Source organism: Pezoporus occidentalis, unplaced genomic scaffold (genome assembly GCF_034315485.1).
Source record: "Pezoporus occidentalis ecotype Australia unplaced genomic scaffold, CSIRO_AGI_Poc_V1 ctg81, whole genome shotgun sequence".
Lineage (NCBI taxonomy): Eukaryota > Metazoa > Chordata > Aves > Psittaciformes > Psittacidae > Pezoporus > Pezoporus occidentalis.
In genome coordinates, this window is record NW_026916170.1 from 942,288 (window position 1) to 1,230,645 (window position 288,358).

General features: G+C 36.8%; 1 protein-coding gene across 6 annotated transcripts; it reads right to left on the reverse strand.

Moving 5' to 3' along the window:
• Positions 1 to 59,317: 59,317 nt before the first annotated feature.
• NLGN4X (neuroligin 4 X-linked) lies at positions 59,318 to 241,296 on the reverse strand. 6 transcript variants are annotated; one of them, XM_062603761.1, is made up of 8 exons: positions 240,689 to 241,296; positions 206,959 to 207,042; positions 183,289 to 184,134; positions 142,800 to 142,859; positions 139,385 to 139,537; positions 70,794 to 70,979; positions 68,594 to 69,383; positions 59,318 to 60,237 (listed from the first exon to the last, which is right to left on the reverse strand). In XM_062603761.1, the coding sequence occupies exons 3-8, from the start codon at positions 183,758 to 183,760 to the stop codon at positions 59,388 to 59,390; spliced, it is 2,511 nt and encodes an 836-aa protein (XP_062459745.1). In that variant the 5' UTR covers positions 183,761 to 184,134; positions 206,959 to 207,042; positions 240,689 to 241,296; the 3' UTR covers positions 59,318 to 59,387. The 6 variants fall into 6 exon arrangements, with proteins under 6 accessions (XP_062459745.1, XP_062459747.1, XP_062459746.1 ...); XM_062603763.1 differs by lacking the exon at positions 240,689 to 241,296 and adding an exon at positions 222,049 to 222,067; XM_062603762.1 differs by lacking the exon at positions 240,689 to 241,296 and adding an exon at positions 211,094 to 211,218.
• Positions 241,297 to 288,358: the final 47,062 nt, after the last annotated feature.

A 288,358-nucleotide genomic window follows, 5' to 3' on the forward strand; every position in this document is an offset into this window, starting at 1 on the left:
ACTGCCCCAGTGTTCAGGTGCTGGACTTTTTTCGCTTAGCTGTTTTGAACGTCATGAGGGTCTCACAGGCCCACTCCTCCAGCCTGTTAAGGTCCTTCTGGAAGGCATCCCTTCCTTCTAGCATATGAGCTGCACCAGTCAGCTTGCTGTTATTTGCAAACTAGCTGAGGGTGCACTCAATGACACTATGTCACTGATTAATATATTGAACATTTTTGGTCCCTGTATAGACCCAGAGGGGCATCACTGATTCCTCTTTTCCTCTTGGATATTGAGCTGTTGACAGTAACTGTTTAGATGCATCCATGAAGCCAATTCCTTATCTAACAGTCCACCCATGAAACCCATACCTCTCCAGTTTGGAGGCAAAAATATTTTGGGAATCCATATCAAAGGTCTTACAGGAGTCCAGGTAGATGACATCAGTTGCTCTTCCCTTGTTCACTGATGCAATCACTGATATAGAGGGCTATTTTATTAGTCAGGCACGACTTGCCTGTGGTGAAGTTGTATTGACATTTCCTCCTTGTCTTTCATTTGTTTTGAGATGTCTTCAAGGAGGACCTGTTCCATGATCTTACTGGGCACAGAGGTGAGGCTGACTGGTCAAGAGTTCCCAGGGTTCTCCTTATTAGGCTTTTTAAAAATTGATGTAATATTCCCTTTTCTTCAATCACTGGGGATTTCCCCTGACTGCCATGACTTATTAAACATCATGAAAAGTGGTTTAGTGACTACATCTGCCAGTTCCCCAGGACCATAGGATGTATCTTATTGAGTCCCATGGACTCTTGTATGTTCATAGAATCATAGAATGGTTAGGGTTGGAAGGAAGCATAAAGATCATCTGGTTCCACCCCCACTGTCATGGGCAGAGACACCTCCCACTAGTCCGGGTTGCTCAAAGCCGTATGCAACCTGGCTTTTAAGACTCTCAGAGATAGGACATTCAAATCACCTCTGGGCAACCTCTTCCAGTGTCTCACCACCCTCACAGTAAAGTTCCTCACGTGGTCTCAGATCTGATCTACTACAATGGGAGGGTCTTTGTTGCCCCAGTCGCTGCCTTTAGGTTCAGGTACTTGAGAGATGAGTGATTGCCAATGAAAATTTAGGCAAAGAAATTATTGAGTATCTCAGCCTTCTCCATGATAGTTTTCAGTAGTTCACCTGTCTTATTTATCAAGGGGAACATCTTCTTTTTCTGAGCAACATACCTGTAGAAACCCATCTTATCATTCTTAACATTCCCTGCCAAATTCAGCTCCAGCTGTGCCTAAACTTTCCTGGTGTCACTGCTACAAACCTGCACAGTGTCCCTGTACTCTTCCTAGAATACGTATCACTGGTTCTACTGCCTGTGCGTTTCCTTCTTACACTTTAGTTAGAACAGAAGGAACTCTGGTCAAACTTAAATTGACCCAGCTCTCTTCTGCTCCTTTATCCTAAGGGCAGCTTTTCAGGGTGTCCCAGCCACTAAAACATTAGAAAACCTGAAAGTTTTTTTTCTTAAAATTCAACATCCTGAATGTACTCTTCATCTGCCCCAGACTGTGAATTCCACCAGGAGATGATCACTACAGCCCAGGTTGCCACCAGTCTTGACATTTTTTATGAGTTCATCTGTGCTGGTAAGCAACAGGTAAGGCCTGGTAGTGATTCTATTCTAGTTGGGCAGTCTATTCGCACGATTAAGAAATTATCCTCTGCTCACTCCAAGAGTCTCATGGACTACTTACAGCTTTCTGTGCTGCAATATTCATGCCATTCTTAGCGTTTTCATTGAAACTCCCTTACACAGCAAGGCATTGTTAGAATTCACTTTTTTTTTAACTTAGTGGAAATAAAACATATATGAATAGCAAACTCTTTCAAATTGAATTTATGAGGGTAAAATGTCAAAAGGTGGGACATTTTTCTCCATAATTAAACAGATGCAGAACATTACCATCAATTTTTCACCTCTTTAAATATTTCTGCTTCACAGAAGAAGATAACAAGGATAACAAGACACAGATGCATGACATTACAGATGCTATCACTATGTTTTTCAGATAAATACATGAACCTAAAGTTCCAGAAAATATTTTCAGCTTTTACACTTCTTGATATGATTTAACTGTAGAGCATTTGTTGCTCTACAGAGAGAAAAGTGTTCATCAAAAATACATAGTTGATAACATCCTGGCAAATAAAACTTGTTCACCTTGAGATATGCCAGATACAACAGCCTGACAATAGAAAAAAAGGATATACCAAATAAAAACGTCTACTTCTTTATATTTATGTGCATATATATATATTTACACATATGTATTTAGACACATACGCCCAAACAGTATAATTAAACCCAATATTATATTTCATACAAGTAAATATTGTTAGAGTGGTCACATCTTAATTTAGCTGGAATGTGTTTAAGAATCTTAATGTTGTATTTTAATATCTTGGTGAAGAAGAGGTAGCCAGCTGCCCATGCAGAACAAAAGCTAGGACATACTGATTAGATCAGCAGTGAGTGAAATTCCGTGTATGTAGGTCTGTAAATATTTGTTGATGAATAAGTGAACATGACCTTTAAAATGCGGACATTGCCTCTTCACTAATTACTTCCAACTCTGCAGGTCATCTTTGATATAATTTTTAATACCAACCCCTTTTGATCATGCTGTTAGTACTGTTATCATTAAAAATGTTCTAACAGATTCTGACTTTGAATTCATGTGAGTGCGTACCATGGATCATGGGATACATGGAGATCATTTGAAGGCCTCAAGACATACTTTATCTAGGTGAATCTTTAAATCATGTTTGAAGAGCACTGGCCTGTACAAGCACTTTACCTTCACTGTATTTAATCAGTATACAGCTAGCACACAATAGGGATCTAACAGTGTTTATGTCTGTTTTAAACTATTTAAGGCTCTCAGGTAAAAGACTGTGGAACTCTTTATATCAGACCAATGGATATCTCTTATAACAGACTTTCTTGCAGGTTTTTCATTGTTGGAATTTTTTGCTTAATCCTAATATATTCAAAGATCAAATAATACCTTTTCCAAGTTTATCAGACACAAATCTTAATCTGTTCCACTCTGATGGCAGTGCTGTAAGGAAAGGAATTATTTCTTTCTTTTTGGCATTTCTAACGTACCATGATGCAGCATTCAGGTACAAAATTAAGAGAGAAATTGAATGGCTTTTCTTCATTTTCTAATCTTCAATGTGATCACAGTGTTGTTTGGTTTTTGGTGGTTTGGTTGTTTTTTCTTTTTACTTCTTATGCTTGCCCTTTTATTTATAGCATATTCAATACATCCTGCTTTTTATTACTGAAGTGAACATTTGCTTCAAAGTACAGTTGGACGGAGGAAGGGCAAGATTTTTCTTTTATTAAACAATGCAATAGATCAGTATAGTATTATTACTATTTCAGCAGCTGAACTGCCTTTGATGCCAAATTCAAACTCTAAAAGACTTGCTTAAAGTCTAAGAATTTCCAAGGGCACCCAAGTATAAGAGAAGATCTTCCAGGACTGCAAAGTAGATATTCAGTTCACTCACAAATTAAAGTGAAACAGATCCCACAGGGGAGTGGAAAATTCTTCTTTAAAGGGTTAAAATCAAGGACTTGAGTTTCCCAGGAATTTCCTCTTTCAAAAGGGAGTGTTCTAGCCATTGATCAGACAGTGAGCAGTGGAGCTATATCATTTAATATTTGCAGTTAAAGCTGTACTAGTTTGTATTACATACTCAAGTGCTCACTGGTCAAGAATGGAAAAAAGCAAGAAACTGGTTCTCTGACTAATGTCCAGTGGTGGTTGTGGGACAGCAAATATAACACTCCAGAATACTTAAGTATTGTATTTGTAAATTTAGCTAACTGATGGAAAAAAAAAAAAGAGCCACTAAATAACAGTTTAAGAACACTGAAATGATGTCAACCAAGAATAAAGACGCAACCATAAAGAGAAGAAGAACTCTGAGCATTGGTGTGTGTGTGAACATAAAAAGAGAACAAGGACTGAACAAGCGTTAGTAACGACTGCAGACAGCTTAGGTCATCATGCATCACGTGCCTAACATTCTCTAGGTATGTTATCAGTATATTTTTATTAATTCTGTTCAAAGAAATGAACTGTTTTTCAATCTGTGACTATCCTTTCTAATCTCTAAGGTCTTCATCAGAGTAAAGTATTTTTAAGATAAAAGAAAATGTAAAAAAATAAATGTTGAAGTACTTATCTGTATAGCTTAGGTTAAGGAAATGTTTTTACTACTTTTGAAATGTTTCTAATAATGAAAAAATTATGAAGTGTCCTTTGAAATTTCTTCTTTGCAGATGTCAGTTTTCTTTGCAAAAAATAAATATTAGAATAATAATAAATATTAAAAAATATCTTTTGAATGATCACTGCACTCATTTCTTCCTAACATGTGAAATTAAATCCCTATTGTGGTAGTTTTTATTGGTTCTGCAATTAAAAAGACCCCGTGAAACAGCAAAAGAACATAGCTTTTGTATTTCTCAATGCAGCAAAAGTAAGGATTTCAAGTCTATGTCTAACGGAATTTTTTTTTCTTATAACTAACATCAAACTTTTCTCTTCCATGTTATTTTTACTTAAGTATAAGGTGATTTATTTATGGTTTATTGTATATTAATACAATATACTAGTTTTCATATATCTGAAAATCCAACCTCTTCTGGGATCTGGTAGCTAGTTTCATTATCTATTAATCTATAATAAAAACCTGTAATACACTCAGCCGGTTCATTTTCCAGCCTGCGTTTATACTGGGGATTTCCCCCAATCCAGGTGAAGGACCTTATACTTGGACATGTTGAACTTCATGATGTTCACATGGGTCTTCTGCTCAGGGGAGAGCACAATACACAGATCATACAAGGACCATTTCTCTGGCTACTTTTGAATGTGCATATATTCCAAACAACAATGCTGAACATTGTATGTTTTGTATTTGGAAGTACTTTGCAAACTACACAGAAAAGACTCAGAAAAATATTCAGTGTTTTCCCTATGTTTTGTTAAGTTTAAATTTTGGGGGAAAGGGCAAGATTTTTATTAAACAATACAATAGATTGGTATAGTATTATTACTATTTCAGCTACAAGAACTACTATTTATAATCTGGCAAAGGAATTTGTATCAAAAAGATAGAAGAATTTTTAGCTGAATATGTTTGAAGTGCTCCTCCAAGATGTATTTGACCTTTTTCTGTTTACTCATGTATAATAGATGAAGGCTTCCATTGTAATTAGAATGGATTTCAGCACATATGTTATCCCAAATATCAGCTGCCCATGATATATCCTTTTGGTTCCTGAATTTATAGCCGGTGTCACCATATTTTCTTTAATCATGGAATCATTGAATCATAGAATGGCTAGGGTTGGAAAGGACTTTATGTTCATATATTTCCAACCCCCCTGCCATGGGGAGGGACACCTCCCAGTAGAGCATGTTGCCCAAGGCTCTGTCCAACCTGGTCTTGAACAGCCAGGGATGGAGCATTTACCACTTCTTTGAGCAACCTGTTCCAATGTCTCACCACCCTCACAGTAAAGAACTTCTTCCTTATATCTAACCTGATCTTCCCCTGTTTTACTTTGAACCTATTACACCTTGTCCTACCATTACAGTCCTTGATAAGAGTCCCTCTCCATCATCCTTGTAGGCCCCTCTTCAGATACTGGAAGACTGCTATGAGGTCTAATTTTGTCAATGGACGTACAGCTACCCAGATACAATTTTTGAGCCATGTACTTAACTGTTCAAATTGTATTTCAGATTACATCAGCCAGCTTAACTTGAGTGGTTGAAGTTGGCTCAACAGGGCATTTGACTAATCAGTTGTAATTTTCTATGAAATAACGTGAAAATAATTATACTCTAAGATACATTTAAATCACAAATGGGAGGAGGAAATATATGAGTAGACCTTTCCTATATTTCAGATAGCACACAGTATTTTACACCCAGGGTTTCTATGAATAAATATTCATGCATACATGCATGTTTGGGTCTATCTATAAGACCATATAAGAAATCCATAAAAAAGAGATCAGTTTTATTTTTAAATATGCCTAAATACAAATCATACAACTTTAGATATATGTATGCATGCACATGTACATGTGTATATACAGATGCACTTAGATGTACACATAAGCATATATCCTACATACACACCCATTTGATATATGCACTTTATATTCATATGTACCATTATAGAAAAGTGAATTAGCTCCTTTAGAAACTCATTTTTCTCTCTGAGCAGTGTTATTTTGTTAGAATTCCCTTAAGATTTTCCTTGTATGAAGTAAAAGATAAAAAGATATTCAAGAGAAAATCTAAGCCATTTCAAGGAAAGAAAAACTAAAGCTCCAAGCAATTGAAAAGAAAACTGAATCTAAATAAGATATAGATGAAATATATCAGTTGGGATCTTCTAAAATACCAAAAATTGCTCAGGAAAGAGTGAAAAGCTTAATCTTTTTTTTCTGGCATGATGAAGATCAGATTGGGAAATTCTACTTGAATGCTACTCTTAGCAATAGAACCTCACCACTCATTTGCTTTGCTACACAAAAATGCTCAGAAAAAGAAGAGAGGGAAGAATAAATGCACATCCTTGCCTATACAGTGAAAGCATGAAACACAACAGCATAACCAACAGAATTACTTAGTTCAGATAACTAGAAGATATTTTTACAAGGTTGACCCCAAGTATGAGTGATAAGTAAATATAAAATTTTACCTGAGTTACACACCCTGAAAGAAATGGTGATTTCTTCAGCCTAAGCTGACTAAAGAGGAGAGCTCTGAAATGGGAAAAAAAGAAAATACTGCATATCCTGTCATTTCCTAATTTGTCTTTGGTCAAAAGGCAGCTACAAATGAGCTTAACAAAGAGAAAGCACAGGCAGCTGGATGCAATATTATCAAGGGATAAAGAAAGCAAGCACAAAAGCAACTGCAGGAATGAAGCAAGTCTTTTCTGAATGTCTTGAATTGCTACTCAATGTAGTCACTTTAGGTCTTGCAAATACTTTATAGTCCTAAGTACAAAAATTTTATATTTTACCTTTCACTCAGTAGTCCAGCATTGTTGTTCATCTATAGTAGAAAAATATTTACTATTTCATATTTATAAAAATATCCAACACCTTTTAATGTAATTACAAGGAAGAAGCAATAATAATAATAATAAAAAATATAAACTCATATCACAAAGCTATGCCTTCAGCAGTACTCATACTTCACTCTTCAAGCCAATTACTTTTTCATGCTGTGGAGCAGACTTACTAGTACATTATAGTGAAATAATTATTCTATGACTATCAGATTTTAGCCTAGAGAGTAACTGTACATTTCACAAATAATAACACCAGAAGGTTATTCTCCCCTCATTACTCAGTCAATGATTTTTTTAAATAATTGCTAATACAAAGTTTAAGAATAAATAAGAGGTAAGATGAAAGGTGAATGAAAGATAAAAATTAAAAGGATAAGAGAAAGCATATTCCCTCTCCTAAATAACTATTAACATATAAAGAGAGGGCTGAGGAAATGGCAGATTTGCAGCAGATGTAGAACAGAATATGTCTGTTAATAACCCCTAGAAATCTTTCTTCAAAGATGAGTGTGCATTATTAATTTTATACAAAAATTTAATCATAATGTTGAAATAATCTCCAAATCAAGCACTACTAAATCAGGAAAGACTGCAAAATATGGTTCAGTTTATGTCCAACTATGATCAGAATGACCAGGGTTAATTTTCTCAGTCTTATCTCCTTGCTCTAATGACATGTCATACGTATATATATACTCATATATATGAAGTGTTGAACATCAAAATTTTAAATGTTGCTTAATTTGTAAAATATGTGTGGAATTTTTACTTTTTCCCCCTCTCTTTTCAATATGGTAATAATCTTACACTAAAATTTTTGTTAGCAACTACAGAAAGGTAGTGCATAATACACATACTACATGCTAAGTACTGCATACTGCGCACTGCATACTAGATACCGCATACTACATACTACATACTACACACTACACACTGCATACTACATACTACAAAGAGGTAGTACATAATAATTTAAAAAAAAAAAAAAGGTCCTGTCTTGATATGCTTCCCCTCTTAGCAAACAACAGGCAAAGAAGAGTGCCCTGGCTTCTCAGGATCTCTTTGGAATAGTCACCAAGTACCCAGTGAAAACAGATAGCCCTAATGGAAACCTACTCTACCAGTGGTGAAATGTTCTTTTGCAGCTTATTAGTGGAAATATAAAGCAGAACAAACTGTAGATTTTTGCTTTTTTTTTTCTTTTGACTTTAATATTTTCATAAACAGCAGGTGTATGGCCTCAATCTGCCACATGTGAAATCAGAGGGAATTGTCTAATATAAAGGGAATTCCCTGATGAAAATTTTCATCTCATTTCCTATCCCTCTGTACTTCAGAGAAATACATGAGAATCTTATCTAATTAGTGAACCTGATCCTGACTGGATCAGCCAAGCATTGGGCTGATTCATGTATATTCTATAATATAAGTTTTCCCTAAGGAGAAAGCCCACAGGTTAATGTCAGGTTATACTGTGATTCATTCTCTGATGTTAGAGATTAAATCAGCTTTCCAATATTTTTAAAATATTTTTGCATTCCTTTGGTAAGGAACGATATCTACTTCATGCTAATTACTTCAGACCCGAGCTTCAAAAGATGGTGGTATAGCAGTGTTTCTGTCACTCTCTGTATGAATTATATGAAGACAAGCTGAACCGTCACTGGATTTCAGGACTTAGAGGAAGAATTTTGTAAAACAGGAGTCAGAAAAAAAATCAGACATCTGAAAGAAAGCTGTAGAAAAATGTGAAAAACATGAGAACAACTTTAGAATACAATGATGGCAAGTGGAGTATTAAATATGTCAAACTTCTTTTTCTTCCTACATTTTCTTCCTGTATTTTCAGAGCTGTATAAAAATCATATATTCATACATTTTTCTCAGAAATACCTAGACTGCTATTTTGTTTAGTGTTTTCATAGTTTAATCATTTTAACTCCACCATTCAAAACTAAGCCTAATTTCCTGTGAAGAATTACTATAAAAACTTGTATCTTAAATTTGTGCAAATCCCTTTGTACAATTCATCTGCACTGAAAAAGAAAAATGTTATCAGAATATTTGCAACAGTGATCAGTGATTTCTATGAAATTGCTTTATAATTCATCTTTTCTAAGATAATAACAAGAGAGGAACTAATGTGGAATTCTGAGTAATTTTCATTTCATTATGTATATTATAGTATTATAAATGTGCAAAGTACTAATGATTTCTGCATATGCATTACTTGAAAGTAAGATATTCTGCCCAGGGCAGACTGGTCAAGAACTTATTTAATAATACTGAATTGTATTTATGAAGGATATATCTTTGTTCAGACATTAATTTAGCCAATGTTGCATTGCAAAGCAGGCTTGTTTTCTTCATGAACTTAATTATTTAACAGGCAAACAAAATCTTAGGCATAATAATGTTGTCTTCTTGAGCAACTAGCTGTTACTCTCTTAACAGAGTGAATGGTGGCACCATACAAGGCAAGAAGTTCATTACATTCCTGCAGTCATTGCAGGGGGAAGCACAGAGTTTAACATCAAACACTGAAAGCACTTTTAGTAGAGTGGTTCTGCTTGAGAGGCATGAAAAGCAGTTTTGTGCAATGGAAGAACAGAAGTTGGACTTGAGTCCCCATCAGATCCATGGGAGTGCAGTGCTCTCAATGCAACTGAGTGCTTCTTACCAAATCACTCAGCAGTATTTGGCTTGGGTCAATTAAAGAAATCCAGCAGCAGTATGACATATTGACAGGTTGTGCCTTCTAGAAAGTGCATGTTAAAAATATGTAGAGAAAACACATTTCAAAATAAAAACAGTCTCAGAAGAATGCTTCAATGGACTGCTTATATGTTGCAATGTATGGGTAAGACTGTTGTTGAACCTTTACAAATGTATCCATAAGCAATAGCTGAATATAGCTCAGTTTCTGAAGAAGAAAAAAACTTGTCACTACTGTAATATGGACTGGCCACACAGAATAAAATAGCTAGTACTCATTTCTATTTTATATAAGCAAAATCAATCCCTTCACCTGTTCTTGTATTTAGACTCCATATTCTTATTAATATTCTTATACATATCACAGAAGTTAAACAAAGGAAAAGGATTTTCTTTTACATTATCAGACTTTGCAGCAAGCTGAAGACCTTTACAAAGCCCTAACATTTTTGCAGGGTCTTTATGAAGTGGGTTAGATCACCCCTTGATATTTCTAGCTTTCTCAGCATTGTTAAACAGGAATTAAGCAGAGCAATAGAGATAAGGGAACACACAGTCCTGATTATGTAAGGTTAAATGCTTTCTAAATATAAAAATGATTTGAACATCTTCTATAAGAAGCTTTGAATGTTCTAAGAGGAACTTAGATTCTTGACAGACAAAAACTGAAACAAAATTTAAACAGTTGGGTGATGTTTTATCTGTTCTCATGACCGTATAACATAAAGGATAAAAAAGCTTACCCTTTTTGGAATTGGGTGATCATAAGTTTGGGTTTTTTTTCTGCCAAGGGATTGACAAAAGAAAATATTGTATTTGTTTCCCTGGAGGAAGTCTGTATTTATGCACAGAAGTAATAAGGAGACAGGCTTTATATTAAGCCTTCAAATATGGACTATGTGAGATGTCAATGGGGGTCAGTACTTAAACTGGCTTTCTGCATTAGTAGGAATTCCTGCTTTCTTAAATAGAATTGAAGACCAACCTGAGTATAAATCCTAATGTGAAGAGCCAGAGAATTTCTTCTAGACAAGCTTGGGATTTATATGTATTTTGTTTGTGACCTATATTATATAGCATATGCTGTGCCTCTAAGAGATACTGACTGATTAATACATTTTCTTCAGGGAATCTTTCCCCTCATCTTCTTCAAAGACATATCCATCCATGCAGAATGGTAAATCCCCTTGGTGAAATGAAATTTTGAATTGTATGCTTTGGCATAAAATGACAAAAAATACCAGTTCTAATTACCCACTCACCTTCTGAAAAGATAGTGTCCTTAATTGGCAGGATAAATTAAACCATTTCTCATAAAAGATGGGCAAAAACCTGTTTTTTCTTAGATCATGTAAAAGGCACAAGAAAACCAACAAAGAAACAATCCACAGCTGGATTTACTATGATGGAACCCTGGATAATGTAGGATTAACTTCAGTCTGGTTTTAACAGGTGACATGGCCACATTGTTCAATCTTTTCTTTTTTTCTTTTTTATTTTCTTTCTTTTTCCCCACATTCATCAAAAGAGCTTATTTCTAAGTTCTTGCTGTAGCCAGTAAATTGGAAATTTCCAGTAAAAATATTTTTGCTTAAGGAATAATAATTAAAGATCTATCCATGCTGGCAATCAGTGCCTAGGGTTGTTTTTATGGAGAGTTTTATTTTGACAGAATGGTTCTAATTAGTTCTCATATATATATATCAAAATTGTTTATGAAGATGTTTAAGGAAAACAGACACATATGTTTCCCTTGTGAGCAGATATTCTACATAGCTTTCTTCTAGTTGTTTGTTTGGGGCTGGCTTTTTTTTTTTCAGAGAATAGCTTTTTCTTTTTTGTTTTGGGTTTGTGGTTTGGTGTTTTTTGTGGGTTTTTTTGTTTTTCTATTTTTTTTAATTAGTGGTGAATCCACAATTTCTAAAGATGCTTAAAGCAAAAGTAAAAAAAAAAAAAGAACCAGACGGTTGAGTAATGTTTGCTGCTTTACTCCTATGATTCTTCTTCCCCTTTACAAGGAATCTCTGAATCTAAGAGCCACAAGAACATTACTGCATAGCTTTGTGGTCCTGTCCATCTCCCACTTTGGAGCACAGAAAGACACAGAGTTTGGAAAACAGTGCACAGTATGATTCCAACAGCATAAGTGAATGTTATTATAAAGCAAACACAAGCAATTAATGACAACCCCATTCATTTTAAAAAGAAAGGATGTGACTTTAGAACTGATTAGGCTAGTGATCATTTTGTTTTGATCCTGGGAAAACATGATCCAGCCTGGACATCCAGACTAAGCAAATGATGTCAAGAACTGATATTCCAGCCAGAAAAATGTCTCCTAAAATGCTTCTAAAAGCAATCCTACAGCAAAGGGATGAACTGTAGCACACTGTATTCCCTTGAGGTGAGTCGGCTGGCCTCTCCAGATGACTAGTCTGACCAAAGAAAACCGGTTTAGCTGTATGGAGAAAGGTATTAGCACCATGCTGTCAGTCCTTTGCAAACCACTCTAGCATCTCAGCCTTTTGCCTTCTTAGGAAACCTAAGGTTTCTTAAGCTTTCCTTGTGACAAAACATTTTTATTTTTTTTTAAATATCATCTAGAAGGATCATATTGTCCTCAATAAGACATAATCAGATGAGCTTTACTGGAGCAGTTTTAGGAATAAATTAAGTTCTCAAAATGAGATGTTCACAATGACATGTTCTTGCAACAGAAATGGACATAAGACCTGAGAGGAGAAGTCAAAATGCCCTCTCTGAAATAAGACTAGGTAGTTACTTGATGCTCTACTATGCAAGCATCCTAACCTCTCACATAAAAAAAACACCTTGAAATTAAGCTTTCACACATAAGCAATTAAATAACTAAATAATCAACTACAACAAACAAACAGACAAACAAAAAAATCGAAATCTGCAGCTTTGGTAACTTTCTATCCAGTAGAGGCAAACCCACTCTCTTAGTTGCAATCTACTGAAAAATGTTTAGAACTCAGATGCAGCATATCTTTTGATACTTACAATTTTATTTAGAATGAATCCTGCAAACCTGAAACACACTTAATGGGCACCTCCAATGCTGAGTGAGACTTTTGACTGGTGAAAATGGTTGAAAATAACTACAAAATCTAGCAAATTGTGTAGGAACAGAGAGCAATTAGAAAACATGTCAATAACCATCTATTCTGCAGGTGCTAAATGCCACTTAGATGAAAACAAATGAAAATAAATTAAACACAACAGTGTTTTCATGATTATAGGAGAGGCATTTCCCTCATAACTGTACAGTGGAAACATAAAACATAAAAAGGAAAAGAAAAAAATATATCAATGTTCTCTATGGCATCTGTTAAGTGATAGAAAAGCATGTCTTGTGCTCTTTATAAGCCATGTTTTAACATTTTACCTGGCTGCATCATAAGCAACGTGACCAGCAGGTCGAAGGATGTGATCCTGCGCCTATGCTCTCAAGAGACCTCACTAGGAGTATTATGTTCAGCTCTGGTGTCTTCAATACAGGAAGGACATGGAGCTGTTTGAGCAGGTCCAGACGAGAGCCATGAGGATGGTCAGGGGGCTGGAGCCCCCCTCCTGTATGAAGATCGGCTGAGAAAGTTGGGGCTGTTCAGCCTGGAGAAGAGAAGGCTGCGTGGAGACCTCATAGCAGCCTTCCAGTATCCGAACGGGGCTCACAAGAATGCTGGAGAGGTACTCTTCATTGGGGACTGCTGTGATAGGAAAAGGGTAATGGTTTTGAACTTAAACAGGGGAAGTTTAGATTAGATATAAGGAAGAAGTTCTTTACTGTGAGGATGGTGGGCCACTGGAAAAGGTTGCCCAAGGAAATGATAAATGTTCCGTTCCTGGCAGTTTTCAAAGCCAGGTTGGACAGAGCCTTGGGTGACATGGTCTATTAGGAGGTGCAGGCACACATGAACACAGACACAAACACACACACATGTGTGCATGCTCTGTGGTCATAAGCACATGTAGTCTTAGATGCTCCAAGTACTGGTATGGTCAGGTTCTATGTCTTTGCATGTTTTTCCACCTCCCTTTCTTTATCATCCCAGTTTGACAAGGTTAAATAATCTTACTGAATAAAATAAACATTTCCATATTACCCATATCCTTATCAATTACTGTGTCTAGTCAAGTTTGCTCTCGTCACTATCTCTCTTACCATCTACTGGTCAGGTTTGTGTTTCTGTATGGTACTGCCCATAGCTTTCACCATTTCTTACCATGTCTTTTTGCATTGAAATGGCCTTTGTCCATTAAGAAAGCCTTTGACGAGATGCAGTTAAAGGAACAGGCAGTCTTCTTCCACATACTCTTAGAGCATTCATCAGTAACTGCACATACAAAATTTTTAAGTGTGAATTTACATCTAAATACCTGGCTGCACATCCTTTACTGTACTGTAGAAATTATATACCTTATCTATTCATTCAGAGATCCAGTGTATAGAAGGCACTATTAATTCATACCCTATTGTATAACTCCTAGTTTTAAGAAATGTAGTCACTTTCATTACATTATTCTTAGGCAGAATGATATTAAACAAGGACTACTGTTATTTCAACATGTGAAAAAATCATACACGGAAGAACACCTAAGGTGTTACAAATTAGATAATCTGGAGTTCATTTTTGGATTCATCATCAAGCTGAAAGACTTAATAAAGCCTGCCTTAAGGAAACAAATCTACTAGATGACACATTTCATGAAGCTGAAGAAATATGCTTCCTTTAGGAAAGATCAGGAGTAGAAAAATATTCAATAAATCGGTTTAAGTTCTTGCAAAAAAACCCAACAATTTCAAGTGCTCTTTTTCTTATGCAAATGAATTTATATTCAAGAAAAACATGAACCAAGTTTTGTTAGCAGTTTGATTGATCTTTAATTTAAGGGGAGGGGAACGACTTTATCAAGCCTTTGCCTGGTTTTATTCTAGCTGACATGGTAAGAGGAATTTATAATGAGGCTTCTTAGTTGGATCAATTTATTAATATACATTTCTTACAAAATAATATAAATAGAAAATACATTGATCACCATTTTGTCTGTGTAGCTATGCTGACAGGAATCCAGGCAAGATGTGTGCTTGTCATCATTGCCCTTTATATACATTCATACATTCCTTTTTTCCTACTGAATATCAGACCCAGATATTATTTTCTTTTCAACCATTCAGTGCTACAAATGTTATATGAACCACTAGTGAAATCAAACAAAGGATTATTATGTTAACATCAGATAAAGGGTTTTGACACAGTTGATCCTGCAGTTCTATTAGCCTTACTTGAATGTTATACTATCACATTTACTTTCCATCCTTTCTTCTGCAAATCATATAACCTGAGTCTTTCCATTGCTTTACTGAATAAAGTCTTTGCCCCATCCTCTTCACCAGTGAAAATTAGATTTATTATATAAATTTTGTCTAGTTCTGAAATATCACTTTAAAATGATACAGCATTTAATATATGGATTAATTACTGCCATAATAATGAAACTCTAACATTTTCCATATTAGTGTATTATATTTGTCTCTTTCTTAACAGTAATAACATCCTGCTTTCAACCAGTCTTGTTCACTGAATAGGGTTTTTCAATGGACTATTGTGGCACCTCCATTTTCTCTAGGAAGGATACAATCCTACCATTATGTCTGAAGGATTTAACCTGTTAGTGCCAATGTGTATAGACTTCTGGTTCATGTTATTGTAAGTGACCTCTTTCAGTATGGAGCAATGTAGAGCATATTTCATTGAATCTTAGAATTCTTTCTTTATGAGGAATTATTTATGAATTTACTGTACTTTTTAAAGTAATTTGCTATCTTTAAAAGCTCTTTGATTAAAACTATGGTTGTTGAAAGAATGTGTTGTACTTTTTACTCTACAATAGAAAGCTACTGTGCCTAGTAGCTTTAAGTCTTTCCTTTTCTTAACTACAACAGCATGTGGAATGTAAACAAAAGTTTCCTTTGCAAGGCTTCCTTACATTCTTTTACTGAAAAAAAATAAAAAAAATATTGTCCTAAGCCAGCCTCCACAAATTTTCTTGGAGAATCAGAAACAGATCCCCAAGTCCATGTTGTTTTCCTTTTTCTCTTTAAATTAGTAAAAATATAAGTCCAAATTTCCAAGCAATGATATCTTTTCCTGACCAATCCAGATGTCTCAGAATCCTTGTCAAATAGACTTTAGAGTTTTTCTTCATTTTCTGTTCTCTTAAAAAAATAGTCATAACACATGCCCTTGAATGTCATCAATATCTGGCCATTGTCGATAGAGAATCTACTAAAATACCTGCAGGAAAATTCAAACTTCTTCCAGCTGATTAGTCACGCCTCAGCCACCTTATGTCACACCAAGATGCTAGCAATTCCCACTAATTCAAACTGCTTTTGTTGCAACTTTTTAAGATAAATTATCCCAGTTTTTACATAATTCCCAAACTCTATGCTTAGTTTGTTTTAGTTCCAGTACAGCCTTCAGTCTTCAGCACCATCTGTGCTGTGAATTACTGGTCTGGTTTGTACTTTTAGCCTGTCAGTCTAAAAGAAGGAGAGAGATAGAACTGGCTAAGGTCTTATTTTAACTTGTTGAATATCAAAGCCTGAACAGTGATGAAGGCTGTGCTTGCACATTTAATTTTATTTCAAGCTAGATATGCCTTCTTCAAAGAAATATTGACAATTACAGAGAATCTTGATGAACATCTGCTGCTCTCTGTGAGAATTTAGGTCAGAAAAGCACAGTGATAAAGTAGCAGAAGTATACAGATTTCTGTGCTATGCTGTCAATCCAGGTTAACAAGACTTGACATATTTGCCATTACGGCAAGTCTGGAACAGGACTGCTATTTTTTTTAATGTCACTAGGAATGGTTTTCTCATACATGCTAAAGTAAGTTATTTTACCTCAAAATGACCTTGTGTGAATTGGATCTCTTAAGTAACTGTTGGAAAATGTCCATATTTAATAGTAATAATATTAAGTGGTACTATGGATGAGCAAAGATCATGTGGAAATTATTACGTAGATAATGAATCTAGAGTTATTTAAAGCACATAAATATCAAGGGATGAAAGGATTTATGTTTTTCTTCTAAAAGAACATTATTAGAAATAAATGTAGATGGCAAAATGGACAGATTAAATATGCCAGGCGTTGAACTTGTTTCTGAAGGTATTGATAAGATACAAAGTTATCTGAGATTTTTAAAAGTATAGCAGGCTGATGATGGTCTCAAGTCAGGTAGGAAACAATTTGGCATTTGGCAGAGAGACAAGCTAAAAGTGTTAACAGATCAATTTTATTTCTTAGTGTTAAACGATAATAATATTCTCCAAGATCCTGACAAAGTTATAGCTTTCAAAAATTCATTCAAAATAAGAAAATAAGGAAAGAGAAACACCAACTTCAGGTGCGATACATGGAAATTGTAGAACCAAATGCAATCATACCCATTGTCAGTGTTTTCCTTGAGATGCCCACTTAGATGTAATAAAGTTGCTTTTGGAGAGAATCCCAAAATTATCTGCCATAATATGAACATCTAAGATATGAGAAACTGCATGTAAAATGTCTTCCTTCAGACAGTCTAAAACACCGGCATAGTTTCACTGCAGGAGTCTAAATTTAAATTTGAGATTAAATCCTCCAAATATGGCTATAAAAGTTTTGTGAGAAATTTATATGTAAAAAATAGTTATAAACCAGTTAATAGTCATTGATAAATGTTGCATCTTCCATTATGTTTTCTACAAGTACATCTACTGAGGTGTTGCTTTAAGGATTGCTGGATTTAGTCTGATCCACACTAGGGTGAAAGAAGAGGTTGAATTAGATTTGTCCTTGTCATCACATTACCAAGTCAGGTTCCATTTGTTCTAGTATTCCAAAAAGACAAGTGGAGAAGAGGTCTCATCTTGCTTCCTGCCTGGTGGTTAGAGATTGAGGAGTAGAAATATTTTGCTGAAATAATCTTGATAGCTGAGAATTATGGACAACCCAGGTATTTTTTCCATGAGTTCTACAATTAATAGATTTTATCCAAAGGTCTGCTCTTCTTCTTTTAGGCATATACTTTCAGAACAGGAAGGAAGGAAGGCAGGAATTCTTTGACTTCAGAAGGAAGACAGGAATTCTTCAGAAGGAAGACAGGAATTCTTCCTTCTTCAGAAGGAAGACAGGAATTCTTTGACTGATTTTCTATAAGATTATATTGGCTATTTTTTTATTGTGTCTGTCCTGGGTTCAGCAGTAGCAGTCATTTTTCCCCTTCTTGGTAGCTGGTGCAGTGCAGTGTTTTGACTTTCAGCTCGGGAACAGAGCTGATAACAAGGATGTTTTGGTTTGGCCAAGGACTTTGTGAGCCTCATGCTCTGCCAGGGAGGAGGGGGAGCCAGGAGGAAGCAGAGAGAGGACACCTGACCCAAGTTAGCCAAAGAGGTATTCCATACGACAGCACGTCATGCCCAGGAGGTGACTGGAAGTGAGCCGGAAGGGCTGGGAGACTGCGGGGTTGGAGGAGGTATCGGTCAGAGCTTGGTCGGGCTGGGGGGGCGAGTTATCGGTCGGCTGGTGGTGAGATGATGTATTCTCTTCCCTTGTTATTTCCTGTATCATTATTATCATTGGTGGAGCAGTAGTGATCTGTGTTATACCTTAGTTACTAAACTGTTCTTATCTCAACCTGTGGGAGTTGCATTCTTTCCGATTTTCCTCTCCGTCCCTCCGAGAGCAGGGGGAGGGCAAGAAAAGGGGGGGAAGTGAGCGAACGAATTACCTGACTGGGTTTAAACCACGACAGTGTCTCATTCAATGTGCATAACCTGTCAATTCCCCACAAGACTCAAAAACAGCCCCAGAAGACAGATGCTTTCTCTACACAAAAATAGATGTTTCCTTGTTTGAGCTATCTGTAGCTCTCTCCAGAAGGAATGACCTGTTGAAGAGATAGGAAGCCTCTATATTCATTTTACGATCTCTGCCTTGCTGGAATCAGGTATTTAGATTTCAGTACTGAAACATCAACATGCAGTGGAATAAATGTAGTCACACATTTATTTCCTTTTTACTAACCAGCCTTATTACACTAAAAAACTAAACAGTAAAATGAAAATATTTTCATTTTCTTCACTAAAGTTGTGTGAAAAAAAGCTTCAGATAATACAGATATGCAAGTATTTATCCCATTTTTACACAGTTGGTTTCCAAAATCTCCAAAAGAATACCAACTTGGTTGTCAGCTTCTGGCTATGAATGAAGAAAAGAAAAAAAATGGTGTTTTTCCAGTATTTTTCATCATTTGCATTCTTGACACATCTTACCATGCAATGAAAATTAAAGATAAATCCCATGATCCCCCCTCATTTGAAGTAGAATGTAGTTCTAATTCAAGATTTGACCCTGTACTTTTGGAAAGCTTATCTTATCTAAATCTGAAGAGTCTTGACTGTGAAGACTGAAGAATTCATCTATTTCATGGACCATTGAAAACCAATTAGTTGATTATTCAAATTCTTTTGGAATACTTTGCACTTCTCCCATTATATTTTTTCTAATAACTCAATAATAAGATGTAAATACTTAGCTATCATCATGAAATAAGTCTGTGGAATTGTTTAATCATTTGGAGGGGAAACCTTAAGAAAATGTTTCTATAAAGATTCCTTTCACTTCTTTTCTGAGATTTTATATATTTTTAGAGGTGCAAAAGTATAAAACATTATGCGTGATAGAGTTGTTTGGTAAGAATGAACACGTAGAATAAAATCATATTGGAGAACATGCCAAGATAAACAATGTCATTAGCAGATTGTTTTTTCCCTGAATATCACCATCAATGCAATCTGTTGGGTTTTTTTTAGAAAAAGCATGTACAGATGGAAAAAGTCACATGGAACAGTTATTGTCTAATAGCCCACCCCCCCAAAAAAAAACAAGGCTGCACCAGGAAAAAAGTCACTGCAATTTCAAAATACTAGTGAAGATGAAAAAAATTAAATAATGAGGAAAAGAAATCTGCATGAAAATCCTAGGATATAAAACTATTCCTGTCCTGGGTTCAGCAGTAGCAGTCATGTTTTTTTTTCCTTTGTGGTAGCTGGTGCAGTGCTGTGTTTTGACTTCCAGCCTGAGAACAGTGTTGGTGAAGTCGATGTTTTCAGTTGTTGTTAAGTGATGTTTACCCTGACCAAGGACTTTGTGAGGCTCGTGCTCTGCCAGGGAGGAGGGGAAGCCGTGAGGAAGCAGAGACGGGGTGCCTGACCCGGGCTAGCCAGGGAGGTATTCCATACCACAGCACGTCATGGCCGGGGTGGGGGGTGACTGGGAGTTACCCGGAAGGACAGGGGCTTCCGGGTGGAACTCGTTTTCTTGGCCGGTGGTATCGTATTCTCTTCCCTTGTTATTTTCCCTTATCATTGTTGTCGTTGGTGGTAGCGGTGGTGATTTGCGTTGTACATTGGTTGCTGGACTGTTCTTGTCTCAACCTGTGGGAGTTGCACTTTTTTTTTGATCCTCCTCCCCGTTCCTCCGGGAGTGGGGAAGGGGAGAACCCCGGTGGGGGGGGGACACGGACCTCGACTGTTGTCAGCTCGGCACCACTCACTGGGAGTGAGTGAACAAGTTACCTGACTGGGTTTAAACCACGACAATTCCCAAGATAATCTTACCATATTCTCTGCATTTTACGTTAAGCACTACTGCCCCCCCCCCTCACAACTGCTCACTGACCTGCTTAGCAGGGAAACATCCCACGGGGCCCCACACACCATGAAAGGGTCCCCACATGTTGTCCTGTATGAGCGGCCCCTGGCTGGCCTCAGGTGACCCACAGCAGGGTTCTCCTTTCTCCTTCCAAGCTTGACTTCCCACAGTGTCAGACTGTTTGGCTGCTGCTCTCTTCCCACTGTGATGTCTGACATCCTGTTATTCAAGCTTTTTAATTTATTTTTTTTTTTTTGCAAGTGGATTCTTGTATTTCACACATCTTTCTGTATTCCTGTTCAATAAAAATTTTATCTCTCTAACACTATCAATTTGAGGCAAACATACTCTCAGATATTTTTGGGTATTTCATTCACACACTGGTTGCACACACATTCCTGTTGTTATCCAGGCCATTTTTCAAAGGCTGGGCTATGTTAACACAAGAGAAATCAGATTCTGAATTAGGAATAGCATCTGAAAAGTAGTATAAAAAAGTTCAGTGAGACATCTTATGGAAAGAAAAGGGGGGTTTTACATTTTCATGCTTTCACACCCACATACAGAAAGCATTGAGAGATGTGCATGAAACTGGTCTGGCTAGGATCAAAATGGATGATGTGAAGCTCAGGAATTTTGCATTAAATGTAGGAAGAGGGAAACAAAATAATGATGCAAATGATCCCAAGCAGCATCTAATCAAACGAGTTTGAACAGAGAGTTGAAAATCAGTTTGTTGTCACCAATGAAGGACTCCAGAGACTTAGTAAGGTCTTAACAGGTAGCTTGCCTTATTCCATTTTGCATATATCCAAGAGACTGCATGAAGCATTTGGAAAATAGGAAGTAAAGGGTTTAGACTGAAAGACTAAAAGGTTAGTAAATCATGTTGCTACGTGGAATTCTTAATTAATATGTTCTACCCTATTTATTAATATACGCTGCTTCTTAACAAAACCTGGTAGTTTTCTCTATCACACAACAATTTGATTAAAACTACTGGTTAGAATTAAAATAATTTGCTTTTCAAATTTACTTACATTTTTAGTCAAAAATGTAGCTAAGTATTATAATAAATCATAAAGGATTTGCTGACTTCTCTGTCACTGGACTAATCATTACTGAATATTAAATACATGTTTATTTGGATTTTTTTCAGACATATGCCTTAGTTCAAGCAAAGCTCTTCAGTATGGAGCTTGAGGTACTATAGGTACATACGGAAGTAATTGTGTGAGAAATGTCTCCAGGCTCAGGCAGGACCCATAGGGAAAACACTATACAAGCCCACATCTGTTAGAAACTGTTGCAAAGGCTCAGGTCAGACACAACAGTGAAGCAGCTATTTATTTAATGTTTTGTCAAAAATAGGTGTCCTAGCAAGTAGACACACACTGTAAAAACAGAACTTTGTCTTACACTTCCTATCACATCTGCAAGTTCCCCCCCTTGTTTCCCCATTGGTTAGGTACTCCAAGTTTTAGTCTATTCAATGCATCTAATTTACATGTTAACTGTTCCTCCCCTGTTTACATGTCCCCTTACTCTATTTAGTAAGCCCCTTCCTCTTATTTAGTTGTGTCCTTTTATGGTTTGATTTCATAAATCTCTGGTAGACATGTGGTACCCCAACTTCCTGTTTAACTACAAAACCAGTTTGCACCAGATTAGCTTCATGGGTTGCATAAAGATAACATTAACAACAAAAATACCATGTTTGAGTCATGGTATTTTAAGCCCTTTTTATCATTTCCTTAGTAGGTTAGCCTAAACCTCAATATTGTGAAAATAACATGTTTTTCTCATAATTTCACATTCTGATAATAAAATCCAAGGGGTGAAAACAGGTAGTATCATTTACATGATACAGCTCCATGTCTCAGAAGCAAAAAAGAAGTGAGACTGATAACTTTAAAGGATAGCCCACCCCTGGAAGTATTCAAGGCCAGGTTGGACGAAGCTTTGAGCAACCTGTTCTAGTGGGAGGTGTCCCTGCCCATGGCAGGCATGCTGGGACTAGATGATCTTTAAGGTATCTTCCAATCCTAACCAGTTGAAGAGTTGATGATTCTATGAATCAGCTCCCCTCATTTCTTTTTCATGCCAGACCCTCCTCTCTAATACTAACCCAATTCAATTTCTTGTTTTGTTTAATTTTTACAATATCCTTTTTTACATGTTATGGTAGCTGAGATGCTTTACTTGCTCCTTCTCTGCCACCTGTGCCTTATCTTAGACAGGAATCAGGAGCCCTTGCTTTAAAAGAAAGCAAAGGTATATTTGTCTTTTCTTCTTATGGAAACATTCCCAATTCTGAAGTTCCAGTGGAATTTCATTAAAACCATTGCATTTCTATGAAATCTGTCAACTCAACCGGTATGAACTATCTATCAAAGCAAAAATGGTCTCTAGAAGAGAACTTCTTAATAGAAGATAACAGTTAGCAAGCTAAGGCTAGGTTTTATTTCTTACAGAACTCAGTAAGAAACTACATCTCCTCTTACACGCTACAATGTTCAGGATGTATGGTGCTATCTCGCTACAGATCTTGATTTATAGGATCAGCAGTAGCACAGTCAAGGGACATAATGTTATGAAATTTTTCCATTCTCTCAATATAGTGGCATGAAATTCAGCAAAGATGTATGGAAGGTCTGATGCAAACGAAAACATAGAAATCTGGCTAGGTGGTATACTTCCAAAAATGTCTCAGACGAGACTCACTGAACTGCAAAAATGCCCGCAGTGAAGAAAATGTGTTCTAGGACTACAAGAACCATTTTTTTTTTTTTTAATAATCGTTAAGAGACAGAGGGTGTCTGCAGGAGTCAGGGCACTAATATGAAAACTAAGACAAGGAGTGAGAGACAAAAAGGGGCACATGTATTTAATTTAGAAGAACAGAGTCAGAAAAGGAGGTCAGATTTCGTAAAGGTAATAGGACTGAAAAGCCACAGAAAAGAAGTGGAGGATGAGGTCATGGAGACACTGTAGGGAAATGAGAGGTAGCTTTATGGCTGGATATCCTCTGTACCAATGTTGGAGGAATTATTTTTCTCAAAAAAAAAAAAATTGTTTGAAAAATCTGAAAAAAAACCCAGCACTAATGTTCTTTTGCACTGTTTTTCTTTGTTTCTTTGTTGCTTTTTTTTTCTTTTAAGAATAGCAGTACATTTTTGTTAGATGTTATCAAATTATATTCTTTTTCCACTATGTCTGCACAAAGTGGACGTTATGTCAAGCTTCATAAATTCTAACATTTTCAGCCTTGTGAATTGTTTACATTTTTTACTTCTTGATTTTTTACTTTTGTGGCATTTATACTGCCTCATGATTAAGTTTAATGAATTTGATCATTATTGAGATCCTAAATAATTTCATTAAGAACTTGTCTCTCAAATTCATCTTAAACAGAGCTAACATTCTTCCTTGAAATCCATTTTTAGCTAAGATGTATAACTTGTTATAATTAAGCTTTTATCCACAGCTATCCTAAAGTTTTATTACAAGAGCTGCTAAACACTGATTAGTAATATCTTTCATCAGGCTGAGCTAGAAACTAACATTTAATTTAACTGTGCAAATACCAGTCTTAAACATACTTTCACTTTCGACATTTCTTTTTTTTTTTTTCTTTTAGGTCATTTTTGACCTAAAAAAAACAATGTCTTGCTTCAAACCTGCTTGAATTTTCTGTTTTTTTCCATCATAGCTACACATGGCAAAACTGTCACTTAGAGAAAACGGCAAAACAAGAACTCTAGTGCTCAGTTACCTAATAAAAACCCCTAAGGCTGAACACCACCAAAAAAACCCCTACAACTGCACTCTTTCCAGGCTATGATTATTCATTCTGCACTGAGAAACTCTGTTTCCCTGTTTACTAGAGTAAGTGGTGGGTTTTAAGTATTCTGGTTTTGAGAGTATTGACACCACAAAGATTTTTCTGTTCATTAATGTTGTTAGATAGGTAGGGTACAAAAGCTTTACCTGCTTTACATGTAGTATAAAATGTTCACAAAACTGGTGACTTCTTGTGTTTCTAGGTAGCTGTTTCTGTGAGAGGTATTTGGTCTTCCTCTAGGTTTCTAAAGGGTTATAATTCTGAAAAATACATCTGGTTTTGGGGAGTTCTTTTTGTTTGGGTTTTCTTATTAGTAATTATCATAGTCTTTTCTTGAATAATTTTATATCCTTTTGCCATAAAGCGGTATGTCCATATCAAAAGTTTCCTTGGATAAAAAGAAGCACATGCTTCTTGAAATTGATTTTACATTTTTTAGCACCTGAAATGCCTTTTGATGAATGGGACAGTTACACTGGAGGAGAAATAAGCTTAGATCATAAAGTTAAAATCTGAATATGTATCAGGGAATTATGCAATACTAGGGAGACATCCAAATATTAACTTTCCAAATATCATTATAATAACAGAGGAGACCAAAATAAAAGCAAACATCAATAAAATAAACAAGTAGTGTCCCAGTTGTGCCAGTATTACCCTTTGGTACTGAAAACCTGTGAGACTGTGGGAACAGTGTGAATAAAAATGACACTACTAATAGAATGCCTAGCAAATTATGATATCTTGTTTCTGTTACATGATGAATAATACATCAGTAAGATGCCAGTAATTAGCTTTAGCAGGTATACTCTACTTAAAAGGACCATGGCCAGCAGGTCAAGGAACTTGATTCTGCCCCTCTACTCTGCTCCTGTGAGATTGCACCTGCAGAGTACTGCATCCAGCTCTGGGGCCCACAACATAAGAAGTGGACCTGTTGTGGTGAGTCCAGAGGAGGGCCACAAAGATGATCAGGGTGCTGGAGTACCACACCTGTGGAGACAGGCTGACAGATGTGGGGCTGTTCAGCCTGGAGAAGAGAAGGCTCCAGGGAGACCTTAGAGCAGCTTCCAGTACCTAAAGGGGGCCTACAAGAAATCTGAAGCATCACTTTTTATGAGGGCATGTAATGATAGGAGAAGGGGGGAATGGCTTTAAGATGAAAGAGTAGATTTAGATTAGATACCAGGAAAAAATTCTTTACTATGAGGGTGGTGAAACACTGGAACATGTTTCCCAGTTCAAGGCCAGGTTGGATGTGGCTCTGAGCAACCTCATGTAGAGGAAGGTGACCTTGCCCATGGCAGGGCAGTTGGAACTAAATGATTTTTAAGGTCCCTTTCAACCCAAACCATTCTATGATTTTATGATTCTATGATAAGGATACATCTTGTCAGAAAAGTGGAATTTAAAATATAACTATATTAGTGTTAAAGATATCATATACTTCATTAACAGAATTATAAAGCCAAATTTGTATTAATAGAAGTGAAGCTGTAAAAGAACACAAAGTATTATAATATGGGCTTTTTTTGACAGGAAGTTAAAATTTTGTGACAATGACTATATGTTTAGAACTTTTCTCTGAACCAGAAACAAAGAAAGCTGCAAAACAATTAAGCTATGAACACAAAGATTAAAAGGCACTTAAGCAGTTCTACTTAGACTGTCTTAAATAAAGAATACCAATTATATTTCAGAAGGGACCACACTATAAAATGATGAAAGGACTCACTTTTTGTCTTTTCAAAAAAACAGTTTGTAAAACTCTGCTCACTCTTAGATGTTATTCAGGAAGTAACTTGGCATAAATCAAAACGGAATCAAACCTCCATCATCTTTCTAGACATGATGGCTCAGATAGCCATCAGCTTTCTAGAAATAGGAAGGAAGTTTTTCTCTCAGGAGAAGAAAATTGGGAAGGGGTTGTTTTGTTTCCTTTTTTGCATATGTGTCTTTGAAGGTTGGTCCAGGTTGTGTTTTTTTTTTTTTTCCCCAGTAAAAACACCTAACCTTTATAATTTGGACACTTAAGAAATGCTTATACCTTACTTTGGAGCAGTATGCAAGAACAGACAAGATAGATATATCATAAACTCTTGCAACCATATGTATTTTACCCCAGCATAATTCTCAGCTGGGATTCCAAAAGATGCATAGGCTGAGCTCAAAATCTTGCTTATGGGCAAAACTCACACCCAGTATCTATGTAAATCCAAGAAATTATAGTCTAATTCAAGAATCATTATTAGTCTATCTATTTGTTATACACATAAAAAAAAGAACAATGAAGGTGAAATTGTTATACACATGCTTAGTTTTTACCTCTTTTCTTCGTGTTATGTTTTAGTTTTTTGTGTTCTTCTTGGTCTTAAGGCTGGTCATTTCATTCTGCTGATGGTGGGGACTGTTTCAGTGAAAGTACTCCTAAAATACAAGGCAAGATGGAAAAGGATACAGAACTACAGGCTGCTGAGCCTCCTGTACAGTGCAATGGGTGTGGTGGGGAAATCTTACTAAACTCAGAACATATCATGTAATAGTGAAAAGGAGGTAAAAATGTAACTGCGACTGCCAGGATTTCATCTGTTAATACCATTCTGTGCACAACTTCAAGCAGTCTTAAGAGGAAAATAAACCTCAAAATTGAATAAGCACAAAAAAGAATTAGTGTAACAAATGACAAATTAAGAAGCTTTCATAGGAGAAATCATATCTTATGAACTCAAATTTCAGGCAGGCTAATAGAGGTTTCTATGGTAGAATACTTCATTTTGCCACAGGACTGGAATAAAACTCCCATGTTTAAGATAATGGTATTAGGGAACTACTAACTATATGAGTATTTATGTTTGCTCTGGTTTTGGTTTGGTGGGTTTGGGGTTTTTGTTTCTGTCCCAGTTAAAGTCATGCCCCTTGGTGCCATGAGGCAAATAACACTCTGCCTTTGAAACAAAACGATAGGTCTTGGCAGTCTGTTGATCATAAGAAAATGATGCCATGCCTTTGAGAGTTATGAAAGGGATTTCCAACTAGGTACTGCATACCAGAATTATTATAGGATCTTTGTGATTTCTAGCTGCACGGTCCCCTCAAAGTCTCATTAACATAACTAAAACTACAATATATTCAGTTCTTCTCAAGTTGTTTCAAAGGGGCTTATTTTGTGCTTTTCCCCTTGAAGCACTAATTCATCCATTCAGCTCCTCAGAGCTGCAACGCTGAGAGGGAGAACAATTAAATGCCACCACAAATTGCTTAAGTACTTTTAGAAACGAGGATGCCCTTTCAATCTGTATAAAATTACATGGATTTATTAGTGTCCCAGGTAAGTTCTTCAATATTTATTACAATTTTTGTTCTATTATATTACTAAAATGTAAATAATGAGTTTATTAAGAGATACTGTGGTTTACTTGCAGGCAAATGGATAATAATCAGCTAAAGTGCCTTGCTCTACTGATGTTCATTTTTTGGTTTCCAGATGCAGAAAGTTGAAGCAGCATATTTTGCACTGACAATTAAACAGCCTTATGCTAACTGCTTCCGTTAGATAATAGCTTTCTTCTTAGGAGAGTGCTATCTCACCATTAAGGACTCTGTTGCCCTTTTGACAAATACATGTCACTTTCCTTAATATCAGAATCTATTTTATCCATAGCAATCAATTTGTTCACCTATATGAACGACTGTGCTTTACTTAGGTGCTGAAAGCGCTTCCCTAGGTACCCCTCAAGTAATGCCTATTCCTTTAATCAGCAACGCAGTAGGAACATGTGTGCTGCTAAATAGTTGAGGATCAAACTTAAACCTTGGGTCCCAAGCTGACCATGCTGTTCAATTGTTAGGGCATTCCTCAGCTTTGCTGTAAAACATAGTTTCCTCAAAACAAGTCACATGTTTGAAGCATAAGTTCAGGGCAGTGTCAGCATGAATTTGCTTGTGCCTGTTGGCCTCAGTGGTGGGCATCCCTTATCCCTTTTTTTTAGCTACATGAATATATACTGTGGGGCATGTATACATACTTTAGTCCCAATACACAGACTAAACATTTTCTGTTTTGTTGATGAAGGAGTTGCACTTTTTTTTGTCTATGAACAACATGATTAGCTTATTTACATGTGCCGTAAATCCTGTCCATATTACTAAGTTTCAGGATAATTTTTCCCCTCTTAGCACACATAATTCACTGAAATATTAGTAATCAATACTAAGTACTTAAGGGAGGGAGGGAGGGAGGGAGGGAGGGAGGGAGGGAGGGAGGAAAGCAGGAAGGAAGGAAGGAAGGAAGGAAGGAAGGAAGGAAGGAAAGGGAGGAAGGAAGGAAAAGAAGAAAGAACAGACAAGTTTTTGTGTGATTCCACTTGGAGCAAAGAAAGTGATGTGAAAAACCATACATGAAATGTTGATTTGTCTACCCCTTTTGATAAAAAGAGTGGTGTTTCTTTATGCCAGTTGGCTAGCAATTAGCCATCATTGTTCCACTGTAAATAATTCAAATAAGAGACATTACATGAACCTATGGACTGCCTGAAAAAGCAGTTTTAAATGATTTATTTCTGATTTCTCCATGTTTCTTAACACAGATGGGGTTCAGATCAAGAAAATATACTCTATATCTCTTTCTTCCAAGCTCAGACGAAAGACTGTTTTGCTACAATGCTTTTCTTAGACTTTAATTTTCCTTCAACATATTTATTCCCATCTTTGTTTAGTAACAAATGTATTACACTGTTTATGGATTTTATGTCCATAGTGCTTGGCCTTTTTATGATGGAGGCTCATGAAATTACCACCTGGTTTCTGCGTATGCATGGAATGTCTGAATCCAACCAGAAAGATTACAAAGTGCCTGCCAATAAAAACCTGAATCTTGGAAATCAGTACAAGTACTCTAGGACATACCATTGCAAGTTTTCAATTTAGATCAGTTCATGCGTGCCCTTTAAAGAAATTTTTGGTTGAATTTGATAGCTGGAGACCATCATCTAATATTCTGCTTCTCAAAAGCAGAAAAGTTCATAAAATTGTTATGAAAATAGCTTTCTTCTGCATACTATTTAATGATCAGAACTATACAAAGCTCTCAAGCTAAACTCTTATCTCTGAAATGCATTTGAACTTTTGCTAATGAAAGCACTAGAATTCTCTGTCAGTAGTCCTTCCTACTTCATGGCCACTTTTTATTCATAAACTGTAATTTGGATATAATACCTTTATTTTGTTTTTTAAATAGACATTTCATTGGAAAACCAGGCAACTAGTATTTATAGCAAGTATAGTGTATGTACTTGTTTTCTAGACATAAAGATGTCTTAAAAAAAGAAACAAAACCAAAACCAAACCAAAACAAAACTGGTCAGTCAAGTAATATTTGTGTTTTGTACAATTAATTGTAGCCCAGAAACAGACTTCAGTAGTCTTCGGTACAGCTGGAAATTAAAAGCCTAATGCTAATCATTTCTTTTGTTTGTTTGTTTGTTTTTTGTTGTTGTTTCTTTTCTCAGATGAGTTGGTTAATATCTACCTGAGTAAGCCTGACTGACATCACTAAAGTTACACTGGACTAAAATGGACAAGCAATGCAATTGTTTGGAATAAATAATGAACACTTTACACATTGTACAGTTGCAAGCAAATAATTCAGGTGCTGACATAACTCACCTTATAGTTCGAGATTTGTTTTTAATTGTTATCAGGAAATCTTCATGGAAGAACAGCAGAAAACATTTGGAGTTCTGGCAAGACAATGCCTACAACCCCACTCCATTTGTACAAAGTCACCTATTACTATGGTGCCAAGAAATACTAAAGAAATCACGCTGGCTGTGGATGCTTTCCATTATTTCTTCTTTCTATCAGATATCTTCTATTAGATTTAATAGAATCTTCTCCAACAACCAATTTACCAATCAGAAAACAGTGTTGCAATTCATTAAGTGTTGCTTTTCCTCAGTTAACTCATTTTGAAACTTTGTACATTATTTTAAAGGCTTTAATCACACTTGCACAAAGCCTAGAAGAGTGGATAAGGGAAAAAGAATTTTTTCCTTTATTCCTATCATCTTCATTGAAGCCAAACTGCTAGCAAGCTTGAGATCTGTGAAAAAAGGAAACAGCCATTTAATACTGGTGTGTTTTTTTTTTTTTGTTCAGTAACAGATTAATGTTGCACTGTTTTCTCCAGCTGGCTTCTACACAAACATGCAGGATCTCTAATTTTGGCACTACACCAGATGTCAAACTGTCCACATGCAAAGAATCACCCACTCTGCCACAGGGGTTGAAGATGGAATAGGGCTGACTATTTCAGGGTGTGCATATGGCTCTTGTTTCTCTCAGTCTCTCTAGTGGGATCCAGGATGTCAGGAACATCTTTAAAACTACTTTTCTACATGTCTCTTACTCAAAAAGATGTTTTCAAATAGCAGGGGGAAATGAATGTAAATAAGCACTGACAAAGTTTATTTACCTACCCCAAGGGAGGGTTGTCATGCAAGTGACTTGAGCTGTCTCACTGGCGTCAGACATGGTGATCTTCCCCTCAGCCCCTTGGGGGTTTCAGTGGGTGAGAGAAGAGGATGGTAAAGAATCAAATGCTGTCTTTGCCAATTTGCAAACCAGTATTCATTTAATCCTACTTCCCTTATTCTGTGAAGGCAGAGCAGAAGACTGGCACTAAGGTCTTGATAGCACCACCCTCTTGTCTTCCTGTAAAATGCTGATCATGTGTTCCAGTATGTCCACTTATCTAAAGTATAAAATTGGACTGAATATGAAGGAAAAAAAGGAATTTCCTCCACCTCTTTATTTTCTTGTAATTTATTTTTTTGTCTGTAATTGCATTAAAGGGATTAACAAAGTATTTGGTTACAGGAGCTTGTGATCTGGAGGTTTTATAGAGCTGGAAGGGATAAATGATTAGCTTTGAAAAACAGGTAATTCTAAATGCAAAATCAAGATGCCCATGTAAGTTCATCATTATCTGTCACTCGTGAGTTTTGGCAAAAAACTTGCTAACTTGCCAGCAGGCTTAAGCTCTCCCTGTTGTAATTCATAAATGTGAAGAGACAAGAGAATAGATCTGGACCAGAAATAATTTCAGGAAGTTCCATTATATACATTGTCTTCTGCACCCTGGTGGTCTGCCCAAAGAATCTGTGGACCAGTTAATCCAGCTCAGAGTTGGATTAATTCTAAACACTGAACAAAATACTCCTCTGCCACTAAAAGGCTCATTTTTCAACCAACAGTGTCAAGAAAAATGTTCCATGGCAATGGGGATGCTCATTATAGGGAAGTGTTCCCCATTTTGGTTTGCTGAAGTGCAGTACGTGGAAACTGAACCATATATAAACAGGCCATATTCTTGTTAAATTATTCCTTTTTATTATTCAATTTGATATATTTTTCTTTCTGCTTTTTTATTGATAAATACATCTACAATAGCACTATATTCAACACTATAATTTCTACTCTCAAGATTTTCGTTTTCAGAGGTCCTCTACATATTCTATCTGCACACAGAGAGGATGAATATCTCTTGAAGTAGATAAGCAGCTATGATGAAATTTCACTTGTTTTCAGTAATACTTTGAAAAGGACTGTAATAATCCCTGTCAGTATACTTAGGGTCTGTAAAATACTGTCATAAATTTCAAACCTAATACACTGATAGTTGATATTTTTTATGTGTGTTTTATTTACCAAGAATTATTAAATGTTATCTCTAAACTAGTGGGGAAACAATGAAGTCATCATATGAATATGTATATCAAAGCTTATATATATATATATATACATACACAGAGAGAGAGAATGAGAAATATTTTCTTTAGTTGGTAAAGTTGCTAATAAAAATAAATCAGAACTCCCACTTTTTTTTTTTCAGTTTTTTAAAACATACTCTGGGAAATCAGAATATAGCAGCATTTGGGGGATGTTTGGAACTGAGGCGTCAAGAAACATTAAGTAGTGCTTTTCGTTTCAGCAAAGGGCAAGGACTAATTTGCATTCTTCTATGGCTCTTCCTAAGAGCAGATCAACAAAGCAGTGTTGGCTTCAGTCCTGACAATTCTGGCTGATATCCCTACTTCCCTGGCTGCATGATGTGTGACTCATGCATTTACAAAGTATATGAGGGATAAAGGGATTCATCCTACACCCATTGACTTCAGTGGGACAGTATTAAACACAAAGACTCATTGAAACTCAGTGGGGCCTAGAATCCTAAGCAGAGCTGTACAAGAAACTGATTCTTTATTAGTGGCACTGAATTTTTAATTAGGTTTAAAAGAAAAAAAAAGTGGGATGACTAGGAACGTATCTGTGTTAATTTTTGCAGAACTATCAAAGGTCAAACAAAGCATTTCATTTGCCCTAGATAAAATTGTCCTTGTGTAGAGACAAAGTAAAACAGTAAAGATTTTTTTTATTATTATTATTTAAAATAGTTTCAATATGGAAAAAAGACGTTTTAAAAAATCAAATATAAATATATCACTTTGAAAATGTTGATAGGAAACCTTCAATTAAAACATTTTTTTCTCACTAAATCTGTTCACAAACAGTTTCAGTTTTGCTGGTTTTCATATATTTGAATAAATATTTACAGAAGAGTATATTACTAAAAATCTTCATACCAGATTAATTTATAAAGTTGGCATGTACAGATTTGTTTCCTTAGTGGAGATGACTTACTTTGAGGAAGGGGCTTGTCTGTCTTCCAGTGTAGTCCCTTCCCTCAGAGATTCCTGTCTTTACCACACAACTGACTTCTGAGGGCTTCACTGGATCATGCTTCTTTTTAAAAAGAAATGTGTACAAATTTTGTGTAAATTAATACATCTGGCTGCAAACTTTGCTCATTCAGGATTTGTCTCAGAGAAAACCTAACAGGCTATACAGCAAACAAGAGGTGGAAGAACCCAGGAGAAGAGAGGATGAATTGAGACACAGTGACTTGTGCTAGATTTTGAATGTTTGTGGTTTTTTTTGTGAGTCAGAGCTATTGGACAGGCATTTGAAAGATATTTAATGAACTATTCCCATTGATAACAGTGGCATGTATGTACATCCATCTGCAGCCTGGTCTTCAGACAGCACAAGTCTAAGTAGACTTGTAATTTAAAATACCTTAAACATTTTGTACAACTAAGTATTTTGTTCTAGCTCAGAACCATCTCCCTCTTCTTGTCCCTCTCCAAGTTGCTTGTGTAGGAAAAATCATGGTTTGCAACTCTTCACCAGAATGGGTAGGTTAATTTATAAGAGTAAAGAATTTTTTATGACTGAAAGTAATCTCTGACACTTTTTGTTTGATAGCAGCTCTCATACATTACTCCTTTGAAAGATGAAAGAACAGAGAGCTTGTATCTGAATGTCCAGGACCTTATTGCAATCTCCTTGTAAAATTAAAAGCAGTCAACTACTAAGTAAAAGCTTTAAAAGAAGACACTATCTGTAATTTGTCATACAGATTTAAGTTAGACATTTGACAAGGCTTTTCCCAGGGGATATAAAAAAGATATTGCCGAGTTTATAAGTTGACTTAGAATATTTTTATAGAGACTCTTTCTTATCAAGCTAAGTCTCATAGATACCTATGATTTCAGAGTATCTTAGATAAAGAGACAAAGTGTTAAGGGACCTGTGGTGTATTCTTAGTTTTACACAAAACTTTGATAAAATCAAGTTCTAAGACACATTATTTAACTCCTTATAACTAATTTCAAAACAGCGTAAGAACAATTAGTAAAAAAAAAAAAAAAAAAAAATAATTCTTTCACACTGCAGTCTTCATATAAAATTTTAAAAGGTTGAAGTACTTACTATGTATGAAGTCCTACATAATGGCAAATTGACTACTTACATAATTAGGCAATATGCTCAAAGTTCTCACTCTGATTTTGAAGTGCTAATAAGACTAAATTGCTCAAATCCAGGAAAGAAATTAAGAGATGTGAAATGTTAATTAGCTGAAGAAACAGAACTAAAAGGATAAGCAATGTGAAATAAGGATTAAACAGAAATCAGTAAATATTTCAGTTGGGAATAAAAAAAATAGATAAATAGTGATAAAATGACAATATATAAATTGATTACTACCGTGATCCAGTAGCATATAAATTCCCATTTTAAGGTATTTTGCTGAGATAGTACTATGTCTTTCTATTTATTATAAATGTTAGAAATACTTGGGATGCTCTGAGCTGCTAGGAGTGTGGCTCCACTTCATCATGAACACCAAGGATGAGACTTGGAGCCAGGTTGTTGGAACCTGAATTTGCAGGTGAGAGGGCTCTCTGTAAAGTGTCATTACAATCTAAAAGACTAGGCAACTGTCACATAAGGCTAAAAAGCTCCTCATCTGACCAGTAAACTTCTACTTCAGGATGAATACACTAGTTCTGTAAATTCAGTTGATTATGGACTAGACTACATATAATCTAAAGTGTACTGTAGACGCCAATATTATATTTAAGCATCTTAATCTGAAAGAGAATTTCTCTCTTATTTACCACTTGTTCTCAATAGACATCTGCAGAAGAACACATAATACGGTACTACAGATGTAGCAGACCTCAGAAATACATGACTGGATTCTATTTTCTGAATATTCCTGCTTAATGCCTTTTGATATTCAATATATCTCTGTGTCCCTGGGGCTGGTGTATGAAGACAACATGTACTGGACACCTTCACACATCCAGAATGAAGGACAGCCCACATGGCTGGAAAATACACTTGCTTTTCGCTGAAGCCCGTTTTAGTGGGAGAAAAACACACAGGACTGTTTACTGTCTCCAGAGAAGCACATAACTCAGCTTTCTAGAGCGCTTTACTGGGATCTGGAAGGAAAATGCCTTGCTGTGGTTTGGCCATGAATTTCCCCATGTTTGTCTCCTAGCTGTCCCTTCCATGTTTAACGAGTCCAGCTAATGCTGTTTCTATTTTTTCCTCTAAACTATGCTAGAATGCATTTCTCTTTCGTCATACGGGCTTTTTGTTTTGCATTTTGTCCTTATTCCACCTGTAGGTTCATGACCTGTAATAGTCACAAAGCAATATGTAAGCTTAGACTGGTTTCTGTGGGGAAAAATCTTAATCTATAATTTAGAGAGTAACCTGTTTGGGAAGAGAAAGATGGAGAAGAAATCAGTGTAAGAAAAGCACAGGAAAAATTTTACCAGGAAAAAATCTGTTTTCAAATACTTTCAGTTTGGAAAAAATGCACTCAGAAAGTCACAGCTTCATCCCAGGGCTCCATTCCCTGAATTCATAAAAAGAAGAGCTTTAAAACATCCAAATATTCATCTCATCCATACAAAACAACTTCTTGCATGTTGGTCAGAAGCTATATTAAAAACACAAGTTTTCACTGTGCTTTCCTCTCAAGGTCAATCGTCATGTTGCTATTGACTCTCAGGTGATGACTTCATCTTACTACTTGTCTGCTGGGGGATAAAGAATGTTGCACAGAAATTAATGTTTCTGCAAGCATGACTAGCCAAATGTAGTAGGAAGGGTTTGCTGGAGTGGAAACAGGTGGGAAAGATTGGCAGTGCTTTCCCTGTATCCAGTGCCTGATCAGCTTTACATCATGAAAAAATAGCAAGCATGAATTATATCAATATAAGAAACCCATTTTTGGACGTATTTTGGGGATATGTGACAGACTGATCCATAACATACATAAAAGTATAAAGTAAAAAAGTATAAAGTAAAAAAGATAAAAAAAGAATACATATCAGGTAAATACAATCTGAGTAGCATTTAATTGAGAAGTTGCATTTTTTCAACAAGCAACTGATATCCTAGCCATATATTTCTTACACAAATATTAGTATACAAGAATGATACAAAAGCTATTAAACAAAAACCAAGCTGCCGCTCAGTAAATTTGCTATGAAAGTGTATATTTAATAGGAGTACCTCTCTTCCTCCCCCCCCACCCAAAAAAAAAGGGAAAGCAACTAAGAAAATACAAAGTTGGGGTGTTGTATGAGGATCCTATGTAACAGTAAAATCAATGTTGTACGAAAGGTTAACATTTTTTGGTTCTTCTGATAATACAAGATGTACTAAAATAATTCTGTTTTACCCAGGAACAGCAGTAAGGCCCTAGTGGATGCTCTTTCTGCTGCAGAAATACTGTGAGTTACAAGATAGTCTTTTATTTGGAAGATTTTTTTTTTTTAATCAGAAAAACATTATGTTAACAATTGCTACATGTTGATTTCAAAATAGGAAACAAACAAACAAACAAAAAATCCAGTACTTTGAAACTGTTGTTTTCCTATTTCTTATCTTTCCATCCAAACACTTGGGAAAAAATATCAGTCTGGGAGAAGATGATGGTGAAGGTGTTCATCCATTTCATTCAGAACACTGTTAAAAATTTTAATCATTACAGACTCAATCCCAAAGATAACTTTTCACAGAAAACAGTAGGTTGAGTTTACCCAGTAGAAGGTATCTACCTTATTTGTTTCAGTAAAGTTTCTTCTAATTTGTTTATCTCAAGTAACAGTAGTAAAAGCTTATATAATGCTAGTAGCTTGCAATGTAAAGTGGCACAATTCAGCAGCAGAAATGCAACACATTTGGATTGCTTTTCAGAAACATACTAAATATTTAACATAGACATCTACAGAGAGGTATTCATCACTGAATAAGGACAAATTATGAAACTGCTGTGACAAGAAAAAATGATGAAATGCAATGATACGTAAAGGAAATTACAAAGAAAGACATCCTACTGACAAGCTCTGCTATTGATGTTTGAATTCCCAAAGGAAGTGACTAAGTCTCATTGTTCAAGCCATATGATGTTGAATTTGACAATATACTAGTAAATAGTCTAAGAGAAATAATGCAGGATGGATTCCTTAGAGGATCAAATAAGAATATTTTGGGATTTATTTTCTCTTCAATACTTTGATGTTTTGCATAGGGGATGCACATTATAAATTATTTGGCTATCAGAATAATGGGAGGACATTATCTCCTTACACTCTATGAAGGTTCCTCTCCTTTTAGAATGTTTTTTTCCTCATGCAAATGGCAGAAACAGAAACAACAAGTTTGACAATATCACTAAGAATTTTCTTTACCTTAGTGTTGCTTTTGCCTATCAAATCTTTAAAACAAATAAAATCAGAGGGAGAAACAACCAGAATATTTTGACTTTCTGCAAAAACAAAATAATTTGATTACTTGCTACTTTTCTTCTGATTTGAAGAGTACAATAACCAGAAAGAGAGAAAAATTCTATTTTTGTTTACACACTATTTCTTAATAGTAACTTATATGGCTATATAGTTGAAGGATATTCTGTGAAAGCATATGAGAAGTCTGGGGCCATAGCTAGTTCCACAGAAGTAAGGTTTGTGACTAGTCTTAAATTGAAAAATTTAATTCAGATTATATGAAATATCTTGTATAACTGTAAAAAAAAGATACAGCTTGCAAATCATAAAATCATAAAAGCTATTTATTTTAACTTCTGACATTATCCTAGAGAACAGTATCAAGACAAAAAAAATAAAGATTTCTTGGAAAAATGCATAGATGAGTTTATAATACCTGTAAAACTCATCAAATGTTTCAGCTACAACATCAATTGAGTTGTAACATCAATATAGTTCAAAAAACAATACTTGCTTTTTAAATATATTGGCTTTTCAGCAATACTGACCAGTGATAGATTACTTCAGAGATCTGGTTGAGACTATTCAGGTATTATTTTCATCAATGTAAACTAACATCAACAGTAGACATGGAAGTCTGATATGAAAAGGTTGAATTTAAATCTTCTTTAGAGAAAGATAAGATGCTGAGGGACATAGTGATGGGGAAGAAAAAGAAAATAAGCAGTAAACTGACTGCTTTTTATCTGTGGGTAAATGATGCTATTACAGTAGTGAAGATTTTTTTTGTCCTGTTTAAATATGAGGAATCATGAGTCACAGGATTAATAGCATTAGTCAGCTGAAGACAGGAAGATGTTGTTGCTCTTCTTATTGTTACCATCACAAGGGATCTGCCAAGCCGATGTTGTCAGGGCATTACATCAATTTAGAAAATTTCATTAATGTAACAGGGCATGTGAGGCCAGAAGTATGTAGACGATAATAATGCTAAGTTGAATTATTTGAAGGAAAAACATATTAAAGGAATACAACAGATAGCATAATCCTTTTATTTGCTTCTTTCTCAATTATCATAACTTTATTTCTGTCTTTTTATAAGGACAACTAACAATGTTTTTTTTTTGGGGGGGGGATTACAAAATTATACAGTTTAATATCATGATGTTCAGGTTAGATTGCATGGCTTTGCTTGTCTTGTCTTCAGTTACAAGTTTCGATATCCTGCTAGGAATTAGAGCTAATAGAGCCCTGTTTCATACCAGGCTCTAGTAGTAACACAAAAAGGAGCTGCTGCCAATTCCAAAGGAAAAAGCACAGGGCAAAATTTGAGGACTATGAATTAAGGCATAAGTTTCCCAGATTCTATCTGCCAATGAACCTGTGTTTAGTAAAAATTAGAAACAGTGTAACACACTACAGACTTTATTTGTACAGGTTCTTGAAAAGCTCTTTGAGAGAAAGATCAGTTTCAGAGACTACAAAACAAGCTCTGGAGAGGAAAGAGATAGATCTTTTATAAATAATGGACTAAATCATGAAATATTCTGTAGTACATGACTGGGAAAGATGATTTGGCTATGATATTTCCTTTTATTTTTCTTTGCTCAGCTACAGACAAGTGTCTGTGTCAAAGCACAGAAATGCAATTATTTAACATTAGGAAGCAAAGTAGTTTGGTCTCTTCTGAGTAAAATGCAGCAAAAGTCTGGATGAAGAAAACTGAGAGAGATTTCAGTAGAAACAATTTTTTCTACCTGTTGTTCATTCATACGCTTTCTCTGTATTCTCCTACAAAGCATAAAGACCCCAAAAGCAAGCCAGTCAGTCTTCTTTGTCCTTTCAAAAGCATCAAGAAATCCAGGAGAGATGACATTTTCAAAACACCTTGTAGGTCCCATATGTGAATTTATTAGGCTGTCTCTAAAGAAAAACTTCTCAGCAGAGATGAGACAGGAGAAGCATTCTTGTGAAGCTTTGGCTTTTATAAAAAAACTGATGGTGTCAGTTAACCAGGTTGAGTTAACCTCAACCACTCTATGATCCTGGGACTCTGTAAAGTCCACAGCAATAGTCTGTAGCTTAGAGTATACACTTCCTTAAAATGTGAGGTATGAGTATTTTATTTGGGAGCAGTTTTCTGCTTTGAGGGTTGTCATTAAGAGTAAATTCAAGACCTGAAACATACATGTGAAGGACTGGAGAACAAGCAGAGTTATTACTTTCCTTCAGATAGAAATATTTCATCTTCTCCCACTCTCAAACCAGGTTGCTTGGAGAATGGATAAGTATTCTGCAGTGTTTCTCACTTGTAGCTTGATGTAAGAGTCATGTTCATTTATTTGTTTCCTGTTGTGATTTTACATTTTGCTGGCAAGTTAATTTGAAGACAAACACCAAATCAATTGAGACAAAAACAGTCCAGCAACAAATCACCACCGCTACTATCAGCTACAACAATGATAAGGGAAAATAACAAGGGAAGAGAATACGATACCACCGGCCAAGAGAAACGAGCTCCACCCGGAAGCCCCTGTCCTTCCGGGTATTTTGGAAGTCAAAACACAGCACTGTACCAGTTAACACAAAGGAAAAACATGACTGCTACTGCGGAACCCAGGACACAAGTTAATTTGAAGACAAACACCAAATCAATTGAGGGGCTCAGGGAAGAGATTATGTATTTTACTCCTGACAAAAGCTGACTTTAAAGAGTGAAAATGCACTAAAAAACTTGCTAAAATAACATGATGGAAATGGCTCCCTTAAGAGAGAAAAAAAAAAAGAAAAAGGAAACCAAAAAACCCGAACAACAACCAACCAACCAAAACTCCACAGAACAATACTATATCATGTGTGGTATCAATTACAGTGATGTGGAATAGCCATGTAACTGTGAAAAAGTAAATAAGAAGAAAAGATACAAAATATCAGCACTGCTGCTAAATACGAGAGAAAAATACGTCCAAACATGGCCTTTATATGTCTGGTCAGGCTCTTTTCAAAAATTATCTTTAAATTAAGGTAAATAGGGTGGCAGTGGTGACACAGAGGCAAAACCTGATCTGAGAATTGCAGTACAATGGGAACTAGTATTTTCAATCGTTTGTTAAGTACTCTACTTTTTCAAAGCACAGAATACAAGCAATTCTATTATCTTCATTAACAGTAAGCAGATAACAACAACAAAAAAAGGTATCTGTAATAAAAATATACAAGGAAGACTTTCTGTGACAAATCTTCAGTTGCCATAAATAGAGCTCTATGCGAGTCAGTGGAGTGATATATTCTATTTCATCAGAAAAGGTACTGTACTCTTGTTTGCACAAACTAGTTTTACTTTGTTCCTTTTGATCTGCTTCTATATTAAATGCTATTGCAACTTAAACGTCCATATAAAATCAAACCCACCTTTCAACCTTTTCTGTGAAGCAAGAAGCATAAAGTGAAAATTTACTCAAATGAGGACAATTATTTTTCTAGACATGTCATTGGTGTCACAGGAAACACTCAAATTCTTGTTCCATTGACAATTATTTGTCTATTGTAGATTTAAATAACAAAAAAATCACCTTGCTTACTTTGAATCAAACATACAAATCAGATCCCTATATTATATCTCATTTTTTTTTCCTCTCATCCATTTTTAGGCTTAAATGGATTTATTTTTCATATACAATTTGATAAGCTACACTAACTACAGCATGTATTTTTTTTTCCTTTATTCTTTTGTGATTTTAATTGAAGCTTTTAAGAATGCATTAGTATGTAAGTCATGGTACAATGCAGGGGTTTTAATATCATGTTGAGCATGATTGTGTTTCTTTGGTGCAATATTTTAATCTTTTATTTATATTTCTTAATTCTTTGGGGCAAATGAGCATGATTTACTAATCTGCAGGGTAAAATGAATAATTTTCTAGTTCATTTATCTTAGCCTTTTTTATGCCTTATGTGGTTTTAAAAACAGAAAGCTGATTATAAAATATTAAAAAAAAAATCAGTCACTCTGGTTTCATATTTTTCAAAGATAACCAAGATTTATTTTTCTATTTCTGGAAAAAATATACTGAAAATTTCAATATTAATACAATTCAGTTAAAAAAAATTCTAGTGTAATAAAAATTCAATCATTTTATCACTCCCCCTTCCCTCATAAAAAAAAAAAGGCAAGAAATTCTTGCAGACAATTAGATAATATTTATATGTGAATTGAATCTAAATGGTAAAATTTGCACATTGTGAGAAGCAGTCAGATCGTAAAATTTAAAGTGAAATTGAATCTGTATTTTGTATAATCTTGTGATTTTTGTAATTTCCCTCATGTGTCAGTTACCCCATTTTACTATGAATTCGAAGTGAGAACTATGGATATGTATCCAACAAACAGATTTCCTGTATAATTAGGAAAGACTTTCCTGTGTAAATAGGAAGTCTTCCTAATTTAGATATTATACAGAACTTTGATGACTTAAAAAAAAGCAAAAAACAAAACCAAAACCCAACCAGTTTTGCTGACTCTGGAATAAATTATTCTTTGATTTCAGTAAAGCAATCTGAACATCTCTTTGAGAAATATGTTTTTCCTTAGGCTTCATTCTCATTTCTGAATGTATATTTCTATAGTACTTCATCTAGCACAGTGCTTGTAAAACTGGGTGTTGTTTTGTAATAATTGACATTGTTCCTTATCTTCAGTGACAAATTATGACCATTATATGACTTAAGACTGGAGACTTAGTATGTAAGTATCACTTCTAGTGATATTTATTAATAAAAAACTTTACTACCAAACGTTTTTAGACAGCTGTAACTAAATCCTGCAAACACATGATAAATACTGTCTTAACTGTAAATATCTTGCTATGGATAAGTTAAGTTCAAATGTATTAATAGAATATGGCACCAGCAATTTTTTTCTTCTCAGCTTCTAACAGAGAGGAAAAACACAGAAAAGACCTGTTCGCAAATGACAAAGTAACTGTGATGCATTTGTCTTATTTTAAAAAGAGCATGAGTATTGTTCTTGGTTCAGCAGTATTGAATTCAGTGGAAATGTTGCTATTGAGTTTTAGAGAGAAGAGATTTTGACCAATATGCACATCTGTGATTAAAGAATTAGCAGAATTAAAGCTTTGTAGGAGAACACATAGTGCTTTCCAAAGTCACTAATGGGAATGTAGCTCTTGCAGGATTTATGTCCAAATATTACAAATATTATTTCATCATTTGACCCTGTATGAGATGAACCTGTTATGATAGCTAACTAAATAATGGGAAACACTTTCTCACAACATTTAGCTGTCTTCAAGAGTCAATTTTGATGTGAATGTTTGCAGTCTTTTCATGTTAATTAACTCAAATTCTGAAGTACAAATTTAAATGTAGTATAAAAAAGGGGGGGGGGGTGAAGGTATTTTCAAAGTAGTCCAATTTAAGGAATTACAGCTTTCATCCTCTTAGGGAGCTAGGGGGGAATTTTCTCAGTGGTACACTGTGATCAAGAGAGCCCTTGAGAGACCACCACAGGGTTAATGGTAAGTCTCCATAGCATAATGTGCCTCTTCATAATTGAAGTTCTTACACTTCATTTAATCTTTTCTCTCTGGTATAATGTTTCACTATTCCACCTTCTGTTAGAGCTTCTACTGCTTGAGAATTCTTGTCCAGGTAACTGAAATGAGAGCTGTTATTGCAACATGAGTCAATTATTTCATCCCCAAGAAACTGTCAAGAAAAGAAAAGGTTGATTTTGCTCCTCACTGGGCGAAGAACACCTGAGGACCCATCTAACGGGCCCCTTGGAGTAGCAGTGGGAAGACAACGAGCAAGACAAGACAAGACAAGTCACATACACTATGCTCAAACTGCCTCAGGATGTATTCCTAAGTCTACATTTGTGCTCTATCTGGTTCCCCCAAGGCTCAGGCTAAAATGTATACCGCCATGCGAAGAAGGACAGGACAGTTAAGTACAAGCTACATAGCAGAGCCTAGAGGGTGAAGCATGTTGCAAGATAAAAATCTTGCATCTTAGGACTTTTTTTTTGTTCTTAGAAGAGTGACGAAATACAGTACAGGAAGCAGGAACTGGCTATTTCTCATCCACCTTTTAGGTGGAATTCCAAATTAAATACTAGAAAGGAAAAAAAAAGATTGAAAAGGGAATGCTGTTTATTCACCAAGTGTTTCCTGGAATAGCTGGCTTTCTGTAGTGGATAGTGTAGAAAATATTATAATCTACAGTTTCAGAAAAGAATGGACTGTGATAGTGAAGATGAATTAATTCTGTATGTTTAGAAGAAAAACTCTGAGCAGAACAAAATACCTCATTTTCTAGAATGTATGAAAAATACTTTTTCATCTTCAGATTGCAGTCACTCACCTTTTATATAGAAAACACAGACTGAACAGTTTTGGACTCACCAGCCTTTCCAATATGCCACTACAGCCCACATGTTACCAGAAAAGATAACAAAAGAGAATCAGAACAGTTTATGTTCTAGAAAATGCCAGAACTGTCAGGACTATACCATTTAGAATCACAGAATCAAATACTTTGGAAGAGACCTTTAAGATCATCAAGTCTAACTCTTACCCAAGAACGGCTGAGTCCACCACTACCATGTCACTAAGGGCCTCATCCATATGTCTTTTGAATGCTTCCAGGGATGGTGATTCTACCACTTCCTTGGGCAACTTGTTCCAATACCTGATCACCCTTTTGGTGAAGAAATTTTTCATAATATCCAGTCTAAACCTCCCATGCTGTCGGTTGAGGCTATTACCTCTTGTCCTATCACTCATTACCTGGGAGAAGAGACCGATCCCTACATCACCACAACTACCTTTCAGGTAGTTGTAGAGAGTGATAAGGTCCCCCCTGAGCCTTCTCTTCTGCAGACTAAACATCCCCAGTACCCTCAGCCCTTCCTCATCAGACTTGTGCTTCAGACCCTTCACCAGCTTTGTTGCCTTTCTCTGGACCCACTCCAGCACCTCAATGTCTCTCTTGTAGTGGGATGCCCAAAACTGAACACAGTATTCAAGGTGTGGCCTCACCAGTGCTGAGTGCAGGCGATGATCACTGCCCTGGCCCTGCTGGCCACACTATTTCTGATGAAGGCCAGCATGCCGTTGGCTGCCTGGGCACACTGCTGGCTCATGTTCGGTGGCCATCAATCAGCACCCCAAAGTGGGAATGCGTGCAATTTGCACAATATTATTGCATTTACACCTTCCCACAATTTCACCAGCCTTTGCTACCTTATCCAGATTCATAACACTGAAATTACATGTCTGTATAGTATTTCTACATTTCTACCTAAATGTAAGAGAAAGAATGCAAGAACTTTTTTCAGCCCCATTATTTATCCCTTGTTATTTTACTTCATCTAGTCTTCTGTCCTTGTCTTGTTTTATATATTTCCTAGCAGTTACCTCACTTACGATCTCTCTCACAAACTATATCTCATTCTTCTGCTTTGTTATGCGTGGCTAGTATCAAACCTCTGTAAATATAAACCCTGCTTTCACCTATTCAGAGTTTTTATGTCATAGATCTTTTGTATCTTTACCCCCTTGTCCCAAGAGCACTTTCTTTTTCATTGTGAAATCTCAGCACAAATACTAAGGTCACAGAATGCTGCTTCAGAGCTACTTGAAATTAAATAGAGTTGCTTGATGCAGGCAGTCCATGACTGTAACTTACATTTTCAATTCCTCTCACCAAAGTTCTTTATTTCAACTACTTCTGGTGGAACGGGCCACTAGAAAACTGATTCACTGAGTATGACTGGTCTGCTAAATGGAGTCTGTGCATTGCTGGATCACTCTTTTTGCTTGGTGCTGGGTAAAACTACTGCAGCTGCCATGCTAGCAAACTATCCAGATGGTGCAGTCCTTATCCCAGTCTACATATACATATACATATGTCTTAAAGTCTGCAGGCTTTTATGATTCCTTCCATCATTTCAGCTGTGGAAAAACCGTTCCAGGAGTTCAAACAATTGAGAGACTATCTATCCGATCTATCCAGCTCCCCACATGTACCAACCCATGTCTCAGCTATTAACAAAAGGTGTCCTACTGCTCAAGAGAGAAGATATAGGAGGTACACACCACCGGCCACCCTATGGTTTTACCTGCAGGATCACAGAGAAGACATGAGAAAGTGGGATGGAAAACCTACCTCAGCTCTGGAGAAACGGGTGCATGAATTGAAGAGGAGAACAAAGGTCAAGGATGGCCATCCCATGAAAGCTGTGGCTTCAGTCTCTGGTGAGCAGGGTCCCAGATGGAATGGAAGAGTTGATTTTGTTCCAGCTCACTGTTCCAATCAGAGCTGGGCATAAATATATATACATATTTTTAGTCTTCTGTAAGCACATCAATTTTTGTGCTTACGGTAGTCTGCAAAAAATATTTGACATCTACATTTTCCATTCAATTTTTATTACTCAAAATTAATTCTTTACCTAAACACCAACCCAATCTTGCCCTCTCAATTTCTCCATCAGTTTTAGCTCTTACTCTACAAATTCCACAGTCCTTTGTCTTTCCTGCTCTAGCATCTGTTTCTCCAAGCACAGAGCCATATCTGTTCAGTTCCTACCTCTTCTACCTAATTCCCCCTGGGATTTACTCTCCTTTTACATCTTCCCATTCTTTCTTTTCTTCCTGATAGCTGAATGACTGCAGAGTGACTGAACTGCAGTGTCACTCTCCATTCTTTATTCCATTGCTCATTATTCTTAGGAGACATGTTAGTAGTGTACACAGAACAGAAATCAGAAAACAATTTCTTCATTTACAGGTGTGGACAGCTTGAAGGATGTTTGCAATTGAACCAGGATGCAGCAGTCCTGAGCTGCTGAATGCTTTCTATTTTTCCTCTGCCTGAGCTGCTAAACAGGAAGAACTCCACTTGCTGCATGCAATAATCTTGCTCCTTTACAAACAAGGAAGCAGTCAGTAAGAGGCAATTTCCTAAACCACTAAGACTGTCATATTAATACCTATATTTCCTAAATCTCCACATCACTGTGCTCTGAAGTGTTTAAGTATCATCTATTTGAGTGTGCAGATCATCAGATTTGTTGATACTAAATGCCATGGAAAAAGCTGTTAATGAAGAGAGAGTATTAAAGAATATCTGTGTTTTCCAAATGCTTCAACAACAATAAAAGCATTTTCTTCATAGAAACATACATTTCTGAACATCTCTTGAGAATGATTTTTAATTTAATGTTTGCAAACTCCACTTTCAGTTTAGAAGGACTGTTTTCACTGTCTCCTTTAATACAATGTTATTATTTGCTTCCCTTTCATAAAGATTAAAAGGAGCTTTAATAATTTCAAATTATTTTATTGTGATAGGGTGTTGGGTTATGAAAAGCAGACCTAATAATTATGTTGATACCCAGATACAGAAGTTCTGATTTTCTTGAATGTCTTATAATAATTAAATATGTTTGCTTGTCTTATAATTAACTAAATATTACTTTCTTGTTAGAGGGGAGGGATTTATACATATATGTGCAATGTAAATATTATTGTTTCTCATTCTATGGCTAATGTGTTTGCAGGGGCTTCAGATATTCCAAAAATATTTCAAGAACTTCACAAAATACCTCCATAACAGAAACTTTGTCATTTGAGTCAAAACTTCTTTGTGAATATACAACAATTTTAATGTCTTCACCTTTTATGTGAGCCATTATGACACTTAACACTTTTCCCATATACCCTAAATTAAAACCATCAATTATTTCTTACTTTTGCTGACCACCTTGCTCAGTTCTTATATTTTTTATTTTATAAAACAATCTACCTATTTTATTTAATATACCTCAAAATCAGTTTTGAGATAATTAGTCTGATTAATACATTGCAATAAACAATTTTATTCCTGCATGGGAGATTCAGATATTCAGAACTAAATAATGATCAAGTTGTCATGATTCAACTGTTCAGTAAAGAAAATTACATATTTCACTCAAGTTTGAGGATATTCTTGTTTAATTGTGTTGCTTGGTTTGAAATTATTTTACATAAATTACACTTTTAGCCTCGCAAATCCTAAACTTTTGCATGGAGAAATCAATATGCTAAAATGAAACATAAGACATTTTGCTTAATCAAGATAATTTGGTGTTCTGTCTCCCGCATTCACAAATGCATCAGAAACTCAATGCAGCTGTATCACTTTAGGTTAAAATGCCTTTTCCTAACAAATATAAGTGGATTTTTTTTTAATTAATGTAACTTCACCAAGAGTATACAACATAGTAATTCTATGTAAACAGCTGGTTTACTTTGATTGTTTGAACTAATAGGTGGATTTATATGAATTCTTTCTTCTAAAAATTTCACACATATAGAAAAGGTCTTTAGAAATTAGCTCTGAAAGTTTAAGCTAATGAGTATTCAGTAGATAAAAAAGAGAAAAAGAGAACTTAAAGATTTAAAGTGCCATCTTAAAAAAAAAAATCAAAATCTCTGGTTTACTTAACACAGAAAAAATAATTTTTAAAATAGTTCTGTTAATTTGTACTTCTGAAGACTGCAAAGATCTGTCTTTAGACTAGTAGTTACGACATACAATGTGGGTCAGATTCAGTATTAGGTTCAAGTTTTTTTTTTTCTCTGAGAGTAAAAATCCTTCCATAGTTTTGTGTCCTTCATAAATATGCAAATATTTGGGTTGGGGGGTTTGGTTTTGTTTGTTTGGCTTTTTCTTTCCTACATACCTTTAAATAGAGAAAAATCTCAAAGTTTAGGCTTTGCAGTAATTTATGAAAAATCTCAGAAGTTCTCTCATTTGATCTGATACCAGAATTGTCATAGAAGTATGGAAAGCATGTGTTGTTCTGTGTCCTTTTCTTAGTTAACAGAGGGGCTTGTAACAGGTGTATCCAAGACTAAGACAATAAAAAGCCCAACTTTGACATGAAGATCCTCACTATATCTGGTACAGAAAAGAAACCAGAAGAGGGACAAAGCTGTTGTCCATGGATGTAATATTTACTCAGAGGTTGTAAACAGGGAAGGATCATGCAATCTAACACTGAAATTCATAGTTCATTCCCCCTACACCTTGTCATGAAAATAATTACCAAACTGAGTAAAACAGTGGTTATAAAAAATACGCTAGGAAGTGCCTAGATTTGATAATGAAAAAGGATTAAAATAAAATGAGGCATTAAGAAAACAAAAATCTTTAAAACTGTGAAATTGTGTTTTTCTTAGAAAAAATTCTGGCACATGGCCACACCCAACATCCGCAGGTGGCCAGCATTTTAGTCAGTGTTAGGAACACATAGCGTAATATAAAGGGTGCATATTTTCACACTAAAATATTTAACAAAAGATTTCAGGTTCTGAAATGGACAACAAGTAAACTTCAGTGCACTGCTGGATCCTTAAACTACCAGGAACAGAATTAGATTTGGTATTAAACATGTGTTTGCTTTATTTAAATGAAAAGAAAAAAGAAATACCCTTTTGTCAGTATAATCTGTACACAGTCAATGGTGGGACCCACACTTTCCCTTTTTCATAGTGTTGAGAAGAATATAAAAATGAGTGTTTTGCAAATGGTTCTAGGACGTGGCAGTTTAGGTTGCATTTTGGGGCTGAAGTCAAAGGCACTGTGCTATGAACTGAACTTAGAATGATGAATTAGCCTTGATGCGGTGGGAAGATTTTATCATTTTATACCTTCAGGCCATACTGTTAAATTGCTAGCCCGTTAAATACAACAGGGACAAGGACTGGTGCCAGGGATGTGGGGAAGTGTCAGAGAATGGTCTGCATTCACAAACTTCAGTGGTTTGCTTGAAGGCATGAGGTGCTCTCCTGGATAGTATCTTTCAGTATATATCTGAAAAAGGAATCCATCTCGTCCACTCCAAGATTGCTAGTAACGCACACCAAAGTTTACTTTGTGAGGAAAGTTTGATAAATGGGGATTGGGAAATTTCCTTTAACAGCATATTGCCAATCCCCCCAAAATACACCTTGGGAGTCCAGCGTTACTTCTTTGTCCTGTGCATTATTTTCTGAACTTTTATTTTTCAATATTATGTGCTTTCTGGTTCTTTTCTCTTCCTGGTTTCTGGTTTATGCTTCTTCATCTGAACTCTGAGTTCAGTCGACCTAGGCTCAGCTAATTTCCCAACTCCTCTTCATGTGTCCTTAGTTAGCAACTACATTTCTTCTGTAGCTTCTGCCGTCCTCGGCTTTGTCCATTATGCACCACTCTATTTACCCTCATTTCTGTAACCTGATTCTTCACAGATGAAAGGGATTTATCCTTTTTTCTTTGAGGAACAAGTGAGGACTACATTCTGTAACAGAACTATTGCAGTTGAGCCATTATTTTTACCAAGTAAGTGAAAATAGACAAGATAAGTTAGCTTCTCACCTTTGCCTTGGTTATGTTTGTGTGTGTGCATCTGCTGAACAAAAGTTTGTGTATACCTCTGGAAAAAAAAATGTGTTTAAAAGGACCAGTTCTAAAATATCTTTGAAATGCATAAATGCATTGGTATTTTTTATATTTTATGACTTGTAACTAATTGAAAATAGCTTTTATATTTTGAAACTGAAAAGTTTCATGGAGGAAGGAGATAATAACTATAACCAAACTACAACATCTATAAGTAAACTATATATATATATAAAATAATTCTATCTGCACATATAGATATGTGTGGAAATACATCCCAGATATCTAAAAATGTAGATTCCTAGGTCCAAAAACCCTCAGCTAGCAAGAGCTCCTACAAAGGTTCTCTATTTGCACATAAATCATATCATTGCCTATTAAAATAATTGAAATGGTGCATCTACCAAAACCCTTCTTTATCCAAATTAATATCCTATAACATTATATTGTTTTCATATTTCCACAAAGCCTGCAATGCAGAAACTGCTCTGAAACCAATTGCTAAAGTTATGGAGGCATATAATAACCCCAGAACTAAAAGCAATACAATTTGGTTTGTTTTTTTCATAAATTTAAATTTTCTACTTTAGATAAAAAGAGAAGATAAATGTTCTTGTTTACCTTTTTGAATCAGTTTGCATTTGTTTTGCAAGTCTGCAAATTCTTCCTGAGGAAAAAAATACAGTCTTAAGTGTCAAGTTGGATGACACTCCACCCCATTAGGAAAGAAAAAAATGCTATTCTACCTTTACTTTGTTTTCTTAACAGCTGGAAAAGAAAATAGTAGAGAAAGTAATAATCAGTCATCTGTTTTAGACCTAAAGCAACTATTCCTGTGAAATTAAAAGGGACAGTTCCAGCTTACATACTTATAAAGGTAGCATTTAGCAAATGTGAAATAATTAACTCAGTGATAAAGATCAGTAAGAATTGGGCAGTTCCAAAACCCTGTATGCTCAAACGTGTTGTTTCTCAAACAACTTTACTGTCTCCTTCAGGCAATAATTAAGAGGACTAAAATATATTAATTTTCCTATTTTTAATTATTCTGTTTCTAAGGAAAGCAGAGATGACAGCAAAACCCTATAAATTCAGAATGCGTTTACTCCCCCACCCTGCAAAACCCAAATTTTTCAGGTGAAAAATAAAGCCAAGATCAGATCTTGAGATCAAAATGTAGAATGACAGTCAGTTTGGTACAAATACACACATCTGTGCTTTTTAGTGTTTACCTGCTCCTCCAGGATTACCTGCAGACTCCAGATTATAAAGCGTGATATGCCAGATTCATAAGGATCTTTTGAAATTGCTGAAGTATTTACGAACAGCAGTGATCTTAGGACAAAAATTAATTTCCATTTTGTGGTTGGTATCCTCTCTCACATGGTACTTACTGAATAGATCTTGCAATTTCCTAGTAGTCATCTGTTAGTAAACTGCTGAGTGCCAAGGAAGCCTGTAAACCTGCGCTGCAGAGGTCAGTGCACTCACTGAGATATCACCACTCTGTGGAATAATTTGTCAATCCATGTCCCAAGCTACATGGTAGCCTTCTGGAGGAAGAAACTGGTCTCCACAGGAAAATTCATTACACGTAATGTCTGGACGGTAGCAGGAAGTGGAGAAGATCACATTCCTAATATAGGGTCTGAGCTCTCCAAAGTTCCAGCAAATAATATAATTTTTCTTTAGCTGTGTGCTGTAGGTCTGAGAGCTCCTGGCAGTTGGTCCATGTGTCCTTGGCATATACTGCACCCCATCCCACAGCCTCAGCAAGAAAAGGTAACTTTATTGAAGCAGCAATGTATAGAAAATGTTGCAAATTAAACACCACATCCTAGCTATGTGCATTTACACCTGATGATTTATACTAGTGCCTCCATCAAAACTCTTACTGTAAGCATCTGATCTGGACACATTTGCAGCCAGATCACAAGATTCAAGCCACACCAAGTATGACTTCTGCAAGTGCTGGAGCTTTAGTTTCTGATATTGAAAAATTTTATTTGATTAATTTTTAATCACAGTCTTTCTGCTAAATTAAAGGTGCTGAATCTCCAGTCTGAGCAGTAGCATAGAAATATTTTAATAAACCCATCATAATGGGGGAGAGAGAGGCATTCAAACCCCAAAAGTCAACTCAGTGACTAGTGTCCCACCTTTATCAACTCCCCCACTGCTCCTTCAGTGCCTCCTCTCATGTACCTGTCAGCCCAACTGAAAACTGGGTAAGAACTTGGCTGACTCTCTCACAGTACTGGAGAACGTTGGCAGCACACTGATCTTCCCTTACTTCTTGACTGTCCTACACTGAGAAGAGAAAAAAATGCTAGTATTAAATGAACAGCTCCAATTGTTTCTTGGTCCCAGCTCCACCTTAAGAGGGACCTAAAAGTACACCATTTGTCAGTGATTTTTGAGGGCTCAAGGGCCAGTGGTCACTGGAATACAGCACATTCCAGGTACCTTCCCTCTCCATGCCGCACCACTAGGTTAAGTGAGGAAAAAAAAAGCAGATTTGGGGCATAATCCTGTTGGTAAAAACCGCGACATGGAAGATGGGTTCTCCAGGTAGGACCTGTGCCTGGCTTGTACTGTCATTATTCCCTATTTACCAAGTCTGGCACTTTGCCTTTCTTGGAATAAAGTGAGTTAATGTTTCTTTCATCATTCCCTGACACAAGTGCACATTTCACTTTATTGCATTATCTACCATGGCAGCACTGTTGCTAAAGTAGGGCATCTTGGGATCTAATTTTGTACTTTTCAGTACCCAGATGAGCACTGGAGATTATACTCAACATCTCTAAATCCATATGGCAAAGCATTATGACACAACATCTCTGTTCAAAGTCCCATTATAATCTCATTATCTGCAGTGATTTCATTTGACTAGTCCCTATAAAATGCATCCTTTAAGATACCTGTCCTTCTTTTATGTTGACCCTTCACACGGAAGATATCTATTACATTATTATACGGTCATATCATATCACATAGTATCATATTTCTTCATGTCAAATTAATTTAGAAACAATTTGCATTTGATTCCTATTTAACACATTCTTCTTGCAGCTTCTTTGCTGCTGCTGCTGCTGCTTGCAGGCATTCTTGAAAGCATAAACTCTATGAAATATACCTCTGCAATATCATATTCATTTCCTGAAATCCACAAATTCCACTCTAGTTTCTGAAGTGAGATATTCAGTGACTGAAGCATCCTAAGTACTAATATAGATGCTCTCTATTGACCTGCAAATTGTTGCCTGTACAAAATAACCACCAGTGCAGGATATTAGAGTGTGATCTTCAGTATCGGCAATTTCTATGAATTTTACCTTAGGTCTTCCTTATCTTTGACATGATATAATGAAATTTTGATGCATGAAAATGGTAATTTTATTATTTCCCCAGATACATGAAGCAAGTGCCCAGGAAGTGGAAGGCAGCACACCATGAATTCTTGTCATGTAAGGCTAACTGTGCCAGCACTGATGGGAAAATCAGGCAATATGAATGGGTTAGAAAGTTTTTTATGTTTTGATGGTGTGGCATAATTAGGTGTATCTGACCAAGAATTAAGAACACTGGGTTTGAGAAATCTTGTTGTGGAATAGAACAACAGAGCAATTTAATTTATCCTTGATTAAAGATCAATACAGGAAACAAATAAATGCTAACATTGAGTAATAACAGTAATAGAAACTGCAGAGTAACAGGAGAGCCTGTCTCCAAGCTGACATTTCCCACTAAAACATACACTATGTCAAACCAAAGCTGTTGGGCTGGCACAAAGTGCAGACAGCCACAGAGATTGATGCATTTCAAGGATAATGAATACCGTCATGTACACATTCCTTCAGCTGAAGTTTTATAATACTAAAACCAGCAAGAAAAATGTCAAATGAAACACAGAATGTAACAAATCTGGGGCCAAACTTAACTGCATGACAGAAAAAAAACCCTACATATCTGTACCTTTTGGGGAAGTAGCTGGTGAAATAATAATAAAAGAGATTACATGAAATGAGTGATGGCTGTGTATTAGGTATGGTGAAAAGTATGACATCAGATATTAAAAACTGAAAAAAAAGAGAAAGTGCTCCCTAGAAATGCAATAATTTTTAAATAAAACATAGATAAAGTTCAATGTATTTTTGTGCCATATCTCTGGCTGTTGGAGATGATAAACATAACTCTGCTCTGCTCTGTAGTTTAAGTCAAAGTCAACATATGCCAGCTCTGTGTCTGTTTTTTCCCTTGTATTTAAAACTGGACTCCTGTGAATGGGACTACTCTGAAGCATCTGCATAACCTATAATCCCTGAAAAAAGGCAGTAGAGGAAGAACTTTTTATGCTTTCAGTACTTGAGGGTCTTCATGGAGGAGGGAAAACAAAAAGATGTCATCTATTTCATTTTTCATTTACATTAAGTGGGTATTCTAGAAGTGACCGCAACTGACTGAAAATGTTTTGCTATTCTGTTGGGGAAAGGGTGGAAAACATAGGTATTGAAAGAATTTCTCAACTTTCCATTAAAAAAAGTGAAATGAACCTAATTGATAACATGCTTTTTCTGCATTTGAATTGATGGAATATTAATGCATATTCACCTTAATTAACACTGTGTCTGCAGTTTACTCGGTTTACGACAAAAATCTTTCTCTGGTCTGGACATAGTGGCTGGACTGCCTCTATGTCATCTCTGAGTGATCTGGGGTTCCTTACAGCACTAAAATTTGGATAAAGTAGTCCAGGTGGCCTATAAACGACTGAGAAGGTAGACACAGTCAGGATCTTGGTGGCCACAGTGGAACACCAAACAAAATGGTTTGAATCAAAACACCATCCCAATGTGAAATATTATTTATTATGCTACAGCTCAAGCAAGATGTTTAGACATTTCCAAACCCCTACCTTATTTCTCATTTGCATGGATGAAAACTTAGTGTCTTGTTTTCAGGATGTGAGGTGTTGAGAAGCATTTTAACATATTATGATATTAAATACATAATATCATAATTTCTAGTCAGATGCAAAACCCAGGTTTTACCAGCTACTAACAGCCTCTGGAGAGACTCAGGCTGATGAGGTTTGTTATGTCAAACAGCTGTAGATGAAAAATACTAAAAACACTTGAAAATAATCAAATAATACAAATGTAAAACTACAAATCTGAGACAAGCACATATTTTTATGCTATTATTTCCATATGATTTTTATGTGATATTAAATACCATTAAATTGTCACACTCTTAGCAAAGTCAAATAGGAAGATACTAATCTGCAGATTTATATTTCAGACTGTAAAGAAATAAAAGAACCACAGTAGATAGTTAACATGAACAAAGTTGCGAAGGTTTTCTTTTTTTTAATGTGAAACTGATTAACTGAAAAGAAAGTAATTTATCAAGATCACCCATCAATTTAAGGTGAACAGTTCACATAAATGACAATAACTGTAACCCCTTTTCTTGCGTATGAATTATCTCAGAGCAGGCTGTGGAATTTTGAGGTGTACCTGTAATTAAATATATATGCTCATCAATTCTAAATCTGTAGTTTATTTGCAAGAGCTTTATATACAAATTCAATATTCAAAATTCAAGCTGCTTGATTAGGTCAGTAGGCACATAATATGTTTCTACCTTGAAGCTTGATTCTTCATACCAGAAATCTGCTATGAATCATTCAAAATTTGCTTTTTGCAAATACTCTTCAATAATACGCTCAAAATTAATCAAACATTATTGTTAGTACCTCTAGTCAGCAGAATAGTTACAGAAAGCACCGTTCAAAGTACTGTCTATGTACCTTTCCAGTGAAAGGAAACATTGTTGCTAACTTGAATTTAACAGCATAAAAGAACAAACTATATTTTTTTGCTCAATTTTTGAAAGAAGAATGATATTAACATACCTGTAATATATGTAATTCTCTTAAATAAATATATCGGTAATTTATATTGCTACTCCCACTTTTTTTTTTTTCTAACAAAAACCCATTCTTCATCCAAATTTTAAATACAAAATAAAAGTATATTTACTTGTGGAGGTTGGATGTATAATATTTATCTGAATTAGTCTGATCCCTAATTTGGAAGATACATTTTTCAGCTGCTAAGCTATACATTAACATGGGAAGCTGCTCACCTAAGCTTTTTTTTTTTCAGTGCTACAGAAAATACTAACAAAACAATTAAACGACTGCTTCAATGAGAGCTGCACTGCATGCAGATAATAAATATGTTTTCTTATATCATTTTCTGAGTTTCTTTCCTTTTACTGGCAGGTTTACAGAACTGCAAAAGCCATGAAAACTCAACGCTAACTTAAAAGTGCAACCTCTGTTACTTTAACATCTTTGTACTGTGTATCAAGGCATCTTTTGCATTAGATAATGAAATGGAGATGGGGCAGAAAACACACCTCTGAAAGACTTTCTACACAAAAGGATGAACACATAGTTCTTTGCACAAAGCATTAGAAAATACTGTGATATTTTATTATTAAAAATGCTGCTGAAAAGTTTATACATATGTGTCCAGCCATATATATCTTCTATCATTACTTAAGGCAAAAAAAAAAAGAAAATTGCAAAATAATAACAGAAGAAACCATTAAACCCTGTGTGCCTCTTAAGGTCAAGAGTATAAGCCTGGGAAAGTACTTTTGTTTTTCTTTTACAGTTTGCAAAGTATATTCTGATATCATTATTATAGAATTCTATGAAGACTGTATAAAGCTGTTCCATCTACAAATCATACATCATTCCAGATGTATCAAATTATTAAATCAACTCAATTGTAATTGCTTTTCAAAGCTAAAATCATTCACTTACAGGAACCTTTTTTTTTTTACCCAAATGTCACAAGCCTGATGCAGTACTGTACATATTCCTAGCAGAAAACAATTTGAAGTACTAAACAAATACTGTAATTCACATTACAAACATACCCGACTGATTATGATGCCAAGCCTCATTACTTTTTTTTCCCTTTTATTTTTTTTTTCCCTTTTTTTTAAGACATGAACTGGTGCATCTCAGCTGAGGCATTACATAGATGGTGAAAATGGGCTACTATGGAGTCAGGATTAATCAATATTATGTGATGGATCAGTGGAAAAATAAACAAACGAAACAGTTTTCCATTTGCTACAGTTGTACTTTGGGGTTGTTGCTTCATCACATTCCAACCTGAGCATCCAGGTCAGGTTTATAGCACATTTATGACAGATAAAGGATTATATCAGCCACATGTTGCATTTTTATCATGTAATTAACTTTTTATTTCTTCCCTTCACAATCTGTTTTACTGCCTGCTACAACAAGGAGTTGTGCAGATGAACAGACCTCAGTGAATTGGTGATTACCTTGTCTTTGATTTTATTTGTAGGGGTGACTATTCCAAGACATTGTATTAGAAAACAAAAAGCATAGAAAACAAGAAGAGGTACAAGGCATCTTGTGTTAGATACTTATGGGACATATGATATTGATGCAGCTTAGTTGTTCATTAATAATAGAAAATACATCTGGGATAATCATATTCAAGTGGAGACCAATTCGTTCAAGTATCTTTGGTTACTATCTCTCAATGATGGAGTAACTTTCAAAGACAATATATAAAGCAATCTTCATCTGTGAGAACTTATTTCTAGCTTTTCATATTTGAATCAGTTGTTTTAATCAAAGTGCTAAGTTCCTTATTTTTATACCTCTGCTTTCCTGCCTCTGCAAAGGAAGGACAGAAGGGAATAATCAGCTATGAATTTTGCCCTTCCTGAGTGATGCTTGCTGGGATTTTCATTTTTGTTCAGATGAAGAACAGCTGATGATGTCTCTGCTTCTCTCTCAATGTTCACTGACTATGGGACTGCTGTGTGTGATAAATCAGAAGAAAAAGTATTTTCTGACAGGTACACTTTCAAGCACAAAACAGGATACTGGACAGAGAAGTTCTTTGCACACTAATCACTTCTGAATGCTTTAAAAACCAGCCAGCCAAACAACTCACCATTTCCCCAAATTGTGGTTTTGTTTCACTTAGCAAAGCTAAGAAGGTGCTTTCTCAGCTGAGATTTTGCTGCAACTGCTGGTGAATATAGAGCTAGCTTTCCTCGGAAAAGGCTGACCAAAACACAGGCTTTCTTTGCTTTTGTCAGGGCACAAAACTCTTCCTAATGTATCACAATAACCAAGAACTACAAACTGGACTCTGAATATGTATTATTGGATGTTTCTTGGTTCAGTCCAACAAGCTTAAAATAGTAATTATTTTCTCTTGTAGGTTTTTTTTTCTCCATTTTCCAATCCATTGCTGTGTTGCAATTTAACAAAGGCTAACACAAAATTAAATTATAGGAAAAAAAAGTTTCAGAAAAGAACAACAATCTCCTATGAATACTTTAACATGCACTAGTGTAACCTGTAAGAGAAAATACACAGGTCACACAGACAACTGTATCCTCTGCATGACACCATGGCCTCATATAAATGAAACATGTTAGAACAAACTCATGGTTTTTCTTTACCACTAGTAATTAAGAAGAAATTCCTCCTTTGGGCTTGGAGGAAACAGAGGTGATATGACTAATGTATATACACATAGGTCACAACCAAATGCACAATCTTTCTAAAAGCTCTTTTCAAACTGAAAACATCAATAAAAGCTGTTTTTGTTTTTTTTTTGTTTTTAAACTCACAGCTATGTACAATTTTACAAAGTTTCTTTAAATATAGTTCATGCTGGCAAGTCATCTCTTTGCACAGAACTATACGTATTTTACTGCATAGTCAGTCCTCCTCTTTTTTTTTTGTTTTTGTTTTTAATAATAAAATTCTATTTCCCCAATCTGGATTACAGGTTCATATGCTGGGTAAAAGCCCATGGTGATGTCTTTGTTTTAGCAAGGGCCATTCATGGTATGGCACATAATTTATTATTTTATTAAAAAAAAAAAAAAATCAAAACACCTGTACAGTCACTGGCTCTGCATTCCAGAAGACTCTGCTTTGCTTGTTACACTCAGAACACCATTTTAAGTGACTTCTTCTGGCCTCAACTTTCAATCAAATTGGCTGAGATCTTAAAGCAGTATCATAACAGCAATGTACACTTTTCACATTTCACAGGGTTTGTAGTTGATCTTTAACATCAGTGAGTTTCTGTGGGAAGGATCAGTAAGAAAATAATGACTGTCCTTCTCTTTAACTTGTTTTTACTTTAGATTTTGACAAGGTGTTCAAAGGATGGTATTATAACTTTTTCCTCTTCTTTCTTTGTTTTTTCTTTCTTCCAAGTGGCTTGTAAGGGTAGAGGGGGAAGGGCTGAGCTATACCCTAGTGGTTGAATGTCCATGGGGCAAATTTGTACTGTTTTGTCCTCCACTAAAGGTGTTGAAAGTATGCAAAGGCTGCATCCCTGTTAGTGTGTTTGGAATCATGGTTATGGTATTGGGTGTCATTAACGGGATATCATCTGGGGACCTTCTCAAAGTAAGCGTGTAGTCAGGTGGACAGGTTAGTCTCAGTGTGTCATGGGCCTGCAACGATTCACATTCATGGTCATGTTCTAGCTGTTTCATTTGCAATGACATAATCTCTTCATTTTGTATGTGTGCTATATCGTTAGTTGTGTTCCTCTGGGGGCTAGGGCGCCTGTGAGTCTCATGACGTCTCTTGTCCTTCTTGTAATATAATGCAGCAAAAGCTAAAATATTGAGGAAAAGCAAGGATGCCCCCACAGCAATGGTGACACTCAGCTCTGTGGAGTAATCTCTCTTGTTTTCTATGAGAACTGTCGTATCCTCTGGAGCTGTTTTATGGGTGTCTTTTGAATGCTTGGGATTGTTGGCAGGTGTCATTGCTGGGCGTTTGGTGGCTGGCCACAATTTACCAGGAGAACGTCGTGTCACATAAGGAAATGATGTCATGTCAGGAGGGGGGACTTTAGTTGTTGTGGAAACATACTGAAATATTTCATTCAGGTTGTGAAGGTGTGGTACGAGCTCCAACCAGAATGCAACTTTTGTTGCTCGGTAGTGGTCACGAACTCGGGGTTTCAGACCGATATGCAGGTAAAGCTGATCTTTAGGATTGTATTTCGACCAGGCCACTTCTTCAAAGCGGTTGGGTTTTGTGTGGATGAACTTTGTGTCCTGTGGAACAGGCTGGTTTGGATCTCTACAGAAATAAAAACAGGCAATATTATACTCTTTAAAAAAACTAAACCAAAAGCAAACCCCCCCAAACCCTCCATCTTTCAGTTATTGTTTTACTTGATAATTAACGCAACCTAAAACCAGAATCTAAAAGGCCTCACTAACGTAAAAAGTTAATAAACAAACAAAAGAAAAATTACTTACTGTACAGTGCATACCAGACACTATAATACTTTTTTATACTAAAATGGAGAAAGGGCTGTGTGTCAGCTCACAAAAGCTCATCTGAAGTTCTATGTTTCAGTATCAATCTCTGAAGATGTCTTAGAGAGGTACTACCTTTATCCATAGCAAAGGTGTGGGTTCAGCTCTTCTCAAGGTTTGACATTAATTTTTCTCACTTAAGGTACCACTACTTCCACTGCTGTAAGTAGTAAATATGGGCATCTAATCCCTATGGCAATGTTGGAAGTCCATGTGACTGTAAGTATTTACACTAGATGCGTATATTACTTAAAAAAATTCAAACCATGAAGTAGCAGGGCTAATACATAACTGGGAACTATTTATCTTTGTGTTCCTTTACTGAATTATTAGTCCCCATTTTTGTTCCAATACCTACTTCAGGGAAAAGCCTTTGAAGAATTTTCATGTCACAAATCTTTCTATTATTTGCATTAGTAGATTACTATTTGAAAGTTCTGTGTGCTCACTGATTCTGAAAGACTATGTTTAATGGGTGTAGGACAGTGAGCCTTAATTCTGTCCCAGTTTGTAGAGATGAGAAATATATTACCTGTGATCAAAAAGTTTTACAGTAGTTAAGGAGCAGTACAGATAAGAGTAGTACATGACTCAGAGATTATTTCAAAACTGGTAACCCAAATATTTAATTGAAATTATGCTTTTTCCATCTTTTGCTTTTCTTCTAATAGGTTCAGAATAAAGACAAACAAAAGGCACAAAAACATTTAAATGTGGTTAATGTCTATATATCCTTATAATTTTGATAAACTTTATGTCAATATTACTTCCTCTTGGCATGTAAAAAATACAGAAATTTAAGATTACTAATAATAATTTTAATATTCTGTTGTGCACGACTTTGAATCTCCTGCAGCAAAGAGTATGTTATAGAATCATAGAATCATAGACTAGTTAGGGTTGGAAAGGACCTTAAGATCACCTAGTTCCAGCCCCCTTGCTGTGGGCAGGGACACCTTACGCTAAATCATATCACCCAAGCCCTCGTCCAACCTGGCCTTGAACACTGCCAGGGATGGAGCATTCACAACCTCCCTGGGCAACCTATTCCAGTGCCTCACCACTTTTCCTTCTTTCCTTCTTTTCCTAACAGGAAAGAATTTCTTTCTTATACCCAACCTAAACTTCCCCTGTTTAAGTTTTAACCCGTTACCCCTTGTCCGGTCACTACAGCCTCTAATGAAGAGCCCCTCTCCAGCATCCCTATAGGCCCCCTTCAGATACTGGAAGGCTGCTATGAGGTCTCCACTCAGCCTTCTCTTCTCCAGGCTAAACAGCCCCAGCTTCCTCAGCCTGTCTTCATACGGGAGGTGCTCCAGTCCCCTGATCATCCTCATGGCCCTTCTCTTGACTTGTTCCAACAGTTCCATGTCCTTTTTATGTTAAGGACACCAGAACTGCACACAATACTCCAAGTGAGGTCTCAGAAGAGCAGAGTAGAGGGGAAGGATCACCTCCTTTGACCTGCTGGTCACGCTTCTTTTGATGCAGCCCAGGACACGGTTGGCTTTCTGGGCTGCAAGCACACACTGCCAGCTCATGCACTTTGCGGTACATTATACTGAGTACATGATTCATTTTTCTCTGAATTACTTTGAGAACTTTCCATTCTTCTTTCTATTCCCACATGCATTAGTTTATTTTCTGTGAAAATGATTCTAGTGTTTGCCTTTTCTTCCAGTATACTCTTATGCATGTCACAGGAATACCAAGACCCACCACTACAGATTTGAAAGCATTTGGTTTCTTCTTTCCCCATTTTCAAAAGCTCATGAACATGACTGCCTACTTTAGCATTCCTTTGCTGTTCATGAATAGCTATTCCTTGGTTCTTCAACCAGACTGGTAATTTGACTTTAATAATCATATGACTCCTGTATTCATCTGTTTACCTGACAGAATTTGTCTTAAATTTTTTGAGTGAAAGTATGAGGATTTTTTCTATACAATTTTGGTACTTTGGTTACTTATACCTGTGGGTTTAGGAGTTCGTTTTTTTGGGGGGGCGTCTTGCTATTTTTATTTTTATTTTACTGGATCAAAGCTATCTATCTCTCACTATATGTAATAAGTTAGCCAAATTGTGTTAATTCTGAATGAAAATTGCACAGTAATTGCTCATTCTAGTCAAAGCTCAAGGAGTAATGTCCACTTCCAAGAAGTACAGCAGCAGCTGTATGCTGCTACTTTGAGGGATTATAACATGCATTCAAGAAGGAAATAAAAGTATGTCTTTTGTTTTTAAAGAATGGACTGATAGAACTGGCAAATCCAGAGGAGAAGATACTGGACCCATTCAAATGTATCTATTACTGTATTACTTTGGCATTCAACACATAAATTCTAAAACTAAAAATCAGCAAGACTATAAAAATGCAAAGCATTTTTTTCTTTACAGAAACTCAAAATCCATCTTATGTTCTCCCCATTCGTTATCCTGGTTCACAGCACAAAAGACTCTGGGAAGCGTCCTACACAAAACATGCAAATTAAACTAGCTCATGTGAACATGACTGTTCACATGTATTAGTTGCACTTCATACAGAGTACAGGAGATGAAGAAGCTGAGCACTCATTTCAGTGAGCCAGGCTGGACATGCACTTTTTTTTTTTTTTTTAATGGCCCCATAAAAATGATAGCAGATGATAACTTTAGCAATTAATCTTTTAAATTAGCATTCCCTTCCCTACAAACAGCCTACAAAACAAGTAAACATCAACCTCCCTTTCCTTTCCCTCTCTTTCATTCTCTACCTCCATTTCTCCTTTTTAACTATAACTGTCAGGAACAGCCAATTATGCTGCCACCTCCTCCAAACACGAGAGAGAAAACTACATTACATGAGCGTAGTCTTGTATTTCAAGATTTGTTTACATGCCTGTGTGCGGGCATGAAACTGTCTGTCGAACAGAAAAAAAATCAGCAGGCCCCACAGCAAGTAATTTTTTTCTGAGGGTTTTTGTTCTGAGGGTTTCAGAATTCTACCACTGGCATGAGTTCTAGGGTTGATCACTTAATAACTGAATACATGGTCTGAATATTCTCTCTGAAATTGGAGGATAGGTATAGAAACGATTTTTTCTTCTTACAAGAAGAAAACTAGCAACTGTAATAACTAAGTCCGGTGTTAAATAAAGGATCTAATGATCCATGGATCAGTTTTACAGAGTAATGATAATTCACCGGAAATATTCAGTAGATATAAATAAGTGGAACTTTTATTTTCCTTGGCCCTCCTCCTATGTACGCTGGACATAATTCATAAAATCATCACGTTACAACTTATCACAGGTTAAGTCTTTTCTTTAGGTAGCTGGGCAGTTTATTCTATTATGAAGACCTTTCCAGTATTATAGATAGGCATAAATTACAGATGTACATACAGCCATTTCTCCTACTGAATCAGCTGTTTGGCAAAACTTTTGATCTGTTACTTTAACGTCAAATTTGCTTTTTTTAGCCTGTCACATCACCTTAGTGTTTGTGGATATATCTGACGCTCAAGTGTGCAACTGCAGAAAAAAAAGGCTGCTAGGAAACCTCCCTTTCAAAACCTGTTGCAATCATGCTAATCCAGTAATGAATCTGATAGGAATTGGATTACTTACTTGTTAGCAGGGGCCCTTTTTTTTCCTTCATCCTATTGCTACAATAAAACTGATGATTATTGTTGCTCATTTTGCTCTCGGATTATTTATTTTTACCACATTTAGAATTCGATTTAAACAGTTGCTCCATCAAAAAAATGCCCCATCATGCAATGATTGAACTTGTCATCCATATGACAGAAGACCAGGACAAGAAGTCTTTCTTGTATTATCTAGCGTATTTTTTAATTAATGTGTAGAATCATTTGACTTCACTAACCACTTTTTTCCCTGCTTTCAGCCTGCACTAATTTTGCTCAATTTAACATGTTGCTATTTATTGATGTTTAATTCATAACTCAACTACAAACATTATATATTCAAAGCTTTAACAGCTATAAATGTTATGTATTCAAAGAATTGACTTTTTCTCACAAGATATAAAGTACATGTGTCTTCAATGGATGATGACTGAAGAGCAAAACACATTCCTGATCACAAGGTGAATTAGTAACTGACCTGAAGGGCAATTGAGGGAACTGAGTATTTCATAGCTGGTGATACTGGCACAGGAAGAATGATGGAAGAAGTTCACGCGTATCCTGGATTCCATATAACTTGTTAAAATACCATTGTAACTACTTCTGCAACAGTGTTAACTATCACACAGGACAATGGAACTATCACACTAAAGTATTTTAACTGTTTTATTCTTTTCATCATTTTCTAACTGCATTGGAGAGCAAAATGTCATAACAGTTACATATTGAGTCTGTCTCCAAGACACTGAAAGACCCCTTTGACCATTTATTTTCTTTCAGCAGTCCTCTCTTTCTCCATATGGGGTGAGAAGAAAAAGAAGAGAAAAAGAAAAAAAAAAAAGAGAAAAACTCTGTGGCATTTCTTCTTGCTTCTACTGATTTTTCATGTTGTCATAATATTTATAATGGTACAGCCATTTCTGCCTGAAGCACTGGTACACAAGCGTATTTTCCCTTACCTCCTTTCTTCACTTATCACCAGGTCCCACTCTTGCCATGCTCCCAGTCAGCTATTATAACTACTAAGGAAAGTAAACCATAAGTACAAGTAGTTTTTTTGGCTAACACAGATTGGCCATTGGAGACAGTTATTTCTTCAGACAAAACAGTCAAAAAGAGATACAACAGCCTCATAAAGGGCTTCACAGAAAATTGACTTGAAAATTATTGTGAGTTTAATTGTGCCTTCCATTGGAAAGGCAAACAATATAAACCAGACATTCTTAATAGCTCAGATAGGTTTCTACTTCAGAATCAATGGTAGTAAAATAATTCCTGAGTATTTATCTGAATTACAAGGAAAACAAAGATATATCCTTTAGGTCTTTACCTTTCCCATCACCAAACAATGTAGACCTGGATGATTGGGAGCAAAACCAAGAGTACTGTAACTCTTTTAAAAGAAGGTAATTTTTAGAAACCCAACATATGCCTCTAATGAGAGCATGGCTTCTTATCTACTCTATGAAACTTCAAATCCTTCTTCACAAGAGTGTGTCTGGCAATGTATCTGTGAAGGACTGGCACACATCCCCTCATGTTGTTCACTCTCCCCCTGCTGATGTATCTGCGAAGGATCTAACGTAGCCCTAACTAACAGAACATTTGAGCATTTAAATTTAGCCTTACATCGAGGATAGTACTACTGGCAGTAGACTGAAGTTTAAAGTGCACCTGTTAATGAAGCTCTCATATATAATTTTGCACATAGTGAAATCAAAAGTTGTATTTTCATGTCATTTTTGTATCCCAGATGTAGTTTCTCCCACCTAATCTGTAACAAATTGCTTTCCTATTTCTAAGGCATGTTAGAAATATAGTTTTGAAAGGGCCAAAACACTGTGAGGAAAAAAAAAAAATCATAAAAAGGTAGAAAATGGAGGATTAGCAAAATGCAGCTTCCAGGTATTCATTTCAAGCACAAGCCACTTGCCATTAAACGCTCTTAATTGTAACCTCCTGTTTGTTAGCTTCAGTAACTGACTTAAAGTAAAACGCAACAAAAGCACTGTGCCTTGTGCTATTTCTTTGACACCTAGTGATTTTACAAGCTTAACCTGCCCTCCAAACATAGCCTTGGCAGTAGGCCCATTAAACAATGTGTGTTTTTTAGCAGCAGGTGGCATATCAGTTAAAAGCCCAGCACAGTTCATCAGAACAATGCACCACCTGAGCTGTAATTATACAGTAAGTACCTGGTTGCAACCTCTGTGGGAGAGTCATCAAGACTGGAAAATTCTCAGAAACATTAAATGAAATAAATAAAACTGCAGTATTAATGTTCAAGGCTCATCAACAGGAAAAAATGGAGTAAGAAAATCTTTCAGTTAACAGATTTTTCATATGTGTTGCTATGGGTACAAACACAGAGCAAGTCGAGCTCTATGAGAATAAGGATGGGAAATGCTCAATTAAAGAAGGGGTGGGGAAAACAAACAAAACAAAGCCCCCAGCAATGCAGTCCTGAACTGTATCAATCTTTTTGAGAGTTGGAGGACCCGAGTGGGCACATGGATTCCAGATTACATGTGGGAGGATAGAGAAGAGAATGGTTATCCCAATATGTTCCCTGTTCCCTTAGGCTTGAAATGCTACAACCTTCCTTTTGCATTGGAGGCATCACAGATGCACAGCAAATGTAATTTGCACTACACAGAACAATTAATCATTGTTCTTATAAACAAACAAACAAAAATGGCAAGATATCCATTTCATGTTGCTCCTTTCCTTGTGTAAACTGAAATTTTACAGCTAATTTTTTTAATGACACATCTTTCATACCATGTATAAAGAAGCAAGTTTGTAATAGAAGATACACTCCCCGTTCCTGTTATCAGCAACAGCAAAGTTTCAGAAATGGCTAATGGCTCTCCCAAAGCACCTGTTGTGCCTTTAGGTATAATATGGCAATGGGTTCACAACCAGAGAATTGGGTGATGACATGTACAGCCTGCTGAAATTAACTTTCAAGTAGCAACAGCTGGAAAGTGCTTGCAGTCATGAGTGATGGTGGCAGCTGGGACTGTGAGAAGCTCCTGACAGTCTCAAAATAATTGCTTAAGTATGACTTCTTATGCTACAGGGAATAGTCATAGAGTAATTGTAAGCAACAGATTGTGGTGATCTTGCATCTTGATAATAATTCCAGTTTTACATATTTGTAAGGATCTGAAGTCCTCTATGTATATGTGTCACTGCATCTATAAAAATAAAGACAGACTGATGGGATAATCATCTTTCTGAGTGTATGGTACAGACAGCATGTGGCATTCTCTGTCCATAAACCTCGCTTTCATCCTGAAGTTTGCCCTGATGACTTCCTGTTGCCAAATGCATTTAAATATTCCACAGTTCATTCATTATTGTTGCAGTACTGTGGGATTTCTCCATGCAAAAGTACCTGTTTGTCTAAAATGCAACAAAAGCTTTATTTTTTGCCTTTTAAATTGACCTGAAGCATTTGACTGTTTTCTACTGAATTAATGTCTGAGGTTTTTGTTAAGACTGCAAAATCTCTCTCCCTTGAATGTCATTTGGATTCATCAAAGGCTGCAAGAGTTGCTAAAGCCTCTGACTGTTTCACGCTAGGCATCTCTGATTTTCTCTTATATAGCTGCACACCATTCACTGCAGTGCAGTAAAGCTGCAGTTTCCAGAGTCCAATCCTGCCATTCAACATTCATTGGAAAGATTTACAGCCCCTTTGTGTCACAAGTATCTTTGTTTTAATTCAGTAGCCAAGACTCAAGGTTAAAAAAAAAGAGGCCTTGCTGCTCAAGTAAAACACTGCAATACTCTTCAAAGGAATGTCACAGGAAGAGTACAGAAATTATTAAAAGCACTTGCAGATTAAGCTGCCTTGAGAGTTCTTTCCTTGATATTTACAACACTATTTTAGCAAAATATTGATGTCTTATTTTGTTTCATAACCAGAATTAATTTAAAAATTTTAACCTTATCAAAGCAAAATTTATATCTGTCTTTTCTTCATTCCAGTCAAGCACTTATTATTGTCATTACAGCCCTCAGAGGGAAAATTCTTTCCAGTGTCTGCCTTTGTGTTCGAATTCCTCCCTGAGTCCTCATCCCTGTGAAGGTCGCTAAAAACACCTTCCTTTCTTTTGTAGCTGATAAGTGCTATCTGCCTGACAGCTCCTTCAAGTAGCAGACATGTTGCCTCTGATTTTTCAGTATCTTACTGAACCCTCTTCTTTCTGAGACATGCTTTGTCTTAATAATTGCCCTATTTTTTGAATAAAAAATACAGTGCATTATTATTCTCACTGAGCTACTGAAAGAAAATAGTTTGAGGGAACACACTAATTAAAAATCTATTAAATATGAATAAGCCCCAGTTACCTTCTGTCTTATGCAAGTACTGCTACAAAACTACTGCAAGATTAGGGTTCAAAGCCACCACACTCGGATGCTGACTATTTTAGAGCCATGCTATCAACCAAAAGGAATGCTGGGGGTCAAACTTACCCAGTTTTGGCGAAGTTTGTCCAGTATGTCATAACCACTGCACTGAGCATGACATCATTCTTGGAAAAGTTGCAGTTGAACAGTTCTGTGGGGCCAATCATAGGAATCCCAAACACATAAGGGACTTCATCACCATGAGCTGAATCAGCCCAGCTGGGTTTCATTTCACTTTGGCAATGGTGGTAAAACGCATAGAAATATGTTGGAGACCCATACTGGGCATGCAGGTCAGCAGTAGCAACAGCTGGAGCAACCCACTGGTGGTCTGTAAAAAGAGCAACCAGGGTCTTCCGTCTTGTTTCGGGGTTTTCTTTGTCTGCCCAGTCAGTGTACATGAATTTAATGGTCTCTCGCAGTGTATCTTTCCCTTCTGGATAACCATATAGATTGTCCACAAAATTGGAGACAGAAAAGTCAAAGTCATTGGGGGAAACACCATCTTCATTGTCTACAATACCATCCACAAATTTTAGACCTTCCCCTTGGTTCACGCCCAACATTATATCATAGTTCAGGAATTCCCCTTGCTCCATGAGAATCTGAGGGTCATCTGGAATCACGTCTCCATCTATCACAGGCCCAAAGGCAATGTGGTATGTGGCTGGAGTGATGGTCTGTTGAATGAGTTCTTTGTAATTCTTATTCCGAAGACATTCAACCAAATCAGTGGTATCCAGCATGTCACAGCCCACTTTATCTGCCAATATCCGAGTGTACTTGGCAGGCTGATAGTTCACTGCCCAGCTGGACAAGGCTGTGCCGCTCTGTATGATTGCCTTTTGGAATAAGCCTGTGGGTGCAAATTGTTTAAATGCAAATCCAATTATATATATATATAATATATTTAATTATATATATATAATTAAAAGCAGCTTTCACAAAGCAAAGAAAGTTTTGTTTGAACAATCACTAAAGGATGCATATACCTAAATTTCAATTAAATTTCCATATATTCTACTCACTGCTACCTTTTTATAGTATCTCTAAGAGCCTACTAAGTAAAGTATCTCTTGTTCTTGATGCTCACACACAAAAAGCATGATGGTTTCAGGTTACTGTTTCAAGAACAAAATCATGCTTGTTCTGCAGTTTTCTTGCATCTTTAATGGAAGTCCCCTGGCTTTAGCACAGTGGTAGTCCTGTAAAAAATTCTTTAAAGGAGTGGCAGCTACAAGCAATCATATCCTTTTTGCCATGTAAATGACTCTCATAAATGCTCTCTTCAGTAAAGGTCAAATGAAAATTACACACTCTCATTTCCTTCATAGAAGCCACGTATCACATAATTTGAAAAAAAATCTGCTCTGCTACAATCAATTTAATAGGCTTGAGTCTTCTATTCTGACGTATTTTTTTCTTTATTATTTCAGTTTGTGTGTGTGTGTCAGCATTGCCTATATGCTGAATTAAAATGTATTTACTTTTTTTTGGAAGTGTGTAGGATGAGATTCAATAGTTCTTTTTTTTTATATATGTACTAATATAAGGAGAGACAAAAGACTGAGTCTGAAGAGCTTTGTGTCAGAGCACTGAAAAGCTTACTGATGAATCTGCTTCATCTATTTTTTCATGGTCAGATCACTAATATGGCCTATTTTATACTTAAGTTGAAATGCCCGGGCCTCTTCTGCACATGGTTTATACTGTCCAGTTTTGTCTTTTTTTGAGGGAGGGGGAAAGGAGTGGGCGAGTAGAAGGGTAAGGTATTGAGGATAGAAATCACACACCTCACTTATGAAAGCCTTAAGAACTCTGTATGCGATCACACAGTCCTTGTGGGAAGTTAAATACATTTTTAATCAGGTTATGTTATTATTAAGGAAGAAAAGCATGTAAATACATGTTATAAATGCAGACAAGAGTGTGTAAAAAATGAAAAAGGTCACTTCCCTTTTCTATTTTAATTAAGGCAAATTCTTTGATAGAAGAGCCATTGGAGTCTGCTGATAAAGCTAAAAAAAGAATACTGCCCATAGCATTTATTGCATGAAATTTCTGCTATAATAGCATCTAATTTTTCACATAATAATATTTATGTTGACTAATACAAATCCAGAATATTAGCTAGCAGGTATTCTACAAAAAATACAGACCTCATATGATTCTAATTCAGCCTACCTGTTATGGCTGTTTTTGTTATACTGTAATGTAAAGGAAAAAAAATAAAGGATAAAAAGTACTTTGCTTGGAGAATTGTTACCTTCTGAATAGTGAGAGAGTGTCAGGAGACTGACACATGAAGCTCCTGCCCCAGATCCAAAAATAGTAACTCTTTTCGGGTCTCCTCCGAAAGATCCAATATTTTCTTCAATCCAACGTAAAGCTTGGATTTGGTCAAGCAATCCATAATTGCCTTTTGCAGCTTGGTCCCCAGTACTTAAAAACCCTATAAGGCAAAAAACAACAACAAAAAAAAAAAAGGATAATTTTAGCTCACCAGATACAGAGTCAGGTACAGGGTATCCACATATTCACAACACTTCTTCCCATCTTTTCATTTTGTGGGCTTTTTCTTCTTTTTTTTTAAAGGTCACAGTCTTTAGTTAAATGTCTCCAGTGAAGGCATGAAGGCAATGGAGCTCATTCTGTATGCTGTTTGTCTTTAGTTTGTTTTTCCTTACTGCAGAGGCCACATTTGGGAAAAATAATTATTTCCAGTTGGAAATAATTCTGTATCAATACAACAGGACAGACTGAAGATTTTATACATTTGATAACTGTATGTAAGGTGAAAAAAACTTAGGAGATAATTTCTTTGCAAAGAAGCATTATCTCCAGTTTTTTATTGAAGAACAAGGCTCCATAACACATTAATTTAAATGCTTCTTACTATGGACCAAAATGGTTCTGAACTACATAGCTCTTTAAATTATTGTACTTGTGAAATGGATACACACACTCGCAAACAGAAAAAGAAGCATAAAGAAAATTGTAAATGGAGAAGGAAAAACCCTAGAAAAAATACACTCCAATTTCACAGAGGATATTTATTAGGAAGATACCAGGTAAATCCTTGGCAATTCAGCCTTTAGTAGGGAGATTTTATCTGAACAAATCAGATTTTCTCTCTTTCCTTGGAAATTGCAGGGAGAGCTGCACTGCTGATTTTTATTCCTGTAATGCGGTTATCAGGTTTTAGAAATAAAGCATGACACATTTGCTGCTTATCTTACAACTGAGAAGAAAATGACCAAAAAGGTAGGACTAGGATTCATTTTGTTTTTCTGAAACCACACAAGGTGAAACACTGCAGTTATCCACGCTGCCTATCATTCACAGTTAAGATCTTGAACTATGCCCAAATTAACACATTAAGCCAGCGACTCACTTTTTAACTCCTACAGACCTTACCCTGTCAGACAACTAGAAGTCAGAAGTCTATTAGAATTTACCTTAAAACATACAAAGTTTTCAAATGGACATTAGTGATTTAGGCACTGCTGACAGCTGCTTACCAAGACAAAACTTGCCTGGTGTTTCCAAGCTAATTATCAGTTCAGACAAATTTGCCAGAAGAGGGCCCCAGGACTCTCAAGGTCTGCAGTCCTGGAGCAGTTAGAGTCTGCAATCTTGAGCCACCTTAGGCTGCTGTGACAAAACCTTCATATGTTTAGGGAAGCCTACAGTGGAAGCCTGAGGTCCTTAGAGAAAAAAAAAATGCCTTGCAGTACATTTCACCTGCTTTGGCAGAGGGGAATCTCTCTTTGCATTGGCTGCAAGTATTTTTTCAGTGATAGGAAGAATGAAAATTCACTAGGTGGAAGGGATTCACAATATAGAGGAAGTGGAAGAAGAGGAAAGGCATGGGAAAAGAAGAAGAAATTAGATGTCGCACATTTCCACCTGTCGGACTTTTACCATAATGTTTTCTGTAGTGAAATTCCTACAATAAGACACAAAATCCAGCCACAAAGTTTAAAAGCAAGATCATATAAGCCCTAAGTTCTAAATATGGAATGCTATATGGCCTGCATTATGGTGGCATAAATTTCCGCATGCAAGGTCAAGCCTGATTGAATGTAATCCATTATCCTGCACCCAAAAAAACCTTTTTCATATTTAATTAGTACTTATCGGTATTTAATGTCAGCAAGTATCATATCTGATGAGTCCTTGCATTTTTTACAAAATGGTTGCTACAACTGCAGTAATAACAATCATATCCTTATTGTTAAATAGCATTTAATATGGATTTCTCATTAAAAATGTCTCTAATAATGGCAAGCACGCTGGTTAGAATAGCAGTAACATCTTTTTTTCTCTTCCATTCTATTGGAGAAAAACACAAACAAACTATTAATCCATAACTGCCTTATTTTTTTGACAAATGTACTTTTCTCTTTTTCACATGCCTTTATTATCCTTTTAGGATTGTCAATGAAAGAATTTCACTTGCTGAATTTGTTGCTGCGTCTCACTGCAATATTTCATAATATTCTATAATTAAGCCTTTATTCAATCAGAACTATGACCTCCCTGGGAGAAAGTGACTGTTGTAACCTTTAAAGCAGCATGGTAATCAGTATTCAAAGCCTAAACACATTTTAGCTCTTCTAGCAGCATCAGGCTAAAGCTGGTTGATCTTTGTGATTTTGAATTCTTTTCAAATGTACTAAAAGGTGACCGAGTAAAACTCCAGTCAATGAATATCTGATGTTAGACAAATGAAGATTTTTTGTTTCCAAGTTCTCTGATGATTCTCATTAATTGCAAGAACAATTTTTCTTGATTTAAAAAGTAATCATCATGGCAAAGTGTCAGCCCCACATGACGCAAACTGAATTAATAAATCTGTCTCTTCTTGATGAGGATACATTTTCTTTCATGTTCTGAATACCAGATCAAAATATTTCTTCAAAGCTATCTCAAGAAATTCAGGCAAAGAAAAAAATCTGTCCAGAAATACACAAGACTTAAGATTTACCTTTTTTTTTTCTGTGACCACTGTGAATATTTTGAAACAGGATCTTCATGTGTGACTCTAAAATCCTGAACAAAGAATGCAGCTTTTTTTCTGAGATGGGGATTTACACTCTGTGCCTTTTATGTATTTTTTTTTTAACTGCAGTTAATATGTTTCCTGTTGTACGATTTGGTGTGATTTGAAGGGCATTCTGTGATCTGAAAATTAGATTAGGGTTTTGCTAGAACCTGAAAGTTCTTCTCACTAGCCTAATGCAACAAAGAATGGCAATATCATAACATGGAAAACAAACGAGATCTGTTTTGTTTTGTTTTTCCACATAATGACACAGAAAGGTACTAACAGTAACATTCAGTTCTTGACTTCAGAAGCCTGTCTTCCCTTACACAGTGAAATGGAAGGGTCATCACGTGGTTCTTCCACTGGAAAATTACTTGGACAGCAACAACTGAAAAAGATGAATGTGAGGGCATCCTACATATGTTGAGTGAAATACACCAAATTGCCTTACCTGATGAGCTTACCTGATGCTGGAGCAGCCATGCCACAAGAGGGTCATGCTTTTATACCCTTATCAAAACAACTGGCTTTATGCCAGATCTCTAATTGTTTACTCCTGGGACTGTGCAGTTTCTCATGATCTCACTGTTGTCTGCTCTGAGAGCATTGGCCAGGTGCCCCCAGTGCAGCCAAGTATGACGTTCACAGAACAGCTGCACACCTATGTTTTCCTGTCTTTTTCTGACAGATAGTCACAACTAACATAAACGTATTTACTCTACTGAATATGCTATGACAAACATACTTTGTTATGTCTCTCAGTCATAACAGGCAATCAGCTCTCAGCTAGGTTCCCAACCATTACAGTCTGTGGTTAGAACTTCTTACAGTTAGTTATAGAAGGGTGTTGAGAAACTTGCAACTCTTTACTAATCTTCCTTAAGTGTCAAGGATTGTAGTTTATCTTTTATAATGCTGATATTCACTGGCTGCTGGTTAGTTATGTGTCATTAATAAATGAATAATCTGATTTGATTTAAACCACATGAATTGAGCAGCTTTTCCCTTATGACAGTTTATTCTTGAAAAATAAATTAACAATGCATTATTTTAGAAGAGGAGGCACAAAGAATTATTTTTTGCTGTGTTACTTGTAATAATCTTGTATCTAATATTTTCTACATTCTTTCATGTAGAGAAGAGAAATGCTTTTTTAAATTGAGGTTTCTGAAGTAACAGTTCTATGCATATTTCTCTGATTCTATTAAGGGACACAGTCTAGATTAATGCTTTAGTTTGAATCTACTAGGTTAGCTACAGTCAAGGAGGAAGAAGACTATACATGGAAATAATGGGGAATTTTCCTTTCCCACAGCCTTTAAAAATGGACTCATAAACTACATGCTCTCGCTTGCACTGTTTTAATAATGCAGTGAAGACACAAAACTACACGCAGAACTCTTTTAAATCCCACTTAAACAAGAGGAAATCCCTAGGTCTATCTTCAATGTTGGTTTTGCTACTACACTGCAAAAATCTTACCAAGAGAATAAACACCAAGAAACCAGTGGTGATATATCCCCCTTAATTACTAAAAAGTTATGTGAGAACCCACAGCGACAAATAGCAGATGCTAATATCTATGAAATCCACCCAGTTTACTTCTGCCTATATACAGCCTTCCCCCGAGGCCAGAGGCCATCCATTCGTTAGCACGCCATGCAGACCTACAAGTGTTGAGTCTAGAGTCTCGAACAGAATAGCTGGACTTCGTGTCTACACTGTACACTTTTTATGTACTGTTTTTACTATGGACCGACTCTTGTCTGGTCCCAGGGGATGAATGAATGACCACTGGTGGATATAGAGAGTAAAGGGTCACCTGGAAGGGTCCAGGCTGTACTTTACAGAACGTTTCAGCAATGTGAAGCAATGTGAATAATGTTCAAGGAGGTGATAAGAATAATGGGGGTTTCTGTGGAAACCCTTTACTGGAATTAAAAATGCTAGTGTGGACATGCTCAGGATCAAAATCATATTCTTCCAACCGTGGAATTTCAATTTGCAAAGAGGAGGCTCAGATGCAGCTGCATCTCAGCTGTGGACATATTCCAGACATCCAAATAACTCAGTAGGCTGCTTAACAACTATAATGCATTAAACTTGTAATAAATACGATATTGGATTATAATCTATCCTAATACTTAAGACAAAAGTATTTTCAACTGAAAGCTATATGATGATTTATGTGCATTGAATAGTTAGTTTGAGGAGAATAGCATGAGTATGTCAAGAAACAACATCAATCACAACTAACATATTTGAGCTCCAGATCAGAGGAGACATGTAAGGATGTACGGATCACAACTTTAGACACCTAAAAAACCTGTGTCTAATCTATTACCTTTGTACTAACTTGACAGCTACTGTGGAGAGATAAAAAAATCCCTCTAAAAGTAGCTTCAGCTTTTTAGACCTCTAGTTTTGGATTGGTCCAATTCCTATCAAAGTAATTTTATTTCTCTGTAGAAAATATACAAGTGTAGATGACCAGCTTAAAACTGACACCTACATTTCAGGCAAATTTAGATGAAGTCAGTCCCTACCTAGAGAATAAATTAATATCTAGTACTTATAATAAAATGTTTTAATTTCTGAGACATAGACCTTACATAAAAATTAATACCAAACTTAGTAAGACACAGTGAGTAGTCAAGATAGCACAAGAAGAAATTAATTGTCAGGAAATCTGTATGAGATCAACAAGCTAGTGCATTTTGATCTGTCTCCTCCTTTTTAAGCCACTGCTATAGTCTGGCTTCACATTTCTTTTGACTTTATGCCTCTTCACAACGGCTGCTCAGACCTGCTGCAATTTGTTTGTCAGGCAAAGTTATCACAAATAAGATCGATTTGTAAATCTGATCAGAAATATGACATAAGTGATATAAAAGTAAGATACAAGAGACTGTGCTTCAAAGCATAATCATGTCTTTTTTGTTCTCCTTTACTGAAGTGCCATGGTAGGGCCATGTTTAAAGAAAAGAGCAAATTACAAGCATAGAACACAATCTTTATATTTTCTATTAGCTTTTGCCTGTATATATCACATTTACCACTGTAAAAGTGTATCCATCTGTTAAACTCAAATGTTAATGTATACAAATATGAAGTGAAATCCATTGGGGATTACAGAGTACATAGAGACTACATTTGGTTCAGGAAGTCCCTGAGACATAAATATTTGGAGCATAGAGGAATATTAGAAGGAATTATGCTTACCCTTTATTAACTGTCCCCAAACAACCTCAACTGTCTTTGGTGACAGGAAGCATGTCTAGATGATATTTGATTTGGAATCAATGTAACTACATATTCCTTTTTGTTTCAACTGTAACTTTAACAGTACCATTTAAACTTTACTGAAAAGATGGTGGAATGAAAGATGGAGTGATCATGTCCTTGGCACACAGTTAGTAGGAAGAAAAACATTGCTGAATTTTTCCTGCAGCACTAATGGCTCATACAAAGCTGAGTAAGCATCACTGCTGCACAGACTCACTCTGTGCAGAATCTGAGGCAACTATCTAGTAAGACAAATGTGAGTACTGTGGACTGGCCATGTATGGATCTGTGCAGAAATAGTTACACAGACAGTTCTTCATCCTGAAAACAAAATAAAAATGTTTTTCCTTCAGCTACAAAATGGTTTGCTGTTTGCAGATGTTACTGTCAAGGCAAATTTTGTAATGTTCAGCAACTCAAGCAGTAGTATGGCCTGCTAAAGTAGCAGTCACCAAAATAAATTTCTGCCTGCTATGGCTAATTACCCTAAGCAGCTCCAAACAACCTAGACGTATTATATATATCTATATATTAACATAATATAGATTATGTTAAAATATAAAGGATAGTGATGTATTTAATCCAATTTTCTAATTCAGGCTTACATAACAATAAAGTCTGCTATGATTTTACCTTGATGAATTCTTTCAAATTACTTCTGTTGTGAGGACAAAACCCAAATCTGCTTGTTTAGTAAGAATGTCTCATTACCACATGCAGTACAAAAGAATAGGTCAGAGACAGGGTGAAGACAGAATATGATTTTTTTTTTTCTATATTGCTTAGGTACTGAAATCTAAGTGTCTTCTTTACGATGCAGGCAAATACATAGTCTTAAATACATAAAAGCCTTTTGAAAAAGCCCTGGATAACATATAAGAACAGTTGGGAGGGGAGAGGTAAATAACAGACAATAGAATGCATTTTAACAAGATTTAAAACCTATTTTTATACACATTTCTAAGCAGTGAAAAGTTTCTTAGCATGAATTTATCAGAGCACTACAGAGGTCAACAAGTTTCCTTCATTTAAGTCATTATGATATTTCTACAATGAAATACTTTTAATGAATCCAATTAAAATTTACACATGACACTAACTGCTTTTAAATTTGCTTGGTTCATTGTAAAATGCTCTGAAACCACTGTGTAATGAGGTTAGGCCAGTGGATGTCATCTGAAGCACTAGAGATTGAACATATGAGTAGCACATAACTCTATGTGAAATGTCATTAAAGAAGCTTTTGCCAAATGTTCTGAATATATATATATTTTTTAAAGTAAATAAAGATGACAGCAACAAATTTTGCAGAACACATTAACTGATCTATTTTCTTCTTACTATTTATCCAAATATTCACAAGTAAAGCCTGCTATTACACAAAATACAACCAATAAAACAGCAGGTCCAATAAAAAGATTGTTGCTGAACGCACTATAAACAGCCTGATTAAAATATAAAAACCCCAAGCTAAAATAAATCAATTGTTCTACGAACATCACTGCCAGGAAAAAAAAATTAAAAAAAATGTGTGTGTTGCAGAAGACACTGACAAATACCTGGTGTATTCAGTCAGCCTATGATTCCTCTAATCACTGATCTAGAAGGTCAAATCCAAAGGTATTTAACAAGAGAAATGCACCATGATTACAGTAAAACAATTGAATGAGTCACTGCTTTTCTGTGATGTGTTGACCCTGGCCAGCAGCCAAGCATCCACAAAGCTGCAATGCAGTCACCCTCTGCCCCTAGAAATACAGAAGAAAGGAAGAGGAGAAAATGCAAAGAACAAACACAGCAAAACTTGTGGGTGGAGATAAAAACAATGTAATAGGAGAAAGAAAGAAAAAAAAAAAACAAAACAAAACAAATCCCAAACCAAACTGAAACAACAACAAAGCAAGCAAACAAACAAACAAAAAAAGCCACATGAAAGAAAGGACATCCTCCCACAGGCAGACTGATGCCTAGCCAGTCCCTGAACAACAGCTACTTGGAAGCCAAACCCACCCCACTTCCTCCTCTAATGTTATGTCCTCTGTAATGTTACATGGCATAGGATATCCCTTTGGTTAATTTGGGTCAACTGTCCTGACTGTTGCTTACCCTCCCAGCCTCTTGACCACCTCCAGCTCACCAGCTCTGGAACACACTGAGAAAAATAAAATAAAAAAAGGCTCTGTGCAAGCACTGTTCAGGCACAGCCAATACATGGGTGTGTTATCAACACTTTTAGCCATAAAATCAAAACACTGTGCTATGTGCAGTCAGACGCAGTATGCAATTCCACAGTTGCGGCACAATCTCCCCTTCTAAAGATTCTGGTGAATCTTTAGATTCTAATAGCTCTAATAGTTATTTTTCTCCTTCTCAGTAGCTGGTGCACTGCTGTGTTTCGGCTTTAGTCTGACAGCAATGCTGATAACTGATTTGGAGAAAACTCCAGGAACAAACTTGCAGACAAAGTTTTCAAGCTGACAAGCAGGTATTCTTTATTGCGGCGCCAGGATAGTTCCTCCTAAAACATGTCCCTGTATTGCTATACGAGCCGTCTTTATATAGTCCCTGGGCATACATGCATATTCATGAGGCTACATATGGATTACATCATTTTCCAGAAAGTTCCCCGCCTGCGTACAGAATTGTGGTGGTGGTCTCTGAGGGTCGTTTACTTCCTCCAACAATCTTCATCACTTCTGGCAGCCTTTGAAGCACGCACAGTAGATGCTTATACCAGCTTAATTGGTTCGTTAACACCACAGGCATAACAATCATCCTGTCCTTCTACTTATCAGTTAGTTTAACCACACCCCATCCTGGACACCTGCCATTCATAGATACTCCTTATCCTTATGTCCTGTTCTTCTTGCCTGTTTTTCTTACACTCATTTTGTACTAAGGTTATAAGGGCCTAAAACTACCTCAACTACAATGGTAAACCATTGTACAAGAATTCATGTACAAGAATTCTCAGTATGTTCTCTACCTGTACTCTATTTTTCTTCCTGTATATCAGGCACATCAGTAATTTTCCATAGCTACTGTTACAAAGCCATCAAACTTAACATTACTTAAAACTGATTCTAAAGGTTTATATGTTTCATTTTGTGATTTTGTGCCACCCTTGTCTCGTAAAGCACCAATGTTTTAGTTGTTGCTACGCAGCGCACACCCTGACCAAGGACCTTTCAGTTTCTCATGCTCTTCCAGTGAGGAGGGGCACAGGAAGCCGGGAGGAAGCAAAGACGGGACACCTGACCCAAACTAGCCAAAGGGGTATTCCATATCACAGCACATCATGCCCAGTAGATAAACTGGGGGGAGTCACTCAGAAGGCTCATATCACTGCTTGGGTTGGACTGGGTATCAGTCGGCAGCACTACATCAAACCTACATGAAATTAAGACTAAACTAATATACTTCAATTTTTTTCAATTTAATCAATATTATTATGAAGACCTGATATCTTTAGCTAGTCATCCATATTAGAGAAAACCTAACAGGATACAGAAAAAAAAAGTTATGCATTTTAAAGACTAGCAAAGACATTACATTTGCACCTACAAATGACAGGTTAAACTGTGTGACATAAATGGCAACCAGTTGTAAAAACAGCAAGGGGATTTTTATCTTTAATTATCAGCAACAAAAGATTGGTGTCTTTCAATAAAAGGGTTTAGACATAATTTTTTCTTGATAGGCAAAAATACCCAAAAGTAACCAAGCAGACACTATTATTGCACTAATATACCGGTGTCAAAAAAGCAAGTGCTAACAAGACACCGTGAAAATTAAAAATAAGGGCTCACAACATTAGAACTTCATTGAGTTACTTTATGTTTAGCACTTAAAGTTAACCAACAGTTTGTTGCTTTTATATAATGCTACTATTAAGAGAAATAAAATTGAACTTCAAAGAAATTCACTGAAACACCCATTTCTCTATTGGTCAATAAGTTGTCAGTGTAATAGTACCATTACCTCTGAAAAAAGGCAGGCAGGTTTAGTATTCAACGAAATTAAAAGTCACCCCAAGTGGCCCTGCAACGAATTCTGTTGGCAGTTTACAAAGTAGTCACCAGCACTGACATGTATCTTCTGACTTCCAGTTTTATTTTCCTATGATGGCATAAACTACCTCTTCTTCAGGAAGAATACTGCTCTTTGCTGTCTTACGTAAGAACTGCACTGCAACTGGCAGCACCTATAGTAATCACTTTGTCTTGAGTGAATGAAATTATTAGAAAATGAGGTTTTGGAAGGAATTAGCATTTTGTACACATTTGATAAGGGCCACTAACATGCCAATCAGTGTGCATTGTTCTAATTGCCTACAAACGTTTTCACTCAACTTGTTTGACCTGAATTAGATACATGCCCACTACTGCCAATGGAAAGACACTTGGAAATGAATGTTTCTGTAAATAAATAAATTACTAACTAAATAAAATAGCACTACTGTTATCTAATAAATATAGCATAGCAACCTTGATTCTGTGAATTCAGTGAAGTTGAGGCAGATTCATAGTGATACTACAGGGACACAACAGGTAAAATCCAGCTCTCAGAGCATCTTGCAGGAAGATGAGCTGAGTTTAATAATTCAATGGATGGCAAATACATGTAAGCAGGATAATGCTCTCTGCACTGGCCCTATAGCAGGAAAAGAGTAACGCAAAACAAAAAAAGCATGGCAAGGTTCACTCCAGTTTGGGATTAGTTATGGCCTCTTGCATCTGTGTCTGGCAGAAACTGTGACTTCCTGTGAGCCACCCTCTGATAAGAGTGGCTCACTCTGTGATAGGACAGTGGCTCCACAATAAACAGGAAAACAAAGGTTAGTTATGATCTCCTCCCCAAGCCACAATGCATGGCCCTCAAAGGAAGCTGTATATTTGTGCTTCTGTTCACATTTTTCTTGTGTGTTTCATTTTGAGCTTAAGACTACATCCACAGCTGGAAGAATGAATGCAGCAAAATATCACAAAGCAGAGAAGTAGCACATATTGGACAACTAATACAACATGTAAGACAGATCATTTAAAAAGGGGGATGAAGAAAAATAAAAGGAAGATATAAATTTGTTCAAATGGACTACATGAAGAGGTAAGAACTTTTAAATGCAAAATGTAGCAAAATGCAAGGAAGACAGCACAGCCTCTAACAAAAAATATTTTCCTACTAGATGGCATAACATCGTGAACCTATTATAAAAAGCTATGTGATTTCAAAGATTTCAAATGGCGGACTTCTTATGAGGACTGACCATTTCTAAGAGAGTGATGTTTAACAAGTGATTACTGGCAATGGTCTCATTCATCTGCTCCATAGACATCTGTCTTACCCTTTTAGGCACCATTTCAGTTGCAAGAAGCAGTCATAATAACTTAAACTCATTGGGTTGTGTTGCTTCCTGTTCTCGGGTATAATCTTCATTCCCCTGAATCAGCGAACAGTGGGTAACATTTACACAGCTTAGAAAAAAACTGAACACAAACTGTACTTTTTAAATTTTTTTGTTTTAGCTAGAAAAATTAAAACACAGAAGAATATCATACATCTGGAATACAGAATACTACCTGAGGAATTCAAAACCTATTCAAATTAAAGCTGCTGCTTCTTGCTGTCTTTTTCTGGCAGATGAACATGCTTACAAGCACAGAACTGAAATACAACTGTACCTGGCCTAATGCACCAGCTATTATTCACTCAGCAGCATTTGAAAGCCAGAAGCTACTGCATCAGTGCCAGTTAATTTATGATGAAAAAAGAGATTTTGTGTTGGTAATATATGGCTGGCTTGAAGCCTGGACACACATCAGCGCCCTGTGCAGGAGTCATCCATTGGTTATAGATCGATTCTAGACATTGCCTTCAAAAACATACTTTGAACACTGAAGCAAAATGCTTGTTGTTCATAAGCACAGAAAACAAGCACATATGGTACTGAGAGAACAGCTAAATTGACTCCCCACAAATAAAGCAGCGCTTGCACTATTTCTCTACCTTCCGTTGTGATTTTAATTTCCCAAAAAAATCTACTAGTATGTGAAACAAAATTCACAAACCTTTATTTTGCATCACAAATAATGCTATGCTTAGGCTCACTTAAGAGCTGAACTTTTCATTATGTGGAGTGTGGTAGACTTTTAAACCAGACTCTGAGTACGTATTTTTCAGTTAATAGTGAATTGTTAAAAATAAGCAGGTATGTGGTATTATTTTAATCTTAAGAAACGGTTATTATAAGAAGCCAATTACATTCTGATTTCTTTATTAAAAAAACCTGATAATACCCTTGCCTTATCTATTTGTGGTGCATACCATTATGCGTTATAGTGTATTATAAATTAAGTAGTATGCTGTTCTGGAAGCACGTGTCATTTAGTAGAATTTTCTGAGAAATTAGACATCAGCTCTGTTGATATTTGACTAGAATTTATAGTCTCTTTAATAACCTGAAAAATGCTCAGCTCTTTTAACAAAGCACTTAGGAAAGGGACTGGGGAGAAATGAACTTTACCACTTGCTAGTCTGACAGTGACTAATCACTGACAAAACCATTAATAACATTCCTGGGAGCCAAAAATAACATAGAGTTATTAATAAAGTTATTAAAAAGTCTCTTAATACTACATATTCTGTATGTATCTTCTAAAAATGGTTCATAATTATACTATATAGACGCCTTTGAGAAAGGCAGAGCACAAACAGTTTTCATACAGAGTAAATAATTCATAATTCTTTATCTTGAACCACTAGGTTTTTTGTACTAAATAATCACATAAAATGAAATTTCCCGTCCAAAATCTAAAATGCTTGCTTGTCCTGGCAGATACTGGCATATGCAAATACCAAAGTTCCCCTGGCATCAGGTTTTAACAATGGTTTGAAGAAAAATAAAATATGATGTTCTATGTTTTGTTCTTTCTTAACATGCTCAGTAAATTGTTAAACTTTGTGTTTAATCAAGGCTAACTGGTAAACAAGTTTGCAAAGCTTATGAGTTTGCTGAATTTAAAATGGCATTGTTCAGGACGATCACACATGGGTGTATTTACATTTCACTGAAAGTCTGGTTAGTATGCAAGGATTTCCCAGGTGTACCGCAAAGTTAGATCCTACAACTGTGTAGATACAGGTTTGCTAACTAGGCTGTGATAAAGCTTAAACTTTCACTGATTTACAGGGCTCTGGAGAGCCACCCCAGTGCCAAAAGCCACAGATGAGAGTAACATTGTCACTACATCTCCTAACCTTTACATCTCGTACGCATTGCCTTTGCTGAGTGGTCTACTCAGCAGCTTCAGATATGGCTAATGAAATTTTTAAAAGATAAAAGTGTTCACATACTTCTATCTCCATCTACTATTCAAAACAGAGCTTCAAAAGACTGGAACAAGACAAGGTAACGTTTCAGGAATTAGATTAAGAGATTTCTAGAACTCCTAGTAATATACTAATTTTTTTTCTGTTTTTGGGGGGTGACTTCCTCTGATAGGGAAAAGTCCTATATGCAAATTATTTTTTAAAGAAGTTTTCCACAAAACTATCTTTTCTAAGTCTTTTTGACACTAAAGTTCTCAGAATATATTAAAATAGACAGCCTCAGATTGATTTTGGATATCATGAATCCCTTGTGAGAAATAAATGGATTTAAATAATGTGCCTCAGCATTCACAGTTCTAAGAAAGTGAACCAATGCAATTCTACTGCACATTCAAACACATGGAATATTCTCAACAAGTATTTCTAAAGAGGAGTTTACCACAACACCAGAACTATCACAACTGTTATTCTTAAAAGGAAAAAAGCTAGCGTAAACCCCTTCTTAACACTTCCATAGCCTCAGTAATCCAATCATTTACACAAAGCAATGCTAAGTATTTTTAAGCATACTTTAACAGTTTTAAGTTAGAGCATTCCTAGAGAAACATCAAGCTAAAAACCTATCCCTATAATGTTTGCCAAACAAGTTTCTTAAAGTGGAATCATAAAATAGGTGGGCTTTTTGGTAATCTGAGGCATTTCGTCAACTTTAAAAGAGATTTTAAGATAATAACATGTTATGCTCAAATCAATGAAACCATGGGTCTGTTTCTTTGTTTCATCACACTATTTCGTAGGTTTTCGATAATGCTCTGAATAAATTTGGAAGGTCTTGATCAGTCTTGCCCTGCCACATTATCTTAGCAGGTGAAATATTTTTGCTGTTACCAGTCTTGAACAATACCTGATGATTTAGAAAATAAATATATATACTCCTTATTCAACCATGCAGTTCCTAATTTTAAATTAAATATCACTTCGAGGATCCTACATGGCATTCAGTTAGACTTGATCTCAATCATGCTCTATATAAGCCTAAATAACAAATATTCGATTATAGAAATATAATAGGTAAGTAACAATATAACCATAAAAATAAATTAGAGGGGAGAAGTGACTTGTTAAGTCTACTATTCCATAACATGTGGTCCTGATGGGAGGTTGTCTTATTCATTGTTCACTTTTTACTTATCTGGGAGCATTTTTGTCTTTGTATCTAGTTATTCATGTCTTTCATGCTTTTCTTTAGACATTTTAATATAAAAATCACCTGTTGCTAGTTGAGTTCATGCTACAATAGCCATCATTTCATAGGAACGGCATAAACTTCCTTCTCTCAAGTGGTATATAATGGCTTCCTAATAGAATTACTCTGGGCCTTAGGGAGAAGTTAGATTTTCAATTATTACATTCGTAATTTAGAAAAGGAAATGACAATTAGATTTGTTTAATTTAACCTTCCAGATAATGTGGGATTTTCCCCACTAGTATATTTGTACTTGTGTTTGTGTTTTGAGCATTTTTTCTGTGCTTACTTCCCTAAGTAATAATGTCTATTTTATAGCATTAAAAAAGGCTAACAATAATAAATTATTATTCTCTACTTTTAGAAATCTGGTTTTAAGAATCTTAGGCTAAACTTCATTATCTGATGATGGTTTTAATTATTACATTGTTTATATTCATGTATCCATGTAGTGATTTTAATAATGTGTGAGAAAGCTGGAAATACTGGAATAAAAAAATTGAACTAGAATTAGCTTTAGAACACATTCTGGGGTTTCTAAGTATCTCCAAAATACGCTCTAGCTCTTAATTTTCAATTCAGGATGGTTTCTGTTTTGCTGATTTCTGAGAGACTACTGGAAATTGTTCAGTGACAATCCCCTTCTCCTAGAGTCGATTTTGGGGGATACCCTCTCCCTCCTTTCCCCAATACACACTACCATTGTACACAAACCAATACATTTCAGAAACAAAATAACACAAATCCTTGATCAGTTTCTAGAAAATATTCATAACAACAGCAAGAATTTGACTTCTCAGACAGAGATACAAATGGTAGGAGGATCCTATTCACAGGGGCAAGTTCTTGCAAATGAAGATTAATCTTCATAAAATCTTTTATAGATATTGGGGTTAGAAAGAGAAAAAAAGAAACCTTTTTTAGAGGGTAAATTGAAACACTGAATCACTCTCCTGCTCTGAACTGCCACCGAAGTAGTCATCTTCACACTGACAAGAGGAGTTTCACAGGACTAATCTCTTAAGAGCACAGCAAGCACAACTCCTGATATGTGCAAGGGAGGGAGTACCCCTCATACCAGGGGCAAGGAAGGGAAGCACCCACAGAAGTGTATCACACGGGATAATTCAATCAAGAAAAGTGGTGCTGAAAGAGCAGGGAAGGAGCTGTTCATTTAATGCTCCCTGAGGAAATCAGAAGGAACACAGAAATTACAGAGATCCCTCTTGGGAAGCAGCACAGGTTGGAGGGATAGTTGGAAAGACTGCTTCCCCTCCCCTTAGAGCCAGGCAAGGTTGTGACAGCAGTTAACATGCTTCTCAAATCCACAGTATTTCACCTCCTAGTTTGTACTACAACTTCTTTTACAAAAAATGAAACATGCTATCGAAATCTCCCACATGAATCTTATTCCTGCAAAACCGATCCAGATCTTCTTCTGGCATTAAATGGCATGCATTGAAACAGCAAACACTCTTGATACACCCACACTCAATGTATTACTAGTAAAAGATGAGAGTCCTTACAAACTTGTATTCAAAATGATCCTCAATGTGTTCAAGTTGACTTAGATCTAAGGGGTTGTAGGGCTCAATATCTAGCAAAATAGTTGCGAGCATTTGACAACTAACAGCAAACAGTACCGGCGTAAAAATTGAAGAAAGAAATCTATCTGCTGGGAAAAAAAAAAGACAAAAAAACCAAACGGAAGTATTTTATAAAATGTAGCATGACCATTTCCACACTTTAGATTGATTATTCAGGTGAGATAAAGTCAGATCTTCTGAAATGCTTCTTCATAGCAGAAAATGTATATGAGAAGCCTGAAAAACCTTGATTAAATTTGGTTATAAACCCAAAGATATATATTACCTGGAACCATTCTGATGCCTTCAGAGTCTAGAAAACAGTAAAAGATTAAGGCAGCAGGTCCTGAAAGATACGTTACATATACAGAAAAGCTGAAGTTGCTTCTGGATTTGCACACATACATCTTATTTTATGAAATGTAAATGCTGAGTACATGGACTTTTTTCCCATGTTTTCATCCTGTTTTCACAGTATCACAGTATGCTAGAGATTGGAAGGGACCTCAAAAGATCATCTAGTCCAATCCCCCTGACGGAGCAGGAACACCTAGATAATGTTACACAGGAATGTGTCCAGGCGGGTTTTGAATGTCTCCAGGGAAGGAGACTCCACAACCTCCCTGGGCAGGCAGTGTTCCGTCACCCTCACCGAGAAGAAGTTTCTTCTCAAGTTTAAGTGGAACCTCTTGTGTTCCAGTTTGTACCCATTACCCCTTGTCCTATCATTGCTTGCCACTGAGTAGAGCCTGGCTCCATCCTCGTGACACTCCCCCTTTATATATTTATAGATACTAATAAGGTCACCCCTCAGTCTCCTCTTCTCCAAACTATAGAGACCCAGCTCCATCAGTCTTTCCTCATAAGGGAGATGCTCCACTCCCTTAATCATCTTAGTTGCCCTGCACTGGACTCTCTCCAGCAGCTCCCTGTCCTTCTTGAGCTGAGGATCCCAGAACTGGACACAATATTCCAGATGGGGTCTCACCAGGGCAGAGTAGAGGGGAAGGAGGACCTCTCTCGACCTACTAACCACCGTCCTTCTAATACACCCCAGGATGCCATTGGCCTTCTTAGCCGCAAGGGCACAGTGTTGGCTCATGGTCATCCTGTCGTCCACTAGGACCCCCAGGTCCCTCTCCCCTACACTGCTCTCTAACAGGTCGTTTCCCAACCTATACTGGAACCTGGGATTGTTCCTGCCCAGATGCAGGACTCTACACTTTCCCTTGTTATATTTCATCCAGTTATTCCCTGCCCAACTCTCCAGCCTGTCCAGGTCTCGCTGGATGGCAGCACAGTCTTCTGGCGTGTCAGCCACTCCTCCCAGCTTAGTGTCATCAGCAAACTTGCTGATAGTACACTCAATTCCCTCATCTAAATCATTGATGAATATATTAAATAATACCGGTCCCAGTACTGACCCTTGAGGCACTCCGCTAGTTACAGGCCTCCAACTAGACTCCGCCCCATAGACTACAACTCTCTGGCTTCTCTCCATCAGCCAGTTCACAGTCCACCTCACTACCTGATCATCCAGTCCACACTTCCTCAATTTAGCCGTGAGGATGCTGTGGGAGACTGTGTCAAATGCTTTGCTGAAGTCAAGGTAGACCACATCCACCGCTCTGCCATCATCCATCCACCGTGTTATTTCCTCATAAAAGGCTAAGAGATTGGTCAAACATGATTTCCCCCTGGTGAAGCCATGTTGACTGCCCCTCATAACCCTCTTATCCTTGATATGCCTTAAGATGGCACCAAGGACAAGGTGTTCCATCACTTTCCCAGGGATGGAGGTGAGGCTGACCGGTCTATAGTTACCCGGGTCCTCCTTCTTGCCCTTTTTGAAGACTGGAGTGACATTCGCCTTCCTCCAGTCCTCAGGCACCTCTCCCGTTTCCCAAAACTTGGTAAAGATGATGGAGAGTGGTCTAGCAATGACTTCCGCCAGTTCCCTCAGCACCCGCGGGTGCATCCCATCTGGACCCATGGATTTATGGATGTCCAGATTGCTCAACTAAATGAAACCAGAAGTTTTATTCTGGTTATTTTGGAGAAGAAAAAAAAAAAAAAAGGTTAGAAACTGTTCAATATTCACAGTTTAAAAGTTCCAAATAATATTATATAGGTAATTTTCTGTTTGTTATTTTCAACCAAAGACTGTAACAGAAATAATTGGGTTTCTTTTAGAAACCAGTTCTGAAGACCAGGAGTTCACATTCTGCAGTTTTGGCTAAGCTTCTTGTGCTGGTTTCTACAGAAAGCCATGATGATTGGTTGCTCCTATCTAATTCCAGGAATTCATAAGCTTGAAGAGAGGAAAAGTTCTTGCCAAAATCAAATCATCTTCACACTTAATATTTCTCCCAACTATCATGTCTTCAAGAACATAATCCTAAACCATTAACAACACTAAAAGCACTCTCACTGCATGTTATATACCACTATTGTTCAGCAGAATAAAGAATATCTAGGAATGACTAGACAGCACTTTTTCATTTTTACCTCCACTCTGTCCTGCTTGTAAAGAATAGTAACAATAAAGTGTTAAGTATCAAATAATCTGGGGAAAAAAAGCTGTGAATTTGTTTTCATATTTGGATCCCCAGAAGTAGCTATTTCTGACCTGCTTATGTACATCATTGATAGGAATGAAATTATTCTTCCTAATGAAGAGAAACAAAATTGAGGGTAACTTTGTACAAAAGCCTCTTCATGTTATGGTATTAGAGACAAAATTAAGGCTATGTTAATATTTATGGTTCTACTTTGTTGAAAAATTTTTAGAAATTCTGATAATTGCTGACCTTTTTTTCAAAAATTTTTTTTTTCTCTTTACACTTAACAGATGGGTAAACCAGTCCTTTATTTCATTTGCAGTATGTGCCTATTAAAAATATTTACTCTTATACTTCACTATTAAAATGGAACAATTTTATGTTGCCTAGATACAGAAGGCTACTTTATATACCTAATAAACATGAATAAACAAAGCAATCAATCACATGAAAATTATTCTATTTTCTTTAAACTTCTCTACCTTTTTTTTGTTAACGCTGCTTCATATATTGTGAAAATAAAATAATTTTTACTGAATTCTTACAACGCTAGCAGGATTTTATGGTCTTTCATTTCTATTCAAAGCATCTCACCAGCCATTTTTTTTAAATAGATTATTGCACCCATTCACTAGATTGCTGGCACAAAGAGGAGGATAAGCTATTCCTAGTTTTACTTACTCCTTTAGTTTTGTTTGGATGAAAATACAATGTGAAGTGTCTTTCTTGAAAAATCCACAATGTTATGTAAAGTTGTATTTTCCAACTTATATCATGAGACAATTTTAAAGAAATACTCTTTCTCTAAGTCTATTCTCTCTTATGATCATCTTAAAATGAAAAATAATAGAATAATACATTATTTCAAACGTGTTTGAAGAACTGTGTAACTTCTGTTATTATGCAGAAATTGTAATTCACATTCTTGTTTTTAATTTGAACTGTACTTTTAGGCCCTGTGTTTTTTGGTCTCTAGTGCAATTTTTATATACATATATTTGTGTGTGTAGTGTTTATTAAGTAGCAATTAAAAAAACCTGCCTTTTCTCAAACACTTCAACCCATTAGGTGGTGTTTATTGCTAGAAAAGGAAATGTAAGAAAAAAAAGTTGCTAAACTGGGAGAAGGTTGCAGAACTGATTCTCTGGACTGTGGTTGCTTTGTTTTGTTCTTGTTTGTTGTTTTTTTTTTTTACCAAGGGAATTTAAACACTAATACAAATGAAATACATATATAAAAATTACTCTGATACCACTTTTTTCCCTTCTCTAAATGTTTCCATCATTCATGCATGCAGCTTGTTTTGACTCTTCATGTTATGGCCCCACAATTTTTCTGGCTTGTCTGAATAGTTACCCAGGTTATCAGAAAGTTTACAGTCTATCATCACTTGGAATATCACCTTTGGGGCTGAGCAAGTCAGTAAAATAAGCTTCCCACATCTTGGGTAAATACCAGGGTAAGATAAGAAATAGTTGTTTCTATACACTGCCTGCTCCTGAATGCAAATCTGACTTCCTAAGGGAAAGGTTCCCAGTGGTATCTCCTTTCTGTAGGATGGTCGCTTTGTCTTAACTTAGGAGAAACCTGCAATAGAAAAAGCCATTCTTTTCTACGATCTTCAGAGCTACCTGTCTTTCTCCAGTGACTGCACTACTAACTGACTTAAACACTATATTTTTGTAGAACAGACCTAACTGTGGAGTCAGGCATTTGCAAGCTCCATGGAGAGATGCTCTAAGTTAAGCATATAGTCAAGAACCAGTAACTAAAAGAAAGGTCTGACAACTAAACATCTCAACAAACATATAAAATAATCTCTCCAGAAATAATTTACAGCACTTATTTCTATGGAATGTTAAAAAAAAAAACCCAAACAACAAAAAACAAGCAAAAAAACCAAACAACAACTTGCCAAGTACTTCTAGAAAGCTCTCTGTTTTAGATCCTCATGTTCATAAGATGTAGAGGGCTTTGTTTTTTCGTTACAAATGTATGCAGAATATATGAGTAGTGGTAAAAGAGCTAGTGATAATTGGTATTTGCCTAACAATTAGTGGAACTTTTGAAGCAGCCTGGATATTGTGAATGTTCTTTTATGTGAACTGGTGAGTTGTTTGTCATCATTTGCTGAATTTGTTGCATTATATAAAGAGACAATTTTGCCTGCATGCTACTTTGGGATCAAAGCAATGACTCACAAGCACTATTTGTCTGTTTGCAACAACAAGTCTTTGTACCAATATTCTTACTGAAGATATGTGAGCTCCCAACAGGATGCAGAATTTTGATGGTGCTTTTTTCATTCTCTAACTATTTCATGGCAGGTCACCAAATATTTTTGTAAGTGGGTCATTGAGCCCATTCACAGTGTTTCTTTCTTTCCCCTATTTTTATCCAAGATTTCTCATCACATAAAGAGCCTTCTGAGAAAGAGATGCAGAGGCGCATCAGCAGTGCATGGGTATATTTATCCGCGTTGTTTAATACCAGAGAACGGTGTCTGAGAATGAAAATTAGAATAAGAAAATGCCCAACTGCCTGGACAAAAGCTCAGTGTATTTTTAATGAGCTTGCCTCATCTGAAGTACTTGAACACACACACCAAAAATACCTTTTTTGGTGAGAAGATAGAGGGATACAGGTATTTTAATTTTCATAGGCTGATTTGGGAAGTTTTAGTTCCTCGTTAGTACACCATACCTATTATTTCCAGGGTCTTAAATATTAGGTCATATCCATGTCATTTGGCAGAAATTTTCAGCTACTAAAATCTGAAAGAGAAAGGTTCCAAGTTGCCTTCTACTTCCAGGTTCCTAACTCCCTCACTCCATAATCTGGATTTTTAAAACTTCCTGTTTACACAGAATTTTGAAGAAGCTAAAACCTTTCAAATTAAATGAAATAAATGGTGTGAATTTAGGATAAAAAAGCCCAGGTCTTTTTTGACAGTTTAATACCAAAAGACTTCCTATGAAATTATTGCAAGTCTGTACTGGTGTTTCTTCTGCTATCCCCCAGACATTTAAGATTGGAATAAGTACAGTAAGTGCATAAATACCTACTGCTTTGCTATTCTGGAAAAGGGACTGATGGAAAAGGTGGCTATGGAAGAGACATACAAGTGTGTATAGATACTCTCTAGCCACTCCATAACTACCATGTGCTGAAGTATAGGCCTACATAACAATTTATGTGGTAAGATTACTTTTGTCTCACTCCCTCCTCTTCAGATCTTCTCCTTTTCAACCTTTTGTTGTTTTGTTTTAGGTTTGATTTGGTCTGTTGTGTTTTTTTTTAAACATTGTAGAGTTAGAAAGTAGAATTATCCTTATCTTACAAATGAAGAAACTGGATCAGAGAAACGGAAAAACCAAGACACAGAGAAAACATTTTTTAGAATTAATGATAAAGAAGTACAGGGCTCCCAGCCCTAAGCTCAGCACACTGCAAAGTGAGTGTTTTCATCAATGATCTGAAAGCAAATAGAAAATTACCAATAATAAATCTTACAGATGACTGATCCAATGAGGATAAAACACCCAGGCAGCACAATACAAATCCACTTAGTATTCTGTTCTTTTTTCTTCAAACAAAATTCTATATCCCAAGCAAAGCACAGATTTATACATGAACGGTAATCAAAGCTATAGCTACAGAATGTATGTGAATGTGAGGAGAGCAATGGGACAGCACACTACAAATCAATGACTAAAAAAGCCCTGGGGGTTTGAGGTTTTTCTTATAGCAAGAGAAGATTCTAGCATGATAGACTGATGCTATCTTTGGGTATATAAGAAGGAAGCAGTTTGCAAGAAAAGGGGGATAACATTGTCCCTACTAAGAACATTGCCACCAATTCTGAGGCTTTTATTTTAAAAGATTATCAGTGTGAGTAAAGGATAAGCGAAAAAAAAAACAAAAACAAACCATAGCAACTCAGGAAAATGACAGAGGAGAAAGAGTAAGAATCATCTCTCCTATTTTCAAATGCTGCCAGTGTAGACAGCTAAGTTATACCTCTAGGTCTCCCTTTACTGTGAATGCTAATATCTACTGCATTTTAGGCATACACATTTAATAAAAGTAATCTTATTCTTTAGACTTTGGAGCCCAAGCCTCCTGACATTTTGCAAAAGGAAGACTGAGACATGACTTAAAAGAAATATACTCTTCTGATCACAAGAACTCATTTAGCAAGGAAAAGTCCTAAAACCAAAATAAAGGCAGTTATAAGCTAGAGTGAGACACATTCAAATTAGATGTAAATCATGATTTTGCTCCTTTTTTTAAAAAAGTAATGATGATACTTTAACCTAATGATGATACTTTAACCTAATGTATAGTGCATGACGTTGATATAACCCCACTAAGAAGTAGATTTAGCGGCTTAAAATTTAAGTGAGGAATTATTTTATTTCATGAAACATACCCTTACCTAACGAAGGGCAACTTTGAAGATGCTATATTATTACAACTTCAGTGGGCACAGGTTATCTTTTAGCCTGCCAATAAAGTGAACTGAAGTCTATGTTCTAGTCTAGGACCAAAAGATGCCTCATTTTAAATTTTCTCATGCATTAATAATTATATATAAGTTGCTATGCATAACTAGAGAATGGTATAGCTAACTGTCCTGGGTTCAGCAGTAGCAGTCATTTTTCCCCTTCTTGGTAGCTGGTGCAGTGCAATGTTTTGACTTTCAGCTCGGGAACAGAGCTGATAACAAGCGATGTTTTGGTTTGGCCAAGGACTTTGTGAGCCTCATGCTCTGCCAGGGAGGAGGGGAAGCCGGGAGGAAGCAGAGACAGGACACCTGACCCAAACTGACCAAAGAAGTATTCCATACCACAGCACGTCATGCCCAGGATGCAACTGGGAGTTAGCCGGAAGGGCTGGGAGTCTGCAGGGTTGGAGGAGGTATCGGTCGGAGCTTGGTTGGGCCTGGGGGGCGAGTTATCGGTCGGCTGGTGGTGAGATGATGTATTCTCTTCCCTTGTTATTTCCTTTATCATTATTATCATTGGTGGTAGCAGTAGTGATTTGTGTTATACCTTAGTTACTAAACTGTTCTTATCTCAACCCGTGGGAGTTGCATTCTTTGCGATTCTCCTCTCCGTCCCTCCGGGAGCAGGGGGAGGGCAAGAAAGGGGGGGAAGTGAGCGAACGAATTACCTGACTGGGTTTAAACCACGACACTAACTGAAACCACTGGTATCAGTTACTGGCGAATATACACCCTTATAGAGCAAGAGCTAAACTGGCAGCACGAAACAAAGTACTAGCATAGGAGACCACTCATAGTATTTGGCCCTTTAGAATTTCAGTTTCTTAGATTGGTGGAAGCCCCTTTTCTGACAAGGAAGGAATAATTCTTATTTTCATGCAAATTTTTCTATTACTATGAATTAACTTCATTTTGTAGCTATGTTTTTCCTGACCAGTTTTTTCCGTCCCTCATATATTAAAGTCCAGGCACTGGGATGTATTCAGTTCAGCTTCCTGCATTTCACGTCCTAAACAGAGGCAGATGATCAAATGTTGTGAATATGTACTGCTGTTACTCACTTTTTAAAAGTGATTATAAAGTGCTAACTTCTGATCACCTGTACAACAATCAAAAAAATTTGTCCCTTCATCTTGTCCTGCACAATTTGTTTAGGATGGCAGTTCAGCTGCTTTCCACTGCGGCATTACATCGGAGTTCTGCATGAAATAGTACTTCTCTCAGAATCTCTGTGAGATATTGCCTTTTCATTACAGTAACACAAACCACTAAATCCATTTAAATGAGATGTGTTAAATTGCATTACAAAGTGGATATTATCTTTGCCTACTATTTCCTCTTAATGCATGCTAAAACTAACCCAGTTTTCCTAGTGTCTTTCATAGGTATTCTGTGTTACTTATTGCAACTATCTGAGGATTATTTTATTCTGCTGGTGAGTACATTTTTTTACATAAAATTAGTCAAAGTTCTTGGAAATAAACAGAAAAATTAATAGACTAAATTTCTAACATATTTCAAGAGGACTCGGGGCGGGGGGGGGGGGGAGGGGAATTCAGGGTTTAAATTGAAGCCTGGCAAAGAAGCCCATATGCCTTTAAAAGTAGTATTTTTTAGCAACAGAAACAATGTAAGACAATCTACTGTTATGACTATGTAAAGAATATAAGACAAAATAATTACACTGTTGCTATTCCATGAATATTCACATTTACATGTTCTTCCTGTCACTGAAGTTGGAAAAGATAAAAAGGATTTACACAGGATCTAGCCATTTCCTATAAGATGATTTGAGAAAGAGAACGGGAAAAAACCCCCAAACCCATTATATTTAAATATAAGACACAATTATAAAGACAGTAACTGGTTAGACCACAACTGTAAATGATGGAAAAAAATATAGTTCAAATCTGCATCGTAAATTGGATTTTTAACTAATTTGTTACAAGGAACCAATGAATGTAGAGAAATATCATGGAATGAACAACAGAGAATACAGAATGAATTTGTTAAGCATTTTCAGTATCTAGTTACTTGATTTTAAGACAACAGTACAGACAAATTCATTGTATCTTTCAAGCTGTGCAGTTCAGTTCACAGTGGAACTTACATGCATTTGCCTATTATTAAATGTCTCACAATGTCTGTAAAAAGGACACTGCCATGGGAATACAAAAAAATTTAACTAAAAGAGAGCTCAAAACAAACAACAGGTTCACTGGCAACTTAATAGGCCTCTTGTGTGGAACAAAATGCTGAAATGAAGAATTACTCTAACCTTTAAAGCCTAACACAGTTATGATAACATGGTGATGACTTCTCGTTATTGTTTGGTTTTTTTGTTACTGTTGTTTTGGTTTTTATTTGTTTGTTGTTGTTCTGTTTTGCTTGGTTGGTTTGGGGATTTTATTTATGTTTGCATCAAGGAAGGAAAACTGTTTAAATCCCAGTCTTATAAATACTTGTGGACAAGGATAGCTTTGCACAAATGATTAGGTCTTCTGAAATCAATGGACCAACTAACATTCCTAACTGTTTGCAAAATCAGACTGCATATTCTGTAGGAACCATTTCCCAAACGTAAAATCCAGTAGCTGTAATTTTAATGTTTACCATCGGCCTGCAAACTGGGCTTTATCTAAAAATACCAGGCTATTATGCACTTTTCACTAGAGAAGAGGTTTTTCTATTATTCCTCTGATTAGTCTAAAGCTAGATGATGTGAAACTGTCTTCTCCAGTTGCAACCACATCTATATTACAGGAGCGTCCTGGGTTCAGCAGTAGCAGTCATTTTTCTCCTTCGTGGTAGCTGGACCAGTGCTGTGTTTTGACTTCCAGCCTGGGAACAGTGCTGGTGACACCAATGTTTTTGGTTGTTGCTAAGTGATGTTTACCCTGACCAAGGACTTTGTGAGGCTCATGCTCTGCCAGGGAGGAGGGGAAGCCGGGAGGAAGCAGAGACTGGACGCCTGACCCAGGCTAGCCAAAGAGGTATTCCATACCACAGCACGTCATGCCCCAGGAGGGGGGGTAACTGGAAGTTACCCAGAAGGGCAGGGGCTTCTGAGTCGGACTCGTTTCTTGGCCGGTGGTATTGTATTCTCTTCCCTTGTCATTTTCTCTTATCATTGTTGTCGTTGGTGGTAGTGGTGGTGATTTGTGTTGTACATTGGTTGCTGGACTGTTGTCTCAATCCGTGGGAGTTGCACTCTTTCGATCCTCCTCCCCATTCCTCTGGGAGCGGGGAAGGAGAGAGCCCCGGGCGGGGGGGCTTCAATTGCTCTCAGCCCGGCACCACCCACTGGGAGTGAGTGAACAAGCTGTCTGGCTAGGGTTTAAACCACGAGAGTTTTTTTTTTTGTGCCCAACGTGGGGCTCAAGGGGTTGAGATAACGACAGATCTGACCAGATTAATAGTCACTCGTCACAATGCTGATTTATTGGCTCTCAAGGTTGATCTCACGGTTTCAGTATATCGTACCTTACTTCCATCTGGTATTTGCTGTATTAGTGTTTTTCAAGTGTGGGGCTTGGGCTAAGGTTTTTGTCTCATTGTACTTTATGGTAATGACTTGTAATACAATAGAATCATTGATCATGAAACTGATCTGGCTTATGTTCCCAGTGTGGTCACCACCTTTATACTTTGGGAGGTATATAATAGAAGTGCTTAGCAACTACATATCTTTTTTCTCCTTCTCAGGTGCTCAACCTGTGAAGGAGACATCCTTTTACCTTCCCAGTCCTCCCCCCAGACCATTTACATTTGAGAGTCTTGAAGTTTTTGAATGGCCTTTTAATGCTGTTGAGACCTGTTTGCTGATCGTAATGGGGATCACCATGCTGGCAGGCATACAGAGTGTGTTTTGCCCACGACTGATTTCAAGAGTTAAGCAGAGTCAGGTTTGGGTCTTGTCTGGGGTCAAACGACGATGTAGGAGGACCAAGAGATTTTCCCTGAGGCTGGACAGCCATGAGTGGCAGGGTGTGTGGGATAGTACGGGCAAGTATCTAGGTCAGTGGGCCCCTCCAGTACTTTGGAATTTCACTACCGAACAACTGCAAAATCCAGAAGAATTAGTAAAGCACTTAAATGAGGTGTGTGGTCATTCTGGCCATTCCAGAGACGGACAAATCATGGCAACATGCTGGGGCTTGGCCTACGCTTACCTTGCTCAACACTATCCAGCACATTCAAAAGGAAAAGAATGTTGGTGGATCTGAGGGCAAAGCAACAGTCAGCGCAGCTACTCCAGCTCCAAGCACAGCAGCTTCACCACCCACAGCGACAAGTACAGTTGCTACTCAAACTTTGGCTGCAATGAACAGCGCAGCTACCCCAGAGGGAAGTACAGCAGCTGCTCAAACGTCGACTGCAACAGACAGCGTGGTTACCCCAGCTCCAAGCACAGCAGCTGCACCACCCCCAGCAACAAGTACAGATGCTACTCAAACCACAGTGATAATCACTGCAGCCAAACCAGAGGACCAATTCGTACCAATATCAGTTGCCCCTGTACGCAAGCGAACAAGCAAAAAGGAGGCAAGAAGAGTGAAGCAAAATGAAGAAACAATGAATTCACCACCCGGTCCAGAATCTGATCAGGAGTCATCATCACATGACGAAGAAGAAGAAGAAGAGGTAACTTCTCGACCTCGGACCTCAACCGAGCTACGGAATATGCGAAAAGATTTTACCCGTCAACCAGGGGAGCACATCATCACCTGGTTACTCCGATGCTGGGACAATGGGGCTGACGGTCACGAGCTAGAAGGTACAGAAGCCAAGCAGCTGGGATTACTTGCTAGAGAAGGGGGAATTGACAAAGCAATTGCAAGAGAGAAAAACTCCCTCAGCCTTTGGAGGCGGCTCTTGGCAGCTGTGAAAGAAAGGTTTCCACACAAGGACGATGTTACAAGTCGTTCGGCCAAGTGGACTACTATAGACAAAGGCATCCAGTCTCTGAGGGAATCGGCCATCGTAGAGATGATCTATCACATCAAGCCGAATAACAGGGATACACCTATAGATCCAGATGAAGTTGAATGCACATGACCCATATGGCGAAAACTTACACGGAATGCACCGTCATCATATGCCCATTCATTAGCAACAGTAACCTGGAATGACATAGTACCACTAACAGTGGATGAAATGGTTCATAAACTCCGAGAGTTCAAAGACAATCTCACCCCCTCCATCATCTCAGCTGTGGAAAAACTGTCCCAGGACTTCAAACAATTGAGGGACAATCTATCTGATTTATCCAGCTCCTCATGTGTACCAACACACGTCTCAGCTATTAACAAAAGGCGTCCTATTGTTCGAGAGAGGAGATACAGGAAGTATACGCTATGGGGTACCCTATGGTTTTACCTGCGGGTTCACTGAGAAGACATGACAAAGTGGGATGGAAAACCTACTTCAGCTTTGGAGGAATGGGTGATTGAACTGAAGAGGGGAGCAAGGGCCAAGACTGATCGTCCCATGAGAGCTACGGCTTCAGTCTCTGGTGATCAGTTTCCCAGATGGAGTGGAAGATCTGATCTTACTCCAGCTCCTGTGATAACGAAGAATAATCCCTTTCACCACAACTTAAGTGTCCAACACTGTGATGACCATTAGAGGGGCCCTGTCTCCAGCCAGGTGGAAGTAGGGGACAATCGGATTTACTGGACTGTGTGGATCAGAGGGCCTGGCACATCAGTCCCACAGAAGTATAAGGCTCTAGTAGATACCGGTGCACAGTGTACCCTGATGCCATCAAGCTGTCAAGGGGTGGAACCCATCTATATTTCTGGAGTGACAGGAGGATCCCAAGAGTTGACTGTGCTGGAGGCTGAAATCAGCCTGACTGGGAGGGAATGGCAAAAGCACCCTATTGTGACTGGTCCAGAGGCTCCATGCATCCTCGGCATAGACTACCTCAAGAGAGGGTACTTCAAAGACCCAAAAGGGTACCGGTGGGCTTTTGGCATTGCTGCTTTGGAGACTGAGGAAATTGAGCAGCTGTCCACCTTGCCTGGTCTCTCAGAAGATCCCTCTGCTGTGGGGTTGCTGAAAGTTGAAGAACAACAAGTGCCAATTGCGACCACAACAGTGCACCGGCGGCAATATCGCACCAACCGAGACTCCCTGATTCCCATCCATCAGCTGATCCGTAGACTGGAGAGTCAGGGAGTGATCAGTAGGACCCGCTTGCCCTTTTATAGCCCCATATGGCCAGTGCAAAAGTCTAATGGAGAATGGAGACTAACAGTAGACTATCGTGGCCTGAATGAAGTCACACCACCATTGAGTGCTGCCGTACCGGACATGCTAGAACTTCAGTATGAACTAGAGTCAAAGGCAGCCAAGTGGTATGCCACAATTGATATTGCCAATGCATTTTTCTCAATTCCTTTGGCAGCAGAGTGCAGGCCACAGTTTGCTTTTACTTGGAGGGGTGTCCAGTTCACTTGGAACCGACTGCCCCAGGGGTGGAAACACAGCCCTACCATTTGCCATGGACTGATCCAGACTGCACTGGAACAGGGGCAAGCTCCAGAACACCTGCAATACATTGATGACATTATTGTGTGGGGCGATACAGCAGAAGAAGTCTTTGAGAAAGGGAGGAAAATAATCCAAATCCTGCTGAAAGACGGTTTTGCCATAAAACGGAGTAAGGTCAAGGGACCTGCACAGGAGATTCAATTTTTGGGAATAAAATGGCAAGATGGACGTAGACAGATCCCCACAGATGTGATCAACAAGATAACAGCAATGTCTCCACCAACTAATAAGAAAGAAAGGCAAGCTTTCTTGGTGCTGTGGGGCTGTGGAGAATGCACATCCCAAATTACAGTTCGATTGTAAGCCCTCTCTATCATGTGACCTGGAAGAAGAATGATTTTAAATGGGGCCATGAGCAACAACAAGCCTTTGAGCAAATTAAACGCGAGATAGTTCATGCAGTAGCCCTTGGACCAGTCCGGACCGGGCCAGATGTAAAAAATGTACCGTACACTGCAGCTGAGGAGAACGGTCCTACCTGGAGCCTCTGGCAGAAAGCTCCAGGGGAGACTCGAGGTCGACCCCTCGGCTTTTGGAGTCAGGGATACAAAGGATCTGAGGCCAGCTATACCCCAACTGAGAAAGAGATACTGGCAGCCTATGAAGGGGTTCGAGCTGCTTCGGAAGTGATTGGCACTGAAGCACAGCTCTTCCTGGCACTCCGGTTGCCCGTGCTGGGCTGGATGTTCAAAGGCAGGGTCTCCTCTACACATCATGCAACTGATGCTACATGGAGTAAACGGGCTGCACTAATTACACAACGAACTCGAATAGGAAATCTCAGTCGTCCAGGCATTCTAGAAGTCATCATGGACTGGCCAGAGGGCAAAGATTTCAGAATGTCACCAGAGGAGGAGGCGGTGCGTGCTGAAGAGGCCCCACCATATAATAAACTGTCAGAAAGTGAAAAGCAGTATGCCTTGTTTACTGATGGGTCCTGCCGTATTGTGGGAAAGCATCGGAGATGGAAGGCAGCTGTATGGAGTCCTGGATGACAAGTTGCAGAAACTGCTGAAGTGAATCAAGTCAGTTTGCAGAGGTGAAAGCCATCCAGCTGGCCCTGGACATTGCTTAACGAGAAAAGTGGCCAGTACTTTACCTCTATACTGACTCATGGATGGTGGCAAATGCCCTGTGGGGGTGGTTGAAGCAATGGAAGCAGAGCAACTGGCAACGCAGAGGTAAACCCATCTGGGCTGCTGCACTGTGGAAAGATATTGCTGCCCGGGTGCAGAACCTGGTGGTGAAGGTACGTCATGTAGATGCCCATGTACCCAAAAGTCGGGCCACTGAGGAACACCAGAACAACCAACAAGTGGATAAAGCGGCGAAGATTGAAGTGGCTCAGATGGACTTAGATTGGCAACATAAAGATGAATTATTTTTGGCCCGGTGGGCCCATGACACTTCAGGCCATCAGGGCAGAGATGCAACATATAGATGGGCCTGTGATCGAGGGGTGGACTTAACAATGGACACTATTGCCCAGGTTATTCATGAGTGTGAAACATGTGCTGCAATTAAACAAGCCAAGCGGTTAAAGCCTCTTTGGTATGGAGGATGATGGTTGAAGTATAAATATGGGAAGGCCTGGCAGATTGATTATATTACACTGCCACCAACCCGCCAAGGCAAGCGCCATGTGCTTACCATAGTGGAAGCAACCACCGGGTGGCTGGCAACATACTCCGTGCCCCATGCCACTGCCCGGAACACTATCCTGGGCCTCGAGAAACAGATTTTGTGGCGACACAGCACCCCAGAGAGAACTGAGTCAGACAATGGGACTCATTTCCGGAATAACCTTATAGATATTTGGGCCAAAGAGCATGGCATTGAGTGGGTATATCACATCCCCTACCATGCACCAGCCTCTGGGAAAATCGAACGGTACAATGGGCTGTTAAAAACTACACTGAGAGCAATGGGTGGGGGAACTTTCAAGCATTGGGATACACACTTACCAAAGGCCACCTGGTTGGTCAACACCAGAGGATCTGCCAACAGGGCTGGCCCAGCCCAGTCAGAACTTTTACATATTGTAGAAGGGGACAAAGTTCCCGTGGTGCATATGAAGAATTTGCTGGGGAAGACAGTCTGGGTTATTCCTGCTTCAGGTAAAGGCAAACCCACTCGCGGGATTGCTTTTGCTCAGGGACCTGGATATACTTGGTGGGTAATGCGGGAAGATGGGGAAGTCCGATGTATACCTCAAGGGGATTTGATTTTAGGGGAAAACAGCCAGTGAATTCAATTGTATGCTGTTTCCTGCTGTGTAATACTTTTATAGCCCATCAACTAGATGTCTTCAGGTCACCAGCGACTGGCCCTGACTTCCCTCCAACCATCATCCTAACAGAGAATGAACTTTGATAGAATCGGATGAGCTCTGCAGTAAAGGAACGACTGGCACCAGCAGGCAACGATCCAATACTGCACAAAGCCTTTCCTGCGCTGAAAGATTGTTACAAGAGATGGAACCTGACATCAGGGACCGAATGGACTCAGCAGCATTATAGGGATTGGTCCATGCACCATGAAAATGATCTTTTTCTCTTGGTCTGTATGTATATGGATGTATATATGTGGGAGAGCGATGGTGTATTGAAAATGTGGGATCTGAGCACGACGTGAATGGTATGGAATAAGGGGTGGATAATGTCCTAGGTTCAGCAGCAGCAGTCATTTTTCTCCTTCTTGGTAGCTGGTGCAGTGCTGTGATTTGACTTCCAGCCCGGGAACAGTGCTGGTGAAACCGATGTTTTTGGTTGTTGCTAAGTGATGTTTACCCTGACCAAGGACTTTGTGAGGCTCATGCTCTGCCAGGGAGGAGGGGAAGCCAGGAGGAAGCAGAGACGGGGCGCCTGACCCAGACTAGCCAAGGAGGTATTCCATACCACAGCATGTCATGCCCGGGGTGGGGGTTAACTGGGAGTTACCTGGAAGGACACGGGCTTCTGGGTCTGACTCGTTTCTTGGCCGGTGGTATTGTATTCTCTTCCCTTGTCATTTTCTCTTACCGGTGGTAGCGGTGGTGATTTGTGTTGTACGTTGGTTGCTGGACTGTTCGTGTCTCAACCCGTGGGAGTTGCACTCTTTCGATCCTCCTCCCCATCCCTCTGGGAGCGGGAAGGGGAGACTCCCGGGGGGGAAGGGGGGCCTCGATTGCTCTCAGCCCGGCACCACTCACTGGGAGTGAGTGAACAAGCTGTCTGGCTAGGGTTTAAACCACGACGAGGAGGAACAACTCCCCCAGATGGCAGCCTGTTTATCAAACTGAAAGGCAGAGTTAGGAAGCATGTCCTCCTGCAGTAACCAAACCTATCAGACAACAGGATAAGCACCATAGCACAGCATCCCTTTCACAGTAAACTTTTCCAGTATAAAAAGTTTCACAGATAAGTAAATGAGATCACAGGAGTTAAGAATGAGAAACACTTCTAAGAAAATGACCCAAACTTGAAACTTTATAAAATAGAGTACATTCGTATTAAATGAAAATTCCAAAGAAATATTTGAATTGTGATATAAAGACACAGATATAGTAAGATATGTATTATTATCTCTTATATAAAATGTATTTTACATTTGATATTAAAATATTTGTTATATTACTAGGTTACAGTAGAATAAAGGAAGCAGCCATGCTCAGCCCTAGATAGAAGAAGGTCAGTGAGAGGTACCATACAATTAGCACAACAGTAATCTTTTAAAATATTAAATTAGAGCTTTAAGAGGCTTTGTTCTGTGACCTGATGTAGAGCATTAATTATGTTAAATTTCTGTTCAGCCATTGACAGAAGACACAGGAGTGAAAAAAGATAAACTTTCTACATTAAAATATCAATGTCGCCTTGAAGCTGTATTAGCAGTGGAAAAGTAAGTTTTTGTCTTGAATACTGAAAAACATGAGCAAGTTCAAACTTTCAATACATTTTTACTGGGTTCTCAGTCAGTTTAAGAAGCTTTTTTACTTCAAACATTTTCTAACATAACAAGTGAAAATCCAACTGGAAATGTTTTCTCATAGGGTGTTCTCTTCCTGTCAGGTTTCTACCATCCTGCTCTGCTTATGAGACTTTTCTTATGCATACCATCTGAACACATGAACAGCAGAGAGTAAAAAGTTTAAAGAAGCGAATTCTCTACCTTGGCCTCAAAATATTCCCTTTGGTAGTGATGAAAATGACATGTCCACATAAGCTCAAATGAAGGTATTAAGGTATTAAAACAGCTTAACCAAACTTAGAGACTTCAGAGAAGCTTTTAAGGGTAGGATACTTCTTCATCTATCTTTACCAAGGTTAAGGAACTTGCTGAATCTTATCATCTAGGTTCATCTTTCAGTCAGTCAACAAAAACTGCCTAACAGCAACTCTGCACATTTTTTATGCAGGCTGAGTTATGAGCCTTTATTACTGTGATGCAGTTAATATAAGAGGTTACTATCAGATTCTCAGAATTTATGAAATGAATGGTTAAGTAAAATATAGTTACTTATTTTATGCTAAATTATAAAGCAGCTACATACATGTGAATATTGGATGAGCATCTACACAGTCAAAAATGCAGAATTTGCAAGACATATTTCATACAGGATCTTCAGAACTCTCACACAATCCTGGACTGGACAGTACAGCCAAAGGACTGGCATTTGTAACTAATATCAGTATGTTTTGAATGATGTACCCTTTCATATTCTTATTTCCCAAGCAAACTCAGTGGTAAAGTGGCATGCAGTATAATCAGTGTTATAAAAAGGTATAATTATCTTAATACCATGACTGTATACGCAAGAATTCAATGTCTGGAAAAAGGAAAAAAAAATAACAAGCACAAGGAAACAAAAATAATCTTGAGGACGACTGAGTTTCTTTCTATCATCAAAATAGCTAAGAAGCAAGAAGCCAAGTATCCCTGCATAAAGTTATCTGGATGCTAGTTTTGAAGTACTCTTTCTTGCGTCTTCCAAAAGAGCTCCCTCTGCAGACACATTTACACTGACATAGGAGTGGGGCTATTTCCCGTTGTTTTTTTCTTTCACTTTAGATTTACACTTCTCAAATCATAGAATCAGAATACTTAGGGTTGGAAATGACCTTAAGACATCTAGTTCCAACCAACCCTGCCATGGGCAGGGACACCTCACACTAAACCATCTCACCCAAGGCTCTGTCCAACCTGGCCTTGAACACTGCCAGGGATGGAGCATTCACAATTTCCCTGGGCAACCAATTCCAGTGCCTCGCCACCCTCACAGTAAAGAACTTCTTCCTTATATCCCATCTAAACTTCCATTGTTTAAGTTTTAACCTGTTATCCCTTGTTCTATCACTACAGTCCCTAATGAAGAGTCCCTCTCCAGCATCCCTATAGGCCCCCTTCAGATACTGGAAGGCTGCTATGAGGTCTTCACGCAGCCTTCTTTTCTCCAGGCTAAACAGCCCCAGCTTTCTCAGCCTGTCTTCACACAGGATGTGCTCCAGCCTCTTGATCATCCTCGCGGCCCTCCTCGGGACTTGTTCCAACAGTTCCATGTCCTTTTTATGGTGAGGACACCAGAACTGCAACAATACTCCAGGTGAGGTCTCACAAGAGCAGAGGAGAGGGGCAGGATCGCCTCCTTCGACCAGCTGGTCACGCTCCTTTTGATGCAGCCCAGGATACGGTTGGCTTTCTGGCCTGCAAGCGCACACTGCCAGATCATGTTCATTTTCTCATCAACCAGCACCCCCAAGTCCTTCTCCGCAGGGCTGCACTGAATCTCTGCCCAACCTGTAGCTCTGCCTGGGATTGCTCCCACCCAGGTGTAGGACCTTGCACTTGGCATAGTTACACATCATAAGCCTGACATCAGCCCACCTCTCAAGCATGTCGAGGTCCCTCTGGATGGCATTCCTTCCCTCCAGCATATCAACCAAACCACATAGCTTGGTGTCATCAGCAAACTTGCTGGTCACTGACAAAGATGTTGAACAAGACCGGTCCCAACACCGATACCTGAGGGACACCACTCGTTACTGGTCTCCAGCTGGACATTGAACCATTGACCACAACTCTTTGCTTGCGGCCATCCAGCCAGTTCTTTATCCACCAAGTGGTCCATCCATCAAATTGATGTCTCTCCAATTTAGAGACAAGGATGTTGTGTGGGACAGTGTCGAACGCTTTGCACAAGTCCAGGTAGATGACATCAACTGCTCTACCCCTCTCCATCAGTTCCGTAGCCCCATCATAGAAGGCCACCAAATTGGTCAGGCAGGATTTCCCCTTAGTGAAGCCATGATGATTGTCACCAGCTACCTTGTTGTTTTTCATGTGCCTTAGCAGCATACCTTCCACGAGAATTTGCTCCAAGATTTTGCCAGGCACAGAGGTGAGACTGACTGGTCTGTAATTCCCCGGGTCATCCATTTTCCCCTTCTTGAAAATGGGGGTTATATTTCCCTGTTTCCAGTCATCAGGAACTTCACCTGACTGCCACGATTTTTCAAATATGATGAACAGCGGCTTCGCAACTTCATTTGCCAGCTCCTTCAGGACCTGCGGTCGGATTTCATCAGGTCCAACAGACTTGTGTATTTTCAGGTTCTTAAGATGGTCTTGGACCAGATCTTCTCCTACAGTAGGCACAAGGTCTTCATTCTCACAGTCCCTGCATCTGCCTTCCAAGACTTAGGTGGTGTGGTCAGAGCATTTGCCAGTGAAGACCGAGGCAATGAAGTCATTAAGTACCTCAGCCTTCTATAAATCAAGGGTATCCAATTCTCCTGACAGCTTCCAGAGAGGGCCCACATTGTCCCTATTCTGTCTATTTCCTATGTACCTATAGAATCCGTTCCTGTTATCCTTAACATCTCACTTCCTGAGGATCTCAAATTCGACCATCTCATCTTCGCTGCACAAGATGTCTCATTTATGTGGATGAGAATATAAACTTGACAAAAAAGAAATCATCCATGCCTTTTAAACCTGAAAGTAAGTTTTACTGCAAGAAAAAAACAATTTACTGAGATTTCCAATAAATCTGCTGTGCTCAAGCCTATATAAATATTTATACTATGTACACAGATCACTACCAGCCACATTTCTTGTTCAAGTCTAAACTGACACTACAGAATAATAATATATATGCTTAACAACAATGTTGTATCTGGATGTCTACTGTATTTCAACTATTAGTGGTCTTTAAGATCAGAAGTATTTTTGTTCTTGTTCACCTTACTTTCTTTGGTAAAAATGCTTATTTCAATTACCATTTTATTTGCTACTTAATCTCTCATAAAGACACATAGTCACTTCATATTTCACTTCCTATTTCAGAAAAAAAAGAAAGCAATACCAATGGCCTCTAATTCGTTTTAGTAATGGGGCTCTCACAGTGAAGCTGTTACACAAACCTAGATTATTTCAATGATTAAATAAATATAAAATGGGCATAATTTTTAAAAAACATGTAGTGGAAGAGATATTGTTCTATTCTTACAGTATCTTTCTAAAATATTCTTTCCACAGGAGACTCTTAAAAGCTTCCTATAAACTATAGGCTTTGTCTCCTTTTGTTCAATAACTCTCCCAGCTTCCCAGAAACATCACCAAAATCTGGTTTGGTAAATCAGTCCTTCTGACAGTTAAGCATTATCAGTGAAGGATACAGTGGCTGGATACTCAAACACTGAAGGAAAATGCTAACTTACAATAAAATATTCATTGCAGATTGCAAATGAAAACATCATTTCCATTTTTATTATTTCCATAAAATGAAACATTACTGTAAATTTTTCAACAGTGATAAGAACAGCAAGAGATCAGATCAGTTCTCGCAATACTGTGCTCTGAGGGGAAAGGATAAATTAAAAGATCCCTACCAAATCAAGGATAAAATTCAGTATGCTCTTTGATAGCATATGAAAGGGTGCAACTGACAGAATAAGATCACTATGAGACGAAGAGACTAGACAGAGTAGTATGTGATCAGTTCAATGTAACTTATTTGTATTCTTGGCTAGGACCCACCCTTTGTACAGGTAACAACTGAATTATAATTGAATAAGAAAACAATACCATCAGACTTGCTAGTGAGCAAATCAGTTCTTCAGATCCAACTGTTACATATTTCATTGACTAAAATTAACTGTATTTGCTTTACACCTTTCCTTCCAGTTTTAGTTCTGTAGAATACAGAATTTATGAATGTTTATCTGAATGCATGTATGCAAATAAGAGAAATAGCAAAATCTTTTACCCTCTTTTACTGTGGACTTAACCTTTATAAAAACTGAATTACTTGTAACTCTACAAGGAAATGAAGAGTGTATTTTCAACAAAGAAGAAAATTTACAAAATAAAAAAAACCCTCATACATTAAAAAAAAAAGTACTGCTTACTGTTATACAGATAAACAAATGGTATCTTTCCCTTTGTTTTCTTTGTTACCTATCATCTGATTTATCTTTCTTTACCCCTTGTTTTTTTGTCTTTTTGTGGTTTTTTTTGTAGTGTGTTTTCAAAACAGTATCTATCTATCTCCTTGGGTTACTTTTTCACGTACTGTTATGTGAAAGCAGCATGGTGTCAGTTTTACTGGAAGCAGTGGTTTGGAAACAAATAAATAGCAAAGATTTATTATAACACTGAAAAGAAATTGATAAAACATTTGAATCAAAACAGAAAATCACTTTGTTTTGGTTTCTTGCAGCAGCTGGCTTACCTGTATATGTAAGTTATTCCATTAAATTCCTATGCTATTTAGGAATTCTAAACTTGAGTAGAAAAACAAATAAGGCAAAGCAGACACAGAAGAAGACGGCAGACAAGAATTCGTTGGAACTAGCAAAAGCACAAGCAACCAAAACAAAAGCTGCACTGCCTATAGACTTTCCTCCCATTTGACATTCTTTGATACAAGCTTCTAGATTAAGAAACTCCCAGATGTAAAAATATCAAGTGACACACTTTTTCTCAGTCCTATGCTTGGTACATGACAGCAGAGAAAATGGAAAACAACAAAGAAATTAGACTAATAGAAAACAAATTTGGGCACGAATTTACATGCTGCTTTTGAATGAGATTTCTTTGCCTATGTTTTTCTAAATCTCCTAACCCAATTTTCATTTTTCTTAGCTGTTCTTTCATTAGCATATTCACCTCAGTTTATCATCCTTCTCTGTTTCCTATTTCTTTCCACTAGATTGTCCTAAGAATACCTTCTCTTCAAATAAATTATAATCCATTACTTCTCTCACTACCATATTCTTTACGTGCCTTTCTATCCTTCTTTCAGTATCCTGTGACTGCCAGTCTAAAATAAGATTTTAGAAGAAAGACTGCTTATTGCTCTGTGTCTGGTCACTCTTCAACAGGGACAGGTATCATTCCTCTAGTCCTAAAGGAAAAAAACGTAATTAATCCTAAGGGCAAGCGCTGCCTAAAGAGAGAACAAATATCTTCCCTGAGTCCACAAAGGTTAGCCATATTTCATATCATATATTCAGCCTGCATATAAGTATTGAAAAAAACAAAACCAACCCAAAACAAACACACAACAAAAAGCCAGCAAACCAAAAACCAAACCCCAAGAACGATCCATTCTCATTCAAATTGAACTGAAAAAAATCAGTCTCTTTTTTTCGAAGATTTCCAAATCACTTTTGCAGTGGCTATGAAACATGACATTGGCAGTCATCCCTGAGAAATTTGTGGGTCAAAAGCTTATATAGAAGGTACAAACACAAAGCAGAACAAGAAAATAATGTTTTCAGTCTTTGGAAAATAGACCACAGAAATGATAAATCTCTTACAAAATTATTAAGGAAATAAACACTCAAAAAAGTTTGTCATTATCAAATTCATAAGCAAACACAAACGACAGAATTGCATTTGCAAATTTTATGAAAAAATATGTAAATGCAGAATTTATAGCAAGGGAGTTTAGCGTCTGTGAGAAATAGCAATATGTATTCCTGCCTATAGCTAGAATGTACCATGCGTGAATCTTGCATCTGTAAGAAGCCTGGCTCAGTTTTCAGAGATTATCAATGGAAATCTGTGTTTCTAGCACCAAAATACTGCATGGCAAATAATACTAATAGCATTAGTAAAAGTAGCAATAGGAATAGTGAACTTCAATAGATTTTAAGTAGGCTTTATTTAATTCATAAGCAAACACAAACGACAGAATTGCATTTGCAAATTTTATGAAAAAATATGTAAATGCAGAATTTATAGCAAGGGAGTTTAGCGTCTGTGAGAAATAGCAATATGTATTCCTGCCTATAGCTAGAATGTACCATGCGTGAATCTTGCATCTGTAAGAAGCCTGGCTCAGTTTTCAGAGATTATCAATGGAAATCTGTGTTTCTAGCACCAAAATACTGCATGGCAAATAATACTAATAGCATTAGTAAAAGTAGCAATAGGAATAGTGAACTTCAATAGATTTTAAGTAGGCTTTATTTAATTCAGGAAAACATTTTGTAACTATTTTCTGTTAGGTCAGGATTTTACCCACAATGACATTCAGAAATTTTTAAAAGATAAGGAAGGTATTTCATGCACTAGGACACTCAAATGAAGATCTGTTTGTGTGAAATCTTCCAGAAGTGAAACAAAACCCCACAGACAAAAAAGCAGTATCAGTTTTAGATGTTACTCTAATCCTGCAATTCTTTCATGTCACAGCACAGAAAGTCCTGTAGATTGAAAGGGCTAGTTTTCAGTTTCTAAATGAATTATTTGATCACCTTAATACATTGTGTCACTTCTTCTCTTCAATTAATCACAATAATAGTCATAAATATAAAAAATGTTATAAACAGTAAAAACTGTTGTGAATAAGTACACTGTCCAAAGCTGAGCACAATAATAAGTACTTGAGTCAAATTCCAAAGCCACACTTGAAAGTTCAACAATTTTCTGCAATAAAAATGAAATACAAATATGAAGATGAGGTGTAAATTCAACATTTCTTCTTCATAGTGCCTTATGTCTTTAAGGAAGGAGGAGAAACATTTTTTCTATAACTCAATATACATTCACTTTAAGTGACATTTAAAGTTTAATTGCTGACTTATTTCAATGGGTGTATTTCATATGAATTTTATATAAGAAAAATGGTGGTAGTCTTTTTAATAAAATAGAAATCCTTAGGAATTGATCATGTGTTCATAAAGAATTTATAGAAGGTGTAAAGACTCTATTGATGTGCTGTTTTGTCTCTGAGGGGGAGAAGCATACAGAATTGCCTTTTATGTGAATGATGGTGGCAACAGAATAGGTGACTGTACATAATGATAAACAGTTGCAATAAGAAATCTGGTGGGGACATCCCTCCATTAGGAAAAAATCATTTTGCTGAATATCGCCAGCAGGTATTCTTCATGGATTCAAGGGATCAGACCAACACTCTGTGTAGACAAATTTTTGACTAATAATATAATTATTAAATATATTATGGTTTTAGTTCAGCATTCTGATAAAGCAAAAGAGCCAATAACCCTGCATTCCTTAATAAATCTTCTGAGACAAATGGCTAAAAATCTGGCAAAATTGTCTGCTAATGTATATGGCAATACTTCATCCACACCAGTGAAGGTGTTTTGTTTTATGTTGGCAATGTTTTGTGATATCATAAGGTGAAATCCAAAGACAAATGCAGCATACCAGTTGCAACATAATGCAGTGCTAATGAAGAAAATAAGCTACGGTGTAGTGGTCAACTGGGGTAGAGCCTGGTGGCAACAGCTGAGTCAGAGATCTATTCAAAACAATATAGATAATACTTGGATTGTGAAATGACATAATGGGACCCCTATATTAACAGAAAGTAGAGTTAAAAATAATCTTATGCAAAAAAAAAAACAATCAAAATGACACAAGCCATCCCCACCTTAAAAAACAAACAAACAAAAAACAAAAAAAACAACAAAAAACAAAACCCCAAACCAAACAAGAAAACAAAACAAAACAAAACAAAACACCAACTAAACCCCCACCAAAAAAAACACCAAAACAAAAAAACAACAGGCAAAAAAAACCAAACAAAACCCAGGGAGACAAAGAGGGACCTCTCTAGCATACAAAGAGAATGTACTATAAGGACTGAATTTCTGCATTTTCCTGAGATTTCATGGAAAATACCATGCATTTAGCAAGATTGCCTTTCTGGAACAAGCAGCGCAAAATATAAGGGCCACAGTATTTCTATCAGATAGATTGAATTCCATGCTTCTAATCCATCCACTGTAAACCACTGGGTCAACCTCTTTAGCCATCTTTAGGGCATCAGTGGAAGCTGAGATGGATGTCAGAAAATTAAAACAATACCTCTCAGATTCTTGGTTCTGCTCAGCCATGGAGGAACTGAAATCACATTTCCTACACTCCAGAAGAGTGTTTCAAACATTAGTCCAGACAGTATTCTAAGCAAAATCCTGCTTATAGTATTTGTTTTCCTACTGACACCTAGCTGCACAAATAGGAATTCAAGAGGCATCAGGACATTCACCAGAGCCAGATAAGGTAACAAACAGATGTTCTAAGGAGCTCAGGTTTTCAATCCATTGTTTTATATTTGTAACTAGGAATTAAAGTACTTAAAATCCACTGATTAAAATTTTTAGCTGTGAAACAGATCTGTTCACAGCATTTGGTTAGTACATTCTCCCATAAATAAGCTTTGGATTCTAAATAGAGCAATCAGCAAAACCCTAAAAGTTATTCCTATAAAATAACCACATAGGATAAAAAAGAAAATAAAAACATTACCCTCTCTGCTAAAAGCAGAGGCCACTTTTAAGAATTTTTGAAGCTATTGTTACATGATTTTGAAATAAAATATTATTTAAGATCCTGCCAATATATAATATTTATGATGGCTACCTGAATCTTTATTGTAGCTGAATTCTTTTGCTGTCTAAACTCCCATCTCTGCATTTTGGCTGGAAAACTATGATCTGGTCAGAGCGTAATAAAAAGGCTTAGAACTGAATTTATTTACCACACAAAAATCCTCTTTCCATTTATTTTACTCTGTCAGAGAGTATTTACACGTTCTGCACTTTATTAATTTCATATAAAGAAATCCAATATCAGATTCTTCAGGTTCAAGGTTAACATTCAAGACAGGTGTCTGCACCCCCATTGTAAGCAACAGAGCTCTAAGCTATGCAGCCAGTGGAACTGAGTGTATCAGTCGGCTGGCCAAATGTAGGCATCCACTTAAGTGACAGCTGAATGGCTTCCTTGACTTCATTGTCTGGACCTAACTCACATTCAAAAACTCACAATGAAGACATCTAAATTACACTATTTGAACCTAGCCTTAAGCTCTCACTTCTCCCGGTCAGATTGGCTGTCTGCTACAATGATATTTTAGCTTTTCCCTAATTAAAGACTATTCACTATTTTATTTCTTTATATGCATTTTTTCATATAAAGTGTGAAATATTAATTGATTCAAAAGTGGTAAAATAATTCAGCTTAAGAAGTTATGCAAATAATTTCCTAAAGCAAAAGCTCAGCCAGGAAATAAAGAAGCTATATCATATTTTTGTTCTCTTTTCTTTCAAGGTCCTTTTTTTTTTCTAAATTTAATATAAATTTTAAATGGAAAGTTGAAACATTAGGCAAATGCCACTTATAATACATAATAGAAAAGGCACAGAACACAGTTCATGACTATTTATATCAACAGACTAAGTTGCATGTATCAGAAATACATATAGACACACACTGCCCCTTCCCTACTATATTACTACGTATTTTCATACAACCCGAAAGATAAACGACACCTTCCATCTCACAACCTTTTGCTTTTAAACAGATGAAAGTTTCAAAGACAGCCTAGCTAAACTACTTTGAATACATATATTACACTGTATTACATTCTGTACACTCCACCTATACTGTGAAGGTACTGTCATCATACAACAGTTGTATACAAAAACATAGCTTTAAACCACATGTATTTCTTTGAGCATTATGCTCTATAAATAGTGGCTAGGTATATAGAGACAATTTAACCCATAGCCAAAATTCTCAAAGCATCTTAAAATGGCTTGTCCCTGCAATTAAAGGGTCACTCATTCAATTTTTTTCCAGTCATCAATCTCTGACCCTCCTGGATTCCTGCAGGACTAGTGCTCAGAGGAATGTATATGTAGCCATATATACTATATGCCAGGCTTGACCCCAGAGCAGGACTATCTCCTCACCTTGTCAATCCTGTGTTAAAGCCAGCTGCACATGCCAACTGAATGCAGGCAAAGCAAGGGGATAAGGAGATTGCATAGAGAGATAAGGGTATAAATAGTTGCAAACATTCCTTTCCAAACTATTACCAATATAGGGCATTTCTTGCACAAGCATTGAGTAAAAACCTTTAATCAGGACAGGAAGAAGGCTTACTGGTATTTTGGTGTGAAAACACAGGAGGTAAGTGAGGTGCATTGTCAGAATATTACTACAAATTGTGCAGGCCACATACATGATCCCATGGAAGACATAAAGAAACAGAAAAATGATGCAAAGTAGAGCTTCAATTCAGTCTTTAAAAGCATGCTTGAAGTGCTATAAAGCATCACATCCAGCATGATCATATCCTTTATAAGCAGTTATTGAGATCCGGTAAATCATGTTGTCTGCTTAAAATGCTGATAAAAGTTACTTCTGCAGACAAGGACCGATGGTGCAGATGGTTGTCTCTCTTGTATGTCCTGTACTTACAGACAAAGATGAGGATGTCTTCTAAATCAGGAAAATTAAAAATATCATTAATATGCCCTTTACACAAGTAGCTGATGTGCATGCTGACGAGTTTTCCCATTTCTTTCCCATTTGTTGACAGTCTCAAGAGGATCTTAGTGTATAAAATACTTTGCATAGGAATACTGTTTCTAGTTTGAGCAAATTAAGTGGCAGTGAAGCTGTAAATCTAATCATTCTAGAAATGCAGAACATCATCCATTTTCTCCAAATCTCATGCACTAACACAGCTTTCCTCCAGGAATCTTACGTGTGAAAAATAACTGTCTTGCAATTCTGTATACATTTCAATAAATCTAAGTGATTCTCCATCCTTACAGAAAAACAGAGAGAGGTTAACAAGTAAAATGAAATTTTGCTTGATATATTTCAGTCAATATTTTTTTTTTTAAGCAGGCTGTTGTGACTGTGGTCCATAGCTTCATTCCCTTTTCAATGCCAGTTCTTTTTGACTGGATATGTGCTAGAATTCAAAATAACTTCCCACTTGGAGAAAGGAAACAGTGTATGGGTAGAATCTGAGTTCACTCTATGGTAGGTGAAGTCTAATAGAAGAATTGAGAAGAATAGGATCAAAATTCAAAATAATAAATCTCATTACAGTTACTTTTCTTGAAGAAAATATTTTATGTATGTGGGCATTTGGTAACTAAAACAATCAAAAATTTGTGTGATAACTAAAATTAGATCTGTTGGAAAAATTTCAGATTATTTCAATACTGCTATATCCCATATATTCTCCTTTTATGTTTTTGAAATACTGCCTTGCATTTGAAGAACAAAAGGGACAGAAAAATGATGTCTCCTTTCATGACTGCAAGTTGTTATTTTCATTAGTAATTTCATTTATTTTTCCCCACTAGGATATTACAAGGTATATCATTGTTAGTAACTGCAGTAATTAAAAACTGGACTTAAGTTGTCAAAGCAACATCACATGATTATTACAAAGCAAGTGACAAGCTAGAAGGCTTTGTTTCTCTAGGGAAGATATTTATTCATTATACGTATGCAGAATGCAGGCTGTTGAACAAGCCATGAGAGAAATAAATGTTGCAATTCTTTTTTAGTCCGTTTCATTTCCCACTTTGATTCTCTGTTCCTTTTTCCTTTCTTGAGCTGCTCCAGTATCTTATACATCAGTTGAATGTAATAGTTTAACTACTTTTTTACACAAAAAAAAACAACTTTTTGAGGCAGCTTACACTAGAATGTCTAATGTAAACTGAAAGTCATGCATGTAATATCCCAATGCAAACTGAAAATTGCTACACATTCATGACAAAATAGGAAAATTATGTCGTATGCAAAATATTTTATTAATTTATCTTATTGCCCTTAGATATCTTTTCAGGACCTTTCAGTTACAATGAAGATATTCTCCTCTGCCATACAAGGAACTCTCTTATTCATTGGTTTAAATGCCATGATTCCAACTACAAGACCATTATGTGAATAAGAAATAGCTGCTACTGGGGTCACATACAAAATAAACTCATTTCAATTTGTTGGTCTCACAGTATATGAAATTTTACAATATTTTTCACTATTCTAATCCTCCAGTTTAATGTTTACTTATCATGTAATAAAATCGCTAACCTTGGGAGGAAGAAAATAAAAACCTAGTATATGCACATATTTGTATCCTGTTCTGTCCTGAATCTAGTCATGCTTAAGAAAATGGTGACTCAGTCACCCCATTCTGAAAAATCTTTTTCATTCTTTGCATTTAACAACTAGGGAGACAGACTTTTTGTTAAAGGTCAGATGCCATACACTGGAGCTACATCTTCTGCTGTCAGGTCTTCTCCATGTTTCTTAACTGAGGTGCAGTGTTCCCATTATATAGTGTGTAGATTGTCCCCTCTAGGAATTATGCCAGGATTCCTTTCATTCTGCATGTCTTGCATTTTAAGGGGCACCAGTGGGTGTATCATTATGACATTTCTATTTGGTGTTTCACATATACAATGTTATTTTTATCTCCAAAGTTTACATCTTGTTTTCAATATTCCTTCAATCAACTCAGGGAAGAATACACAGTTGAGAAGGCTAGATAAGGATACTGGATAACTGCCATGTAAGATCCAGTATTCTTGAGAATCTCATTTAATTAGTGCTTATTAGATTGCCAAGCACAGAAAGGATAACATTGCCCTAAAATGACTTACAGTGTTTAATATGTTTGCATATTCTGTTTTGGTTTGGTTTTCTGTTGGGTTTTGCTTGTTTTATTTTGCTTTGTTTTTATTTTACTTTGTTTTGGTTTTATTTTTTTCTATTAAAAAAACAACAAATTATTTCCAGGAACAAAAATTACTTACCATGACAGTGAACAGCTGATTCCGGAGTCTATCTTCAAATGCATCAGGAGTTAATGTAAATTTTCATTCCACCTTTCTTGTTGAACAGTTATTTGACTAGTGAGATCAAACCAAATTCCTCTTTACAGTGCTCCAAAAGTTAAAACAGATTATTATTTCCAGGTTTCTTATTCAAGTAAGTCTCTAAACAGCTTCACTTTGGAAATAAAAGCATAAAGAAAGAATACAAAAGGTACTGAATTTTAAGGTTACCTTGTAGCAAAAATTTAACAGAAAAATGATGCCTGTATATACACTGTCAAGTAGTGACATGGCTCAGTTCACATCATAGACAAAAGAAAATATTCCATGAATCCAATTGTGGTTTTTTTTTTTCCTTGCCTTAACAGCTGATTATGAATCATCTGCAGACCTTACCCTTTTCTTGCTGGTTATCCTGTATAAATAACTGAAAAGAGCTATTGACTCCAGTGACAAGCATGTGCTTTGAATTCCGTTATATACAAATTATAATCCCCTAAACATTTCAGGTCTTTTGGAGTCCAATAAAGTTTTTCTCATATAATGCAAATAGTTGTTACCATTACTTGAATGTGGCATCAAATTGCTGGTTGCCATTACCTGAAAGTGACAGTGCTGAAAAAAGGAATTTTTTTACTCTTTTTCTCAAGATCTATAGCTTGCAAGCTTGTTATTATTTTTGTATTACATTTAGCATGTGAGAAAAATCCTCTTTCCTTTTTTTAACAGACTTTCTGTCTTCAATATAATCAACTTTATCTACTGTAATTATCAATTTTTTAAAATGCTTACGTAAGAACATTATTCTCCTTAAAAGTCAGTCGATACAATTTTAACTGCTTTTGAATTCTTTCAGATTAAAAAGGTCAGGTTATTTAATTTTTTTTTTAATGGTACTATTTCCATTACTATTAATTTTTAGAAACCTTTCAGGAAACAAAAATTAGCACTAAGATCATGTTTTGAATTAATGATAAACAAGCTCAATTTTTTTCTTTTTTTTTATTTTTTTCTTAAGCTATTACTTGATTGTGAAACGTCACTTTTTTAGATCACCATCTCCTAACAAACAGATAGCTATAAACTTTTGAGAGCTGGTTTTGTTTGTTTGTTTATTTATTTGTATGTTTTTCCTCTTACTCTCTGAACAATGTAGTTACCCTAAGAAAGTGTTTGTATACATGCCAGGAGTATAGAGGACATTGTATTTCTAAAACAATTGGTTTTTAAGCATTCTAAGTATTTGTCACAACTAACCATAAAGGCACATCCGGTTACATATCATAAAACTCATTACAAATTTTATGATGCTTTGCACACCTAGCCTCCTACTGTTGGTTTCATATTTTATTAAAATTCTCATTAAAATATCATTCATAAAATGAAACAAAAACCTGTTTATAGAATGCATTTAACTGTACTAAAGCAATAAATTATACTGTTAACATTGATTCATGTAGGAATGACAGGACTGCAAACGAATAAACAAACTTGTGGTACACTATTATTATTAGTTTCAATTACTAAAAAAAAAAATGCACAGAAAGAAGTGAAAGCTACTTCAAAACACCACAGCTATTGTAACTAGCTATAGCTAACTATATTAGACTCAGTGCAACATTTTGTTAACAGTTCCCACCACCAGTAGACTTCAACTTTTCCTGATACTACAACACCTTGAAATAATGTTTTGGGTTTTTTTGTGTGGCCAAAATGTATGAAAAATATGTGATTTAGAAAAATGACACAATACCTCAGCGGAATATTATTTGCAAATATAAGGTAGGATTCACCTAAAAATACAGATTTATGTATCTATCTATCTGAACTGTCAAGACAGTCTTTCCAGTGAGTTCAGGACAGAAGGCACTTCTGAGACTTTATTTACTTCCTAATTCACTGCCTAAAATTAATCAGAGTAACTTTGCCTTCCTGCACTATGTAGAGAGGATATATCACACACAGACAGACATGCAAGTTGTAGATTTTCCCAGTCTACTCAGTTTGCTGAGCTCCCAAATAGTCTCTACCTCCCAAGTCTTCAAGAAGTGATATTGTTACCTCATGTAGAAAGTATCGTAACTCCATATATCCAAGCTTGTAGATACAGTTAGCATCAAATAAAAAATATTTCTGAACAGGAACACTTAAAAAAAAAAAAAGTTTAATAATTTGCCAATTTGAAAATCATGTAGGGCAGTATAAGTGACCAGATCTTCTATTAGGATTAAGAGACTGAGAATGTTTCCATTCCGTTCTCATGTTTTAGTATCAGACTTCTGTGGAGACAGTCTGTTACCTCTGTAGCCAAATTATTTAACAACCAATTTCTTTTCATTCTGGTTTAAAATCAGTTTCAAAGAAAAGAATTGTAATCAACTTTCTTCAATTCAGTATCTAGCTTGGGCCCTTTTCATAGATACAAAATGGTCATCTAGTCTACCCATGTCAAGTAAAAGTTATCTACTGACTACAGGAAATACCATGCAACGTTATTCACTGGAACTTCAGGCTAAGGTGTCATCTTCTGAAGACAAGTAGTAAATTAAATGAAACAAAGTGGTGATTTCAAACTCAAAGACACCTTGTTTCCAGAAGTGTCCTACCCACCAAGACATGCTGAATAATTGCATAGCACTCTCTTCCTTCCATCAAGCTGAGAAAATATGTGGCTGAGAATGGAATATTTCAGGAATAGCAGCGAATACAAAGAGCATGCTGAAATTTAGGGTAGAAAATGGCAGAAGTCTGATTAAAATCCACCTGAGCACATAATTACTAGCTACATTTTCCACAATATTCAGTAGTTGGGACCCCAGTTTCACTCTTAAGTGAATACTGTAACCACCAGACTGCTATACACCACAACCACCAGGTCAAAAGAAGGTAATTATAGTCCTGACATTGTCTAGCTTCAAGGGTTTCCCCAAGAGGTTTAGGTCCTTGGGACCTTATCCAAAACCTGGCTGACCATAGTGCAGAAGACAGGTAGGAAGGTAACATTCCTCTCCCGTACCTCAACCCCCAACTAACCTTATGTTTTGTGCTGGTTCTTTCTGTTCTTTCTCAAAAGCTGTCATGTTTACAGCCAGAAATTCAGCTGCTGTGAGTTGAAGCTTGCTTTGGGGTAGGGATGGTTATTTGATGGTTTGCTGGTTTGGTTTACTCTCCAGCTTCTGTTTTTCCTATCACTTTTCATATTCCTAAGCACTGAAAATACAAATGCTATTCTACTTAGTACCACTTGACCTTTAGAGACTTATTCCTTTCTTTTCTAATTCTTTCCTACCTTGAGTCTAGATGTATTTGAACCAGCCAAATATTCTGAACCAGAGAATATTTCAGTTATTTCAGTAAAGATTTTACGTTTCATGTTAACATGTTTCAATCAGATCTACACAGTGTACCTTTTTAATAGAGTGATCCTCCTGTGATCTTTCAAAACTATTAGGCAAGACCAGGCCTATTCCTGAGAACAGCAATAAAAAAAAATAAAAAAATAAAAAAAGAGCATGCAAAGAGAGAAATTACCTTCCCAGTAAAAAAAAAAAAAAGTGAAGGAAAGAAATAATAATCCATTTGCAATAAACAAAAATTATTTCAAATTTTCAGGAATCCATTGCAAGTTTAAAAGTAGATCTTTACAACACACTAAAATGCTTCACTGGATGAATGAATCTCCTATAACTGCATCCTTGAGTTTAGAGGTTGTTTAGGTTTGGGTTGTTTTTTCCTTTTTTCTAGCAATGAATTTTCAGTGCATTTTAAATTAACAGAGGGATTCATTAGATTGAAGCAGAAGTGAAACATTTTGCTGGATTAGAGCCAACTGCTCAGTACCTTACAGAATCAAGTGTCAAATTAATTTATTTGGTGAATGAGCCTGCTATTTTGAAAAGAAAAGCTCATATATATCTTTACATGCAGATCATCTTCTAATATGCTCTGGCACAACTGGCTGAAACTGACGTGGAGACAACAAGAGGACTAAAGTAATCTTACTGTTTCTGTATTAATATAATTTTATTTTTCTCTATTTGCCACTCTGCTGTTTTATAGAATCACAGAATCCACTAGGTTGGAAAAGACTTTTAAGATTATCAAGTCCAACCTTATGTCCACCACTAAACCATGTCACTGAGGGCGTCACATTGATATTTGCCTCTGTCAGACCCATGAGGGCACCATCACTGCTAACTGTGCCTGCCCAGGCCCCCTGGGGCTTCCTGAACCTGCCCAGGACCCCCTCAGGGCCATCAGCCCCTGCTCCAGTGACACCACAGCAGGGCTGGTCTCCAGCTCCCCACAGCCCTGCCCTGCTGGGCCCATGTCTCAGCCAATCTACCCATCCCCAGGGAGGTGCCAATGCCCAGGGCTGGGGTTACCATGGTGCCCCTGGCTGCCCTGATCCTGACTGGGGTGAGACAGGACCTGACTTCTAGGCCCTGCCCTTACCCACCATGGGGAGCCCTCAACACTCCTGGTCTCTGTGGCCCCAGACAATGTTTTCTGTCAGTTCTCCTTACATATGTTTCTGTATCTACAACACCAAATATTTCTTGGGTTATGTCATGCCTGACAGCCACTTCCAATTTCTGTGTGGCACCAACCATTAACTGATCTTGCTAATTTTTTCCCATTCTATTATGTTCTTATAGACCTGTGGACATTTTTCAGATTTTAAATGAAAAAAATCAAAATCTGTTTGAAACCTTAAAAGTTCAGTGTATTTCAGACAAATTCATTATTGTTTGGACAGAATTTTTCCTTCAATTACTAACTTAAAATATTTTTCTGCAACGATCTCACTGTATTGCCCCTGTTTGATTCCATTCCCTTTTTTTTGTGGTTTGTGCACACTGCAACTGCAAGAGAAATACGTAAGCCTATATAAATGTTGTCAGTATCTCTTTCAAGAGTCCTTAGCTCTTACAGACAAAAAAAACAACAAAAAAAAAACAAAAAAACAAACCCAAAATTACAAATGAATATTTCTTTTACAACAATTATTAAAGCAGAAGAGAGGGGAAAAAATATATTTTATTCCTGAAGGAAGGTGTTTCATTTCTCTTAAATGAAGCAACTGAATGTAAGTACTTATAAAAGGGATACAGTCTTTCCTGTTTTCCTAGTACAGTCAAGTGATATCTTGGGGTTCTCTTAGAGGGTGATTCAATGCAACCAGGCTCCTGCTCTGAAGCATTCTTTCCCTTGCTGAGTGTGTATGGAGCCTGCTGAGACTACGCTTCTGCTTACTTCATACCACCACCGTTTTCCAGCCCCTGGATATAATGCTGGAAACCATAAAAGTGGATTTCAGTAAGAATCCTGATGGTCCATTGGTCATGCTAGTAGTATAAAGATGTTCATGTACAGACCAAGATATCTAATTTTATGGAGCTACTACTGTCACCTTTTAACTCCTGGGGACCATAAAGCAAACAGAGACTTCCAAGAGGAACCTTAGATATATCCACAGAGAAAAAAAAAAAAAAAATGTGGGTTTCAGAGCTTTTCTGATCATCCATTTGAGGGCTCTGAAGACACCCATACCTCATATGATCCTTTGTCCTGGCAGAGAGTTCTCCTTTTTATGCAGAACCCTTTTCATGTAGTCTTGCTCCTGACTTCAGTTGTGAGAAGAAAGGGCTCAGCAATACTTCATTCACACCCACAGACTCCTCTCCTTCATTTTACAGGACAAGGTGCCATTAAGAATCTTTAGCATGTCGCTTCTCTTTGGTTCAGTAAGATTAACCTTCTGAGGTTAGTTCTACCCAGTATATGACCAGGCCTTCCCTTTTCTTGCCTAGTGTGCAGATCAGCTCACATGGTTATCTATGTGAACACACCATCTCATATACTGAACTAAGTACATTCTTCAGGGCAAGATAAAAGGATAAACTGTATTTTCTAACTAAATTAATAGAAATTATAAGAAACGTGTCATACCACTTTTTTGCTACTAGCCTATAATATACTAATAAATATACTAATAAACAGTCAGCATTCATAGCAGCGAGGAGGACTCAACCACCTTTTGCTTTTGTGTTTATACAGCATCTGTTCTCACTGGTAATGATTCAGTGGAGTCATTTCTGCTTTAATTAGAGGCTGGGATTAGCTTTTAGGATATAATCTCCACTAAGTAATGATCATTAGACAAGAACTTAGAAAACTCAACACAGAAATGAAGTATATATTGATTGTGAAAGAAGAATTTCTTCAAGATACTCAAATGAAATTCAGCTTAATTTGATCACAAAGACCTTAATGAACAAACAAACATGTATTCAAGTTCTTATTATGCTTAAGGAACCATATTTCAGATAGCCAGAGCCTCCTATAGACACAGTTGTGATAGTTTCTGTTTGTCTGTTCCATAACCACAAAAAAGTTCGGCTCTCTAAACTGTTCTTCAGGTACAGGTAGCTGTTTTTCTTCTACTTCTGTCATGGTCTCTGATAAGGTTTTTCTCTCCATAGGGAAATAAGTGTATGCTATCTCAACCTATTCCACAATTATGATCATGGCATTTGTAAAGAGTTATATAATTATCTGCCTATGAAACACAGGCACAGAAATAAATGAGGGAAATTTAAGTCCATAAAATTAGGTAGATGAGGATTAGAATCACTTAGGAAAACAAAATATTACTGCTAAGAAGTATACATAAAAAATATGACACCTGTTCTGTTTTCCATATGCAAGTCTAAAATCTGCTTACATGAAATCTAGATTTGCATTATCACAAATTATGTTTGTATCTCCTTATCCAAAAAATGTTCAGAGTATTTCAGAACAGCTCATTTAAAGAAAATTACAGTTTATAACACAATGTAATTATTATATGAAAAATAAATCTCTCCAACATGATTGAGCACTAGGATAGGTGTGACTTTAAAAAAGTTAGTACATACTAATACATAAACATATATAATTTGCTGTTATTTATGCCTTAAGAAAGATGTTTTGAAAGTAAATAGCATTTACATTTTTTAATTGGTTCTTTGTTTTTGGCTCAAGCTAAGTTTTTCAGATCAGACTACTTCTAAATACACAGTCCTGTCAATTACATCACCAGGGCTTTTACTAGGCATCCAGCTTAGTGATAGCCACAGAACACAATACCCTGTCACAGATGATAAGCCTTCCCTTCAGTGTACACTTACAGCATTCATTTAGCTATTCTTGCCACTTAGCTTCTGTCATCCGAAAGCATTGAAGCTTTAGATAATTAATCAGTTACAAAAAATGCAGTAGGAGGTAATCTGCATAGTAACTAAAAGGGCATGATATTAAAACAATACATTTAAAAATGTATAAATACGTAATAACTACTCTAACAATTGGAGGTTCTTTTCTTTCAAGCTTCATCACCAAATCCAGCATGAATTCAATAGGATAATTGCCTAGTTCTGATTCAGTTGCATCTGTCATTTCTTTCACCTGGTTTCTGAGCATTTCTTCTGCTCCTGGCATTCAGTTTTGCTCTTTCCCTTTTGATGATTAATTTTTCTTTTTTTAGTAGCCATCATCCCCTTGAACATAACTGTCCAGTCAGTCCATGTGCAAAATACACAGCATGCTTCAGAAAATGATTATGGCACAATGTGCAATCAGACCTTGAAATCATGTCAAAGGTAACCTTCAACCCTGCTGTCTGTAGGCAGCATTCAAGAAACATCTGATGTTCATACATACAAAAGAGTCAGCTCTGACTAAGGGGATTTGAATGTGATTCCTAGGTTACCGCAAGGAACAAAGACACACAGTATAAACAGGAAGAATACATGAAAGCAATTAACTTCAGGAAATGTGGCATTTTGCATCCCTGTATCAATGGGTCAAAGATTACTGGCTTATATAGCAAAGGTGATAGGATACACAAAGTAAAGAATAAAAATATCATTAGCTTGAACTAGAATGGCTTTTTAAATTTAGTTTTCTTTTTTGCATTGCAACTGGTATAACCACCTTTTAATGTGTTCGAGTACTATCCAAAAAAAACTACACTCAAAAATATGTAATGAGACAGACCAAAGCATGACCAAGTCTACAGAGAATAAACCAAACCAAACCAAACCAAAACCCCACACTCTTTCAAACATGTTTTCATTTTTTACAAGCTTTGTGATCACTTTGACTGCATCTGAGCAATAATCTTTTCAGGGATGTTATGGTCAACCTACTTGGCACCTCAAGAAGACACTGAGCATTATAACCAAAATGACAGTTAAAGCAGTCGTTCAGAAAAAGAGCTAGAACAAACATGGGATAAAAGAGTCTAATGAACACATTTCAGCCCAGTTCTGTATCAAAAGGTTACCATTTCACAAGCTTGGATTGCAAAGTTTCTGATACAGTCAGACAGATACTGCAAATTTATATGTCTTTTATTGAAAACATCTGAGAATGACGCTCTGATCTATTCCTTTCAGGACTATTTTAAACTTCAGGGTGCAGTATAGGAGCTCACATTCCTGTTCTCTTGCTTATGCCAGCTCTAGTGCTTATGTGACCATAGGTAAAATCAGTGAGTTTGATGAAATCTGTGACTATCATTTGCAGAACCTGTTTTCAATCAGATGTGTGAAATGCCCTCTCTCAGCCCGCAGCTGCATGTTTGCTAGAACAGATTAAAGGAAAGAACTTTACCTCTGATTTACTCATTATACTGTTTCAGGCAAGTCCTCACAGATCCCCATCCTGTGTCCTAATCTATCTTTAAAAAGGAAATGGGAGAAGGAAAAAATACAGTGTTCAAAGACTTGCAGGAGTTTCAAAGCCAGCAAGCACTTCATATAGTCTGAAATTTTCAGGCAAAATCATAACCAAGCTACAACTTTTAATTAAGGCTGCATATATAAAAAAATAAAATACAGAATAACAGAGCAACTACTGTATGATGAAAGAAGAATCAGAAGTTACGGCTTTACACAAAATACCACTTTTACACTTCAGGATGGGGGAACAAGATTTTTTTTTCCTTAAGCTAAACAGTAAACAGCGTTTAAAAAGTTCCTTGAGTACTCATAACTTTGGTTGATTCCAAATAGGGAATACCTGTTGGCCTTCAGTAATTTCCTGAGCTTACAATGTCACAAACTGTTGTCTTCAGCACTCATGCCAGATGCTTCAGTAGTTGAAGTGTTACTTTAACCAGGAAATCTCCTTTTTTATAGGACACAGAAAAAGAGTCAGTGCCCTAGGCAAACAACCATGTAAGAAAAAAAAATCTTGTAAAAGCTGCTATTAGATATGTCTGACCTTATTTCAACTGTAGCCAAAATACAGGAACTGTGTAACAACAAAAAGTATGAAAAGAGTACAGGAAAACATTAACATTCCAGTCAAGAGGTTCTTCTCTTCTTTTGGCTGTTAAGATAATCGCATTTTAAAAGGGCCAATATTGTAAGAAACACTGTATTTGCCAGCTATACATTCTGGTTGGCAACATTACCCTTTTCTGAAACGTAAAAGATGTTACAATTAAGTCCCAGAAGAGATATGCCAAATGTTGGGGGCTTTTAATTAGTCTGTATTTTCCAGAAGCAATGTGCTTTTAATGGATTAGAAGATATTTATTAAGTCATTATACAATACTCACAACTGCAATTTCTCCAAAACTGGATTTCCTTAATTAAAAAAGCACTAAGAGAATGTACTCTGTTTCCTGTTCTCCTGAATGATGTGCAACGTTCACAGATTTTGGGTCAAACTTCATTAAATACTTCTTTTGTCTTGTAGAATAAAATTAATTTGAAGCTATTTAACAGAGTTCCACCTCACAATCACTATAGAGCAATAGAAACAACCTTTGGGTAAATTTTGGAGTGCCTTATCTTCAGAATTTTGGCTTACCCTCTAAACTGTACCTTACATGGCATTCAAGAAACCTAGAGTAATTTTTATCTTCAAGTGCTTCTTCCCCGATATATGTATTTTTTAAATTCTTTTTTTTTATCTGACGTTCTGATTGCCCTTCTAGTACATCTCCCATATCGTTTGTAAATATTCCAGACTATTGTCTTGCATACCTGCACATGAAGGAACTCTGCTGTTTTCTATCCTTTAATAGAATCTACATATTCAAGATGCAACAAAACCAATATATTTTTGAATGTTTTGTGAGATTTTGTGAAACGACCCCACTGCTAAAGTATAAGTAGTTGCTTACAGACAAGTTAACCAAATTTGTTTAACATCTGCACGTCAGCCTTGCCACTTGAAGGATGTTGTCATTGTGAACTACTTTTGATTGACAATTCTATTTCAGGAGGTATGGAGGAAAAGTAAAACAGGAAACATGGAAAGCAATTATTTAGAATATGAACTGCAGACTGCATTAGAATATTGATATAGTTCAATATATGAATATTGATATAGTTCAAGCTGATCCTGCAATTGCCCTTACAAATTGAAAAAAAAAAGTCAGAAAATCCCAACTCGCTTACCAGCATGCTGAGTAGCATCTACTTCCTGTTAAGGTACTCTTGAGTACAGGAACTTTCCACTGAACCATCCTGTGTCAGTTACATTATTAAGCAATGTCAGGTGTTAGTGATCAGCAAGACTAACCAAAGACCCTGCTCAAAAGTTTTTTTCTGTAATCTGCTTTTCCATTAAAAAACAGTCAGCATGTTACAGTTCATCAATAAAGGGAGAAAATAAAGCTCAGTTGTTTTCTAAATAAAGTATATTATTTTGTATACATATCAACTATATTAAACAAAATTGCTATTTCTCATTTTTCTGATCCTGCCTTTTATCTTCTACTTCTTATAAACAGAATTACATAAATGATGCATTTGAATTTCTAAAGCAATATCTCTCTATATATTTCCCTAAGCCATCAATTTAATTTCCCTTAGGCAGGGTATATCAAAGTCATGCACGCCGAGTACTGCCTTCAGAAAATGGAAAGGGTAAAATGTCACCAATTTATAACTTCTGTGGTAACTTACCTTGTTATGTTTCTAAATGTAAATTTTCCTTCTTGAGATGACACAGAAGATACTTTTAGAGATGGGAATTCTAATATATACTTCTTTTAGGTACCGCCTTTTGACAGATACCAAGATGCAGGCAATTTGTCCTTGATGAGTCAGCTATATAGGTAACTGATTACCAGACTGAGATACTTCTTTGTCTGAGTGATTTGCTTCCTTTTATTATCTTTGCAAATGACAGAGTCAAGTTATTAAAATTAAAGGAAGATGTACTCTGCAGTAATCGAAGGTGTTGCCTTTTAAGGAAGACAGCTGAAGGTGAAAACTGGATGCCTTAAATTGAAAGGTAAAAGCCCTATTGATTTAAACAGCAGGATTTCATCATGAATGTGAGAAAAAGTTGTCCCACAGGTTACTGAATATATTGAATGCAGTTATGACGATGAAATAATAATTCATGCTCTGTGTTATTTTAGCAGGCATGCACAACAAATTTTTTTCTTCTCTATAAATTTTCTCTTTTAGAAGACTGTATTTGAAGTAAATCTCTAGATAATTCTCATAAATATTTTCCATATACGTATCCTCCATGAAGGTCATAAAGGGGGGCAAATTATTGAATTTTAATAAAACTATCCTTTATGAAAATAGATTTTTAATAAATAACTTATAAAGAGGCCTAAGAGAAATCAGCAGCACTTGTAGAACAGTAAAAGGCTAGCTAGGTTTGATTTTCTCGTGTCAGACACAGGCATGGCTAGCTGGCTTCAGTAGTCACTATAAAGATGACAGTAAAATTAGCTGGCATTTCAAATAGTCCTTGAACAAAATCACAAGAAAAAAATCACAAGTATAAATTGGTAGTGGTTGGAAAACAGCCTTACAGAAAGGGATCTGAGATTCCTAGTCAACAGCAGGCTCAACAGGAGCCAGCAGTGTGCCCTGGCAGCCAGGAGGGCAAACCACATCCTGGGGGGCATCAAACACAGCATAACTAGTCGCTTAAAAGAGGCGATTTTCCCACCATGTTCAGTGCTGGTGTGGCCTCACTTTTGAGTACTGTGGGCAACAGTCAGGGCAATCAGGAAGGCAACAAAGCTGGTGAAAAGGCTGGAAGGAGTGGCTGAGGATTCAGAGGTTTTCTGGTTTGGAGAAGGGACTGAGGGGGACCTCACTGCCCTTTACAACTTCCTGAGGAGGGGAAATGGAGACAGAGGTCTATTCCCCCTGGGATCCAGATATATTCTACTCTATTCTAGTCTATTCGATTTTAGTCTAGTCTATTCAAATGCATTTTAATGGAAACTCAGTTATAGATGATATTATAAACAGAAACATGAGGAAGTTAGGTCAATACTTCCTATTCAAAAATATTTTCACAGAGAACAAATATTTACAGTTATTGTTTGTTATACATGGAACAAAAAGGAAATGTGAAAAAGTATACTTATGATATTGTTGCAAAAACAGTGTCCCATACCTGAGTAAATGTTAAACAGTAGTTTGACATTCATAATAGAAACGAAAACACAGATTTATGCAGCTTACTTAGAGATTGGTTTTGATTTTTTTTACATGTCTAAGATCTGATTTTATGCAAATTAATATTGTATCAGTTAAGTAACCTATGTTCCTTCTGTTTTTATTCTCTTATCCTCTTAAGTTCTGCTTAAGTATAAGCATTTATTTTACCCTTTTCCCAGTTCCCAAAAGGGGTACCCAGTTTTAGGCAAAATATATAATATGATTACCAGATGTTGTGGCAAATGGAGGGAAAATAAAAGTAAAATAGACAACTCTGAAACCATTTTTTTGGCTGTTGTAAAACGAACTAGTGCTATTACAGGCGACCTGGCACTAACGAGAGCCAAAAGCACACATTCTTTTCATTCCCTAAATGGAAGTCATTTTCAATTAGAAAGCAGAAATGAAAAGATGAAAATTGATCACCTGTCTCTGCTGGTAGCCTTTACCTGCATATATCTATTGAAGTACCCACTTAACATCCATCACTAGGGAAAGCTTTATTTGTTCAATATGCTCAGATACCTTATACAGGCATTTGGAGCTATTGAAACAAAAAAAAAACCCATTGCCTGTTCTGAAACAGAAGCCCCCAGACACACAGGGATCACAGTTTTAGCTCTATACTCTTTATATTCATATAGTGGCTAGTACAATAGAGTTGAGATTTATACAGTATTGTAAAGCAGTAAAATTCTGATCCTTCAGTGCCTGACAGTCTGTGATTGCAAGGAATGACATGATGGTCTGAAGTATTTCGGAATATAATGCATTTGTTTTGTGTTATCCTTCCAAGAGTATATTTCGTTGCACAGTGCCATCATGCAACTTTAACTCTTATGAACTATTGCACAGTGCCGTTCCCCTTCACATGCAGTATGAGCACCATACTGACATTACCAGCTACGTCACACACATTTTTGCCATTCTGCTTTGCTTGTCAGGCTCACTTCCAAGAGTTGGTTAGATTGAGTTACACTTTATACTTTTTCCCCTCTAATTTTTCTATAAAATATTGCAACCCCCTGCAATTATGGAGGATCTAATACAAAATAAAAGATTTAACATGTATTTCTTTTAGTCAGGCAGAATCTTTATAAAAGCATGCATTTACACTTTTGAAGAAACTATACAACTCCGTTTAAAAACACAGACTATCATATTGGTGATTTCCTACGAAATAAAAGGATTCAATACACTGAAATCTTGGCACACTTAAGTTGGCTATTAAATTTATTATGGACTTCAATGCACTCAGAACTTCAACCACAGTTCTTTTTCTGTAATAAGCTACAAAATAAACAACGTGTGTATTACCACTATATTACCACTGCATTTCAGGTCGATGCTCTAAATTAAACTGTGGGAATCTAAAAAATATTGTGAAAATATTTTACATCCATATCATCAAAATATTTTAAATTATAGAAGGAAACTCCCTTCTCCCTTATGCTTGTTCTATTATATAACAGCATTCTAAAGAGTCCACCTTCTTTTGACTGACATGAAGTCGAATGTAAAGTTTCAGTTTTTAATTAATAAAATCGTTATGATCCAAGCTAACAAGACAAGTTATGTATACCGCATAATAGATACTAAAAAGGAAAAAGAAGTGACAAATAAACACTGTGGACAATATGCAATAGAGTCCTTATAATCTATCTCACCACAGAATCCAGGGCATAGATATGAACAGCATTATAAAAGAAGTCCAATGTTCTGACTGACTAGGTTCTCCAAAATATGAAGCAAAAGAAAAGAAAACAATGAAAGAGTCCTTCCTTTCCACTCGAAGATTTCTTGCACAGATTCAAGAGTATTTCAGATTTCTCACAGTCTCTTTCCTCCATTTTTTCTCTTGTGAACATTATAATTCCTTAACTACTTAAAAAAAAGTATGATTTTGATTTGATAGAATCATAGAATACTTAGGGTTGGAAAGGACCTTAAGATCATCTAGTTCCAACACCCCTGCCATGGGCAGGGACACCTCACACTAGACCATGCCACCCAAGGCTTCGTCCAACCTGGTCTTGAACACCACCAGGGATGGAGCATTCACAACTTCCTTGGGTAACCCATTCAAGTGCCTCACCACCCTCATAGTAAGGAACTTCTTCCTTATATCCAAACTAAACTTCCCCTGTTTAAGTTTGAATCCGTTACCCCTTGTCCTATCACTACAGTCCCCAATGAAGAGTCCCTCTCCAGCATCCCTATAGGCCCCCTTCAGATACTGGAAGGCTGCTATGAGGTCTCCACACAGCCTTGGGGGGGTGGAACTACATGATCTTAAGGTCCTTTCCAACCCTAACTATTCTATGATTCTATGGTATGCACTCCAGCCTGTGCCATGTTGTGGCTTCCAACCTCTTTTACAGTTCCCAAAACGGCAAACTTTAATCAGATTAAGTCCTGCAAAAAGGAGTATTAGTTGCGCAGAGAAAAAAAAGAACAATAGTGTGGTAGGTAAGCTGTAAGTCCCTACCACAAGTTATCCTGCACAACTGCCTCCTGGCTATCAGAAGCTTGGATAAGTGTCAAAGAAAAATCAACTGGATGGTTTATTATTTCTTCAAGATTAGATTTTTTGGGAAAAACTGCAGAGCAGGCCAGCACATCCTGGGAAGCATGAACAACCAGTAACTTTCATTTACCTGCTTAAAGTTCATACTGAAATTCTGCAGCTGTGAGAAGAACAAATGTAAGTCCAAGTTTAAATAGATTTGTCTATAACAAAGATAAAATGGAAGTTTTTATAGCAAGAGTTACTTAGTTTTTTTTTGGGGGGGGATTATTGAATCAGAACATACTGTATTAGTTGTTGAAGGAAATTTGAACTTTGCTTGAACTTTACTATCACTTTTTTTTTTTACCTACTATCATTTTGTAGTGACAATTGCTTAATCATAGGTTATTTCAATAGCTTCTTACACTTCTTTTATTGTCAATTTATCTCAAGACAATGAGAGTAAATCAATATCTTCAGATTTATACCAGGTTTCACTGTCACTGAGTTAATTTCTGAGTTTTGTAATAGTAACATAAAATCCATGAGTTAAATACAAAAATAAACAATAGTTGTCAGGCTATACTCCAAGCTTTTCACACACTCAGCCTACTTTATAGGTATATGTGAGAAATTTAACCCTAACTTTAAGCTCTTCTTGCAAACTTTCAAGCAAAAGCTCCACTTGGTGCTAACAAAGTGAAACTACATATAAATATAGTTCCAGTCTAAAAAAACTTACAGCTTTTAAAATACAGATTTTCACTACTGACTGTCTGCAAATTCTGAAATAATAATTCCTGAGGCATATTACTAATACAGAATGATTACTACCCAGGTTAAGTATAAAATCACACAGTTTCAAATAAGTAATTAGGAATTCACAAAAAACATAGATAAATCACCTAAAAGCATGATTTTTGCAAACAGATTACAATGCAAAAAATTCTTACTTTTCAGTGTTATTACAGGAAAAAAATAAGGAAAATTACTGAATTAATAGTTAAATTAACATATACTATGAAAGAATTATCACATTTTTATTGTCATAAATTCATATATAATTTCAATCTAGACAGAGTCACACTTACCTTGATGCTGACAGAAATGTTCAAGTGATGACAGCCATGCTTTCACATGCACGCAATACTACGAAATGTAAACTAAGTAAACTAGAACTACCTCACAGCATGTTAACATTGAGTGCAAATTTTTATATTACGCTGCCTAGTATGATCTATAATTGAATGTGGATATAATTTCTATTAAAAGGAAGTTCAGCCTTTTCAGATAGACTACTTAAAATGGACTACTTAAAATGAATGCTTATTGCCCAAAATCCAGATAGATAAGAGACAGGCTATTTTTAATCTGCATGACTCGGAATTCTAAGAAGAAGAAAATGTTAAACTGCAAAGGGTCTTGGAAACACTAAGTCAATTTTACAGTTTTGAACTCTGAGTGTCTCTCATTTACTTAAGTAGATGTTTCACTTAACTCTGGTTTCCAGAATACCTGTTTCATATTTCTAGAATTCATCCCAGGTTTTGCTTTTCCTTTTTTCTGTAATAAGATCCTGGATTCCAAAATGCCCGGTTCACATTTCTAGAATTCATCTTTTGTTTGCCTTTAATAGCTCACACATGAACGTAAAATTCATATTTGAATATTAAAATTTTTTGAAGATAGGATTTTTTTGTTCTTCAAAATGTGTAATACCATGACCCAATTTAACTGCATTAAAAAATTATGCTAGGGCTTTAAGTCTTTGGTTTTATTGTTTTTTAGGGTTTAGTTGTTTGGGTTACTTTTTGGATGAAGGGTGATTTCTCAGATTTAATTTTTACTGATACACAAGCTAAATGGGAATTAAGCATATGTCTCACCATGAAACAGAGAATTCAGGTCATGTCACTGTAAAACAGTAATTAACATAGTTCCACTTCTGTATTTTTCCTGCCAACATAATCCTGAAAAGGGCACTAAAACTGTGTTTATAGATAGGTTGGAAAGATATAATTTCTTCTTAAAGCACATCCATGAAGACTAAGACAATAGATAATTAAGAGGAATTGAGCAATACCTAGACTGAGTGAGTCAGGATATTCAAACCATCCCATTTTCTGTAACACTATAACATTCTTTGAATTAGTATATTTATTTTGCCTTATTCTCTACTCTGCTGAATTTCCATTATTTCAGTTAAATAATTCCATATATACTTTTGGAATTCTGAAAATTCAACTCAACAGTTGAATAACTTAAAATTATTATAAAAAATTTTATCATCCTACACAGTGCACAAAGCATGGGATGTGGGGGTGGAGACACTGGAATTTATTACTTCTGTGTGTTGTAGTATGCAATTTATCAAGATACAGGAGCACTGACTTGCACTGGGACAAGTTAGGAATTTCCTCTAACTCCAGCAGTGTCTTCAGCTGCCACCATGGAGAGGTATGAGTAGCAACAGAAACTACTGAGCTGGCAGATGCAGGATCCTCACAAACCCTAAAGTGCATGAGAAATTAAACTTAGCACAGCAGCACTCTACTTTTTGAACAGTGTCCACTAAAATAAGTAAGAGGAAAAGCTTTAACTTTCTGTTTTATTGTCCCAGAAAGATCCTATCCATGGAATGTATTTTGATAAATACAAAATTATACTCTAAGTCAAAATAAGGCCTTTTGAATAACATCAACAACCCTATTATTGCTGCATGCAAGCTTGGGGGGGGTCTAGAAATCTCAGGAACAGTAATTCCAGAAGTACTTTTACTCAAAGGACAGAGAGGGATAATTAAGAAGTTGGTAAGTCTCTCGCCCAGCTGTCTGCTATTTTGCTGTTGTGCTATGGGAACACAGAGAGAGAGGGAGAGATGAAGTACTTACTCCCAGAGAGCTCTGCAGTTATTCAAGATGTAGACAAAATGTGGTTTGTCTGTATTCTGGAGTTACAGCACAATCTAAAGCCTTACATTTTACCCACATGGAAGAAAAAAAGATAGGTATTAAGATATTTCTCTCCATTATCCAGTTAAAATGTTTTATAGCCCTGAAGGTCAAGTAAAGCCTTTTTTTCTGTGTAGGATGCCTGCTTTCTGATTAACCTGAGACTAGAATTTTCAGTATCTCACTTTAGCTAACAGGCAACCAGACTTTTGCCAACTAAAGATGGAGGAACCTAGTCTTTATCATGCCTGCTAAAAACCGGTTTTAAAGTTAAAGGGGTTCAGTGTGCTGTATTAAAACCAGGTCTTTATAAATCATAAGACTCCTACTAACTTACAGGATGATCACAGATTTCATTAAATGTAACTAAAATTACATTATATCAGAAGGCAGTAAAAGAAACACATATAGTTTATATTCTATTACCTTGACAAATATACCATGGCTGTATAGGTACTTCTTTAGGCCAAACTCAGTGAAGGATAGTTAGGTAAATTGGTCCTTAATAATTTTCATTTTCCCTCATGTATGAAAAATACATTTCCAAAATCCAGATTTTCTCAAACATATGTAATCAAGTTATCAATTTGATCCCAGGATCTCAAACTGGGATTTGATCGCACAGTTTAAACCTTGGGAAGATGATGCTAGTAGCAGCAGATCAGCAGCAGTTGCCTCTTCAAGTGTGTGGACAATGCAAAGATGAGTAGTGCATTTGGTATGATAGAGGGAGCACTTAATGTGCTATACCATATAGAGGGAGCTTGACAGCCTCGACAACAAGACCAAGTGCAAGGTCCTGCACCCCGCATTAAGAGCAAACCCCAGTATCAATATAGATTGAGTGATGAATGGATTGAGAGCAGTCCTCCAGGGAAGGGCTTGGGGATATAGGTGGATGAAAGAATTGGACATGAGCCAGCAATGTGAACTTGCATCCCAGAAAGGCAATTGTATCCTGGGTTGCATCAAAAGAAGCATGGCCAGCAAGTGCTTCTGCCTCTCTGCTCTTGTAAGACCGCACCTGGAGCAGTGAATCCAGTTCTGGAGTCCCCAGTACAAGAAAGACATGGACCTGTTGGAGTGCAGAGGAGGACCACAGAAATTATCAGAAGTCTGGAACACCTCTATTAAGAAGAAAGGCTGAGTTGGGATTGTTCAGCCTGAAGAAATGAAGGCTCCCAGAAGACCTTAGTGAGGACTTTCAATATGTAAAGGGGGCTTATGAAAAAGATGAAGAGAGAATTCTTACCAAGACCTGTAGTGACAGGACAAGGGGTAATGGTTTGAAACTGAAAGAGGGTAGACTTAGATTAAATAGAAGGCAGAAATTTTTCATAATGAGGGTGCTAAAGGCACTGGAACAGGTTGTCCAGAGAAGTTGTGCCACACACCTGGAAGTATTCAAAGTTGGGCTGGATGGAGCTTTGAGCAACCTGATGTAGTGACAGATATGCCTTCCCATGTCGGTGGGGTGGACTGGATGATCTTTTGGGTCCCTTCCAACACAAACCGTTGTATGATTCCATGATTTGTCTGGCTACTATCATCCAGTGATTATCTGTGCAGTCCTAATAGATTTTCTATCTACTGTTGTTAATGACACTATATAGACTGAAAGGAAACAATGTAATGTGCCTCAAGAACAGAACCAACATTTATTGGAAGTATGATGTCCCACATTCAGGTCCATTCAATTCAAGTGATAATTTTCCAAAGGAAGGAAAGATCAGTCGTTCTATCTATCTATCTATCTACCTACCTACCTACCTACCTATCTATCTATCTACCTACCTACCTACCTATCTATCTATCTGTCTATTTATCAAGGGTCATCAGTAACTCATTAATGTGAACAATTCAAGGCATATTCCTCCACCAAAGGAAGCGATAATAGATACAGAATTACACACCTCTGCCATTAAAATCAGGTTTGCATGTGTCCTCTTGTATAAAGTTATAAATTCAGTGCAACTGAAACACAGCAGATTTACAGAAATAAAGATATCTTTCAAAAAGAAGATAATCTAGACTAGAATAGATACAAATCTTGTCAATCTTTCAAACTGCATGCTGTAATAATTATTATAATTATGTAATAATTATACTATTTTTTTAACTTTCATAATAACAGTTTGTTTTCCACATTGTCGTTTACCTGAAGAAATTTTTGTTTTCTTTTTCTTACTTACTAAGCAAGTAAAAAATACCTGGAATTCACCTATCTTCCAATGTCAGGCAGAACCTAGTGAGTTCTCAGGATCATATTTACATTTCATCAAGGAATTAAAAACAGAAATACACTCATAAAACACAATTCTCTGGATTTTTTAAATGCTATGTGTATAGTCTGAATTTCTTTTGTTCTTCTAATTCAATCACAGATCTTCTATAACAAAGAATAAATTCCATAGTGTCTTAAAAGCTTGACTGCCACTGTTGAAAAGCAGTATTTAATGCCAAACATAACTGTATTTTTTTATTAATCCATTTAAAATCTTCCAATACCTATCTGTTTCTTATAGGAATGCATCTGTACATAGTACTCTGATGTGCTAGAACATTCTTGAAACACATTAACCACGTTAATAGATAACTCAGCAAAAGAAGTTTCCTGTGTTTCAAAATCGTGCATGCCAAGAATATGAATCAACTTTGCTATCAAGAAAGATTAAAAAAAACCTTTGTAAATGCCATTCTAAATAAAAAAAAAAACACAAACAAAATTGTTACACCTTACCTTGCATATGTAAAATGCTGTAAATATGAACATTTGAGCAGTCTATATGCTATTCTATACAAAGTATATGTTTTTTTCAATAAGATAAATAAACTCTAATGTTTGCTGTTATGAGCAAATTTTTAGTTTAAATTTCTATGGCAAAGTATAACTTCAATAAATAAACCTTCATGTGGAGAGGAGCCTGGTATGTGCAAACATCCAGGAGCTAGAATCACACAGGCAGCAGAAAAGACTTGTGGTGTATTGTCATGGATCTAAGGTTATTTTGTTATTCAATCTAGTGCTGACGGAGGAATTTTTATAATGTCAAGAAGATGCAGTTTTTCTATTTGAAAGAAATATCAAATTCTCTCAATATTATAATTCATCATTATGGAGTTCTTTATATTTAAAAAGATAACGTTACATTACTTCTTGACTCAATATTATCTGCAACATAAATTTAATCAGGGTATATAGCTTGTTTTGTCTGTATTACCTTCATATCATCTACCCCCAAAAACCTGCACACAACAATAATAAATACAGATAAACAGTAACATTTTCCTCTTCCTATCATTACCCATTGTTTTCAAATTGGTGAGTCCTCATCCTTGGTTAATTTATTTTTCTTTACATGGAATCAAGAAGATTTTAATAAGAAAAAGATGCAAGTTTTCAAAACTTGTTAAATCAGTAAGCCAAGAGCAAGCATGACCTAACGACAAATTTAAAATAAACTAGCACTAACATCATTATAAATATCCACTCATTTTTGTCTAAGGTGAAGGGGCCTGTCAAACAGAAAGTAACTTAGCCCAGTTTCCATAAAATATTGAACAGAATTCAAAATCCACCACCAAGAATGGTCTGTTTTAAAACTAGCCCAAGGATGTAGAATCAATCAGTAAATAAATAAAGCAATCACATCTTTCTATGAAATTGGTGGTGAAGAAAAGAGTCACTTACCTAGAACCCCCAGCCTGTAATTGAGAGTGATAACAATGACATTTCCATAACTTGCGAGAATGCTGCCATCAATCATATTGCCAGTACCCTCCATGTAAGATCCACCATGGATGTAGACCATAACGGGTTTCTTGCTGTTCTGATCATGAATGTCTGAAAAAATTCAAGTAAGGAAAACATAATAAAGTAATAAAAGATATGGAAATATGGTATTAACAATTTATAACAGTGCTAAAAATATTTCCTATGTTTTCAATAGGAAATTTCACCACTTCAGCTGGTTTACACAGTTCAGGGTCATCCTACAAGTCTAATAGTTACAGCTTGAGTATTTCTCTTGGTTACTTCAAACACTATTTCCTCTGAAATGTTCTCTGAACACTTGAAATATCTTCAGTATTTCAAGGAATTTAATTTGTATATAAAAATCTAAAAGCCTAAAGAGAAAAATCAAATTATGGAATAGTCTTGTCTTTTTTTAGAATATTCTTATCCAAGTATAAATCAGCACAGAAATATCTGTACATATCATAATAAAATTAGAATAATGATCTATACTTTCCCATTCCTCACTGAGACATTATTGTCAAAATTATAGCCCCAATAGTTCAGTATGAGATAATATCACAAAATCAAATCGTTCCAATAGAAGTAAACATAGTACACTTTTCCTTCTTCCAATAGCATATGAGTTAACAGAATTTATGTGAATTCATGGACCAGATTTTTTGTACTGAAATCAAATGGTGTCTTCTGTGTTGTGCTTTTCCTTGTCATAGTAGCTAAGTCTTAAAGAACAGCCTTGAATTAATGCTCCGTAATGGTATTGTTGATCTTCTGTATATGCAAAAAAGCTCTTGACTTCTTGCAAACAGATAAACAACTGGGTCTTTATTTATAAAAAAAGTTACACAAAATTGATAGCAATACTTTCATACTTCATGGTGAGCTATAAAGATTAACTGAGTTGTATTTAGTACTGTATTCATCTCTCTTCCTTTATTAAGCAAAAAGTTAGGTTCCTGAGCCCAGAGATGGTTCGGACTACCTAAATTGGGAAGTTACATTCTCTACAGTAACAGTGGGAACAGGGCTTAAGCTCCTTTAAAAAGCAGAGGGCAACTCAGCAAGCTGCCATTAGGTATACACACCTTTTACAAATAATTTGGTGTATCTGCATGTGTAATAGAAGCACTTTTTTTAATCATACAGTACAACATACAAGAGAAGGCAGAGTCTCTGATTATTCTAAAACAGAGATTAAAACACGGTGTTTGGGTAGGATAGGCGTGTACTGAATAGTGGGAAAAGGAAGTAACAAAATTAAAAGCTGAGCTAAATACTTAGAGGTAGGGCATATAGGTTTAAAATCTTCCAAAACTTCTCCTGAACGTTGTTAGAAAAGATAACAAACGTGATCAGCAGTGAGTTACAACATATATAAAACATGCTGTATTTTATGCACTGTACTTGAGCAGCAGAACAAAATTTTTTGTCATAAGTTCTTAATTGTTGTGACTATAAGAGTAATGCAGCTATTACACAGATCGTATAAAGCAATGAGGTGCATTCCAGTGGATGTATTTTTTTTCTATTCTGAGCATTTTCAGCTAACTATATGAAAGTGTTTCTTCTGTAAAAGCAAAGCTAAGCCCTGAAAAAATGAAAGCAAAGAGTTATTTAACACAATTATTTGTGCTACTGAATTACCTCTCTCCAAAGTCTCAAGGCATGGTTTGTTGTATTTAATCTTTCCTTATTACATAGTTCTACCTTAGGGTTGAATCTTTCACTGCTGAAGTCAATTGGAGGTTTCCTCTTCCCCTTCAGCGGGAACACGATTATCTTCAACATAAAGGAAATGAGCTCCACGCTTTATATTCTCAAATCTAAAGTGGATGCCCTTGTTAACCACAAAAAAACCCTAGCATTTTTAATTTTTTAAGAAGTCTTAGTTACAACGTATTCATAATCCAATATATATTTTAAGTTTTTCAAGCAATTCTGGTTTTGCTTCTAATTTATCTTTTGCTTAAATACAGAATTTGATATAGAAAACTATGATATCATTTCTAAAAAAAACACCTATGCTGCAGAGAAATAGGAAGGTATTATTCAGAAAATAACAGAGAAATTTTGGAGTATTTTGAACAGCATTGTTGTTTTATAAGAAACAGTGTAATTCAGTAATGAGGGGGGTACAGTAGAGGGCAATCAGTGTGAATCAAAGACCTGAGATTTTTATTATGGCATTTTGTGTACAGATAGATAAGCTGCAATTGAGCTGAATTCCCAGGAAAAGCAGAGATAGTGTATGCAGAATGCATGATTCTAAGGCAAACAACAGGGACAAATATTTCAGTTATTTGAACTGAATTCAGATAGAAGAAAACAGGAAAAAAAAAACAACTCCAAACCATGGAATAATGCTTTGGATTGGTTGAGAACAAGAGGATTAAGAAACATACTGCACAAACAACACACCAATAAACTACCCAAGATTTTTATCTTTTCAATTAATTTGAAAAATATTTGTCTTAATTTTGTAAATATAGAAAGTAAAATATACTGTCAGTGTGACTTTAATGAAAACAGTGAGAATAGACCAAGATTTCATGACTTCTTTCTATATCAGTGCATCCCAAACAGACTGGCCGTCCCAAGGCAAGAAAAAAGTATTTCCTTGTAAAAATAAATTTTTGGGTACTTTACTTAACATTTCCTTCAGTGAATCCAATCCAATTCTGAAAGAAGTCAATGAAAATGATTGTAATTGATTTCAGTGGGAATGTGGTCAGAGTCAGAACAAACGTATCTCAGAGGCAAGCTGATTACAGGAAAAAAAAACAATAAAGCAACATCAACAGCTGCCTTTATTTTTGTGTTCTGAAATAAAGCACATCCTGTGAGAAAAAAAAATAAGTACATAAAAATAGCAAAGACAAAGCACAATTCAACTGCATCAATGTACAGCATGTGCCCTGGGGAAACAGTGGAAGTAAAAGAAAGGAGAAATGTGATTTTTTTCATGACTTTCAAACAGGTGAATTTAGAAAATACGTAGGAGGGAAAAGAGCACATGCATGCTTTTAAATTCCATTTTATCAACCTAAGAAAGAATAAAGGAAAAAAAATATGTTGTTTCAAATAATATTTATGTTACTCACTTCACACATATTTAGGGACAACTTTTACACCTATGTCAGAGGAACTGCAGTCTATATGCTAATTTGAAATTTAAAATTTCTAAAGAAGAAAATAAAGAAGCACGCTGAAGTGTGCTTCTGCAAATAAGGGACTAAAAATAATGTTGAAATAACAGCAATAACAATAACAATGATAATCACTATTATAATAAAAATTTAAAAGTTTATGTTCATGCATCAGGGTTGAGCTTTGAAAAAACAAAAAATACCTTCATCTTCACCACGATCATTACTGGTTATATCATCTGCGCTTTTCTTTGTGTTGGCTCCTGGGATCATAGTGAGGAGGAGAATAAAGGGAAAAAAAGAGAATTCAAAACCAGCAGGTTCTCAAAAAAAAACCCTAAAAAAAACTAAAAAAAAACCCCAAAACACTAGTACAAAAAAAAAAATGTAACAAAAATGTCAAAATCTGTTACATTTGAAATTGAAAAACAAAAAAGATGCAAACTGCACATAAACATAAAATGTCAAGAAGAACAAATTGAAAATATTTGAAAAAATGTATCATATTCTGTGACAATGCAGTTACTTCAGTTAAAAGTGATTTCTGCAAAAACAAAATTAATGTGCTATTAAAAAAAATATAAACCAAAAATTATATTAAAAAATTGACCAAATTATGGTTTCTAAGTAAGAAATGCAATTTATGTCATTCTGTTCTGTAACCTTGTAGAAATAATGCCTTCAGTTACCAGCTTGAACAACTTAACATTTTATTTATGCTCATTAGGATTTAAGAATCAGCCACAACCTGAATTTTAGATGGAAATAATGCCAATGAAATTATCTTTGAATCTTACTCAACTGGACAAAGATAAACCATAAAGACCTTCAAATTTAATCTCGTTTCCCATATGAGTAAGAAGATATTTAAAACAACAGACTGTAAAAAGGTGAAACAGATTTGAGTAGATTCCAAACATGAAACTGGTCCAAAAGGAGCCATGGTTCATATAATATCACATTTCGTGCTCTTTAGAAAAACCTGGAATTTAACTGAACACAATTACTTACCATGATAAAGAACTTGTACTTGTTTATTTAAGATTTAGTAAAGAATATATTTTAATTTGTATTCAGTATGCTCGTCAAAATACTTGTGAGGTGTATACATGTGCACAGACACATGCACACACAGATAAACACACATGTCCATACATGCCCTAGACTGTGCTTATGGGAGCAAGAGGAAATAAACATAGCTTTTCCCACTCATTTCCTTGTGCTGTATTACTGTTTCCTGGCAAAAAAAAAAAAAAAAAGACACCAAGATATCCTTGTACCCAGCATTTCGTTGTGATGTCCTTGCTCCTGTAGCAAGTAACCTCTTGTTAAAGGTTACTTGATAAAGAATGAAACATGAATAGGAAACTCAGTTTCTAATTTAACTCATGAATTAAACATGGCTTCTAAAAAAATCAAATGGTTTAAGTCACTACATTAACCATTTTTTTCCTGAATTGTCTTTATTTGGAAGTGTGTTTTCAGGACACATTGAAAAAGAGCAGTATATTAATTTCTGTATGTATGAGTTTGTGTATGAACTCTAGAGTATGTCACAGAGACATCATATTTAGCTAAAATAAGTATTTTATTACTTCTTTTTATTCTGTTATTTAAAATGTCCTCATATCCCTCATATCCCTCAAAATTCAGGGTTTCAAGTATATCTCAATCCACGATTGTAAAACTGACAGAATGCAGTTAATCGTTACTACTGTATTTAAGAATTGCTAATATATTCAGTTTGGGGTTCTGTGTACTGGTTTGCTTCTCTTTGATACAGACAGAATACAGATTTTCTATAGAAATTTTCTGGAAACACTGCCACTCTATATGGAGTAATGGTGATTAGTGAGTCAAAATGTGAAAAACAGTGGCTGAGACTCATCTCCACACAAAGCTCACATTTTCAATGCCACTGTACAGTATTTATTGTGTATGTAACATATCAGTGCATTCAATTATATGTATTCAGTACATAATTAGGTAAAATATGACTGTTAATGAAACACAGATGCTCTCTAATCTGTCAAATTCATTGACAAATGTTAGATACAGGCTCTAAATCTCAGTCAACATCCAAGTTTTGGATGTCATGTGGGCTACTTTTTTCCTCGCTAAGGAGCTCTATGTGCAATGTAATTGTAAAGTTTAATTCAGTAAGCATTCATTTTTAAAAGTTTTTAATTCTTAAACACTGACCCATGTATTAATAAACTAAAAAAAAAAAAAATTACTTGATTTCATTTATCTGTGGATGTAAAGTCACCTTGTATTCTGAGATGCATTCCCAGTGCCATGCATACATCTATCACAAATGAAGAAGTCACATTGTAAGCACATCCTCTGGCTCACATTTCCTTTGATAATGAATAAAAATCTCATTCAGAAGAAGATTTTCTGGGGTTGCAAGTCTTCCCAGATGTATTCAAAACTTATGCTACATCTTCCTCTATTCACATAATAGTGATAATATATGTGTATGTATATATATATTTTTTCATATATATATATATATATATATATATAATGTAGTCAAGTCCCATGCATGCAGTTTACCATTCCTTGCATTTTAGGTATCCACTCTGAAGCCTCTAATGGCAGCAAAAAATTATCAACGACTGCTGAAGCTGACGCCATTTCTCTGCAATTTATATGCAATTGCTCCATCTGTCACACAGTACACCTTTTGACCCCATTTAATTTTGGGAAATGCTCGATTTTCAGAAACCACATAGCACATTATTAGTTGTATGACCTCCTAGTTTCACATAGAGCATGCTCAACTTTCTGGAAACTTCCAGCTGCAACCAGATTAATACAGGATTTAGTAGTCATTCTCTTAGTGATATGTTTTATTTATACAGTCATTTCAATAGATCTCTAAAGCTCTTGATTTCCCATCCCATGACAGCTATTATAATTTTACAATCACCTCAAGTCAACAGTTCATTACAGACTCAAGGGATCATCAGGAAAGTGGAACTGTACTTTCTTTTCTGCATTTCTCCCAAGACTGGTAGGTTGGCTTAAATTTGAGTTTCACTTAGTGGGCAAGCCTTGAGTCATTTCATGTCCAAAAAGAGGGCTCTATCAATGGGGAACTTTTGTGGTCATAACACTGTCCCTGGCTCATGGCTATGGCTAAGGCTCTCTAGCTACCTTTATAATCATACCAAGAAGTTCTCTACTACCCTATGTCCTAATTTCAGCTATAATTATTTTTTCTTCTTCCTAGTAATTGGTGCAGTGCTGTGGTTTGGCTTTAGTCTGAGAATAATGCTGATAACACACCAATGTTTTAGCTGTTGCTAAGTCTCTCGTGCTCTGCCAGTGAGGAGGGGCACAAGAAGCCTGGAGGACCTGAGCCAAACTAGCCAAAGGGGTATTCCATACCATAGCATGTCATGCTCACTATATAAACTGGGGGGAGTTACCTGGAAAGGACCAGACTGCTGCTAGGGTAGGGCTGGGTATTGGTCAGGGGGTGGTGAGCAATTGTATTGTGCATTACTGCTGTTTATTGTGGTTTTCCTCTTCCTTTTCTGCTTTTAGTTTTATATTCTCTTCGCTTGTTATTTCCCTTATCATTATTATTAGTAGTATGCTCTACTTCAGCTACTGGACTGTTCTTATCCCAACCCATGGGGTTTACATTCTTTTGATTCTCCTCCTCATTCTGACTGGATGGGGAAACGTGGCGGGGAGAGCAAACAGCTGCATGGGTCTGGGTTACTGGCTGGTTATAAACCGTGACAATCTACATACCTGTATTTTTAGAAGCCTGTTGATCTGAATTAGAGAAAAAGAAATATATGCATATTGTCTATATTTAAATAACCATTACTTCTTCATTATTTCCTGAATATTGGCAAAATGTGTGTGCAATTGTGTGTGGGTGTATACATGTGTGTAAATATATACACATGTATGTACATGAAAATGCTCTGTACAGGTAATAGTCTGAACACAGGTTTATTCTCTGGCACAGTCTTCCCATAAAGGTATTAAAATGAAATTATAATCTGTCAGCAGTGTGCATAAGTCCAGCAAACAGCCACATTCAATGATTTCAAAGCAGCCCTTAGATGGGTTCCATCTCTCTCCTAAATAAAATTAAGACTTAGATTCCTACTGTAGTTTTTAATGTGGAAGCCAATGAAAGCTCAGAATTTTACTTTACTTTGTCTGAATTAGATTTCTGGGAGTTTATTTTAATTCCTATATCATCACTGAATAGCAGAAGACCATGATTACAATGGCTGTTATTTTAATACAACAACAACAGAACTATTTGGGTAGCAGCTGCTAATTCTGTATGCCAGCAACATTTAACTAAGGAACATGTAACATAATTGGGTTTGTATTCTTTATGACTCCAGCTACAACACACATAAAAAAGAAACCCCAAAGCACTAGAATTTCAGACCACAGCAAAAGTTTAAATGCTGCTATATAGCCAGGAAATATTTCTTTTCAAGAAAAGAGAATTAAAAGGCAATTCTTCGTCTTTGAAATTGGATGGTAAGAAAATGAGGAAAAATCCCTACAGTTTTGTGTTCCATACATTAATGAGGATTAAAACAAAAAGAAAATGCTATTTCATAGGCTTTTTTCAAATAGTTTTAGAGAACTTATGAGAAAAAAAAATCTATATAGACACTTCGATTGAAAAACTAGATGTACAGACGATACACAATCTTGATCACTATTGGGATCAAAAAGAGCTTACAAAAGATAGTAACAACAGTTACCACTTAGGAGCTATGTTGTTACATGAAATTTTGGCCTGCCTACATTCTGATTATATGTACTATCCTGTATTCACCAGCTAAATGCTACTGACTCTTATTCCAAGTAGCATGCAAAAGATAAATAAAACCTTAATTTATTTAACTTTAGGCAGTATTTCTTCCCTTTAGTCATTTTTTCAAAGCTTCCTATATATTTAATTTTTGGAAAGTGAGTCATTCATTTCAGGAAGATTGTTAAATACATGTCGTGATGAAGATACTGGTATTTACACTAGACACTTGTCATAGTTACTGTAAGAACCACACTTGAAAGCTATTTCTTACTCTGAAAATATTTTCATTTGTTTAGATTGTATTTATTCGTACAATCATAGAATAGTTAGGGTTAGAAAGGACCTTATAATCATCCAGTTGCAACCCCCCTGCCATGGACAGGGATGTCTCACACAAGACCATGTTGCCCAAGGCTCTGCCCAACCTGGCCTTAAACACTGCCAGGGATGGAACATTCACAACTTCTCTGGGCAGCCTGTTCTAGTGCCTTGCCACTCTCAGAGTAAAGAACTTCTTCCTTATATCTAACTTAAACTTTCCCTGTTTAAGTTTGAAGCCATTACCCCTTGTCCTATCTCTACAGTCCCCCTCTGCCATCCTTGTTGACATCCTTGAGATACCGGAGAAATTTCATCCTGGAAAAAACTGTAAAATTACTAAGTTTTATCTTTCATCCTGTCTTACTTTTGGCACTTCTTTTTTTAATAAAATAAAATACTTTGTATAAAAATTACTCAGAATAACATTTTTTAAAACTTTCAAATTAAGGTTTAAAACTTTGTTACACAAGTTACACAACATTTAGAACTTAAAGTCTTTAAATACAGAACATTGCTTTGACATAGCTGTCTATAATGGCTCAAAAGAAAGAAAGCATTGTGCAGCCTATCCTTTCAGTGACCTCCAACAGATAAGGGGAGTGTTTCTTGAACTTCCAGTGTAACTGAATCTGCTTTATTTGACAGAGGACTGGACTGAGACTGAAATACTTACTAATTGAATAGTGAAAGACTCATTAAAAAGCATAAATCTATCATACAGTTATTTAAATTAATTTAGACACGTGTATTTTTTTGTAGAAGCATCCGAAGGAACACTGTCATGAAAGTGTGGCAGTGACCTCTTATAGCTTACAGTTCTCTATTAAACTGGTGTACTTGATGAGATGTGAACATAAAAATGCTAATGTCTGAGTGCACAATACTGCTACATAGAAGCACAGCATTTCCCTTCATCCATTTCACCTCCCTCACCAGCAAAGCCATTTTGAAATTTGTCAACAATACCTACATGCTACTTTCTTGAATTACAACATCCAAAATATAACAATCAGTTCAATATAATGAAATATTTAAAAATACACTCTTTCCCTTTCTGTTACATATACTGCCTCTGTGCTGGCAAAGCTCTCTGGGCACATGCAAAGTTTTCAGCATATGAGAAGTCCTATTCAAAGAAAATACCAGTACATACAAGCTTCCACACTGTCATTAAGCTGGTTTCAGTCTTGTCTGAGGACTGACAACATAATTAAGTCTATAGTAAATACTACAGCAAAGATCCAAGAATATGAAAGCCCCTGTAGGATATATAAATCCCACTGCAAATTTGTCCAGAAGTACATATAATATACAGCACTGGCAAGTCAGTGGGTGTAAGATATGGGTAAAGTAGAATTAGCTGCAGAGGGACATAAGGTTGTTAATATGATGATTATACTACAGTTAGGCTTCTAAAAATATACAGGACTTCTAAATTAGAATGCACAATTCAACATTTGTTATTAAGCAAAATTCCCAAGCCTCCACATAACTACACCCTATGCAACATAGGTAACTAGTCTGCAGAAGGAATCCCATAATGTTCACCTAACACTACTTTCAACTAAAGTGTGAATATTTTCAAATAAGCTTAAGAGAGGTAAGTACCTATGTCCCATTAAAATGAATGAAAATGAATGTGCAAAAAAATGTGAACAGCCACTTTTAATAACTAAAGGTAACTGTTACACCCTCTGCATGCTACTGAACAACGCAAGCACATACTCTGCATTTAACAACTGCTGATGAAGTTGTGCAAACTCCCTTTGGGCATTTGTAGGCAACACTGGAAGCTGTGAGCTGAATAATCAATTCTTAAGAATACTTCTAATTATTTGGTGCAGCTATTTTGATTCTTCATGATGAAAACAAGCTCAATTTGCAGCTGCCTTCAGAGAATTCAGGAAATAATTGTGTTTGTTATTTCAGTAGATCCTGTGAGAATGCAATTTTATCCACAAATGATACAGCTGAATAAGGATCATTTCAATTCACACATGCTATATAATTATTAATTATATTAAGCTAACATCAAAACAGCTCACTGGAATCATGATTTACATTTTCAAATTTCAGTACCACAGCAATCTTCCTAGTATCTGATCCACCTAAACTCCACTCAAACTTGACAGTTGGTTAGTTTTGACGCATGCTATGTTTGTGGATTATATATCTCCTGGTGGACTAATCTGTTCTCTATTGACCAAAGTTAATGAGAATTCATGTCTTATGTTGGTTTTCCATTTTGCAATGTTTCAAGAATAATTTAAACTTAGAATTTTCATTGTTGGGGTTCATGTTTTACTCAAAATTTAGAAAGGAACAAAAGTAGCTTGTCAATTATCATTATGTGACAGAAGTGTGAAATAAGATGAAAATAATAAAAACTTCTGTATGATATACTTACTACATGGCATGTGACATTTGTTATAGTACGATATATTTTACTATTTATTCCACCTGAAAACAAGTTGAATTTTGCATTTGAAAGAATCATATATGAACAATATAGAATCATACGTTAAATGATACAGCTTATGTATGCAATTACTTCTGAGAAATCAAATTCCAGTCTTTGGCTAAATATAAATAGTTCTTGTGAAAAGGAACAAGTCAAGATTTTATTCTTTTGGTTTATGTAAGCAGTATTACTTTATGTGTGCTGATGTTACCTGTTGTCGTATGTACTTCAGTTCCTACAGGAAAAAAAAAACAAACAGTTTGGTTTGTATTTGTGCAGCATTTGTATTCAGCTGTAAAAGAGACCTGAATGTTTCCTTGTCTCAATCAGTGCAATTTACAATTTAGAACACCTACCATCTACTTGAGAAAATTAACTATAATTGACAGCTTTGCTCAGGAAAATAAGCCATGGAGCTTAAGTGTGTTGAAGGTCAATGACAAAGTGAGTGAGCGAGGTTGAAGGTAGGGCTGCCACAGCATCGGTCCAAATTACACCTGTCTGTTGCCATCATTCTGTCAGTCATATCAATACTGAAATACACTTGCAAGAACAAATGGAAATAGCAGCAAGCACCACAGCCACCTTTCCTACCACTAAGAGCAACAAAAAGTTATCAGACTTAAAACCACAGCAAAACAATCACTGTGATCAAATCTCTCAGGTTATTACTTCAGTTTTCTCCTGGCATCAGTGAAGCATTCTGTCCAAGCTCAAAGCCTCCTGACAAAGACTACATGATGTAGCAGAATGAACTTACTCTATGCCCTTCAACTCTCCCCTCCATCCTAAAAAAAAAACCTATTTCTGCCAACTGTTTTCTACCTGAGGCAAAATTTCAAAGAAAAAAAACCACTAGGTGAAAGGTGATTTTTGTAATAGTTGTTGCTCAGCTGGGAAACTGCCAAAAGACAAATTTCATTAGTTTCACTCTTTGTCTATGTGGTTGTACATGTGCGTCTGTGTGACATCCGCCATGTTCTCACGCTCTTTCTAGCCTTCCATGCCTGGATCTTTTAACAACACAGGGAATGGCTGAGGATGTCTATTGTATTTGTTTTGCTTTTCAGGCACCACAGTGGGTAATTTCATAATTCTTACCATCAAACCCTGATAAAATTGGTCACAGACAGTGCAGGAATGTAAAGAAAGGAAAAAAAAAAAAACAAAAACAGAACAAAATCACAAAAGAGACAAGTCATTCCTGACTAATCCAGTGGCCTTCTAAGCCATAGTAAATGCATCACTGCATAACAGAAAAGCTATGGAAGCCATCTACCTAGACTTCTGTAAGCTTTCCTATGGTTTCCAACAACATTGAAGCTGCTAAACTTGAAAGATATGCTGGATGAACTGTTAGATGGAAAAGGAATTGGTTTCACAGCTGACATCCAAAGGCTTACAGTCATCAGTTCAATGTCGAAGTGGAAACCAGTAACCAGTGCTGTCCCTCAGGGGTACATACTGATATTAGTACTGTTGAATATCTTTACCAACAGCACAGTGGGATTGTGTGTGCGCTCAGCAAGTCTGCAGACAGCAGCAAGCCGAGCAGTGTAGCTGATATGCTTGAGGGAAGAAATGTCATTCAGAGGGATCGACAGCCTCAAGAGGTAGCCCCACGTGAAGTGCATAAAGTTTAAGAAGGCCAAGTGCAAGGCTCTGCACCTGGCTCTGAGCAATCCCCAGTATCAATACAGACTGGGTAATAATGGACTGAGAATTGAGAATAGCCCTGTGAAGGAGGACTTGTGGGTACAGGTGGATGAAAAAAATTGGACATGAGCCAGCAATGTGCGTTTCCAGCCAAGAAAGAAAATCATACTGTTGGCTGAATGTGGCCACCATTAGGAGGAGTGGGGTTTTTTTTTGCGTGTTTTCTAAAATCTATGATACATTAGTTTTGTCATATGTTTAATAATTTCTGCAACAAATCTGGGACAGGACATTGTGCAAAATTTACACACAGAGTTCAGTGCAAACATCTTTCTACCTTTTAGCATTTAAATAAACCTTTGCTGTCACCCACATTTTAATTCTGATGGTATAATTTTCTTAGTGATCAAAGTGCATTGCCCTTCTCTGTCCTGTATTGACTTTATCACATTTCATTCCAGTATCTTATTTCACAGGCCTCTACATGGCCTTCCTCTTCCGTTTACTATGAATTTCTGCTGTAAAAAGCAGCAATTCCAGTAACCCCTAATTTGTGATTCAGATTCTTGCCTTTGAAAATAGGTTCCAAATCCATTAATATCAGCAGCATGGTACAAAACAGACCATTAAAATAATTGATAATGTTCCCTCTCTCTAAAAGTAGCTCACAGATTTCCACACGCAGAAACCTGACATCATCTGACAAGTTATTTTCTTCCAACTCCTCCTTCATTCTTTTACACGTTTTTGCATCCTCTGGCACATTCCTTTCTTCACACTGGTTATCTTTCTAAAATTGTGCTCTTACTTCTTCCTTACAAGCCTTTGATCCATCTTTTCCCTCATGCTTTTACTTCATAAAGGTCTATTTTTTCAGTTAACTTTACCTGAGGGTCATGTTTGACTACCCATAATACATACTCCAGTACACTAGACTACAGAAATTATTCAATCTCTTGCTGCCTTCAGTTATTGCTCATCTTCAGCATCCAGTAATAACTGAACATTTTTCCAACTTCTCTGACTCCGTATTTTTTAATCTTACTTTGTTCTATATTTATTCTCTTTTTCTTCTCTGGGTATCTAGTTTTACAGGAAGCAACAAAATCATATGCATTTATTTTGGAGTACCCAAGAATTAAAGATACATAAAAAAGAGTTACAACATATTTTGATAAATTGAAGTGTCAGAAGAGTAAACATTGGCACCTATATCCTTAGATGCATTAAGGATAAACCACTATTTTATTCTCAAACAGGGTTTAAGGATATAATTATTGATGCTCTAGCAAAATACTTCAGTGTCTAATTAAAATAAGCTGTTATAATAGAAGACAAAAGATATTTCTAAGAACAGATAATGTTCATATTAAAATCAAGAAAAATAATGTTCCAAAACCATAAGAAAAGAGCAGTTAAAAGCATTATAGAGTATTTAGATGCATAGACAGAAAACAACCCACAGCTGTCCTTAAAGAAAAAGCATCACTCTTTGATCTCCTAGAAATCTTTAGGCCTCTTCATAGAATACTTGATAAAAGAACCTTGTTGATAAAATTTATTTCAATTTTCAAAAAGTCTTTGATAAACCCTTTATCTGTGGGAAGATGATGAGAACACAAGTATTCCTACAGAAAGAGGCGAAGTAAGTCACAGATTAAAATCAAGCTACACAGTTGTAACCAGAGGTCAATTTTCAACATACCAAAAAATTAACAGTCTAGTGAAATATTCTCTATATTAATCTGATGTTGTGTAACATTCTGTTAACGATCGAGAAAAAGGGATGAATTGTGATATTGTACAATTTTCCAGTAATAGAAACTATATGAGCCAAGGCCAGAGTGAGTATTAATATCTTCAAAGACAGTTTATAAAGCTAAATGATGGATGATACTTAAGATGCTACTTTTTTAACTTAAGTCAAACATATATCTAAATGCCTGTGAAATATGACTACAGTCAGTGAAATATCTGCCCCAGATTAAGACAAATCGAAAACAAGGTATGCTTTTTTTCTCTTTTTTCTCTCTGAATAAAAGGTAACATTAGCATAGATATGGAGATACCTATACAGTAGTAGGTCTAAAAACTTAAAAGAGTCATGCACAGTGGAAAAAGTAACTTGAGCCAGATACAGAATTGTTAAGATCCAAATTATCTATAACTTCCAAAGAAAAAGGCTTAGGCATTACTCTAGTCATAGCAATGAGAACCTTAAGAAAATGGACAAATAAAACACCCAGAATGTCAAAGGATAGTGTGAATTGTTTCTGAAAATATAGTAGTTTTGCACATTAGTGTATAATAATCAGGTATGTCAGGTTTCATCAGGAATGATACATTCACATCCAGTGTCATTTCGAGGGAGAACACAGCAAAAATATAAAGTCTTCCATCAGTACTCTGTATTGCTGGAAGACAAAAATGGTCTTGCATGAAAAAAGATTCAGTTAGAACCCTCAGTTAAATCTAGCGTACAGAAAAAATTAAAAAAAATACCACTGTTCACTTATAGCATGTATGAAGTGAGACTTAACTTTTTGGTAAACTCAGGAGTGTTAAATTCCTCTAAGTAACTGAATATATATTAAAAGCCTTAATCTTTAACAGCTCAACAAAAATGGTAATGCTTAAAAAAAGTAATGAAGTCATAATGCACAGAAACACAGAATATTTGTTAGCATTTTATAGTAACTTCTAGGTATGTTACACCATGTAACTGACACCAACAACTTAACAAAAGACAAAAAAGGCAGTTATGTCTAATTTTATTGAGATAAGCAGGACTGATTTAATTTCAAATTGAGTTTACGGAGCAGAAAGCATGAATTATGTCTATCACAGCACAGATCAGCCACCAATATAACTGGGAAGAAAATTCCCATGAAGTTTCTCAAGACAGAAGTCTCTTGCACAACCAGCATTCCTTACCTCGATGCATAAGAGAGCTACTAGTTTGAGAGAAAGGAACTGCATACAAATTTTTGGTGTGGTCTTATACAACACTTGCAACTTCAGTTTTTAATGATATTAGAGAGTACACTGACTTATATAACAGCATAGTTATTCAAGATGTGACAGCAGTGAAATCAAAAGCAGGTGCTAGAGTGATATTAGTATTGAAGGCAGGATATGACTTATTACTGATCCTAGTACTCACCTGGAATCACAGAATTATAAAATAAACTTTCCTGAAAGTTTTATCCTTGCTTTGTTTTCATTCCACCTTTAAAACTTATTGTGCTATTCCATCTTATTTTCTTCCAACTTTAGTATTATAAAATAAATACTATTTTCTTAAGATAAAATGCGGACCTCTGTCCATCTTTAGAACACTGTGTGCTTCGCAGCTGTCTTGAAATACTTTCTCAAAACACAAAAGCCAAGTATACAACTACTTGCACACTAGTATCAAAAAGAAGTGCATCTCAGTTTCAAAGGTTACTTCAAACCTGCAGTTCATGTGCCAGATAACTCACTTTCAAAATGGATATAGTAATAAAAATACACAAATATCTGTCCTCAAAGAAGGAATGGCAATGGGAAGCACAAGGCAAGTGACTCTAACACCCACACAGAAGACAGACTGAACTGACTGAGAGCTGCAGTGGCATAAAAAAAATGCATCAAGTAGCAAACAATTAAAAAAAAAAAACAGGTCTGTGATCCTCACACTCCCTTTGCACATGCAACTGGCAATGCACATCAGAAGTATTTAAACTCTGTGGATGACATAAGCAATACGTTATTCATTCCCAGACGAAGAATGACAGCACATTCCTGGAAAGGGGCAGAGGGACAAAAAGGGAATGCTGATGTTTCTTTAAACCTCCAATGTATCACGACGCTTACATCATGCTGCGTTGGGTTACATCATGTTACGACTAGTGATGTAACCCGTCGCAATGCAATGCACACATCGCATTCAATCAGCACTTTTTCAGCTTGTCCACATGATCACCGTGGCCAAGAGAGGTTTGGTTGTGTTAATTAAAATTGTTGCATTTCTATGCTATTTCTGGTTGTTCATGAATACAAATTTCCTCATTTTAAGAAAAAGAAGGAAGGCAATTAAAACTAAAGTGTATTCTGAATACATGAAAAAAACGTGTAGAACATACAGATAGGCTTAGTCCTAGTTAGGTGAAATGAAAAACCACCCACATGAATATATAACATAGTAAACTTAGGAGCAAGTAACTCAGGGGAGGAATATGAAATGCTTCACTCTCACTGTAAGAATGTTTCCTCCTTAGGAGTAAAATACATCTTTCTTTTCAGTCAGAGTTTGAGTCAGAGGTTTTCTTTCTGGAATGTGTTAAACAGAATTTTAAGGTAGGAGTTTAGAGTAAGCTTTTCCTATATGTCATGGGTTTAATGCTCTTGCACTATCAAACCAGGCTTCAGCTCTAGATGAAGAAATTATTTCCATGCAGTAACAGGCTTCTGACGGTATAAAAACAGGCTCATCACCAGTATCTCCAATGGACATGCTGGAGTCTGTAGCAGCTGAACTGTGGGTGATGGTGGAAGAGGTGCCCAGCAGGATATTCAGCTGGGCAGCAGCAGCAATTAGAGACAAATATTGCACACCAATGTTTTACTGCTGGTTTTGTTTATGTCCAGTTAATGTTTCTCCCGTTCTGCCTATCTTGCAAATGACAAAAACAGAGGATATAAAGCGTCTTGCTGATTTTCTGCTCTTCTCCTCCCCTCGTACACTTCGCTCATAGCTTGGACAAATACACAAGGCCAAATACAAATATTCAAGGCCAGGTTGGACAGAGCCTTGGGTGACATGGTGACATGTGAGGTGTCCCTGCCCATGGCAGGAGGGTTGGAACTAGATGATCCTAAGGTCCATTCCAACCCTACGATTCTATGAAATATACACACACACATACACCACAAGCAGATCATACCACTTTCTTCCGAAGAACTGACTGTAAATTGAGTATTTTTTTTTAAACTTGGTTTTCAATTAGATGTGAATAGCTGCATCCTCTTCCACTGGCAGTTATAGTCATGAAAGCATTTACCATTTATTGACTAAATCCTACCCTTTTCGCACCGTCTGTCATCTGCTTATTACTGGCTTCTTGCTAGAAGCTAATTCAACTGCACATGTGATTTCTCCAGAGTTCATCTCAGACAAAAATGTGTCAAGTTAACAAAGAACAGCTCTTTAAACTGATTAAGCTAAAACAGTCTGACTGAAATGGGTTAGGAGACAAACATCTGAGTAGCTTCATTAGCAGAGGCAGCAATTGCTATCTTGGAGGGTGACAAGCAATGACTTTGCTTGTACAGCTGCAGCAGGAAATGGATGTATCCACTTCTCTGAAATATTTAAGCAGGTGAGAAGTCATTAGCAGAGAAAGAAGGATTAAGAATTTGCTGGAGAAAGATAAACACTAATTCAGTCTCTAAGAACGGAGTCAGAAAGCAGAGTGCTATTATGTCATCAGGAAGCAGGAGCTACAATTGATAAAAGAGTAGATGCTAACAAAGGACAAGCCTCAACATACTCAATACAGCTGATTCTCTAAAACATGAGACTCCCAAGTTGAAAAAGAAATATGTAATCTAATTTCTGTACATATTCTTTCTTGTCCTTCTCCTTTAATGGCAAGACATGCTATTCATAAATTAAATAAAATACTCTTATTAAAAAAAATCCAAAACAACCTAATTAAATGCCTGGAATCAGATCACAAGACAGTCAAAGTGACTAAGTATTACTTACAAAAAAAAAACATTTCTGGAACTGGGACTTCAGAAACATCTATATACTTCTCAAGCATAAACTGACCTCTGAAATCAGGTCAATTTAGAATCAGTTTTACAAAAAGGAGAAAAAGAGTAAAGGATTACATTTTAGTTGCATTAATATGGGTAGCCTTACATGTAAAATACAATCTTAAAGTGCTGTGTTTGAACTGCAATCAGTTTTTAACTCTGTTGTGTTAAAATAAGTGAATCCCTGAAGCAAGAAGGGAAGAAAAAGTGAACTGAGCTTGAAGGTTGTCCCTAAGGCACTACACGTTCCAGGGCTCCTTTTGGGACAATACTAATTATGCATTAGAGCTTTCACTCAAGGCTTGCCTAAAAGCACAATCTAGCCATAAATAATTATTCATATCATTGACTCCAGCAAAGACTCATTCTTTTCTAAAGCCAGAATGTTAAACTCTGAATCAGCTCAGAATCTGATAAACATTAAGTAAGCTGAAAAGTCTTTCTTTGTAGATTATGTAAAGCCTTTAGAGGAAATACTCATGAACTTGCTCTAAGGTTTATGCTAAACCAGCTACATTTCCTTATAATTAGTAGGACAATTTATCATGGAATTTTCTATCATCTTAGTGAAAAGTACTAAGTCCTTCCTGCACTCAAGTAACAAGGATTTATGACATGACAAGCTGTTATAATAATGAGGTTTCTGCTAATGAAGAGTAAGTACAGTCTAGCAGAATGAACATTTCAGCAGTTTTTCACCCACAAGAGAAGTCATTGGCAAAATGATGTCTTGGTTTATGAAGTTTGTGGTATCATATTTCACATTTGCAATTAAAAAACAGGTGGAATATATAGTCTGAAAGTAGCCTAGAGGAGTTTATAAAAGGGCACTCTGACACAAGAAAATCAATTTTGTGGGTTTGGTTTTTTTTAACTGATTTACAGCTTCACAGATTTTTTTTTAATAATCTCATTCACATGCTTGCAAACTAAACACAATGTCAAATAAATGTGAAATTTAAAATTAAGTGCATAAGTAGCTGAGACACAGCAGGTCCGCATGGAAACTAACAACGCCTTTAAAAGTTCCTCTCTTACGGACTTTTGATCCCATCACAGACGTTTTTGCATAACATGATTTACTATCTTGAATGTTGTAGATTCAGTCTTTTCAACTCATGTGTTCTGAATAAAACACTAAAAGTTATTTATCCTAAGCCATCACATTGTCCATACTTTCACTGCTGTATTTTAAATGTGACTATATTATTCTTTATTGCACTTGCAGAAATGCATTTCATATAAGCAGCAAAATCAACTACTGACTTTAGAATAGGCACAGATAACATCCATTAACATTATGAGACAATATGTTTGTTTCCACATAAAATATCAACACTATTTTGGTAAATGGAGTGAGATGAGGACTATTTTATCGCACCTATTTGCTGTAATAAGAAAATATCAGGGGAAAAGTAGGCCTTAGCAGCTGAGGAAAAATTAACTAGGAAAAGATAGAAAAAGACAAAGACGGTACATTAAAATCCCACATCCTCAGCCCTCACTAAATTTAGCATCTTCTCTTTTCCAAAATGGATTCTATTGTAAGTGCACATGAGTGGGTGTTTCTAGATCCTAAAAATTCTAAAAGGGTCAAAAGGTAGAAGAGGCAAATAGGCTATTTAATTTTTGGCCCTTGCTTTACTGTCAATACAACTAAACATGATGTGAGCTTTGCCATAAGACCTGTTAGGGTGACTGTCATATTTATTGTGAAAACATTGGTAGAATGACAAACCATAAGTATGTATCTAGGTACTACTTACACACATACTCCAAATGGAAACCTGGAAATGACAGAAGGGAAAGCAGGATTTTAACAGAGAACTGTAATCTCAAGTCCACATGCTATTTAAAATAAATAGCAGATTTCTACAAGAAGAAACCACACAACTTGTGCTGCTAACTCATTATTTCTGGTAGTCCAAATAAATGGGGTACCTGTAGATAAATAAACATTTTACAGAGACTGAATTTTGAAGAAGCTGTTTTAAAATCAGACCATGGTCCCAAATATCCATTACAAGCTACACATGTTGCTCATGCAAGTTACCCTTCAAGTTCCATCATCAAAGTCCCTTTCTAAAGGTGCCATACATGACTGGAATAGAATGTGCAGAAAGCAGACAGCAAGTCTCACCAATAGGAGCTTAATTAACAGTTCAGATGATAAAAAAATAAGCAATGTTTATGTGAAACCTCCAATTATACCTTTCCTACTCCCTAATGTGGTGCGCAAAGAAAGAAATGCTTGTTCTTCTTGATTACATTCCTTTATTGCCTAGTTGCCTCAGACCACACTGCAAAACACTAGCTTCAATCCTGTTCCCTTGGGAATTTATTCTGGAAACAGTGTGATGGCTATGCGCCAAAAGCTGCTGTCAAGTTCACTTTTGAAAATCCAGGACAACTTAATCCAAGTCCATATGTGGCACACTTGACTAAATAACCTGTCTATATCTAGTATCATACAACATAGTTGTATTGCCTAGGGGCAGGAATTGAACAGGAAACCAATAACCTACCAGAAGTTCTAGCAAAATAAGAAAGGTAAACGTTTGAACTTCGGAATAAATGATCATAGTGGAACATTTTCACATTTTATCTTATGTTCAAAGACATCAGAAAGGGTCAGAGAGCAACAAAGTCAGAAATCCATGCATGAATACATAAGCTACACATTCAAATGAACTGGAAATCTGCAAAATATTAATTATCAGTAAAGAAATAGATTAATAAAAATAACAAACATAATGACACTTTATTTTTTTAAAGCATCCTGAACAGCTTCTGACAAAAAAAATCCAGATGTGAGGTTTAAATTCACTCAGAAAAAGTAAACTGCATATTGTTAAATCTTGTAGAGTCTCAAATGCATGCTAATCCCCAGTTAAGGAATCTGTTTGATTTCTCCAGTTTATAGCGAATGTAACAACTCACAGAATCATAGTATCATAGAATAGTTTGGACCTGAAAGGACCTTCAAAGCTCATCTACTCCAACTGCCCCTCAACGAGCAGGGACATCTTCTACCAGATCAGGACGTCCAATGTGTCTAACATGGCTCCAAGTCCAGGCTCCAGATTTCACATCCCTAATTGTTTTACTGCTTTGTTGTTGTTTTTTTTTTCCTATACATAGATGACTCCATGAATATGGTTTAATGCCTAACTAAACTCAAAATGAGATTTCTGCTCTCTTTCCATATACTCCATGTTAAATTACTAGGAATAGCCAGAAATCAATGTAATTACAGAAGGACATACTTCTTATGCAGTAGTAGAAAACCAAGAGAACTAAGGAGCAGAGAACTAAGCCCTAGTTATCTATATATACTTAGAAGCAGTAAAAACTTTAACTTTCAAAACTTCTCTTAAGCCTCTAAATAAAGAAAAAAAACCCTGAGCCTCATCAAGCACTAGAGAGAGGAAGCCTCTATGAAACAATTTATGACACCAGTGACTGGCAGGTTTTATGCATCCTAATTATTTTAATTCTAAAACATGTCCCTACAAATTCTCTTGTATACACAGTTTCTACTGTCCAGCCTATTAGTTAAAGAAGAGACACAACTCTCCTGATTACATCACGGTAAAGCACTGACAAGATAGAAAAATGACAAAAGGGAAAAAAATACAAAAAAAAAAAGGTAATACTAAAATCCAGAATAGCTTTCAGAAGAGTAATATATTTGTAAAATATAGGTTACATTAAAAAATAGGTAATCCAGGCAACACACATAAGTTTCAAACACAGAGAAAAAATGGCTTTAATGAGTCCCTAAGAGATCATCTGCAATGTATGAAGTAGCAGAGACCCCTGAGCTAGCACCGAACAGGCTTATTGGTGACTAGAAGCAGAAAAACTATATTGCATTCTGCCTACTCAAGCTAATTAGTTCTGATAATTGGCAAGAACCCTTAGTTTATGTGAAGCAACTCATTATGTTCCCCTATATACTACTGCACACTGTAGTCTAAAGGTTTGTTTGGGATAAGCTTAGGGTAAGCGTAAGAATATTTAAGACTGTATTTTATAGTGACATTTCCTCAAGGTTTTTCCTCTTGTAGCTGAACTTCATCTGTATTATAGTTACTCTCTGAAACACCTTGTATTCCTAAGGGCTGCTTTTTATATAAATATATGTAACTTCAAGTCATGATTAAAGTAGCCTCTTTAAACAAAATGAAGAACCTAAAATTATCCAATCAATGAATAGATCTTTTTTCTTTTTAATGGCATCAGCTTTGAATATTTACCAGGAATTTGGTACTATCAAACAGTACAGGAAAGAAAAAATGCAGGAGAAAAAAATCCTTTTTCTTAAAGCATTGCAAACATACAACTTTTGACTCAATTTAACGAAACAACATGGTGGTACAATAATGGCTTTCTTTGATACAATGGAGGTAAATGTAGTAAGTTTAAATTAATACCCGAAGCACAGACTAATCTGCTTCTAATGACTCTCCATTAATTAATGGTAGTTAATTACTACCATTTACAAGAAAATAAGCTATCATTTATAATTTATTTAAAGAAATAATTCTTGTAATTATTATGAACATGAAAAAACAAATTAAAGCAGATTAGTTCCTTTCTCTCCCTTGTAAACGTAAGCATTTTTACAAAAATTTAGTCATAGACAAATGTAGTTCAGAAGTCTAAACTTTCACTACAATTTAAACTTCCAAGTAAAAATTGGTAAACTCTACTTTTGATAGCCTTTTACTTGAATTGTTTTCAAATGTTAAAAAAATAAAATATATATATTTGTGAAAATTCAGCTAAAATAGTTCAACATGACTGAAAATACACTGCCAAAAATACAAGCTGATGAATTTGAATTCACCTCATCTGTTTGGTTCTGTTCTTCAGAGAAAACATACCATTTATTTATCTGTATTATTTTCAGACATCTTCAGACCACTGAAGTACCAAATATCATGTCCTTTTGACAATCCTCAATGGTGATTCTAATGTCTAGAAGTCTGAGGTAAATTTATCTCAGATGTTTTGATATATATTCTTAAGTAGCAACAAAAAACCCAAATTCTACACCCAGTCAGAGAGATACAATTAAGTAACAGGGAGGTGTCCGACATAAGCATGAAGGACGCACCTTTAGTATACCCTGTTATAAACCCACAGTGCTCTGCTTCATCCAGCTTTGACTAGCATTTACTTCTGCAGAAATACCTGCAACATCCAAGTCAAACAATTGTACAAGGTCACCATCCTGACAAGCTTTGAAGGAAACTGGGATGCTCACAGTGCTGGGTTTATTTTCTTGTTGCAATACTGGGCGCTTGCTACAAAGGGAACTATTCCTGAAAGCGCAGTATAGCTAAAATGAATTATCCTAAGCATTCTGACCGACAGAATTACAGCTGTGCTCAGTTTAGTCAAGAACATAGTGATAAGAAAACACTGGTTATGTCATACCTCTTATCAAAATAGGTAATGGTAAACAAACTTTCAGTCCAAAATTTATCAATATTTATCAAAAAAAATATTTATTTCCCAAACAGAAAGTAATGAAATACCTTCTTAATCTAATTACAGCATTATTTTTTTCCATGCAAAATATTCTACTCAGTTGCTTTAATTAAGGTTCTAGAAGAGAAAGTAAAGTCCTTTTGATGCTATTCTATACCTACTGTTGTTATTCATATGTTACCGCTGTTCTTACTTCACAGTCAAACAGTAAATTCAGCCCCTGGGAATTCTGCTGCTCTCTCTTAGTTATTAGCTTTAAACAATACTATTCCATATTCCACATATATTGACAATTTCCTGGTATTTTTTTATACTAGAGTGCATATGTTATTCTTTACAAATAACAACTCTTTTTTCAAGCTTATTAATTACACAAACTGGTTTGAAGCATTCCATGGCAACCAGGATGGAAGGTTTTAATTTCTGTGACCGCCATATACATAGCTCATCTAGAATTTTCCTGGAAAAGGCTGTAAGATTTATTTTGAAATTACATTTTTCATTTGGTTTCATAGGCAAATAAACCTCCTGAAATTAAGTCTCCTTTGCTACAAATAATTACACCGTTAATTACTTTTAGTCAATGTCAATGCCTTAGGTAGCTAAAAGATTGGCAAAAAAAAAGCATGACCATATTAACCAGCCCAGCCCAGCTGGTGTGCAAAAGCTGGCTACCCAAAACGATGACATTTCTTGATGCCTTGAATTGCTACACAGGCATGGAAAGATCTGGAAATATTGTAAAAGGCAGTGAGTCAGACAAATTGAATAGAAGACCAAATGTTTAAGAAATAAGTATTACTTTTTTTTGTATCCAAATGATTATTATTTATTATTACCATGGAAGAGCTGTTGTAAGACTAAGTACCAGAGAGGGCAGAGAGAAGGCACAGCTCTCTGTCTTTAAGACTCTCATCTGCTAATATAAACAAATTAAGATAGGGTGATTCCACAGTACCAAATTAAAAGCTAGTTCAAAGTTCTATTATGAAAACTTTTTTGTGATTTTCTTTTGTTTTATGTTTTTTCTATACACACTGGTAGTAGGGTTTTGTTCAAACAGTTCAGCACTGGTGGCCCACATAAAAGCTGTTGGCAGAAAAGAAACAATACTATCCACACAATGGAAGAGTAAAAATGCATTAAATATTTATATTAGGTTGGAGTAAAGCATAAAACTTACACAACAAAAATTTCAAGGAAAGAAAGTCTTACTTATTTAGTATTTTAAATAAAAAAAAAAACAGAAAAAAAAAGAAAACCAGATTTACTGAGAAATCCAGTGAGAACTAAATGCAGTGAAGTTTACTTGCATTCTAGCAAAAGTATCAAGAGATATCAGAAGTGGCAAGATAGGAAAAAACTTTAAGAAGAGGACTTGAAGAAGAATTTGACAGTTCAAGGGAGGTTTAAAGAAATCGATTTTAGCTGCTTTTGTAACCGATATGCTTTATATTGAAGTATTTATTTCTTCAAAAGTTCAAGCTTTCTTCTTGAGGTAGTTTCATTTCCCACACCTAGAGGTAACAATAGGTAAGTATTACAGAAGAAGGAATTGGGAACTAGATATCCTCCCTCAACAGCACCTGAACAACATTTTCTATGATGCTGTCTAGATCAACAAACATTCAATAATCTCAATGCCCTCAAAATGAAAATGGCTAAGAAAAGCCACTCTACCCATTGTGTAGTAGCTGAAGTACTTTCCTCTTAAGAGGAACTTCTGGATTCATGTTCCCTTAGCAGAGGGAACAAATGTATTGCCTGCTGTGCTTTAGATAAATACCTTAAATATTGACAGTGAATGAAAGAGACTCCACTTCTGTTCTTCTTTTAACTGAATCTACCCCAGAAAAAGTCAGAGAATATTTGCTTTTAAACCTCATATTAGCCTAAAAGCTGTAATATAGTTCATATTATATATGCATGCAACACAACAAAGAGAATATGCCTCTTGGTGGCAAAGCTGCAAATAAAATACAAATACAAAATTATCCCATTTTAGACAACCATTATTTAACTCCTAAAAAAGTTTTGCTTAGGCAAACCCACACCACTGACAAAATACCTCTGGAATATGCATATGTATCAATGAGAACAAAATGAAATCACTATTTCTAGGATTCATAAGACTTAGGATTTATTCAATATACTTCAAAATAATATGGTCTTAGTACAGAATAAAACTTCACTCTGTACAACATTGCTTTTTCTTCTGTTCTGACATTAACTTCAATTAATTCCCCGCATGCTGCTTTGACCCTGTCAGTAAAAGAAATACATTGCATGCGTTTCCAAGAACCAAAGCTGAGTGGGCACAGCGACAACGTATGTGACGTATGGTCACAGGTAGAGTTCTCCTCTGACATCTCTTTCTGAGCCTGCTGAATGCCACCTGTGGAGTCCTACACACACTTCCCACAGCTTGGCTGAAAACATACTGGCAGGAATAGATTGCCCAGCTAGGCTAGCAATGGGAAGGTGATGATAGCCATCTAACAAGCATTTTCCGAATCACTGGAAACAAAGATAAGAAAAATATGGCTTTAAAGTTAAAAAAAAGTAACTAAAAAATATTCGTCTTTACGAAAAATTGTATTTTATATTATGAAACCCTGTGAGTCCAATGACTTGAACTACACTGATAGGTATCACAGGTGGATACATTCCTAATGTAAATAATAAACTTTCATTCCCATCAGAATTTTTTCTACAAGATTGAATTCTCCTTACTGATAAAAAATAAAATAAATAGAATAAAATAAAAATGCTTGTATTATTGAAGTAGTCTCACTTCAAAATGCCAGCTGTGGCTCTTGTTATGCCTTTTCTATTGTATTGAAGAGTCTTAGTATTTGCTATTTTTCTCTCTGTTAAAGTACTTAAACACCGTAATTAAGTCGCTTACAATAAATTTGTGTTTCTTTAGCAGTCCAGTGAAAACTCAAGTATACAGGCTGATACTGAAACCTCCAGTGAATGCAGTGATGGAACTGTGCAATAGGGAAGTGGGCAATTAGAAGTGATAATGAAAAAGCCTTGATAAGCCTCTTCTCTTTTTTTTTTTTCTTTATTTTTTTTTTAACAGGAACATCCATCTGGATTGTTAGAAACAGCAAAGAAAAGAATAGGTAACTACTGGCTTACAACAGATAGGCAGGCAGCCATTGTGTGCAACAAAGAACAGAACTATTATTTTCAAATGCTCAAGTCAGAACTACTGAAAAATAAACTAATAAACTGAGGAAAAATAAGTCCACAAAATAGCAAAGATGTAACAAAAGTCTTTTTAAAACTCCGGGAACTACTGATGTTTTTATAATAAAGTTCATATGATGTATCAATAAAGGAAAACAAGTCAAAGAAAAGAAATGGCTAGGTTATACATCCTGAATAACATCACAGTTTGAGAGAAATGAGAACAAAAAAATCAGGAGACAGAATATGCAAGATGCTTAAGATGGCAGAACATAAATTTCTAGTTACTCGGGCAATAAATGCTCATTAATAACTGATAAATTAATACATTCAAACACAAATGGAAAGAGATTCCCTTGAACTACTCAGATTTCATTAATCAAACTAATTATGATCTTCTCTGAGATGGAAATCTCTCATCAGTCTGTAAAAGGGATCAGGCTGCACCTTCAACAAAGCATTTCATCTCAGATTACTAAAGAATGGATTAGATACAAAGAATGTGTGTATAGATGCATACAAGCACACGTATGTATACATACACATTTGGGATATGTTAGATACTAAGAGTTTGTTTATGCAGAAGTCCATTTGAAACAAATACATTTAACCTAATACAAGAAACTTGTCTGTACCTCATTTCTACTTATTGCATTATAATTAAACTTTTAAAATATGACACAAATTCTTTACAAGCCAATGTTGTCCTATCAGACCTATCATACAGCTTGCTCCTGAACTAGTGTCTGTGCACATAAAACCCTGAGAAGACATGTTAACATAATCACAGACTTTTCTAGAAAACACAAATACACTTTTGACTAAATAAAGGACTGCTTTTGGCCTATTCTAAAAGATGAAGAAAAGACTATGAAATATGCTTATTCAGACCTGTGAACAGAAGTCCCAAAAGGAGAAAATAAAGCTACGGATTTATGTAGAAAAGTAATTTATTTGTGGAGAAAACAGAGGATGGAAATACCAAACAAAGAATAGCTAAGAATAGTGAAGATGCTGTGCTATTTAGGAGGGAAACAAGTAGTAAATGTTGTAATTAATGTCTGTATCCCATCACAACTCTTTTCTTTTTTTTTTTTTTTTGTTTGGTATATGTACTGTTATTTCTGAGAAAATGTAGGTTTTCTTTACCATCTTAGATCTACTCTGCCATGGCCTATTCTCACCAGATAGGGTGAACCATGCTCTCTGCGTAATCAGCTCTTGTAGGAATTCAGGCCAGGTTTTCCAGTGACACTAAAAATTCCTGATTTCTCTTTGGCAGCCGCTGCTTTTTCTTTCTTCAGCAACTTTGTCCAGTAAGTCAGCTGCTCGCTGAGGTCCAAACTATATAAACGTACTGTTATGGGCATTTGCTAACTGTTAGCAGTTTTCCACTTTGTTGGAGCTCTGGGTTGCTCCCCAAAGGTACTCACAGGTTTTTTCATCGTTAAACCCAACTATTTCACTTGGGGACACTGAGTGACTTGGCTGCTATCAGGCATTTCTTTAAAGGGTGTTCTGACAGCAGACTGAGCAAGATTTAACCTAATGTCTGCTGAAATTAAGAAAAGAAATACAGTTCTTATATCTGACATAGAAATTTCTATACAGAGCACAGATTTTCCTCTAAAATCATATGGGCTGTGCTGAACAGAAACTTTCCTTTCAGGGTAGAATTGAGAGATCTACCAGCTTACTTGAAAAATTTCCATCAAGGTACAGCTAACAGCCCTTTTCAGAGAATAAAGGAACATTTTATTTTTCTTTGCTCATTTCTGTGGCCAATGACTTTACCCATGAAGTGTAACTTCACAGCAAAAAATGCAGAGTTTGTCCTTAGCTCTCTTATCTGAAAGCTTATCTGTGCTACCCTATAATGTAGTAAGGAGTACTGAAGTGTAATGCAAAATTATCAGCATATACAGGTAATTTTGAAGGAAATATCAATGAAATACAAAAGTAATTTTCAAAGCAATTTTCAGGCAAGTAGCTTAGTGCTTTCTCACTGTTTGTTAAAAATTCACAGCAGTGTATGAACTTTCTGGGCTATAGGCAAGCCAACATTTTTAGAAAACAATACATAAGGCTCTTAAACCTATTTCTTCATAAACTTCAGGAACTATCATTGGGAACATAGAAGAGGCATCAAGACTGTGGTTTGTGTTTCTAAAAACAAATGCTAATAAATGTTGGTCTCAACATTTCCACAAAGAACATAGCAAATCACAGGTACAATCTACAGTCACAGGTACGTGATTTCCAAATGACCAAATTCATATAATTGGTAAGAAAACAGAAAAATTGTTAATTCATTTGATCAGTATGTCATGTGGGGGTTGGAGGAATCATTCTTGGTTTATGCTGATGAACATATAAGGATGCCAGCCCTTGCTATTTTATTGTGTTTCAGGTAAAATTCACATTCCCTTCAGATATAAAATTACCAACTACCTATTCGTATGTCATCTTGATTACTCGAGCTGACACGTTTAAATCATTACATTACAAAACATCAGATAAACTGTGGCTGCTCACAGTATGTGTACCTTAAACTCATAATAATCACGGTAACTTAAATAGGTTAGCTTAAGCATCCTTAATTAATGCTTTCTACGTCTAGGTTAAAAGTCAGGGCAGTTATAACAGATTACGAATGTTCACGTAGTCAGCTCATGTAGCTGTATCCTATACTGCAATAGCCCAATTGAGTCTGAACTCTTTTCAGTCGTTCTTAGTTGTGGGGAGGACAGAGCAATGTACCTATCAGTCATGAGGGAACACACCCTGCATGAAACCGCTTAGACTTTGAAATCAAGTCAAGGTTACAGACAAGGTTGCTGACCACAGAACGCAAGGAAGGTGTCCTGGTTTCAGCTGGGATAAAGTTAATTTTCTTCCCAGTATCTGATACAGAGTGGGTACAGGTCTTTAGTCAGAGAATAATGCTGGTAACACACCAAAGTTTTAGTTGTTGCGAAGTTGTTGATAAGTAGCACTTACCCTGACCAAGGACTTTTCAGTCTCTCATGCTCTGCCAGTAACAAGGAGCACAAGAAGCCTGGAGGGAGCAAAGACAGGACACCTGACCCAAACTAGCCAAAGGGGTATTTCATACCACAGAACATCATGCTCATTAAAAACTCATTATAAACTGGGGACAGTTAATCAGAAGGGACAGATTGCTACTTGGGTTGGGCTGGGTGAGCAGCTGCATTGTGCATCACTGCTGTTCACTGTGGTTTTCCTTTTCCCCTTTTAGTTTTATAGTCTCTCCCCTTATTTCCCTTATCATTCATAATAATAACAACAGTATTATATTGTACTTTAATTATTGAACTGGTCTTATCTCAAACTGTGTGTTTTATATTTTTTTTGATTCTCCTCACCATCCTACTTCGGGCGGAGGGAAGGATGCATGGTGCTGTTACCAGCTGGGTTTCAACGACAAAACTAGGGATACAAACCCAAATGCTGTATTAAGGAAACGGGAACTGTGGAAAGTGCTGATATTTTCTACTAATAAAAACCCAGCATTTCCACATTCTACGCACAGTAAGTGTGCTGCAATCAAAAAGAATACAACTTCTGCAAAGAATTAAGCTCTGAAAACAGAAGTAGTTGATTGCTCCCTGTAAGAGTTGTTTAACAGCCACAGGAAAGTGGAAATAGGGTCTTAGGTCTATGCAGCCTTAGCTAACTGAAAAGTGCAATAAGCAAGTTCATTCATAAAGAATACATCCGATGGTCCCAAAGTGCTGGACACGGTATACAAGTACATATCCAGGCTCAGGAGCATGTTTATAGGTCATGCGAAATATTTATTTCTGAATGATCTATAAAGGTTATGCCAACTAGGTCATAACCAGCTGGCAGATCTGCTAGAGCAAGCACTTTATATTGTACTCAGGAGTAATTCCTTTATTAGTTGAGAGATAATGAAGAGAATTAAAGGACTCACAGCAACATTTCAAGCCATTATGATGCATCTGCAAATAGAATATTTTCTTTCAAAATCCATTTCTGACTCCATGCTTTTGGTAACCTTCATATGAGAAACCTATTAACTATGTAACACATTAGTAACAGCTTTTTTTTTATTCATTGGTAATTCATCTGATCCCTTCTGAGTTTAAACACATTACACTGGCAGCTTCTATGCCTTACCCAGTCACAAAATTTTTCCCATCTTTCAGTATTTTAATGCTTTAGGATCCTCTTCTGCCTTAAGTCCCATTTCCTTTTTTTTTTAATCTCTTTTGTCTTTTATCTCTTGGAGAAATCCCATCTGCCATCTCATTTCTGACTCTACCCCATAAAGATTGGGAGTAAATAATTAATATAAACTTTGATAGCAAGGGTTCACCCTTCTATCAGTAGGGTCAGATCATTAAGGAACCACTTTACAGAAAAACCAGTTTCCTGAATTCTTTACCATCATCACAGTCCAATGACTCCCAGATCTATTGCCTGTTGGACCTTCCAGAGTTTTCCTTAGATACTACAATACAACACAATGGTATGCAAAGTACTGACAACAAATGGCTTACAGAGGGGAGTAACACAGGGTCTATAAAAATCTCTGCATGCAAATAAAAGTAAGAATGTAGTCGATTAGGTGATAAGTACATAAGAAGTAGCTTCAGCTTTTTATCACCCAGAGGTATTTCCCCAATCAGAGAGAATGAGGATAATCCTCATTTTCTGAACGGACAACCAATGCACAAAGAGGACAGTCTACCTCACATCTCTCACTGTTAGAAATGCCCTCAGACCACCTCAGTCCCAACATATCTAAACAATTCAATCCTTTCAGTAGATTAGAAAATAAATAAAAGGAACAAAACCCTAGGCAATTTTGCTTCATGTCTCTTCATTAGACAAGAAATCTCTAATAAAAATTGTACAAGAAAAGAAGGAATTGGAAAACAAATTAGTAGGTGCTTGTGGTTCCAGCTAATGCTTACAAAACAAATAGAATTCCCAAACAAAAAAAAAAGGTTACTTGTGGTAAAATAACACATTCACTAAGTACCTCATGAAAAAATATGCTTTAAAGTTGCTCCTCTTATAATACAGAAGTAACACTTTCATCATATGGTTTTGGAAAGTAATGGTAACAACCTTATAATTTCTGTTGATGCAAAGTGGGAAAAAGATCAGAACAGGGAAAAGGAAAAAATAATGCAGACAAGCAAATCCAAAAGCTATTTATTTGCGTTTTGAAAGAAGTCAGTTAATAATCCCAATACTAAACCCTCCTGATATACTATATTAGATGTGCAAAAAAAAGCATGGTAAAATAGCATGCATTTAAAATTTTGATACAATATTAAAACATAACATATCCAGAAGCAGCACTCACAAATAGCATGAAGTATTAATTACATAATATTTTTAAAACTTATACATGCTGGTACATTCTAAACTTATCATTACTAACTTGTCAATTTATTTCAAAATAATACAATATTATCTTAAGTATTACAGGCCACATTTATAAAGGTGCTAAAAGCTGAAAACAACTGGTTGAACTGAAGGGTTTTATATGATTGTCTCTAAATTGGAGAGACATCAATTTGATGGATGGACCACTCGGTGGATAAAGAACTGGCTGGATGGCCGCACACAAAGAGTTGTGGTCAATGCCCAGCTGGAGACCAGTAACGAGTGGTGTCCCTCAGGGATCGGTGTTGGGACTGGTCTTGTTCAACATCTACATTGCTGACATGGACAGTGGGATTGAGTGCACCCTCAGCAAGTTTGCCGATGACACGAAGCTGCGTGGTTCCGTTGATACGCTGGAGGGAAGGAATGCCATCCAGAGGGACCTTGACACACATGTGAGGTGGGCTGATGCCAAATTCATGAGGTTTAACCATGACAAGTACAAGGTCTTACACCTGGGTCGGAGCAATCCCAGGCACAGCTACAGGTTGGGCAGAGAAGAGATTCAGAGCAGCCCTGTGGAGAAGGACTTGGGGGTGCTGGTTGATGAGAAAATGAACATGAGCCGGCTTCAGTGTGCACTTGCAGCCCAGAAAGCCAACCGTATCCTGGGCTGCATCAAAAGGAGCGTGACCAGCAGGCCGAAGGAGGTGATCCTGCCCTTCTCCTCTGCTCTCATGAGACCTCACCTGGAGTATTGTGTGCAGTTCTGGTGTCCTCAACATAAAAAGGACATGGAACTGTTGGAACAAGTCGAGAGGAGGGCCACAAGGATGATCAGGGGACTGGAGCACCTCCTGTATGAAGACATGCTGAGAAAGCTGGGGCTGTTCAGCCTGGAGAAAAGAAGGCTGCGTGGAGACCTCATAGCAGCAGCCTTCCGGTGTCTGAAGGGGGCCTATAGAGGTGCTGGGGAGGGACTCTTGATTAGGGACTGTAGTGATAGGACAAGGGGTAATGGGTTAAAACTTAAACAGGGGAAGATTAGATTGGATATAAGGAGGAAATTCTTTCCTGTTAGAGTGGTGAGGCACTGGAATGGGTTGTCCAGGGAGGTTGTGAATGCTCCATCCCTGGCAGTGTTCAAGACCAGGTTGGATGAGGCCTTGGTTCATGTGGCTTAGTGTGTGGTGCCCCTGCCCATGGCAGGGGGGTTGGAACTTGATGATCTTAAGGTCCTTTCCAACCCTAACTATTCTATGATTCTATGATTTGAGATCTTTCACTGGCTTCCTAGATGCTCAGGCATTTTTATAGGCAACCGTATGCATTTAGAGAAAAGACAATATTAACATCTGAACACTATCTATCTCCCCTTTGTGTCTTGCAATATCCCATGTACTTGCTGGGCATATTTATACCATGTAGTGTGGGATGAACATTTAATGAAGACAACCAAAATGCAAACAAGACCTATGTGCTAAAATTGAAAAATTAAACCTACAGAAACAACTAACAAGCATAAAATTATAGAAAACCTTAATGTACCACCATAGGGTTCATTAGGATCCTCACGTACTACTCTACAGCCAAAACACAACTTGCCAGGAATAACTGAGTGGACCACTGAGACAGTCCATTACAGGAGTAGTGTCATGAAAGGAGAATCAGGCTTTTCTTTCTTCATCTGATCCTTTCACACACCCACTGCATAGCTGATTTTCTGATCCACCTATCTGTCTGATCTCCTTTGCAAAAATTGTTTAAAAGCCATAGCCATTGTTTCTTCACCTTTTGCCTTGGGTGTAACTCTGTTTCTTTTTGTTTTGTTTTTTTTTAATCATGGAGAATATCTGGATAAACCCTTTTCTAGAAATGGACACTGCGGCTACATGTGTTTTATGGCATTCACTTGTACAGCGAGCAAAGGTGTTCACTTCTAAAACAAGCAAAGAAATGGTGGCAAAAGTCAGTAAGAACAAGTGGTCACAAGGAAGGATGAAACTGAATAAAGAGAACACAGTTATTATGGCTTGTGCATCTAAGTGGCTTATTCTGAAAATGGCTACAGCTAAGAATAAAAATTTACATAATCAATCCATAAACTATGTTTTAGTTCTGGGAATAAGACTGAAGGCATTATAGATAATTTCTTGATAATGAAAATAAAGAACAGACCCTCTAGCATGATTTTAAGAAACTTCTCCCATTTTTTAAGTTAATGTTACTGCATTTATTTGCATTCAGTTCATTCTTCAATGTGTTTTCAATAAAATATTCCCACCTAGAGACCGTCATACTAAGCTTCTCTCTTCCGTACAGTGTTTGTGTCATTTTCTCAGACTTAAATACACTTTGAAGTAATTATTAGTAACAAAGCATAGCCATCAGTCCATATGGGTGGTTTGACACATCACCACAGTAAATACAACTCCTGAGGATACACCCTAGACATCAGCTGTAACTCAGCCTATTCCCCGAAGGCAGCACTAGATCTATTGTTTAGGTAGAGGGAGTCCTGAGGATAAAAGCATCTCAAATCAGCAAGACCACAAACATACCAGCCCTTTTGAACCAGGTACATTATGCCTTTCGAAAATTGCATAATTTCGCACTTTGGATGACTTGATATACCTTAGTTATACTGTCAATTCCAACGTGATGATAGCAAAAAAATTACTCACGGAGGATCAAACTTTTACTTAACACAGTGAAATAAGAGGATGCAAAACACATTTGGCATTTTCCATGATTCAGCTGTATAATACAGAAAATTGAGAGTCAATTGCATTAATTGGAAAAATATATATAAAAATCTGCCTCTTGTCTAAATTGAGATTGTAAGTGAGAAGGCCAAAATTACTTCTTTTTACACAGGAAAGTTTCTACTAAATCACCGAACAGATGAAATTTTCTTATTTGGAATCAATTCTTCAATTAAATGCCTTGTAAGACTTTCATAGCAAGTATTATTATTTGCTATTCAATCACAAACTGGTGCATTCCCAGTATGCTTCTCATCTAAACCTTTATTATTTATTATAGTTTCATGTAAGTTTGTCAGTATGAGCGTATGTTTTGCTTGAATAGGTTCTATTCCATACATAAATTCCTCAATCCATAAAAACAGAACCAACACTAGCAATGTTATAAATTTTCAGCTTGGGAAAGGTGGACAGGATCCCTTCCTATCTGCTCGAAGGGCATAAACCAGCACCTGTTTCTCATGGTTTACTTCTATATCCACCAGCATCATTGCAGCACTCTCAGGGCTGAGACAGAAAAAATTAGTTTGCTGGTAACTTGTGCTCCCTCTTCTGGCTGAATAAAGAATGAAGAGCAAGTGAAAGAACAACCATTGGGGCAGTATTACAAATGCAAAATTATTATTTGAAATTTTCTAGCCACACTTAAAATACCACATAAAAGATAATGTGATTCTCATTTATTTCTAAGAGGCTGAAATCTATATATTTAGATTGGGTTTTATTTATCCTTCTGCATATTTAATAAATCAGACAATGTATCTATGATTTCCAGCTATGAAGGCTTTAAACATTACCAGTGATTAATTGAATAGATGTTTGAGTCAGCACAAAGTAATTTCTCTCCATTAGAATAAATATGTCACACCCTGTCAATTAAAAATCCATTTAACACCAACCCAGCAATAATACGCATTTTGGAACAAGGCACCAAAAGTGTATTTCTGACTAAAATTTCCTGTATATAGTACAGGAATTTGGCTTAGCATTGTAAGTAAATTTATTCTTCAGTGTAAGTTTGTCTACAACAAGAACTGTAAAAGAAAAATTTTCCTTTTATTATAACATTTCTGTAATGGATTTTTAACGGCACCAGATGGCTGTAAGCATTAGTTCATTTTCACAGATTTAAAATAATTATTTCCTATTGTTTGCCTCTTTGGGTACCAGGAGCAACATCCAGATAAAAAAGCCCTAAGCCTAAACGTTCTTACTTAAGAACGTAAATTCATTCATATTTGTGATAATATCACAACCACAAATAAAATATGCTAGCTTTAAAATACTTCTTTTTTTCTATTTGGGTAACAACTAATACTATCACAAAATGAGAGCATGCATAATTGATTATATGTCATTCTGAGAATTTTATCTGGAGTCATAAGCAAGAAGCACTGATGCAAAGTCTTGAATGCTGGAGCTATTCTTTCAGTTTTAAAAGTATGACAAAAGTACTGTGCAAAAAGCTGTTATGTTCGAGAGAAATTTTTGTCTTCATTTCAGTTGTCAACAATTTTGTCAGGAAATCTGAGGAGCAACTGAAAATCATTTGCTTTATTTCCAACCTGTGTTAATTTATCTTGAAAATACCTAAACATTCCTAGAACAAAATTGAAAATTTGCCTGATTCACACACTACCTATGACTATCATACTGATGTGGGGACAATTTCTTTTAGTATTTCCACAGATGTAGACTGATTTATGAGCCTTGTGAGTTAGCTGAGCTATTTAGCAAGCCTATTTCATCTGAAGCTGCAATTAATATACTAAGTAAGAGAAACAGAACCAAATTTAAATGAAAAGATATAAATAATTTTCAAAACTTTCTGATGCAAGTGAAAAAAAACACCTGAAGATCAATGAGATCACAAAGCCTTATTAGGAAATAAAAATAAGATGTATATCTATGACACTGCTATAATTGGAGTATATTCCACACTATTCACAACCCAGACTTCTGCTGAGAACCACTGCACTGTCCTAGGAGAGAGGCACTGCTACAGTGTTAGTAGGTGTCATGTCAATTTGTGTTTTGTCAGAAAGCAAGACATAGCGAAAAGCAGCGTTGCACAAAGACATATTTTGCAGGACTGCAGAGGAAAACTACATTAAAAAAAAAAAAGAAAACAAAGCAAAATAAAACCAACAACAACAACAACAAAAACAACAACAACAAAAAACACCCAACCAAAACAAGAGGGAGAGAATGGGCAGAATGAAGTAAAATTGCCATATATGATCTGTCTCATGACCCACACGACTGAAGGCTGTTTCTTGTGCATTGCTGGGCCAAATGGCACAGCCTCTACAGCTCCAAAGACACTGTTCTTTGACTAAAAGGATGATAACATCAAGTTGTCTTTGCAGAAGAAACATTAATTCGTGTTTTAAAGACCATTCCCCCCATTCTAGCAGATTTTTCACTATAAGGCAGTGATAAAACTCTAGGAAACTGTGCCAAAAATACTGTTCAGATTAATGTCATATTGAATGCTGAGTCTTCCTGCTAAGCTTCACTGCATATTGATTCCTGAAAAGGCTGTTTGGGGGCAATCCTGTAAAGTGCCTGTGGAATGGGCAATTCCTGGAGGAAAGGACAGCATTTTGAAATTAGCAACTAAACCTGAATTTATCTCTAAGGATTTAAGAACTTTATTTCATCTAGATTAGAGTCGTGCTCTTTGGTGTCAGAAAGTATTTGCGACTGTTAAAAGCAAGAACGTAAAATAAGGGCCTGGATTAGCCACAGCTTTATCCTGGTAGGCAGAGGACAGTCAGACATATGCCGCCTTCCTTCTCACAGATGCTGCAGTATTTTTGGATTAGAAGTAGGGCATATATTGAACTTTGACAGTGAAAAGAATTCACTTGAGGCACTCTGACACAATGGAGAATTTATCTTTCACAATGGAGAGCAATTTCCTCACCAACATTAAAAAGTTTATGTTTATGTACAACTGAAATTGTGTGAAATAATGTCTAAACTATCATTTTGTCTTGTGACTGTTATCTACTGTTAATCCTTCTCACTTTCCAAAGTGATACAAGCATTTTATAAAATGATATGTCTTACTGTTTATAATTTTTGCACAGTATAAACTAAAATGCATTTAAATAGCAAGATGACTTTTTAAAAATTAAACTGCAATTTTTTTCAAAGAAGAAAAGAATTGAGTGAAAGGGTGGAGGCTAAAAATAAACCAGTCACTGACAAAAAACTGTGACAGTCTCAAAACTGAGAACAAACTAGTTATATTCTGTTTTGTCTCAGAACACTATCTGTAATATGAGACTGCATAAATGTTATCATCTAATAAAAAACACCCCTAAATATGTTTAAAAAAGATTTAAAATACTGTTTAAATAATATATTTAATTTGCTTTTTAAAATATAGTTCATATAGTAATATATCTTACAAAACATACTATTAAAAATAAAATAGTAAAATATACTTAAGAAAACAGAATTAAACTCTACATTCTTACACCAATTACACAATTCATAACCGACTTCAAAAACACGTAACAAAGATTTTGAGAAAGAATCAAAGCTATAAACATGTAAACAAGAAATACTGGATTTAATTTGTTAAAACTATGCACATAAATCCTGGATTTGATTCTCAAGTATCTGCTTTGACAAAAGTAGTGAAGAAATAATAGAACAACTGCGATTTCGAGATTACCTGAAAAATGTCAATACGCATCTGCTGAAACTTGACACCACATACAGTTTAGGAGAATCTTGCACAGAAATTCAGGTTTATTTGGAAAATAAAAGTTACTATTGCTATTATCACGTACTAATAATTCAACGAAAATAATACTGTACAATATTGCATCTGTCTTGTACACTACGTTACTCTTTTATGTATAGACTCTCATATATTAGTAAAGAAACCATTGAAGTTTTTTTTTTTATTCCATGTGATCAAGTAATTGTAATATTTTTATTCCATGCTATCAAGTAATTGTAATGATAGGACTCATCTTTCTGCTATCACCTCCTTTTTCCCACAAAAATAATAAATAAATAAATAAATAAAATTATAAGTTTGGTTTTATCAGTATAATTTTGCTAAAAATACTTTTTCCAAGTTAAACAGAGACTACAATTCAAGAGCAATGACAAGGAGGAGGCTGCAAACACTCACTTATATACTAAGCAGGCATTCGACTAATGTGAAAAAGCAAACCTATAGCTGTAGAAATCAGCTAAGGCATATCTTGTTTATCAGCTTTGTTCAAGTTTTTACTTTCTCTATTTCTTAGTCAAACAGACACAGAGTCTAAAAAAATGAAGGTACCTTCCCTTCACATGATTGCCCAGAGAAGGAACATTGCTGATCTCTCTGCTCTTGACCAAGACTTTTTTCTTCCTGGTAGCTCACAGTTAAACATACCATAAATTCTGGACAATATTCTCAGTTTCCCTAATCTAATGAAAAAATTATGACCTACCCAGTCAGCTTTAATAAGTATCATGGCCTATCACCTTTTGTTGTCACTTCAGCTGTATTTGTTGTAATATAAATGAGACAAGAGTTCACAGAGCATTTTCAGTGAATAAACCTCTGAAGATGCTGAATACTTCATTAGTTAATCCTTAACAGTTATATGGTGGTTGAGTAGCTGTGCACTTGTGTAAAAAGTACCTTCTATCCACATACCAAAATAAGTTTATACACCTACTATTGATTATGCTAAGAAAACAAAAAGACATCTTTTTATTATATCTTCCTTTCGGATCAGAGCAGAGCGGGATTTAAACAAATAAAGATTTGTTCATGTTGAGTTTTGTTTGCTGTTTTTTTTTTAATTTTTATCTTTCCTTGTTACTAATAAAATTTTGAAGTTTACTGTGAAAGAAATCCAAATTAAGGGTCTTTTCTGGGTTTTGTTGCTTTTTTTTTTTTTTTCCCCAGTTACGATAGGAGTTAGCAATCTCCTTCAGCATTCACAGATTCAAATGATAAAGGCCAGGGATTAAACACAGCCGATTAACAGTCTGTGTCCTCTTCAATCTAGCATTTCCACTGTAGATAAACCCATATTCAGACTGAAGATATGATGAACAGACTGTCCTCAATATCATTTCCCTAGATGACCTCCTCAAAGCTGACATTCAAGTATTCTTGGGGAAAATTACAGACAAGACAATACAAACCCACACAAATGATTCTGAAGATCAACCCAATTGTTTAGAAAGTAATTTTGATAAAATGATAATTTCACTATAAATATTTTATTTGCTTCAGTTCTGAGTAATTTCTTATGATGACAGCTTTGACACATAAAACTTGTGAAATTTTATCTTTGTTGCTCGTACTGCATCTCTTTAAAATAATTGCATTTTTATACTTGCTATGAAAAAATAAAACAAACCTGAATGGATTATAGTGGCTCAACTCTTTCATTTCCAAAGGCAAAGGCAAAAAAAAAAACATTATCATTCTTCAGCTACCCCAGATTCTCTGAAACACAAATGTTACCCTAAGGAAAGTGTCAGTAAAAACCTCTTGTCCAGTGAACAGCAGCAAAAGAATAAAAATCCACATAGCCAGAATTCCAGAAATATTCTGTTATGTGTTTTGATTTCTATTATGAAAAATATTTTCACCAAAAATTAAAAACAAAAAAAAGCCCCTAAAAACAAAGATGCTTTTTGCCTTGTGAGAACATTTTAACACGGAAAATTCTGACAGGATTCTGCTGGTATTTGACATTTGAAATTCAGGGTCAAAAGAAAGGCTATGATTAACACAGACATAAGCTGTATAACAAGGCACTTTTAATTTCTTAGCCCAGACGCTCTAACTATTTTAAGGAATTATGGAATTTTAGGTCATTTAACCCAATAGAAGTACCAACATTTAAAACTATTTTACTATAACTAACTGATCTTATCTACCCAGTTAAAGGGATTGTATTCTACTCTTATTTTCATTCATTTACACTGGCAGAATGCTAGAGAAGCAATTCTGCAATCATATGAATGATGTGTGCATTTATTCTTCAATTGTTCATTCAAAGTACATGATCAAAATTTGGTTCCCTTTGACCAAACCACACATGCGATAAGAAACAGGTCATGTTATACAGTGAAAAAAAAAAAAAAAGCCAAACAAACCAGCAGCAAAGCAAACCAAAAAACCCAACCAAACCCGAGTTATATTCTGATTAGATATTTACTAGGATTGGTTTGAAGTAAGCACTGTGTGTAACCACACTTAGTTCATTCATGTTTTTCACCAAAGTTTAAAAAAAAAAAGTAGAAAATTATTCAGATTATGTTTCACAGTCAGAACATTAATTAGGTTTGGATGATTCCATCCACCTTTTCTCCCAGACACAAAACAGTTTCAAATCTTTTTTAAATGCATCTGTACTTGTGAAAGAATTGAAAATGTAAATTCTACTCAAAGTCATTCACTTTGAGATTTTGCTTCAAAAACTAATTTCATGGTCTGTCTCCATAACAACATAGCTTATTTTTGCCAACTAAAACTCATATAATGAATCATAATGCGTTTAATCAGATTGTATGGACTACAATTAAAGGCTGTTCACATTTAGCATCATTTGGACACACACTAACTTAGGAGATGTAATCTGTAGGTCAGTCCTTAATTATCTTTAAGAGCAGAAGGTTGCACATTTTCTTCACCAAAAAAGCCAAGTTATATTTAACTGGTAATAGGATATACAGCACACAATTAAAACATCATGTACTCCATTTATTAAGTTTCCCATTTCCCCATTGGAACCTGTTAACAATGCTTGTTATATTGTACAGAAGCAATCTTGCCTTCATCACTGACACTAAACCTTGTTTCTCATTATTCAGCTATATACTTTTTTATGCATAGGTTTATATTTTAAAAAGGATAAATGAAAGAAGTCAGATTCAATGTAGATGCTATTCAGTGTAAAAACAAAACCTAAAACCGAGAGGAACACAATTCCAAATTGTGGAATTAAGCAGACAAAATCATCTACAAAATATAAATTTATCAGTCCTTTCTCTTTTTGATCTAAGAGCAAATGCTATTAGCTATTACAGGCAAGATAAGGAATTTTACAGATTCTTAGTCATTCAGCACATGGTATTTTATTATTATCTAGTCAATATCAAATATACTTTTCCTAGATATCTGTATATATTTTGTCATATCTAATTTCCTGTCTTCCTTAATTAATGGATGAAAAGTCTTTTTACTAGGGCCTTGAAATAAGACTGAGTTAGCAACGCTCAGATACCTGCACAGCAAGAACAAATAAAATCTTAACCTGAAATGCTTTCTTAGGGCAAACTTACCCTAGTGACTAAATAAAAGCTGCATTACAAATCCAGAACATCAACAAATTTGGGAAAGAATTATCTATCTTACTACCCAAGGAGTGAGATACAGCACAATGAGCCTGGAAGAAGGAAAGAACTGACTAGAATGATCTGCCCCTTCGTCTACATGCATGCGCACACACACATGCGCATCAGAGCCTCCATACACACATCTTTACTTTCAGAGTACTTTCTATTTAAGCAGCTTAGTAGTATTTATATTTGCAGAGCCCCCAGTACTCCCAAACCTTACTCCTTTAATTTTAACTTTCAAGTTTTTGCTTCAGCTGATGAGAACAGGAAAAGAAGGTGGAATGTTTATTGCTGGCAAACAGCTTGGAAATTCTGAGTAAAGAAGCCAATCAAGGCAGAAGGATTATAATAATCAAAGTACAAAATTTGCATATTTAGAGCATGGTTACTGAGAAATAACAATGCCTTGGTTATGCAAATCAAACCCTCAGCTAAAGTGAAGGGATTTGCATTATCTGGGAGAAATCTGTCACGTTATGCATTGGTAACTGCGCTCTAAGTGGCTGAAAGAACTGGCTTTTAGCAGAATATCAAATATAACTGCCAGTAGAATTTCTTGTTTCCCTGTGATATCAAATAAACTTAACTCATTAGGGACCTGATGAAAACAGGTCTTCTTGTCTGTGAGAAGCAATACCATTCAGAACAACAAAAGACACATTCAGCATGCCATAAAGCTAGAAATTTTAAGTCTGAGATTATGAAAAAGTTCAGAGTTGCGTGTTAGCAATTGTGTTCATTCTTTTTTGCCTACAGAAGGTAGTTTAAAGCAGTCCTCTTCAGAAGACTGCAGAAAACCGATGAAAGCTTAAAGCTACCTATTCAGCTCTGCATAATACTATCATGTTTACTTCATTTTAGATTTAATGAATGAAGAAAAATAAGTTGGACTGAAAAGTTTCATAGGTAAAAATCCTGGAAACTAAACCAGCAGATTGAACTACTATAACAATTTTCTATTGTCTATTAAAATCAGAGTTAACAATAGGCTCAGAGGTATTGTAATAAAACTAAACAAAAAAATAAGAGGCGAGATTCTCATTTAAAAATTAGTATGTGGCAGTATTTGTACCATTAATGCATGGAAAATAAATGTGTTACTTCTGGTTATTGATTATTCCCGCTTTCCTCTCTTATGAATGATGCTCAGCTGCACTGTAAATGTAAACTTCAAACTGGCTTATGCACTCTGGCTACTGCTTGCAAATGAAATTGCGGTTTGATGTTACACTGAAACATGAGAGAGAATTCATGTAAGCATGTTCAATCAACAGAGTATTACTTATAATGCATGTTCAGAGGCATGATCTATTTCCACAGACTAAACATGGAGGAAACTGAGCAAGATGCTTTTAAGATTTGGCTACTACTCATGTGCATAACTGGTGAGTGCATGGTTGTGTGATCCTTGGAGTACTTACCATCTTCTGTGGGCACATAGATATTCAAATACAGACAGTCTTCATTTTGATCCTGAACATATGTCACTACAGTATCCAGATTGGCTGTAAACCAGACTGGCAGCATGTCGTTGAGCAGTGACCTCTCATCCAGGTACTGAGGGCAGACGGCAGCAAACTGTGTGGCATTGCGGACACCCGTCCAAGATGATGGTGGCTCTGGGGGCTGAAAACGCCTTTCTCCAGTCGGAGGAGAGGCATAAGGAACACCCAGGTACTGCTCCACGGGACCAAGGATCTCATTAGGCAAAGGTGTTCTTAAACCACGTATTTTGCCATAATTCGTGGTAACAACTGGGTATTGTGCTTGGCCATCAATGAGAGTAAATCTTATAGCCAGTGCAGTTATCCACAGCAGGAAGTTAGAATTCAACATGACACACACTGGGGTGAAGATCAAAGGCAGCCATAGGAGTCCCATTGGTTTCGACATTATTTAAATCAACATCAGCAGGGCCCTTTTCTTCCACAGCCAGGAGAAAATTAGTCAGTCAAGGAAATTAAAAACTAATAACATAAAAAAGTAGTCAAAAGGAGACGAAGTGAGGGAAAATGTAACCTTGTTCAAGCAGCAAAACTACAAAAGCTAATGTGTGGTAGGTGTCTCAGCTGACTGGCCACAGAAAAATCCCAACATCAGAAGAAACAAGGGAGTGTTTGCCCCTAAGGCTCATCCCAGGCTTCAGCATTGGCTTAATCCTGGCAATGTACAGCACTTCCCAGCAAGCAGCATGGGGAGAGATCCACAGTTACTCCACTTCACAGCAAAATGGCTCCTCCCAGTGAAGTCCAGCCCACTCAGTCAGCCTGCGGCCAAGAAAAAAGAAGCAAGACAAATCAACAGACACATTCATATTGGCACAAATCTATTCTAAAAGAACAAACCAAACAATTAAATTCCCACACTACTTCCATGCCAAGGCTCACAAATGTTTTATGAGCTGTAGCCACCATGGTTAGCTATGTGTTTCCAAAGATACGTAAGGTAAGAGAGCTGAAAGTTAAAGCCACAAGCTTGTCAGAGGTTATACCGCAAACCAAATATTTCTGCTCCTGTACATGCTTCCAAACCAAACCACAGCCCAAACACTGCTGCTTTCAGGAAGGGTATCAAATGAAGTGCTAGCTCCAGGGTATTTTCTGCCCTAAATAAACAAGCATTTCCTCTTAAGCACATGTGCACTCCCACTTGAAACCTTTATTAAATACTTTGCTGCACTGGATAATGTTTCTGTTGCTTTTCACAGGTAACCCTACACTTCTGTATGGCAACCTAAGTCACCTGTATCTAACTGAGAAATTCCAGTTAATGTAATAGCACTAGTTCAAATCAAGCATGAGAACAATTTGTCAAAATTAGATCTGAAGTTACTGGGTTTTGTATCTTTTCTTTGTTCTATGTCTGATAAAAAGGAAGAGTGGAAACTGAAGAGAAAAATCGTAAAATTTCTCAAAAGTCAGATTTTGACCTATGTATTGTTACAACGATGCAACATTACCTTCTTGCATTCTTCTGTTTTTAATTTTTAGACAGAAGGCAATTCATACAATTCTGTTAATTTTTAATAAAAGTCACACATATATATATGCTAACCATCACAGGTAGCATAAGTAAACACAGAGCACTTGTTAATTCTTGCATTCTCCTCCCTGAAAGAGCTTACTTTTATCCATTATTCAACTCAAAATGACAAATAATAAAACCACAGCTAAAAAGCTCTTTGTTATGGGAAACTGATACTGACACTTTACATTTGATATGACGAACACACACATATAAAACTCATGCAACCGGACTACTAGGTCCTGTTTTCAGTCAAGACTCTCTCATGAAGATATAAAAAGAGATTTGAAAAGCAGAAAAATAAAGGTACATAGCTACTGACAGTGATTTCAAAATAAAACAAACAAAACCAAGCAAACAAAACAAGAACCCACAAAAAAGGCAAAAAACAAAACAAAGAAACAAACAAAAAACCAAATCCAAAACTAAACACAAAAGAAAAACCAACCTAAAAATCAAAACAAGCCCACAAAAGAAAACAAACACCCCCAAAATAACCACAGGAGACATCTATGCTGATTCTTTTAGATAAGAAAAGGCATTTGAAAGAAAGATATCTCATTTTCTCAAAACCCCTGGAATTCTTCAATGGCTTCATTTTAGCACTCATATACCAAAACTTTTGAAACACCTGAATACCAGAGCCAGAAAATTATCAGATGCATATTACTTATGGTGAATCAAAATTTCTATTGACATTTTCACTGACAGATAATAGGCTTAGATGCTGCCTCCGAAGGACTTGCAATTTAAGCATAGTTTCTGGAGGACAAATCAGTAACAGTTCCCCGAGGGCACGACCAGGGCCATCAGTCCCTGCCTGAGCTATGCTGCAGGAAACTGTGCCCATACAGTCCATCAGCCTGGATCCTGCCCTCACTGGGTGTTGTGGTTTAAACCCAGTCAGGTAATTCGTTCACTCACTCCCCCCTTTCTTTCCCTCCCCCTACTCCCAGCGGGATGGAGAGGAGAATCGAAAAGAATGCAACTCCCACGGGTTGAGATAAGAACAGATTAGTAACTAAGGTATAACACAAATCACTGCTGCTACCACCAAGAATAACAGTGATAAAGGAAATAACAAGGGAAGAGAATACAACACCTCAGCACCAGCTGACCGATAACTCGCCCCCCAAGCTCGACCAAGCTCTGACCGATACCTCCTCCAACCCTGCTGTCTCCCAGCCCTTCCGGCTAACTCCCAGTTACCTCCTGGGCACGACGTGCTGTGGTATGGAATACCTCTTTGGTCAGTTTGGGTCAGGTGTCCTGTCTCTGCTTCCTCCCGGCCTCCCCTCCTCCCTGGCAGAGCATGAGGCTCACAAAGTCCTTGGCCAAACCAAAACATCGCTATCAGCTCTGTTCCCGAGCTGAAAGTCAAAACACTGCACTACACCTGCTACCAAGAAGGAGAAAAATGACTGCTACTGCTGAACCCAGGACACTGGGTCCCCAGGTCTGCCTTGGATCTGACTCCTTACCCTGCCTTGTCCAATAACCACAGGACAGTGGGAGCAACCTGTCAGTGTCTCCAGCCCAGCATCAGTAGGGTGCTTTAGGAGAATGCCCCAAGAGCAGCAGTATTTCCCTGCCAGTCCTGCAGTGCCTACAGCTCCTGGCTAATCCTCGCCCATGGAGCAGCCCCACTCTGAGCGCTGAGAGCGTTCAGACAGCTAGCTGAAAACTCCTCCTGAAGCACTGTCTTCCCCTCTGGTTTCTGCTACCGTTTTTAACAATCGAAGTCAGCAGCAAGCAACTGGTTTTGGGTGGTGTTCCCTCTTGCTCTCTCATAGCCTGACTTTGGTACACTTTTCTGACCATGAAGCACAAAGCAGAATTTCCAGTCATACCCAACTGAGGATTTAACCTCTGCTCAGGAAAAAACAACAGATCCTATTCCCTTGACACCCACACTGGATAAGTTTGTAGCAATATAGTAAGAAAAAAAAACATGGAATAAAACACTGAAAAAAATGACAAAGTGGAAGGAAGCAATCCCAGGGTCGGAGTAATCCCAGGCACAGCTACAGGTTGGGCAAAGAAGAGATTCAGAACAGCCCTCTGGAGAAGGACTTGGGGGTGTTGGTCGATGAGAAAATGAACATGAGCTGGCTTCAGTGTGTGCTCGCAGCCCAGAAAGCCAACCGTATCCTGGGCTGCATCAAAAGGAGCGTGACCAGCAGGTGGAAGGGGGGGATCTTGCCCCTCTACTCTACTCTTCTGAGACCTCACTTGGAGTATTGTGTGCAGTTCTGGTGTCCTCAACATCAAAAGGACATGGAACTGTTGGAATAATTCGAGAGGAGGGCCGCAAGGATGATCAGGGGACTGGAGCACCTCCTGTATGAAAATACACTGAGGAAGTTGGGGCTGTTCAGCCTGGAGAAGAGAAGGCTGCGCGGAGACCTCATAGCAGCCTTCCAGTATCTGAAGGGGGTCTATAGGGACGCTGGGGAGGGACTCTTGATTAGGGACTGTAGTGACAGGACAAGGGGTAACGGGTTAAAACTTAAACAGGGGAAGTTTAGTTTGGATATAAGGAAGAAGTTCCTTACTATGAGGGTGGTGAGGCACTGGAATGGGTTACCCAAGGAAGTTGTGAATGCTCCATCCCTGGAGGTGTTCAAGGCCAGGCTGGACGAAGCCTTGGGTGGCATGGTTTGGTGTGAGGTGTCCCTGCCCATGGCAGGGGGGTTGGATCTAGATGATCTTAAGGTCTTTACATGATTCTGTGATTCTATGAAAGACAGTGACCTAGATGATGAAAAATGGATAGAGAAAAAACTTGTCTGGGCAAACAGCAAACGGAAAAAACAGGAAACAAATCAAGAAAAGAAAACGGGAATGACAAATAACAGTGAATATCTTAGCAGCATGGAGAGAATGAAAAATTGCAATATGAACGAAAGTGGAACTCCTCAGTTGATACATATACTACAGATAGTATAAAACTGTTGAAAATGTGACTTAATATTTATTCATACTAATTATAGGTTATCTTTGGATCAAATATCTGGTTATATGTTGCTATTTTGAATAAGTAGAGAGGATAGGAAAAGGGAAACATTCATTACTGACCTGGAATTGAATTTGTTAACTGATTCCTTATCTAGAAAATACGACCAACAAAAGTAGATTTGTGGATATTAAATCCACTCATATAATGTTTTATATCCCCCTATATCTTAAGAGAAGTATACGCAAACTTTGCATTTCTGATTCACGCACACATATACATAGATTTGACATCTCCTGAATGTGTAAGGAAACGAACTACTGGCTAACATGCAAATTATAGCCAGCTCTCTCAGCCCCAGTGATTGACCTATACCAGACCTGCAGCCTCTGCCAACCAGTGACAGACAAACACTGGATAGTAACAAGTGCATTAGCATAGGCAAGGTTTATACCATAAAAGAGTACTTCTAAGATGGTAAGTCAGAATAAAAAAAATATTTATTGTGATGAGCATGATTATTAAACTTATTGTTGTTAGCCCCTTAAGAGGTTAACAGACAGAATAAAAATTTGTTGTATTTCCTGTTAAACAGGTATCTTGAAAAAGTTTACATAAGCAGTAAGTTACATGTGACCACTGTGTCAAGAAAGTCTTTAAAAGAAGTCCCCTGGAAAAAAACTGTGTTACAAAGAGACTGTAAGTCAGAAAATATCCCACTTTTCAGTTTACTGACATACTGCTGGAGAAATTATCATTTACAGAAGGTTATTTTCACACATGAAAGACATACACATGCATGCACAGAGAAAGATACATGGAATATGACGTGGTTGCATGATTGCTTGTTTGGGATTTTTTTGTGTTTTGGTTTTGTTTGGTTGGTTTGGTCTAGAATCACAGAATTATAGAATAGTTAGGATTGAAAAGGACCTTAAGATCACCTAGTTTCCAACCCCCCTGCCATGGGCAGGGACACCTCACACTAAACCGTGCCACCCAAGGCTCTGTCTAACCCGGCTTTGAACACCTTGAACACAGTTCCATGTCCTTTTTATGTTGAGGACACCAGAACTGCACACAATACTCCAAGTGAGGTCTCACGAGAGCAGAGGGGCAGGATCACCCCCTTCCACCTGCTGGTCACGCTCCTTTTGATGCAGCCCAGGATACGGTTGGCTTTCTGGGCTGTGAGTGCACACTGAAGCCGGCCCATGTTCATTTTCTCATTGACCAACACCCCCAAGTCCTTCTTTGCAGGGCTACTCTGAATCGCTTTGCCCAACCTGTAGCTATGCCAGGGATTGCTCCCACTCAGGTGTAGGACCTTGCACTTCGCATGGTTAAACTTCATGAAGCTGGCATCAGCCCAACTCACAAGTGTGTCAAGGTCCCTCTGGATGGCATTCCTTCTCTCCAGCATATCAACTGAACCACACAGCTTGGTTGTTTTTTTTTTTAATAAAATTAAAAATATTATCCTGTTTTAAGCATACATAAATTAACATAGGGGCAGGGCACTATAAGTAAAAACTACATAAGGCATAACAATTTTTGAATATGCTGAATATTAATTTTAGCAAAGCATTCATATAACTTGGAACTTTAGCAGAAAATCATGCAGTTGTTTTCCGTAAAAGCACTTCCCAAATGCACCTCTAAATCAAATTCAGCACTGCAACCTCTTAATCATCGGTCTATTAAAAATGTTTGTTGAGTAACATAAGAACTCTTCCAAATATCAGTAAATGCATATTAGTTTTGTCTACCATCTTTCAAATAATTATTAAAAAATAATATTTATTTCTTTATGTTTTTCCCCCAGCTTCTAGGACTATTTTGCTAATAAACTGAAATGAGCTTAACTTCAGTCTTCTTCATGCTACATAAAGCCATTCAGAAAAGCCAGAAAAAAATTACAGTGAACGCCATAAAGAAACATCAGTCATGAGCAGTTGCGTGTGTAGTTTCTGGACTGGGTTACTTAGGTTAGTGAGTTATTAACTGAAATTGGCCAATCATAGACGTTTTTAAATCTCAGAACTGTTAACTACAGCAATGCCTGGCTTTAAATTAACACGTGTCATGTTTATTTTGTTGAATTTTTGTAGGCATTTTCCCTGTAAGAATAGATTGGAAAAATTTATTATTATTATTAAAAAAAAAAATCACACAAAAACAAAAAAGTCTGCCCCCCCCCAAAAAAAAAAAGTAAATCCAGACTTATAGTAACACTAGTTTTAGCATTACAAACTTCACTAGGGGTGAGTATCTGAACTACATAACTGTATTATCAATTGGATTAACCAAGTTATACATCAGTATGATTTCTGTGGTAATACATTGATGTTCAGTCACAGCAATTCAACAGGTAATAGGGATCAAAGGAAATTTTAGCAATTCAGAATACAACACATTCTAATGTATCACTTTAAATTTTCAAGAGAACTGTGAATTGATAAGATTAGAAATTGAAAGAAAGCAAAATATCAGTTATGCAAATTTAAAAACTATAATGTACCCTTTCTTAAAGTGAAAATAAATGCCAACTATATAAACATCATTATGGACCACGGAGTTGGTCTTAGGTTTATGGTTAGACATAATTGAGGACAAACATAGATATTTATATTTTTTTTTTTAAAATACGCAGATAAAGCCTGAAAAGCAAGACAAATTAGTTACATACTTTTTTGTGCATTTTTCAAATAACATGCTGCATTTATCTTGCTATAAATTTCTCCAGTTAGTGTCTCAGATAGAGTTGGACAGTGTCAGTAGTTCCCTCACATTAGAAACTACATTCACCATTTACTTTTCAGAAAATGGGCACATTTATTTTATGTATTTGTTTCTTGCCTGCAGCTACCAGTCTTACTCTAAATTTCTAAGTCTATCAGAAAGAACAATGGGATTACAAGAAAAGGCTGTGTGGCCCCTACACTGCTTTTGAAAACTGCAAGTCTCTCAATAAGGAAAACAATTTCAAAGGGAAGAGAGAGATAGTAGAAGTGTGATCATCACCCCTTTTCAGGAAAAATAGAAAAAAAAATACCCTTCTTAAACACTTTGTAAAAAGTCAGATGCTTGGATCTGATTATAAAAAGCTGTTATTGAACAATCAGATACAGTTTCCCTGGTTTTTTTTCTGTATTTAAAATGTTAAAAAAAACATTACAGCCAGAAGGACCTAAGACTAACTGGAAATGCTCAGTTAGGTCAGTTGTACTTACCTCACTGATTTTTGCACTCTAATTTTAACTGCTATTACACATAAGCAGCATGAAAAATTTTCAGTAATTCACAATACTTGGCACTTTTCATTTTTCATGATATTTTCTTTCTTCAGATAAAGCAATGAAGATTGCAAGTAAATATAAGGTGTCAATATTAAGAAGAAACATGGCATAAACTTTGCAAACATAAACTTTACAGTACTAATTATCTCAAAATCCAGGTGTGTTCCACTCAGATCAAAATCTGACCATTCGTTATATGAGTTTAAGCTTCCTTATACTGAATGGACACTATAGTCATTTAAAAGTCTGAAGCCATAATGCAAGAAAAGGTCAGGACACAAATAATAAAGCAACAATTAACTTTGACTTCAAGGTAATGTGACAGGTTACTAAGTCTTCTTTGTTTGGAAAGAGTCCAATGCCTAAAATACTTTTTAGTATGGCACAAAATACATTTATTTATTCAACAGTCTTTGTCTAATTGTGGCTGCAAAGTCATAAGAAAATACTGATCTTCAAGAACATAATTTAGGGAAATGTACAAAAAAATAGCATCAGTACAGTCTAGCACAACTGCTGACTTCATTTCCAGCTTTTACATCTGATATGACCTTGTAAAAGAAATGTAACACACTCTGTATCTCTCCATTTCTTTTCTGCGCCTCTGTTTCCTAGTGTTACTACAAAAGGAAAGATTATGATCTGCAAGATGGTGTTCAGCTCTGAGTTTCTGTAAGGCAAAAGCTCCTGCAGAGTAAAATTTCTTATGCCTGGAGTAAAAAAATAATTTATGGCTACATGCCTACAAAAAACACTATTTTATACAATTTCTTAGATTTGCAGCACAGACCTTTTTATAATTTGAATAAATCTTCAAAAATCTTAAAGTTTGTTGCTTACTACCACTACAAGACACAAAACAAAAATTTCTGTCATGGAATGGGTACAAATTTGTCTCCAGTAACAAAGGTCAAATGACTGAAAACAAAAATTCTTGAGGGAATCTATCAGGTTTTGTCTAAATATTAAACAGGGAAACTCACAGGTCTCATTCTTCTCTCTTCACCATTAAGCCTATGTTTGTGCTCCCCAAGGACAGTAGAAACAACTAAAACTCCTGTCTGAAACAACTGAGAAACTGAGGGACAGATTGTTAGGCAATTTGATCCCTTAAGTTTATTTAATGATTAGAATTTGATATCCTCCTGTTGGCATTCCAGTTTAAGAAGAAACATTACAATTGTTACAATAACTAAACACAGGGTGGGAAAAGCAATTTAAAGCAACTGGGCATGTAGTCATCCCACCTCAACGTATTATATGGCTCCCAAAGAAACCCAGTTGATACTCTATTATACAAATTCTAGAAGTGAAATTACGCAGGAGACACAGGAATACATTTTCATTGCATTACCTAGTTCAGTTGGTGGTGATACTGCCTTCATTCATATGATAATGTTACGATTATGCACTCATCCTGGAAATAGGAGAGTTGACTGACTACCCTCATTAATCTGAAGAAGTCTAAACCTACACCTCCCATCTTTCAAGTTACAAACATTAAATTTCAAATAAGGCTGGGACAGCTGTAATGACTGTGTGCAGCATTGTCAATTCTAAACTGAAAACTTTTGTTCTGAGATTCTCATCTTTGGACTATAATAGAACTGTAACTTTGCAGTCCAAAGAAGTTTAAACTCTCTTGGACAGGTATTCTCACTTTCAAGCAAGCCTTATGCAATTTGTAGCAGCATAATTTAATGAAATACAAACTGGGACTGGGGATTAGCTTTACTTTGCTATCACGTCATTGATTTTTTTTTCTTATTCTTCCCCTTAAGTTTCTTAATTTGCTAGAAATTGGACAACTTCACCAGCAGAAGAGAAGAATGTCCTCCTGTTCATATGACGCTCTCCTCCTGACTGACTGGGCTTTATCCTGCCAAATGACAGCTTGAGCCCTGTGTTTAAGAGGAAAGAGCTTGTCTCAGCAAGACAAATCTCCATGAGATGTTATGAAGGACAGGGCTACCAGAATCACTCATTAGATCTTTGGAGACAGTAAGAAGGCTACGACTCCTATGCTGTCTGCTGCCTTCCCCTCTCCCCTCCAAACACTGAGCTTAAGAGCCTCCTTAGAAAGAGTCTGCCTACTACTGTGCTTACTGTCCTGTCTCTGATAAATACATAATGAATGATGAAATTCCTAACTTTCTAGTTGACATAACTACTGGGAGTTGTAAATTATATTGTACACTGTGGACCTCTAAAAGATAAGCAGAGTATTATCATAAAAAAGTCCCATTATGGATCCAGATCTTAGTCCAGTTTTAGGCCAGTGCAGTGAGCACCGGAATTTAGGTGTAAGCAGCAAACTGAATAGGTCTAGATCACAGTCTCCAGTACTGTCCTGCCACTGTATTCATACCTGCCAGCCAATGCGCACGCATGACCAGGGAACAGGACAGGCTGGAGGTTCTCTCTTTGTGCTGTGTCTGTTAGGACAACACAAATAAGGCAAATATTTTGTTGTTGTTGTTGCTAGCTCAGTTTGGTTTTCTTTTTTGGTTAGGTAAGAAAGACTTTCACTATACAGATGTGCTGTGCTCTGTGGACACAAAGGCAGAGAACAATACCTGGACCATTTTATTCAGAAATGTAGGTTCATGGGCAGAACAAGACATATCCTTCCTGCCCAATGATGTATGCCTGAACTCCAAGGTTGTCTTTGCCTTCTTGTATGTAGTGTATATTTTTTGCTTAAATATGGAAAATTAGGAAAAAATATCTTATGTTCCTCCAGAAAATTAATGAAATATGGCTGTCATCTTAAATCAGATATGTTGATAAACCTGTAATATGAGAGGATGTACAAGAACAACAGCAAGAGTGAAATTAATTTGTAAAACAACAATAAAATCTGAGAAAACAAAGTGGAATCCAACAACAATTTTTAGAAACCTAAGAGACATATTCCTGAAATTCCATGCCTTTGGAAATGCAAATTCTAAAACTGTTACACCAAGTAGCACAAAGATATACTACAAAAAATAATTCCACACATATGCAAGCTTGAAAAAGAGGATGTGATATCAGTTACTTGAAGTTTGTGTTGGTTTTTCTTTTAATAATTATTTTTTCAACTTTACCTATTTGTTGCCAAAAAGGGCAGCAGGACAGAAAGCTAAGCTTGCTTGGGATAAGGCTATAAAAATTTGTTCCCTGAGTAATTTTCTATTCAGTTAAGAGTGTCCTTCATTTTCAACCCCACCCTCCCCAAATGACAAAAATCAGATCATCTTTCTTTTAAAAATCCCAGAAGAAATCTCAGAATTACTAAGTGAATGCTTTTTTCTTAGGTAAAAAAAATTGTCTCAAAATTATTTTCATGACAGCCCCTATAAATCTACTACATGAAGAACTTAAAGGCCATTTCCAATTTAGCTGTTTTTTTTTTAAATCAAAGACTTTTCAGAACTCAAACATAATATATTTACTCATTAGTGTGTAGAACTGATGTAAATGTGGAAAAGGAAACCCAGGAACAAGTGTAGAAATGCTCACCCATCCAGTCCCATTACTGGAAAGTTTCCATTTTTGCCTAGCTCAATGAAAAAAGCACACCTCCTCTACTTTAGGCACATCACTAAAGCTTGCGTTCGTCTCACCAACTTTGTGCGCAGAAGTTGGATATTCTGTCTAAACCAGAAGCATACATTTCAGGCAGCAATTCTTCCTACTGTAACATACGTGTTAAATATTACTTGAAGCCAACTACCAGGAAAACATCCTGAAGATTATTGTTTATGGAGCCTAGAATAGGTTAGATAACTGTCTGACAGCTAATGTACAGCAAGATGATTCTTTCTCTCAACTCTTATCAATACAGACATATTGATATACAGAACTTTATCTATAACCATGATACACAGTTAAGAAACTTTTAATTTTCCTGTTAGTTTCATACATGACCAAGTCCTCATGACTAAAACAGGATGAGAATATTCTGCTTGGAGTTCCTAATAGTTTTTGTCCTTTCATTAGTTCTGCTGATGGCTGATTAAAGATGATGCAGGATCCGTTGGTAAGAAATTCAGTACACACAGTTTAGGCTAAACTTCAGGTATTTTCTACCTTCCATTAAATTCATTTTATCCCCAGTTTTTATTATTATTATTATTATTATTATTATTATTATTATTATTATTATTATATTATTACAATCATTGTCATCTCTGTGTTATTTTGAAAACTCTGCATGATATTTTCCTTGAAGAAAAATCACATCCCAGTGAACAAGTTACAAGTTCATGCATTGTCACCTTTTACACCTAACATTAGTCTTTGCTAACACAGAATTGATAGGTTTGTGGAAAAACAGTACTGTGTTAGAAATGTATGGTTATTTTGCTTCTGTCTCTCAACTTGACATAAAACACATGTGTTGTGACTCCTTTGATGCAATGAGTACTACTTATAAATGACTTTTTAGCATGACCCATGAAACACTACTGACTCAATGACCAGGTGGAGACCAGTGATGAGTCGTATCCCTCAGCTGGAGAGGGACTTTTTATAAGGGCATGTACTGATAGGACAAGGGAAATTTGCTTTACAATGAAAAAGAGCAGATGTAGATAAAAGGAAGAACTTCTCCACTATGAGGATAGTGAGGCACTGGAAAGGTTGCCCAGAGCAGCTGTGGGTGCCCTATCCCTGGAACTAATCAAAGCCAGGTTGGATGGGGCTTTCAGCAACCTGGTTTAGTGCACTGGAAGTAGATGATCTTTTCAGGTCCCTTCCAACCTAAACCATTCTATGATTATCATATTTTTTAGCACACTGTAATTTTTCAGAGATTTCTCTTACTATGTAGCCCATACATATGGCAATACTCACACTGACTGTACTATAGAAAGAAAACAGGAGAAAGTAAGCAAATACACTAGCACCTTCATAATGAGAAGTAACATTTACCAATATGATTTAATGACAAACCATTATGCCTCAGTATTTTTCCAAGACCTCTTATTCTTGTTCTCCCCTGCTTGAAAATGTGTCCTCTTATAAAAGTCTCTTCCACACTTTTCCTCTTTTGCACATGGCGTTCTCAGTCTCCTGTCTAATTCTCAAATATTTCTCAGAGTGCACACCACTAGCTTGTCCTGTTCTCCAAATCATAATTCTTTCCTATGGATCTTTTCTTCTCCCTAGTAATTTGTTTCTAGCTTCCCTTTGTCTCTTTAAATACCTATGTAAGATATACAGAGAAAGACACATGCCCATCTATTCAATTGATGTCAAATTGATTTATTTGTTTTGTAAAGCATTTCTAGTATTCTCTCCCTGCATCCCCCAGACATCTTCTGGTTTTCCTTTTATCATATGCATACAGGGTAATATTGCAGAAAAAACAGAACGGGTGACAATTTGCAGCTGTCAAGTTAACTAGGAAGAACTGATCTTTTTTTTCCTGCACTTGGTCAGCTGATTTAGGTCAGGATTGGATAAAAAAAAACACCACAACAAACCAACGCACTTTGTCACATGGCAGGAGCTACAGCTTCCTGTGTGCTTCTATTATATCATCTTAAGAAATCTCACTAATAAACCAAGCAAAAATATCTACCACAAACTAATGCAGCCAATTAACCGGACAGATGGAGGTCAGGGGAGACAATTAAATCCCTTTGACAGAGGAGAAAATTATTCTACCTCATATTGGAGACATGTCAGTAATTCCTGTCTGATCTGACTTACACTTTTATTCTTCAGAATAATTCCTTACATAATGCCTTCTTTGGCATGAAACAGAAAGATCCATCATCTAAAGACCTCGTATATAATTGTTTATTTTTAAAGTGGTGGGAAGGGCAGTATGTTTTATCAGCAGTATTTTTACTGCTTTCTAGAACAAGAAAACTATTCTTTTTGCTTTAGGTTAGACTGCTACTAGGTTAGCTGCTACTCTCCTTGAAGTCTGCCCCTGTAAAGGATAACTATCACCTCGGCAAGTTGCTAACCACCTTCTTTTGGGAATTCAATTTTGCTTCCCATTTTGCATATTCCCATAGGAGGTAACCATTTAAGAGTCCTGATCCATTACTTTTCTGGCTCTGATTTCCTGGGATCTTGAAATCTTGTAACAATTTCTGCATATTTGCAACAATTATGTTTCCTAAATTTTTGCACCAAGATAGCTGTGTTTCTGGATGTCACATCTGCACTACTAATATTAAAAACTTTAAGCACTGTTTTCATATTCTGGCAATATTGATTACATATTTCACATTTTGAACAAAAAGGTCTGCAGTACTCTGAATTATTTCTTTTTTTTCCCTGATTTCCTACCTATACATTTCAAATGCTAAACCATAAACAACCATAGGTAAAAACTGTTCAGCTGAGGATTTAAATTAAATTCTCCATGAGATCATTTTTTACAAAAAGAAACTCTGCATCAGCTACAGGTCATTTGGGAAAAAATAAAGTATGATGTTACAGTCCAGCACACCACAATCAGAAAAAGCATGAAAGTTCTGAAAACACTTCAATTACTTTTTTTTTTTTAAATTAACTCACATCATACTGTGGTAGTATTTCAAAGTTAACAAGCTCATAATCCTGTGCCACTAGTACTACTCTAGTATTTAAGAGCACTAAGTCCACAGTCTAAAAGACAACTAAACTGACAAGACAGGGATTTTTCTCACGATACTGCTGTGACTGCTCAGTTCCAGCTCCAACTTCCACAATGCAAATTCTAACGCATCAGTTTTCTTTTCCAAGCTCATCTGTTGAAAACTCTCATTACTTAATTTCTGCACTATCATTACAGCTTTGTCATCCAGATGCGTGTCCTTTAATGAATTCTACTTCTACATTAATTTACAGTTTACACTGAAAATAGCATTTGAATTTCTTGTACCCTTATGTAGCTTATTATCTGTTCACACTTTTGATTTTAGCTCTGATGGCTTCTACATGTACAGAAAACAGATTCTTGTTCTGCCATTAGCTGAACTTTGAATTGTAGCCTCCCACCTTTGCACTCAATCGGCTGTATTTCACTAATACTTAATAATAAAATTTGAATTTAAAATTATTTCAGTACCCTCTGAAATATTTATTTCCACTTAATTTGGTCAAGTGAAGTATATTTCTTGCAACCAACTTCCTTTAAACAGAACTGTAGCAACAACAGATGCTTTCATAGAACCACAGAATCATAGAATAGTTAGGGTTGGAAAGGACCTTAAGATCCAACCCCCTGCCATGGGCAAGGACACCTCACACTAAACCATGCCACCCAAGGCCTTGTCCAACCTGGTCTTGAACACTGCCAGGGATGGAGCATTCACAACCTCCCTGGGCAACCCATTCCAGTGCCTCACCACCCTAACAGGAAAGAATTTCCTCCTTATATCCAATCTAAACTTCCCCTGTTTAAGTTTTAACCCGTTACCCCTTGTCCTGTCACTACAGTCCCTAATGAATAGTCCCTCCCCAGCATCCCTAAAGTCTGTAATTATCACCCATTTCAGTTTCTAATTATCCATCCTCTAGCTTTTCAAGCTACTGATCATCATTACACAAGCTTGTAATATAACCCTGTGTTTTTTTTCCCCTCCTTTTTGATACTTCAAGGTAATGAAAGTGAAAGGCACATACAGCTTTTTTAAATCCACTGGGAATAAAACTGAACTGCTCTTAAATGAAGACCAGGATCAAAGATTTGTTTTGGTTGGAAGAGAACTCCAGAGGCCATTTGGTCCCACCCCTGAAGACTGCTGCCCAGTACCACATCCAAACTGCTTTTGGTCATCTCCAAGGAGGGAGATTCCACAACAGTAGCTCCTGATGTTCACACACACGCAAAAGAAGACTCATATAACACATAAACACTGTTACTCAGATAAGTTACTATTTTCTTTAAAAGTAAATATATTGAAAACATTGGGACATATGCAATAAATTGTATTTTTCACTCAATTGGCATATCATAACTACAAACAATATTCACATGAATATTTTCACTAACAATAGATTTCCACTCAATTTGTTAAATACACGTTATCTTCTTACAAGAATTTAGTATCAGATGCTTATTAAAATGTGATTTAAACAAGCCAATCAACTATCATTCAAATGAAAAATAAAAGAATTGTAATTCCCCAAGGATAACTGGTGTTTTTAAAAGAAAATTATATAGAAATGCAGCATTTGAAATAAATCCTTTGAAAACTGAATTACAGTTAAATTAATTTATGATCAGTTTATGCTCTGATGTGATTTTAATTAGCATGCACTGCAGAATACAAAAATTTCTTCAGAAATATTGTTATGTTTATAAGTTTTCCAATTTTAATAATTATCCTAATACATCTTCATAATTCTGTCAGAAGTCTTGAATTTGAGAGGGGAGGTGGCTGTTAATTCCTCATAATCAAGTACTTGGATCAGAATAACAATAATTTCATATGTACAGGTAACCTAATTCCCACAAAGAATTTTGGCAATGTATACACACTCACCCTGCAAAAAGTATCCCAGTGTAAAAGGATGAGAATGCTATGTATAAATACAATGAACGTGTTTTTCTATGCAGTGAAAATTAAGTGGTTACATTAATCGGAAATCAGCTATAGGAATAATTATATTTCTCATTACAAAGTAGGCATGCTTTATTTGCCTACTAATGTGTTATAACTGGCAGTTCTTTCCATCCTTTTATTGGATTTCCATTTCAGGTCATTCTACATGTATATCTTTTTGGAAAGATGAATGACAAATGGGAAAAGAGTTATTTTTTAACACTTTACACAAAGCTTTTAATATTTTACATTGAAAAATATAATTAAATAGAAATAGCTACAATGAAAGGAGGGAATTGAGATTATTGAAACACTTGGTCATGAAATATTACTAAACTATGGTCTTTGCAAGGACTCTTGTACTAAAACTTTACATGCAAAAGACATTAAACCTCAAGGCTGTCTACTAGCAGTCCAAATATGTGTCTTCTAGTCTAACATCCTCTTTTGGTAACATTATGTAAAAGCAGACTAACTCAGCATAAAAGTTTGATTGCTCATCATTCATAGATAATTTTGAAGGATTTGCATCTCATTTTTATGAACTGAGTTCATGACATGTCTACCCATAAGACGAGTCAGTGTTATGACACAGCATAGGAAAGATCACCTATGTACCTTTAACACAAAGAACAAAGCCTCAAATGATGAAAGCAACACAAATTTTCAGGACAATTAACTCCACTGGCTGCAAACTAAATTAGAATTAAATGCATGACTTTGTTCCAGATAAAAGAGCTTTTTTTCCACCATGGAGAGGCAAAGCACGATTTTAATAGGGATTCGGTTGCAGATTATTAATTTCTTACAGTAACAAAAATTGCAGATTTTTAAGATTATAGCTAAGCACCAATTTTGTCAGTTATTTGCAAAAGTCATACTAAAACATAAATAATTAAGCTGGTTTTGCTAACATTCTGTGAATAGTTGTGTAAGCTTTAAATCCATGTTGATGCTGTGAGCACAGGCAAATCTCCGTAACTATTACTGAAGTTGCACCAGACGAAAAAGATAATACTATTAGTTCATAGCTGTTCGAAAGAAGTAGAGGCTATAATGCCTGAAAACAGACAGAATCTATATTTTACCTGACCTGAGTAGTTTCACCTACACACAAATAATTCTGGACTTTTCTTCAAATAGTGGATAACAGTATTACCGTATTTGTGTTGTTTCCTTTCTTTCGCTTTTTCTTTGGGAAAGAACAACGGAATGCAAAGCAGTACATATGAAAGAAGATGTACTAATTAATGAAATTTGTAGAAAGTGTATTTTAGATACTTTCAGCTTCCATATTTAAGATTCTATAAAATCACACTATATGTATGTATTTTGTGAACAATATAAATGAAAAATCAAAACAAAATCCTGCTCTACAGTGTACAATACCAGATATGTGGGTCTAAATCGGCATGCAGTTAAAGCTAAATGTATTTTACATTCACATAAACAAACAAGCAAATACATTTACCTTCAGAATGAAATAGTGATTTTCAGTCCAAAGACATTTCTACAAGCAATTTGGCTTCCTGCTGGCAAAAGCATTTTATTTTTTTATTTTGAAAAAGAAAGAAACATGCCATCATCTTCCCTAGTCACTCAACAGCTGTATCAATTTGTTTTCACGGCAGTGATTAGCATAATTGCAGTGGATTGCTTGCATTTGGCACAGAATATAAATAATTCAGTATTTTTCATCATTAAAGAGCTAGAGAATGATAATATCAGTTAGGTTGGAAAAAACCTTTAAGACCATTAAGCCCAACCATAAACTAACACCCACCTCACTACAACCTCCTTTCAGGTAGCTGCAGAGAACAAGGTCTCCCATGAGCCTCCTTACCTCCAGCCTGAGCAACCCCAGCTCCCTCAGCTACTCCTCGTAAGACATACTCTAGATCCTTTACCAGCTTCATTGCTCTTCTTTAGACACTGTGATACAAATTTTCCCCAAGCTATGCAGTACTAGGATATTTAAGGATACTTAAGTCAACTTCTCAGAAATAAAACCCAGGCTATTTTGCTTTCCTCCAGCCTTACCTACAACACCAGCATTCACAAATTCATTCCCAGAAGTACATAAAAACTGTGTCTTATTTTGTCAGCATTCATTTCATCTATAAGACCTCTGCTTCCCATGAGATGCACTTCTAGAAGATTGTGGTTAAATCCAAAAAATCCTGAGTATGGACCACAAGATTCAAATTCAGAATGGTATTAAAATAGTCTACATGTGACTTACTAGTTAACCTCAGAAGTGCATAAATTCTTTTGCATTCTAATGCTCTCTGAGGTCTAGAGCTACAGGAATTTCCAGGTAAACTTTTAGATGTAACACTCAAAATGCCTGTAAATATTCTAGGCACCCGAAAAGCTCACTGAAACCACATTTTTCTCTAGAAACACAAAAATACACTTCTGTACCTGCCCAGACATCCAGTATCTCACATGTTTGTTCTCAGGTCAAAAGCTAGAGGCAATTTTCAGTTCTGGGGAGTAGACAACTACTTTTTTTTGCTAAATGAAGTAGTCTAACTGGTGAGCTAGATGTCTATCAAATCAATACAATCTAGACATTTTAGTTAAAGCAATCTAGAAACATATCTATCTAGAAGGCTAGCAGATATGACATAGTACTTAAAGAAATACCCAGACCCTCTGCAGTGCTGGAATTTTTATTCATAAAACTATACTAGAAACTGTTTTTAAGAACCCAAATCTCTCTCAAGGAACTGAAAATCTTAATTCTCCTGATCTGCTGTTTGATAAATAACGTTGCACTGTGAGTAGCATACACATCCATGAAATTAGCTGAAAATAGCCAAAATAAGAGCATTATTCAAAAATATTTAATCTCTATATAATTCCTTAAAAAATCAGAACAAAATAAAAATACCTTTGTGATTCTATCATTATTGATTTTCCACTTATTTTGTCCCCAAATTTGAGTTCCAATGCCAAGCTACCTATAATGCTATACATGTTTTAAAACTAATCAGTTACGTATGTACTAATATTGGGGATCGTCGTGACCCAGGTGCAAGACCTTGCACTTGTCCTTGTTCAACTTCATGAGGTTTTTATGATCTCACTTCTCAAACCTGTCAAGGTTCCCCCACATGGCATCCCTTCCCTCAAGCAAATGACCTGTACCACTCATCTTGGTGTCTGATCACAATGGTGTTTGCCATCCACAGACTGGTTTCCACCAGTAATGAGTGTAGCCCTTAGTTTAGTGATCTATATTATAACCTGTAATAAAAAAAAAGATTACAGGATACGGTTGTCTCCTAGAAGCTTGAGTTCATGATCCCAGAATCATCTTCTGCCAGCTGTTTCTAGAAGCAATATAAACTGCAGTGTGCAGAGCTCAAATTAAGTCATGGGACTCCAGGAGGATTCAAGATCGTGCTATTACACAGCACTCCTCCTTTTATGTAAATACCAAGGAAGGTGGCTGCTCAATGGCTGATGGGAAAGTAAAGGAATACTTAGTAAAAGATAAGGATGATCTTCCCCTGCCATACTGCTGAGCTATCCAAATAAAAAAAAAACTTATTACAGTCTTCCGCCTAGTAATGAAGATGAGGTGTATTTTCAACCTTGATAGGATGAGGACAACTAGATTTCATTTACAATACAACTAGTATTCATTTACACTGCAAGCTTATGTTTAAAAGCTTTACTGTTTTTCTTGGATAAAATAACACTGAATTTTGAACTTTTTTTTTTTTAAAGTTCCCTGTAGAAACTAGTATGACCCTGCTATTATTGTTCAGTACTGTAGATTTGAATTATGAGTCACAGTGATAAAACATTTTCAAGTTCAAGCATTGCAGAGTAGTAAAATTTGCACTCCACTTCTTTGAACTGAACATGACTCAACTTCAAAAAACACCTCTAATCAATCAGACGACCTCCCTATGCAAAACAGTGTGATTATTTCCTATTTCACTTTCACTTGCTTGCTCACGATGTTATGATTCAGTGAACTTCTGTTAACCATCCAGTTTGAAGAATGTTCAAATTACACAATTTTGACAGTTTTTCATTACTGTTCTAGAATGCTTCATGTAATATAATCTTCAGATTAATTTCCTAAAAATCAGTGGTATTTCTGCAATTGTTACTGGGGGAGAGGAACCTCAATCCATCCCACTCCTACTAGTCTGATGCTGGTGCCAGCAGGAGATGCCCAGAGCCTGGAGAGGGGTCACAGGTCAGCAGGAGCACACCTGAGCAGCAGCACAAATGAATTCCAGCCACTCCAGCCAGTAATGGCTTCATCAGGGGCAAACTTAAATGCCTCTACGCAAATGCACATAGGATGGGAAATGAACAAAAGGAGTTAGAGACATGCATATGCCTTCTGGGCTATGATCTTACTGGCATCATGGGGACATGGAGGGATGGCTCCTATGACTGGAGTGTTGGACCGGAAAGATACAAGCTCTTCATTAAGGACAGGCAGTGGACATGAGGTGTCCATTTAATTGACAGAATCCCATGCTAAAATTATGCTAATGCTTCACCAAGACAGAAAAAATGTGGGGAGTATTTCTTTTTTCCATCTAAGAGTGTAAAACACAGTGAGAAGCCAAAAAGAAATCTAGAAATAAGAGCTGAAGGCATTGCTTAACCAGAGGTTGCACTGCTCAGCCAACTCCACTTCCATTTGCAGTCATAAACCCTGACAACAGGAGGCAAAGCAAAGACTCTGATCTACAACACTGAATCCCAAGAGCTGAAAAGTAGGCTGAGAAGAGCTGACAGCTCAAAGAATATGAGTTATATTGTGCCCTGATTTCTTCAGAGAATTAAGAGCTGATCTGTTTCCTAAAACTCCCAAGACTAGCGCTGCAACGATTTATTCTTGCTTTCTAATATGAAGGCTTTTTTATTCCCTCACATTTTTTATCATAAATGATACAAGACAGAAGGCCTGATTAGAGTCTGAGAACAAGATCAAGAATCTGACAGTATGTGGCTACATCAAAGAAGCTAAATAGCACCTCACAGACTACCACAGGGCTCCATCTGACCACTCAGCTGTCAGGTTGGGATTTTAGAATGAAATCTCACCATTTAAACTAGCTTACACCTGTAATGCAAGATGAAAATCTGAGAACAAAGCATGGGCCATTTGTTTTTTTTCATTACAGTTACTATATTGTGTATTGCCAGCAAGCACTTTTTGCATACTCTATAAATTGCAGTTTTCTCTTCAGAGAAAACATTAGTGGATGTTGAAGAATTTTAGCTGCAGTTGTGGATAAGAATGACAGCAAGAAAAAAAGTAAAAGTGATCAATGTGTGGGGATTTCTTTCGATATCTCTCTTAAATACAAGAGCACAATATAGCAAAATCTGCCCAAGCTACTCTATCTACCTGAACCAACTGTACCTATTTGAACCAATGCTTGTAATTATACACACTCTCACGGTTCTTCCATTCACCCAAATGCATTCCTGCTGTCCACATGTTTGGCTTGGGTTGTATATTTTCCTGAAAGCCTTCAGATCTATTCTGATTTGTCTCCTGAAAAACTCTTCATAGGAATATAACCTTGTTCTAGACAAAATAGCAAATATCTTCACAAATATTGCCATATTTCTGTTCATGTACTTTTGAGTACCTTCCAGCTGGCAGTGGAACGTGTGTATTTGTGGCTTACATATACTTCAGAAAAGTAACCAGCAGAGAAGCTGAAATAAATTTGTCTCAAGACTTACAACTTCATTTTCTACTCTTCTGCTTTTTTAACATATAGTCCAATTATCACTTCACAGGAACAAGGAGATTTTCAAAAGGCACAGCTGGCTTCTGATGTCCATGAACTTGCAGCAGGAATTAAAAGACAGACATCAATATACTCTACCACACTTCTCTGGTTTAATGTTGTTTGCTTCCCTTTCTTCTCCTTCTCCCTGAATCTCCCTCAGTGAATTATGAAGAACAAACAAAATGCTGAGAAAACAGTGAAAACTAAAATCACACCATCAGTTTACCCTTCACACCCCTCCCCAGATCTGTGTTTTATCTCAGTGTGCTGTGATAGATCTTGAGATAAGACTTTCCCTTCTTGGGACATGGCTGTGGCTAATTCTAGTGCAAGACAATGTAAATCTAACACAAATTATTAGTTCCAAAGAAATTAAGTGATTATTTTAACTTTGATTTCAGCTTTGTATACTTTATATCAGCCTTGTTTACTTCATATCAATTACTCTTTTTCCTGAAAAAAAGTATAATGAGTTTTCTGAAGAGAGTACATAGCTATAGCTTAGGTGCATTCATGCATTATGTGTACTATTCACTATAGTAACTCATAAGAGCTCAGCTATGATCATGGATCAGCATGGATGCTAAACTGTTAAACAGGATCCTGTTTATAAAGCGGGTTTTATTCAATTACATTTTAAATTGCTACAAATTGGAATAAACATGGTTCAGTGATGTAAAAGTCACAGGAGCTTTCAAAGCTGTTATTCTCTTTCTCTGATTTTTACACTTCGCATAATGGTACCCTCAGATCTCATAACTAACCTGTCATACTTCAAATTATTGCTTATTCAAAACTTTATTATATTACTATTCCTTCTCCTTGAATTTAGGACTCAATGATTACACTAAATTGAAATGTCATTATACTGCATCTAGCACAATGGTTACAGAAAAGTCTCATCTGCTTCGAAGTTCATAGATCATATAGAGTGAGAAGGAAGAACTATGCAACAGCAAAATTTTTCTAGTCATTTCTACATGTCTTTCCCTTTTCATTAATCAATGTGTCAGGCACAGTATGAAAGAATGGCAATTACATTAATCTGTTTTATAAATGGGATATATTCTATACATAGATTTCTAAACTAAAGCCTTGTCACATATTTTTGCAAACTGAAAGACCATCAGCTCTATCTGATGCAGTGTAGCCTGGAAACCCCAAGCCTTACGGAGAAGCAGTGTCACAATAGCCGGGTTTAATCCCATGTCATTTAACTACAAACTGATTCATATCAGTATTTACAGAGCTGAGAAATAATAACAATTCATGCTTATCATGAATAAACACGTAAAAAGCACTAATGTTCAGCAAGGATTGTATTCCATGTCTCATTATATAAACATATGCTAAACAGGCATTTTAACTGGAAGTATATATTGCAAAGATGTATTTCAAACATTTAAGAACACCAGCAGCAGAGACTTGTTCTAATTTCTTTTATATTAATTTTTACAGCAGACAGAATTGCTCTGAACATAGTGCAAGTACTTACCACTGTGTTGTATTTTTGAGAAGGCTTCAGAATTCTCCCATAAGAGGCAGCATGATGTCATTTTACTTACAGCAGAAGTTTTTCCTGTTAGGAAAAAATACATAGTGCTCTTCAGTAAATGAATGGGAAAAAAGGCATGCTTGTAAGTCACACATGGTGAAAAAAGTGACTTATTAATCAGCTGTAATGCTGTTTTTCAAGAATAAAAAAAGGAAAATCATAACACTGATACCCAGAGAATAAATACATTGATCATATTGCACTGACTTCTGTCATTAAAAAAATATTAGCAATATTTTTAGTTTGCAGATTGATCACTACTACAAAACCAGAATTCTCTTATAGCTATATACCACAAAAATATACATTTGGGGACAGGAGGGGGACGGGAGGGGGATGGGACCTAAAGCAAGCACTTAAAAGAAGAAAAAAAAAACCCCACTGCAAATCCTTGGGTTTTAAATATTTATGTAAACATGTATTACAAATATTCAAATATAAAATACATGAATTCAAATATATGAAAATATAAATATTCCATTTTTAAAGCCATTTGACTATTATTTTTTCTTTCTTATGGGTAATTCAAAACTGTAGTCAATTCTTCAAATGACATTTCAATGATAGGCTATTTGCCAATCTTCTATCCATTTTAGATAGACTATTTAGATAGGCTGAATAGCAGTATTTACCAATAGTCTCTACTGTCAGAACTATCTTGAGACACTGCAACTTAAAACTCAAACCTTAATATTGTTAAGAAAGTTATTTCAGGTAATTTGCTTAGGTTCCAAGACTGTATTAGCTGAAATACTTCTCTTCCCTCAAAGGCCAGCAGAGTTGATTTTACTGCATTCATAGCTACACACATTTTGCAGGGGAATTCATGCACAGACTGTGTGTTTCTGTATCTCTCTTAAAGTACCAAGGCACTTCATATAATTTAGTCTTATTGTCAATAAATTAATCATCACAAAGAAGCACTTTGTGTGCAAAATACCATTTCAAAAATAATTACAGGAGCAAGGGTGAGGCAGTCAAGTATTCCTATTAGCTTGCTAATACGTCAAGCAACCTCAATTTCTGAAAAATCACACAATGCATTTGGTGACAGCATAGTGCCTATTAACACTGTAGAAACACTTCTGCAATAAATTGGCAAGCATGTTCCACAAACTTATATGGCTTTCAGGGTCCATCAGCACCTTACTCATCAGCAGGAACAGACATGACTTCCAGGTAACAGATGAAGTATGGACTATCATCACAAACAATGTATCTATACATACACATGCATACAAACACATTCTCTCTGTGTATGCATGTATCCTGTATATTAAGAAATTAACCAGGTTTTAGCAATAAGAATCCTAAGAAGCATGGCAGTGGGTTTCCATATCATATTTCAGAAACTTTTCTCATACTATTTAAAGAAAAATCATCAGATCTTAGCCTTTGATTTTGACCAAAATCAATATAAAATTGTTTACTATAATGGTGTAACTTACTTGCTACTGGCAGATTCTGAAATTTTAATCACAATGAATGACTTTCTCATTAATGTTTTTACTCACTAGGGCAAAACCACTACCTGTAAGTGCAATTCATCCCAACAACTGCAAACACAGTCCTCAATTCTGTGTAAAGTCGTGATTATAAACTGGAAATAAATACCAGGAAATGCATATCTGAATGCATGTCTGAAACATACAAGTTCAGGAATATGGAAGCAAAGCAAAATTCCTTATGAATAAGGAATGTGTGAAACACTCTAGATAAACTGTGAGAGTGTCCATCTAGACACTTGCTGCAGGGGAAGTCTGGCAACACTACAACTTTTCATACACACCCGTTGAGGAATCAGATGTTGAAGTTTAGGGCAATCTTTACTCCAAGCTACAATAATGTCTTAAATCTCTCCACGTGACAGTGGCACTTTCACTGGAGATTTCACTGCTCATGGAGACTTTGACAGCCATTCCCATTCTCCAACAGTGATTAAACCTAGGATATAAGAAATAAGGAAGGATTTAAGGAATGGCTGGACAGTGAAAATCCACTAAGGCTAAGACAGCTTCCCTTCTGTTATTTTAAACTTGCACTTCCTTATTTCGGTAGCCTTTATAACTTAATTCTTGCTACAGGAACAGAATAAGACTCATCTTGGCTTTACTGACAAAGATGGGGATTGCATATACTGTCTCTCCACAGCACCAAAACAGTATCCACCTTTAAAGCATAAAAATTAATTAAGAAAGTGCTATTTGTGAACTGTGTTTTCCAAGTTTATCTTTTCACCTATCTATTTATCCTTTTCACCTTTGGTTTGTCATATGGATGTTCTAATTATCCTTTCCAAACTGATTTTATTTATGGATGACTAGATTATAGTTTAGACTGTAAATATTCTAGTAAATCACACTGTCTTCTACATTTCCACGTTGTGTTTAGACTTTCTCTCCGTAATAGTCAGTTACCCTCTGAAGAAAAAAACAACAAGAAAAAAACAACTGCAAATACAGCACTCCCTTGTATCAGGAAGGCACACATGTTAAAAGACTAACAGTCAAATTCTAAGACGAAATATAGATGTTGCCTACATATATATTATGTCATTTTATCTCCATATAAATGACAACCGATTTCCTCATAATTGTAAAGTATTATTAAAATATTAAGGGAATCTGGCAGTCCTTCTAAGCATATTTCCCTGAAGCTTAAAACACATTTTCTCACCAGTCCAGGCTCACATGTAATTTGAATCTTACAGTGTTAGGATGATCCTAGTTCTAAGTTACTCAGTTTAAGCTTACTCAATTGACTCATTTCACAGAATTACCACAACAGTCTCTTATTTTATGGGTGATAAAACAACAAGCAACTAATACTGACACACTTATCTTAGTCTTTACCTGAGAAATAAGATCTGTCTCATAGATGTTTTGTTTCGAACTTGATGACCTGCTCTTTCCAGCTATCGCCTCTGCCAGCTCTTGTCAATACCCAGATATAGGCTGAAAATATTTGTTTATTCTTTGATGCTCAATTTTATTCATCACAATGACTGGGTTATTTTAATTAACTTCAATTTAGGCAGACAGGTTCATTAAGTCTCTCTGAGAAAACGTGCCCTTTTAAATGCAAACTTAGCATCTTTAAATCTGCATCTTTTACAGTGTTTACATTCTTTTCCCCACTGATTCAGTTTCATATCAAGTTCTTTCTTCGGAACATTTTAATAATAAGCCCTCCCCAATGCTAAATTCAAGAATTTCATACTCAGCAACATGTTCAGTAGCAAAAAAATTTTCAAAACTTTTGAACTATAAATAGAAAATCACAGATTAAACAGCGGATAAATGTATTTGGGCAGTTTTATGATGCTCTCTCAGCATCAATAGCCCAGAAGGCAGAACATCAGATAAGGAGATGATGCTATTTCAACTTAATTGCCTGGACAGTTTGGGAGGAGGTGCACCTTAAGAAGACAAAAGCCAGCTACAGGTAGATCCCACAGCAGGAAATGGACAAAGCCCAACTAGATGAGTATCACAGATGCACAAATGAAATCAACTTTCTCCTTAATTTAGGTATTTGAAAACTAACTAACTAAACCTGACCTCAGGCTTCCTTTGCATTTAGTGGGGAAAAAAATAGGCATCCCAAACTGTAGAAGGCTTATACATCTCCATGAGACAAATACTGTGGGTTTTAAGTAAGAAATCAAACAACCCACTCTTCACATATACCAACTGAGGTTATGTTGACTTAGAAATAGCTAAGAAATGAGTGGTGGTATCTTACCTTCTTTACATAAAGCAAATGTAAGTAAGTATCAAACAAGCAAAGGCAGTAAAATGTAACTTCTCTGATAAATGTACAGTAACTCTTTCTTTGCCTACAGGTAGGGAATTCACCAACATGAAAAATCTCCCATTTTGAAGACACATTTTTCAACTTTAATCAAAAACAGCACACCAGAAGACAGAAAACCTCTCATGCACACACTCCCTCTAAATGTATATTTTCCAAATGTTATTCCTTGTGTTGCTTCTTTCTCCCTCTGACATAGTAGTCTCCTCAAGATTTCCTGCTCATTTCTTTCTGCTTTAAATAGTTAAACCTATGAACCTACTTCTACCTTTGGTCTTGATTCCTCCCTGTCCCATAAGGATCCATTTGTGGTAGCATACTCAGAGAAATGAGGAAAAAGAGACTGACACTCTTCTGAAGTCAGAGGTGAGGCACTGTGTCCTCGGCCACAATTAACTAAAATATCCAAGAGAACAGGTGGGTGGCTTCACAAAGAAACTACAAGAAAAAGAACGAATAAGAATGTATGACTCTAGCAAGGTCTGCAAGGTCAGGAAAAACTGTGAGCAAGGCCCAGAGATGGGTGGAGAAAGTAGTCAGAACATCCTAACACAAATGACAACCACAGACTGCTCTTCAGAGAAAACAGGCTCCTACCAAACATACAATTGCAGAAGCAGAAGAATGATAACACAGAAACAGAAAGGCTGAGGCCATCTCCACAGGATGCAGACCAGGGAAGAGGAATGAAGCTGTAATGCATGATGGGAGCTAGGATCAAGTGATGTGAATCTGAAGGAGTCCCTATTTTCACTAACATCTGGAAAATCTTCTTGCCTTGGACAGTATTTAGATACGAATCTTTGCTAACAGGACTGGCAAAACACACGTGAGTTTCTTATGTGGTCCATGTAAGAACCACTGTGAAGTACTTGTCAAAACAAAGGTATCATGTGTGATGCAGCAGATAAAAATTTTATCTTCTGATGAATGATGGTAAATTTTTGAATAGTATATAATACACATTTCATTAGAAAATTTATTTTTGTAACACCAAAAAATGGAAATCTAAAGGATGAAAGGATTACAATATGAGTACAGCAAGATTCCAAACAAACCTAATAATTAATGCTATAGCTCAGAAATCTGAAAAGCTCCAGAAATAAAAAAAAAAAAATTGCTGAGGGGGAAAAACAAAACGAAAAATTACACAAATAAATCCAAAATCCCCCCTCAAAAAAAAAAAACCTCAAACAACCCCAACAAAAAAATGCCAAAAAAAAGAAAAAAAATTTAAAAAATACAAACAAACAAACAAACAAAAAAACCCAGACTGAAAACAAAAGGGTTAGACTCAGTTTCAACCACAGCACAACAAAAGAAACCTTCTGAAGAATTTGCAAACTGCTATGAGAAGTCAGGAAGAATTAAACTCATGAAGTCTGAGCTCGAAACAGCAACACACACATGAGAAATGCTGATAATGCAGAAGTGAGTGATTTGCCATGTTAAGAAATTCTGAAGGGTAAACGGAATGACAAATGCCCTCAAGGAACTTCAGGCCAGTAAGTAACAACGCCAACAAACCATGTAGAATATGACATAGTAAAAATGAAGTACATAAGAAAGGCTAAGTCTAAGGTCAAAGAGAAGAGGAGAGAATGCTGACCCTGTTTCAAAGAAAAGGTTGATTCTCAAGTCAGGGATAAGAGAAAGGCCAAGCCTGAGATTAAGGAGGAGGATGAAAAGGAGGACAAGATACAGCTAAAGGAGAAAGACAGCAGAAAGGGGATGGGAAAAGAACAATCTGAGATTAAAAAAAAAAAAAAAAAAAGATTAAGGACAAACCCAAAGTCAAAGGAACAGAATCCAAAGACAGCTTCAAGACCATGCTGAGACATACTGAAATTAAAGATCAGTTAGGAACAGCAAGAGCTCCACATAATAACCCTCAAGCCTGCCAAGGTACAGCATTCAAAGACTGTAGATAGGGAATCAGAAGAATGGAAGACAGAATAATCCACCCAGTGGCATGAAGTTCAGATCATCTATTCAATCCTCACTTCAAGGACACAGTTAAGTCTCCCTGGGCCTTCTAATATTATTTACTTGTTTCTCAAACTAACAGCAAAAAAATGTACCAAAGGGCACTTAAACAGCTATTACAGCGAAGCTCTTGCTATGCTCAAGGCAATGTTGACTATCAGTGTCACCTCCAAGTCATTACCAGTAAAGCATTTATCTTTGATGAAATCAAAAATGCCTCCCTGTGCATGAGCAACCTCTGAAAAACATATTTGCCTTTCTCCCATATGATTTTTTTTTTTTTAAGAGCCTAGGTAATTCAGGAAAAAAAAATTTCATAGCCAGAAAGACTGGAATGACTGAACACTGAATGAAAATTCATACATGAAAAACATGTCATAAGTGAAAAAGTTCCTATATTTACTTTACACAAATCATGCACCAGATACTATCATTGTTGGTTAATGCACTGTCAAAATATAAGCCACTGAGCTGTTTTTCACATATCCTCTCTCCAAAAATGCAGTGTGAAATTCCTATCTCAGCAATCAAATTGAAATCAGCTCATCAAAATCTGTCTGCATCTAGGTGTTTGACTATCTAGCTACATAATTTTCCATTCCTATACTATCTAAATATCTTTCCGGTGGATACTACATGTGCAGGGAGGCTATTCCAGGTCAGTGCTGATATAACTCAGAAGTTTCCAGGGAATCAAGGCAGAGGGCCCCAACTGACAGCAACATCGCCACAAGTTAAGAGACTTCCTTCTCTTGAAAACTCAACTCTTACTCATTTTCACCTTCACAGTGTTCCCCCAGCTCTCCAGAATGAAATTAAAACATTAGTAAACCAAGTCACAGATGGCAACCCACCCATATTGCATCTCCAAAACAAATATTCATAGGAAACCTTGCAGCCTAGCATGTCCCCAAGGGCACCACCAGCCCTGACTGTCCCCACCCAGTCCCTTCAGGGCTCCCCTACCCTGCCTAGGACTCCATGTCAGCTACCCAGGACCGTCAGCCCCTGTCCCAGTGACACCCCATCAGGGCCGGTCTCCAGCTCCCCACAGCCCTGCACTACTGAGCCCATGTCTCAACTCATCTCTCCATCCCCAAGGAGGTACCCAATGCCCTGGGCTGGGGCTGCCCCAGTGCCCCCAGCTACCCTGATAGTGGCTAGAGTGGGATAGGACCTGGCTGCCAGGCCCTGCTCTGCTGCCCTCCATGAGGAGACTCTAATGCTCCCGGCCCCTGTGATGCCATGACACATTACCAAATTTAGAACTTCAAGTGAACTGTTCACACAGCAAAAAAATTCAACTTTAACCAATCCCATAATGAGAGACAAATGAGAAGCACATCCTTCTTGCAGCAGCTGTCTTCCCACCCATAACAGAATTACCAAAATCCACACCATGTAAGTCCATGATAATTTTTTTTCCACAGACACCTTAATGAAAGCTGTGTGGATTAAAAGCAAACACACAAAAGAAACACGCACACCAAAATCTGCAGCAGAATGAACTCACATAATCAGTCAAGAATGGAAACAACAAGTTATAATTGATTTTTTTTAACATTCCTCTATTACCCTTTCCTGTTTCTCCATCCAGACTAGCTAAAACCTCCTAGGTAAACCTACGCACTAAATTCCTTAGTTCCAAAGAGTATTCAAAATTGGACTCCACAGAGACATTAATCTTACTATTGTCTCTACATCTCTTCTCTGGAGAAGCCCTCATTTTTTGTTATAGACTATATTCACATTTTTTACATGACTGAGCCACCTACTTAGCACCTATACCTGCTATACAGGTGCTGCGTCTCAAATTGTCTAAATGATAGGTTAATTATGTTATGAAAGGCATTGTATCTACATTTCCTTAGGAGGTAATGCTCAGAACATTTGTTACTAGTAAGCGTTCAGTGTAAAGTCTGCTGCTTTAGTTTCAGCCCTTTAAGAGATGGTCTTCTGCATCCAGAAGCTCATCATTTTTTCCCCTAACTATATCTGTTAGTAAAAGAAGTGCCATTAACTCTCCTTACAAACTTTGTGAAATTTCGAGATAACCTAACTGAAATTTTAACACAAGAACTTGTCTTAAAATTAAGCAATCAAAAACAAAATAAGAATGGCTTTCATCCTAGTAAAGCATTATGTAAAGAAGGATCAATGAGGTTACTGGTTCCACCTCTCTGCATTTTGCATTAAATCATCAGGTGAAAATAAATGGCTCAAACCGCAATGAATATATAGAGGTGGTAGAGGTGGTCATCACCGGACCATAGCCTCAGACCATTTAGACATAATTCCCTTTCATCTACCTCAGACCATTTAGACATAATTCCCTTTCATTTATCTTGCCATTTTATCTCCTTCCAAAAGGTATTTAATGATTTACTTCTTTATTTCTTCCAAGTAGTTTTTAACCTGTGTAGAGATTATCATCACAAGTGAGGAGCAGACATAATCACATCCTACATATACCCGTGGACTAAACTCCATACAATTTAAACTGCAAGGAATGTGCTTTTGCAGCCTCATTACTCAGAATGATTGGTGAAGAGGAATGAACAAGATTAACACAAAAAATAACTTCTGAGGGGGTTGGGTAGTGGAGAGCAAAAAACTCAGAGTACAACAGCTTGATATCAGAGAATCATCTTAGCAGTCTTTAAAAACCAGCGGCTAAAAGCATTCAAGTATTGATTTATCTAGAGATTTTTTTCTTAATTCAAAACTTTAGCTGATGAAACAACTAATCCAGAATCCATTTCCAGGCATATGGAGGACAAGGCAGTCAACAGTAGCAGTCAGCACGGATTTACCAAGAGTCATGCTTTATCAGCTTTATAAACTGCGATGAAAAACTGGCTTGGTAGATAAGGGGAGAGCAGTAGATATTGTCCACCTGGACTTCAGTAAGGCATTCCACAGTTTCCCATAAGATTCACGTAGAGAAGCTGATGCTGCCTGGGCTGGATGAGCAAAGGCTCTGGGGAATCTGATTCATATTTACAATTATCTGAAGGGAGGGTGCAAAGAAGATGGAGCCAAGCTCTTTTCAGTGATGCCAGTAACAGGACCAGAGGCAGTGGGCACAAACTGAAACACACAAGGTTCCCTCTGAACATCAGAAACCACTTTTTTACTGTGCAGGTGACTGAGTACTGGCACAGGCTGCTCTGAGAGGTTGGAGCGTCTCCCTCCTTCAAGATATTTAAACATTGTCTGGACATAGTCCTGGACAACCAGCTGTAGGTGTACCTGCTTGAGCAGAGGGGTTGGACAAGATGATCTCCAGTGGTCCCTTCCAATCTCAATTAGTCAGTCATTTTGTGCTTCTGTGATCTGTAAATATATGTACCATTTTCAAGAAAGAGTATGCCATCAAAATGAGTCCTTCCTGACTCAAAGAAGCCAGATTTGTGTTTCAAAGGCTATAGCAGATGTTCAGTGTTCGGTTACGTCTAATTCATGACAGCGAATCACTTTATCAATTACTCATATCATTATTTCTCCTTATGGAGCAGCATCATTTGGTATTAGCCACTGAAGACCAGCTTGAACTATAATCTCCAACATCTCAAGTGATCCTCTTCAGGCAAAACTGAGAAAAAGCCTGATTCAAGACAAGAACTGGAACTGAGATGGTTTTTTATGTCCAGGGGTTGTATTTTAACTCTCTCACTTGAGTCTTCATACAGAATCACCTGCTTACCAATGGAAAGTCACAGTCAGAACAAAGGGAAAGAAACAGCTCCATCTTCTTTCAACACTACAAGACTCACTCAAAGAACACAGAGACATGAAATGGGATGTCTATATCTGGCTACTATAGCCTTGTGAGCAAACACAAGCACATTTGAAACCCACAAGACCATGTTTCACATGACTGTTATGAGAGCTTTTCTCTAAGTCTTGAACTTAATAGCTCTGTTTCTACTGCCTTCCACTAAGGCTCGTTCCAACAGCTGTCTACATCACAAGGTATCCTGGTAAAACCACAATTTCTATATATTTGTATGTGATCTTTCCTTACAACAGGTAAAGCAACTGTAAGAAAGAGAAATCGGGAAGAAAGGAGTAAAGGGGACTACAGAGCAGCTCCACATAATGGCTCAACCTGTCAACAGCCCACTCTGCTCCACCTGTTCCAAATCCTATTCCAGCCTGTAGTCTAAATACAGCCAGAATTTCATTTGTTAACAATGAGCAACAACGGAAAATTATGGAGAATTTGTATCTAAGGTTCCCATTTATCTTCCCTCAAATTCAATGAGGAGAAAAGTCTTTCACTGGAAACATTTCTTCTAATTAAATTCCATTCTGACTTATTTGGGCTGTACTTGAAACTATCAGTTTTCCCTTCTTCACTATCTGTTTTCAGGAAAAGTTTTGGCAGTTTACCAAAATCATAGTACATAAAAAAGCAAGTATTTTAAAATGTGTATCCTTTTTTACAGCCAAAATGTGACATAACAGCAATGATGGCAGCTGCTACCATCATTACTGTTACACTGGGAGTGAATGAGGAAATTAAAAGAGAAGGAATCCTGTCTTGACAGTAACCTCATGACCAACCCTATTCCTTGAACTCAAGAAGCAAATGAGGCAGAGAAAGGAGGTAAGATGGATTTATTGGGACAGAAAACTATACTAGGTTCCCTCTAAAACTGGGACTTGGCACCTGCAGTCCAACCTCTCACTTCGCTATCAGATTACTGCTGGCTGAACAAAGTTAAGCTTATGGCAACAGGCTATGCTCGGTCTTTGGTTTTATTTTTCTATAACTTACAAGATTCTGTGAAGACCACAGAAAAAAGTTTTGAATTCAAAAGTTGATCTGAATTTACCAAAGCAATCTTGATTCTCTAATGATTTATATTACTAAAGGATATAATTCGAAATTAAATTACCTGTTTTTTTTAACTTAACATTCTGGATACACAAACTGGAAGAATTTGTGATTTTCTTAACCAACTTGAAATAAGTAACTTTTACTATCTGAGCATTTTACCATTTTCATCTGAATTATTCTTACAGACTAATGTAACATGAATAACAAAGCATATAATCATTCAACTCTTTATTGCTATTTGCTATACATCTTCTGCAGTGCAAATTATTTTAATTATTTCTCTCACCTCATCTTAATTTGTTGGATATGCTAGAGGAAAATAAATAAATAAATAAATAAAAGGTTTAGTATATACCTATCAACTTTCTGAACATTTGCAATGGTCTAACAGCTTTCCTTTCACCTCCCTCCCCATTTTGAATATCACTTTCTCTTAAAACTAGTATCTCCCTATCTATACTTGCGTGTATCCACTTATATATGCTTACTGTAGCAAACTGATTCACAAGTTTCTTAAACAAATCTTAAACAAGTAACCACTGAGGCAAGAATTCAGTTGAAAACTCTATGCACCTTCCTTGCACTTGACTTGTGGCTCCTTAAACCATATATGAGCAAGTAACAATGTGGCACTAAATCCTTTTGGTAAGTTTGACATATTAAATTGTATTTGTGAAATAAATGCATTTTGTTTAATCTTTTTACTTAGAATTAAGTCAAATGCACAAAGTTAAATTTCTTAATCATAACTTAATCATTTGTTATAATTTATTGTGCTGGATGAACCATCTGGAAAATGTTAGATAAAGGTTAAAAGTGATGATAGATTCCTGGAACACACACAAGAGAAGCATGAATCCCTGGCACTGGATTATCTCAATCTTCATCTAATCAATCACTCCATGTAATAACTGAATCTATCAAATTTAGAATTTTCCAAAATGAGCACCAGTCTAGAATAATTGATTGAACAATCTAATAACAAACACAGTAATAATAAAAGCCCTTAAATTTCCCCAGGACAGTAAATCAATATATTAGCCGATTTACTTAAACTCCATTACATGAACAAAGTTGCCTAAAGTGTTTCCAGTGTCTTGGAATATTTGCTGAAGATTTCAAAGCTTCCCAGAAGTTTAATAAATCCTCTCTTGTCTTGCATCAGAGTGAGAAATAAAAAGATTTCTTGCTCTGTAGGGCTATGTATAAAGTCATTGTTCTGTATTTAGAACTTTGTTTTCAGCTAGACCTTGCTTGCTCTAGGCTGTCAGTCATTTTTAGATCTCCTGCCTGCAACAGCAATAGTTTTCATCATATGCTGTTGATTACAGGTCATAACAAAAAGTTATGATTGTCATGAGTCCAATATCTCTACTCTCTGTCCACTTGTCTGGTTGAGAAGCCAATTGCTTTTCTCTGCCCTGCTGTTATTTGGAAGAACATATATATTCAGGAGTGAATGAGTTATGAATATTTTGGCCTTTTAGTATTTTAGTTCCCCAAAATCAGAGAAAGGCTGCAGCTCCCTTGAGCAGAGCTCTGAAGTCAGTAAAAGTTCTCATGAGATCAGTAGACTGCATAAGTCGTTCCACGTACCCATGTCTTGTGTTTGTTGTCTTATACTTGGCTGCAGCCTACTGGACACACAATTTTGGGAAGAAATTCTGACAGGACATATAGGTAATTATACTCAGTGGTAGCTGCTACTGGAAAATTATAAATCACATCTGAGAGCATGGCAGTGACAGCAATACCTGTCACAAAGTCTCAAGTACGGCATTAAAGAGAAAAATATTACAGAGCTCTCTCACACAAAAGCAAGGCTTCTGCCATTTTGCAAACTACAACACAAATTTTACTTCTAAAAGCTGTAAGCACAGATGATACACCCTGAGTTATATAAAGAAACAAAGCTAACACTGATCAAAATGATATACCACGTACTACATCATGGTGCTGCGTGAAGACAACAGTTCAGATCTAAGAAGCTGAGTATCAGAGGACTTTCTGCCACAGAAAAGCACCCAGCGGTGGGTGCTTCTGAAGGGCTGAACAGCACTGCCATGTCACTATGAAGATACCTGTACCGAATCCAGCCCTTCAAGTAACATGGAGTTACTCATTGCATCAGGCTGAAAAATATTTGTAGAAGTACTGCTTTGAGGACATAGACTCCAGAAACATACATATGCAGTCAACATTAATATAGAGGATAATGATAAACGTGTAAGCTCACACCAGGCAGCTAAGTGGCCTGATTTTCAAAAGCCTTGGAAAACTAATACCTCAAACAAACCCTCTGGTGTTAGAACACAGCAGCAATAAAACCCTGGTCTGCCTTGAACACTGCAAACTCCAAATGTTTTGTATGTTATTTTTCACAAAGTAATTTGCCTATTTGTGGAAAATTTTCTCACTGTAGGTAGCCATGCTAACAAAGATATTCTGCATGCAAGTAATCATTTAAAAGTTTTTACAAATAAGCCTGATCTTCCACTAATACATAATCTAAATTGCAAACACATAAAAGCATTGCCGTTTGCAATTATTTTTTATTCTTTTTTTTGATTAACTTGATGTAATTGCAACTCATAGATGGGCAAGTGGTAAATGCCTCTGCTGTAGTAATCAGCTGGTTTTAGTCAATAATGCAATTATTAAATCTCAGGAAACAATAGGATATCATGGCAAAACCTTGGTTTTGCTTAACAGAGCTCTTAACTTTGAATTATCACAGGGAAAACCTTTTTTTTTCTTAACTCGTATTTTTCAGAAGTTGAAACTGAACTTGAGATACTAGGAAAAAACAACAGACCTATAGAAAACACAGATCATATTCTCTTGAGATTACTGTATTTCAGACTATAGTATGTAATCACTTCCAAACATGCAAACAGAAATTGCTGCTGTTCATTATCTATGCACAAAGAAATGTTACTGCTTCACTCAAGAATCTGACTGTGTGACATGAAAACAAACCTCCCTATCTGGTATTCAAGAGACAGATGTTCACAGTAAATAACTACTACAGATGGTCATTTTTTTCTTTTTTCTTTTTTTTTTGTTAAAGAATTTGAGTTATCATTTTTTATTTTTTTAAAATTACTAGTTAAAAAAAAAAAGAGCTATTCATAGAAGCCATTCAAGATTATCAAGTGGATACATGATGCAATCTTCTGCTTGGCAATGAAAAAATTCAAGCATTTAAAAGATCTGAGGAATACATACACATATGCATAGGCATTTTTTATTAGAACTTCTTTTATTTGGAATATATTTTTTTATATGAGTGCTAATTAAAAAATTCCAAACATTGTCTACTCCTTCAGCCCTTTCCATGTGAGAAATATTAACTGCTGCTGCCGAACTGAGAGAGCTGCACTATAACAACCAGTATATTATTCTCTCTATTGGTACCCTTTGGTAAAATTTTTAAATAGAACTATTTGAAATTAATTAGAGTTATATAACATGCTCAACCATTACTATCAATAATGAAGCTAAGTCTTCTGCTTCCAAGTTTTCATATTCCAATTAACTCATAATGCCATAGGAAAGCCTGGAGCTTAGAACGGTCAGGATTGGCTAATAATGGAAACTGCAGTTTACATTGCTGCTTTTGGAAGTCTACATTTTATGTCTTGAGTTTAGGCAGGCAACTTACTTGGACATTTTCCTTCTGAAATGCATATGACATTTTCAGTGTCTATATTGTGAACTTAGTCCTCTAGAGGTAAGTGTTCTTCTATATTACACTTTGCCACCACAACAAAATTCAACCGTGTCCACTGTAAGAGATGTCAGTCAGTCTTTAAACCTTATCAACAGTAAAACATTCATTATAATTATTTCCAATATATGCTATGCCTACCATGAGAGTGTTTTTTCACTCCTTTTAAATTCAGAATAATTGAAAACACTGTTAAACACCACAGATCTTTTTTTTTTTTTCCCAACATAATGTCTCACACAGAATGTACTCATAGATAACTAGACTGGCATATAAAATACTCTATTTCATCCGTAAGAACTATACTGCCATGAAAAGAGCAATCTTTTATGTTAGAAAGAGACCTGTAACTTTTAACAGAAATAATGATAAAGGGCAATGGTAAGTGACCTTTTCTCCAGAAATAACACGGATGTCTCAAGCAAGGCCTTAGAACAGGAGAGCCAACAAACAGTATGTAGTCTGTGAAACAATTTCAACTGACCAAGATTACATCTATGTTCATTGATCAGGTTTCACCTTATTACTTACAAACATCAATCATGAGTGTTCAATCTCATTCTAAAGAAGACCTTAAAAAAGTAAACTGCATCTCTAAGCTCTTACCTATTTCCAAAATTACAATGGGAGCCTAGAATAATTAGTTTGCATGCACATGTCTACAGTTTGAAAGCAGACCTCCGTGATATGCAAGACGAACCATCCCACATGGAGCTCAAGCAAGGTCTTTCCTTAAAACTTTAGAAAAATCGTACCCATCATCTGCACATACTTTTAAGGATCCTAACAGGCAGATCATCTGGTCAGTATCTGATACTGTCTAGACTGAAAGAGCAGCAAATATTAAGTTTAATATAGGAATAAGGCCTGAGGCTGTGAGATATGTGGTGAAGGTATTAACAAGGTGTGTGCAACACCCTGAGAGGGGTAATTGGCTGCTATTAGAAGTGATTAGGTAAACAGATGGAGGTGAGATGGCCCTTAATGGTGCCTCTGTAGGGTGGAAGAGGAGGAATGATGCTAATGTTTCATGTTCTGTTCTGGACTTGCACAAGTCCCACAGCCCTCAAGCAGAAACTCCTGTTATTCCTCATTCATATATAAAAATACACCAAAGTGAGAAAGCAGCACCTACGCACACCATCTATGATGGCAGCAGCAGGTAATTTGACTACAGTCTCATCTCCACTTCTCTCAAAAGTATGAATTTGGTATTTGTATTTCTGCATAGCAGAGGGTGAGACCATGATCCCATTCTGCAGGTAAATTGATGGGCTGGCTCCTCTCACTTTCGCAAAGCAGGGATGCCTCTTTGATAAGATTTGTGCCCCCAGCCATGTCGGGCAGGACTAAACTTAATAAATTACCAATTATTTTTTCCATATGAGCTCAATTAAGCAATGACTAGCTTTGGATTTTAATGCTAATACAGCAAGTGAACTTACCAACAGCAGTTCTGAACCTGTATTTCTGTTGCTCCAGTAGGTATTTGGCAAAATTTTTGCAAACACAGCCTTACTGAACACATATACAGTTCACAATGAGATACCCTGCAAAGATCTTTCATCAACCATTAATAACTAAGCCACGTGGTAAAATGATTTTGTTGTTGCTGGGTTTTTCCCCAATTCTTATTGAACAGTACAGAACCTACAGAGTCACAACTTCTTATCTACTTCTGTTTGCGTCAGCCAACCTCTAAGAATAATTAATTGGAGACATTCAGCCACTGGGCATCTGATCTCATGATCTGAAGTAGTTACTTGGACTATTAATAAACATGCATTTCTTCAGTGCATAGCTTTTTCAGGAAAGAAAACTGCAGCTAGGCTTAAAGATGTGATTGAAAAAAAAAAGACACTGATGGGATTAGTTCAGAAGACTGAATCACTCGGTATTCAGCTCAAGAATTCTGTGGGCATTGTTGTTTGCCATTACAAAAGCCAAGATCATCATGGATAACTCTGTACTCCCTATGTGGCACCTCAGCTTCTAAAGAATTTAGCCATCTGATATTGCAACATCATTCCTTTCTGAATGTGGCATTTCTGGGAAGAGCACCAAGATATGACAGCAATCACTGTATGTGTTGTTAACGCCTGTGGCTAAATTTTGTATTTTGGAATACCTTGAGGCATCAGGTAATGTGGATATTGAGCAATTCTCATGGTAATTTACAAAGTCACAATGCATCTAAATGGACCATAGCAATTACTGTTTCATAAATGACGTAGTCTTAGGAAGAAAGTATGCCCTTCCTTCCAAAGGATATATAATGAAATGCTAGAAGTTATACGAGAATACAAAGTCACCTCATACTTTGAAACAGTGTACAAACAAGTACTGGTTCTAGTTACAGGAATATAGACAAAAATAAGGTAAACTGACTTTTTTTTTCCTTAGGAGATCATTAGTTTAAAAATGAAGCTATTCTACTGATACACTATGCCTTGCCTAGAACAAGCTAAACAAGCGAAAGACCATTGGAATTCTCGCTACTCTTCCTTTCTAAGGAAAAGGCAATATGCAGAATATTCTAAGCTATGTCTTACATGATCCAAATTTTCATATTTTTGATGTTAAGGGATTCTTGCGGTTTAAACCCAGTCAGGCAACTTGTTCACTCACTCCCAGTGAGTGGTGCCGGGCTGACAACAATCGAGGGCCCCCCCCTCCCCCGGCTCTCCCCTTCCCCGCTCCCGGAGGGACAAGAACAGTGCAGCAACCAATGTACAAAACAAATCACCACCGCTACTACCAACGACAACAGTGATAAGAGAAAATAACAAGGGAAGAGAATACGAAACCACCGGCCAAGAAACGAGTCCCACTGGTACCCTTTTGGGTCTTTGAAGTACCCTCTCTTGAGGTAGTCTATGCCGAGGATGCATGGAGCCTCTGGACCGGTCACAACAGGGTGCTTTTGCCATTCCCTCCCAGTCAGGCTGATTTCAGCCTCCAGCACAGTCAACTCTTGGGATCCTCCTGTCACTCCAGAAATATAGATGGGTTCCACCCCTTAACAGCTTGATGGCATCAGGGTACACTGTGCACCGGTATCTACTAGAGCCTTATATTTCTGTGGGACTGATGTGCCAGGCCATCTGATCCACACAGTCCAGTAAATCCGATTGTCCCCTACCTCCACCTGGCTGGAGGCAGGGCCCCTCTAATGGTCATCACAGCGTTGGACACTTAAGTTGTGGTAAAAGGGATTATTCTTCGTTATCACAGGAGCTGGAGTAAAATCAGCTCTTCCATTCCATCTGGGAAACTGATCACCAGAGACTGAAGCCGTAGCTCCCATGGGACGATCAGTCTTGGCCCTTGCTCCCCTCTTCAGTTCACTCACCCATTCCTCCAAAGCTGAAGTAGGTTTTCCATCCCACTTTGTCATGTCTTCTCAGTGAACCCGCAGGTAAAACCATAGGGTACCCCGTGGCGTATACTTCCTGTATCTCCTCTCTTGAACAATAGGACGCCTTTTGTTAATAACTGAGACGTGTGTTGGTACACGTGAGGAGCTGGATAAATCAGATAGATTGTCCCTCAATTGTTCGATGTCCTGGGACAGTTTTTTCACAGCTGAGATGATGGAAGGGGTGAGATTGTCTTCGAACTCTCGGAGTTTATGAACCATTTCATCCACTGTTAGTGGTACTATGTCATTCCAGGTTACTGTTGCCAATGAATGGGCATATGATGACGGTGCATTCCGTGTAAGTTTTCGCCACATGGGTCGTGTACATTCAACTTCATCTGGATCTATGGGTGTATCCCCGTTATTCGGCTTGATGTGATAGATCATCTCTACGATGGCTGATTCCCTCAGAGACCGGATGCCTTTGTCTATAGTAGTCCACTTGGCCAAACGACTCATAACATCATCTTGTATGGAAACTTTTCTTTCACAGCTGCCAAGAGCCTCCTCCAAAGGCTGAGGGACTTTTTCTCTCTTGCAATTGCTTTGTCAATTCCCCCTTCTCTAGCAAGTAATCCCAGCTGCTTGGCTTCTGTACCTTCTAGCTCGTGACCATCGGCCCCATTGTCCCAGCATCGGAGTAACCAGGTGATGATGTGCTCCCCTGGTTGACGGGTAAAATCTTTTCGCATATTCCGTAGCTCGGTTGAGGTCCGAGGTCGAGAAGTTACCTCTTCTTCTTCTTCTTCTTCGTCATGTGATGATGACTCCTGATCAGATTCTGGACCGGGTGGTGAATTCATTGTTTCTTCATGTCGCTTCACCCTTCTTGCCTCCTTTTTGCTTGTTCTCTTGCGTACAGGGGCAACCGATATTGGTACGAATTGGTCCTCTGGTTTGGCTGCAGTGATTATCACTGTGGTTTGAGTAGCAACTGTACTTGTTGCTGGGGGTGGTGCAGCTGCTGTGCTTGGAGCTGGGGTAACCACGCTGTCTGTTGCAGTCAACGTTTGAGCAGCTGCTGTACTTGCTGCTGGGGTAGCTGCGCTGTTCATTGCAGCCAAAGTCTGAGTAGCGACTGTTGCTTTGCCCTCAGATCCACCGACATTCTTTTCCGGATAGTGTTGAACAAGGCCCTGTAAGCATAGGCCAAGCCCCAGCACGTTGCCATGATTTGTCCATCTCTGGTATGGCCAGAATGACCACACACCTCATTTAAGTGCTTTACTAATTCTTCTGGATTTTGCAGTGGCTCGGTAGTGAAATTCCAAAGTACTGGAGGGGCCCACTGACCTAGATACTTGCCCATACTATCCCACACACCCTGCCACTCATGGCTGTCCAGCCTCAGGGAAAATCTCTTGGTCCTCCTACATCGTCGTTTGACCCCAGACAAGACCCAAACCTGACTCTGCTTAACTCTTGAAATCAGTCGTGGGCAAAACACACTGTATGCATGCTAGCATGGTGATTCCCATCACCATCAGCAAACAAGTCTCAACAGCATTAAAAGGCCATTCAAAAAATTCAAAACTCTCAAACGTAAATGGCCTGGGGGGACGACTGGGAGGGTAAAAGAATGTCTCCTTCACAGGTTGAGCACCTGAGAAGGAGAAAAAAGATGTGTAATTGCTAAGCACCTCCATCATATACCTCCCAAAGTATAAAGGTGGTGACCACACTGGGAGCATAAGCCAGATCAGTTTCATGATCAATGATTCTATTGTATTACAAGTCATTACCATAAAGTACAATGAGACAAAAACCTTAGCCCAAGCCCCACACTTGAAAAACACTAATACAGCAAACACCGGATGGAAGTAAGATACGATATACTGAAACTGTGAGATCAAGAGGATCAACCTTGAGAGCCAATAAATCAGCATTGTGATGAGTGACTATTAATCCAGTCAGATCTGTCGTTAGCTCAACCCCTCGTGCCCCACGTTGGGCGCCAAAAAGAACTGTCATGGTTTAAACCCAGTCAAGTAACTTGTTCACTCACTCTCCCCAACCCCTCGTGCCCTGTCCGGGAGCAGGGAAGGGGAGAGCCCCGGGGGGGGGGGGGAGACGGACACGGACCTCGATTGCTGTCAGCTCTGCACCACTCACTGGGAGTGAGTGAACAAGTTGCCTGATTGGGTTTAAACCACGACAGGGATCTAAGCAGAATTTTTGATTTCTGAATGCTGTTGCCTTGAGTATGCTAGCACCTAAGTCCTGGCAATGCCAAGGGTCTGCAATTCACAGCTCTAAGCTTTCCCCTAAGACACTGAAGCAGTGTTTTCCAGAGACTCCATAGCAGTATTTTTCTATTTCCTTTGCTCTCAAACTCTAGGTCATGCTGTTATTTTCACAGTCTTGCAACTGCAAATCCCAACAGTTTCACTATGGCAGGCACTCATGGAAACAGCCACTACTATACTGAGAATGGTCCCTCTTTTGCACACCCTCACACATGAGCTTTCCTTACCTTTTGTTTTGCAGATTTTAGTTTATATTAAGGATAATCAAAATATGGTACACCGCAAAACAGATAATATTGATTTAAATACTGTCCTGGGTTCAGCAGTAGCAGTCATTTTTCTCCTTCTTGGTAGCTGGTTCAGTGCTGTGTTTTGACTTTCGGCCTGGGAACAGAGCTGATAACAAGGATATTTTGGTTTGGCCAAGGACTTTGTGAGCCTCATGCTCTGCCAGGGAGGAGGGGAAGCAGGGAGGAAGCAGAGACAGGACACCTGACCCAAACTGACCAAAGAGGTATTCCATACCACAGCACGTCATGCCCAGGATGTAACTGGGAGTTAGCTGGAAGGGCTGGGAGTCTGCAGGGTTGGAGGAGGTATCGGTCAGTGCTTGGTCGGGCTGGGGGGGCGAGTTATCAGTTGGCTGGTGGTGAGGTGATGTATTCTCTTCCCTTGTTATTTCCTTTATCATTATTATGATTAGTGGTAGCAGTAGTGATTTGTGTTATACCTTAGTTACTAAACTGTTCTTATCTCAACCCATGGGAGTTGCATTCTTTTGATTCTCCTCTCCGTCCCTCCGGGAGTAGGAGGAGGGCAAGGAGGGGAGGAAGTGAGTGAACGAGTTGCCTGACTGGGTTTAAACCATGACAAATGCTTAATAAATATTGTCCAATAATTAATTTTAATAACCAACATGCAACACTTGAACGTAAAAATTACTGCATTACAATCAGCACTTACAGAATAAAGAACTGAAACAACCAGTGGTAATTTTCACATGGTCTGTTGTACGAAGTGTGAGGGGAGAAGCATGGCAAAAAAAAAAACAAAACATCAACTTAGTCATCTTAGTTGTTTCCACCTTCTGCATCAGAGCAAAAGCCCAGAGAAAGATACTCATCTGGAACCCCTCACCACTGCCACTGCTTTTCCTGGCCTGCCACTGGGAAGAGTCTGCCCTTTTCTTACCTCCTTCCCATTTGTTTTCTGTTTCGTTTGTTTTTTCTGGCTAAAGTAACATTCATCATTTGTCTATGCTAATAAAACCTTGTGTATGTAAGCCTGACCCAACATCCTTTCTGCAAAAATACTTACAAAAATTTAGAATGAGAATTCTTTCCTACGTCTCTAGGTTGCCAGCCCAGGACAAAGAAAAGAACTGAAGGCAACCAAAATCGTGGTGGGTAGGCCAAAGTGACTCCTGGCATGACTTTAGTTACATCCAGATCAGAGAACCCAGAAGCATTTCCCAGTCTGAGTGCTGGAGCTACATCCCGATTCTGTATCATATTCTCACCTTCTCCCCTCTTTCCCAAAGTAGCCATCTTGTGCATTTCTGAAGCAGGATTGACTGGTGTTGCATGTGGGGTTTTTTTCAGTCTAGATACCTGAAAACTATTTCCCCTCCTATGGAACATAAGCCAAATCAAACCTAAACAAACAAACAAAAAAAGAAGAAAAACCAAGAAACTCCCAAAAAATTCATTCCTTTGCTCCCCCTTCTCCCCCCCCCCAAAAAAAAAAACAAAAACCAACAAACAACACAAAACAAATACCAAAACAAAAAATAACAACCAACTACTCTCAAAGATATATGAAAGACTCTGGAAAGCAAGTAACAGTCTAGACAAAGTCTAGATTCTTTGTCTTTTCTAACCTATCCTTTTTTTTTTCTTTTTTTTTTTTTTTTGTGGAAAATGTTTGTTTTTTGCAAATAAAAACAAAACACTGTTCTACAAAAAACTGAGCTCTTCAGCCAAACTCTTTCTCAGTCTTCTCCAGAAAACTGCTTCTGGGCTGAGACATCTTTTTACATAAAATTCAGTGCTTATTTATTCATAGGAAGTATGTACTATAAATAATCAATCCTGGTGTGTGTCAGAGCGGAAAAAGGAATTGCTATAAGGTAATAAAGTAGGTTGTAGTAGCTTCTTTTTCCTCTTCCATTTGATTTTTCACCTTGACATGAAAATTCTATCTGTCTAAACACAAAATCTGAGCACATAATAGAAGTTAGCATGGTTTCATAATTTAAAACATTTACACCTGAATTTAAATTCTGATTAAAAAAATCTTCCTGTTTAACAAGAATCATCTAAAGGTGAAAAATAAATTTAAAAGATAATTTTATCTCTAAAAATCACTTAGGTTTTAAGCCTCTGTACACATAGTAAAATGTGTGTCATGTTCAAGAATCTCATTTTCACCACCTCCTGTCATTCACCTCCATCCTTGTCTTATCTTTTCAGAGTCACCATGTCAAGACAGTTAATGCAGTTACATGAATTTGTGATGGACCATTTCACCCATATTCATTCAGGGAAACATGTGGATGGCTGGTAAACAATTTACTCCACAGAGAACAAGTTCTTCTTAGCTGAAAAGGGACCTCTGCCAAATTAATACATTAAATCATGAGATGTTAGCTGCAGAAGGAGGAGAAGAATCCCGGAACCTGACTCTCTTTTTAAGCACTGAATTAATACTTCTAAACACTCAAATATTAGGCACAGTTCCACTGAAGACAATGGTATAAACCAGCATTAAAACAGTGTTAGTGAGATCTTAGTCATGCTTGCAATCTTTTAAATGTACAGCTCACAGCAAGTGAAGAAAAATGGCTCTTAAAAGTGATGATGTATGCATTACGTTCATTTATATGTATAGGGGAAACTTGCTTATTAAGGACACAAAAAGAAGGTCTACTCTGAGGAAAAACTAATTTCTTCTGCCTGTTTTATTTCTCACCAAAGATCTACTATTTTAAAAGATGGTATTTTGGGCTAGGCAGAGCTACATCAATATGATTTTGTTTTAAAAAGTGATCAGAGAAAAATTTGTAACTATGGAATATAACTTAGATATGAAGTAATGGTACAGCAGCCCCTACACAGACTTTTCATCAACTATTATATTAACATCTTTGAGTGATGTATATGAGTAGGATGAAGATATATTTTACTCTACTTTTCTTCCTCTCCCCCCTCCATTAACCAGTGACAGAACCATCAAAACCCACGTACTTTGCCAAGCCTGGCTTTATATAATGCTAGGTAATTTTTTTACCATGTTCTGCATGCAGTTCTTTGCAAGACTAATTTCTCTGAGGAATTTCAGGTTAACAGTAGAATTTGCCATACTGGGGAAATAAAAAAAATCAAACCAACAAATTAAAAAAAAAAAAAGAAAAAAAAAAGTGTACAAAACAAAAGCCATATACTTGAAATTAAACAGCAAATATGATTTATTATGATTCTTTGGAAAAACAGGATAAAACTAAACAAACAATCCTAAACAGATATATATTCAGTGATGATACAACTGGGTACGATTTCCTTAAGAAAAAAAAAAGGGTGATATTTTAGTAAATGCTTTACTTGGACAAAAAAACCCCAAAATTTTAAAAGATTATTCAGAAGAAAACCAACTCAGTTTCAAAGAGTATAATCTATGTCCCTACAGAGCAAGGATACTAAGAATCGTATTTCACCTTGACGCATATAGTGAATTTCCTTTTAAAATATTGCACCCCCTCAGACTAAACAAAACTATCATGTCCAAAAGCACTGCCTCCTCTTGTAGGTCTGCCTTGACTCATATCCCACTATTGTAAGCTCTCAAGTATCCAGTATTTGAACTGCCACTCCTCTCACTACTCTATTCTCCACGCTTTGCCTGCTGTCTTCAACAGCCAACCTGTCACTCCTATCCTTTTCTTATATTCTTGTTTTGTTTCTTTAGTGAGCAACCTGTATTTGTTTTGAGAATCTACTGAAACTGCAAGTGACTTCTTACCTCCTCCCACTCACTCCATTATTATTCTTTTTTGTGAAAGCTAATCACATTATCCTTCTTCTAAAACTGATAATCTGTCTACATCTCACTGCTTGTTTGCAGTCTCTGATGAGGATGTTCACCTTGAGGCAATGAGAAGGGAAGGAAAACACCACAAGTTAAGGATGCTGAATAAGAGAACAAGGGGTTTGGCCACTGAAGAAGCATCCTCATCTTGCACAGAGGAAAAGGTGAGAACTAAAATATGCAGTTGACTTATTTTAGACATAATTAATGCTTAGATTTCAGCCTTAAGAGGTAGAAGTGGTGTTACAAATGCTATCACTGCTGTTAACAAATCCATCAATTTTCTTCCAAAATGGAACTGGACCATCTCTCCATCATCGTTATTGACACCTCTGGCTCCAGACAGTATCTTCTTCAGCTACACACATTTTGGTTCCTCTTGAATAAACCAGCTCCAACTAGTTTCAGAAAGCAGTGCACTATCAAGCCTAACTAAATGGTCACCCTCTAGGGGCAAAGAAAAACTAAAACCTACCACAGAAGGATATTTCTGTGAGTGTTATGGTCCAGTGATCATGTAACACTTGCATTGTATACCAAATGCAAGTTCCATCTAGTTTTCCATTCTTATCTAGCTAAGAGCTAAGAGAATTCAACACCATTACAACCGCTCCCATCTCCTATCCTTCCTACAGCATTGCTAATATAACTTCTACATTGCTAATGTAATTTCTATTGCCAGAACAAGAAATCCTTCACAAAAGGCACTCAAATTCAGCATAACAGAACTTCTAATGCAAATTGCCAAGAGGTAATGGAGTTTCTGATTTAGCTGTTGAAGCCATTGTCATCATACTAACCAGTATTACACGCTTAATAAGTCATGAACAAAAAGCACTTCAAAAGATCTGGGATGCTCAGACAAATTACGAAGTTACAGGAAAAGAAAAAACAGACAAACAAACAAATGAAAAACTTTGCAGGAAAGGCAGAAGTAGAGAAAATGAGAGATCCTAACTGTATGTTCTAATTTCAGTCTTATGAAGCCAATGCTCTTAGACAAGACAGATTTGAGCAGGAGGACAGTTCACTACAACTTCTTATTTCCAAGGGAAATAAAAATACAAACTGACAATTCCAAGGAGAAATAGGTATTTGCTACACTAGAGTGCAAATTAAGATGGGCCAGCTCTTCTAGCAGGGAACTAACTACTCTTGCTTGCACTTGCATGCCACTCTATGTCCATAACAACTCAATGTAAGATAATGGTACGTGATAACTGCACATTAACCTGCTACATTTCAGCAACGTATCACCTCTTTACCAGATCAGAGCAGACAAATCAATGCAGCATGCCTTTCACAGTCCAGTAGTATAAAAATATTGCTGGCCCTAGTAATGTACTCTGTTCTTTAAATGTAAGTACTATCTGGCCTACATTATCAAATTCCTAAGGCACTGCATCCGAAACATCACCTCTATGTAGAGATGATATCAAACCAATATAAACAGTAAGCATTTATCATCAAAAAACATAATTCGAACACGGTTCAGCTACAAGACCTTGGGGGGAGGCGGGGGGGGGGGGGGAGAAAAGACATAACAAATGTAATATTAAATGAAGAAGTGTGTTTTCTTAATAACTGTTAACCTGTTTAAACTGAAGCACTAAGTCCATCTATCATGCACTGTAACTTGTGCACCTGAACTAAAGCAAAGTATTATCACAGTGAGCATGAAATGAATATGCTAGCTCTTCCCTACGGAGATGTGCTCCAGCTCCACAATTAATTTCCAGTTGTGCCACTTGCTATTATTTAATCTGTCAAAAACAGTGGATCTACATCATCTGTCCCCCAATTCAACACCTGCACACTGGAATCTATACACACTGAACATATCTAATTTGGGCAGCAGACCTACTGCTGGCTATGTTAATACAAATTCACAGCCTTGGGTACCCCAGTTAGTCTGTCCAGCTGTGCATAATTTGCAGAAAGTTCTACTTCCCCTCATGCCATTGTGCACTGAGAACTTATCTTTACTTTCATGTATATGATGTAAAATGCAGTAGGCAGACATTATAATAATTACATTAGTGATAGAGATGTATTTGGCTTGGGAGAATCCAGCCAGCAAATCAGTGACTGTGTACCTGACTGAGAAGCAACACTGACTAATGAATGTTGCCTTGAAATACTGCCTTGAACCATCTGCTCTAAAGTTTGGGTGATCAGTACATTTCATACAGCAATAAGTCACTATTCTGCTTCTGTAGTCACTGCTATCAACATTTTTCATTTGCCTGAGACACCCCATGAAATCCAGATACAGTCTTACTATACAAACTTCAGAGTTTCGGTAATGGCAGATGTACCAAAGATTCATGTGGGCTTCACCTTTTCTTACATAATTCCTCTGGAATCCAGGAGAGAATTTTTGCCCTTTTTTGTCACAACTGTCTATAAGAGAATATTGACATCTATGATCCAAAACCAGTACAACTGAACATCCAGGGAGATAACAATATTACAAAGCTACTTTTGAGATAAGGCAAAAACTCTCATCAGCACAACCACAGCTAACCAGATGACTGCATGAAAATGTGTACAAACTGGATGTGTGTACTACATCAGTTTGGTTACTAGCACGTACCCAGCTTCTGTTGAAAAGCAAATCCAAGAAACTTCAGGGAAAAATCACAGATAGTAACAAGCCTCTATTTTATAAACAGTCAGCAACAGAGCACGAGTTGAGACACTACATGATCATTTATCATCTAGGATACTTCTCTAGTGCACGTTATCATCCACACCTGTAAGAAGCTTTTCAATAAAGAGATGCAGATGTACCTATTTTTCAGAGCCTACTGCTTCCTTTTTTACTTTTCAAACAAAAGTTTGATGGCAATTTCATCAGCACAACTTACCATAAAGTTGGGAGAAAACTTCTAAGCGGTATGACACTGCCAGTGCTATGCAAATACTCCATATAATTCTATCCAAATACTACCTACTCTTAGGACCTGACCAAAAGCCTTTTAAAACAGTACTCTTTGCACTAAATTCAGCAAGACCTGGTCCCATGACACCAATCTGTCAATGGGCTGTTAATCTCAGTCCTATTACACAAGTCTGTTAATGTTCTATGCTTAGATCCAATAAGAAAGTAAGTAAAAATACATTGTACATTAGGCATATGGCTTATATGTTATATGGCCCTGTATGAATAATACACTGATTTTGTTTATTTGAAAAGACAGATCTGGAAATCATTCACAGTAGATCAGAAAAAGGTAAAATCATATCTCAAAGCATAAATATATTCCCTGTATAATTTTCTGATACTTTGATCTGTGTATGCCCAAATGCCAGAAGGAGATATTTGACTACTAAGTGATACAGACTGGTGGAGCAAAGTCAGTAGAGTAGCAGAAAGGAGAAAAAAAAAAAGAAAAAAGTTTATTTATTAGCAGAAAAAAATAGTTTTAGATTTATAACTGTACTATTGATAAACTTTGAGTAATTCCTTGCTGGTTTTAATAGCAGAGGACTGCATAAGGTCTGCAAAGAACTTTATTTATTAGAAAAGAAAACTGACTATCACATCTACTTTGCAAGATTAAGATTTATGGAAAACTTAAAAAATTCTAAAATCAGGACTACAGAAGTCAGTACAAAATGAAGATACAGAAATAAAACACTAAGAATCTGGTTCCATTCCAGATTCTTTATTTAAAAATGAGGCTATCAATCAGCTCTGCCCTTGTTTTATTACATTTGGGTGGATAGAAGTAGGGCTTTTACGTATCAGAAGTCAGAAGTAGGACACATAATGTAGTACCTGTTTATTAGAATAGAACAAATAGGTATTCGGAACTAATTACTGCACAGTCTGTTTTGGAATAAAAAAAACTCCAAACAAAAGTGTTATTGAAGTTCATTAACTCATTTTTCACTAGAGTTCAAAAGCATAAAAGAAATCCTGTTAGAGAAAATGTAATTGAATTTTTTTTAGTCCTCTCCATAGTGTTTCTAAACACTTTTTTTTTTTAAAAAAAAAAGAAGACTTGTTGCCATTAAACTGTGATCCAAACTGACTTTAAAACATAAAGAAACTTGACCTCCAACCCAGTGATGTCCGGCAACAGTATCACAAGATCACCACATGATGGCACTGATCGATATGGCTGGTCAGTCTTGGAAAGACCGCTAACTTGACAGCAACACTACAGAGCAAGGTCCCAGAGTTTGAAAATCTGTTCCTTCCAGGTCTGTACTGGGCCTGTGACTACTGACCCAGACACTGCAGCAACAGGCATTTCCGAAATAATCAAGCCATTATAACACTTCAAGCAACACTTAGGGACAGAAACCTTACCTATCATCCTCTTCCACTTCTGGCTGTACTAGACCTCTCCTAGATGACAGTGACTACCTCCATTTGGACGACAAGGGAAATGTCCTGCCTCTGGACTCATTTGCACTGAGAAATAGCAGGCCATAATTTTTTGTCTACGGCATTCAACAGATGGAAATTCAAAAGATACTGCTAGATGGAAGTTTGCTACCATCAAATCATGCCACTAATATTTTATCTGTCATCTATTATGGTGAAATATTGAACTGGCTTAGTCTCTATTTGTGTAACCAAATCTCAATATTTTTTATTAATTTAAATTTATATACAAGTATATAAAAATGAGCTAATTCATTCTATATATGAAATCGTAACAACCACTACATAATTACTAAGACTGTGTTTCATTTTCAAGGCTTACCTCTCCTGAAAGGCTCAGCCTCCCCATCAAGTTGCCAATCTCAGTGAGCACATAAATAACAAAAGACAGACAAGCATGGAAAACCCTAACCCTCTACGGAAGCTAGTCAGAAGCATACACTTAATGAAATACATCCTATGACATTAAGGGGTGTGTGGGCTCGGCACAGAAGACAGACAAAAGGAAGAATCACGCATTGTGACTACAATTTATTTTTACATTATTAGAGTACAAATCTGAGCATTCCTAGCTAGAGATCATGCAGCTGGCTTGAATTAGCCATGCCACTGCTAAAGCCCTACTGCAGATCACACGTGAAAAGCCAGTGTTCTACATGGGCTGCTTCTATTCAGGTCTTCATGCAACGTATGCATGCAAGACATAAAGTAACCTGCTTCATACACAGCTTATTTTTAATATCAGAATTCATCCCCATTACTTTACATGGGTTAAAGAGGGCACAGTGTGCCTGTAACATCTTCCAGAATAATTTTCGACCTTTAAATTTAAATAAAGTACTGCAAGCTATTAATCATTTTTTCAATTTTATCTTCTCTACCTTTATATCCATTTCAAGTTGTTTGAAGTCAATTAGCATTGTGCCCTATCTCACTGCAAATATTTTTTCCAAGAGTATTGGAAAAACAAAAAACAATTCCACTAAACAGCAAGTTGGGTTGTTTTTCTTTGTTGTTTGAGGAGTTCTAACTGGTGTGGGGTTTTAGTTTCTTTTTGTTTGGGTTTTTGTTTTTTTCCTCTTCAAATCCAGTATGGGAACTACTAAAGTAAATATAATGAGAAGTACAGCACTATTAAAAGTTGACAGAGTACATAACCCTGTCAGGTGTGAGGATCAAAATCACCCACAGCAGAAATGCTTTACAAACATTGCTTTAAAATACCTGAGTTGAACTATGATAGAGGATAGCTGCAGCTATACATGAGATACTTACATCGATTTGTGCAGCTTATGTTTAAGTTTGGGGTTTTCTATTAGGTTTTGGTTTCTTTTAAAGACTCACAGCCTTACGATTCAGTGCATGTAACTAGCCAACCTTACACGTGCAGCAAAGATCCTGAATCTTCTCAATGACAAGTCTTCAAGTGACAGAATGACTAAATTATATGCTGGTTATAGCATGATGCTTATTCCTGTCCCACCCAGGTGGAGCTGTTCTTTACACTATGTGATTCAGCCATCAAATAGCATCATGCGTGTTTGAAAGGCCAAGAGGAGGCTGCATTGAGAACCTGTCAAAAACAAATGTGCAAACCTCTATGCAGCAGTCAGTAAATGTTCCTTGAATCACTCTTTTGTCAAGAAAAAAACAACCAAACAAAAAAAAAACCACCAAACCAAAAAAAAAAAAAAAAACCAACAAATCTTTGTTTCTATATGGTATCTTTTACACAAAGCTTCAGTTAAAACAGTTTTTCTTTCTGACTCTTGCCTTCATCTCTGTATGACAGGTCTTCAGCTGAAGGATGCCTATCAGGAATTATCAGGTGAATGATCTGACCAAGAAAATAGGATCAGCTAAAAAGATAAAGTATTTGAAAGAATATAAAATATACAGGCTAGCACGGCATCTCCAGTAAACCTACTGGTTTTGCCACTTGTCTTACTTTGACCCAGTTGGCATGTTTCATTTACACTATGAGGCCTGGTTTTGTTTGCTTGCGTTGTGATACCTTTAAAAGAAATGACACTTCACCACTGACCACTGGGTTTTGATGATCAAGAACAAACATTAGGAATTTTTGAATTTACAATCAACATGTCTATGATGCAGCACTGCATTTAAAAAAAAATACTAGGCAAGTATTCACTCCCTCCAGAAATGCAGGAGGAAGAAAACATGTATTTTCTTGTCTACACGAATGCTCTCCAGTAGAGACCAAACCTAAGGGCCATTAAAGTAAATGAAGAAAAAAAAAATAAAAAAAATAATTTTGAATTGGCTTTGAATTAGAATCCTCTTGAGGACCAAGACATTTTGGATGCCAAACTGAATTTCAGTTTTAGTATCTGGTACAACTTAATAGGCTGTAGAAGCACACAGCACACCAACAGTAATTTCACCTATATGATATACAGACCTATGACTAGAGAGCAACAACAGGTGTACTTACACACAAACGGGTAATACTTCCAAGATTATAAAATGAGTAGGACACAACTACATTTCATTTTATATTGTTCAGAGAAAATTGCATGCCATCATAGATCTTGTTGGTTTGAGTTACCAGAAACAGCACGTCATGTTTTCATGTTCTCAGTCTTTAATCTTTTGCTGGAATATGACTCATAAGACAATCCATGCAGCCTTCTACTCAGTAGTATAGGCAAAAATATTTCAGACGTCCTGCCTTAACACACATCTGTATGGATGCTACCTGTATAGAAGCCCACACAGGTAATTATTAATAGTTAGAATATCAAATGCATATGTTGTAAGCAAAATCAAAATAAAATTCAAGGTTCATTTGATATACAAATCTGCTCAGTTTTATAAAGCAGAGTTGTGTTCTTATCTAGGAATTGCCATCAGTGGATATGATCACTTCTTTTCTTAGGGTGACAGTTTATTTCTTTGATGTTGACAGGATTTATCCATTTGATAATTATTAAACTTGTGTCCCATGGGATGCGGACTACTGCCCTTCCATTTAATGAGATATCTAAATTAGCAGTTATATTTATGGCTTGGGAGGATAAAAATATCAGCGATTTCCATTCTAGCATAACTGCTTGTAAATTCATCCAGTTAAGCTTTGCCATCTGATCACCTACTTCTAAACATGTGCATGTATCCCCTTAACATTATCAATCATTTAAAAACAAAAAGTCAGTCTAGAATTTTACATTTGCTTTCAACACAGATCAAACATGGCTAAATAGCTCTCTTTTCCTTTCCTTTTTATTTTCATTTTCTTTTCTTTTTACTTTCCTTTTTTATATTTTTATTTTTCCTTTTTTTTTTTTTCCTTTTTTTGTCCTCTGTGTTTTTTTTTAAATACAAAACGTCTAAACTTGCACACGTTTTTCTGCCACCCTTACCACAGTAACTAGCAGAAAGTCCCTCCACGCATTTTGCCTCCGACCCAAACGCTGACCACAGGCACCCCGCACCACCACCAGTTCACGCAGCTATCACACGTCCCTGCTCCCTCCTGCAGCCCGGCCGGGCCTGGGGCAGGGGAAATTCTGCGCCCCCACCTCCCCTCCGGATGTTTTCCCCTCTCCAAGCGCTCATCCCCACCCCAACGCGGACACAGAACCGAACCCCCGACCCTAACGCGGCCGACCCGCCCCAACAACGGCGGGACCCAGCGGCGGACGCGGGACAACCCCTGCGGTGCGGGAGGTGGCGGCTCTGCTGGAAGGCGCCGCAGCGCCACCTGGCGGCCGCGCCCCGCCCCTGCTGCACCCGCGTTCTCCGCAAACTTCCCTTCTTCCACCGCACCCCCCCTGCCCCAAAAGCCGCGCTCCCGAACCGGCCGATGTCCTGGTCGCTCCGCCGCCTGCCCTCACCCCCGCGCGGGGCACCGGCACGGGCCCGTTCCCCGCCATCCCTCCACGCCGCAGCCGCTGCCCGGGGGCGCCCCCTTCCCCCCCGAGCCCTGCGCGCCAGCGGAAACGTGTGTGGGGTGCTGGGGCTGAACGGTGACTGCCGGCGCCTCCGCTGCTTCCCCCCCTCCCCGTTCCAACACCATCCGTGTGATGGGCCTGTGCCGGTCGGTCGGTGGGGGCTGCGGGGCTTCTCCCTTGGGGAAGGGGCAAACAGCGGCGGCGCCTCACGCCGCCAGCCCCCCCGGCTGTGCGGAGGGACGATTTACTGTCGGGCTGGGGTTGGGGGGGAGGGTGGTGCCTTTTTGTCTTTCTTGTTACTCCCGTTCTCCATTCATCAACCCGCGCCAGGGCTCCGCGCACGCTGGCTCTGCCCAGCGCTGGTTCCCCGCTCCACTGAGTGCGGATACCCATGCCCACCATAGGACCGGGCATTTTACCTCAGCCCACAGTGAGAAAAAGGGGGGGGGGGGAGAAAGAAACAAAAAGAACCATCGCGGTTCGGCTTTAGTCAAAGCGGGTGAACCGCTTAACCCAAAAAGAGACAGATTTCCTCTGAGCAGCAGCCTCCCTCCTTCTCCCCCCACCACCGTCTCCCTTCTGCCTCTCTGTGGTTGCGGAGGCGGCCAGGGAAGTGGTTAACCAGAGCCCTATGTGTTGGTTTTGTGTTTCCCCGATAACCAGAGGCGCACACAGGGCATGAGGTACCGCTCCTGCTCCTCTCCGCGCTGGCAGGGAACTGTGGCTTCGTTCTTTCCCTTGCTGCCTGTACTGCAGATATTTTTTCCCTCCTCTCCTCCACACTCTTCTGTTTATTTGGCTGTAAGGCAGAGCTACTTTGTAAACATCTCACACAGAACCCCAGACCCTTTCCAAATAGCTGATTGCAGCAAAATGCCTACAAACAAATTATGGTGCAAGAGGGCAATGTAGGAGACGAGACCGGAGCGGATTTAAAAAAAAAAAAAAAAGAAAAAGAAAAAAAAGAAGAAATTTGCATAAATATGCATATGTGACAACCAGATCGCAGATGATGGTGGAGATGGCAGAAAGAAAGTATCGCTTTATCACGATGGGAAAAGTAAAAGCACAGACGACTGCAGCAAACTGCTCGCCCTTTGCCAGAGTAGCAACTGCAACACCTCTCCCTCTCCCCCACCCTCGCGGGGGAAAAAAAATAGAGAAGAAAGGTAGGGGGAAGCAACAGAGAAAAACGAAAATGAGCACTCGAACGGCAAATCCAGCACTCCTACCTTAACACCGGAATAGATGCAGCACAGGGGTCTTTTTCACAGATTCTTTCGGGAAATCCTCTCGGGCTATCATGCAGCCGAGATTATTCACACACGGTTCCTGCTCTTGTTTTTGGAATCCAACGCGATTCCCTTCTCCAAAGGAATGCAACGACGACGAAGGGGGGGGGGGGGGGGGGGGGAGCGAATAAAAAATTAAAAATAACGACAAGAAAGACAGCAGCACTGAAATTGGAGGAAACTCGTGTTCTCGGTTGTAAGAGATCTACATTCGGGCAGAAAATTCATTGCAATCAGTGCGAGAGTGAGAGTTGGATCTGCGAGCCGGAGCCGTGATTGCCTATGCAGAGAAACCGAGCCGGGAGAGACTGATCTGCAAGGCGAGGCGAGCTGGGAGGGAGAGGGGGGAGAGGGAGGGGGGGAAGAGCGGGTGGGGGGGAGAGGTCCAGGCTGTACCAGGCGCTCTCCTCCTGCGATTGGACCAAACTGAATGAAATTTGCGAAGCCAGCAGCCAATGGCTCCCCGCCGCCGGCCCCATCGCTACAGAAACCCCGTCTCCATCCTCAGCCCCGGCCCGGGAGCGCCGCAGCCCCGGGGAGCGGGTATCGGCCGCCGGCGCCGGCCGCCCGGGGAGGGGGCCTGTGCACACCGCGGGGTGAGTGTGCCGGTGTGCGGGTGTCGATGCCGGGGGGGAATCACGCTGTTTAGGCTGTCGCTCTCCTTGCTCCGGGATCGCGTTCAGCAAGTGCGGTCTCTGTTAACCCTTGAAAGCTGCAGCCTCTACAGTACCAGGCTGTCGTTACCATGTTCCCCAAGATGCATCTGCAAGCAGCTAACAGTATAATTGCATACCAGCCACTGAAGCGTTTTGTTCCTGTTGCCTTTCCTCCCATACAAAAAAATAACAAAGTAGACATTTGCCCAGTGTCCAGTCATTTTATTTCAGTTGTGGTTGGGGTTTTTGTGTGTTAGATTTTGGTGGTTGGTGGTGGTTTTGGTTGATTTTGCTTTGGTTGATTTTTTTTGTTGTTGTTTTTTCCCCACAAAGAGACCAGTTATTTAATGTCCCTATTTTAGTTAGCTAACCACTGTTGTGAAGGTCAAGTGTAAGGGCTGAAGAGGAGGGCCTGTGGTTACTAAGTACTACAACGCAGGGTCTCCAGTTCACTTCCCATGTATAATTTCAGACTGAGGGTGGTGTAGCAAATATGTGCTCAGGCCTCCAACAGATGCACCTTGTTTCACTCCACAGCATGTTGCTTTGATGGGTTTAATAACAGCACTTAACATTACCCAGAGCACAAGACCCTGCACTGAGATCAGGTGAGGACTGGCTGATTTCTATGAGAACAAAACAGAGAACAAAGAGGTCTTGAAGATCTTTCCATAATTTGAAGCAAAAATCATATTCATGCCTTGAGGAGACTTCCTGACACAAGACTTCTATTAGACTTCATAAGCTGAGTCTCTGACATTTTCACATGCTGAAGGAAAGGACAAAATAAATTAGAAGCTATTCTTTTCTAGATGCTTTGCTTCTACCACAATGTCAGATCCTCAGAAGAGAGCAGATAGTGCTTTGTTTTCTCAAATCTGAGTTCTGGCTGTGATATTTGGCTTATCAATTACTTCTATGTTCTCCTGTTTCAAGTGGTAAAGGAATATATACTATCTGATCTAAAGATACCATCTAGCAGACAACAGTAGGCCTGTTGTGTGTCTGTTCTTATATAGTGTTTTGTTATATGGTATTCATTCAGTATCATTTAGGAAGGCATGTTTTGGTTTTGAATGTTGTAAATCTAAGTACAGGTGTAATTCACTGACTTAAAACATTTGAAGCAGTGCAATAGCTACGTTAAACTGTTAACTTATTTGTCAGTGAAATAATTATTTTTATATTCCTTAATTATATGTTTTGCATTATTTTAAGTGACTCTTAACAGCAGGTGTTCATGAAAGTGAATTCTACTGCTTTTGTCATTTTAATAACTCACGCAGAATGTGCAACCAATCATATGGCTTGACTGAGTGAACATTTTGACACATTTAGAAAAGATGTCATCTTGCACTGCCATCTGTCCCAAATTTTGCAGGACAGTCTTTATTTTGATGAGTATGTCATGTATTTTACAAGATAAATTTGGAGGATATTAAAGTATGCACTAGTTAATCTGAATAATGATCTCCCACCTGTGTTGTAATATCAGAAGGCAATTTATTGCAGGTTACAAAAGGATTATATCTAATATTTGCAACTAGTGGTTGCAACTGTGAACCAAATATTCTCAAACACAGCAATAAAGCTAAACTTTCCGCAGACTCTACACAAGTAGGCAACCAAGGATTTTAGTGAAAGGTGTTTGCTCAGAACAGTGGGATGTACTCATCTCCTCTTACAACTTTCAAAAAGCTAAATGTACAGTTGGAAGCTGTGGCTTATCTGGGAGGTTATCTGCAGCAATCCACTGCATATTTTATAACAGCAAGCAGGAGCCCAGGAGCAATCATTCAGGGAGAAGAATGCCACTTGCTAAGTAACACTGTATCTTCTTACAAGGAGGCATTGTGTTATAGTATTAACCCAACTCAACTCGACTTGTAAACGGTGAAATCTAAAGAAATCACAATACTGACAGTCTGACTGAAGACAGGCCAAACTCTCCTGGGTTCCATCCTGTGCAACTTCTTTTTGTGTGTCAGTCAAACTGAGGCATGATTTAATCTCCCATGTTCAATCATAGTGAAATTTCCACAATTTTTTCTGTAGCAAGAAAGTATAACAGAAGGGAAGGGAATTGCATTCCAATTACCTTTTCCTTAGCACTTTTTACTAAAACTTTAAGTGTTGTTTTCTCCTTCTGAGAAAGGTCCAACCCCCAAAATACTGTAGATGTGGATAATAGCACAGAAAGTTCACTTCATATATTTAGGTCCTTTTTTTTTAGGGAGCAAAATACAGAAATTTCTCATTATACCCTTCCTGAGATGCAACCTTAAGTTTCATAAAGGGGTTACAGATATTGACTTTAACAGAGCCAGTGTTTCAGTCCTATAAGAGTGGAAACTGTTGCTGGGCTCTGGACATCCTTCTGTAAAGTCAAAGCTAGAAGAGACCATTATAATTGTCTACAGAGATCTTTCATATAATTTCAGTTTAAGTGCTTCATCAGTTTGTTTTTTAATTCTCAGGTTTGCTTCTTTGGTTTTGGTTTGGTTTTTTGGTTTTCGTTTTTTCGTTGTTTTTTTGTCAGTTGGTTGTTTTTTTTCCCATAAAGTCATCTATTTGCTGTTGAACTAAAGTATGTGAGTTTTTCCTTAAAAATAATTATAATAAAAAAATAAAATAAAATAATTAAAAGTTTTCAATTCCACAACATCTGAGTAAATTTTACCAGTGCCTAATTATTCTCACTTTCAAACTCACATTCCTGACTTGCATTCCTACAGAATTGAACTTCACTTTGGATTTGTCTATTGAATTAAAGAGCCTTTTAGTATTAACTTCTTTTTTAGAACTTATATACTTTACAGATCATTATTAGTCAACCTTCTAACCTCCTTATTGTTGAGATAATTAGATTCTGTTTCCTTAGTCTCTTACTACAAGGCTTTCCAGACTATGATTCATCTTTGCAAGGCTTTTTTCAACCTTACCATTTATCATTATCCTTTTAAAAGTGTAAACTCTGGAATAGGATATGGATTTGTCACTGAGGTCCTATTAATACAGTCCTTTACTCAAACTCTCATTTTTATTTTTACAAGGATCACATTTGATCTTGGCCTTCATGTGTGCTGAGAACTCATGTTCCTAGTTTCTAATCATGATTTCAGCATTTTTTTCCTCTGATTTACAAAAATGCGTTCTCTTGTTTTAAAGTGAGACCTGTATTCTCAGTTTAGCTATAGATATCATTCTATAAAGAAATCAATTTACAATGCTTGGATGTTTCCTAACGTTTATGGAAAACTGGTTGCTATTGATATTTTTCACTATAGATAGTATTTGCAAACTTCTCCTGCAATTATTTAATATTTTCATTGAGATCCTTACCAAGATCCTACATGCTTAGCCTTTGCTGGAATTTTTCCACAAGAAAAAGAGAATAACAATGAAAAAAGCTAATACTTGCTCTGTGAAGACCTTCCCTCAGTTATCAGTGTGCTTGTCTGAACTGGAAACTTCTTGAATACCCTCTCTTTGCGTTCATGATTATTCAAAACAAGGCTCTTCCTTTTATCTGAAACTAGACCTAATTAGGGAGACAAACTCCTGATCAATATTTGGCAACACCACAATAGCAGCTTTCCTATAATGTAGTGTGTTTAATCTTGAAAATATCACTCAGACACAAATAAGTTAATCATGAGATCAATAATTAACTTATGGCTATTTTCAGTTTGCATGTTTGGAAATATGTGGAAAGGGTATACAGCATGTTTCTGTGCAATATATTCTGGACAGCAGAAAATGTGCTCTACCTATGCAGCTTGCCCAGAAACCACAGCATCTAATCAACACAGCACAAGGCCTGAGGTGATATTTATAATGATAGCAAGTCAAGACAATCCTTATGCAGACTCACAGCCCATATCCCTGTTGCCTTTCAGGTCTGCATCTTTGGAGAATGGACCCTTATATCTTCTGTATTAGGTTCTATATAGGTACAGTGCAATTAGGCTGCTTGAGTGCTATGGTAGTTAATATGATTAATAGCATTAAAAAAGCTCCTACTGCAAGCAAACAGGCAAAACCATGTCTTCTTAAATAATAAGCTGAATTATTTCCTGTGCTTTAAAAACAGTCTTTTTTTTTTTTTTGGGGGGGGGGGTATATGGTTAGAATTTTATTCAGATTAATACTTGTGGTGGATTTCCATGTACCATTCACATAAATGCTGAAAGTGCAGTCTGCCCTACATAACCATAGAAATCTTGATTTGATCTTGACAAATGTGGTTTGTAACTTTCATTGGTATAAAAGATTGAGCTAACCAGAGGCTAGTTATCCACCCCTGCTTCCATTCTCTTTTAGATTAGAAACAGACACGAAGTGCCTTGAAGTCAGATCTTACAAGCTCTGTATAACCTTTTAAGTATTAAAGTACTATGCTGACTGAGGAGTTATTAATATTAGAAAGAATTATTTATAGTATAATTTAAGGATTAGAGAAAAGCATGTGCCTAACACCATATAGAAAACAAAAAACAATTTACCAGTATGTGTGTGCATCTTTAACTGCACTTGAATAGCACAGGAAAGAGAGCAGAAATATCATTAAATGAAAGCAAAGAGAAATGAAATACAGTCCCTAAATACCTAATGCTAATGTCACCTCTGAATGTGACAATCATTCACAAGTCAGCTCTCTTCAGCAATTCAGGTTTCATCCACAGCCACAGTATTAAGGATGTGGATGTTCAAAACCAAACATAATAGCTCTGCAGGTAACTCCTTTGACAACTGGTGGTCTGTAAGATGCTGCTCACAGACCTGTGGACTTCAAAAGAATGCTATAGCTGCAAGCTTCAAATGGCAAGTAAATTTTCTGCAAAAATAATTCTTATAAATTGTTAGAAAATGTCTTGCTTTTGGACTACAAAAAGAGGCAATTAGAAGATCAGAAGTGTTGGAATTATTTTCCTTTTCAGAAAATACTTACATAAAAGACAGTCTCAGTAGTATAGTGATACTTATTTCCAAATGCCCTTCTCACTGGATTGTATGCTTTTCCTGGCCAAGATATTCCAGTTTCTTTTGCTACTCAAAATACGGTTTCATCTGGAATGTGGAGAATGCATTCTACCTAAACTACCCCTATTGTACTGCAGTCTTTTGAGAATAAATTTTTGAAACTCCACAGACTGATGAAGGCATTGAATCCAAGTCTCCTAACTTCACTCACTGAATGCTTGAGCAAAAAGAGGCGTTATATAGTGACCAGGTGATTCTGGAAGCACTAATGTCTCTGACAGTGACTTTCATGAGAAGATTTGTATAAGTATTATTTAAAATGCCTCAGGTATCAAGCCACTTACCAGACCTGAGACCCCCAAGCTGTAAGAACACTGTCAAGTTCTGCCTGTCAGCTGAGTCACCTATTCATCAACATGTTGTTAGCCTATCCCAAATGTGGGGCAATTTCCTTCACAGATTACAAGTAATGTGTTTTACTTTGTAATAAAAGAGCTGAAAGCATTTATAGACAAGCACTAGGGAAACTAGATCCAGCTTTAATGCCACCCTCTGCCAGAGATCATCATTCTCTGAAATTAAATCAGCATAAGAAAAGTTTGCATGTGTTAACCACTTAGAATAAGACAACAGACTATATTAAATAAGCAATGAGTGGCAGTTTAAACTATCCTTTAAGAGACAAGGAATATTTGTTCTGCCACGCTGGCTGCAAGTTTGGTCTTCAGCAGCAGAAGAAGAGCAAACAACTTGGGATAGGGGAATAATGTCTTAAACTGTGGCTGTTGCAAATGTTTGCTAAGTGAAAGAAAATCAGAGTGCTAACAGAGCATGCAAGCTCAGCCAATGTGAGGTAGCTCATTAAGCCCCAGAAATCTGGTGATGTTTGTGTGCCCACAGTTAATGCTCTGAGGTTCTGACTGTGTTTAGGAAGAGTTAGGTACAAGCTGTTCATGCTAAGAGGGTCTGGGAAGACCAGAAAGAAACTCCAGAATCGAAATGGGAAGTACCTCATGAATTTAAGTATTTATAGGCAATCGCTTCTGAATAACAACTTTAGAAATGCTCGATCTCCTCAGAAACACCACTTCAGTTTGTGAGCCATTTAAAAAACAAATTATCTTAATTTCAGGTATGAAAAGACATAAGATTGGTTGGCTTAAGAAGAATGGTTTGAACAAATAACTGACATAAATGAACAGATGAAAGCTACTGAATGGGTTAAATATGTTATGTTCAAGTCCCTGCCAAATCTTCAGCTAAGAGCAGGAAGTTTATTGGCAATTTTCTGAAAGAGGAGGAATCCAATGATAAAATGTGAGCCATTTGTCTTCCCAGCCATTAAAGGAAATTCACTTTAAGGATGTTTCTGGAGTGGCTGACTGCTACTGCTGCACCCATTATAATTTATCAGGGTGTCTGCTGGTAGTATTATCATCAGTAGGGCTCAGGTGGACTTCCATTAGTGCTATCAGAGTTCTCATTGGCAGAATAATCCACTGACCTAGAGAGGATCTATCAAAAGCTTTCAAAGCCTCATCTGCCATGGATATTTTCTGCTAATTATTTTCAGCAAGTCTGAAAGATAATTTCTCAGGATGAGTTATCTAGGGAAAAGCAGCAACAACAAACATATTTAATAAATAAAACTGTGTCAGTCATCATCATGTTCATTTATTTATAGGTCATATCCCTCTCAGCCTTCATCTTCTTGTGTGACATTTACAATACAAACTCTCTGTGAGAGATATTTTCTTACCTATCCCCACTCAAGTCCTAACTTAGATAAGGGGCTTTGGACACCTTCACAGGACACATGTTTAATATGGATATATGCAAAAATGTAACTAAGCACACTTATTTAACCATGTGTTGCATTAGTTCAATGGCTCTGCTGCTTGTTTTGACTTAAAGCTGTGTTAAATTCATGCCAAGTAACGAAAAGTCAAGCTTGCTTAGTTTGTCTTCTATAGCAAACAGCACAAAGGAATTTCTGCCACTCCAGCAAGACAGACTCACTGGGGACCCAGCTTAAATGCCTCTACGCAAACGCACATAGCATGGGGAATAAACAAGAAGAGTTACAGAAACACAAAGCCTGCAGGGCTATGACCTTACCGGCACCAAAAAGACATGGTGGGATGGCTCCTGTGACTGGAGTGCTGAACAGAAAGATACAGCCCCTTCAGGAAGGATAGGCAAGGCAGATAAGGAGGTGATGTCACCCTCTATGTCAGTGATCAGCTGGAGTGCATGGAGTTACACCTGGGGATGGAGGAGGAGACAACAGAGCTTATGGGTCAGGCTTAAAGGGACGGCAGGGATAGGTGACATTATAGTGGGAGTCTGTTACAGGCTGTCTGACTAGGAAGACTGAGCAGATAAGCCCCAGATAAGGAAGACAAATAGGAGCAGATAGAATGATTCAGGGATGTTGGTTGACAAGAAGCTCAACATGACATGGCAACGTGTGCTCAGAGCCCAGAAAGACAGTCATATGCTGGGCTGCCTCAAAAGAAGCATGGCCAGCGGGTTGAGGGAGATGCATCTCCCCTTCTACTCCATTCTGGTGAGACCCCCCCAGCAGTACTGCACTCAACTCGGAAGCCCCAACATAAGAAGGACACAGACCTGTTGGACCAAGTCCAGAGGAGAGCCACAAAGATGATCAGAGGGCTGGAGCACCTCTCCTGTGCAGAGAGGCTGAGAGAGCTGGGGTTGTTCAGCCTGGAGAAGAGAAGGTTCAGGGAAGCACTTAGATACTGTTTCCAGTATCTAAGGGGGGGCCACAAGAAATCTGGAGAGGAACTTTTTACAAGGGTGTGTAGTGATAGGACAAGTGGGAATGGCTTTAAACATTTCTTTTTAAGAAGAAGTTCTTTACTGTGAGGTTGGTGAGGCACTGGCACAGGTTGCTCAGGGAAGCTGTGGCTGCCCTGAGAAGCTGTGGCTGCCCCATCCCTGGAAATGTTTCAGGCTGGGTTGGATGGGACTTTGAGCAGCCTGGTCTTACTGGGAGGTGTCCCTGCTCATGGCAGGGGGGTTGGAATGGGATGATCTTTAAGGTACCTTCCAACCCAAACCATTCTGTGAGCCTATGATAATTCTACACATGTGACAGCCTGTGAAAGGAGCAGAGAAGGACACATCTAAGACCAGACAGTCTAATATCCTAATTCTTTGTCAAACAGCAACACAGACCATGTGCTCTAGAGGGTTTTAAAAAAAGATGTATTTTTTTATATACATCATTATATAAGATATATAAGTTTATATAAGATAACAGTATTATCCTATTAAAAAAGGTGACCTGCACGAAATTGCCATACTTCATGACAGTCATAACTGGTCAACATGTGTCCTTGCTGTCATCATACTATTAATAAAATTAATATTAATTGATTACTTATGTGTGTTAAAACTTATATTTATTGCAGTTTCATCCCATGAGGCTTAGTGCAATTACATAAAAAAGGCACTGTCTACCCTGATGCCCTTATTACGTATATTTAATATTGGAGACAGCAGGTGGGTGCAGCAGGAAGGAGTTGCATAAGATTACAGTTAGACACTTCTGAAAAATGGTAAGCAACTATCACATCCATAACAATTTTCCTTTTTAACAAAAAAGTGATTTATGGCTCTCTCTTTTCCTTTGTCCCAACATATCATTGCCCATTTTAACACTTATTATTTCCTCGTATGGTTGTCAGTCATTCCATGCAGTCAGCAGGATGAGTGAAAACCCTCTGCTATGATCAAATGCAGTTATTGTCTCTCAGCACCCCTTGATCACTCACTGTACTCGAGAGAGAGAGGTGAAGGTTGTGTATTTCTATCACAGTTTGACATGACTCACAGAACATTTTATAACCTACCTCTAAAAGTGCACCTATCAAGACCAAAGGTGGAAAAAATTGCAGTTTGCCTCTTTACCTCAACTAGGTCAGTTAAGCTTGCAAGCAGGGAAAGAAATGCTGTATTCTGGCAAATATTAACAGTGTGCATGTAGTTTTCCTACACATTTTGAATAATTGTTGGTTCAGTACTTAAGCCTCTCTCCTGCTTTTTTCTGGGTGGCCATTTTAAATATGATGATTACATTAATAATTTCTTAAACTTGGATTCCTTGAAATGTGAAATATCAGCTAGCATTGACACTTTTGCTGTTGTGTCTCCACAGTAAGCAATAGATGTGAACCAATTGACCGAAACATACTTAGGCTTGCAGTTTGGGAGATCATAGTAAATATGGTAATACTATAATGGCACTCTATGTTAGCAATGGGTATTATCATGAAATAGTTTGAGAAGACTCCAAAGAAAGCCATGGCTTAAGCCGTTTAGTGAACCACATTGTTACTCCTAATTAACCTGCAGAATGAAGTTAGTGTAGCTGCGGTTTTAGGTGTTTACAGAAGTAATAAATAAATAAATAACCAAACCCAATCAAGTTGAAACCTTAAGGTTACCTGAAGTCAGGTGTGACTTAGTAAGGTCGCAGAAAATTGAAAAGCACGTGTTTGCTTGCAAGTTTGGTTTGGAGGAAACAAGTTTTAAAATAGTAGCCAATACATTTGAATAATAGAAGCAGCTGTTTAGCTCCATTCAGAAAGTGGTTTCTAAGTGTGATTATTCAGGAGGTTATTACATACAGCTGTCTGTCCCACCACTCTGTGAGGTGCTGTCATATTATAGCAAGGTCAACAGCATGGGTACCACGTCTGATCCTCAGAACTGACCATTTTTTTGTTAACTGAGGGTAGCATTCACTGTTGTAAGTGGCAACTTTTGTTATAAGAAAAGTTAACAGCAGTTTACCTTTATAAATTGAGCTTTGAGTGAATAAGGCAAAAAAATGCCATTTATGGATCCCTTTGGACTTGACTAGATTAGCTGGGAGAGCACTTTACTGTTATTTCAGACACACTTTAAATAATTTGGAATCCAGGCTTTGCCCCTCACAAAGAAGAATTGCATGATATCTTCAGGCAGAAGCATCTTGATGCAAGCAAACATTGACTTTTTGCTAACTCCAGACTTCATGATGGTATGTCAAAGGTGGAAGGGGTTTAAACAGTGAGCACTGAGTGATTCTTTCTGGCAGAGCAGCTCCTTGGGCATTTCTGTCTGTCAGTGCAGATGACATAAGCCCTAAGGCTGTGCTAGAGGCCAGCTGGATGCAGCTAGCACCCAAAATCAAATTCATATGTTGAACATTGTGCATGGTAGGGATGTGCCATGTGTGTCTACTGTTTGTCTCTACTGAGTAATTTCAGCCATAGGCAACTTTTCTGTTCTAAACCCGGACAAGATAACGGAAGATGATAACAGATTTGCTAGTTTGCCACAAGCTAACACATCTTCATGATTTTTTTTTTAAATGGTTTGTGCTTTCTAATCCCCCTAATCCCAGCTGAGAACTAAGATTTGTAAACGGTGATATAAAAATAATCTTATTTGGAATCTCTGTAACATTTGTCAGAAGCTGACTAACCTAATAACACACAGTAAGTGCTAGATGTGAATCAATTGACCTAAAAATACTTAGACTTCAAGGCAAAAGGCACATTCTTTTGATAGGTTATACCTCTGAGTATGGAAAAAAAAATAGGAAAACTAATGATATAACTTACAGTAAACGTTTAGTGCTAGCTGATAAACAAGCTCAAACCTGTAGGAATTGTATGGTGTACTTGCAAGTCTGAAATATTGTAAAATACACTAATTTAATCTACCTTTCAGTATTTAAAATTTATTTTATTGTGGTTTAGACAAATATTTGTTAGAAAATAGCAAATAGGAATCAGCAAAGAATGAAGAATGTCATAGTATCAAATTATCTTAAATAAAATCATGTAGGCTTATTTGTTGAACTCATATTTTGGGAGAAATCTTGGCATTATTAAAGCCAGTATCAAAGGCAAGTTAGTGTAAAGGAGGCTGGGATTTCACCAACCACTGAAAAGAGGAAGAAGAAAAATGAGAAATATTTTAAAGGATTACTGTTTTTTCCCCTCACATAGTCCACATTGACACATTGGATTGAAAATCCACTACTATTTTCTGTTAGAACTGTATCTGTACAATTATGTAATCAAGATTGAGATCGTATTTGCTTTGCATGGTTTGTGCCTAATGAAAAGACAAACTGTTTCCTAAAAATTCTATGATCTAGCAAGCTACTGCAAAGAGTAGTAGAAAGATTCCCATTGACTTCAACAGACATTAAATTGTTCCCTAAGTATGACTGGAATGTTTGATCATTTAACGGTGCATGCTTTGGAGGGCCTGCGAGCATGGAGAGAGAAAGAGAGCTTTCTTCCTCCTAAGTCATGAATAATTATAACACTTCAAATATTGTCACTTGTTCTTTTGTTGTGACTGTCAAAAAATATAATAGTTCCTTACACCAAAGAAAAAAAAAAAAGGAAGATAAGAGAATACATAAATGAGTATCTGTAATGCACTATCTTTAATTCTGGATATAATAAATGATTTTCCACCAGCCATGTTTTCATACCTTTAGAAAAAATCTTTTACTATGGGAATCACTTATTTTATAAAAATTAAATGATTAATTGATACTCATTATAGGGATTCAGTGATCCTGAAACTAAATATGTCCTCAGATCCATAGCTGTGCATCCATAGGGATGCTCGCCTAATCAGTCTAAGGTAATTCTGTAATTATTGCTTATGTAAACCATGCTTACATGTTTATTCTTTTAGTTTTCAGCTGTGCTCTTTTCCTTTCTGAGAAGTTTCCGAAAGCTCAGAGAAAGTATTGACAACGGAAAACAAACAGTAGCATGGTGAGGTCCAGTCCTGGCTTTGTCTAATGTTTCTCACAAATTCAATATAATAGATTATAAAGTACCATCTTTTACTGACTTCTGCTGTAGAAAGATACCTTTTTTTGTAAAAGAAAATTAAAAAAAAAAAGTGATTGGTGTCTGACAATTTTCCATCATATTTAAAATTAATAAAATTATAGCAAAAGGTTCATGACTTTTACTAGTATTCAACATACATTTCTGATGCTGCAGGCTTTCACTGACAAAATATACCCATGGGAAATTTTGCGATGTACTTCTCTAAATGCTCCTGGAGTATAGATTTAACCAATGAACATATTTCATGATCTAATCTTAGTCTTGAAGCAAATATGAATGACCTTCTTAGAGGAGTAGATACTGAGAATTTTGATCTATGTTGTACCCATGGCATTCCAGATGATAGCACAGTACATGTCACTAAAACAAGAGATAAAATGAAATTCCAGCTCATTATCAGAGGATTGTACTATATTTCTTCATAAATCAAAGTGTTGCACTGTTTGTGTATGACCAGCTAGCATCATATATAGGTATAGAAACGTGTGTGTGTGTAAAATATTTACTCTATATTGCAAATAAAATCGTCTGAAATATTTGCATTTATAATCATAACATTTAGAAGCTTTCAGAAGTTGTTTGAACATACAGAAGCTTCCACCGAAGAAAGAATCTTATTTACTACAATACTTCCCTACTACAGAAAGCGTACAGGACTTTGTTAATGTTTAGAATGTGCAGAAATTAAAAGCAAACACAATACAATTTCTGTTCTTTTCATTTTACAGTTGTATCAGAAGCCAAAATGCTGACTTCTCAACTTTCCAAGCGGATTAGAGAATCCATAGCATGTTTCTGATTCCTAATTCCATAGTATCAACATGAAGCTGCTAGCAACATCCTGTCAGCATGAATGCTTCACACTATCTTAAGTTACCCTGAACAGTGAGTGTATGTTTGCCATTGACCACTGAAGTTTACATTCTTCAGACAAAAGAAAAAAAAAAAAAAGCAAACCACACACACTCCCCCCAAAACCCAAAGAACAGCTATAGCAAGAGCAGTATTTTTCTTTCAGTTTTGAAATATCTTTTATTTTGAATTCTAATTTTGCACCTAATGTTTATGGGTTTTCATTCTGAAATTATATTTTATATCTAATAAAGAACTTCAGGGGGTCCAAAATGTGCCATCCCAGTTGTACAATACAGCATTATTAAGGACATGAAACCTCTGTTCAAGGATGTAGTTGAGTGAGGGGAAGAGTAATCTGATTTCATAAACTTTTAAGAAGGATTTTAGAATCTGATTTTAGAAATCTTTGAAATTCTTACATGACATGGAATGTATCCAAATACATCTCTCTTCATGCCTTACCCTGTTACAAACACAGTGCGCTTTAGGTGGTCTATGTGGAAAGATCTGTTTGGCAATGTATTATTAGCAGGACATACAATCCTCTACTAATATAGAAGAATCAGAGTTGTATAACCAACAGCTGCTGTTAAGAAAATCTTCTAAGTAGTTTCTGAAACTTCCCTTCAGTAACATTTCAGTAACTAGTAAAATGGATTTACTAGTAAATCCACACTAGTGGATTTACACGCTAGAAACAGAAATCAGAAGACATCACAAACAAAAATTATACTGAAAACATTGCTAAAATCTATAAAAGCCTTTGAAAAAAGATCACGTTTCCATACTTTTTACATTGCATGGTATTTATTGCAGCAGAAGCATCAGTCAGATATGATCTCATACCAGAAGGATTCTCTGAAAACTCGTAACAAGTGTTGTATATTTTAAAATTGTAGCAAAGATGCACCAGGGTGGTAGTTCTTAGGCAGATCCCTTCTTTGGTCGTCATAGAGAACTACATAGGGAACATCCTACATCTCATAATTGCACTGAGTGTAGACCCAAATGGGGTTAAATTAGCTTAAGTTCCATATGCTGCTGATTGTAAAATTTAATTTCGTATGAAAAACGGCACTGGAATTGTCTGGAATTTAAGAGAGCAAACTAGAAAAGACAGCAAGAAAAAATTTATTGTCTGTAGCACAAAACCCCACGGTCACATAAAACACCCAGACAAGTCTCTGTTCTTACAGTTAAAGTCAAATGTCTAAAGCCAAAGATGAAAATAGTGTAGCTGTATCTATTACATGTGGAAAAGCTTTCAACCCTGACAGGTGAAGTTTAAGTATGAACTTTTCCCACTTAGTTCCAGTGCAGTATTTGGAAAGTTCAACCAAAATCATGTCATACTATTGGTTTTTGACACAAGGAAACTGACTTTTTTCACTTTTTTTCTTACTTAAGGCATTTATTAAATCAACTATTACCTTTGAACTAACAAAGCTTCTTATGATGAAACTAATATTACAATATCCCCTAGATATATTAACAGTCTTACTCTTATGTCAGAATTGACACTTCAGGTCTTAATAACAGTAAATATTCTTGGTCATACTGGAAGACTGAGAAATATCAGTACAAGGTATTTCTTTTTTATACAGAATATATTTCATCAATGGAGTTATGAGGGCATATAATACCCACATGTTTTCTGCTAAATTATTAAGCAATTCATAGCTATGGTAGCTGAGTACAGTAAATAATCAACAAAATAAAGATCAAAAAGAAATATGTAATAATGTGCACATGAATAAGGGTTGAATCATAGAAGAGTATGTCAGAAATCAATAATTGTTACTTCAATTTTGAAACTCAAGGAAAGGACAAAAGAGATTTTATAGTTTGAAGAGCAAGTTAAAAGTGTCTCAAAAGAGGTCTCCCCTTCTTTTAAAGGTTGGCTTCTATTAGAATAATACAATTAATTATGAATGGATATAATTTGTTTCAAAGACAAGACAGTGTCAAGTGAGGTGCAGAGTGAAAAGAGTATAGACCAACACAAGAGATGAGTGGAAGGAAAGACTTACTGGTCATCTTTATGAACTGAAAATCATTTTGAGCCATGATGAAGCATTAACTTAAAAAACAGAATCAGTTTTCAGTTTAAAGCTTAGGATTTTCTTTTAGTCAAAGACCCGGTGTAGTTTTAAAACAAACCACAACAAAACAGAACCTGTAAGCCTTTTGTGAACTTTTTTGTTTGAACACTTTAAACAATTTCTTTAAAAACAAAATTCAAATTAGAATATTTGTTAAGTCACAAGTGCATGTGGTGCATTCATGAGAAAAGAAGGAAAGAAAATTCTTCTAATACTTTTTGTAACACCTAAGCCACTCCTTTACATAGGATTGGTGATGGGAATATCAACAGGAAGAAACCTACGTAAAATCAGAGAAAATGCCTTACAGGGTCAGCCCAGCAGTCTCTGGGGCCAAACATTTTTGTATGGCAGTAGCAGCAATAGGAAACCATATTTAAACATGTAAGCTTTGTCACTTTTTGTATTTCATTCCCTTTGTAGTTACCCATATCTATACCTCTTGTATTAGGAAAGTTAGACAGAACACACCAGAATGGTCCTTTCAATGTCTGTTTATTGATCTGTTGCACACAAATTTGTCTTGCCCCTTTGTGACCCTACTGATAACATCTACCACCACAGTGCTGATAAAATAAAATGGATGTTTGATTATAGTGTGAAAATACATGCCAAAAAAGGGGTTTTTACATATATCCCACTACAGAAATATCAGCCTTGGGAATATGCAATATATGTAAATCATTTGGTAATTATATGAATTAAACCTTACCTACAGCTCTTCTGCAGAGGAGGGGAGCAGTTATTCCTTCTTTGTATTTCTACTTCCTTGTGATTTTAACATTTGTCTCCTACAATGCAGGAGATTGAATGCAGTCGAACTTTGCAAAGTGCTTTTGGATGTTAAGGAAGAAGAAACCATACAAGAGAAAAATACTGTTTCCTGTGATCTCCTCTTTGACAAACACTACCCCTTTGGAAAAGGCTGGTGGAGCATTTTCAGGTTAATTTACACACTAAGAGTCTAACTTAACAAGGCTAGAAAGAACAAATGGAAAAGGGTGCTAGGACCTCCATTTTTGATTTGTTAAGATTTGCCTTACAGCAGCAGAGCAGAGACTGAGATGAAAATCAGAACACACCAGCTGAGCTATTATTAAAGACATTTGTTGTTGAATGACGGAGGAAGGCAAATGAAATAGGGTGTTGCCAATAGGGACATATTAGGCAAATTTGTGACCATCTTTGTTAGCAAAATGCAAAACTCCCATAAAGAGTATCAGTTTAGTGCTACTATTGTTTTCAGAGTGTGTTGAGTGACCTGTGGAGCTTTGGGATGTACACCTCTAGGAAAAATTCCTCATATTAACAAAGCAGCATGGGTTAGAGGAAAGGGGCAGGACAAATTACTAAATCCTTACTTGGGCAAAGCTCCTGCTTGTCTCAGCGGTGTTGCTACTCAGATAATTGTAGCGTACAGAGATTTTAATCTGATTAACAAGATATGGAAATATATACCAAAACAAGGTGGCTATACTGTCATCATTTCTGGTTTCAGCACTGAAAATCAGATTAGATAAGGGTTTCTGTCAGTCTGTATTAACCTTTTACATTTTTGTGTAACAGGAGTAGAGAGCAGGAGCTTCAGAAGAATTTCTTTAAACGTAAAAAGTTTTCTGCTTTGCATATTAGGGCAATGCTTCAGTAACCAATTAAGACTGAATGATTTCACTGCAGCCAGACAGTGAGGGAATTAACCTGAACCTGTGGTGAAGTTCACATATCCTAGCCTAGACAGCAGCCAGTTTCTGTATTCTATGAATACTCATGCTTGTCACAAGCTGTCTGCATCCATTTTCTAAAGGAAATTGGTGTGCAGACTGGCTAACTCCATATTTAACGCTAGCTTCAGCAGTAATTAAAAATTAGGAGAGATCTTCAGGAAATAACTTAATTATGCATGCAAAATGCACCACCTAAATTTGGACGCACAATTAGATGACTAATCACAGTTTGAAAAGGTTGAGAATTGTCGCACACTTACAAGGATGCTGGTGACCTATCCTATCCCAGATGCCTGTACTTGGCTGTTTAGAAGCTTCCCAGTTTGTTTGCTACTAAATCTTAGTCAGATATTTGACACACCTGTAACAGAAGATAATGCCTGACTGTTTACTCTGGCAATGCTAGCAAGTGTCAACATCAAGAGTCCAGATACTTCAATATCCAAATTTCTTTGCTCACTAATGGAACTATTCTTATCCCAAATTTTTGCAGAGTTTGAATGCAAGTTTCTCCAGAAAACAGTGTTTACAACACATCAGTGTTATTAAAAAGTGAATCTCCATTTGGGCTACCCATATGAAGCTTGGAGGCGGGGGGGCGGGGAGGGCAGGGAATGGTGTTACCTCTGTCCTGAAACTACTGTCTCACTTCAAAACCAATGTTATTTAAAGGCAAATATCAGCAAATTTAGGAATAAATTTTTACTGCACGTTCTGCTGCATTTCCCAGTGTGACATCAACGTTATCTCTAGTCATTTGACAATTTTAATAAGCTACTGCCTAGCCATCTGACTAGCTCACCCCAGATTAATTCCAGTTTTATTTTTTCAGGGATCACTTAATTTTCTAATGGAGGTTCTCAGTGCGGTTAAATTTGGTTTGCAGGAAAACTTCAGTTTTAAAATAGAATCAGTTCTTGCCAGTTCACTCAGAGGCTTTTTTAAAGTTTTTGTTTTGTTTTGTTTTGCTTTGCTTTGCTTTGGTTCATTTAATATGTTCATATTCAGAACATATAACCACAACAAACGTATTTCATTTCTCGCTGTTTAAGTGAAAGCATGAAACACACAACAGCTAACATCAGCTGTTAAAGGATTTTCATTCAACAGATTAAAAGTACAGAAGAGGGGTTCTTCAGGTCACAGAGCAAGTGAGTGATAAGTGTGGATGACTTCCATTTTCTATGGAAGCAATAGCTTTCTTGTATATCTGACTACAAAAATGATTTACTGCATGATTATAAAAAAACCCAGAGGAGCAGACTAGCTTTCTGCTTTTTTCTTGTACTTTTTATTTCACTGATTCTGGAATCAACTCACATAACAACTGCTTTGAGTGAAATACACCCCTGAAGGCAGACTACATAGCTACTTAAGAGTGTAGTAAGTCACGTTACACACCAAAATGTGCCAAACATCATATCCCACTAAAATGCTGTAAAGACTTGATAGGGAAAACTATTTTTTTTAGACGTTTTTTCACCATTTAGACGTTAACATCTATAGAAAGTGTTTCCTATGAGAAATTTCACAGTGGTGTGGTCAGGTTTGCCATTTTTCCTTCCTATCAAAAGGGAGAAATACTACAAATATAGGCCAAATTCCAATGCTGTAATCTACAATGAGTAATATTTTACTTTGAATGTAATCTTTAGTAATCATATTCTCTTGAATGGAACAATTTGGAAATAAAATATCAGTCAAGTCAGTCAGAACATTTCCCTCTCTTTAGGTGGAATAATATTTCTGCAAGATCGGAGTTAACAAAATTGGAAAATTCCTTGGAGATGCCCCTCCAACTAATATCCTATAAGGAATGTGACAAGTTGAAGTGTATACTCTCCACCAAGAGAATTTCATGATTCCCTTCCAAGTGTTTGAGACAAAAGAAAGTAGAAGTAAATTGAATAGGAACATGAAGCTGAAATCCAGAATCCAAATTCAAACAATACTTTCTGATACACTTACTCAGACTGGATGGTGCCTCCCCTGGTAAATATTCCCATTTCTCTCATACTACTAAACATATCAAATAATAGAAAAACCTGTCCAATTAATGTTCCATCTAGAAACTCAGCACTGTGACTACAGTCAAACACTGCGTTAATCAAAGCCATTTCTATACTACATGTGAATCACACGTGTATGGTGATGATCTACAAATATGACTGAAGGCCTAAATCTGTCCCATGTATGTGGAATGATATGCTGCTCTCCAAGTGTTTCTGTGTAATACAGTTCTAGGAAATAAGACAGATAAAGACTATTCATTAAATCAGTATCTCTGATGCTTTCTTTAAGGACTTTCCATACACTGAAGAGTTGTATTTTTATAAATCAAAAAATGTTTTGAACAACTTTGATTTTATTATTCAGTATGCTATAATAACTTTGGTTTTACAAGTAACCAGAGCAATAGCAGCCTAAGGTACATCTGCAAGAAGTAAACCCCAGTATTTCCTTCTCCTCTATCATGTGTGACTGGAGAATCCCAGTCCTGGCAATGCTACTTAAGCATTGGTTTAAGCAGTGGAACGAGAGTTTCCCCACTGAGTGACAAGTGAGTTCGTCTAGCACTCTGAGATGTACACATTTTGATGTACTTATACACCTCAGATGCGCTACTAGTAAATTAGAAAGGTAGCTTATACTTCTGACAAGATTACAGAACAAAATAGTGTCAGACCATAAGAAGTAGAAACGCAGTGAAAACTACCTTTAATAGGAGTTAGAGTGCTTGAAGTGTGTTGTTGCACTTTCATTCTTCAGGAAAGCATATTTTACAATCCTCTCCCAAAAAACTTAACATCTGTCTTGTATAATTATCATTGAAGACCACTACCACAAACATATTTATAATTTTGAAGAGGATATTCAAGACATAAGTGATGAAAGGTATAGGATATCAAGAAACAACTAAAAATGTTGTGTTTGCAAAACAAAAATAAAAGACAAATATTAGTATAATGTGTACTTAAAAATGCCATTTCAAACCCCTTGAGTTTTCTTAGATGGTTCTAAATAAGAATATATCCAACCCTTTTTCCTGGAATACATAATGTATACTGTGTCCTAATGCTGTAAATGAAATCTTTGTACCCCACTATCAGTACCACAACTGCCTGTCTCTGATATGTTGTTCTTTGTAAATTAAACTGTTGTTACAGCATGCTATCCATTAATAAATGAACAATGGTGCTAGACAGCCCCAGTACAGCCCACAAGCCACTGTCTTCTCAGTGCAAATATAGCCAGCTTCTTCGTATGTGTTAACTTATATATATATGGATATATTCTTTTCAGTCTTTGTAACTGTTCAAATTTTGGTGACTAGAATGTGTACAACATTTGAAGAGAAGAAAAAAAGAAAAAAAAATTACAAAGTAAAAAAGCAGGGTACCAGGTGGCAGCCTCATTGTTCCATTTATCTCATAAGTAATGTGTCCATTTTTTTCCATAACAAGCACATCCTGTATTGTGTGTGTCCACTCAGTCATTGATGGAATTTCTGCACTTTTCCAATTTCTCACAATGACACTTTTCAATGCCATGATCACAGCTGAGAGCAGAGGTCACCACGCTGTCTCCTGGTCAGCAATTTCAGGCATAGCCAAATAAAAGATGTGTCGATTTGAGCTCGGTTGTTTTGGGAAGTGTTGGATGTTTTTGTTTTGATTTGTTTTAGTCTAAGTGACAGACTTTCTGGATGAAGACATTCACCACTCATTCTTCCTCCTTTCAAACAATTTGTAATATATTTAGCTTTCTGATGTTAGTTTTTTTTATGTGTTTAGTTATAAAAAGATGATGACACATACAAGTCACTATTTTAATTTTAATTTGCAGCACTGTGAAAGAAGATACTCTGCTCTGTTACACCTTACCTAAGACCATGTAGTGATTTGAAATGAAAATTGAAGAAAATAAAAGAAAAAGTATTTGAGGTTCCTTTATTTCCAATGTTGCTTATCTGCTCTTTTCATTAGTAGTAAAGATACAAATAAGAGTATTAACATGAGGCATGTCCATAAAGATATTTTCCATATAAAAATAACAAAATCTGCCTCTGGTATGCATTATTTTTTCTTTCCTTATTCTTTTGAGGTTTGCCTTTGCTACACGGCCTATAGTTAACAAAATGAGCTAACTGTCTACCAACTGAGACTATTAGCTTCTTCACCTAAACAGACAAAAAGCAAGACGTTACAGAGCCTCTTGCTACTTCATTTCATAGTCCTGAGATGATAATAAACATCTAGAAAAGTACAATTTTATGACTAAAATGCTGTTTAAAACCAGATCATTCCTACAAGCTGGTATTAGACCCTAAAAGTTAAGAGTTTATAGTGACAACAGATGCTTTGAGATTCTCACAGTACCTTGTTTTACTTTAGAGTGATGTTTCCTATTCGCAGACTGTTAATAGAAAGAAAATCCAGAAACAACCCAGTGTTATCCATGCAGAGTTTTCTAAAATGTTTCTAGATCTGACCCATGCTGTGATAAGGCAAATTCAGAAAACTCTGATAGGTAGATCTCACAGAAGTCCTCCAACCATGTTAATAGCTTCATATCTTTGAAACTTATTAGAAGGAATGTAAAGTAAACATTTTATTTCTTATGTTAAACACTGTTTAGAAAAGGTTCATTGTTGAATCTCTTTGCAACAAACACACATATGAGGAGCATAGCTCTTTAAACAGACACATATGAGGAGCATAGCTCTTTAAACAGACACAATGGATATCAATATAGTAGGGCCAAAAGAAATCAATATAGTTCTTAACATATGCTACTCCTTCCTTGGTTTCAAGTAAAGGTTACCCACTGAATGTGTGAAATGATTAACATAAATATTATTTACCTCACTTTTTTGCCTTCCTACTCTTGCTTAGAGTGAGAAAATTAATTTTAAAAATATGCCCATACAAGACAGCATTAGAATCACAGAATCATAGAATAGTTAGGGTTGGAAAGGACCTTAAGATCATCTAGTTCCAACCCCACTGCCATGGGCAGGGACACCTCACTCTAAACCATGCCACCCAAGGCTTTATCCAACCTGGCCTTGAACACTGCCAGGGATGGAGCATTCACAACCTCCCTGGGCAACCCATTCCAGTGCCTCACCATCCTAACAGGAAAGAATTTCCTCCTTATATCCCATCTAAACTTCCCCTGTTTAAGTTTTAACCCATTACCCCTTGTCATGTCACTACAGTCCCTAATGAACAGTCCCTCCCCAGCATCCCTATAGGCCCCCTTCAGATACTGGAAGGCTGCTATGAGGTTTCCACGCAGCCTTCTCTTCTCCAGGCCAAACAGCCCCGACTTTCTCAGCCTGTCTCCATACGGGAGGTGCTCCAGTCCCCTGATCATCCTCGTGGCCCTTCTCTGGACTTGTTCCAACAGTTCCATGTCCTTTTTATGTTGAGGACGCCAGAACTGCACACAATACTCCAAGTGAGGTCTCACAAGAGCAGAGGGGCAGGATCACCTCCCTCAGCCTGCTGGTCACACTCCTTTTGATGCAACCCAAGACATGGTTGGCTTTCTGGGCTGCAAGCGCACACTGAAGCTGTCTCATGTTCATTTTCTCATCAACCAACACCCCCAAGTCCTTCTCTGCAGGGCTGCTCTGAATCTCTTCTTTGCCCAACCTCTAGCTGTGCCTGGGATTGCTCCGACCCAGGTGTAGGACCTTGCACTTGTCATGGTTAAACCTCATGAGGTTGGCATCAGCCCACCTCACAAGCGTGTCAAGGTCCCTCTGCATGGCATTCCTTCCCTCCAGCATACCAGCCAAACCACACAGCTTGGTGTCATCAGCAAACTGCTGTGGGCGCACTCAATCCCACTCTCCTTGTCAGCAGCAAAGATGTTAAAGACTGGTCCCATCACCAGTACCTGAGGGACACCGCTCATTACAGGTCTCCAGCTGGACACTGAGCCATTGACCACAACTGTTTGAGTGCAGCCATCCAGCCAGTTCTTTATCCACGGAGTGGTCCATCCATCAAATTGATGTCTCACCAATTTAGTGACAAGGATGTCGGGTGGGACAGTGTAAGATGCTTCGCACAAGTCCAGGCAGATGACATCAACTGCTCTACCCCTTTCCATCAGTTCTGTAGCCCCATCATAGAAGGCCACCGAATTGGTCAGGCAGGATTTACCCTTAGTGAAGCCATGCTGGCTGCCACCAAGCACCTTGTTGATTTTCATGTGCCTTAGCATGCCTTCCAGGAGAATCTGCTCCAAGATTTTGCCAGGCACAGAGGTGAGACTGACTGGTCTGTAATTCCCTGCATCATCCATTCTCTCCTTCTTGAAATGGGGATTATATACATACTTCTCCTGCCCCCTTTCAGTAACAAAATGCCTATCTATCTGAAATTCCTCTTTAGCAGCCACAAAACATGATTTTTTTTATTTATTTGCTGTTTTCCACTAGGAAGTGAGAGGACAAAATATTTTCCCAGTTACATTCACCAACAAGTACATGAAATATCAATATGCTCCTACCGCAGTACCTCTTTTTGTTTCCCTTACATATGAAAGCCAAACCAATACAAATACGTAATAACTCTGAATTATTTCCACCTCAGGTCCTTCCATTGCTGGAATGAAACAAAGCTCACTAAATAGCCATTCGTATATTGTGAAGGTATTGCTTTTAATTCAAAGAGTGTTTATGAGAGAAGTGTGAAACAGACATAGCTTCAAGGCCAAGCTTTTTATTTCCACAACAAATGCTCTTTTTGCCCCAACATGGAGCAGTACAAACACAAAGGCAAGGTTTGTCCTGAATGTAGGAGAGGTTCTTACAGCTCATGGCAAAATAAATAAATAGATAGATAAATAAACAAATAAATAAATCAATCACGTTCTTACTGGAATATAAAAAATGTAAGAAAATGGAAGAGACAGGTTGGAGGCAGGCTTAGACTTCTGTTCCAAGCACAAAAAACAAGGCAAGTCGCTGACCTGTCAGTAGCTATAGCGATGTGAGGAAAGCATCTTTTAAAGTCTGAATATCAACAGAGAGGCATACCAAGGCAGTCCATTCAGGTCTTTTAGGAGAATTCCCTCTTATGAGAACAGAAGCAAATGAGTGCAAAGATAATTTAAGTAACGTACCACGGTAGACCAGAGAATAGTGCTTACAAACACTTAAACACATAGACCAATGTCTCTAATGAAGAAACATAAGAAATATGTCACATTTTTCATTAACAATAAACCTCAATTTCTCTGCTAGAAAACAGAATAGCAATATAATACTTCAAAATTATTTATGTCTGGCCTAAATGCTATCTATTACTCTTGCCAGCTGTAATATTTTTGGCCAGATATAGCAATATTACAAGCAGTGTGGGATTACTCATGTCTGTTCAGTGAATCCAGAATGGTTTCCTTGCCAATACAGATTTCACACTGAGCATTTTAAGTCTGTAATGTAAACAAGTATAAGAGTAATTGCATGTGAATGAAAAGATCCTCCCCTGGGGAAAAGGCTATAACTTTTCTAACACAGCAAGGGAACACATTTAAGGTCACATAATTTTTACTCCAAAATCTAAAGTGCTCAGGATGCTTAATGATAGTAATATTTTGCAGAAACTGAGAAACTGAGAAAGAACAGATTTCTGAGAACTCACCTCAAAAACATCTTCAAAGATCTTTCTCCAGATTACAGAGTTGTTATAACTGCAGTGATTGACCTTGGCATATTCTTTTATTTAATCATTCAGCTAGGTGTAGCAAAGCAGGAATTAAAAAAAAAAATAATCAAAAAAAAGAAGAAAAAAAACCCAACAACAACAACAAAAAAACACGAAAAAAACAAAGAAAAAAGACAACATGGTAAAAAAAACAAGGCAACTCTTTTTTTTTTCCTATCTGGGACATGCTATTGCAGGTTCTTGTATACGGCTACAAGGTAGCTCCTCTGTTATCACCTGATTCTAAACCTGTCAAATGGAAATCATCCAGACAAACTCTGCCTAAGATCTGCTTTGTTGATTTTGGTGTTGATTATGTTTTGGTTTTGTTTTGTTTTGTTTTCAAGATTATTTTTTCTTTGTGGTTAGAGTCAGACACAGGAACCCAATGAAATTCACATTCAACTTAATAATCTCCAAGAGTGCTCACAGCAGATGATTTTGGTGGCTTGCTGTGGCATGATTTATGCCATTTCACTACCTCAAAATGCATATTATTTTTTATACCAATTAGTTTAGGGACACCAAGATCCACTTGAGTACTGCACTGTGTTATTAGCAGGTATGTTATCAAACTGCTGAGCACATTTACTTGGGTAATAGGTTTGAAAATTTACACTATCACTGCTCCCCCCCATCCCTCCTGCCTAACAGAAATAATCCTCCCTTCTCTTCCCCCCCCCCCCCCCGTTCAATGTCATGCTTTTTGAGTAGCATCTACACACGGATTCCTTGGTCCTTAATATTGTAACTTAAGCCTTTAAATCCTCATGGTTGGAGAATGAATGTAGAAGCACTCTGTATGCATGTACATCCTTGTATCTTATTAATGACAGCATTTTTTTCTTCTTAATATTCTGCCCATGTTCCTGTTCACAGGAAGGCTGAATGATGTAGGCTGTTTCGTGAAATCTTTGCCTTGATGATTTTTGCTTCCTTTATCCACGTCAGCATGAGTTACAATCAAGAAATAAAAGCCCATTTTTAAGATATTGATAGCAACAGCAGAGTGCTTCCCCCCTCAGCCCTCCCCTGGACTCTCTCCCTTTTCTTTTTTGAGCAAATGATAATTTTGATGTAGGGCTTTCTTTGGGAATCAGATTGATTTTGCTTTCCTGTTCAGTGCTCATCTGTAAATCCTGTCAAAGGGAAGTCTTCATACAAGTCAGCTTCTTCTGAAAGTTCATCTGCATTCTGAAAATTCATTCCAAATCTTTCTGCTTTTTGCAGATATTTGCCCCCAATTCTGAACCTTTTCATGGTTCTATAATGTAGAGCTAACAGAATACTTGGTAATAATGCCGCATACATTAAACTTTTTTGTAGCGACTTACATTTTTTTTTCTTCTTTTTCATTGAAAAGTAAGGTAAGCAGAGAGTTAGTATTACTATTTTGGGATTAGTATTACTAATTAGTATTACTAGTATTACTATTTTGGGATGATGTTTATAACTTATTATAAAGCATTTGCTAAGTTTCCAAGCATTACTCAAATAGCTTGCCACACTGTGATGCAGAATGTGAGTTTCCTTTTATCCTGTGAGCTATTTTAAATCTTATAAAATCCTTGAAGAAAGAGTATATAAACCACTAGATTTTCTTCAGTAAAAATTAGCTGGTTTATCTAACCTAAGTCTGAGGTGCAAACAGTGCTTCAAGAAAGTAAAAGTTTATTTTTGCTTAATTTTTGTTGTAGATAACCAGATTCACAAGCCCAGGAACAGTATTCCTACACATGCTTATTATTAGCGCCACATATTTTTGATCAGCCATGCTTGAATAAGATTTGCTTTGAATTAATGTCTTATAATATGTTGGCAGTTCTAGTTTTATAAGCTCCCCAAAGAACATGGAGACAATTCTTCAACAATGCCACAAGGATATCCAGTAGTCTTTAAATCTGCCTATTTGTCAATATATGTATTCCAAAATATAACATTTTAAATACCTTCCTTCCCGAATAGTACATGAAATAGATAAAGCTGATATTTGAGAAAATCAATCTGTTACCTGTATCAAACACTGAAAATGTAGGAATAACCTTGGATTCCTTATTAACAGGGATACTGAAGAAGCAGGTGGCTTCCATAGTATACAAGAATTTTGGATCAGTCTCATGAGCAGCCATTCAGGTCAGCTACAGATTGACAGTAGTTATTCTTTTTACAGAGTGCTTTCTATTAGTACTCAAAAGGACACTAATCCACTAGAAGCTATATACATAGAGCAATCAGGAAACCCATCTCCGTCTAATGGCAAATTACAATACAACTATATCATGTTTCTTATTGTAATAGTTTAATGTCACTGCTAGCATGTCAAAGCGGATAGTAAAATGCATCTACTACAAATGCCCACAGTAACTTACCCTTTGTATATGAATGTTCCTTCATTCATAACGATTAGCAATATTTGATGCCTAACAGGAAAGTTGTAATAGGGGAAACTGATACCTCATGTGAAACCATACACATAAAGCCTGTTTCCCTAGATACACGATGATCAAAAGCAGGCACTTCCCTTATTTGTACTTTTGAGTCTTTCTCTCCAGAATATTCTGTACCTAAGAAATTCTGCTGCATATCTTCTTCACTTAGTTTACTAAACAGCTCCAAACTCCTATATTTTTGCAGAGAACAGACCTCACAGCAGTCACAAATTCTCTTCCTATCAGGCCTTCTGGGTGGTGTAAAACTACGGGTGTTAGCCATTGCTATTTTTATGTTATTGTCTCTAGCTGTTTCAATACATAAAAGGAGCTAAAATTACTTTTTTCAATTTAGAAAAGCTCACCCCATTTGTAATTGTCTCTGTAGCAAAGAAAACTTTGAACATGCAATATAGATACCATGTCTTCATGCATATATTCTACAAGGGACCTTTAAAAGGTTTGGAGACATGCTTGAGGTTACTGCCCTTTCAAAAAAAAAAACAGTGGTCAAAATAAAGGGTTATTTTAATAGGTCTTATGCTCTGTAGACCTTATGGAAATTAACTCAGAGTACATAACATGCTTTCTTACGTAAAGTGTTCAAAACACACACATTGTTATAATTTTTATCTTACAACATGCAGATATCATTATGTACTTAAACAGTAACTTAAGTTAAAATGTTATGCAAACAGAAATTTGATGTAGAGCAACTAGGGAATATTCTGTTCTGGGATGTTAAACCAATAACACAATTAAACCATGGCAGAGAGCCAAGACAGCAATTATAGACAGTGGTGTCATAAAAGTGAATAACCCTCTATCTTCTTTCATTTATACCTATGTGTATATAACCAGAAAACTGTGATCTTTTTTGCAGATATATACATTTGGGTTTATTTTTTATGCACGCAATATGCATGCCAAAGTTACTATATGATACAGGGGGAGGGAAGCCAGCTTTTCTGTTCACCACCTATAGTTGCCTTCCTGAGAAATCTGAGCTAGAAAAGCAACATGTGAGTGACATGACAAATCACAGATCACAGGTGAACAGAATTCTGTCCTCATAATGAGAACTTTCAAAAATTCTTCTAAGAGGTACCTCATAGTTATTCTCATTGAAAACTTGCTCTTCTGCTCCTCAAAAAACCCCAAACCAAACCAAACCAAAACACCATGCAGAGGATGATGGCTTCTACAGGAAACCAAATAAAAAATATTCCTAAACCCTTCTAAATTCCAGAATGTGATTCTGTAACTAGAATAGGTTTTCAGTGTCAATCATAGGTAAACTAAAGGCTCTGCCTCCTATTCCTCCTCCCTTCTCCCTGAATTTTAAGAGCATGTGCCTGCTTTTTTGACTGCATGGGAACAATTTATAGTATAGACACCAATTCAGTTTGATTTTACCTACTGATGTGGACAATTTAATTACTCTGTGAAAACAATGGAATTGGAGATCTATCTGTTCACCATTAGGCAAGTGAACACAAGCTGAAACAGTCATTAGCATTAACTTGTAGTGGACAGAAGAGGGGTATACTAACCACAGTGAAGGATAAATGGATTCCACAGTTACCTACAGTGGTGACGTTAAATGTTGAACAGAAATATAGAAAGGAAATTTCTATAGCAGGATTCATTTCATGTTGAAGTTCTTGCCTCAGATGACAGTTTTGTCTGCAGGAAAGAAAATGGGATGATGTGATCAACGAGAACTGTCACTGTAATGAAAAAGTTTATTTCAAGCTTAACCTGTCTAGATTTAGTTAGGTGCTAGGAAAAAAAAAAGCCAAAACAAACAGGGGTGACTGTAAAACTATACAGAGCAGTTGTTTCTCCATAGCCTTGATTCCATTTTCCACTTTGATATTCTTTCAGAAACTAAATTCCTTTCTTCCAAATTCCTCCCTGCTGTGAGGGATTTGCAAGAAAGCTGCATTATAATTAATTGTTCACTGCAATTTTCTGCAAAAAATGATCTCATAGAAAAAGTGCTTATTTTCCTTTCTTTTTTCCTGTCCAGCTGCCATTGTATTATTAATGTTGTGCACTAACATATAGGATTCTGAATTACCCATATTTAATCAAACATTAAAAAACTCAGACTGTGTAACCCCTTTATCAGTTCATCAAATATTCCCTCCAGGTGTTTGCCACTGTAATTCAGTCAAGAAATCTTCTGTATTTACATACCTTCACTCTTTGATTAGTGTTTGAGGCAAGTCCAGAGTATAGCCATTATAAATTACTTACATTTATAATAACTTAGGACTCTTTATTTCTTCCCTCTTGAAATATCAGTATTTAATCTGAATTATTTACAATCATCCACTTGCACACCACACAAAATTTAATCTTGCTCTGTTTTCCCGCTGGGCTTCTGTTTTCCCACTGGGCTTCCCCCACACTCTTAAATTTGACAGTCTGCTAATGTTGAGCATGTAAGCTAACTTCCATGCAATTTCTGTATAAAGTTCTAAACATAATTTTACTTGACTCAATGAAAAAACTCATTACTTCAGTTACAGCAGGGTTACTCTTAGAATGCACTGTCTGAATGCAACCATTCTGTTTCTAGGCCTGAAGCAGTGCCAGCTCAGATGTCTGCACCATCTTCCCATCTTACATTTCAAGAAGGTGCATGAGATTTTAGAACAATGTAGGCAGAGTAGATTTTCAAATCTTCCATATAAGTAACAAAGTAAAATCTTAAATACTCATTAGTATCAGGAGTACTATAGGGAATTTAGGAAATTCAACTTTAAATTTAATCTTTTGGTACATATTTTCATGGCATCTACTTTGGTTGCAAATTTAGTATGAATAAATTCTATATATACAGTATGAATATAAATTTAGATATGAAATGTAAATAAAATTACAGTAAGCCAATATTTAAATAAATATGTACTTTTTCTTTCATTTTTCAAGTAAAGACAATAGTTTTACATACTGCAACAGTTTTCTTTTTAAATTCAAAGGTTGTTATAAAGATAGTGGACTAAAGTTTTCCTTCTTCTGATCAAAAAGCTGCATAAGAAAGTGGGAAGGGGAAGCATTCTCTTCTTGAAAAGAAGTTCAGCTTCTTAAGAAAATGGGGTCAAAAAAGGATGGGTGGGTGTCTCCTAGTTTGTTGCACTAGCGATGGCTCTGCTAGCATTCATACTATGCTCCATGAACAACTTCTCTGACAGTGAGACAAAGCATTACATTGTACTTTGCACACAGTGCTAACAGCTAGAAAAAATTAAAAGCACCAAACAAAACATATATTTTTGGCATCTGTCCTGGGTTCAGCAGTAGCAGTCATTTTTCTCCTTCTTAGTAGCTGGTGCAGTGCTGTGGTTTTGACTTTCAGCCTGGGAACAATGCTGATAACACCATTGCTACTTGGTTGTTACTCCAACCAAGGACTTTTTGAGTCTCATGCTCTGCCAGGGAGGAGGAGAAGCTGGGAGGAAGCAGAGACAGGACACCTGACCCAAACTGACCAAAGGGGTATTCCACGCCACAGCACGTCATGCCCAGTATATAAACTGGGGGCAGTTACCCAGAAGGGATAGATCGCTGCTTGGGTCGGGCTGGGTATCGGTCGGCAGGTTGTGAGCGGTTGTATTCTCTTCCGTTATTTCCCTTATCATTATTATTATTGGTGGTAGCAGTAGTGATTTGTGTTATACCTTAGTTACCAGACTGTTCTTATTTCAACTCGTGGAAGTTACATTCTTTCAGTTCTCCCCCCGCCCCTCCTGGAGCTGGGGGAGGAAGATAGGGGGAAGTGAGTGAGCGACTGCATGTTTCTGAGTTACCAGTTGGGCTTAAACCACAATAGCATCTTAACATTACCAAATTACTGTCTTCTATGTACTGTAAAAGACTGACTGCACTAATATTTTCCACCTGTCCTGGATTTAGCAGTAGCAGTCATTTTTCTCCTTCTTGGTAGCTGGTGCAGTGCAGTGTTTTGACTTTCGACCTTGGAACAGATGATGTTTTGGTCTGGCCAAGGACATTGTGAGTCTCATGCTCTGCCAGGGAGGAGGGGAAGCAGGGAGGAAGCAGAGACAGGACACCTGACCCAAACTAGCCAAAGAGGTATTCCATACCACAGCACGTCATGCCCAGGATGTAACTGGGAGTTACCCAGAAGGGCTGGGACTGCAGGGTTGGAGGAGGTATCGGTTAGTGCTTGGTCAGGCTGGGGGGGGCGAGTTATCAGTCGGCAGGTGGTGAGATGTATTCTCTTCCCTTGTTATTTCCTTTATCATTGTTATTCTTGTTGGTAGCAGCAGTGATTTGTTTTATACCTTAGTTACTAAACTGTTCTTATCTCAGCCTGGGGGAGTTACATTCTTTTCGATTCTCCTCTCTGTCCCTCCGGGAGTAGGGGGAGGGCAAGAATGGGGGGAGTGAGTGAACCGGTTGCCTGACTGGGTTTAAACCACGACACCACCTGACCCTGGCTTGTGTAGTCAGTGGTTCTTAAAAGGATTTGTTTTATGTCAAGAGCACCTTGTCCCAGCCAAAAGCATTTGTTGTATGCCAGAGCATCTCATCCCTGAGAAAACATGAGCTAGTTTTGCAGAAAAGAACATATACCTTTAGCTTTATTCAGAAGTCATTATATTAGAAGTCTGTGGATTTGTTTCTTTGGTTGGTTTGTCTGTTTTTAGAACCAAACACACTTTTGACATCTCTTAGTTCTGTTTGTAAAAATGGATGAATAGTAGCTGCCTGTCTTCCCTAGTGAGTCTTCTCACAAAGGTGACTAAAGAAAATCAAAGAAACATGAAGCTATGAAGTTAAAACTTGTCATTTTATTCCATCTTTTCGTCAAGATTAGTCTTTCTTATATCAAAGCTTTGTTCCTCCCTTCTACCCTGCTCTCATCTACAAGTTAGTTCTCCAGTTAGTCTTTCTGGACACAAAAGATAATTATGTGAGCAAGCACAAAGTTTCAGAGATTTTTTTTTTGTGTGTGTGTTAGATATTAATAAACAAAACATCCCAAATTTCTAAAGGAAAAAATCAATTGAAAAATGCAAATCCCTACTCCAAAATTCAAGGGCAATTTGGAGAACACAGTTAACAGTAGCAACAGATCTACAAACCAAATATATTTAGCAGACCTTATCAAAGAAAATTTGAACCTGAGGCAAAGATTTGCTTTAGAAATTATCCATCAAAATGGTTAAAATTCAGGATTTCAAAGAGTGTAGTGAAAAGTTATTGCGTCATCTTCATTTTCTAACAGATTGAAAATTCAGTGGGTCTTCTCATAGTAGACTGCAACTAAAAATAGTTAATATAGTAGTAGTCTACCTTTTAAGAATTGTATTAGGTAAGTGAATCATCACAGCTGCTGGGTATTCACTGTCCACAGTGACCATGTGAAAGTTAAGAAGAACTAACTCTTGGAAGCCAAGAAATGGTCTTCCTTGCAAAGACGTTTCTCAAAGAGTAGCTGGTAAGAGCTGCAACATATACCTATCCTGGGCAAAAATATCTACCCATCAAATCTGTGACTTAAAAGCTCATTGCATGACCTTATAATTATCTCAGTATATTCCCCACATACCTACAAGACATGCATATACAGAATAAACCCAGACAAAATAACACTTGCTGGTTTCATTTGCTTGTAAGTGCTACTATAATCACAGAATCAAACCAAGTGTTATAAACAGATGATTATGTTAATTTAAAATTACTTGGTTGATGTTTAAGTAGCATTTATGCCTGTACTTATTGTATTATGAATGGTTTGTTAAACAGCTGTAACTGGTCAACCACCAGTAAAAGTAAATTCATTTTAAGGATTATTGCCCAATAAATAATTTGCTGAGGCTTATCTAAGCCATATTTAATAAAATGTCTAACTCCTAAAATGAAACAAATTCATTTGCATCAATTACCAAGTGTTTATAACCATCATGTGCTTTGTGTTTTTTGCCATGTACTTTACAGAGGGTAATCAAATACCTACAGATAGGTAGCCTTTAAAATTAAGCATTTTTATTTTGCTATTAGATTGTTTCCAAAATGATGCATTTACTACATGCAGAAAATTTCAGCTGTGAATAATGTGTTCATGTTATTTTAAGCATGCCTTGGTAAGGATATGCTACTTCTCTTCCAGAAGACAAGAAACAGAAAATTCAGCAAAGCTAAAATATTCACCAGCAAGAGGAAAGAGAATGACAGTTTTTTCTATGACTCCTAAAGACAAAATGGTCCTAATGATCATGGCACCAGGTTTTTCTTCTAGATGTAAAAAGAAAGGTAATAAGATATAGCAAAAAAAAAAAAAAAATGTAAGTCCTCTATGGAGAAGTTGGCAAGGCACTCGTAGAATATAACAATAGGATAAGGGAGAAATATCCTTCCTTCATTGGAGTAAAAATAAACAACTAGTTTTGCTGTTATGGAAGTAATCATCAGCATCAGGTTTTGATTTAATTCCTAGGTATAATAGAAAATCCAGCAGTAATTTGAGACAAGCTCTTTGAACTTTCTGTGCCCCCAGCTTTTAACCTTCGAAATTGGGTTGAGAAACTCTTCTGTGTCAGAGAGGTGGACAAGAGAGTAAACTTTGTTTGTGAAAAGCCTGGCCACATCCATTTCGGCTAAAGGTACACTTACAGTCAATCAGTATTTTGAGATGGGCTTATTTGTTAGTTGTTAGTTTCTTTGGGCTGATTTGTTAGTTTCTGAGCATACTAACTTATGTGGTATCTCTGATAAGGGAAAATGATGGCCCATTCCACCATGGCCTTGCTCCATTCATGAATACATGCAAACACCTAAAACTGTGGTAGATGACTTTTGCAGTGTTTAGAATAAAACCTTCCCAAATTTGTGCTGTGTCACCTGAATGCAAGGTCATTTAGCTACTTTCTCTTCACTTCCCTCCCACTCCCTCTAAGAAGCCTACAATGTTCAAAATTCAGTTTGCATGGACAGTAACAAAGTTTCCTCCAGTTAGAAGGTAAGAACTCAAGACAAGTGGTACCTGTTTTGGAGGTAAAAAAATTATGATGATTGGTAGATAAAGATTCATTTTTTTGAAAGAAAAGTACAACTAAAGTTCAAAAAAGGAAACTAAATGGATTCTGTGTATGTCATTAGATTACATACTGTAGAGGTAAACTTTAAAAATATGCTAAACATATCTGCAGGGAAGCAGCAAATAGTCCCTTTAGTTTGACAGTGGCATGAAATGTGTGAAAGTATCAGAGCAGACCAAGCAGTCAGTTTTCAAAGTAAAATAATTTTGCAACTATCATTTAGTATACTGTGTTTTGCTAACTGCAAATTCTGGCATTTACCTATAAACTTATAACAAGTGCTGATACAAACACTGTTACATTTATGTTTATTTTCACAAATTATAAAACATTTTTGCTATTTACCAAACAGATTGAAAAACAGATTTTTCAGACTTAGAGATCTTGAGGCTTTTTTCATTTTTGTTTTTATTTTGGTTTGGTTTTTGGTTTTGGTTTTGTTTGTTTTTTTTTGTTGTTGTTTTTTTGGGGGGGTGTTTGTTGGTTTTGTTGTGGTGGGTTTTTTTTTAATTAACATCACAGCTGTAACAAAAAGCATATTTTCTATAGATAATTCAGGGCAGAAATCTGACAGTTCTTGTATTATATCCTGGAAATATCCTACCTCTTTCAAGCTATATGATTATATTTTTCTGTTGACGATTTTTAAGAGGGAATGTTTGCTTTTTAACCTTTGAAGTGTCATAACCATATTATGATCTGCAGTATTGGTACTTCATCCATTAAATTATGTGAAATGTTTTATAGGAATTAAAACAAACAAACAAAAAAGAAACCCTGTGATACCTGTTTGTATTCTGCAAGTGGAGTCTACATTTTGTTCTCCAAATAAAGTTAAAGAAAATCCTGGGAGAAGCAGTGGTAAGAGGTACAAGATCTTCACTGAAATTATAGGTTGATGTAAGTCTTAAACAACTAACAGTGTTTTAACTTTAGAGATGAAACTGTACAGGTAGATCCCATTCCATAAATCTTTAGCATTACATGTACGCTTAGCCTTACTAAACACAAAGAGCACAAAGCTTAAGAAATACATTAAGAAATTGAAGATTTGAGCCACATTTTTTTTAAATATTTCAGAGATCTTTAAAGATGAAAAATGTTTTATAGATATTTGCTATAGAAAAGGTATTTTTCTTTCCTCTTCTATGTACATTTTACCCCCATGAAAGTGCACAAAAAAAAAAAGAAAAAAAAAAGTTCTTATCAATATCAAAGAGCGGAAGCTGATTTCATTAACCTGTAGACAGAAATGGCTATGAATTTTCCAAAAGATTTTTAAAAAAGAAGTAGGGATCAATATAAATCAAAACTTCTTTCACAGAAATTTAATCAGGGGTGTTTTCTTTTACTGAAAGTTTAATTGATAGAAGAGCTCAGAGGGAGTGGGATGGGAAGACAAAAATGCAGACAGAAGACTTCTAAATCAGGTCAGTGTGGGATATAGTAGATTCTGGAAGCATTCTGTAGATATGCATCACTAATTCAATATGCACCAGAATGTATCTAATTCAATATATAATATTATCAGAATGGTTGGCTTCATCATTAGGTAATACAGAAATGTAGAAACATGAAATACTGGAGATGACATCAGAATATCATCCACTTTAGTCTTCTGCTTCCAGACATGACTTACATACTTATGTGATATATGACAGAAGTTTATGCAGCCTCTTTGTAAATGATGAAAAACTTTCCACAACTTCTTCAGGCAAGGCATTATAATAATTCACTGTTCTTCTTACTGGGAGGATTTTCTCAATTAAATCAGTATTCCTGGCTTTTGTGGAGACCACATCCCTGGAAGTGTCCAAAGCCATGTTAGACCATGAAGCAACTTCGTTATGTGAAATATGCCTATGTCCGAAGCATGGGGATTGGACTATTGGATCTTTGATGGTCCTTTCCAATGCAGGAAATCATTCTATGATTCTATGACACTATGACTTACTATTTGAAATAATTAGAAGTTAACCTTCCACTCACAGGAAATTCAGAAAACTTTGTAGAAAGACAAAAATCACAGTGCAAGATAGGTAGGAAATGCTGAGAACAAACAAGTGATGAAATGCTTAAATATCTCTTTTGCTAATGCTTCAGGTTTTACTATATACTAGATATAGTTCTACAGTCAGGAAAAAACCTTCTTTTAATGGTGATGTTAGGTAATATATGAAAAGCAAGTACTACTGATTTGATCTGGGAATATTTAGTCATTGATTACAACAACGATTTGTTTAAATGAGACAATATGTATTTCATAAATTCATCCTGAATTATATAGTCCTTTGCAAATATATTAAAGTAGGGGGAGGTGGAAGACATGGCTTTATACTGTTTTTCTGTATTTGTGGGAGTTTTGCTACATGCATTTAGAAAATGTGAATTACTAATGAGCAACTCAAGTTGTTGTATAATTTTCTTAGAAAAATGTAGCTTCAACAGTCTTTTGACATGGGTTTCAGAAAGCATAACAGAAGAGTAACATCCTTGTATTCCTCAATTAAGATAAACTGAAAGCTGTAATTAAGATAGAAGCTTTTTACTACTTTGCTAATTTGATTATTTAATTAGGGCAGAAAGGCATACAATTTTTGAAACAGAATTTGAATTTTTAATCATTTTTAAGTTTTTTATTTGGTTAGGCTGCTGAGCAGCAAAACTGGTAACCATGTGGATGTCTTTAAGTTGCAGATTGCCCTTAAACACCCTGACTCAGACAGCTGTAACTTGGGCAGTGTTTCAGTCCTAATTAGTTTTTGTGTGAAATATTTTAAAAGACATAGAAAAATATTCTCAGAAATTGGCCAATAAAGAGGAAAATAAACATCATAATTTCCTGCATTTTTTTCCTCTTGATTTTTTTGTTTGTGTACCCCAAATGGACACTTTCCAAGGTTTAAATAATATATTTCCCATAGGTTTTAAAAAACCCTCGTGCTAAAGTGCACAGAAGATTTTGATTTAGAAATTATTATTCTAAGCATCATCTCTAGTTAAAACCTAGCTTCATAAGTCATAAAATGCATTTTGACTACACATTATAAAATCATGCTAATACATCCTAAATGCAAAGTTTTGATATACAAATGTTCCTTGCCCTTGGGATACAAATGACAAGTTTATAAATTGGGACTTGAAAGCTATTCAGTTAAGATCATCATTATAAGCTCTTATCTAATTTGAGGTTGACATTCCAAAAAAAAGTATCTCTTCAATATTGTGTATCAGGACTTACACAGCAAGACACTCTGAAACTAATAATTAAAAAAAGCACCTGTGTTTCAGGTGAGCACTCTAACACCACTGTATACATAAAATGAGGCATAAACCCACTTATAAGACTGAATTATTTTCTTTCCAACCTGCAGTTTTAGAAAGCTGGGAGCATGAAAAACTTCTTAGTATACAATGAATTTTAAACAGCATTCTCCTAACTCTCAGTGGGTATTCAAGCTGGGAAAGAAATAGGTTTCACAGAATATAGGGCTCAGTGGAGAAACTGTAATTCTAGTTGGTGCTTGGGTACAGGAATTGTCTGCTGAACAGCCCAACAGTGATAACCACCCTGCCCCGAATTCTGTGATATGATGCTATGCTTTTTCCATTCTCTTCCCTCTAAATTTGGGTAAATAAATTGAGGATGACTAAATTGTGTCACTTTAGGATCATTCATGTTTGGGGGAAAGGTACTATCCCTGTCATATAATAACAAAGGGGTTATAAACCAAAACTTAGTCACCCAGTTGCTTTCTCATCATCCTTTCTGGGTCACTGAGAATAACTGCTCACTTGCTTTAACCTCAAGTACTAGCTGTTTCTACGGACTATGGCAGGGACAGGAAAATACAATGGTAAAACCTGTGTCCTTTCCACACAAGTGCTCATGAACATGTCGATTTTTTTGTTGATCACCTATACCCACGTCTGAGAACCTCACAGAATCTTTCCTGCCTCCAGGGTATTTTATGTACAATGAAATACAATGAAATACTATCAGAGAAGGATTTTGTTATCACTTTAACGTGAATGCTGGGGGCACTGCAAGTGATATTTGCAGAACAAGATGAATGCTCTTGCCTTATTAAATTCAATCTGCTAGGTGAATTTTCTGTCAGAAGTGTTAGAATGGACTGCTGAAACCTGTGTGTATAGTCAGAAAACTGACTGTCACTGTGGAGCTTGTTATTTAACATATTGGTTATTCTTTGTAAATCATGACTACCTTCCTGCCTAAAGAAGGCTTTAACAATAACTAACACTAGAGTACTAATTCAGCTACAGACGATGTTGGATTTTACACCATTTCATGTAGGTGTTATTTTTGTTAATATTATACTTGATTTTGATTCAAGGATCCTTATTACACATGATGAAAGTCCAGGAAAAAGGAGACAGAATAGATAAATTTTTCAATCTCAGGTTAAAATCATAGGTCTGACAAGAAAGAAAACAAACAAAAAACACTCAAGGCCTGATCACTTTGATACTGAGCTAATTTCAATACAAAAGGCTGAATGAGAGTCAACAAAGAACGCTGCATTCTCACACATTGCAAAAAGTCACTATCTAGAACACAGTTTTCTTTCAAGGTCAAAATAAGGTTAAGAATGTTTTATCTAAATTCCTCAGTGTTACATCTATATTACTAGAAATGAGCCAGTTGCTTGTTTTCCTAAAATTCACTACATTCTCCCTCTCACCATGCTTCCCGCCCAGGAAAAGAAAAGGTGGTGCCGTCTGTCCTAGCCAGTAAGAACAGTATTTGGCCCATAATAGCCTCCAAAGTATGCTCAGGTAATGTCTGTAAGAGAGATCATTGGCATGAGACAAAACAGCACTAGAGCTTAGACTGGGAGAAGCGAGATAGGGATCTATATCTGCAGCTTTAAAAAATGTTAAACTGAAGACTTTTGTCTGCGTATTAGATCTTAGTGATGTTAAAAGATTAAAATCTTCTGAAAACTTTATTTAAAATTGAAGCAAAACCTCTTGTTTGATAAAGAAGTTCACCAGATACCTGAAATATTTGGGGATTAATGTCAATCAATGCAAGGAATTAGAAACCAAGTAATGAAAAAGGCTTTCTGAAAAAATACTAAGCATATTCTCACAAAAAATTAAGATTACAAACTGAAAAATGTTTTTGTTCTATGGATAAACCTTTAGGTCCAGTGAATATATTAGAAATAGCAATTTACTGGTTCAGAAGTGCAAAATACTGTCTTTATGATATAGAGCAGGAAATTACATTGTATCTCCAGTATTTGTACATGCAGTTAAGAGACTAGCTGGTAAGTGAAGATGGTTTATCTCAAAAGCATTAAGAAGTTTACATTTTCTACCAACCTTCTGCTCTCATTCATGCACAGCTGATTTGGTCAAAGATAAACTTTTTTTTTTAACTTATGACTAAGAGCTGAAATAGTACTTCAAAAGTTAGCATAGCCTCCTTAATAAAACAATTATCTTCTTTTTGATTGCAGTAACTTTCGTACCACTAGGGAGGTAATAGCTTAATCTAAGAAGTTAAAGTAATTTTCACTTTAATCATTTGGGGTTTTTTGGTTGTTAGAATTGTATTAAATGGCTTTTGTGCTAAAAGCAATTGAGTCCTGGTAGTGGTTACTGCTGCAAAGCACACATCAAAAGTTCAGTCTCTGAAGTATATATTAAAATAACAGTGTATGGTATTTGTTCTCAAAAGGCATTAGTTTTCTACGCAATAAACAAGAATAGTCTATCAATGCTTAATTATATTTATATACCTTTAAGTACAAGAAATAAGTTGTAACAAAGAAGTATCTGAAATTCACATGGTAAAACATTGTTACAAGTCATTTATGAAGTGTCTTGAAAGCTTCTTGTCTGATGAAGTGACATTATATATCCATTGTTTTTCACTAAGATCTGTTAAGGTTCAAGTATTGTCAATAAAACAACATTCACAGCAACTTACCTATCCTTCATGTAATAGCAGACATCATCAATCATTTCCACTTCAAGAAAAGTTCAGATCTGCCTACATGAGCTCTATTCAAGTAAACATCACTGTCGTATTTGAGTGCCTTATAAAAAGGAACTTTAATTTAAGATATGGCTGAACAAGTGAACAAGTGAATTTACCCCTACTCTTCAAAATGTTATTGAGATGCATTTTTCCTTTTTTTTTCATTATCATTTTTTTTAATTTAGTGTGCATTTTTGTTTTGAGCTTCTTTTGGTGTTGCTGTATTCTGGGCAGAATAAATATGTAAATATTTTAGATTATTTTCTAACAAACTTGACATCTGGAAATTGTGTTTTCACTAAAATATTAGGTGATGGTTTTCAATTTTAAATATAACTGTTGAAGGAAATCAGGGCCACTAATCAATGCACACTTTAGAGTAACTTTGTACTCATACATAAAGGACCAAGACTTGCAATAGTTCAACAGGGAAATCCCTAAGAATCAGATACCCAGTCATTCAACAACAAAAAGATAACTAGCTTTTACAGCAACACTTGTGAAAGAAGGTAATTTTGATATCCCATACTGTCCAAAAGCAGAGAACTTCAGAATCTGTCTTTGATTAACAGTATTCCTCAAAAAGTGCTGCAGATATGTCATTAACAGATTCCAAGGTTTGTTGTCCCACTAGAATCAATTACTGCTGTCCCCTTCTTTGGATTAAAACTTCCTCATTGCTTGTCTTCCATTCATTGATTTCAGCCTCCAGGGAAGATTAGCAGCTGATGGTAATATCCTGGCTATAAAACAACCTCATGCCTGCTGGTTGCTTGTGAAGAAGGTATGTTACAGCAGAAACTGAAGAGTCTTTACTGTAAGAAGAAATTACATTAGAAAGAAAACAACTCATCCTTACTGCCATTACAAAAAAAAAAAAAAAAAATCAGAAGACATGTTCATTCATTCCATTAACTGGGGGGACACCTTGCCCTAAACCATGTCACCCAAGGCTCTGTTCAACCTGTCCTTGAACACTGTCAGGAATGAAGCATTTACCACTTCTTTGGGCAACCTGTTACAGTGCCTTACCACCCTCAGAGCAAAGAACTTCTTCCCTATATCCAGCCTGAAGGTGTAAGGTCCCTCTGGATGGCATTCCTTCCCTTCAGCATATCAACCAAACCACACAGCTTGGCGTCATTGGCAAACTTGCTGACGGCACACTCAATCCCACTGTCCATGTTGCCAACAAAGATGCGGAACAAGACTGGTCCCAACGCCGACCCCTGAGAGACACCACTCGTTACTGGTCTCCAATTAGACATTGAGCCATTGACCACAACTCTTTGCATGTGGCCATCCAGCCAGATCTTTATCCACTGAGTGGTGCGTCTATCAAATTGATGTCTCTCCAGTTTACAGACAAGATACATGTTATGTAGGACAGTGTCAAATGCTTCGCACAAGTCCAGGTAGATGACAACTGCTTTGCCCCTATCCATCAGTTCTTTAGCCCTGTCATAGAAGTCCAGCAAACTGTTCAAGCAGGATTTCCCCTTAGTGAAGCCATGCTGGCTGTCACCAGCCACCTCATTGTTTTTTGTGTGCCTCAGCATGGTTTCCAGGAGAATCTGCTCCATGATCCTGCCAGGCACAGAGGTGAGACTGACTGGTCTGTAGTTTCCTGGGTCTTGCACTTTCCCCTTCTTGAAATCCAATGTCACCAATACTCTACTTTCTCTGACACACACAAAAGCTCCCTTAGGAGTTATATAGCACATGAAGAAAGGAAGAAAACCAGATAGCTTAACAATTACTTTCTGTTATTTGTTTTTCTGAAAAAAGGTTGGATATTCACTAGTTTAGAGGATCTAGACAGTTAAGTAATCTTTAAATCACTGTAATTTCCTACATGCTATTCTAAAAAATGCCTTGACAACTTCTGTTGGTAAAAGGTCAAATATGTCACAGATTTCTTCTTCTAGCCATAAGGAATATGTTTCTCAATAACATTTTTTTTTGTGGCTTTTATCACTTTAATGCCTTGGAAAACTTAAGACTTCTTACAGAATGATATTTGGTGACTGTTTCCAGAAAATTAACTCAGATTTGTACAGTCTTCAAGAACTTCAAGAAAGTTTTTAGCAGTCTAAGGTACTGATTTTAGATCAGTGCAGAAGTATTTGGAGTTGTTGACAGCTGTTAATAGCACTTCAATTCTAGGTCAAAGTTGTACTGCTCAGAATTCAATAACTGTGTTGTCTCTCTGAACCAGGCTTAGTTGTGGACTAGGCTGAGATTGAATTCTGGTCAGCTGTGTCTGATTTGGTCTTTAATTCCCCTCATCATCTCAAATTCCCTTTTCTCCCTGACCTACTACAACCTATCAAAGGATCCTAGCAGTTCAGGAGTCTTGTGACAGTCAGGATTTGCACAAATAGCATTATGCTGTGCTGTGCTGTGTTATGGTATGCTATGCTGTTCTATGCTGTGCTGTGCTGTACTGTACTGTACTATACTACACCATACCATATCATACCACACTATGCTACATGTTGATTTCTTTGATTTACATATCCCACACTCTTACCCATGCAAGTTGGTAGGATTTAGGGTACTTTTCTTGTGAAAAGAAACATCTGTAAAAAGTCCATTAAAAAAGTGTCTACTTACTCTTCATCTAATGTTTCATCAAGACAAAGATTGTGATGTACTGGATTTGTATGTACCCCATGGTGGAGCAGGGGGATGCCCAAAGGAGGTTGTGACCTTGTGGGCAACCCACATTGTAGCAGGCTTCTGGCAGGACCTGTGGCCCCATGGAGAGAGGAGCCCATGCTGGAGCAGGATTGCTGGTAGGACTGGTGATGCTGCAGGTGATCCATGCTGGACTAGAGTCAACCCACCACACCAGGTCACACCCAGGTAGAGATGACTTTGTTATTTTGTAACCTAACTCATATTGCATATATTGCATAGAGGGGGACCAACTTACCATATATAGGCAAGAAAATAGAAATACAGGAAATACAGTCCAATTCTTAGAGCTCAAAGCTGATATTTATCAGATACATGGAAAATGAGTTAGGAACTTTCTCAAGGCAAGAGAATGGAAGAAAAAATAGGTTGGGATGTGACAAAATATCTCAGACCATGCTTCCCAAAAGATAGCTTATTTTAGAAAAAATTTTGAAGTTTCTGGGTTTCATTGCTTTTTTTAGCAGATCTGTTCCAAAGGCAGCCTTGTCCAAGTCTAGTGACTACAGCAAGCCTTGGAACAAATCCAGAGTTTATGATATATGTTAACAATGTGCAGAGTCCAATTTCCCATTTACTGCTAACATCTCATTAGCCACTTCTTGTGGGTAATTATACATGCACAAAACTCGTGAGCAGTATTCATAAAACCTTTGAGCCTAATATGTAAAAAAAACCTAAAATCAGAAAAACAGCTGTTCTGTGACTTTTCTAAACTATGGTTGGAACTGAATCCTTCCATAGTTCTGAATCAGACACAACCACAGTGCTGTGGGTCCTTATATCAGTCACTGATGAGAGGGTCTGTGATTAAGGCCATTAGGGCACACATCTGTCTTACATGAAATTTTGTCCTTAGTATTGGACATAGTAAAAATACAGATGCATCAATGACTTAAGTGGAAAATGGATTAAGAGGAATTTTTCAAACACACAAGTGGGAGGTGGCTACTAACACTAGTGTCTTATAAAAATGTTATCTAAGATTTTTTTTTGTACTCTTAAATTATGGCATGGCAGAAAAATATCTGCTAGTGAACTGTGGTAAATAATAGGTTTTTTACATTATCCTCTTTTCCAGAGGTCATTTACAAAACTAATTCTTTAAGAAGTTCTGAAAAATAGCAGATCTCATTGATTGCTTGCATTTAAAGCAGGAAAACAAACACCTGAACAACACAGCTTTTCCAGACACAGTTATTTCTTTCCTACCTCAAACAAGACACCATTTTGCTGTACTGATAATTTCTCACAAGAATAATTAGTGGTCATATGTTTTGTTATATAAATTGTAATTATATTTTTAAAATCAAAACATGCAGCTTAGGATTTCTCATAATATAATTTATGCATATTTTATTAAGGAGTCAGACTAATATCCTTCTAAAGATACAGAACAGTCAATTACACCATAATATTTAATTACTTAGGGAACTCTTACTACTCTATGCCTAAAATTATAATGATGTGTTGCTGTAGTCATTATGTGAAGATTTGCACTTTGATATAGGTGCACTGGCCCCATTTTTATCATTGCTTTTCTCTTACTTAATGCCACCTTCCACTAGATATAACACACAGATGTTTTTATATAAGCTTGGAGAATGGGAATTTGTTTTTACCAAAGAATGAAGGTCTTTTCGTTCACATATCTTTTGACTCACCTAAATCAGTGTGATAATTGAGACCAAGAATTCTTAAAAAAAAAAATTCAAAAGTATCATCTGTTTGCTGTAAATATATCTTGGAACAAGCTTTTAATTGATTCTAACAATGGAATATGCAGTATATTCTGAGGCAAAGCTTCATGCGCTTTCTTATCTGCTGATGTGTAATTTACCTGTGTTTCCTGTGTTACTCTGATCTATATGACAGGGGCAAAAAGACTTTCAGAATTAAATCTTGCTTCAGTGAGAATATGTCAGAAAAATATTTATTCGTGATATTAAATTTACCATTGATAGAGGATGGACCACAAAATCTGGTAATGCAACATTGGCTATGTACCAGTTGTGATTAACAGCTGTCATTTGAATAAATTTTCACAAAATAGCTCTGCCAGGATACAATTCTTGGGGGTTGTATTTCAATTTATCTATTCTTTCATATATATATTATAGGAAAAAAACATCAAATTTGCTTCTAGGAGTCTGTGAAAAAGTTGATGGCATTGTAAAATGTTTTATGGAGGTGTCCTGGGTTCAGCAGTAGCAGTCCCTTTTCTCCTTCTTGGTAGCTGGTGCAGTGCTGTGTTTTGACTTCCAGCCTGGGAACAGTGCTGCTGACACCAATGTTTTCGGTTGTTGCTAAGTGATGTTTACCCTGACCAAGGACTTTGTGAGCCTCATGCTCTGCCAGGGAGGAGGGGAAGCCAGGAGGAAGCAGAGACAGGACACCTGACCCAAACTGACCAAAGAGGTATTCCATACCACAGCACGTCATGCCCAGGATGTAACTGGGAGTTAGCCGGAAGGGCTAAGTCTGCAGGGTTGGAGGAGGTATTGGTCGGTGCTTGGTCGGGCTGGGGGGGGCGAGTTATCGGTCGGCTTGTGGTGAGGCTTGTATTCTCTTCCCTTGTTATTTCCTTTATCATTATTATCATTGGTGGTAGCAGTAGTGATTTGTGTTATACCTTAGTTACTAAACTGTTCTTATCTCAAACCGTGGGAGTTGCATTCTTTTTGATTCTCCTCTCCGTCCCTCTGGGAGTAGGGGGGGGAGGGGGGCAAGAAAGGGGGGAAGTGAATGAACGAGATGTCTGGCTGGGTTTAAACCACAACAAGAGGTACAAGAAAAAATATCATTCTATAAATGATAAATATAGAAAATGATCATCATATAAATGATAAATATAGAAAAAATCTATAAAAATAATTCTATATATTGCATTGTACAGAGAATTAGATAACAACACGATTTCTAAATCTCTTTTTATTTTTGAGAGGTATGAACAGTAGTCTTTTTTTTTTTTTTTGTCTTCTCTTTCTTGTGTGGAATATTCAGTTTTTTTCACACAAGACATATTCAGATATGAATCCAGAGAGGTGTACACCAATACTTCTTTCCTGAACATAAGCAGACTAGTGATCTTTCAGTATAGAAGGTGAATCTTGTCACACCAAGACACCTTAGCACCTTAAACTAATATGCAATACCAGGAGTCTGCAGTTTATTGTCATTTGGAAAGTAGAATTTACTAGAACAGAGATTAGGGAAAACATGGCAAATTCTTGGGCCATTTTGGTTTAGCACAGGATGTATTCTTGAATATGGGCCCTAGTGTTTTACTAACTAAAAATGTCACCTGAATTCAGGTTCTTTCCAGACCTGAATTATGATTTCCCTGCCTGTGATCAGTGTATATAACCCAATCTGATCTGATAGCTGGAAAAGTGAAAAACGTATTCAATGCTATTTTCAAACCATTATCTCCCAAAGTTTTTCTTGTTCTTTTTACATTTTAAGTGAACTCTTGTTATAGAAACATACAGTAGAAAAAAGATATTATTTTCAGAAAATAGTAACTTCCTGAATTTCAGCTGGGAGGTTTTTTCTTTTTTTCCAGATTATAATTTTTTGAGATAGGTGGCTATTTTCTCCAAATCATCAACCTGTTTCCATGGGTACATTTGTGGTGACCTATGATATATACAGCACTTTATACATTTAAAGACAATTGTAAGTTTATTAATAACCCTTGCAGATCCAGAGTATTGTTAACAGTAAGAAAGGCATAAAAGTTAGTCTGTTTCCCAGAGGTAGCTGGTAGGCAGTCATGACCTATCTTTTTCTAAGAAAAATAATGCAATACTGCTAATCTAAAGGCTTTCCTTCTATCAACTGAGCAAGTGAAGTATAAATCATGTGTGTGGTAAACCACATAAAGGAAAAGGAAAGTGACATCTTCTCAAGGAAATTATTTCAAAGTCTAGTTGAATAATAAATCTATGAATAATAACCAAGGACTAGAGAAAAAAAGTACCGTAAGTATAAAGAGATTCAAAAGTAGTTTAAACAGTTTAAGGTTAACATATTTCAGGCTGATTTCCCAGGCTAGTAAGTAGGTTTTTTTAAAAAAAAAATCTTCAAATGGTGAAAAAATATTTTTGAAAAAAACTCCAAACAAACCAAACACAAAATCCACTACAGTTTTAGACCTTATGAAAAAAAAAAAACAAAACCACACAAAAAAAAAAACAAAACAAACCAAATACGAATCCCCCCCAAAACACAGTAAAACCCCCTCACTTTTCTTCACCTCTTCATGTCAGCTAAAATCCTTTCTTTTTGTTCGTTTAGGAAGCAGGACATTCAAGGTGCTGGGTAGTCTGGATAATGGCACTGGAAAGCTATCATCTGTTATTTTTGAAGACTGGCAGTCATGGCAATCAAAGAAGGCCCTTGGTGACTGGCCTCTTCCAACCTACCTGATTCTGTTATTTGTAGTTCAGG

Coding starts and splice junctions, on each gene's coding strand:
- NLGN4X (XM_062603761.1), bottom strand. CDS start 183,760: ATGTCGAAACCAATGGGACTCCTATGGCTGCCTTTGATCTTCACCCCA. Junction 142,860..183,288: donor CTATGTGCCCACAGAAGATG/GTAAGTACTCCA, acceptor CTATGATCCCAG/GAGCCAACACAAAGAAAAGC. Junction 60,238..68,593: donor ACAAACTTCGCCAAAACTGG/GTAAGTTTGACC, acceptor TTATTTCTGTAG/AGATCCAAACCAGCCTGTTC.